Source organism: Xenopus tropicalis, chromosome 8 (genome assembly GCF_000004195.4).
Source record: "Xenopus tropicalis strain Nigerian chromosome 8, UCB_Xtro_10.0, whole genome shotgun sequence".
NCBI classification, from domain to species: Eukaryota; Metazoa; Chordata; class Amphibia; order Anura; family Pipidae; genus Xenopus; species Xenopus tropicalis.
Window position 1 is genome coordinate 4,290,735 of NC_030684.2, and position 288,358 is coordinate 4,579,092.

General features: G+C 46.5%; 2 protein-coding genes across 5 annotated transcripts in view; both read left to right on the forward strand.

Moving 5' to 3' along the window:
* The first annotated feature begins 22,770 nt into the window (after positions 1-22,770).
* cacna1b (calcium voltage-gated channel subunit alpha1 B) lies at positions 22,771-153,606 on the forward strand. The gene is made up of 50 exons (XM_031891027.1): positions 22,771-22,776; positions 24,597-24,736; positions 66,308-66,399; positions 67,920-68,072; positions 68,576-68,763; positions 86,612-86,715; positions 88,541-88,656; positions 89,969-90,025; positions 91,403-91,492; positions 95,666-95,875; positions 96,744-96,856; positions 97,100-97,212; positions 97,456-97,587; positions 97,720-97,792; positions 101,969-102,086; positions 102,350-102,417; positions 103,616-103,722; positions 106,573-106,635; positions 109,207-109,314; positions 114,353-115,174; positions 115,300-115,481; positions 116,432-116,555; positions 116,688-116,817; positions 120,351-120,410; positions 121,315-121,421; positions 121,954-121,965; positions 125,970-126,066; positions 127,953-128,113; positions 128,265-128,402; positions 128,493-128,694; positions 128,917-129,081; positions 129,313-129,423; positions 129,742-129,825; positions 131,715-131,720; positions 133,567-133,683; positions 133,877-133,942; positions 135,212-135,303; positions 135,396-135,546; positions 139,645-139,772; positions 140,331-140,427; positions 143,592-143,700; positions 143,784-143,891; positions 144,081-144,193; positions 144,354-144,466; positions 144,553-144,691; positions 144,925-145,038; positions 145,900-145,941; positions 148,214-148,403; positions 148,484-148,680; positions 148,995-153,606. The coding sequence occupies exons 1-50, from the start codon at positions 22,771-22,773 to the stop codon at positions 149,517-149,519; spliced, it is 6,753 nt and encodes a 2,250-aa protein (XP_031746887.1). The 3' UTR covers positions 149,520-153,606.
* Positions 153,607-165,287: 11,681 nt separating this feature from the next.
* LOC100495290 (collagen alpha-1(I) chain) overlaps positions 165,288-288,358 on the forward strand; it is a 124,564-nt gene continuing 1,493 nt past the window's right edge. Inside the window, exons 1-66 of one of the 4 annotated variants that reach the window (XM_018090175.2) lie at positions 165,288-165,472; positions 233,790-233,934; positions 235,521-235,679; positions 235,761-235,956; positions 238,699-238,857; positions 239,400-239,468; positions 259,546-260,088; positions 261,344-261,388; positions 261,490-261,609; positions 262,435-262,473; positions 262,890-262,943; positions 263,136-263,189; positions 263,467-263,574; positions 263,772-263,825; positions 265,001-265,054; positions 265,690-265,734; positions 265,816-265,869; positions 266,086-266,130; positions 266,225-266,278; positions 266,447-266,491; positions 266,569-266,622; positions 267,021-267,065; positions 267,257-267,310; positions 268,739-268,783; positions 269,545-269,598; positions 269,749-269,856; positions 270,440-270,493; positions 271,240-271,293; positions 271,618-271,662; positions 271,899-271,952; positions 272,274-272,318; positions 273,157-273,210; positions 273,289-273,342; positions 273,959-274,012; positions 274,851-274,904; positions 275,038-275,091; positions 275,184-275,228; positions 275,347-275,391; positions 276,317-276,424; positions 276,644-276,697; positions 277,266-277,319; positions 277,545-277,598; positions 277,741-277,848; positions 277,927-277,980; positions 278,053-278,160; positions 279,196-279,249; positions 279,413-279,466; positions 279,546-279,599; positions 279,918-279,971; positions 280,055-280,162; positions 282,325-282,378; positions 282,641-282,694; positions 282,785-282,838; positions 282,916-282,969; positions 283,340-283,393; positions 283,475-283,528; positions 283,608-283,661; positions 283,991-284,044; positions 285,073-285,126; positions 285,511-285,564; positions 285,662-285,679; positions 285,765-285,818; positions 285,956-286,018; positions 286,123-286,395; positions 286,497-286,577; positions 286,653-286,835. In XM_018090175.2, coding sequence (XP_017945664.1) covers positions 165,334-165,472; positions 233,790-233,934; positions 235,521-235,679; positions 235,761-235,956; positions 238,699-238,857; positions 239,400-239,468; positions 259,546-260,088; positions 261,344-261,388; positions 261,490-261,609; positions 262,435-262,473; positions 262,890-262,943; positions 263,136-263,189; positions 263,467-263,574; positions 263,772-263,825; positions 265,001-265,054; positions 265,690-265,734; positions 265,816-265,869; positions 266,086-266,130; positions 266,225-266,278; positions 266,447-266,491; positions 266,569-266,622; positions 267,021-267,065; positions 267,257-267,310; positions 268,739-268,783; positions 269,545-269,598; positions 269,749-269,856; positions 270,440-270,493; positions 271,240-271,293; positions 271,618-271,662; positions 271,899-271,952; positions 272,274-272,318; positions 273,157-273,210; positions 273,289-273,342; positions 273,959-274,012; positions 274,851-274,904; positions 275,038-275,091; positions 275,184-275,228; positions 275,347-275,391; positions 276,317-276,424; positions 276,644-276,697; positions 277,266-277,319; positions 277,545-277,598; positions 277,741-277,848; positions 277,927-277,980; positions 278,053-278,160; positions 279,196-279,249; positions 279,413-279,466; positions 279,546-279,599; positions 279,918-279,971; positions 280,055-280,162; positions 282,325-282,378; positions 282,641-282,694; positions 282,785-282,838; positions 282,916-282,969; positions 283,340-283,393; positions 283,475-283,528; positions 283,608-283,661; positions 283,991-284,044; positions 285,073-285,126; positions 285,511-285,564; positions 285,662-285,679; positions 285,765-285,818; positions 285,956-286,018; positions 286,123-286,395; positions 286,497-286,577; positions 286,653-286,835 — 5,229 coding nt within the window. In that variant the 5' untranslated portion in view covers positions 165,288-165,333. Of the gene's footprint in view, positions 165,473-233,789; positions 233,935-235,520; positions 235,680-235,760; positions 235,957-238,698; positions 238,858-239,399; positions 239,469-255,705; positions 255,931-259,545; positions 260,089-261,343; positions 261,389-261,489; positions 261,610-262,434; positions 262,474-262,889; positions 262,944-263,135; positions 263,190-263,466; positions 263,575-263,771; positions 263,826-265,000; positions 265,055-265,689; positions 265,735-265,815; positions 265,870-266,085; positions 266,131-266,224; positions 266,279-266,446; positions 266,492-266,568; positions 266,623-267,020; positions 267,066-267,256; positions 267,311-268,738; positions 268,784-269,544; positions 269,599-269,748; positions 269,857-270,439; positions 270,494-271,239; positions 271,294-271,617; positions 271,663-271,898; positions 271,953-272,273; positions 272,319-273,156; positions 273,211-273,288; positions 273,343-273,958; positions 274,013-274,850; positions 274,905-275,037; positions 275,092-275,183; positions 275,229-275,346; positions 275,392-276,316; positions 276,425-276,643; positions 276,698-277,265; positions 277,320-277,544; positions 277,599-277,740; positions 277,849-277,926; positions 277,981-278,052; positions 278,161-279,195; positions 279,250-279,412; positions 279,467-279,545; positions 279,600-279,917; positions 279,972-280,054; positions 280,163-282,324; positions 282,379-282,640; positions 282,695-282,784; positions 282,839-282,915; positions 282,970-283,339; positions 283,394-283,474; positions 283,529-283,607; positions 283,662-283,990; positions 284,045-285,072; positions 285,127-285,510; positions 285,565-285,661; positions 285,680-285,764; positions 285,819-285,955; positions 286,019-286,122; positions 286,396-286,496; positions 286,578-286,652; positions 286,836-288,358 lie in introns of those variants that run through there. The other 3 variants (XM_031891045.1, XM_018090177.2, XM_002943596.5) reach the window with 3 other exon arrangements.

The following is a 288,358-nucleotide window of genomic DNA, read 5'->3' on the forward strand; positions in this document are numbered from 1 at the left end:
CTTAGACAGTACAGTATGGGGGTACAGCTTATTGTGTGCCCAGAACATTCCTTCTCTGTATATTTGTATTTATACATATGGGTAGGGGGTGCCATAGTGTTTCCCTTAGACAGTACAGTATGGGGGTACAGCTTATTGTGTGCCCAGAACATTCCCTCTCTGTATATTTGTATTTATACATATGGGTAGGGGGTGCCATAGTGTTTCCCTTAGACAGTACAGTATGGGGGTACAGCTTATTGTGTGCCTCCATCTTGCCCTACTGTCCCCATCTTGCCCTAATGTCCTCATCTTACCCCACTGCCTCCATCTTGCCCTACTGTCTCCATCTTGCCCTACTGTCCCCATCTTGCCCTACTGTCTCCATCTTGCCCTACTGTCTCCATCTTGCCCTACTGACTCCATCTTGCCCTACTGTCCCCATCTTGCCCTACTGTCTCCATCTTGCCCTACTGTCTCCATCTTGCCCTACTGTCTCCATCTTGCCCTACTGTCCCCATCTTGCCCTACTGTCTCCATCTTGCCCTACTGTCTCCATCTTGCCCTACTGTCTCCATCTTGCCTTACTGACTCCATCTTGCCCTACTGTCTCCATCTTGCCCTACTGTCTCCATCTTGCCCTACTGTCTCCATCTTGTCCTACTGTCTCCATCTTGTCCTACTGTCCCCATCTCGCCCTACTGTCTCCATCTTGTCTTACTGTCTCCATCTTGTCCTACTGTCTCCATCTGCCCTACTGTCTCCATCTTGCCCTACTGTCTCCATCTTGCCCTACTGTCTCCATCTTGCCCTACTGTCTCCATCTTGCCCTACTGTCCCCATCTTGCCCTACTGTCTCCATCTTGTCCTACTGTCTCCATCTTGCCCTACTGTCCCCATCTTGCCCTACTGTCTCCATCTTGTCCTACTGTCTCCATCTTGTCCTACTGTCTCCATCTTGTCCTACTGTCTCCATCTTGCCCTACTGTCTCCATCTTGCCCTACTGTCTCCATCTTGCCCTACTGTCTCCATCTTGCCCTACTGTCTCCATCTTGCCCTACTGTCCCCATCTTGCCCTACTGTCTCCATCTTGCCCTACTGTCTCCATCTTGCCCTACTGTCTCCATCTTGCCCTACTGTCCCCATCTTGCCCTACTGTCTCCATCTTGTCCTACTGTCTCCATCTTGCCCTACTGTCCCCATCTTGCCCTACTGTCTCCATCTTGCCCTACTGTCTCCATCTTGCCCTACTGTCTCCATCTTGCCCTACTGTCCCCATCTTGCCCTACTGTCTCCATCTTGCCCTACTGTCTCCATCTTGCCCTACTGTCCCCATCTTGCCCTACTGTCTACTCTACTGGAATTGGCTGCCCTGACACATTGCCCTCAAGGTATTGGCTGTTGTCCATGTTACCTATTCATGTCCATGGGGCTCACAGTACTGACTGCTGATTGGATATGTGAGCACTGGGGGGTTTAAAACAGCCTGTGTCTATTGGGGATGCTGGGAGTTGTAGTTAGACAGAGCTACAGGTTGGACGTGCCTTTGGGGCAGGGTTAGAAAAACAAGAATTCAAGAGGTTCTGACATCAGGACTGCCCTTTGCAAACGTGCGACCCCATTGGCTCCCCTCGAGGGAACAGGATTTGGGCTGCGTCCTGTGTTACTTCCTCTGGCAGCCGGGAAGGTGCTGACGGCTCTTCGGCCAACACTGGGGAATGGTGGGGGGGCTCTATGGCCGTGACTCCCACGATGCTACGGAGACTGGTCTGTCCGTCCCGCTGGCGAGAAACCAAATCGTCTCTTGAATACGGTGAGTGGGAGTGGATGGTATCGATTTATCCTTTTTGGTTGCTAGGGTCCAATTTACCTTAGTAACCACGGAGGGGTTTGGATGAGAGGCGGGTATATGAATAGGGGAGGGGCTGAATAGAAAGATAAGGAATAAAAAGTAACAATAACAATAAAACTGGAGCCTCACAGAGCAATAGGGTTTGGCTGCCGGGGTCAGTTATCCTGTTGCTAGGGCTCCAATGACCTTAGCAACCTGGGAGTGGTTTGATTGAGAGACTGGTATATGAATAGGGGAGGGGCTGAATAGAAAGATAAGGAATAAAAAGTAACAATAACAATAAAACTGGAGCCTCACAGAGCAATAGGGTTTGGCTGCCGGGGTCAGTGACCCCCATAGGAAAGCTAGAAAAAGGCAAATAATTCAAAAACTATAAAAGCTAAATAATGAAGACCAATTGAAAAGTTGCTTAGAATGGGCCATTCTATAACATACTAAAAGTTAACTTAAAGGTACACCGCCCCTTTATTGGTGCTGCCATACTGTACAAGATACTGTCCTGATTGGGGGCACAAAGCGGGGCTGGGATCTGATTGGATTAGGTAGAGAACAACCCCCATATGTAATAATAGGCAGGAAGTTTGCCCAAGTGCAGTAACCCATAGCAACCAATGGAACGTTCACTTTTAAACAGGTGACCAGTCAATGCTACTGATTGGTTGCTATGGGTTACTGCTCCTGGGCAAACTTACTGCCTTTTTATTACATTTGTTAATCATAAAAGGGATTTCTTGAGAGTACAGGCAGCACCAAAAGGGAGCAATGGGCAATACGAGACGGGGTAAAGTCCCCATTGCCCCCCCTACAGTCACTGGAGGGTTAATATATCTGCCCCGTAATGAATAGACGCCGGCACGGGAGCCAATCGGTGAATACTTTCATTATTCCCGGGCAGCTAATGCTTTATCAATGGGCAGAATCAATACAAGACATGAGGCCGGGGGCAGTTAATCACAGGCAGGAAGGTATCGACCGAGTTATGACTGCGATTTTGTGTTATTTTAACCCTTTACACCCCTGAGGCAGTTCCCAGCGAATGGCAATACCGACCCATAGCTGCCCCAGGCTTTATTGGGGTATTTATCATACAGTTGCTATGGAGCTACCAGGGTCGGAGTGGGCGGGACACCAGCGGGCCCTGGCCCCTATGCCTACCAGGGTTGGCGGGTCACAGGGGCCCCTGGAGTGGGGTGGGGCTACACTGGGGGCCCCTGGAGTGGGGTGGGGCTACACTGGGGGCCCCTGGAGTGGGGTGGGGCTACACTGGGGGCCCCTGGAGTGGGGTGGGGCTACACTGGGGGCCCCTGGAGTGGGGTGGGGCTACACTGGGGGCCCCTGGAGTGGGGTGGGGCTACACTGGGGGCCCCCGGAGTGGGGTGGGGCTACACTGGGGGGCCGCTGGAGTGGGGTGGGGCCACACTGGGGGCCCCCGGAGTGGTGTGGGGCTACACTGGGGGCCCCCAGAGTGGGGTGGGGCTACACTGGAGGCCCCCGGAGTGGGGTGGGGCTACACTGAGGGCCCCCGGAGTGGGGTGGGGCTACACTGGAGGCCCCCGGAGTGGGGTGGGGCTACGCTGGGGGCCCCCGGAGTGGGGTGGGACTACGCTGGGGGCCCCTAGAGTGGGGTGGGGCTACACTGGGGGCTCCCGGAGTGGGGTGGGGCTACACTGGAGGCCCCCAGGGTGGGGTGGGGCTACACTGGGGGCCCCTAGAGTGGGGTGGGGCTACACTGGGGGCCCCCGGAGTGGGATGGGACTACACTGGAGGCCCCCAGGATGGGGTGGGGCTACACTGGGGGCCCCCGGAGTGGGGTGGGGCTACACTGGGGGCCCCCGGAGTGGGGTGGAGCTACACTGGGGGCCCCTAGAGTGGGGTGGGGCTACACTGGGGGCCCCTGGAGTGGGGTGGGGCTACACTGGGGGCCCCTGGAGTGGGGTGGGGCTACACTGGGGGCCCCTGGAGTGGGGTTGAGCTACACTGGGGTCCTCTGGAGTGGGGTGGGGCTACACTGGGGGCCCCCGGAGTGGGGTGGGGCTACACTGGGGGCCCCCGGAGTGGGGTGTGGCTTCACTAGGGGTCCCTGGAGTGGTGGGGGCTTCACTGGGGGCCCCCGGAGCGGGGTGGGGCTACCCTGGGGGCCCCTGGAGTGTGGTGGGCCTACCCTTGGGACCCCTGGAGTTGTGCGGGGCTACACTGGGGGCCTCTGGGGGGGCAGGGTGACCTGAAATCAATGGGGTAGGATTTAGGGCACAAGCAGATATTACTCGTCATTACATTGAGCTATAATAAATATTTGGGGCTTTAAATGACACTAAGAATTTTAAATAAATGTCAAAAATTCACAAGTCCAGAGCGGGAAGCGTGAAAACGAAGATAATTACCGGCCAATCCAAATGCAGTTTTAGCCACTCTGGCACGGAAAGGGTTACTTTCTACTACTGTCTGGGTTTCATTGCAGGGTGGCCATTGTTTCACAGGAAGTGCTGCAGGAAGTGAATGTTCACAGCTGTCATCAGAGTAGGCGTGCCCACAAGTGTTACCGTGACAACGGGCCTCCTAGGAGAAGATGGCAGGTTACTGGGCTGATATAGAACTGAGGATAAAACTGTAACGGGAATGAATTTGAGTGTAATTACCCATCATTCCTCTAGGGGGCTCTAGGGCTTATTTACCCTTTAACTTTGAAAATAAAGGATGAACCCAGATAACCTGCAAAATCCTCTGTCCCAACACTTTCTATGTCGCCATTAAATTAGTGGGAGAAGCAAATAATAACGAGAATAATATCGAGAATTTCTCTAATGTAAATCTATTAGTAAGCGGAATCCTTCTCTGCCCCGGGGTAATGATTGGCTCATTCTATAGTCCTAACTGTCATCTCCGAGTATGTACCTATGGGATAGCAGGTATAGTAGGGAGAGATGGTGCCTATAGTAGCAGTGGGGGGATAATAGCCTCTGGGAAGGGACTGGGGCTGTGGGATAGCAGGTATAGTAGGGAGAGATGGTGCCTATAGTAGCAGTGGGATAATAGCCTCTGGGAAGGGACTGGGGCTGTGGGATAGCAGGTATAGTAGGGAGAGATGGTGCCTATAGTAGCATGGGGGGATAATAGCCTCTGGGAAGGGACTGGGGCTGTGGGATAGCAGGTATAGTAGGGAGAGATGGTGCCTATAGTAGCAGTGGGGGGATAATAGCCTCTGGGAAGGGACTGGGGCTGTGGGATAGCAGGTATAGTAGGGAGAGATGGTGCCTATAGTAGCAGTGGGGGAATATAGCCTCTGGGAAGGGACTGGGGCTGTGGGATAGCAGGTATAGTAGGAGAGATGGTGCCTATAGTAGCAGTGGGGGGATAATAGCCTCTGGGAAGGGACTGGGGCTGTGGGATAGCAGGTATAGTAGGAAGAGATGGTGCCTATAGTAGCAGTGGGGGGATAATAGCCTCTGGGAAGGGACTGGGGCTGTGGGATAGCAGGTATAGTAGGAGAGATGGTGCCTATAGTAGCAGTGGGGGGATAATAGCCTCTGGGAAGGGACTGGGGCTGTGGGATAGCAGGTATAGTAGGGAGAGATGGTGCCTATAGTAGCAGTGGGGGGATAATAGCCTCTGGGAAGGGACTGGGGCTGTGGGATAGCAGGTATAGTAGGGAGAGATGGTGCCTATAGTAGCAGTGGGGGATAATAGCCTCTGGGAAGGGACTGGGGCTGTGGGATAGCAGGTATAGTAGGGAGAGATGGTGCCTATAGTAGCAGTGGGGGGATAATAGCCTCTGGGAGGGGACTGGGGCTGTGGGATAGCAGGTATAGTAGGGAGAGATGGTGCCTATAGTAGCAGTGGGGGGATAATAGCCTCTGGGAAGGGACTGGGCTGTGGGATAGCAGGTATAGTAGGGAGAGATGGTGCCTATAGTAGCAGTGGGGGGATAATAGCCTCTGGGAAGGGACTGGGGCTGTGGGATAGCAGGTATAGTAGGGAGAGATGGTGCCTATAGTAGCAGTGGGATAATAGCCTCTGGGAAGGGACTGGGGCTGTGGGATAGCAGGTATAGTAGGGAGAGATGGTGCCTATAGTAGCAGTGGGATAATAGCCTCTGGGAAGGGACTGGGGCTGTGGGATAGCAGGTATAGTAGGGAGAGATGGTGCCTATAGTAGCAGTGGGATAATAGCCTCTGGAAGGGACTGGGGCTGTGGGATAGCAGGTATAGTAGGGAGAGATGGTGCCTATAGTAGCAGTGGGGGATAATAGCCTCTGGGAAGGGACTGGGGCTGTGGGATAGCAGGTATAGTAGGGAGAGATGGTGCCTATAGTAGCAGTGGGGGGATAATAGCCTCTGGGAAGGGACTGGGGCTGTGGGATAGCAGGTATAGTAGGGAGAGATGGTGCCTATAGTAGCAGTGGGGGGATAATAGCCTCTGGGAAGGGACTGGGGCTGTGGGATAGCAGGTATAGTAGGGAGAGATGGTGCCTATAGTAGCAGTGGGGGGATAATAGCCTCTGGGAGAGGGACTGGGGCTGTGGGATAGCAGGTATAGTAGGGAGAGATGGTGCCTATAGTAGCAGTGGGATAATAGCCTCTGGAAGGGACTGGGGCTGTGGGATAGCAGGTATAGTAGGGAGAGATGGTGCCTATAGTAGCAGTGGGGGGATAATAGCCTCTGGGAAGGACTGGGGCTGTGGGATAGCAGGTATAGTAGGGAGAGATGGTGCCTATAGTAGCAGTGGGGGGATAATAGCCTCTGGGAAGACTGGGCTGTGGGATAGCAGGTATAGTAGGGAGAGATGGTGCCTATAGTAGCAGTGGGGGGGATAATAGCCTCTGGGAAGGGACTGGGGCTGTGGGATAGCAGGTATAGTAGGGAGAGATGGTGCCTATAGTAGCAGTGGGGGGATAATAGCCTCTGGGAAGGGACTGGGGCTGTGGGATAGCAGGTATAGTAGGGAGATAGTAGTAGTAGGAGGAAGTTGAGGTGCGAGTAGTAATCACACAGTTGCTTGTGGGTTTCAGCTCTCCGCTCGGTTGGATATAACAGCTGGAACTTACTCACCATGGGAATAGAATATGGAGGTTCTTGGTCCCGGTCCAGCAAGCAGAGACCCAAAGATGGTTCTGAGACTGATGGCCCCCGGGTGGGAGACGGTTTGGGCAATAAAGAAAGTCGGCAGTCGTATTACCACGCGGTGCAGCAGCTCTGGGTTGGCCAATCCCATGGAGATGATCTGGTGGATTCCCAGCAGGGAGAGTGCAGATTAATTGGACACCATGAGCAGCACAAGGTCCAAACAGGATATCTGGAAGGTGATAGGTAACTGGCTGCCCTCTATCTGGGCAGGGTCCCTCTGTGTCTCCCCATTCTGTATGTGCCCCCCCCCCCTCTGTCTGGGGCAGGGTCCCTCTGTGTCTCCCCATTCTGTATGTGCCCCCCCCCCCTCTGTCTGGGCAGGGTCCCTCTGTGTCTCCCCATTCTGTATGTGCCCCCCCCCCTCTGTCTGGGCAGGGTCCCTCTGTGTCTCCCCATTCTGTATGTGCCCCCCCTCTGTCTGGGCAGGGTCCCTCTGTGTCTCCCCATTCTGTATGTGCCCCCCCTCTGTCTGAGCAGGGTCCCTCTGTGTCTCCCCATTCTGTATGTGCCCCCCCCCCCCTCTGTCTGGGCAGGGTCCCTCTGTGTCTCCCCATTCTGTATGTGCCCCTCACCTTCCCCTCTGTCTGGGCAGGGTCCCTCTGTGTCTCCCCATTCTGTATGTGCCCCCCCCCTCTGTCTGGGCAGGGTCCCTCTGTGTCTCCCCATTCTGTATGTGCCCCCCCCTCTGTCTGGGCAGGGTCCCTCTGTGTCTCCCCATTCTGTATGTGCCCCCCTCTGTCTGGGCAGGGTCCCTCTGTGTCTCCCCATTCTGTATGTGCCCCCCCCCCCTCTGTCTGGGCAGGGTCCCTCTGTGTCTCCCCATTCTGTATGTGCCCCTCACCTTCCCCTCTGTCTGGGCAGGGTCCCTCTGTGTCTCCCCATTCTGTATGTGCCCCCCCCCTCTGTCTGGGCAGGGTCCCTCTGTGTCTCCCCATTCTGTATGTGCCCCCCCCCTCTGTCTGGGCAGGGTCCCTCTGTGTCTCCCCATTCTGTATGTGCCCCCCCTCTGTCTGGGCAGGGTCCCTCTGTGTCTCCCCATTCTGTATGTGCCCCTCACCTTCCCCTCTGTCTGGGCAGGGTCCCTCTGTGTCTCCCCATTCTGTATGTGCACCTCACCTTCCCCTCTGTCTGGGCAGGGTCCCTCTGTGTCTCCCCATTCTGTATGTGCCCCTCACCCCCCCCCCCTCTGTCTGGGCAGGGTCCCTCTGTGTCTCCCCATTCTGTATGTGCCCCTCACCTTCCCCTCTGTCTGGGCAGGGTCCCTCTGTGTCTCCCCATTCTGTATGTGCCCCTCACCTTCCCCTCTGTCTGGGCAGGGTCCCTCTGTGTCTCCCCATTCTGTATGTGCCCCTCACCTTCCCCTCTGTCTGGGCAGGGTCCCTCTGTGTCTCCCCATTCTGTATGTGCCCCTCACCTTCCCCTCTGTCTGGGCAGGGTCCCTCTGTGTCTCCCCATTCTGTATGTGCCCCTCACCTTCCCCTCTGTCTGGGCAGGATCCCTCTGTGTCTCCCCATTCTGTATGTGCCCCTCACCTTCCCCTCTGTCTGGGCAGGGTCCCTCTGTGTCTCCCCATTCTGTATGTGCCCCCCCCCCTGTCTCTTTCCTTATCACTGTGGTGTCAATGGGAGAGAGATCTTAGCAAAACTACTTTACTACGACTTCACAATTACCCTCAGGGAGTTGCATAAGATCTACCCAAACCAACCTGCAATCTGTATGCAATCCTGTAAGCTCCGCCCACCATAAAGCTCTGCAACAAACCAGAACCACATCCACTTGCACACAACAAAATAGGTATATTCCCCCATATATACCTTATATATACGTGTCCTCTGTATATTTGTATTTATACATATGGGTAGGGGGTGCCATAGTGTTTCCCTTAGACAGTACAGTATGGGGGTACAGCTTATTGTGTGCCCAGAACATTCCTTCTCTGTATATTTGTATTTATACATATGGGTAGGGGGTGCCATAGTGTTTCCCTTAGACAGTACAGTATGGGGGTACAGCTTATTGTGTGCCCAGAACATTCCTTCTCTGTATATTTGTATTTATACATATGGGTAGGGGGTGCCATAGTGTTTCCCTTAGACAGTACAGTATGGGGGTACAGCTTATTGTGTGCCCAGAACATTCCCTCTCTGTATATTTGTATTTATACATATGGGTAGGGGGTGCCATAGTGTTTCCCTTAGACAGTACAGTATGGGGGGTACAGCTTATTGTGTGCCCAGAACATTCCTTCTCTGTATATTTGTATTTATACATATGGGTAGGGGGTGCCATAGTGTTTCCCTTAGACAGTACAGTATGGGGGTACAGCTTATTGTGTGCCCAGAACATTCCTTCTCTGTATATTTGTATTTATACATATGGGTAGGAGGTGCCATAGTGTTTCCCTTAGACAGTACAGTATGGGGGTACAGCTTATTGTGTGCCCAGAACATTCCCTCTCTGTATATTTGTATTTATACATATGGGTAGGGGGTGCCATAGTGTTTCCCTTAGACAGTACAGTATGGGGGTACAGCTTATTGTGTACCCAGAACATTCCTTCTCTGTATATTTGTATTTATACATATGGGTAGGGGGTGCCATAGTGTTTCCCTTAGACAGTACAGTATGGGGGTACAGCTTATTGTGTACCCAGAACATTCCTTCTCTGTATATTTGTATTTATACATATGGGTAGGGGGTGCCATAGTGTTTCCCTTAGACAGTACAGTATGGGGGTACAGCTTATTGGGTACTAATATGAAGGATACTGCAGTATTACAGCTGAACAGCCATTGGTTGGACATCTCTGCTGGCTGATGGTTTGACCGAGAGGTAATTAGGATTAATTAGCTGCCAATCACAGACACAGTTTGTACTGGATTCCGGGCCATAATGCTGTCTCTGTACCATGTGGCCTTTAGTCCATCCTGTGCCAGATCCAATGCTTAAAAGATTTACTGGGGTTATTACTTAATTACAAGAAAGCTTCACATCCATGATGTCATTAACGATGGGTAGAAACAATCTGACTGTATCAGGGGCCTCCCCCCCCCCTGTGTTTCCCCCCCTAACTGCCAACGTTGGTCTCTCAACCGACACCTTCCCTAAGTGTTACTGAGAGGTACTGCCCCATGGAAACACTATGGCACCCCCTACCCATATGTATAAATACAAATATACAGAGAAGGAATGTTCTGGGCACACAATAAGCTGTACCCCCATACTGTACTGTCTAAGGGAAACACTATGGCACCCCCTACCCATATGTATAAATACAAATATACAGAGAAGGAATGCTCTGGGCACACAATAAGCTGTACCCCCATACTGTACTGTCTAAGGGAAACACTATGGCACCTCCTACCCATATGTATAAATACAAATATACAGAGAGGGAATGTTCTGGGCACACAATAAGCTGTACCCCCATACTGTACTGTCTAAGGGAAACACTATGGCACCCCCTACCCATATGTATAAATACAAATATACAGAGAGGGAATGTTCTGGGCACACAATAAGCTGTACCCCCATACTGTACTGTCTAAGGGAAACACTATGGCACCCCCTACCCATATGTATAAATACAAATATACAGAGAAGGAATGTTCTGGGCACACAATAAGCTGTACCCCCATACTGTACTGTCTAAGGGAAACACTATGGCACCTCCTACCCATATGTATAAATACAAATATACAGAGAAGGAATGTTCTGGGCACACAATAAGCTGTACCCCCATACTGTACTGTCTAAGGGAAACACTATGGCACCTCCCTCCCATATGTATAAATACAAATATACAGAGAAGGAATGTTCTGGGCACACAATAAGCTGTACCCCCATACTGTACTGTCTAAGGGAAACACTATGGCACCTCCCTCCCATATGTATAAATACAAATATACAGAGAGGGAATGTTCTGGGCACACAATAAGCTGTACCCCCATACTGTACTGTCTAAGGGAAACACTATGGCACCTCCTACCCATATGTATAAATACAAATATACAGGTCTCTGTAGGACAGCGGAGGGTTAATGCTGGGTATAAGAGTCCCTCCCCCCGGGGGTCCCTGCTCCCCAGGGTGCTCTGCTCCAGATTCAGTCGCTGCTTCCCAGGGGCTACAGCTGCTGCTTTGCTGCTCTAAGCTCCATAAATCAAAGAAAGTGCAGAGTCGGCAGAAAGAGATTTGCAGGGTCTTCTGCTTCCTTCCAGGCGAGAGCGCTGCCTGTCTGTCTCTGTGTGAGAGCGCCCCGGCTAGGATCAAGGCCCCCGGCCCCCGGGCTACAGGTTTATGTAGGGCACCCTGCCATAAGTGGCTGCTACTCCGCCGGGAGGAGGGGGAATGATTGTCTCTATTCTCAACCTTCTGTATCTCTCACTCCCTATTATACTCTGTTTAGACAGCTCTGAGACACTCAGTGTTGTCTCTCATTAGTTCTACCCCTCTGGAGCCTGTAATGCCCCCCCCAGGCACCGGCCCAGCGGGTCAGGACTCAGAGTCATTTGTAACAGAGAGTCAATGGCACCCATGAACCCAGGGCTTTATGGAAGGTACGGAGCTGTCTCTAGGGGCGCTGTCTCCTGCCCCACAGGGCAACAGAACTCAATATAGCAGGGCAGGGTGGTGGCAGTAAAGCAGGCAAGCTGGGCAAGATGGAGATATCAGGGCAAGATCAAGGCAAAAGAACATGGTGCTAAAAGCAGAAAGAGATGGCAAAGTTGGGCAAGATAGAGACATTCGGGGAATAGGGTGGCAACAATACAAGATGGAGACAGTAGGGCAAAATGGGGACAGTAGGGAAAGATGGGGACAGTAGGGCAAGATGGGGACAGTAGGGCAAGATGGGGACAGTAGGGCAAGATGGGGACAGTAGGGCAAGATGGGGACAGTAGGGCAAGATGGGGACAGTAGGGCAAGATGGGGACAGTAGGGCAAGATGGGGACAGTAGGGCAAGATGGGGACAGTAGGGTAAGATGGAGACAGTAGGGCAAGATGGAGACAGTAGGGCAAGATGGGAACAGTAGGGCAAGATGGAGACAGTAGGGCAAGATGGGGACAGTAGGGTAAGATGGGGACAGTAGGGCAAGATGGGGACAGTAGGACAAGATGGGGACAGTAGGACAAGATGGGGACAGTAGGGCAAGATGGAGACAGTAGGGCAAGATGGAGACAGTTGGGCAAGATAGAGACATTCAGGGAATAGGGTGGCAACAATACAAGATGGAGACAGTAGGGCAAAATGGGGACAGTAGGGCAAGATGGGGACAGTAGGGCAAGATGGGGACAGTAGGGTAAGATGGAGACAGTAGGGCAAGATGGGGACAGTAGGGCAAGATGGGGACAGTAGGGTAAGATGGAGACAGTAGGGCAAGATGGAGACAGTAGGGCAAGATGGGGACAGTAGGGCAAGATGGGGACAGTAGGACAAGATGGAGACAGTAGGGTAAGATGGGGACAGTAGGGCAAGATGGAGACAGTAGGAGAAGATGGAGACAACAGGGCAAGATGGAGACAGTAGGGCAAGATGGGGACAGTAGGGCAAGATGGAGACAGTAGGGCAAGATGGAGACAGTAGGGCAAGATGGGACAGTAGGGCAAGATGGGGACAGTAGGACAAGATGGAGACAAGAGGGCAAGGTGGAGACAGTAGGGCAAGATGGAGACAGTAGGGCAAGATGGAGACAGTAGGGCAAGATGGAGACAGTAGGGCAAGGTGGCGGACAGTAGGACAAGGTGGAGACAGTAGGGCAAGATGGAGACAGTAGGGCAAGATGGAGACAGTAGGGCAAGATGGAGACAGTAGGGCAAGATGGGGACAGTAGGGCAAGATGGGGACAGTAGGGCAAGATGGGGACAGTAGGGCAAGGTGGGGACAGTAGGACAAGATGGAGACAGTAGGGCAAGATGGAGACAGTAGGACAAGATGGAGACAGTAGGGCAAGATGGAGACAGTAGGACAAGATGGAGACAGTAGGGCAAGATGGAGACAGTATGGCAAGATGGGGACAGTAGGGCAAGATGGAGACAGTAGGGCAAGATGGAGACAGTAGGGCAAGATGGGGACAGTAGGGCAAGATGGAGACAGTAGGGCAAGATGGGGACAGTAGGGCAAGATGGAGACAGTAGGGCAAGATGGAGACAGTAGGACAAGATGAGGACAGTAGGACAAGATGGAGACAGTAGGGCAAGATGGAGACAGTAGGGCAAGATGGGGACAGTAGGGCAAGATGGAGACAGTAGGACAAGATGGGGACAGTAGGACAAGATGGAGACAGTAGGGCAAGATGGAGACAGTAGGGCAAGATGACAGTATTACTTGACACCAGTGTTGCCTAAACTGCCGCCTTTCCTGGGAGCCATAATTCTAATAGTGATACAATTTTTGAACCCCTCCCCTTGTACCCTCTGGCTCCTCCCACTCATTAATAAACAGAGAAATTTGCTTTGCTGAACATTTCTGGGTGAGACTGTAAATCCATTTTATAACCAGATCCTTCCCCCCCCCTATTGTCCATATGTAGGGTCCCCATTGTATGGGGGGGGGGAAGGATGAGTGGCCACTAAGCCCTGTGATTGGCCTTATCCCTCAGCATTAGCCCAGCCGGGAGCAGAGAGAGTGGGATATACAGGATTAAGTCTATAGGATTAGCCCAAATGGGCTCCTATTGAGCACTGATGGCTACTTGCCCCCCCCCAGTGCATGGAACGTGCCAGTTGTTAGCCAATCCCAAACACCTTTGGTTTCAACCAAAATCAATGGGGCCAATTAAAAGAAACGTGGGCAGAGGGTGTATAAATGGGGGGGCTGTATAATCAATACTTTTAGGGGGGCACAAGAGATGGGGACCCCCAGCCGGACTGGCCTAGTGAGTGAAGCACATGTACCGGTATCTGTGTGGCGGGGGGGGGGGGGGGTTGGGGCCTCTAATTTTCGTTTGTTCTCCCAAGTCCCATAAGAGTAGAGTTTGCCCCCCCCACCCCCCTAGATTGATGGCACTTGTTTCCATCAATAAACCATTAAGCAACACCAGTTTCTTTGCTTTGCTGGGAATTTTCTTTATACCCCCCCACCCAACCACCCAACCACTCAACCACCCCGACCCCCCCAACCACCCCCCTATCCAACCACTCGACTACCCCAACTACCCCGACCAACCTAATCATCCAATCACCCCAACCTTCTGACCACCCCAACCGGCCCCCCACCCAACCACTCAATCACCTAACCACCCCAACCACCCAATCACCCCAGCCACCCAACCGCCCAATCACCCCAACCACTTAACCACCCTATCTACCCCGACCACCCCAACCACCCTGACCACCCCAACAACCAGACCACCCAGTCACCCCAACCACCCAATCTTCCCAACCACCCCCCAACCCAACCACTTGATCACCTAACCACCCCAACTACCCTGACCACCCTAATCATCCAATCACCCCAACCTTCTGACCACCCCAACCGGCCCCCACCCAACCACTCAATCACCTAACCACCCCAACCACCCAATCACCCCAGCCACCCAACCGCCCAATCACCCCAACCACTTAACCACCCTAAACTACCCCGACCACCCCAACCACCCTGACCACCCCAACAACCAGACCACCCAGTCACCCCAACCACCCAATCTTCCCAACCACCCCCCAACCCAACCACTTGATCACCTAACCACCCCAACTACCCTGACCACCCTAATCACCCTGACCACCCCATCCTCCCAATCACCCTAACCACCCCAACCACCCGACCGCCCAATCACCCCAACCACCGGTCCACCCAGTCACTCGACCACCCAACCACCCCAACCATCCGATCACCCCGACCACCATGACCACCCCAACTACCCAATCACCCCAACCACCATGACCACCCCAAATACCCAATCACCCCAACCACCTGACTACCCCAACCACCATGACCACCCCAACTACCCAATCACCCCAACCACCTGACCACCCCAACTACCCAATCACCCCAACCACCTGACCACCCCAACTACCCAATCACCCCAACCACCTGACCACCCCAACTACCCAATCACCCCAACCACCTGACCACCCCAACTACCCAATCACCCCAACCACCTGACCACCCCAACCACCTGACCACCCTAACTACCCAATCACCCCAACCACCTGACCACCCCAACCACCTGACCACCCCAACTACCCAATCACCCCAACAACCTGACCACCCCAACCACCTGACCACCCCAACTACCCAATCACCCCAACCACCTGACCACCCCAAATACCCAATCACCCCAGCCACCTGACCACCCCACCTTTGATTTCTGTCGGGTCCCATGTCCCTGAGCCAAGCAACAGACTTACCAGGGGGCAAAGTCCATATTCCTAATGAATAACCTGAGGGAGGAGGGGGGCAAATACCCAGCAGGGGGGGGCAGACTGGCACCGGTGCCACCATAGCTGCCCGGGAGTTACTGTGCTTTATAGAAGCAGCAACCAAATTAGCATTCAGCTCCCTGCTCCCCCTAATTCCCAGCTGTCACAACAGAGCCGCAAATTGCTATCCCCGGCCTATGGGATGTAGCGCTAATTGCACAGCAGCCTGGCACCCAGTGCCCCCCCATGCCCCCCCATGCCTGGCACTAATCAGCGCCTTCATTTCAGCAGCTGGACAGCTCCCAGGGCCCCACCCTCATTCCCAACACACAGGCCGGACCCATTGGCTTTGGGGGCCCCCCTGCCCCTGGCCTGGGGGGGGGGGGGGTGAGGCAATAATGGTGAGGGTCTTAATTACCTCCCCCCCCCCCCCCCAAGTGAATTAGCTCCTTCCATTTCCAGGCAATTTAGACGCTGAGATTTCTCTACCAACAGGAGAAGGAAGGGGGGGAGGAGGGGGGGGGGGGGGAATCTTGTTTTAACCCCTTAAATGCCTCCACTTTGTACAGTTGGTTTCCTGTCCCCCCCCCCCTTAGAGTTTAGGCAACACCCCCCCTTCTTCATTGGGGAGAAATTGAAAGCTGTGGGGGGGGGGGTTGCAGAGTTTAAAGGGGAAGTATTTATATATATATATATATATTCTGCTTATTCTAAGGGTTGTTGGGCGAGGTGCAGGCCGGAGCTGATTGGCTGGCGGCGGTCACATGCTCGGCTTCTTATTAAGAAGTGGGGTAGGTCTGGTTTCACAAACTGGTTGCTGTCTCCATCTGGTCACTAAGTGCCTGTGCGGGGAAGGGGTCGGCGGCAGGACTAGGGCACCTCCATCTGCTTCCATTGCCGGGTCGGTGCCAGGGGGTCGGTGAAGGCATCTCTGTGCCCACCCATTGCATGTGGGCTGCCAGCCGGCCGGTGGGTGCCGTCTCCCATGCACGGAAGCCAGGGCTGAGGGTCGCCGCCCCCCCGGGGATGTGTGTGCCCCCCGAATCCTTTCCCGTCTCATTGGATTCCTCTGCTTGTGTAGAATGGCTCGATTCGGAGATGATTTGCCCACTCGCTATGGAACCGGGGTACCGGGGGCAGTGGGAAGGGGCAGCAGCCGGCAGGGGGGCCCCCAGGCCGGACAGAGGATGTACAAGCAGTCGATGGCCCAGAGGGCTCGGACCATGGCTCTCTATAACCCCATCCCCGTCAAGCAGAACTGCTTCACCGTCAATAGGTCCCTCTTCATCTTCAGTGAGGATAATGTCATCCGCAAGTATGCCAAGAGGATCACGGAGTGGCCATATCCTTTGTGCGGGCTGTGGGGGTGACTGGGGGCAGGTGTTTGGGGGGGTGCTATAGGCAAACGTGGGGAAGGCCTTCCGTAGGCTTGTACTGCCTTCAGCCTGGATATTGTATGCTGCAGCCATAGAATGTTCCATTCCCCCTCTTGTACCCATAGGGCAGCCTTCCTGCACCCATAGAATGTTCCATTCCCCATCCTGTACCCATAGGGTAGCCTTCCTGCACCCATAGAATGTTCCATTCCCCATCCTGTACCTATAGGACAGCCTTCCTGCACCCATAGAATGTTCCATTCTCTGTCCTATACCCATAGGGTAGCCTTCCTGCACCCATAGAATGTTCCATTCCCCCTTCTGTACCCATAGGACAGCCTTCCTGTACCCATAGAATGTTCCATTCCCCATCCTGTACCCATAGGGTAGCCTTCCTGCACCCATAGAATGTTCCATTCCCCATCCTGTACCCATAGGGTAGCCTTCCTGCACCCATAGAATGTTCCATTCCCCATCCTGTACCTATAGGACAGCCTTCCTGTACCCATAGAATGTTCCATTCTCCATCCAATACCCATAGGGCAGCCTTCCTGCACCCATAGAATGTTCTATTCCCCCTCTTGTACCCATAGGGCAGCCTTCCTGCACCCATAGAATGTTCTATTCCCCATCCTGTACCCAAAGGGCAGCCTTCCTGCACCCATAGAATGTTCCATTCCCCATCCTGTACCCAAAGGGCAGCCTTCCTGCACCCATAGAATGTTCCATTCCCCATCCTGTACCTATAGGACAGCCTTCCTGTACCCATAGAATGTTCCATTCTCCATCCAATACCCATAGGGCAGCCTTCCTGCACCCATAGAATGTTCCATTCTCCATCCTGTACCCATAGGGCAGCCTTCCTGCACCCATAGAATGTTCCATTCTCCATCCTGTACCCATAGGGCAGCCTTCCTGCACCCATAGAATGTTCCATTGTACCTCCTATACCCATAGGGCAGCCTTCCTGCACCCATAGAATGTTCCATTCTCCACCCTGTACCCATAGGGCAGCCTTCCTGCACCCATAGAATGTTCCATTCCCCATCCTGTACCCATAGGGCAGCCTTCCTGCACCCATAGAATGTCCCATTCCCCATCCTGTACCCATAGGGCAGCCTTCCTGCACCCATAGAATGTTCCATGCTCCATCCTGTACCCATAGGGCAGCCTTCCTGCACCCATAGAATGTTCCATTCTCCTTCCTGTACCCATAGGGCAGCCTTCCTGCACCCATAGAATGTTCCATGCTCCATCCTGTACCCATAGGGCAGCCTTCCTGCACCCATAGAATGTTCCATTCTCCGTCCTATACCTATAGGGCAGCCTTCCTGCACCCATAGAATGTTCCATTCTCCGTCCTATACCCATAGGGTAGCCTTCCTGCACCCATAGAATGTTCCATTCTCTGTCCTATACCCATAGGGTAGCCTTCCTGCACCCATAGAATGTTCCATTCCCCCTTCTGTACCCATAGGACAGTCTTCCTGCACCCATAGAATGTTCCATTCCCCCTCCTGTACCCATAGGACAGCCTTCCTGCACCCATAGAATGTTCCATTCCCCATTCTGTACCCATAGGGCAGCCTTCCTGCACCCATAGAATGTTCCATTCCCCATCCTGTACCCATAGGGCAGCCTTCCTGCACCCATAGAATGTTCCATTCCCCATCCTGTACCCATAGGGCAGCCTTCCTGCACCCATAGAATGTTCCATTCCCCATCCTGTTACCCATAGGGCAGCCTTCCTGCACCATAGAATGTTCCATTCCCCATCCTGTACCCATAGGGCAGCCTTCCTGCACCCATAGAATGTTCCATTCCCCATCCTGAACCCATAGGGCAGCCTTCCTGCACCCATAGAATGTTCCATTCCCCATCCTGTACCCATAGGGCAGCCTTCCTGCACCCATAGAATGTTCCATTCCCCATCCTGAACCCATAGGGCAGCCTTCCTGCACCCATAGAATGTTCCATTCCCCATCCTGAACCCATAGGGCAGCCTTCCTGCACCCATAGAATGTTCCATTCCCCATCCTGTACCCATAGGGCAGCCTTCCTGCACCCATAGAATGTTCCATTCCCCATCCTGTACCCATAGAAGTTTCTCTCATGTAGCTGTAAATCTTTCCCCATGTTCCTTTCCACATTTCATATAAATCATTATAGATCATTATCTAGCCCATTAGAATGTTCCTCCCTGCCCCCCTATTGAACATCCATTTTTATCTAAGAATAGACGGTTCCTTCCTTCTGCCCAATGAAAGTTCTTTCCCCATTGGCTTCCAAAGTCCGGTTTCCATAGAATGGGGACTCCTGTTGCTGTAGAATTTTCCTTCCCGTCCCATAGTACTTCACTTGCTCTGCCCCCGGAACCTTCCTGTCCTATGGAATTATCTGTAATGTTGCAACGTTCCATCCTGTTTCCATAGAACCTTTCATTTCATCTGTTTTTTATAGACCTTTCCTTCCTTTTACTTATACACAGTATTTTTTCTCGGACCCCTAGAATCTTCCTGCGCCCCAGATATTTCTTTCCTGTCCCCCCCAGAACCCTCCTCTTCCATGGACCATTCCTTCACGTCTCCATTCTGTACCTATAGAACCTTCCTCTTCCCATAGAATGTTCCTTACTGTGCTCTTAGCACCCAAATGTTTCCATAGAATGTTCCTCCCACTTCCAAAAAATCCCCTTCTTGTACTTCAGACATTTCCTTTTTTTTCCATCAGACTTTCCTGTTTCTATAGACATATCTCTTGCTACTTTCTTACCACCTGTTCCTATTGAACGTTCCTTCCTGTCTCCATAGACTGTTCCCCCTATACCTGTAGAAAGTTCCTTCCTGTCCCCATAGACTGTTCCCCCCTATACCTGTAGAATGTTCCTTCCGGTCTCCATAGACTGTTCCACCCTATACCTGTAGAATGTTCCTTCCTGTCCCCATAGACTGTTCCCCCCTATACCTGTAGAATGTTCCTTCCTGTCCCCATAGACTGTTCCCCCCTATACCTGTAGAATGTTCCTTCCTGTCTCCATAGACTGTTCCCCCCTATGCCTGTAGAATGTTCCTTCCTGTCTCCATAGACTGTTCCCCCCCCATACCTGTAGAATGTTCCTTCCTGTCTCCATAGACTGTTCCCCCCTATACCTGTAGAATGTTCCTTCCTGTCTCCATAGACTGTTCCCCCCTATACCTGTAGAATGTTCCTTCCTGTCTCCATAGACTGTTCCCCCCCTATACCTGTAGAATGTTCCTTCCTGTCTCCATAGACTGTTCCCCCCTATACCTGTAGAATGTTCCTTCCTGTCTCCATAGACTGTTCCCCCCCCATACCTGTAGAATGTTCCTTCCTGTCTCCATAGACTGTTCCCCCCCTATACCTGTAGAATGTTCCTTTCAGTCTCCATAGACTGTTCCACCCTATACCTGTAGAATGTTCCTTCCTGTCTCCATAGACTGTTCCCCCCTATACCTGTAGAAAGTTCCTTCCTGTCCCCATAGACTGTTCCCCCCCCTATACCTGTAGAAAGTTCCTTCCTGTCCCCATAGACTGTTCCCCCCTATACCTGTAGAATGTTCCTTCCTGTCCCCATAGACTGTTCCACCCTATACCTGTAGAATGTTCCTTCCGGTCTCCATAGACTGTTCCCCCCTATACCTGTAGAATGTTCCTTCCTGTCCCCATAGACTGTTCCCCCCTATACCTGTAGAATGTTCCCTCCTGTCTCCATAGACTGTTCCCCCCTATACCTGTAGAATGTTCTCTCCTGTCTCCATAGACTGTTCCCCCCTATACCTGTAGAATGTTCCCTCCTGTCCCCATAGACTGTTCCCCCCTATACCTGTAGAATGTTCCTTCCTGTCCCCATAGACTGTTCCCCCCTATACCTGTAGAATGTTCCTTCCTGTCCCCATAGACTGTTCCCCCCTATACCTGTAGAAAGTTCCTTCCTGTCCCCATAGACTGTTCCACCCTATACCTGTAGAAAGTTCCTTCCTGTCTCCATAGACTGTTCCCCCCTATACCTGTAGAATGTTCCTTCCGGTCTCCATAGACTGTTCCCCCCTATACCTGTAGAATGTTCCTTCCTGTCCCCATAGACTGTTCCCCCCTATACCTGTAGAACGTTCCTTCCTGTCTCCATAGACTGTTCCCCCCTATACCTGTAGAACGTTCCTTCCTGTCTCCATAGACTGTTCCCCCCTATACCTGTAGAACGTTCCTTCCTGTCTCCATAGACTGTTCCCCCCTATACCTGTAGAATGTTCCTTCCTGTCCCCATAGACTGTTCCCCCCTATACCTGTAGAACGTTCCTTCCCGTACCCATGGTACACCTGTATCTGCCCATAGGCACCCTATTAGCTCGGTGGGCCCTATACACCTACAATAACGCCCTGGGCCACCTTAGGCTGTGGTTGGACTACAACTCCCATCATCCTCCCTGTATAGGCCTCTGTGGAAGCCATTGGGCTACAGGCTTGCCTAACCACACTGCTGTGCAGCCCAACTGGTGCCTGCCTGTATTAGGCCTGGGAACAAAGCGTATATATATATATATATATATAGGGGTGTGTGTTGCTGGGGGGGTATTAGATATTGTATTAGATATTAAAGACCCCCCCTTCCCAGGGAAAGCATACAAGGCCGTAGCTGCCCCTCCCCAGGACACAAAAGGAAGCGTCGGGGGGGGGGGGGGTCTTGTTGCTGAGCTTGCCTTTATGAAATCACACACCTATTGATTCCTTAGCCCCCGACCCTCCCCGGAGAATCCTTAGCAACCCCCCCATGTTGCCATTAGCATGCAGCCTTCTGCCGTTACACCCCCCCCAACCCCACCTTCTCCTAATGTGTTTAAACCATTAGCCATCGCCCAGGCCCAAATTGCCCCTTGTCTTTGGATAATTCTTATTTATAAACCCCCCCCCGGTCCCCCCCGCCGGCCCACCCTGGGCAGAGAGAAATCAATGCAGCAGGTAACCTTTAGCAGCAACGCCAGTAATTACCCTGCCGGTGGCGGAACCCTCTGGGGGGGGGGGATAGAACAGGATCTGTGGCATCTAAAGGGTTAACAGTGGCTAATGACTATAGTTCATATTACCCAGCATTCCCCCCACCCCATCCTCCCTTCTTAGGCAGGTTCCCAGTTGTACTGGGGGGGGGGGCAGAACAAGAGGATTGTGGGTAGATTGCTGTCCGTGGTGCTGATACCCAAGGCGGGGGGCATAGGAGCCCCCGTCGTTCCTACAGCCCCTTAGTTACAGGCTTATTGATCAAAGCCAACATCTGCCCCGGCTGTACATATACCCCCCCGGGGGGGCTACATATACCCCTGGCTGTGAAACAAGGTTATTATCCAGGGGGGGGGGTTTCACTAAATAATCCCTGCTGCCTTTACTCATCCATTGCCCAGTAGGGAGTATAGAGGGTCCTATGAGGACTTGACTGCCCATGAGTTGTAGTAGCTGTGTAGAGTGTTAGCTCTTTGTTCTGGGTTTGCAGTAATGTCGACCCTCCTGCCGTACTGTCTAGTTAAGGGGAAATGAAGGGCTGTCTACAGTTGGGGGATGTCTCTCAGACGTCTCTTGTAAGGGCCGTTAGTAGAGGAGACACGATGCTCACTCAACGGAAAGGTCAATGATGGTTGAGTTGCTTTATGGCTTTTATTGGAGTCAATAAATCACCTGATACAGTATGCCCCGCCCCTTATGCACTCTCAGGTCTGCTCCTTCAATCATCTCCAAGCTCCTCCCCAGCCTGCCCAGGATGAGACTTTGGGTCCGGTGTCTCCTTATTGGGCCTATCCCCGTTGCTCAGGGTTACCAGGCTCAGTCAGGAAGGGTTCCTGCACTTTACATTAAAAGCCCCCCCCCCCCCAATGGTACTTGTCCTACCCCATTCCAGGGCATCATTTTCCCATAATGCCATGTTGGATAATGCCATTTGTTGCTATGGGGTCAGGCTGTGCCGTATATCTGAGTATGGACTGGGCAGCTCTCAGGTATCTCAGATACTTGTTGAGAGGGACCCTCTTGCCCGTCTAGAAGTTTATTGGCTTAGAGCCCCCTGCGGAGTGGAGCAATGGAAGTCAGTGGGGGGCATCTGTATATTGTCCAGTTAAACAGTCTCATTGAATGTGCCACTAAGTGTAACCCAATCAGTGAAGGCGCCTTGACGTAAGGAACCCCACTATACTCTACTGGGTACAGACCTCGGGGGCTTTACCCATCATCCTGTTTGTATGTGTGACACAGTAAAACTGCTTGCTGCAGGATCCACCCACTTACCCATCATTCTGCTTGGGTCACATGGTATAACTTGTCGTCCCCGTTCACTGATGACTTCTTCTTGCCGTTATATTGCCATCTTGCCCTAATGGCATTACCCAGCCATAGTGTCTCCATCTTGCCATCCTGCTTTCTTGTTTTTTCTCTCCATACCCTACTGTCTCGATCTTGCCCTACTGTCTCCATCTTGCCCTACTGTCTCCATCTTGCCCTACTGTCTCCATCTTGCCCTACTGTCTCCATCTTGCCCTACTGTCTCCATCTTGCCCTACTGTCTCCATCTTGCCCTACTGTCTCCATCTTGCCCTACTGTCTCCATCTTGTCCTACTGTCTCCATCTTGCCCTACTGTCCCCATCTTGCCCTACTGTCCCCATCTTGCCCTACTGTCTCGATCTTGCCCTACTGTCTCGATCTTGCCCTACTGTCTCGATCTTGCCCTACTGTCTCCATCTTGCCCTACTGTCTCCATCTTGTCCTACTGTCTCCATCTTGTCCTACTGTCTCCATCTTGCCCTACTGTCCCCATCTTGTCCTACTGTCTCCATCTTGCCCTACTGTCTCCATCTTGTCCTACTGTCTCCATCTTGCCCCACTGTCTCCATCTTGCCCTACTGTCTCCATCTTGTCCTACTGTCTCCATCTTGTCCTACTGTCTCCATCTTTCCCTACTGTCTCCATCTTTCCCTACTGTCTCCATCTTGTCCTACTGTCTCCATCTTGCCCTACTATCTCCATCTTGCCCTACTGTCTCCATCTTGCCCTACTGTCTCCATCTTGCCCTACTGTCTCCATCTTGCCCTACTGTCACCATCTTGCCCTACTGTCCTCATCTTGCCCTACTGTCTCCATCTTGCCCTACTGTCTCCATCTTGCCCTACTGTCTCCATCTTGCCCTACTGTCTCCATCTTGTCCTACTGTCTCCATCTTGCCCTACTGTGGGGGTACGTTTTATTGTGTGCCCAGAACATTCCTTTTTCTGTATATTTGTATTTATACATATGGGTAGGAGGTGCCATAGTGTTTCCCTTAGACAGTACAGTATGGGGGTACAGCTTATTGTGTGCCCAGAACATTCCTTCTCTGTATATTTGTATTTATACATATGGGTAGGGGGTGCCATAGTGTTTCCCTTAGACAGTACAGTATGGGGGTACAGCTTATTGTGTGCCCAGAACATTCCTTCTCTGTATATTTGTATTTATACATATGGGTAGGGGGTGCCATAGTGTTTCCCTTAGACAGTACAGTATGGGGGTACAGCTTATTGTGTGCCCAGAACATTCCTTCTCTGTATATTTGTATTTATACATATGGGTAGGGGGTGCCATAGTGTTTCCCTTAGACAGTACAGTATGGGGGTACAGCTTATTGTGTGCCCAGAACATTCCTTCTCTGTATATTTGTATTTATACATATGGGTAGGGGGTGCCATAGTGTTTCCCTTAGACAGTACAGTATGGGGGTACAGCTTATTGTGTGCCCAGAACATTCCTTCTCTGTATATTTGTATTTATACATATGGGAGGGAGGTGCCATAGTGTTTCCCTGTTACACTGGGGTTGGTTTGGGGGGGGGGCTATACATTTATTTAATGAATATATACTATTTCGGTTACAGGATGACACAGAGCCATACTTTATTGGAATATTCTGCTTCGAGGCCGGCATCAAAATTATTGCCTTGGGCTTTGTTTTCCATAAAGGCTCCTACCTCCGGAATGGCTGGAACGTCATGGACTTCGTTGTGGTGCTGACTGGGTAAGTTACCCTTTAATATTATTCTTCTTGTGGTAGAAACAAACAAGCCCAGAGGGAATCAGTGCTAATGACTCGGGCTCGTGCCGTTGCCCCCTGGGTCCTGGCGTAGGAACGACGGCAGAGGAGGACATTGTGTCGGGTTACAATACAACAGTTGTCATAAGGCTCACTGATTGGCTGAGTGGTTTGTTATTGACAGATAGCCTTGAGTACATATGGACATTGAGAAGCTGGATATTCCCAATAGGATCCGTACCCGACAGTAATTGGTTACATTGTCCACGTAGTGGTGGTCACCATCTTATGTTCATAACACCTTGGAGGTGGGACCTTCTGCCAACTGGACAAGTTGTCTTCATAGTGGGCGTGGCTGTGTGTTTTAGGGTGTAGCCTTGTCCTTAGAGGAGAAGTTGTCCTCTAATGTATAGGGCAGTGATCCCCAACCAATGGCTCAGGGGCAACATGTTACTCTCCAACCCCGTTGATGTTGGTCTCAGTGGCCTCAACGTTGGTGGCCATTTTTGAGTTTCTGACTTGGAGGCCAGTTTTGGAGGCCTAGAGACCACGTGTCCAGCTAAACAGAGCCTCTAGTAGTCTGTCAATCCACATTGGGCTACTAATTAACCAATCTGAGTCCTTATTGGTCACCTACTAGGAATGTTTTTGTGCTTGTGTTGCTCCATTGAAATGTTGCTCATGGGTAAATATGGTTGGAGATCCCTGGTATAGAGTGAGAGTTGGTCTACATATAGGTGGGGCTGTGTGTGTAGCCTTGGATTGGTTGATACAGAGGTGGGGTTTTGGGTATAGCCTTGGATTGGTTGATACAGAAGTGGGGCTGTGTGTGTAGCCTTGGATTGGTTGATACAGAGGTGGGGTTTTGGGTATAGCCTTGGATTGGTTGATACAGAAGTGGGGCTGTGTGTGTAGCCTTGGATTGGTTGATACAGAGGTTGGGTTTTGGGTATAGCCTTGGATTGGTTGATACAGAGGTGGGGTTTTGGGTATAGCCTTGGATTGGTTGGTACAGAGGTGGGGTTTTGGGTATAGCCTTGGATTGGTTGGTACAGAGGTGGGGTTTTGGGTATAGCCTTGGATTGGTTGGTACAGAGGTGGGGTTTTGGGTATAGCCTTGGATTGGTTGGTACAGAGGTGGGGTTTTGGGTATAGCCTTGGATTGGTTGGTACAGAGGTGGGGTTTTGGGTATATAACACATATGGGTAGTGCTGTAGGGGAGGGGCTACATGTATATGAGGGCATTGGCCTGTATAGGGGTAGGGTTGGGTCTATAGGGGGTTGGGTATAAAGGCTGAGCAGGGTGTATGGGGCAGGGCTACTTGCCCAGATTTGGAGCAATGTGTAAATAAAGCTAAATGCCTATTCCACTAGCCAGGGGCCCATGGCTGCTGAGCATGCTGGGAGCTGGAGCTTTACATCAGTCCCTGCCCGCGGCCCCCCTGTTGTGCTGCCAGAGGAGGGCAGATGCCAGGCCCCAGGGCTCAGCCTGAGCAATCTCAGTGCAAGGCGTTGCCAGGCTGGAGACGGGCGGTTACGGGCCCCGAGGAGTTGGCATTATTGTTTTGCAGCTCTGCAGAGTTATAAACTCATAAACAGACCAATAGCACTTGCCCCCGTGCCGCCAGAGTTACGAGGCCGCTGGAACGTCGGCACCGAGGTAAAAAGGAGCCGAAAATAAAAATAAAATAGTGGCTTTAATAACGGCTCCGATTGTTCTACTGCAGTTTATGATGTTGTTTTCCTCCAAAGGGGTCAAAATATGGCTTTGCCTACAGGTCTTCCCCTCGGCCGGGACTCATTCCGACCTTACTGGCCAAGCCAACGGCTCCGGTGGCAAGGTGGACTATTAGGCTTGGTGGCCATCAGGCTTGGAGGCTGATTGGCTGGATGCCAAAGAGTATCAGCCAGTGTATGGCCGACTTTAGGGTTGCTACAGGAATGCTGGGTAATAAAATTATTTAGCGGCATAGACTTCCTGCCCTGTGACATGTACTGGACCTTGGAGAAGTATTAAGACCCTCAGAGTTGGACCAGAGAACCTGAGATCCAGGGCCTAAACTCACAACAATGAAATATAGATAGTGCTAGGCTTCCATATTGGATGGGGAATGGTAGAGGAAATTACCCTAGGCTGGGGCCCATTGAGGTCTGGGGTTCTCTAGTAGGCCAATTACCCTAGGCTGGGGCCCATTGAGGTCTGGGCCCACCGATATATCCTGTGGTACTCTAGTAGGTCAATTACCTTAGGCAGGGGCCCATTGAGGTCTGGGCCCACCGGTAGATCCTGTGGTACTCTAGTAGGTCAATTACCATAGGCTGGGGCCCATTGAGGTCTGGGCCCACTGGTAGATCCTGTGGTACTCTAGTAGGTCAATTACCATAGGCTGGGGCCCATTGAGGTCTGGGCCCACTGGTAGATCCGGTGGTACTCTAGTAGGCCAATTACCCTAGGCTGGGACCCATTGAGGTCTGGGCCCACCGGTAGATCCGGTGGTACTCTAGTAGGCCAATTACCCTAGGCTGGGGCCCATTGAGGTCTGGGCCCACCGGTTGATCCTGTGGTACTCTAGTAGGCCAATTACCCTAGGCTGGGGCCCATTGAGGTCTGGACCCTTCAGTATATCCTGTGGTACTCTAGTAGGCCAATTACCCTAGGCTGGGGCCCATTGAGGTCTGGGCCCACCAGTAGATCCTGTGGTACTCTAGCAGGCCAGTTACCCTAGGCTGGAGCCCATTGAGGTCTGGGCCCACAGGTAGATCCTGTGGTACTCTAGTAGGCCAATTACCCTAGGCTGGGGCCCATTGAGGTCTGGGCCCACCGGTAGATCCTGTGGTACTCTAGCAGGCCAGTTACCCTAGGCTGGAGCCCATTGAGGTCTGGGCCCACAGGTAGATCCTGTGGTACTCTAGTAGGCCAATTACCCTAGGCTGGGGCCCATTGAGGTCTGGGCCCACCGGTAGATCCTGTGGTACTCTAGTAGGCCAATTACCATAGGTTGGGGCCCATTGAGGGCTGGGCCCACCGGTAGATCCTGTGGTACTCTTGTAGGCCAATTACCCTAGGCTGGGGCCCATTGAGGTCTGGGCCCACTGGTAGATCCTGTGGTACTCTTGTAGGCCAGTTACCCTAGGCTGGGGCCCATTGAGGTCTGGGCCCACCGGTAGATCCTTTGGTACTCTAGTAGGCCAGTTACCCTAGGCTGGGGCCCATTGAGGTCTGGGCCCACTGGTAGATCCTGTGGTACTCTAGTAGGCCAATTACCCTAGGCTGGGGCCTATTGAGGTCTGGGCCCACCGGTAGATCCTGTGGTACTCTAGTAGGCCAAAAACCCTAGGGGCCCATTGAGGTAGGCCAGTTCAACTCTATATTTCTATAGGGAGCATCATACAAGACCAGTGTACTGTCTGGTATGCATTGGGCACCAGTGGGTTGATTGGACATTCCTCAATGGAGAAAGTATGTTTTGATGGCTGCCCATCAATGTTTTCACATCCATTAGCTTCTGCTGAACCCCCAGTGGGGGCAAACTAGCAATAAAACCTACCAAAAAGCGTAACCAGTGGCAGCAGAGCTCTCAGTATCTCTATGACATGATGATGACCTCATATGTCCCAAGAATGATGTCATGACACCATTAAAGGGTTGACTGTCCTAGACCTATGGGTCTAGGCTTCTCTTCTTGATGTTCCCATTCTTGGCTTTGCCAAACTTCATTTGCCACTCTTGGGGCAAACACCCTGTACCCCGGTGACCACAGATTACAGTAGGGCTCAGCTTGACGGGAATATGGGGCAATATACGGGGGGTGGAGACCAAATGCAACACAAGTAGGGTACAAGTTCTCATTGACATTATTGACAGCTGGTCAGTAGAGCTATACAGAACCCGTTCCATTGGCTTCTACTGAAGATGGGTACCACCAGTCTAGCCCAACTAATGGGGGAAATATTCTTTGGGGGTGTGGCTTAGTTCCCCTTTGCCGGAGAGTCTACATAGAACCCAACCAGAGGATACAGAATGGGTTATTTCATAACAAAATTCTGCATCTTGTCTTGGGGATAGGGACAATGTGGTGGAACCTCTGAGAGTTGATGGTGATAATGAGATTCATTCCCATCTGACGGTGACACAAAGGGACCGTATCGAGCCAAGCGCGTGTCTTTTTTTTTTTTTCCTTCTGGTTGACATGGTAACAGAAAGGCCCTATGGGCTGCCGACTTGCCAGCTGATATGATATGATAGGGGACATAACCACCCAAGCCTGCGGGGAGGCTTAATAAACCCACCCAGGAATCTCCTCTCTTCCTCGGAGATATATCGTTTTTTTTCCGTCTAGGTTTTCCATATTTAATTCCATCAGTTAAGGAGAAGCGAACCCTTCGTTGCCATGGCTATAATTGTAGCTATCGGGAGGATGTGTGTCTGGGCGGCTTCGGAGGACAAGATTCTAACTGAATGGCAACGTAAATCCTCAGCAGGGAGCGCAGGGCAGGCGTTAGGGGTATATGGGCGTCTTTAGTGGCAAAACCTTGTGAGGTCCCCGTTATTTATATCAAGGAGGCCCTCGCCTTTCTGTTTCCATCTTAATATACTGACACTATCTTACCTACAGTCTGCGTCTAACTCTAGCTAGGTGCCCTAGTTGCCATCTTTCCTTAGTGATACTATCTTGCGCTACAGACTTTAGCTTGAACTACTGTCCCCATCTTGCCCTTCTGTCTCCTTCATATCCTACTGTTGCCATCTTACCATACAGTCTACAGTTAATCACTACTGTCTTTATCCTAACGTACTGTTGCCATCTTACCCTACTGTCTCCATCTTGCCCCACTGTCTCCATCTTACCCTACTGTCTCCATCTTGCCCTACTGTCTCCATCTTGTCCTACTGTCTCTATCTTGCCCTACTGTCTCCATCTTGCCCTACTGTCTTCATCTTGTCCTACTGTCTCCATCTTGTCCTACTGTCTCCATCTTGTCCTACTGTCTCCATCTTGCCCTACTGTCTCCATCTTGCCCTACTGTCTCCATCTTGTCCTACTGTCTCCATCTTGCCCTACTGTCTCCATCTTCCCCTACTGCCTCCATCTTGCCCTACTGTCTCCATCTTGCCCTACTGTCTCCATCTTGCCCTACTGTCTCCGTTTTGCCCTACTGTCTCCGTTTTGCCCTACTGTTACTATCTTGCCCTTCTGTCTCCATCTTACCCTACTGTCGCCATCTTGCCCTACTGTCCCCATCTTGCCCTACTGTCTCCATCTTGCCATACTGTCTCCATCTTACCTTACTGTTGCTATCTTACATTAAAGTCTTTAGCTTGACCTACTTTCACCATCTTGCCCTTCTGTCTCAATCTTAGCCTACTATTGTCATCTTCCCTGCAATCTACAGTGAACCCTAGTCTTCCTCTACTGTCGCCATCTTGCCCTACAGTCTCCATCTTGCCATACTGTCACCATTGTTCCCTTCTGTTTCTTTCTTATCTTGCCCTACTGTCTCCATCTTGCCCTACTGTCTCCATCTTGCCCTACTGTCCCCATCTTGCCCTACTGTCCCCATCTTGCCCTACTGTCCTCATCTTGCCCTACTGTCTCCATCTTGCCGTACTGTTTCCATCTTGCCCTACTGTCTAAATCTTGCCCTACTTTTTCCATCTTGCCCTAATATTACCATCTCACCCTTTTGGGCCATCTAGCACTACATTACCTCCTACTGACACCTTCTGGCCCCTATATACATTCATGGCCCCCAGGGAGTCGGCCCTATTTGAACTTAATCTCGGCAAGTGTTCCTGCTACCACCCTACAACGCAACATTATACAGTCTGGATACTAAGCCTGGGGTGTAACTTGATGCCGTGGGAAACCTCTCGCTCTGGAGACCCATTAAGGCAGGTGCATCACAATAGAACGGCAAGTAACAAACACGAGACGCCACTTACTGGATTTAATTCCATTGGGTGATCCAATGGCTACGATGTAAATATAGTAGAGTGGTAAATGTTTTATATTGTGATCGAGGTCCCTCGAATCTTAGTCTCTCCTGGGTTATGGAATAAAGTTGTGTTCTTTGGGTCAATTACAATATTTAGAATATGGGATTTCCTCTGTCGTACCTTCTGGAAGTCTTGGCTTCCTCTGTGTCTTTATGTGGCCCTCAAGTGTCTTAAGAAATCTTAATGAGATTTATTGTAGAGAAGGAGCCATCTTGTAGGTGCGGCGAGAGCAGTCGTATAAGAACAGGATGGTGGTATCACAATGGAGGGTTGTCCATCGACACAAACCCTTGAGGCTAAACTGTGAGTCAGTAGTAGAAGGAGCCAGACCTCCATAAAGGGACCTGGATGCTCCCTCGTGCTCATTTCCTGCTGGCTCCTCAGAGTAATTTGTGCCCGCGGAGTTTCCTGTTTTCCGGCAAAGTAGATATTAAATATGTATGTGTTGCACGCCCCGCGACGTGCTAGATGGGCTCACATTTATCTACCGCAGTCTTGTTTTGCAGGACATGACTGGTTTTAACATAGGTCTAAAGAATGAGGTGCCACTTCCGAAGGGATTTTTTGGCAGAATCTTCTGCTGAGCCCCACCCATTCATGATTGGTGCTGTAGGTCCTATATAGGGTTTAGTTGGGCCTTGGATACAGTATTTAGGATCAGCCCCCTAAATTTAGGCACCAATCAGTACCTCTCTCCCAGGAACCCTATCTTTGCCTTCTATAGATGACATCGGTTGGCCAACGTCCAAGTCCAAGTACTGAGTTTGTGGGATAGGTTGGTGACCAGGAATGGTTTCTGGTAGGACTGGGAGGATGCCAATCAGGATAAAACACTTTCCCCTCCCCAGTGGGGCAAATTGCTACCCTTGTGGCCTGGTCCAGAGTTCCTTGTAATGACCATGGTTGGTAATCAGGAATAGTTTCTTGTAGGATTGGGAGGATGGCAATCAGGATAAAACACTTTCCCCTCCCCAGTTGGGCAAATTGCTACCCTTGTGGCCTGGTCCAGAGTTCCTTGTAATGACCATGGTTGGTGACCAGGAATGGTTTCTGGTAGGACTGAGAGGATGTCAATAAGGACAAAACACTTCCCCCTCCCCAGTGGGGCAAATTGCTACCCTTGTGGCCTGGTCCAGAGTTCCTTGTCATGACCATGTGATGACCATGGTTGGTGACCAGGAATGGTTTCTGGTAGGACTGGGAGGATGCCAATAAGGATAAAACACTTTCCCCTCCCCAGTGGGGCAAATTGCTACCCTTGTGGCCTGGTCCAGAGTTCCTTGTCATGACCATGTGATGACCATGGTTGGTGACCAGGAATGGTTTCTGGTAGGACTGGGAGGTTGCCAATAAGGATAAAACACTTTCCCCTCCCCAGTGGGGCAAATTGCTACCCTTGTGGCCTTGTCCAGAGTTCCTTGTCATGACCATGTGATGACCATGGTTGGTGACCAGGAATGGTTTCTGGTAGGACTGAGAGGATGCCAATAAGGCTTGAAGATTTGCCTCACTGGGGGGTACAAAACTTATTGGTATCTGCCAAACTCTCATTTGTTGACCCCCAAAGAGCCCCCCACTAGCCCAATAGCCATCCCCTATGACATTTGCCAGACTCTACAGATTGCCAGTCTGGACCTGGCCTTATGAGATGCTATTTCGAGCATATCTGGAACGGGGAGACGGGAGAAAATCCGCTAATACCGGTTGCGTGCCGCTGGCATCTGGGAGGGCGCACAGGGCTGAATGCAGAAATTACGGCTTTATTGAGAGAGCGCGAGCGAGGGAAGAGAACAAGTGGAATTGATGAGTCCCTAGTGTTCTATCAGCCCCCTCCCTCCAAGGCAATCGCTACAAAAGAGCCTGACAGCTGGATCAACTTGCCTCTTCGGCATTAAAGTCACACTGACACGTCCCCCCGCTTCTCTCTCCGCTTATTTTTATCAAGATCTCTGGAAATATTTGGGAAATTTTTTTTTTTTTTTTTAGTTACTATGGTCAGTGACCCTAGCAACCCCAACATGGAATTATATGTATGGTTCAAGCTTATGTGTTTCTGAGAGCGAATTTTCCGCATTTCGCCATTGGCGAATTGTTTCGCGAAACTTCCGTGAAAATTTGCAAGGGAAAAATTTTGTCGGGCGGAAATTTTTTTTGTCACACGTCTAATTGGCCCGGGGTCGCGTAAAAATAAAGGCACGGGCGACAAAAAGGCGCGGGTGACGAAAAAATTGCGCGGCAAATGCGTTTCTTGAATTTTTCGCCGTTTCGCTTCCCCATTAAATTCGCGAAACGGCAAGAAAATTCGCGAAACGGCGAAAAATTCAAGAAACGCATTTGCCGCGCAATTTTTTCGTCACAGATTTTCGGGACAGATTTGCTCATCACTACCGGCCCATAGTCACTATCCCCCCATTCACATAAATAAGACACTTGGTAATGGTTGCCAAGGACTGAGGGTCCCCATAACGCTAGCGCTATTTTGCCATTAGGAAAAAATTTTTGCGAAACGGGCAGTTTGGCACATTTTTTGGCAAACCGAAATGGTATAGTTTCGCTCATTACTACTCAAGAATAACGATGAGTGAATCTGTCCCATTTCGCTGAAAATTTGCAAATCTTTCAAAAGATCCGCGAAACGTAGAAAATTTCACAAAATGGAGAAAATGGCGCAATCATTTTTTTCCTGATGTTGGCGACAATTTTTGGCAGTTTTACAAATTTTTGGGCAAACCGAAACGGGACAGATTCGCTCATTACTACTCAAGAATAACGATGAGTGAATCTGTCCCGTTTCCCTGAAAAATTCGGAAATGTTTCAAAAGATTCGCAAAACGGCGAAAATTTCACAAACTGGAGAAAATAGCGCAATCATTTTTTTTTTCAAAGTGGGCAACAATTTTTGTCTGTTTTGCTAATTTTTTGGCCAACCCAAATGGGACAGATTCGCTCATTACTACTCAAGAATAACGATGAGCGAATCTGTCCCGTTTTCCTGAAAAATTTGGAAATGTTTCAAAAGATTCGCAAAACGGCGAAATTTCACAAACTGGAGAAAATAGCGCAATAATTTTTTTCCTGATGTTGGCGACAATTTTTGGCAGTTTTATACATTTTTTGGCAAACCGAAACGGGACAGATTCACTCATTCCTATTCAAGAATAACGATGAGCGAATCTGTCCCGTTTCCCTGAAAAATTCGGAAATGTTTCAAAAGATTCGCAAAATGGCGAAAATTTCATAAACTGGAGAAAATAGCGCAATCATTTTTTTTTTCAAAGTGGGCGACAATTTTTGTCTGTTTTGCAAATTTTTTGGCCAACCCAAATGAGACAGGTTCGCTCATTACTAGTCAAGAATAACGATGAGCAAATCTGTCCCGTTTCCCTGAAAAATTTGGAAATGTTTCAAAAGATTTGCGAACGTCGAAAATTTCACAAAACGGAGAAAATGGTGCAACAATTTTTTTTGTGATTCGAATGACAATTTTTTGTTACGTGCCGAATTATTCCGCCGCGAATTATGTCGCCCATTTCGCGGAAATTCACCGCAAATCCACGCCTGCCGAATAATTCCGCCAACCACTACTCAAGAATATTGTTGGCTCCCCCAGAATCCTAAAACTGGGGGGTTTGTACCAGTTTTGATGGGTTTTTCTTTAGGTGAGTTGAGTTGAGGACAGAAGCCGTTTCCTTCCAGACGTTTAATTCACACAATATTGAACCACAGGAAATAGATTCCGCTCTGGTCGCTCGTTCTGCGATTTTCTGACAATTAAAGTGAAATACAGCGTCGCGGGCATGGAATTCTGCTCCTGTCGAGGCACCGGTGCTTAATATTCCCTTTCGAATACATGCCGGCACTTTCAGAAATACTCGGAATCTCCATAATGTTCCCATTTTGCGGTGGATCCTCCTGTTTCGTGGCCCAATCTCTGCACTTCAAAGGGCGAGCGAGAAATGCAAATATAAGGAACCATCTTTCCAACCCTCAATAAAACACAATTCGCTTATTATCGTGCCCCCAATAGCCCGCAGCCTTTGCTAAGCCACATCTTTTACCAATTTTCATACTTTTGTCCTCATTACTTCCTGTTTTCTGCTTGCAGCCACAATTATCCTTATGTCAGCATTTTGTTTGCTGTGATGTCACATAATAAGTTTGGAGGCAGTCTCTTTGCTATAAAGTTATTTCACCTTTTCTGCTCATTGGCTATTTTGTTTGCTGGTTTGTTGTTTTCTTTTTTCTGCTTGCCTCAGTTTCACTTTCTCTGTGTTGTAATTATTCTCATTTTTATCCTTATTGTCATGAAAATCAGTGTTGAGCAAATCGTTTCTGCTATTAGTTCCTTTTTTCTGCTGGAAGGATAGTTTGTTTTTATTACTTCCTGTTTTCTGCTTGCAGACACAATTATACTTATGTCAGCAGTTTGTATGCTGTGATGTTGCATATTAATTTTCATTTTTGAGGCAGTCTCTTTGCTATCAAGTTATTTCACCTTTTCTGCTCATTGGCTATTTTGTTTGCTGGTTTGTTGTTTTTTTTTTTCTGCTTGCCTCCGTTTCGCTCTCTCTGTATTGTAATTATTCTCATTTTTATCCTCTTATTGTCATAAAAATCAGTGTTCAGCAAATCGTTTCTATTAGTTCTTTTTTTCTGCTGAAAGTATAGTTTTTTTTAATTCCTGTTTTCTGCTTGCAGCCACCATTACCCTTATGTCAGCAGTTTGTTTGCTGTGATGTTGCATAATAATTTTTGAGGCAGTCTCTTTGCTATCAAGTTATTTCACCTTTTCTGCTCATTGGCTATTTTGTTTGCTGGTGTGTTATTTTCTTTTTTTCTGCTTGCAGACTAAGTTTATTTCCTTTTTTTCTTGCTGTGAAATAATGTCCTATATCCTAAGTTTCGCTCTTTCTGTGTTGCAATTATTCTCTTTTTTATTCTCTTATTGTCATGGAAATCAGTGTTGAGCAAATCGTTTTTGGTATTAGTTCTATTTTTTTAATTACTTCCTGTTTTCTGCTTGCTGCCACAATTATCCTTATGTCAGCAGTTTGTTTGCTGTAATGTTGCAAAATAAGTTTGGAGGCAGTCTCTTTGCTATCAAGTTATTTCACCTTTTCTGCTCATTGGCTATTTTGTTTGCTGGTGTGTTATTTTCTTTTTTTTCTGCTTGCAGACTAAGTTTATTTCCTTTTTTTCTTGCTGTGAAATAATGTCCTATATCCTAAGTTTCGCTCTCTCTGTGTTGTAATTATTCTCATTTGTTGAGCAAATCGTTTCTGCTATTAGTTCCTTTTTTTCCACTGGAAGGATAGTTTTTTTTTTTTTATCACTTCCTGTTTTCTGCTTGCAGCCATAATTATTCTTATTTCAGTAGTTTGTTTGCTGTGATGTTGCATAATAATTGTAATTTTTGAGGCAGTCTCTTTGCTATCAAGTTATTTCATCTTTTCTGCTCATTGGCTATTTTGTTTGCTGGTGTGTTATTTTCTTTTTTCTGCTTGCAGACTAATTTATCCATCTTATGTCCAAGGAAAAGTTTTTTTGTTGCTATGAATTTGTTTTCATTATATTTAATTCTTTTAAATTACTTTTTTAATATTAAAGACAGTTTCTACTTTCTTTGTGTTTTTGTCTTTCTTCTTGTTTGTTATGAAATTAATTTCCTGTCTGAAGGCAGTTTCTTTGTCATCAACATATATATGTATTTATTTCAGCTTGAAGGCAGTTCTTTTGAAGGTATTTCCTTATTTGCTTTTTGGCTAGCTTATTTGCTTATGGGTTATTTTTTTTTCTGTTTGCAAGATAACTCTCCTTGCAAACCATTAAATAGTGTTGATTTTCTGTATGGATACTGGTTTTTTCCCATTAACTAATTTTGTCTTTTTTTTTCTTTTTTGAGGACAGTTCCTTTGTTAGTTATTTTACTTTTTTTCTGCTTGCAAACTAATTTTTCTTGCTGTGCAAAACAAAATGCCCATTTTATGACTGAAGGCAGTTCCTCTTGCCATTAATTGACTTCCTTTTTATCTTGAAGGCCTTTGTCCTTGCTGTTTTTTGGGTATATATTTTCTTATATATATTATTTCTTTTTTTCTGTTTGCAAGCTTCGGGCACGAAATAGGCATTCTTTCACAACAAGAGCATGTTCTTGCTTTGAAATAATATCCATTTCCTGTCTAAAGGCAGTTTCTTTGCTGTGAATTTACTTTTTTCTGCTTGAAGGCAGTTTCCTTGCTGTGAATTTTCTTTTTTTCTGCTTGAAGGCAGTTTCCTTGTTGTAAAGTTATTTCCTTTTTTTCTAGTTATCCTTTTTATGATTTTGCTTGCACCTACTTTTCCCTGCTATGAAATAATATCCGTTTCCTGTCTAAAGGCAGTTTCTTTATTGTGAACTTAATTTTTTTCTGATTGAAGGCAGTTTCCTTCCTGTAAAGTTTTTTCCTTTTTTTCTGGTCTTGCTTTTTATGCTTTTTATGGGTTTTTCATTTTTCTGCTTGCACCTAGTTTTCCTAATGTCCATTTCATGCCTGAAGACAATTTCTTTGCTGTGAATTTACTTTTTTCTGCTTGAAGGCAATTTCCTTGCTGTGAATTTAATTTTTTTCTGCTTGAAGGCAGTTTCCTTGTTGTAAAGTTATTTCCTTTTTTTTCTAGTTATCCTTTTAATGGGTTTTTCATGTTCTTGCTTGCACCTACTTTTCCCTGCTATGAAATAATATCCATTTCCTGTCTAAAGGCAGTTTCTTTGCTGTGAATTTACTTTTTTTCTGCTTGAAGGCAAGTTCCTTCCTGTAAAGTTATGCTTTTTATGGGCTTTTCATTTTTATGCTTGCACCAATTTTCCTAATGTCCATTTTCTGCCTGAAGGCAATTGCTGTGAATTTCCTTCCTTTTTTCTGCTTGAAGGCAGTTTCCTTTCTTTGAAGTTATTTCCTTTTTTCTATGTTTTTACGGGATTTTCAACACAGTGTTTAACGTTACCTGCCCCAATCTCAGGATATGGGATGCAAATACCCGGAACATGCTCCTCTTTATGCCGACATTGTAACATAAGTCCCAAGTCAGCGCTAATCACCGAGGCACAGCTGTACTCATTGTATTTAATGAACAAGAGCAATTATACAATATTAACGAGCGCCGCATCTTTAAACGCTAAATCTGTTTAAAATTGGATCTGTTGAACTAACAAAGGAATTTATTGACCGAGGTCTTTGTCAATGTGCGCAGTTTGCGGGCCCCGGGGTCGACTTTGCTTACCTCCCCCCTTTTTTTAATGGAGATTTATTTACCAATAATCATTGGTGCTCATTCATGGCTTTTTTTTTTTGCAGAGAATTGCGTTTCAGAGGTCCCCCAGTTGGTCATATTTGTCCTGAATTCAGTAGGGACCCACTGAATTCATACATTTTGGATTAGGCTGAATGCCAAACTGGGCATCAAAAATTCTGCAGATCATTAAGTCCTAGTGTGTTTGTTTCCAGTAGTTCCATATTTGATCCAAATTATGTTCTAAGATCTAAGAGCCTTAGTAAAGTCTGGCCAAAGTTGTACATCTAACCAAGGCTACTATGTCTTGGCGCCATGAAGAGATTTATTGTTAGATGTTGTCCAACCTAACTGCCAAGTCTTTCTTATGTTGAGTTTGGTCATTCCTGTCCTTCATCCACCAAAGCGAAGCTTCAGGACATTATGGATCTGATGGCTTGGTGTAGCTTCCAACCCAGAGGGCTGTCTGCCAAAGACATGGGGAAGAGGGAACGAGCCAGGTATGGACAGATGGATAATGATTTAACAATGACTTTTGTCTATGTTGGACTTTAGGCATAAAACAAGTAGAGAAGAGGTGACCCTTCCACCTTCTGTAGCTGCTGGCATCTACTGAGCAGTTGGACCTACTAGGCTAGAACTAGAGGGCTGCAGGTTGCCAATCAGAGCAGGAACAAAGCGAATGGAGAGAGCAGGAACACAGATCAAAATGCCATCAAGACCATCATGATCTTCTGGTGCTCTGATCTGCCCTGGGCTTCGTGTATCACAATGCACAATGACGATCTGGGTCTCTGTCACATGACCAAAAGATTATAATTGATAATAGTTGATAATTGCTTCATAAGCTCCTCACTTCCCATATATGTATTAGGGAGAACTCTGATTGGCTACAGGTTGGTCTTGTCTTGTGGAGGTTCCAGTGCTCTGATTGGCTACAGGTTGGTCTATCCTTAATGCTCTGATTGACAGCTGGTTGTGCTAGCCATGTGATTAGTACTGTTAAAATTCAAATATTCTGATTGGTTACAGGTTGGTCTAGTCCTGTGAATATTATAAACTCTGATTTGGTAGGTTGATCCAGTCTTGTCAGTCTAATGCTCTGATTGGCTACAGGTTGGTTTAGTCCTGTATTAGGGAGAACTCTGATCAGCTAGAGGTTGGTCTTGTCTTGTAGAGGTTCCAGTGCACTGATTGGCTACAGGTTGGTCTAGCCCTAATGCTCTGATTGACAGCTGGTTGTACTAACTATGAGATTAGTACTGTTAAGATTCAAATATACTTATTGGCTACAGGTTGGTCATGTCTTGTAGAGGTTCCAGTGCTCTTATTGGCTACAGGTTGGTCTTGTCTTGTAGAGGTTCCAGTGCTCTGATTGGCTGCAGGTTGGTCTTGTCTTGTAGAGGTTCCAGTGCTCTTATTGGCTACAGGTTGGTCTTGTCTTGTAGAGGTTCCAGTGCTCTTAGTGGCTACAGGTTGGTCTTGCCTTGTAGAGGTTCCAGTGCTCTGATTGGCTACAGGTTGGTCTTGTCTTGTAGAGGTTCCAGTGCTCTTATTGGCTACAGGTTGGTCATGTCTTGTAGAGGTTCCAGTGCTCTTATTGGCTACAGGTTGGTCATGTCTTGTAGAGGTTCCAGTGCTCTTATTGGCTACAGGTTGGTCTTGTCTTGTAGAGGTTCCAGTGCTCTGATTGCTGCAGGTTGGTCTTGTCTTGTAGAGGTTCCAGTGCTCTTATTGGCTACAGGTTGGTCTTGCCTTGTAGAGGTTCCAGTGCTCTTATTGGCTACAGGTTGGTCATGTCTTGTAGAGGTTCCAGTGCTCTTATTGGCTACAGGTTGGTCATGTCTTGTAGAGGTTCCAGTGCTCTTATTGGCTACAGGTTGGTCATGTCTTGTAGAGGTTCCAGTGCTCTTATTGGCTACAGGTTGGTCTTGCCTTGTAGAGGTTCCAGTGCTCTTATTGGCTACAGGTTGGTCATGTCTTGTAGAGGTTCCAGTGCTCTTATTGGCTACAGGTTGGTCATGTCTTGTAGAGGTTCCAGTGCTCTTATTGGCTACAGGTTGGTCATGTCTTGTAGAGGTTCCAGTGCTCTTATTGGCTACAGGTTGGTCTTGCCTTGTAGAGGTTCCAGTGCTCTTATTGGCTACAATTTGAACTAGTCCTGTGAATATTATAAACTATGATTTGGTAGGTTGGTCCAGTCTTGTCAGTCTAATGCTCTGATTGGCTACAGGTTGGTTTAGGCCTGTGAATATTCTTCTGCCCTGACTGGTTACAAACACAGCAGGAAAGTTGTGTTCCCATTGGCAGAACATGGCAGGAGTTACTGGGGGGGGGGGGGGTATTTTGATGCCATTGATTTAGATCTGGAAGGAGGGAAATGGCCGCTCCCGTCTAATCCAGATTCAACTCCTGCCAAGAAAAATGAGCATGGATCCAGGATATATATGTGTATATGTGTTTGGCTTGGTGCCCTCGCCCTACTCCTCATTAACTAACTGAGTAATCCCAGCTCCCGGCCCCAGCGCCCCCGGCCCACACACCCCGTCCCCATCTGCTACACGCGTGTGTTACCGACTCCTCCGTGTAACCAAACAGGGCTCAGCCCAACGCGGCGAAGGAACCCGACAGATCTTGTTTAATGTGCCAACACCTGCACTATTGTCTCACACTCCTTATGGGGAGCGATCGGATCGGCAGCAACAAATATAAACACATCATGAATAAAGATGGGCTTATTGCTCATGCCCAGTGTTTCTTCTATATATATGGGTAGGGGGTGCCATAGTGTTTCCCTTAGACAGTACAGTATGGGGGTACAGCTTATTGTGTGCCCAGAACATTCCCTCTCTGTATATTTGTATTTATACATATGGGTAGGGGGTGCCATAGTGTTTCCCTTAGACAGTACAGTATGGGGGTAGAGCTTATTGTGTGCCCAGAACATTCCTTCTCTGTATATTTGTATTTATACATATGGGTAGGAGGTGCCATAGTGTTTCCCTTAGACAGTACAGTATGGGGGTACAGCTTATTGTGTGCCCAGAACATTCCTTCTCTGTATATTTGTATTTATACATATGGGTAGGGGGTGCCATAGTGTTTCCCTTAGACAGTACAGTATGGGGGTACAGCTTATTGTGTGCCCAGAACATTCCCTCTCTGTATATTTGTATTTATACATATGGGTAGGGGTGCCATAGTGTTTCCCTTAGACAGTACAGTATGGGGGTACAGCTTATTGTGTGCCCAGAACATTCCCTCTCTGTATATTTGTATTTATACATATGGGTAGGGGGTGCCATAGTGTTTCCCTTAGACAGTACAGTATGGGGGTACAGCTTATTGTGTGCCCAGAACATTCCTTCTCTGTATATTTGTATTTATACATATGGGTAGGGGGTGCCATAGTGTTTCCCTTAGACAGTACAGTATGGGGGTACAGCTTATTGTGTGCCCAGAACATTCCCTCTCTGTATATTTGTATTTATACATATGGGTAGGGGTGCCATAGTGTTTCCCTTAGACAGTACAGTATGGGGGTACAGCTTATTGTGTGCCCAGAACATTCCCTCTCTGTATATTTGTATTTATACATATGGGTAGGGGGTGCCATAGTGTTTCCCTTAGACAGTACAGTATGGGGGTACAGCTTATTGTGTGCCCAGAACATTCCTTCTCTGTATATTTGTATTTATACATATGGGTAGGGGGTGCCATAGTGTTTCCCTTAGACAGTACAGTATGGGGGTACAGCTTATTGTGTGCCCAGAACATTCCCTCTCTGTATATTTGTATTTATACATATGGGTAGGGGGTGCCATAGTGTTTCCCTTAGACAGTACAGTATGGGGGTACAGCTTATTGTGTGCCCAGAACATTCCCTCTCTGTATATTTGTATTTATACATATGGGTAGGGGGTGCCATAGTGTTTCCCTTAGACAGTACAGTATGGGGGTACAGCTTATTGTGTGCCCAGAACATTCCTTCTCTGTATATTTGTATTTATACATATGGGTAGGAGGTGCCATAGTGTTTCCCTTAGACAGTACAGTATGGGGGTACAGCTTATTGTGTGCCCAGAACATTCCTTCTCTGTATATTTGTATTTATACATATGGGTAGGGGGTGCCATAGTGTTTCCCTTAGACAGTACAGTATGGGGGTACAGCTTATTGTGTGCCCAGAACATTCCCTCTCTGTATATTTGTATTTATACATATGGGTAGGGGGTGCCATAGTGTTTCCCTTAGACAGTACAGTATGGGGGTACAGCTTATTGTGTGCCCAGAACATTCCTTCTCTGTATATTTGTATTTATACATATGGGTAGGAGGTGCCATAGTGTTTCCCTTAGACAGTACAGTATGGGGGTACAGCTTATTGTGTGCCCAGAACATTCCTTCTCTGTATATGTGTATTTATACATATGGGTAGGAGGTGCCATAGTGTTTCCCTTAGACAGTACAGTATGGGGGTACAGCTTATTGTGTGCCCAGAACATTCCCTCTCTGTATATTTGTATTTATACATATGGGTAGGGGGTGCCATAGTGTTTCCCTTAGACAGTACAGTATGGGGGTACAGCTTATTGTGTGCCCAGAACATTCCTTCTCTGTATATTTGTATTTATACATATGGGTAGGGGGTGCCATAGTGTTTCCCTTAGACAGTACAGTATGGGGGTACAGCTTATTGTGTGCCCAGAACATTCCTTCTCTGTATATTTGTATTTATACATATGGGTAGGAGGTGCCATAGTGACTGCCCCCCCCCCCCGGCACACAGTAAGGAATAAAGAAAGACATAACCGCATGTGAAACTTTTCCCATTAAAGCCAATTTCTCCCATTCTCTCGCTCCCATGGAAGCAATGAATATATAATTGTCGTGATGATTCGCTGGTGGAACAGTATTTATGGGCTCTGGGCAATACTCCGGCGGCGCCCGGTGCAGGAAGGAGCCAGTAACGGTGCCGGCAGTTTATGGCACACGGGGGTTCGTTCCCCGACACAGCGGATTAATCATTTCAGGGCTGATTTGAGAGAAAAATTGTAATTTTAACACTAAACTGCCCAAGATGGAGGGGGGGGGTTGGGAATAAACATGGGCAGAAGTGACCGGTATAGTACATACCCCCCGTTACATTGATATGGGGTAGTTCTACAGCTGTAAGTGCCTGGGCTGGGGGGTTGAGACCAGTGGTTTCATAAGAAAAATGAGTTTCCCCTTGTTATTTACAGCACTGCTGCCTGGAGATGCCTTCAGTGGATTTAGCTAGGGGAGTTCAGACTCTTACAAAGTTCCTACTTTAATTTCCAAAATGTGGGCGCCAGGTTTTCCCCCTCATTTTTCCCTCTTCGTATACTGCCTGGGGTCATGGCACACTGACGCTTGTGTTCTTCCAGTAGTCGGAACCTGTACTGGGCAAGGAGGTGGGGCTGGACATGAAAGTGGGCTGGACAAGAGGTGGGCTGGACATGAATGTAGGCTGGACATGAAAGTAGGCTGGACAAGAGGTGGGCTGGACATGAAAGTGGGCTGGACATGAACGTAGGCTGGACATGAACGTAGGCTGGCCATGAACGTAGGCTGGCCATGAACGTAGGCTGGCCATGAACGTAGGCTGGCCATGAACGTAGGCTGGACATGAACGTAGGCTGGACATGAACGTAGGCTGGACATGAACGTAGGCTGGACATGAACGTAGGTTGGACATGAACGTAGGCTGGACATGAACGTAGGCTGGCCATGAACGTAGGTTGGACATGAACGCAAGCTGGACATGAACGTAGGCTGGACATGAACGTAGGCTGGACAAGAACGTAGGCTGGACATGAACGTAGGCTGGAGATGAACGTAGGCTGGACATGAACGTAGGCTGGACATGAACGTAGGTTGGCCATGAACGTAGGCTGGCCATGAACGTAGGCTGGACATGAACGTAGGCTGGCTATGAACGTAGGCTGGACATGAACGTAGGCTGGACATGAACGTAGGCTGGACATGAACGTAGTTTGGCCATGAACGTAGGCTGGACATGAACGTAGGCTGGACATGAACGTAGTTTGGCCATGAACGTAGGCTGGACATGAACGTAGGCTGGCCATGAATGTAGGCTGGCCATGAACGTAGGCTGGCCATGAACGTAGGCTGGACATGAACGTAGTTTGGACATGAACGTAGGTTGGACATGAACGTAGGCTGGACATGAACGTAGGCTGGCCATGAACGTAGGCTGGCCATGAACGTAGGCTGGCCATGAACGTAGGCTGGACATGAACGTAGGCTGGCCATGAACGTAGGCTGGACAAGAGGTTGGCTGGACATGAACGTAGGTTGGACATGAACGTAGGCTGGACATGAACGTAGGTTGGCCATGAACGTAGGCTGGCCATGAACATAGGCTGGCCATGAACGTAGGCTGGCCATGAACGTAGGTTGGCCATGAACGTAGGCTGGCCATGAACGTAGGCTGGACATGAACGTAGGCTGGACATGAACGTAGGCTGGCCATGAACGTAGGCTGGACATGAACGTAGGCTGGACATGAACGTAAGCTGGACATGAACGTAGGCTGGACATGAACGTAGGCTGGCCATGAACGTAGGTTGGCCATGAACGTAGGCTGGACATGAACGTAAGCTGGACATGAACGTAGGCTGGACATGAACGTAGGCTGGCCATGAACGTAGGCTGGCCAGGAACGTAAGCTGGACATGAACGTAAGCTGGACATGAACGTAAGCTGGACATGAACGTAGGCTGGACATGAACGTAGGCTGGCCATGAACGTAGTTTGGCCATGAACGTAGGCTGGCCATGAACGTAGGCTGGCCATGAACGTAGGTTGGCCATGAACGTAGGCTGGACATGAACGTAGGCTGGCCATGAACGTAGGCTGGACATGAACGTAGGCTGGACATGAACGTAGGCTGGCCATGAACGTAGGCTGGACAGGAACGTAAGCTGGACATGAACGTAGGCTGGCCATGAACGTAGGCTGGACAGGAACGTAAGCTGGACATGAACGTAGGCTGGCCATGAACGTAGGCTGGACAGGAACGTAAGCTGGACATGAACGTAGGCTGGACATGAACGTAGGTTGGACAAGGAGGTTGCCTGAAAAGGAAGTGGTCTGGACAAGGCGGTCAGCAGGACAAGGAAGTGGGCTGGACAAGAGGTGGGCTGGACATGGTAGTGGGCTGGACAAGAGGTGGGCTGGACATGGAAGTGGGCTGGACAAGAGTTCTGGGCGCACTTGTGTGTATAGAAGTTCATGACATTTCCCTGTTTATGTGCCATTAACACCAATTTTACAGGTTCCCCAGTTTCCGTTTTCCTGGATTTTATGTTTTGTTTTTCTTTTATTCTGCCCCCGGGGGGGGGTAATAAGTACAACCGGGGTTTGACTGCACGGGGCAACTATATGTAAATAATCCAGCAAAATCCTGATTGTACATGTTCATTGCCCACTGGGGTTCCACCATATGTAATAAAAGGCACTAAGTTTGCCCAGGAGCAGTAACCCATAGCAACCAATTAGATGTTTTCTTTTTAAACAGGTGACCAGCTAATGCTGCCTGTTGATTGGTTGCTATGGGTTACTGCTCCTGGGCAAACTGAGTGCCTTTTATTACCCCCATAGTATAATGATAAGGATAATACCCAGTAGTAGGTACGTATATAGAGTAATGTAATGGAACAGACAGGAATAATAAGAGTAAGGAGGAAGCTGTTTGGGGGGATTTCGGGTCAGAACCACAGAATGATCAGCGCTTCCCGACGCGCTCGGTAACATTTCTCTCTCTCACCTCATTGGGCAGCTTTGCCCTACGGGCGCGGGGGGGGGGGGTAATGCCATGTGGCAGGGCAATATGAGATTTGGTCTGTCTGGTTATTGTGCTACTATCCCACTGCTACTATAGGTGCCTCTGTGCTACTATCCCACTGCTACTATAGGTGCCTCTGTGCTACTATCCCACTGCTACTATAGGTGCCTCTGTGCTACTATCCCACTGCTACTATAGGTGCCTCTGTGCTACTATCCCACTGCTACTATAGGTGCCTCTGTGCTACTATCCCACTGCTACTATAAGTGCCTCTGTGCTACTATCCCACTGCTACTATAGGTGCCCCTGTGCTACTATCCCACTGCTACTATAGGTGCCTCTGTGCTACTATCCCACTGCTACTATAGGTGCCTCTGTGCTACTATCCCACTGCTACTATAGGTGCCTCTGTGCTACTATCCCACTGCTACTATAGGTGCCTCTGTGCTACTATCCCACTGCTACTATAGGTGCCTCTGTGCTACTATCCCACTGCTACTATAGGTGCCTCTGTGCTACTATCCCACTGCTACTATAGGTGCCTCTGTGCTACTATCCCACTGCTACTATAGGTGCCTCTGTGCTACTATCCCACTGCTACTATAGGTGCCTCTGTGCTACTATCCCACTGCTACTATAGGTGCCTCTGTGCTACTATCCCACTGCTACTATAGGTGCCTCTGTGCTACTATCCCACTGCTACTATAGGTGCCTCTGTGCTACTATCCCACTGCTACTATAGGTGCCTCTGTGCTACTATCCCCCTGCTACTATAGGCGCCTCTGTGCTACTATCCCCCTGCTACTATAGGTGCCTCTGTGCTACTATCCCCCTGCTACTATAGGCGCCTCTGTGCTACTATCCCACTGCTACTATAGGTGCCTCTGTGCTACTATCCCACTGCTACTATAAGTGCCTCTGTGCTACTATCCCACTGCTACTATAGGTGCCCCTGTGCTACTATCCCACTGCTACTATAGGTGCCTCTGTGCTACTATCCCACTGCTATAGGTGCCTCTGTGCTACTATCCCACTGCTACTATAAGTGCCTCTGTGCTACTATCCCACTGCTACTATAGGGGCCCCTGTGCTACTATCCCACTGCTACTATAAGTGCCTCTGTGCTACTATCCCCCTGCTACTATAGGTGCCTCTGTGCTACTATCCCACTGCTACTATAGGGGCCTCTGTGCTACTATCCCACTGCTACTATAGGTGCCTCTGTGCTACTATCCCACTGCTACTATAGGTGCCTCTGTGCTACTATCCCACTGCTACTATAGGTGCCTCTGTGCTACTATCCCACTGCTATAGGTGCCTCTGTGCTACTATCCCACTGCTACTATAAGTGCCTCTGTGCTACTATCCCACTGCTACTATAGGGGCCCCTGTGCTACTATCCCACTGCTACTATAGGTGCCCCTGTGCTACTATCCCACTGCTACTATAGGTGCCTCTGTGCTACTATCCCACTGCTACTATAGGTGCCTCTGTGCTACTATCCCACTGCTACTATAGGTGCCTCTGTGCTACTATCCCACTGCTACTATAGGTGCCTCTGTGCTACTATCCCACTGCTACTATAGGTGCCTCTGTGCTACTATCCCACTGCTACTATAGGTGCCTCTGTGCTACTATCCCTCTGCTACTATAGGTGCTTCTGTGCTACTATCCCACTGCTACTATAGGGGCCTCTGTGCTACTATCCCACTGCTACTATAGGGGCCTCTGTGCTACTATCCCACTGCTACTATAGGGGCCTCTGTGCTGTATATTTGAGGGCACCTGACCCCTCCATCAGTGTAAGGGATCCGATAGGTTCCTGTTCCTTTCAAGGCTTGACACATAAATTAATAGCTTGGCCTTTAATGAGTTTCCTGCCATTACTTTTCTTTGAAAGCAAATTGTCTCTGATTCGTTTTGGGCGAAATTGTGAGTCATTTCTTTCTCTCCTTCATTTCGTGCAACAATGGCTCAAATAATCTCCTGGTTCCCATCGACTGCAGGGAGAGAAGGCTCTGATTATCAGCCGAGATATATATATATATAGTCTGCCATACAGCTTATTGTGTGCCCAGAGCATTCCTTCTCTGTATATTTGTATTCATACATATGGGTAGGAGGTGCCATAGTGTTTCCCTTAGACAGTACAGTATGGGGGTACAGCTTATTGTGTGCCCAGAACATTCCTTCTCTGTATATTTGTATTTATACATATGGGTAGGAGGTGCCATAGTGTTTCCCTTAGACAGTACAGTATGGGGGTACAGCTTATTGTGTGCCCAGAACATTCCCTCTCTGTATATTTGTATTTATACATATGGGTAGGGGGTGCCATAGTGTTTCCCTTAGACAGTACAGTATGGGGGTACAGCTTATTGTGTGCCCAGAACATTCCCTCTCTGTATATTTGTATTTATACATATGGGTAGGGGGTGCCATAGTGTTTCCCTTAGACAGTACAGTATGGGGGTACAGCTTATTGTGTGCCCAGAGCATTCCTTCTCTGTATATTTGTATTCATACATATGGGTAGGAGGTGCCATAGTGTTTCCCTTAGACAGTACAGTATGGGGGTACAGCTTATTGTGTGCCCAGAGCATTCCTTCTCTGTATATTTGTATTCATACATATGGGTAGGAGGTGCCATAGTGTTTCCCTTAGACAGTACAGTATGGGGGTACAGCTTATTGTGTGCCCAGAACATTCCCTCTCTGTATATTTGTATTCATACATATGGGTAGGAGGTGCCATAGTGTTTCCCTTAGACAGTACAGTATGGGGGTACAGCTTATTGTGTGCCCAGAGCATTCCTTCTCTGTATATTTGTATTCATACATATGGGTAGGAGGTGCCATAGTGTTTCCCTTAGACAGTACAGTATGGGGGTACAGCTTATTGTGTGCCCAGAACATTCCCTCTCTGTATATTTGTATTTATACATATGGGTAGGGGGTGCCATAGTGTTTCCCTTAGACAGTACAGTATGGGGGTACAGCTTATTGTGTGCCCAGAACATTCCTTCTCTGTATATTTGTATTTATACATATGGGAGGGAGGTGCCATAGTGTTTCCCTTAGACAGTACAGTATGGGGGTACAGCTTATTGTGTGCCCAGGACATTCCTTCTCTGTATATTTGTATTTATACATATGGGTAGGGGGTGCCATAGTTCCCCTTAGACAGTACAGTATGGGGGTACAGCTTATTGTGTGCCCAGAACATTCCCTCTCTGTATATTTGTATTTATACATATGGGTAGGGGGTGCCATAGTTCCCCTTAGACAGTACAGTATGGGGGTACAGCTTATTGTGTGCCCAGAACATTCCCTCTCTGTATATTTGTATTTATACATATGGGTAGGGGGTGCCATAGTTCCCCTTAGACAGTACAGTATGGGGGTTATTAGTACAAGTTCTACCCCTTTCCCTGCTGCAGGCGGAACATTCCGGGCAGGAGTTGCTGGGAGTGAATATCGGAGCGGAAATGAAAGTGGCGACGCTGTTATTGCCCTTCACATATCAGATCTGGGGGCTCGGTATTGGCTCATACGGGTGGAATATTTAAAGGGACCTTGTACGCTTGGCTGCTTAGTGGTTAATTTATTTGGGCGTAACCCCCCCACCCCTCCCGCCCTGGTGTGTTTATCCATTTCAGCCAATCAGCAATTAGCTTTCCTCTGTAACTCACTAAGGAAATCTGTGGTTTCTATGGAGCTGCAGTGCGAGCGACGGCCCCCCGGCACGTCGAGGGTTAAGGACGGGCCCCGTCGGGTTCCCAGTCATATTCTGATTAGCCGAGATGCGCTCCACTTTGGCCCCGTTTCTATGGTGATCCCTGTATTTCCCTGTAGAGGTTTCTGTCTCCTCCATTATAGATGTTTCTGCTGCGCTTGTCTCCTGCGCTGATCTCTGTGTAATATCTAGATATATCTATGTGTGTGTATTAATATACCCCTGCTCCGGGGCACGGATAATGCGCCCAATCAGGGGCCCAGTGACATGGAGCCCCCCCCCCCGGGGCCAATACAAGCGACACAAACCTGTCTCTTTATACCGTATTTACTCATGCGTCTCCTATAGTAGCAGTGGGGGGATAATAGCCTCTGGGAAGGGACTGGGGCTGTGGGATAGCAGGTATAGTAGGGAGAGATGGTGCCTATAGTAGCAGTGGGGGGATAATAGCCTCTGGGAAGGGACTGGGGCTGTGGGATAGCAGGTATAGTAGGGAGAGATAGTGCCTATAGTAGCAGTGGGGGGATAATAGCCTCTGGGAAGGGACTGGGGCTGTGGGATAGCAGGTATAGTAGGGAGAGATGGTGCCTATAGTAGCAGTGGGATAATAGCCTCTGGGAAGGGACTGGGGCTGTGGGATAGCAGGTATAGTAGGGAGAGATAGTGCCTATAGTAGCAGTGGGGGGATAATAGCCTCTGGGAAGGGACTGGGGCTGTGGGATAGCAGGTATAGTAGGGAGAGATGGTGCCTATAGTAACAGTGGGGGGATAATAGCCTCTGGGAAGGGACTGGGGCTGTGGGATAGCAGGTATAGTAGGGAGAGATGGTGCCTATAGTAGCAGTGGGGGGATAATAGCCTCTGGAAGGGACTGGGGCTGTGGGATAGCAGGTATAGTAGGGAGAGATGGTGCCTATAGTAGCAGTGGGATAATAGCCTCTGGGAAGGGACTGGGGCTGTGGGATAGCAGGTATAGTAGGGAGAGATGGTGCCTATAGTAGCAGTGGGGGGATAATAGCCTCTGGGAAGGGACTGGGGCTGTGGATAGCAGGTATAGTAGGGAGAGATGGTGCCTATAGTAGCAGTGGGGGGATAATAGCCTCTGGGAAGGGACTGGGGCTGTGGGATAGCAGGTATAGTAGGGAGAGATGGTGCCTATAGTAGCAGTGGGGGGATAATAGCCTCTGGGAAGGGACTGGGGCTGTGGGATAGCAGTATAGTAGGGAGAGATGGTGCCTATAGTAGCAGTGGGATAATAGCCTCTGGGAAGGGACTGGGGCTGTGGGATAGCAGGTATAGTAGGGAGAGATGGTGCCTATAGTAGCAGTGGGATAATAGCCTCTGGGAAGGGACTGGGGCTGTGGGATAGCAGGTATAGTAGGGAGAGATGGTGCCTATAGTAGCAGTGGGATAATAGCCTCTGGGAAGGGACTGGGGCTGTGGGATAGCAGGTATAGTAGGGAGAGATGGTGCCTATAGTAGCAGTGGGGGGATAATAGCCTCTGGGAAGGGACTGGGGCTGTGGGATAGCAGGTATAGTAGGGAGAGATGGTGCCTATAGTAGCAGTGGGGGGATAATAGCCTCTGGGAAGGGACTGGGGCTGTGGGATAGCAGGTATAGTAGGGAGGGATGGTGCCTATAGTAGCAGTGGGGGGATAATAGCCTCTGGGAAGGGACTGGGGCTGTGGGATAGCAGGTATAGTAGGGGGAGATGGTGCCTATAGTAGCAGTGGGATAATAGCCTCTGGGAAGGGACTGGGGCTGTGGGATAGCAGGTATAGTAGGGAGAGATGATGCCTATAGTAGCAGTGGGGGATAATAGCCTCTGGGAAGGGACTGGGGCTGTGGTATAGCAGGTATAGTAGGAAGAGATGGTGCCTATAGTAGCAGTGGGGGGATAATAGCCTCTGGGAAGGGACTGGGGGCTGTGGGATAGCAGGTATAGTAGGGAGAGATGGTGCCTATAGTAGCAGTGGGGGGATAATAGCCTCTGGGAAGGGACTGGGGCTGTGGGATAGCAGGTATAGTAGGGAGAGATGGTGCCTATAGTAGCAGTGGGATAATAGCCTCTGGGAAGGGACTGGGGCTGTGGGATAGCAGGTATAGTAGGGAGAGATGGTGCCTATAGTAGCAGTGGGGGGATAATAGCCTCTGGGAAGGGACTGGGGCTGTGGGATAGCAGGTATAGTAGGGAGAGATGGTGCCTATAGTAGCAGTGGGGGGATAATAGCCTCTGGGAAGGGACTGGGCTGTGGGATAGCAGGTATAGTAGGGAGAGATGGTGCCTATAGTAGCAGTGGGGGGATAATAGCCTCTGGGAAGGGACTGGGGCTGTGGGATAGCAGGTATAGTAGGGAGAGATGGTGCCTATAGTAGCAGTGGGGGGATAATAGCCTCTGGGAAGGGACTGGGGCTGTGGGATAGCAGGTATAGTAGGGAGAGATGGTGCCTATAGTAGCAGTGGGGGGATAATAGCCTCTGGGAAGGGACTGGGGCTGTGGGATAGCAGGTATAGTAGGGAGAGATGGTGCCTATAGTAGCAGTGGGGGGATAATAGCCTCTGGGAAGGGACTGGGGCTGTGGGATAGCAGGTATAGTAGGGAGAGATGGTGCCTATAGTAGCAGTGGGGGGATAATAGCCTCTGGGAAGGGACTGGGGCTGTGGGATAGCAGGTATAGTAGGGAGAGATGGTGCCTATAGTAGCAGTGGGGGGGATAATAGCCTCTGGGAAGGGACTGGGCTGTGGGATAGCAGGTTATAGTAGGGAGAGATGGTGCCTATAGTAGCAGTGGGGGGATAATAGCCTCTGGGAAGGGACTGGGGCTGTGGGATAGCAGGTATAGTAGGGAGAGATGGTGCCTATAGTAGCAGTGGGGGGATAATAGCCTCTGGGAAGGGACTGGGGCTGTGGGATAGCAGGTATAGTAGGGAGAGATGGTGCCTATAGTAGCAGTGGGGGGATAATAGCCTCTGGGAAGGGACTGGGGCTGTGGGATAGCAGGTATAGTAGGGAGAGATGGTGCCTATAGTAGCAGTGGGGGGATAATAGCCTCTGGGAAGGGACTGGGCTGTGGGATAGCAGGTATAGTAGGGAGAGATGGTGCCTATAGTAGCAGTGGGGGGATAATAGCCTCTGGGAAGGGACTGGGGCTGTGGGATAGCAGGTATAGTAGGGAGAGATGGTGCCTATAGTAGCAGTGGGGGGATAATAGCCTCTGGGAAGGGACTGGGGCTGTGGGATAGCAGGTATAGTAGGGAGAGATGGTGCCTATAGTAGCAGTGGGGGGATAATAGCCTCTGGGAAGGGACTGGGGCTGTGGGATAGCAGGTATAGTAGGGAGAGATGGTGCCTATAGTAGCAGTGGGATAATAGCCTCTGGGAAGGGACTGGGGCTGTGGGATAGCAGGTATAGTAGGGAGAGATGGTGCCTATAGTAGCAGTGGGGGGATAATAGCCTCTGGGAAGGGACTGGGGCTGTGGGATAGCAGGTATAGTAGGGAGAGATGGTGCCTATAGTAGCAGTGGGGGGATAATAGCCTCTGGGAAGGGACTGGGGCTGTGGGATAGCAGGTATAGTAGGGAGAGATGGTGCCTATAGTAGCAGTGGGGGGGATAATAGCCTCTGGGAAGGGACTGGGGCTGTGGGATAGCAGGTATAGTAGGGAGAGATGGTGCCTATAGTAGCAGTGGGGGGATAATAGCCTCTGGGAAGGGACTGGGGCTGTGGGATAGCAGGTATAGTAGGGAGAGATGGTGCCTATAGTAGCAGTGGGGGGATAATAGCCTCTGGGAAGGGACTGGGGCTGTGGGATAGCAGGTATAGTAGGGAGAGATGGTGCCTATAGTAGCAGTGGGGGGATAATAGCCTCTGGGAAGGGACTGGGAGTTGTGAGTAAGTATGAGGTGTAGGAGCACAGGAGAGAGTGTATCGGAGAGGAAGGGGTGTAATGCACAATACAATGAGTAAGACGCGGGCACGGGAGAGACAGCAGAGCGCGTGAGAGACTTGTGAGGTTCCCTAGGGGGTCGGGCAGTAGTAGCAGTCGCCGAACTCAAAATTACTTTCCCAAAATAAAACGTCTCCAAACCCTCGGCCCCCGGGAGTCGGTCGGACGCTCAGAGGAGCCAAAATAACCGTCAAACCCCCACAGACGGTTCTACATTAGGCCTCTCCGGGCAGCAGTGCTTCAGCTCATACGGTGCTGATGGAATGCAATCTCCGCTGATTGCCCCTCGTTACTCGCTGCATAATGAGGCGCATTTCTCCAATCAGCGGCGCAGGTGCAGAATTAGAGGAGAATCACCTGGAAATCGGGGGGGGGGGGGCATTTTCTAACGTTTGATTTAAAAAAAACAGGAATTTATTTATTTTCCGGCGGATCAAGGTGGGGGAATGGTATGATCCAGACGCGCCATTCCCAGGAACCCTGGGGGGAGGCAGGGAGGGGCCGGCCTGCATTAAAAAACACATTATCTATAATTAATTTTTGTTCTGCCTTTCAAGCACTTGGCGCTCCCCGCTGCTCAGTGGTCTCTCCTCTATATCAGTCTCGGATACAAATCAGGGCTGTCAGCAACAGTACGTGGGTTTTAGTGCGTGTTTGTCCTAGATTGTGAGCTCTTTGAGGTAAATGAAGCCACGCCTTTACTGCTTTGACCCTTCCCCTTGACGTTCTAACTGTATAGATAAGTGGAAGGCCATCATAAAGGTAATGTAAGGGGTATAGGGGCCCTAGGGCAGATCATTTATGGATTGGGTGGGAGGAACCACTCATGGCTTGCCCAGTATTCTGAGAAGGGAGAAGAAGACTTCTTGTAGGGGATCAGACCAAAGTAGACATTTCCCAGAAGGGGCCTAAGGAGTGTTCTTCTCAATGGACTGTTCATTGAGAAGAACACTCCTTACTTGTACTGGTATCTTCTCAAAAAAGCCTTCTCAAGTCTATTTTCCCTAGTGGAAGGATCTACCAATACCTGTAGAGGTGCGCTTGTCAAGGAACAGCCGACAAAGTCAACTCATAACGAGAGACTGGTCTTCTCATATTGACCTCCAATTTCATTTTTGCCCAGTACTCTTTTCAAAGAAGGGAGGAGAAGACTTCCTCTAGGGGATCAGACCAAAGTAGACATTTCCAAGAAGGGGCCTAAGGAGTGTTCTTCTCAATGAACTGTTCATTGAGAAGAACACTCCTTACTTGTACTGGTCTTCTCATATTGACCCACCATTTCCCTAAAGGGTCCTCCCAGCCGTCCTGTCACTTGAAGGACCTACATATCTTACGTCCCTCTTTTGAAATCGAGGACCTGCACAGACATCCTAACGAGTACCTTTAAAGATAAGTTCTTGTAGCAAGTACCTACACAGACTTAAGGACCCACAAAACTCTTCATTTTTGCCCAGTATTCTTTTCGAAGAAGGTAGAAGAAGACTTCTCCTATCAGTAACTTGTACTGGTATCTTCTTCTAGGGGATCAGACCAAAGTAGACATTTCCAAGAAGGGGCCTAAGGCGTGTTCTTCTCAATGAACAGTTCATTGAGAAGAACACTCCTTACTTGTACTGGTATCTTCTCAAAAAAGCCTTCTCAAGTCTATTTTCCCTAGTGGAAGGATCCACCAATACCTGTAGAGGTGCGCTTGTTAAGGAACAGCCGACAAAGTCAACTCATAACGAGAGACTGGTCTTCTCATATTGACCTCCAATTTCATTTTTGCCCAGTACTCTTTTCAAAGAAGGGAGGAGAAGACTTCTATGGGATCAGACCAAAGTAGACGTTTCCAAGAAAGGGCCTAAGGAGTGTTCTTCTCAATGAACAGCTGGGCCCTTTCTTGGGCTACTTTGGTCTGATCCCCTAGAAGTAGTCTTCTTCTCCCTTCTTCGAAAAGAATACTGGGCAAAAATGAAATTGAAGGCCAGTCTCTCATTATGAGTTGACTTTGTCGGCTGTTCCTTGACAAGCAAAGAAAGCTTGGTTGCAAAGAAAGCTTGGTGGATCCTTCCACTAGGGAAAATAGACTTGAGAAGTCTTTTTTACCAGTACAAGTTACTGCTAGAAGGAGAAGAGGTCTTCAACATTTCTTTCCTCTGAGAAGTGTTTGGGTCCTCATTCTGGGACCATATGTAGAAGGGCTTTGTGGAGATGTTCATGTAGATCCTTTCTTTAAAAAGAAACCTTGTAACATCTCTTTTTGGTCTTTGAGAAGGTTTTTTTTTCATTTCTTGGTTTGAGAAGATACATGGGTCCTTTATTTGAGGAGAAGGTCTCTTATCCAAGTAGATCCTTGTAAAGAATATGACTAACAACATATGAATGGGTTCTAGAGGGCATGTCTTCTCCATGTCTTTTCTCTGTTCTTTGTTTCAGGTGTTTGTTCTGGGGCTACACGTGGAAGGGCTTTTAAAGATGGTTCTTTAGGCTGTTAAAAGGCAATGAGGTCCTTAATTCGAGAGAGGTACAGGGTTCCATGGCTCCTGTGTTCATAGGTCAGGTGTGTGTAGGTCTGTTAGTTGAGTAGAACCTTTTATGTTCTGCCTTTGAGAATAATAGTTTCTTACTTACAGACCAAGTCCATATAAGCAATTGCGGCCTATGTAGGTTCCTTGAGTAGATAGTTGAGTGTGGTTGGGTGTGCCCAGCTCACTGCCGAATATTTTTTTTGTTTGAGGTTTCTTCCTCTGAGAATAATAGTTTCTTACTTACAGAACAAGTCCATGTAAGTGATTGTGGCCTATGTAGGTTCTTTGAGTAGATGGTTGAGTGTGGTTGGGTGTGCCCAGCTCACTGCCGAATATTTTTTCTCTCTCCCCCTACCCAAGTTCCTATGTTGTATAACCTCAATAAATTACAAATCAAGTTGATTCCATTTGTTGTCTATCGGTTCATGTTACCCAACATAATCCCTTCTCCAGGAGATCATGGTGGCCCACCATGAACAGCATAGCGACCCCTGTGTGTGGCATAGAATGAGATCTTTGGATCTAATTCACTTATTTGAGGTTTCTTCCTCTGAGAATAATTATTTCACGCGCACGTTCTCCCTCACACACGCTAATCGTTGAGTCAGCTGATTCCAAATTAGCCCCGTAGAGTGGTCGTGTTACTCAGGCTCCTTACTGGAAGGTCTCGCTGCTCTGTTGCATGTGTTTGACGCTCAGAGACCTCACAGTGCACTGCTTTGTCATAGAAAATTAGGATTCTCATCCAGGTGGAAAGGAAAGCGGAGGGGAGGGGGGACTAAATATAGAGCCGGGCTGCCTGTCTTGACTGCACCCTTGCCATTTACTAACGTATCTAAGGTAGCTTAGGCTCCAGTGACATTAGCAAATATAGATAATTCATTCTGTGCTGTGCTGACGTCAAGGTGGGAACTATTAGGCTCGCGGATGATAAAAAAAAGGAGCAATCGGAAGCGGGGGAGGGGAAGAGAAAGGCATGGATGAGAGGAACCATGCAAAGAACGAGGGATATCCAAGCTGCTGATAGAGCATGCTGGGAGTTGTAGTCCAACAATATTACTAAAATTGTTCCCTACATATATGGCATGGAAGCTGCTTTGTGGGTTGGGGGGGGGGGTGACTAAACCCTGCCTTGGCCCACTCTCTCTCCCAGTGCCATAAGCAGAGCAGATAAGCCCCGCCCATAGCTTGTGTTTTCACCTGCACTTCCCGGGGGAGGCGTCGCTCAGGAGTTGCTGCTGCTGGAAATAACAGGCTGGGGAACGTACACAGATTGCTGTTTTATTGCTGGCGGGGTGTTTGCCTGGTGGAAGGGGCCCCCGCTCTGGCCTACTGATTGCAGCTTTCCCTGGAGAAGGGGGGGCGCCCAACTGCATAGCCGGGAGATTTACTGCTGTCTGATCTTTATTATACAGAGATTCTCATTGGTAAACACTATGGCACCTCCTACCCATATGTATAAATACAAATATACAGAGAGGGAATGTTCTGGGCACACAATAAGCTGTACCCCCCTACAGCTTATTGGGAAACACTATGGCACCCCCTACCCATATGTATAAATACAAATATACAGAGAAGGAATGTTCTGGGCACACAATAAGCTGTACCCCCATACTGTACTGTCTAAGGGAAACACTATGGCACCCCCTACCCATATGTATAAATACAAATATACAGAGAAGGAATGTTCTGGGCACACAATAAGCTGTACCCCCATACTGTACTGTCTAAGGGAAACACTATGGCACCCCCTACCCATATGTATAAATACAAATATACAGAGAAGGAATGTTCTGGGCACACAATAAGCTGTACCCCCATACTGTACTGTCTAAGGGAAACACTATGGCACCTCCTACCCATATGTATAAATACAAATATACAGAGAAGGAATGTTCTGGGCACACAATAAGCTGTACCCCCATACTGTACTGTCTAAGGGAAACACTATGGCACCCCCTACCCATATGTATAAATACAAATATACAGAGAAGGAATGTTCTGGGCACACAATAAGCTGTACCCCCATACTGTACTGTCTAAGGGAAACACTATGGCACCTCCTACCCATATGTATAAATACAAATATACAGAGAAGGAATGTTCTGGGCACACAATAAGCTGTACCCCCATACTGTACTGTCTAAGGGAAACACTATGGCACCCCCTACCCATATGTATAAATACAAATATACAGAGAGGGAATGTTCTGGGCACACAATAAGCTGTACCCCCATACTGTACTGTCTAAGGGAAACACTATGGCACCCCCTACCCATATGTATAAATACAAATATACAGAGAAGGAATGTTCTGGGCACACAATAAGCTGTACCCCCATACTGTACTGTCTAAGGGAAACACTATGGCACCCCCTACCCATATGTATAAATACAAATATACAGAGAGGGAATGTTCTGGGCACACAATAAGCTGTACCTGTTTGTTTAAGGTAAATAAATAAACCCTCTGTACCAGTTTGGTCGATTTGCCCTTAAGCCAGTGTGAGATCCTGTGCTAGTGGGTTTTAAGTTCACAGTAAAAAAAAATCCTTAGATTTTGTTATCAGAGGCTCTCTCTTCCTCTTCAAAGGCTCCCCTGCTGTCTTCTGAAAGTCCTCTCTTTTTTGATCCTTTCCTCTTCCATCTTCCAAAAACCACATATAAATATAGTGGGGTGACTGTTACCCCAATGTTTCTATATATCTGTAACCTTGTTATGGGCTAAGGGGGCCCAGCCTGAAGGCCAGTTAGGGGGGGATTTGGGGTGAGTGCTTATTTGTGCCCTGGGTACCCCTGGAACTATAGCGGGGTGACTGTTACCCCAATGTTTCTATATATCTGTAACCTTGTTATGGGCTAAGGGGGCCCAGCCTGAAGGCCAGTTAGGGGGGGATTTGGGGTGAGTGCTTGTGCCCTGGGTACCCCTGGAACTATAGCGGGGTGACTGTTACCCCAATGTTTCTATATATCTGTAACCTTGTTATGGGCTAAGGGGGCCCAGCCTGAAGGCCAGTTAGGGGGGGATTTGGGGTGAGTGCTTATTTGTGCCCTGGGTACCCCTGGAACTATAGCTGGGTGACTGTTACCCCAATGTTTCTATATATCTGTAACCTTGTTATGGGCTAAGGGGGCCCAGCCTGAAGGCCAGTTAGGGGGGGATTTGGGGTGAGTGCTTATTTGTGCCCTGGGTACCCCTGGAACTATAGCGGGGTGACTGTTACCCCCAATGTTTCTATATATCTGTAACCTTGTTATGGGCTAAGGGGGCCCAGCCTGAAGGCCAGTTAGGGGGGGATTTGGGGTGAGTGCTTATTTGTGCCCTGGGTACCCCTGGAACTATAGCGGGGTGACTGTTACCCCAATGTTTCTATATATCTGTAACCTTGTTATGGGCTAAGGGGGCCCAGCCTGAAGGCCAGTTAGGGGGGGATTTGGGGTGAGTGCTTATTTGTGCCCTGGGTACCCCTGGAACTATAGCTGGGTGACTGTTACCCCAATGTTTCTATATATCTGTAACCTTGTTATGGACAGTTAAGAGTTCAGACCCCCAGAAAGCGGGTCAGGAGACCAAGCTGAGGGGAGATTATTGGGCACGGAGATATCCGAGCAGTGAGTACAGGTCAGAGCCTCTTTATCTAGATAAATATATAGATTTTCCCTGACGGTGACAGATCTGGTTATTTCAGACACCCCAGCGATGCCTGTAGGAAACTCGCCGTCTCAGGGTTCCGTCCCTTTGATTTCCCCTCGCTCCCAATGTTTAATTATACAACGGAGCTTTCGGGCCGGATTAGCAGGGGACACGCTGACAATTTCATAATGAAACTGTGTTAATTAGGATTATTCCGCCCGGTAGGTCGAAGAGGAACACTGCGAGGCTCTCGTCTCACCACCCCGAGACACGGCCTATTGTTCTACTGCTCCAATCATTGGGGACATCAGAGATAAGAGAGAATTGAATTAGGGGCAGATGTGGTGGGGAAGGCAGTTTATTGCCCCTATTAAGGGGGGGATAATATCATCTGCCCCTGCACCTCAATCAGTCTAATTACTATTAAAATAGACCTCCATTAAGAAGATGTAGCACCATTAATATGAAACCCCCAACACTTCCCGGTCTTGTTCTTCGTCCACCGCTCCGTAATTGCCACCGACTCCGACGTCCCAAGCTGTTAGATGGGAAGTCTTTCACTTGTTGCCACCTCGGCTCGCATGTCGTTATGGGGGTGTAAGTCGCGATGTCCAGAGGGTATAGATCAGACTTGGGTAGGTGAAGGTTTAGAAGAAGGTGTTGATGTTCCTTGCAGTGTTCTTAATAAGTGGTGGCTCTCCCAGCAGTGTTGTTATTGGCTTCTCAATTCACATCTCCTACTCCTACTGACCCCTCTGATTTAACCATCTCCCCCCCCCCCCATCCTCTGTCTTTGTGCCGTGGTCACAATCCAATACTTAGCCTTGTCTACCTGAGCATCTGTAGCCCCACCACCATATCTACTCCACCTTTTTGGAATAAACCCATGCATTTATGACAATCAGTTTGTAATGATGTTGCCATGATATGGATTAAGACCATTGCCTACATTTCAAGGTTTATTTTTATTGCCCTTTTGGGGGGGGGGGGGTAAATGGAAGTTGGAGAACGTGACAGTAGAGGCTTCAGCTGATGGTGGGACCAGGAATTCTGAGGGTGTTGTGGGCGTTTGGTGGGACTGTTTAAGAAACGTTTGGCTTTGGGACACAGGGACTTACCCCACTGGTTAGAGAGTGGTAGGATAAAGGGTTAAGGTGGTCAAATACGCTAAGATCCACTCGCTTGGCGAGGTCACCAAGCAAGCGGATCTCCTCCCAATAGCCAACGGCAAGGACACTTCTTGAGTGTCAAAGATCAGTTCAAGATTCTGTCTGGGAATAGCGAGAGAGTTGGGCTCAGAAGTAGAGGAGAATGGAGGTGCAGCAGAAGGCATCAGGCCTTAGGTCAGTGGGCCAAGTTCCATAGATGCCCGGGGTATGTGCCTCAGGGGTTCATTTGCTTTCCAAGAGAAAGCTTTCCATCTTTAATATATCTTAATCCTTCATTATTCTCCACCTATGGCCTCAGGGAGAGACAGAGGCTGCCTTAGACTCAACTGATCTTTCCCTTAAGGGGGTTTCTAGGACCCCTTCAGACCAGCAACATATTGGGCCATGTATAGGGCCCTGATGGATGACTGATTTTGGCTATATTTATTAGGCAGGTTTGAAGGACCTAATCAGCACACTGATATGGTCTTCTCCCGGTTGGTTCAAGATTCTGTCTGGGAATAGCGAGAGTGTTGGGCCCAGAAGTCGGGGAGAATGGAGGTGCAGCAGAAGACATCAAGCCTTAAGCCAACAGGCCAAATTCCATTGATGTCCAGGGTATGTGCCTCACGGGTTCATTTGCTTTCCAAGAGAAAGTGGACCCTTCAGACCAGCAACGTATTGGGCCATGTATAGGGCCCTTCAAGTGGCATGCCTGATGTATGACTGATCTTGGCCATATTTATTAGGCAGGTTTGAAGGACCTAATCAGCACACTGATGTGGTCTTCTCCTGGATTGATTCTGTCTGTGAATAGCGAGAGAGTAGGGCTCAGAAGTAGGGGAGAATGGAGGTGCAGCAGAAGACAAACATTGTTTGAATGACCTAATCGGCACACTGATGTGGTCTTCTCCTGGTTGGTTTCCCGTAGGTCCCCATTATGTTCAGTTATTAGCTGGTAACCCAAAACTTGGATCAACCCAGTCTGGCCAAGTCTGTTGGGTAAATGTATATAGAGCTTAAGACATGGGTAGGTGAGAGATAGGAATGGGGGGGTGAGAACATCTAGACAGGGCAGAACCCAACTGCTACAGAGAAGGTCCAAACTATGAAAGAAGGAGAAGATCAGGTGAAACCCGTACTACTCCCTGGGCCCCCCAGCCATCCTTGGCATAGATCTTGTTTACCCATTGAATTTTATTTAAATCCCAGAGAGAATGAAGTGGTTTTGTTACCCTTTCATGGTTAAAGACGTTATTAGCCAAGAAGGAGAACAGAGAGAAGGCCTTGCTTTAAGTCTAAGCGCTTAAACCTGAGAGATGGGCCCCCGGCTCGGGGAGAGGGAGACTTTGGTGGAGTTAATTAACCTCTGTCGACCCTGAATTTCATATGTGGGAAGTACAGCGAGGCATTGTTATGAGAAAGCTCAGGGCTTTATCAGTCTGGGAGAACCAATGTATTCAAAGGGGAAGTTAAACCAGTCAGGGGTGGTAAAAAACCATGGGCAGAGTTTTGGACATAGCTGAGAAGAGCCCATTTTACTTATTGGCAGAGCCCACCACCCAGGGGGGAGGCACAGGTGACCAGGAAGCCAATGATTGGTGGCCTTGACTAACTTAGTAGTATGGCACCCTATGGTTAGTGATGGTGGCCCTGACTAACTTAGTAGTATGGCACCCTATGGTTAGTGATGGTGGCCCTGACTAACTTAGTAGTATGGCACCCTATGATTAGTGATGATGGCCCACATAACTTAGTAGTATGGCACCCTACGATTAGTGATGGTGGCCCTGACTAACTTAGTAGTATGGCACCCTATGATTAGTGATGGTGGCCCTGACTAACTTAGTAATATGGCACCCTACGATTAGTGATGGTGGCCCTGACTAACTTAGTAGTATGGCACCCTACGATTAGTGATGGTGGCCCTGACTAACTTAGTAGTATGGCACCCTATGGTTAGTGATGGCGGCCCTAACTAACTTAGTAGTATGGCACCCTATGATTAATGGTGGTGGCCCTGATAGGAGGGGATAGGGCAGGGGCGAGGCAAGATACACCAAGATCTCTACTGATCTACTGTAGGTTGGCATCTCCGTGAAGATGAGAGACGTGTTCAGGCCTCATTGGGTCCTCCAGAGAAATCTAGAACCCACTCTCAGCATAAATAGGTCACACAGAGGGAATAATAACGGGCTTATGGGAATTTTTCCAGACTGGGACCCACTAGGGCCTGATCCCACCAGTCTAACCTTGCACATTCCCCCTGGGAGGAGAGTGGCCAAAGAACCAGGAAGTAGAATGTACCAGAACCCTTAATACTCTGGTGCTATAGAGTCAGCGTTGCTATGGAACAAGCAGGGAGGTCTCAGCTGTTCTGCCCAGCTGCCAAGCTGTTCCTCTATCCACCAGATGGATCTCAGTTTCACGCTAACTGGAACCGTCTGGACCAACCCCCTCCGGACACCAAGGGCTGGAGAACCTGACGGAACGCCAGACACTACATTGGCACCGGGTTCCTTATATGTAGCCGAAATTTCCCTGCCCTGTGATTGGATGAGAAACTAAATTCTTCCTACTCCTACTCCTACTGACCCCTCTGATTTAACCATCTCCCCCCCCCCCCATCCTCTGTCTTTGTGCCGTGGTCACAATCCAATACTTAGCCTTGTCTACCTGAGCGTCTGTAGCCCCACCACCATATCTACTCCACCTTTTTGGAATAAACCCATGCATTTATGACAATCAGTTTGTAATGATGTTGCCATGATATGGATTAAGACCATTGCCTACATTTCAAGGTTTATTTTTATTGCCCTTTTGGGGGGGGGGGGTAAATGGAAGTTGGAGAACGTGGCAGTAGAGGCTTCAGCTGATGGTGGGACCAGGAATTCTGAGGGTGTTGTGGGCGTTTGGTGGGACTGTTTAAGAAACGTTTGGCTTTGGGACACAGGGACTTACCCCACTGGTTAGAGAGTGGTAGGATAAAGGGTTAAGGTGGTCAAATACGCTAAGATCCACTCGCTTGGCGAGGTCACCAAGCAAGCGGATCTCCTCCCAATAGCCAACGGCAAGGACACTTCTTGAGTGTCAAAGATCAGTTCAAGATTCTGTCTGGGAATAGCGAGAGAGTTGGGCTCAGAAGTAGAGGAGAATGGAGGTGCAGCAGAAGGCATCAGGCCTTAGGTCAGTGGGCCAAGTTCCATAGATGCCCGGGGTATGTGCCTCAGGGGTTCATTTGCTTTCCAAGAGAAAGCTTTCCATCTTTAATATATCTTAATCCTTCATTATTCTCCACCTATGGCCTCAGGGAGAGACAGAGGCTGCCTTAGACTCAACTGATCTTTCCCTAAAGGGGGTTTCTAGGACCCCTTCAGACCAGCAACATATTGGGCCATGTATAGGGCCCTGATGGATGACTGATTTTGGCTATATTTATTAGGCAGGTTTGAAGGACCTAATCAGCACACTGATATGGTCTTCTCCCGGTTGGTTCAAGATTCTGTCTGGGAATAGCGAGAGTGTTGGGCCCAGAAGTCGGGGAGAATGGAGGTGCAGCAGAAGACATCAAGCCTTAAGCCAACAGGCCAAATTCCATTGATGTCCAGGGTATGTGCCTCACGGCACATACCCTGCTGAGAGTGGGTTCCTCTATCCACCAGATGGATCTCAGTTTCACGCTAACTGGAACCGTCTGGACCAACCCCCTCCGGACACCAAGGGCTGGAGAACCTGACGGAACGCCAGACACTACATTGGCACCGGGTTCCTTATATGTAGCCGAAATTTCCCTGCCCTGTGATTGGATGAGAAACTAAATTCTTCCCGTGCAAACCTTAATATATTGATTTGGGGGGTTGGCTTGGCCCAGCTTTAGACATACATGTGACCCACAACTGAGGTTGCTAGGCATCTTGATCCAAAGAATTTTTGGATGACCGACGTATGAAGGTGCAACACACACATAATGGGTCCCTCGGCACCAATCCGGAACCCATCATTCTGAATGGGAGGGACAGTGACCAATAGTTGGCTCGAGTAAGAAATGGAGTTGGACTCCAAGATGGTTCCAAGAGGAGCCAGATATGAGCTCAGAGTTGGCCCCAAGATGGGCAGCAATGGTCCAGCCTGGCCTCCAGAGATGGTTCCATTTATGTATGGTCATGGGGGGAGTGGCCTGCTGGGACTCCGGGGAATGTCCCATTGGGCCCCATTGTCTGATCAATTCCCTTATTTCTCCCATAATGCATTCTGAGGCGGTTGCTAGCCAAGAGCTTCTGCATCAGCTGAGGTCAAGGTCCATGGGTGGCTTCTCAAGCATTGACCATGGTTAATATTATCTGAATGAGCAACGTTCTTGGGGAAATAATCTTAAGGCTGGTCTGATTTGGGGAGACTTTCTACTGGTGCCCAGATCATTGTCCCTACTTCCTTTCAGCCCAGTGCGCAGCAGTCCTGCCTTGCTTTATGGCAGGGATTCTAGCTATAGGCTCAGCTATAGGTAGAGCCAAGCCTGTGAGCCTCTCTATCATTGACTGTAGTTCTACAACCACAGCAAGGCCTCGACCTGGAACTCCCAGGTTGCCCGAGGGCTCCTAAGTGGGAGGTGTCTTAAAGGGTTAGTTAACTTTTTAGTGAACTTTTACTATGTTCTAGAATGGCCAATTCTAAGCAACTTTTCAATTGGTCCTCATTATTTATTTGTTATTGTTTTTGATTTATATGCCTTCTTCTTCTGAATATTTCCAGCTTTCATCGACGCCATCTTAAAAAAACTAATTCTCTGTGAGGCAACAAGTTTATTGTTATTGTGACTTTTTTCTGGCTAAACTTTCTATTCAGGCCCTGGCCTATTTGTATTCTGGGCTTTTGTTCGAATCAGTGCATGGTTGCTAGGGTAATTTGGGCCCCCGGCAACCAGATGGCTGAATTTGCAAACCAGGAAGCTGCTAACTAAAAAGGTAAATAACTCAAAAGCTGCAAATAATAAAAAATGAAGACCAATTGCAAATTGTCTCAGAATATCCCTCTCGACATCATACTAACGGTTGATCTAAAGGTGAACAACCCCTTTAAGAACGTTGGCTCCATAGGGAGCCCCTTAGCAGGGAGGTAATTGCGGCTGTCATTTCCACGGTTCGGATCAGGGATCGGATGAATCACGCGCGTTCCAGACTGGAGCCGTAAATCAGACGCGAGACGCGTCGGTGATAAATCTCGTTTATAATTACTCAAGGAAATAGACTAATTAATACATTTGCTCTTAAAGGGACAGCCGTAACCTATTGATGGGGCAGCACCCCAACCAGGCAGGTTCTCTCCCATTAGGGCCACTTTGCGCCTTTTTATCGGCCATTAGATTCACATTTGGGCCGGGAAACGGCGCCATTAAAAGTATTGAACCAGAACCGCCGTGACATGATTGCACTTTCCCTTTATTCCCGGAGACGCTCTCATCGTCTGTCTCTTTCTGCTGTAGGATCCTGGCGACGGCGGGGACAGACTTTGACCTACGGACGCTCCGGGCAGTTAGAGTGCTGAGACCTCTAAAGCTGGTGTCTGGGATTCCTAGTAAGTGTCTCTCTCTCTGCACTGCTGGTTCTGACTCCTGATACAACTCCCCAATATCCATTCATTCCTCATTCTCACTGGGTTTATAGTTATGTGTAACTGTCACTGTGTCTGTCCCTTTCCCTTCCCTGCACTGCTGGTTCTGACTCCTGATACAACTCCCCAATACCCATTCATTCCTCATTCTCACTGGGTTTATAGTTATGTGTAACTGTCACTGTGTCTGTCCCTTTCCCTTCCCTGCACTGCTGGTTCTGACTCCTGATACAACTCCCCAATATCCATTCATCCCTCATTCTCACTGGGTTTATAGTTATGTGTAACTGTCACTGTGTCTGTCCCTTTCCCTTCCCTGCACTGCTGGTTCTGACTCCTGATACAACTCCCCAATACCCATTCATCCCTCATTCTCACTGGGTTTATAGTTATGTGTAACTGTCACTGTGTCTGTCCCTTTCCCTTCCCTGCACTGCTGGTTCTGACTCCTGATACAACTCCCCAATACCCATTCATCCCTCATTCTCACTGGGTTTATAGTTATGTGTAACTGTCACTGTGTCTGTCCCTTCCCTGCACTGCTGGTTCTGACTCCTGATACAACTCCCCAATATCCATTCATCCCTCATTCTCACTGGGTTTATAGTTATGTGTAACTGTCACTGTGTCTGTCCCTTTCCCTTCCCTGCACTGCTGGTTCTGACTCCTGATACAACTCCCCAATACCCATTCATTCCTCATTCTCACTGGGTTTATAGTTATGTGTAACTGTCACTGTGTCTGTCCCTTTCCCTTCCCTGCACTGCTGGTTCTGACTCCTGATACAACTCCCCAATATCCATTCATCCCTCATTCTCACTGGGTTTATAGTTATGTGTAACTGTCACTGTGTCTGTCCCTTTCCCTGCACTGCTGGTTCTGACTCCTGATACAACTCCCCAATACCCATTCATCCCTCATTCTCACTGGGTTTATAGTTATGTGTAACTGTCACTGTGTCTGTCCCTTTCCCTTCCCTGCACTGCTGGTTCTGACTCCTGATACAACTCCCCAATACCCATTCATTCCTCATTCTCACTGGGTTTATAGTTATGTGTAACTGTCACTGTGTCTGTCCCTTTCCCTTCCCTGCACTGCTGGTTCTGACTCCTGATACAACTCCCCAATACCCATTCATTCCTCATTCTCACTGGGTTTATAGTTATGTGTAACTGTCACTGTGTCTGTCCCTTTCCCTTCCCTGCACTGCTGGTTCTGACTCCTGATACAACTCCCCAATACCCATTCATCCCTCATTCTCACTGGGTTTATAGTTATGTGTAACTGTCACTGTGTCTGTCCCTTTCCCTTCCCTGCACTGCTGGTTCTGACTCCTGATACAACTCCCCAATATCCATTCATTCCTCATTCTCACTGGGTTTACATAGTGGGTACATGGGGGTACATAGTAGGTATAAGGGGGGGTCAGTATACAATGCTGGGCCCAATGTAGCCACGTGACCGGTTCCGTATCTCTGTTCCAGGCCTACAGGTGGTACTAAAGTCTATCATGAAGGCGATGGTTCCGTTACTTCAGATCGGGTTACTCCTCTTCTTCGCCATCGTCATGTTTGCCATTATTGGCTTGGAGTTTTATATGGGCAAATTCCACAAGGCCTGCTTTTCTGATGACTCAGGTGAGAACTGGGACAATTGGCTCCTCCCTTAATCACATGGGTATCTCTTAGCCCCACCCCTTCCCTTAATCCCATGGGTATCTGTTAGCCCCACCCTTCCCCTAATCACACAGGTATCTGTTAGCCCCACCCCTTCCCTTAATCACACGAGTATCTGTTAGCCCCACCCCTTCCCGTAATCCCATGGGTATCTGTTAGCCCCACCCCTTCCCTTAATCCCATGGGTATCTGTTAGTCCTACCCCTTCCCTTAATCACATGGGTATCTATTAGCCCCACCCCTTCCCTTAATCACATGGGTATCATCTGTTAGCCCCACCCCTTCCCCTAATCCCATGGGTATCTGTTAGCCCCACCCCTTCCCTTAATCACATGGGTATCTGTTACCCCCACCCCTACCCCTAATCCCACGGGTATCTGTTAGCCCCACCCCTTCCCATTTAAAGGGAAACTATACCCTGCTATTAATGGAGCTGCCCTAATGCCCCTGTGTATCCCAAGCAGATGAGCCTGTAGGAGATTTCCCCTGTGGGGAAGAGCCGCCGGCCCGACTGTGTGAAAACGGGACATTCTGTCGGGTTTATTGGAAGGGACCGAATTTCGGAATCACAAACTTTGATAACATCCTATTCGCTGTCCTGACCGTGTTCCAGTGCATCACTATGGAGGGATGGACCGACATCCTGTACAACGTGAGTAACCGACACTATTACTCATATGGTACCTACTACTTCCTGCCCCTGGGCTGCTCTCTTTCCCATGGTCAGACAGGAACCCCCCCCTGGGTAAGTGAATCCAATCTCCCCCAGTACTTACCCAGGTACAGAGCTCTGATTCTCTGTACTTCCTGCTCCTGGGCTGCTCTCTTTCCCATGGTCAGGCAGGAACCCCCCCCCCCCCCCTGGGTAAGTGAATCCAATCTCCCCCCAGTACTTACCCAGGTACAGAGCTCTGATTATCTGTACTTCCTGCTCCTGGGCTGCTCTCTTTCCCATGGTCAGGCAGGAACCTCCCCCTGGGTAAGTGAATCCAATCTCCCCCCAGTACTTACCCAGGTACAGAGCTCTGATTCTCTGTACTTCCTGCTCCTGGGCTGCTCTCTTTCCCATGGTCAGACAGGAACCCCCCCCTGGGTAAGTGAATCCAATCTCACCCCCAGTACTTACCCAGGTACAGAGCTCTGATTCTCTGTACTTCCTGCTCCTGGGCTGCTCTCTTTCCCATGGTCAGGCAGGAACCTCCCCCTGGGTAAGTGAATCCAATCTCCCCCCAGTACTTACCCAGGTACAGAGCTCTGATTCTCTGTACTTCCTGCTCCTGGGCTGCTCTCTTTCCCATGGTCAGGCAGGAACCCCCCCTGGGTAAGTGAATCCAATCTCCCCCAGTACTTACCCAGGTACAGAGCTCTGATTATCTGTACTTCCTGCCCCTGGGCTGCTCTCTTTCCCATGGTCAGACAGGAACCCCCCCCTGGGTAAGTGAATCCAATCTCACCCCCAGTACTTACCCAGGTACAGAGCTCTGATTCTCTGTACTTCCTGCTCCTGGGCTGCTCTCTTTCCCATGGTCAGGCAGGAACCTCCCCCTGGGTAAGTGAATCCAATCTCCCCCCAGTACTTACCCAGGTACAGAGCTCTGATTCTCTGTACTTCCTGCTCCTGGGCTGCTCTCTTTCCCATGGTCAGGCAGGAACCCCCCCTGGGTAAGTGAATCCAATCTCCCCCCAGTACTTACCCAGGTACAGAGCTCTGATTCTCTGTACTTCCTGCTCCTGGGCTGCTCTCTTTCCCATGGTCAGGCAGGAACATCCCCCTGGGTAAGTGAATCCAATCTCCCCCCAGTACTTACCCAGGTACAGAGCTCTGATTCTCTGTACTTCCTGCTCCTGGGCTGCTCTCTTTCCCATGGTCAGGCAGGAACCCCCCCCCTGGGTAAGTGAATCCAATCTCCCCCAGTACTTACCCAGGTACAGAGCTCTGATTCTCTGTACTTCCTGCTCCTGGGCTGCTCTCTTTCCCATGGTCAGGCAGGAACCCCCCCCCTGGGTAAGTGAATCCAATCTCCCCCCAGTACTTACCCAGGTACAGAGCTCTGATTCTCTGTACTTCCTGCTCCTGGGCTGCTCTCTTTCCCATGGTCAGACAGGAACCTCCCCCTGGGTAAGTGAATCCAATCTCCCCCAGTACTTACCCAGGTACAGAGCTCTGATTCTCTGTACTTCCTGCTCCTGGGCTGCTCTCTTTCCCATGGTCAGGCAGGAACCTCCCCCTGGGTAAGTGAATCCAATCTCCCCCCAGTACTTACCCAGGTACAGAGCTCTGATTCTCTGTACTTCCTGCTCCTGGGCTGCTCTCTTTCCCATGGTCAGGCAGGAACCTCCCCCTGGGTAAGTGAATCCAATCTCCCCCCAGTACTTACCCAGGTACAGAGCTCTGATTCTCTGTACTTCCTGCTCCTGGGCTGCTCTGTTTCCCATGGTCAGGCAGGAACCCCCCCCCCCTGGGTAAGTGAATCCAATCTCCCCCCAGTACTTACCCAGGTACAGAGCTCTGATTCTCTGTACTTCCTGCCCCTGGGCTGCTCTCTTTCCCATGGTCAGGCAGGAACCCCCCCCGGGTAAGTGAATCCAATCTCCCCCCAGTACTTACCCAGGTACAGAGCTCTGATTCTCTGTACTTCCTGCCCCTGGGCTGCTCTCTTTCCCATGGTCAGGCAGGAACCTCCCCCTGGGTAAGTGAATCCAATCTCCCCCAGTACTTACCCAGGTACAGAGCTCTGATTCTCTGTACTTCCTGCTCCTGGGCTGCTCTCTTTCCCATGGTCAGGCAGGAACCCCCCCCCCGGGTAAGTGAATCCAATCTCCCCCCAGTACTTACCCAGGTACAGAGCTCTGATTCTCTGTACTTCCTGCTCCTGGGCTGCTCTCTTTCCCATGGTCAGGCAGGAACCCCCCCCCCTGGGTAAGTGAATCCAATCTCCCCCCAGTACTTACCCAGGTACAGAGCTCTGATTCTCTGTACTTCCTGCTCCTGGGCTGCTCTCTTTCCCATGGTCAGGCAGGAACCCCTCCCCCTGGGTAAGTGAATCCAATCTCCCCCCAGTACTTACCCAGGTACAGAGCTCTGATTCTCTGTACTTCCTGCCCCTGGGCTGCTCTCTTTCCCATGGTCAGGCAGGAACCCCCCCCTGGGTAAGTGAATCCAATCTCCCCCCAGTACTTACCCAGGTACAGAGCTCTGATTCTCTGTACTTCCTGCCCCTGGGCTGCTCTCTTTCCCATGGTCAGGCAGGAACCTCCCCCTGGGTAAGTGAATCCAATCTCCCCCCAGTACTTACCCAGGTACAGAGCTCTGATTCTCTGTACTTCCTGCTCCTGGGCTACTCTCTTTCCCATGGTCAGGCAGGAACCCCCCCCCTGGGTAAGTGAATCCAATCTCCCCCCAGTACTTACCCAGGTACAGAGCTCTGATTCTCTGTACTTCCTGCTCCTGGGCTGCTCTCTTTCCCATGGTCAGAACCAAGCTGGATCCGGTGCTGGGGGGGTTAATGGCTCAGCCCCATTTCCCGCTCGGCCGGGATCCCATTTGTTCCAGGCAGGGGACGGTTTCTAATTAACGGCCTTTCCTTCCGATGTGACTCACAGCCGTCTCTCTAGTCATTTGGGCCAGAACCAGCGCCCAGTTCTGCCTGGGGGGGGGGGCAGAATGATGAATGGGCCGCTGGGGGGGCTGTTAGCTCCTAATTATTAAATATGGTTTCTCGCCATATTAATAGGGGGCAGAACCCTAGGCTGTTGGGCTGATTTGCACATAGCGGCTGCTTTGGTCGGGGGGGGGGGTTGTTTGGCTACAGATACCCCCCAGGGGGGTAAATAGATACAGAGCTGGAGAGCTGCTCCTGTTTCACCCAGACGCTCTCGCTCTGTCTCTCGCCGAGACTTTATTGGATTATTGTGTGAGAGAAGGAAACAGACTGTCAGGGGAATGGGGAGAGGGGGGGGGGCAGAATGGGGGCAACACCGGGGTATTAAGTGTAGGGTAGGGGCAGTCATCTGCTTCTGTTGGGTTTTGACCCAGACAGTTTGGTTCAGGTCTGATCTGTCGGGAATTTCAGCCAATAGGGACCTCCGATGTCACAGCCCCCCCCCCCCATATGTCTATGCTCTGCCCCCCCAGGTCAGAGGTGGCAACCAGGGTGGGAACTAGGGGGAGGCAGAAGTTCCTAGGGCACAATGGTGAGGGGGGGGTAACTATGGAAGTACCCCTAGACTGGGTCCTAGTGCCCCCCAGTGGCTGCATGTCCCCCTACCGCTAGTATTACCCCCCTACCGCTAGTATTACCCCCCTACCGCTAGTATTACCCCCCTACTGCTAGTATTACCCCCCTACCGCTAGTATTACCCCCCTACCGCTAGTATTACCCCCCCTACCGCTAGTATTACCCCCCTACCGCTAGTATTACCCCCCTACCGCTAGTATTACCCCCTACTGCTAGTATTACCCCCCCTAACCGCTAGTATTACCCCCCTACTGCTAGTATTACCCCCCCTACCGCTAGTATTACCCCCCTACCGCTAGTATTACCCCCCCTACCGCTAGTATTACCCCCCTACCGCTAGTATTACCCCCCTACCGCTAGTATTACCCCCCTACTGCTAGTATTACCCCCCCTACCGCTAGTATTACCCCCTACCGCTAGTATTACCCCCTACTGCTAGTATTACCCCCTACCGCTAGTATTACCCCCCTACTGCTAGTATTACCCCCCCTACCGCTAGTATTACCCCCCTACCGCTAGTATTACCCCCCCTACCGCTAGTATTACCCCCCTACCGCTAGTATTACCCCCCTACCGCTAGTATTACCCCCCTACTGCTAGTATTACCCCCCTACCGCTAGTGTTACCTTCCCTACCGCTAGTATTACCCCCTACTGCTAGTATTATCCCCCCTACCGCTAGTATTACCCCCCCTACCGCTAGTATTACCCCCCCTTACCGCTAGTATTACCCCCCCTACTGCTAGTATTACCTCCCCTACCGCTAGTATTATCTCCCCTACCGCTAGTATTACCCCCTACTGCTGGCATTACCCCCCCTACCGCTAGTATTACCCCCCTACCGCTAGTATTACCCCCTACCGCTAGTATTACCTCCCTACCGCTAGTATTACCCCCCTACTGCTAGCATTACCCCCCTACCGCTAGTATTACCCCCCCTACCGCTAGTATTACCCCCCTACTGCTAGCATTACCCCCCCTACTGCTAGTATTACCCCCCCTATCGCTAGTATTACCCCCCTACTGCTAGTATTACCCCCCTACCGCCAGTATTACCCCCCCTACCGCTAGTATTACCCCCCTACCGCTAGTATTACCTCCCCTACTGCTTAGTATTACCCCCCTACTGCTAGCATTTACCCCCCCTACCGCTAGTATTACCCCCCCCTACCGCTAGTATTACCCCCTACTGCTAGCATTACCCCCCCTACTGCTAGTATTACCCCCCCTATCGCTAGTATTACCCCCCTACTGCTAGTATTACCCCCTACCGCCAGTATTACCCCCCCTACCGCTAGTATTACCCCCTACCGCTAGTATTACCCCCCTACTGCTAGTATTACCCCCCTACTGCTAGTATTACCCCCCTACCGCTAGTATTACCCCCCTACCGCTAGTATACCCCCCCTACCGCTAGTATTATCTCCCCTACCGCTAGTATTATCTCCCCTACCGCTAGTATTACCCCCTACCGCAAGTATTACCCCCCCTACCGCTAGTATTACCCCCCTACCGCTAGTATTACCCCCTACCGCTAGTATTACCCCCCTACCGCTAGTATTATCTCCCCTACCACTAGTATTATCTCCCCTACCGCTAGTATTACCCCCGCCTACCGCTAGTATTACCCCCCCTACCACTAGTATTACCCCCCTACCGCTAGTATTACCCCCCCTACCGCTAGTATTACCTCCCCTACCGCTAGTATTATCTCCCCTACCGCTAGTATTACCCCCCTAACCGCTAGTATTACCCCCCTACCGCTAGTATTACCCCCCTACCGCTAGTATTACCCCCCCTACCGCTAGTATTACCCCCCCTACCGCTAGTATTATCCCCCCTACCGCTAGTATTACCTCCCCTACCGCTAATATTACCCCCCTACCGCTAGTATTACCCCCCCTACTGTTAGTATTACCCCCCCTACCGCTAGTATTACCCCCTACTGCTAGTATTATCCCCCCTAACCGCTAGTATTACCCCCCCTACCACTAGTATTACCCCCCCTACTGCTAGTATTACCCCCTACCGCAGTATTACCTCCCCTACCGCTAGTATTACCTCCCCTACCGCTAGTATTACCTCCCCTACCGCTAGTATTATCTCCCCTACCGCTAGTATTACCCCCCCTACCGCTAGTATTATCTCCCCTACCGCTAGTATTACCCCCCCTACCGCTAGTATTACCCCCCTACCGCTAGTATTACCCCCCCTACTGCTAGTATTACCCCCCTACCGCTAGTATTACCTCCCCTACCGCTAGTATTACCTCCCCTACCGCTAGTATTACCTCCCCTACCGCTAGTATTACCCCCCCTACTGCTAGTATTACCTCCCCTACCGCTAGTATTATCTCCCCTACCGCTAGTATTACCCCCCCCCTACCGCTAGTATTACCTCCCCTACCGCTAGTATTACCCCCCCTACTGCTAGTATTACCTCCCCTACCGCTAGTATTATCTCCCCTACCGCTAGTATTACCCCCCCCTACCGCTAGTATTACCTCCCCTACCGCTAGTATTACCCCCCCTACTGCTAGTATTACCTCCCCTACCGCTAGTATTACCTCCCCTACCGCTAGTATTATCTCCCCTACCGCTAGTATTACCCCCCCTACTGCTAGTATTACCTCCCCTACCGCTAGTATTACCCCCCCTACTGCTAGTATTACCTCCCCTACTGCTAGTATTACCTCCCCTACTGCTAGTATTACCTCCCCTACTGCTAGTATTACCTCCCCTACCGCTAGTATTATCTCCCCTACCGCTAGTATTACCCCCCTACCGCTAGTATTACCTCCCCTACCGCTAGTATTACCTCCCCTACCGCTAGTATTACCCCCCTACCGCTAGTATTACCCCCCTACTGCTAGTATTACCTCCCCTACCGCTAGTATTACCCCCCCTACCGCTAGTATTACCCCCCTACTGCTAGTATTACCCCCCCTACTGCTAGCATTACCCCCCTACCGCTAGTATTACCCCCCCTACCGCTAGTATTACCTCCCCTACTGCCTAGTATTACCCCCCCTACTGCTAGTATTACCTCCCCTACTGCTAGTTTTACCCCCCTACCGCTAGTATAACCTCCCCTACCGCTAGTATTATCTCCCTACTGCTAGTATTACCCCCCCTACCGCTAGTATTACCCCCCCTACCGCTAGTATTACCTCCCCTACCGCTAGTATTACCCCCCCTACCGCTAGTATTACCTCCCCTACCGCTAGTATTATCTCCCCTACCGCTAGTATTACCCCCCCTACCGCTAGTATTACCCCCCAACCGCTAGTATTAACCCCTACTGCTAGTATTATCCCCCTACTGCTAGTATTACCCCCCTACCGCTAGTATTACCTTCCCTACCGCTAGTATTACCCCCTACTGCTAGTATTACCCCCCTACCGCTAGTATTACCTCCCCTACTGCTAGTATTACCCCCCTACTGCTAGCATTACCCCCCTACCGCTAGTATTACCCCCCTACCGCTAGTATTACCCCCCCTACCGCTAGTATTACCTTCCCTACCGCTAGTATTACCTCCCTACTGCTAGTATAACCCCCTACTGCTAGTATTACCCCCCTACCGCTAGTATTACCCCCCCTACCGCTAGTATTACCTTCCCTACTGCTAGTATTACCCCCCTACCGCTAGTATTACCTCCCCTACTGCTAGTATTACCCCCCTACTGCTAGCATTACCCCCCCTACCGCTAGTATTACCCCCCTACCGCTAGTATTACCTTCCCTACCGCTAGTATTACCTCCCCTACTGCTAGTATTATCCCCCTACCGCTAGTATTACCCCCTACTGCTAGTATTACCCCCCCTACCGCTAGTATTACCCCCCTACTGCTAGCATTACCCCCCTACCGCTAGTATTACCCCCCCTACCGCTAGTATTACCCCCCCTACCGCTAGTATTACCTCCCCTACCGCTAATATTACCCCCCTACGCTAGTATTACCCCCCCTACTGGTAGTATTATCCCCCTACCGCTAGTATTACCTCCCTTACCGCTAATATTACCCCCCTACCGCTAGTATTACCCCCCCTACTGGTAGTATTATCCCCCCCTACCGCTAGTATTACCTCCCCTACCGCTAATATTACCCCCCTACCGCTAGTATTACCCCCCCTACTGGTAGTATTATCCCCCCTACCGCTAGTATTACCTCCCCTACCGCTAGTATTACCCCCCTACCGCTAGTATTACCCCCCTACTGGTAGTATTATCCCCCCTACCGCTAGTATTACCTCCCCTACCGCTAATATTACCCCCCTACCGCTAGTATTACCCCCCCAACCGCTAGTATTACCCCCTACCGCTAGTATTACCCCCCCTACTGCTAGTATTACCCCCCCTACTGCTAGTATTATCCCCCTACTGCTAGTATTACCCCCCTACCGCTAGTGTTACCTTCCCTACCGCTAGTATTACCCCCTACTGCTAGTATTATCCCCCTACCGCTAGTATTACCCCCCCTACCGCTAGTATTACCCCCCCTACCGCTAGTATTACCCCCCCTACTGCTAGTATTACCTCCCCTACCGCTAGTATTATCTCCCCTACCGCTAGTATTACCCCCCTATTGCTGGCATTACCCCCCCTACCGCTAGTATTACCCCCCTACCGCTAGTATTACCCCCCTACCGCTAGTATTACCTCCCCTACCGCTAGTATTACCCCCCTACTGCTAGCATTACCCCCCTACCGCTAGTATTACCCCCCCTACCGCTAGTATTACCCCCCTACTGCTAGCATTACCCCCCCTACTGCTAGTATTACCCCCCCTATCGCTAGTATTACCCCCCTACTGCTAGTATTACCCCCTACCGCCAGTATTACCCCCCCTACCGCTAGTATTACCCCCCTACCGCTAGTATTACCTCCCCTACCGCTAATATTACCCCCCTACCGCTAGTATTACCCCCCAACCGCTAGTATTACCCCCCTACCGCTAGTATTACCCCCTACTGCTAGTATTACCCCCCCTACTGCTAGTATTATCCCCCTACTGCTAGTATTACCCCCCTACCGCTAGTGTTACCTTCCCTACCGCTAGTATTACCCCTACTGCTAGTATTATCCCCCCTACCGCTAGTATTACCCCCCCCTACCGCTAGTATTACCCCCCTACCGCTAGTATTACCCCCCTACTGCTAGTATTACCTCCCCTACCGCTAGTATTATCTCCCCTACCGCTAGTATTACCCCCCTACTGCTGGCATTACCCCCCCTACCGCTAGTATTACCCCCCTACCGCTAGTATTACCCCCCTACCGCTAGTATTACCTCCCCTACCGCTAGTATTACCCCCCTACTGCTAGCATTACCCCCCCTACCGCTAGTATTACCCCCCTACCGCTAGTATTACCCCCCTACTGCTAGCATTACCCCCCCTACTGCTAGTATTACCCCCCCTATCGCTAGTATTACCCCCCTACTGCTAGTATTACCCCCTACCGCCAGTATTACCCCCCCTACCGCTAGTATTACCCCCCTACCGCTAGTATTACCTCCCCTACTGCTAGTATTACCCCCCTACTGCTAGCATTACCCCCCCTACGCTAGTATTACCCCCCCTACCGCTAGTATTACCCCCCTACTGCTAGCATTACCCCCCCTACTGCTAGTATTACCCCCCCTATCGCTAGTATTACCCCCTACTGCTAGTATTACCCCCCTACCGCCAGTATTACCCCCCCTACCGCTAGTATTACCCCCCTACCGCTAGTATTACCCCCCTACTGCTAGTATTACCCCCCTACTGCTAGTATTACCCCCCTACCGCTAGTATTACCCCCCTTACCGCTAGTATTACCTCCCCTACCGCTAGTATTACCCCCCCTACCGCTAGTATTACCCCCCCTACTGCTAGTATTACCTCCCCTACCGCTAGTATTACCCCCCTACCGCTAGTATTACCCCCCTACTGCTAGTATTACCTTCCCTACCGCTAGTATTACCCCCTACTGCTAGTATTACCTCCCCTACCGCTAGTATTACCCCCCTACCGCTAGTATTACCTCCCCTACCGCTAGTATTACCCCCCCTACCGCTAGTATTACCCCCCCTACTGCTAGTATTACCTCCCCTACCGCTAGTATTATCTCCCCTACCGCTAGTATTACCCCCCTACTGCTAGCATTAACCCCCTACCGCTAGTATTACCCCCGCCTTACCGCTAGTATTACCTCCCCTACCGCTAGTATTACCCCCCTACTGCTAGCATTACCCCCCTACCGCTAGTATTACCCCCCTACTGCTAGCATTACCCCCCCTACTGCTAGTATTACCCCCCCTATCGCTAGTATTACCCCCCTACTGCTAGTATACCCCCCTACCGCTAGTATTACCCCCCTACCGCTAGTATTACCCCCCTACTGCTAGTATTACCCCCCTACTGCTAGTATTACCCCCCTACCGCTAGTATTACCCCCCTACCGCTAGTATTACCTCCCCTACCGCTAGTATTACCCCCCCTACCGCTAGTATTACCCCCCTACTTCTAGTATTACCCCCCTATCGCTAGTATTACCCCCCTACTGCTAGTATTACCCCCCCTTCCGCCAGTATTACCACCCAAAAACCCTTGGGGAGGGCGGTATGCACCCCCAGTTTGGCCAATGCAGGAGATAACTGTCAGCAACATGGGTTACTAAAGGCCCCCTCCCTGCTCTGTGGCCCCCACATACTAGCCCCTAGACCTATAAATCCTCAGCACCAGAGTCTCTATATAATTAGATATTAGATTACAAGCTCCTGGGTCCATGCTGTCATTTATAGGAAGGCGCTGCCCTGTGGCCCCATGGGATGTTCATGGGAGCCGAATCCGAGATGGATTTGGATATGGACCCCGCCCCTCTGACTCCCCTGTGCCTCCTTATTGGGGGGAGGCATTATCTATTGTCCATAACTAAAGGGCAAGTAAAGCCCAGGAAGCATATACAGGAATGGGATCCCTTATCCAGACAGCTCCGTATTGTGGGAAGGCCTTCTCCCATAGACTACATTTTATGCAAACAATAGAGCTACTTACCCTTTATACAGGCGTATCATGTCCAACCTTTACTTTCCCTTTAAAAATGTAACAAATTGGGTTTTTAGCTACAGAATGGAATCAAGGGTTCTGATCCAGGGAGAAATCTCACTAGGGCCTTTCAGTGGGGAACCTTGTACCATTACGTTGGATTGGTGTCCTTTTTCAACCTCAGCTACTATATGTATATATATATATATATATATATATATATATATGGGGGAATGGAAGTGGCTGGCAGGTAGGGAAGCAGCAATCCCCTGGGGCCTCTGTGGGTTACTGGTCACTGCACTTGCTTAAGGCTTATTAGCACTGGCGGGAGTCTAGCGAATCGGGAAGGGAGAGTCTATTATCCATAGTGATCTAGAACCCCCCCACTCCATACGTCTTCTCTGTGTTGATTTGTATTTATACATATGGGTAGGGGGTGCCATAGTGTTTCCCTTAGACAGTACAGTATGGGGGTACAGCTTATTGTGTGCCCAGAACATTCCCTCTCTGTATATTTGTATTTATACATATGGGTAGGGGGTGCCATAGTGTTTCCCTTAGACAGTACAGTATGGGGGTACAGCTTATTGTGTGCCCAGAACATTCCCTCTCTGTATATTTGTATTTATACATATGGGTAGGGGGTGCCATAGTGTTTCCCTTAGACAGTACAGTATGGGGGTACAGCTTATTGTGTGCCCAGAACATTCCCTCTCTGTATATTTGTATTTATACATATGGGTATGGGGGTGCCATAGTGTTTCCCTTAGACAGTACAGTATGGGGGTACAGCTTATTGTGTGCCCAGAACATTCCTTCTCTGTATATTTGTATTTATACAAATGGGTAGGGGGTGCCATAGTGTTTCCCTTAGACAGTACAGTATGGGGTACAGCTTATTGTGTGCCCAGAACATTCCTTCTCTGTATATTTGTATTTATACATATGGGTAGGGGGTGCCATAGTGTTTCCCTTAGACAGTACAGTATGGGGGTACAGCTTATTGTGAGCCCAGAACATTCCTTCTCTGTATATTTGTATTTATACATATGGGTAGGTGGTGCCATAGTGTTTCCCTTAGACAGTACAGTATGGGGGTACAGCTTATTGTGTGCCCAGAACATTCCTTCTCTGTATATTTGTATTTATACATATGGGTAGGGGGTGCCATAGTGTTTCCCTTAGACAGTACAGTATGGGGGTACAGCTTATTGTGTGCCCAGAACATTCCTTCTCTGTATATTTGTATTTATACATATGGGTAGGGGGTGCCATAGTGTTTCCCTTAGACAGTACAGTATGGGGGTACAGCTTATTGTGTGCCCAGAACATTCCCTCTCTGTATATTTGTATTTATACATATGGGTAGGGGGTGCCATAGTGTTTTCCCTTAGACAGTACAGTATGGGGGTACAGCTTATTGTGTGCCCAGAACATTCCTTCTCTGTATATTTGTATTTATACATATGGGTAGGGGGTGCCATAGTGTTTCCCTTAGACAGTACAGTATGGGGGTACAGCTTATTGTGTGCCCAGAACATTCCTTCTCTGTATATTTGTATTTATACATATGGGTAGGGGGTGCCATAGTGTTTCCCTTAGACAGTACAGTATGGGGGTACAGCTTATTGTGTGCCCAGAACATTCCCTCTCTGTATATTTGTATTTATACATATGGGTAGGGGGTGCCATAGTGTTTCCCTTAGACAGTACAGTATGGGGGTACAGCTTATTGTGTGCCCAGAACATTCCTTCTCTGTATATTTGTATTTATACATATGGGTAGGGGGTGCCATAGTGTTTCCCTTAGACAGTACAGTATGGGGGTACAGCTTATTGTGTGCCCAGAACATTCCCTCTCTGTATATTTGTATTTATACATATGGGTAGGGGGTGCCATAGTGTTTCCCTTAGACAGTACAGTATGGGGGTACAGCTTATTGTGTGCCCAGAACATTCCTTCTCTGTATATTTGTATTTATACATATGGGTAGGGGGTGCCATAGTGTTTCCCTTAGACAGTACAGTATGGGGGTACAGCTTATTGTGTGCCCAGAACATTCCTTCTCTGTATATTTGTATTTATACATATGGGTAGGGGGTGCCATAGTGTTTCCCTTAGACAGTACAGTATGGGGGTACAGCTTATTGTGTGCCCAGAACATTCCCTCTCTGTATATTTGTATTTATACATATGGGTAGGGGGTGCCATAGTGTTTCCCTTAGACAGTACAGTATGGGGGTACAGCTTATTGTGTGCCCAGAACATTCCTTCTCTGTATATTTGTATTTATACATATGGGTAGGGGGTGCCATAGTGTTTCCCTTAGACAGTACAGTATGGGGGTACAGCTTATTGTGTGCCCAGAACATTCCTTCTCTGTATATTTGTATTTATACATATGGGTAGGGGGTGCCATAGTGTTTCCCTTAGACAGTACAGTATGGGGGTACAGCTTATTGTGTGCCCAGAACATTCCTTCTCTGTATATTTGTATTTATACATATGGGTAGGAGGTGCCATAGTGTTTCCCTTAGACAGTACAGTATGGGGGTACAGCTTATTGTGTGCCCAGAACATTCCTTCTCTGTATATTTGTATTTATACATATGGGTAGGGGGTGCCATAGTGTTTCCCTTAGACAGTACAGTATGGGGGTACAGCTTATTGTGTGCCCAGAACATTCCTTCTCTGTATATTTGTATTTATACATATGGGTAGGGGGTGCCATAGTGTTTCCCTTAGACAGTACAGTATGGGGGTACAGCTTATTGTGTGCCCAGAACATTCCCTCTCTGTATATTTGTATTTATACATATGGGTAGGGGGTGCCATAGTGTTTCCCTTAGACAGTACAGTATGGGGGTACAGCTTATTGTGTGCCCAGAACATTCCTTCTCTGTATATTTGTATTTATACATATGGGTAGGGGGTGCCATAGTGTTTCCCTTAGACAGTACAGTATGGGGGTACAGCTTATTGTGTGCCCAGAACATTCCCTCTCTGTATATTTGTATTTATACATATGGGTAGGGGGTGCCATAGTGTTTCCCTTAGACAGTACAGTATGGGGGTACAGCTTATTGTGTGCCCAGAACATTCCTTCTCTGTATATTTGTATTTATACATATGGGTAGGGTGTGCCATAGTGTTTCCCTTAGACAGTACAGTATGGGGGTACAGCTTATTGTGTTCCCAGAACATTCCCTCTCTGTATATTTGTATTTATACATATGGGTAGGGGGTGCCATAGTGTTTCCCTTAGACAGTACAGTATGGGGGTACAGCTTATTGTGTGCCCAGAACATTCCTTCTCTGTATATTTGTATTTATACATATGGGTAGGGGGTGCCATAGTGTTTCCCTTAGACAGTACAGTATGGGGGTACAGCTTATTGTGTGCCCAGAACATTCCCTCTCTGTATATTTGTATTTATACATATGGGTAGGGGGTGCCATAGTGTTTCCCTTAGACAGTACAGTATGGGGGTACAGCTTATTGTGTGCCCAGAACATTCCTTCTCTGTATATTTGTATTTATACATATGGGTAGGGTGTGCCATAGTGTTTCCCTTAGACAGTACAGTATGGGGGTACAGCTTATTGTGTGCCCAGAACATTCCCTCTCTGTATATTTGTATTTATACATATGGGTAGGGGGTGCCATAGTGTTTCCCTTAGACAGTACAGTATGGGGGTACAGCTTATTGTGTGCCCAGAACATTCCTTCTCTGTATATTTGTATTTATACATATGGGAGGGAGGTGCCATAGTGTTCCCCTTAGACAGTACAGTATGGGGGTACAGCTTATTGTGTGCCCAGAACATTCCTTCTCTGTATATGTGTATTTATACATATGGGTAGGGGGTGCCATAGTGTTTCCCTTAGACAGTACAGTATGGGGGTACAGCTTATTGTGTGCCCAGAACATTCCTTCTCTGTATATTTGTATTTATACATATGGGTAGGAGGAGCCAAACTGGATACAGTTTCCCCCGTGCGTCGGGCGAGTGACACATCGTTACAGTAATACGTTCCCGACAGAGACGCCAGCCCTGCACTCTAACACCATCATTTATTGACCCTCCCACTTCCTGTATTCGCTCAGTTAAGTTCCATTTACACCTTCCCTCTAATTCTCATCTGACGCCCAGACAGACCCGCCGCCCCATGTGACCCAGTCGCGCGCGAGACTCCTCTGACTTCATACGGAGATGCCTGCCTTGTCGCCATTATCAGTCGTGATTCTTTAACCATTTCCTGCCTCATTCGCTGCTTGAAATGCGGGCTGAGGAAGTCACATAAACCTCTCGCAGGAAGTGGAGGAAGGAAAATGGCGGCCCCCATGTGTTCCATTTGGCACATTTAATTGTGCTTCCTTTCAGGAAAGGAACAGCAGTCCCAGCTCGCTTTATGGCAGGGAGTTTAGGAAACATCCCGCACATATAAATAGAGAGTGGGGCTGCGCGTGGGAGTGGCACCGAGGGTACGAGCGGCGTCTGGGCCCTGGCACCCGGCCTGGCATTCACTTGTCAGCTGTCTCTCCCCGTGGCCTACGGCTCCGGCCCTGCCAATCAGGGAGGCCTCATTCCATTCACAAGAAGGGGCACTGATGGCGTGGGGCTGTGTGTGCATGGGAATCTCCTAAAGGGTAACTTCACCTCAATGTAATATTATTACTGGATATTACTACGGTTAAAGTAATTTTCTTGTATTACTCTCATTGTCTTGTCTTTAACTCTTTTAACCTATCGTACTCCATCTTGTCCTACTGTCTCCATCTTGTCCTACTGTCTCCATCTTGCCCTACTGTCCCCATCTTGCCCTACTGTCTCCATCTTGCCTTACTGTCTCCATCTTGTCCTACTGTCTCTATCTTGTCCTACTGTCTCCATCTTGTCCTACTGTCTCCATCTTACCCTACTGTCTCCATCTTGCCTTACTGTCTCCATCTTGTCCTACTGTCTCCATCTTGTCCTACTGTCTCCATCTTGCCCTACTGTCTCCATCTTGCCTTACTGTCTCCATCTTGTCCTACTGTCCCCATCTTGCCCTACTGTCTCCATCTTGTCCTACTGTCTCCATCTTGCCCTACTGTCTCCATCTTGCCCTACTGTCTCCATCTTGCCCTACTGTCTCCATCTTGTCCTACTGTCTCCATCTTGCCCTACTGTCCCCATCTTGCCCTACTGTCTCCATCTTGCCCTACTGTCTCCATCTTGTCCTACTGTCTCCATCTTGCCCTACTGTCTCCATCTTGCCCCACTGTCTCCATCTTGCCCTACTGTCTCCATCTTGCCCTACTGTCTCCATCTTGCCCCACTGTCTCCATCTTGCCCTACTGTCCCCATCTTGCCCTACTGTCTCCATCTTGCCCTACTGTCCCCATCTTGCCCTACTGTCTCCATGTTAACCTACTGTCCCCATCTTGCCCTACTGTCCCCATCTTGCCCTACTGTCTCCATCTTGCCCTACTGTCTCCATCTTGCCCTACTGTCCCCATCTTGCCCTACTGTCTCCATCTTGCCCTACTGTCTCCATCTTGCCCTACTGTCTCCATCTTGCCCTACTGTCTCCATCTTGCCCTACCAACTACCTTCTATCATCGATTCTTCGTACCAATATTTACCCTATAAATACAAGAGTTTTTTGAATATGAGCCGAAGGTTCTGATGTTGCCCCAGGCCCCGCCCCCACCGAGTACAGCCCCGCCTCCCTTATACCAACCTATAACTGTTGGGCCACACCCCCCTTACCATATGTCAGATTAGAGAGTATCTTCTGCCGTCGGTGCTACAGTGTCTGTGATGCACAATTCCCAGAAGCCCAATGCACAGTGAAAGGGTTAATGCTGTGGGTCGGCTCATTGGATGTTAAATGACATTAGCAGTGCCAATGAGGCATGGGGGAGCCAATCAGCTACTGCCGGACCTGTCATTTCATCCTCCCATTGCCTAATGCCCCCCGTTTAGGGCCCCCTGATCCAACAGAACCTCAGGCTCCATCTCTGCTCAGTCTCTTTGCTAAACAGAACCCGCTGTGGGGCCGATGTGCCCGTTGGGAATTGGTACCTCCCCGTTCCACCCGTTGGCGTTACTGAGCGCCCATTTCCGGCTCTCCGGGGGGGTCCCTGGGGGGCTCAGACTTCTCCCCCTTTCCCGGGGCCCAAATCAGTCATTTCCTGCTCTCAGCGTGAGTCTTACGGGATCTTTTCAAATATGGATCATTTCTTTTGGGAGCGCAGGGCAATTATCAACTGCGGTGAGCGCTCTAGTACAGCCGGCAGTCCCAGTCTGTCTCTCTATATCTGCACTGAGTCTGGGAGCTGCCATATTGCTCTACATAACTGCAGCATTTTGTCTATGATCCATTACAAACACTGAGAATGTAGTAATGTCTAAGGGAAACACTATGGCACCCCCTACCCATATGTATAAATACAAATATACAGAGAAGGAATGTTCTGGGCACACAATAAGCTGTACCCCCATACTGTACTGTCTAAGGGAAACACTATGGCACCCCCTACCCATATGTATAAATACAAATATACAGAGAAGGAATGTTCTGGGCACACAATAAGCTGTACCCCCATACTGTACTGTCTAAGGGAAACACTATGGCACCCCCTACCCATATGTATAAATACAAATATACAGAGAAGGAATGTTCTGGGCACACAATAAGCTGTACCCCCATACTGTACTGTCTAAGGGAAACACTATGGCACCCCCTACCCATATGTATAAATACAAATATACAGAGAGGGAATGTTCTGGGCACACAATAAGCTGTACCCCCATACTGTACTGTCTAAGGGAAACACTATGGCACCCCCTACCCATATGTATAAATACAAATATACAGAGAAGGAATGCTCTGGGCACACAATAAGCTGTACCCCCATACTGTACTGTCTAAGGGAAACACTATGGCACCCCCTACCCATATGTATAAATACAAATATACAGAGAAGGAATGTTCTGGGCACACAATAAGCTGTACCCCCATACTGTACTGTCTAAGGGAAACACTATGGCACCCCCTACCCATATGTATAAATACAAATATACAGAGAAGGAATGTTCTGGGCACACAATAAGCTGTACCCCCATACTGTACTGTCTAAGGGAAACACTATGGCACCTCCTACCCATATGTATAAATATCTAATATTATGGTTTATGCAGAGGATTTCATTATAACCTGCCAATCTCTTTGTGTATTACAGACAAACGACGCCGTGGGTTACATGTGGAACTGGCTCTATTTTATCCCACTCATAATTGTTGGCTCTTTCTTCATGCTGAACCTGGTTCTGGGTGTCCTCTCAGGGTGAGTATTTGTTATGGCTTCTTGGATATTAGCAGTCACTGGGTATTATAAGGGATAATGTACCCCCTACTGTAAATGATAAGGATATTAGCAGTCACTGAGGGGTTCTGTGCCCATATAAAGGCACAAGGCTGCAGGCTGAGTTATACAGGGAACTCTGAGTATCACTCATGTATTATAAGGGATAATGTACCCCCTACTGTAAATGATAAGGATATTAGCAGTCACTGAGGGGTTCTGTGCCCCCCATATAAAGGCACAAGGCTGCAGGCTGAGTTATACAGGGAACTCTGAGTATCACTCATGTATTATAAGGGATAATGTACCCCCTACTGTAAATGATAAGGATATTAGCATGACTATGAATTTCCCTTTCTGTATATCCTTAGGCATTGTAGTTGGGGGCTGTGTTCTTCCCTATAACAAACAGCAGTATTATGTCAGTAGTAGAGTATTATAATTAAACGTGAGACATCGCGCCTATAAGACGCTTATGACATTACAATATGTTTTTCCGAGGATTTCTAACAAATCCCCCCCCCCCCCCCCGTATTTTATGACTTTCTCGTGCATATCGCTTCCACCCACTCAGAAGAGACCTTCTCCGGGGGATGAGGGAATCTTTGTATTTACCTCTGTATTCTTTACCCCCCCACAGCCCCCATAATGCCCTATCACTGCGCCTAGCGAGGGGCTCGTAGCCAATGCCCCCCCCCCACGGCTCCTTTATCAGCTAAATAATTCATCAGCCTCCTCTCTGCCGTCGCATTTACCCTTTATTTTTCATTTCCTTTTATTTTTCTTTTTGGATTTTATCGCCACCATCTCAGGAACCGGCCTTTGCCCCCCCGCCCCCCCCCCCCAAGGCCACAGATCAGTCTGTTATCGATCTTGCAGGGCTGACGTATCAAATCCTTTGCATAGATATGGGCCCCGCTTGTCTCAGGCACTTTTATTATCCCCATTGTGTTCCCAAACCAATAAGGTTTTATGCTGCTCTGAACAATAAAAGTGGAGCAGTGAGTTTATATAGAAAGCCCAGGTACCGCCCAAACCCACTGGGTCCTTACTGAGATAGGAGAATATATCCTATTGTGTGCCCAGAGCATTCCTTCTCTGTATATTTGTATTTATACATATGGGTAGGAGGTGCCATAGTGTTTCCCTTAGACAGTACAGTATGGGGGTACAGCTTATTGTGTGCCCAGAACATTCCTTCTCTGTATATTTGTATTTATACATATGGGTAGGGGGTGCCATAGTGTTTCCCTTAGACAGTACAGTATGGGGGTACAGCTTATTGTGTGCCCAGAACATTCCTTCTCTGTATATTTGTATTTATACATATGGGTAGGAGGTGCCATAGTGTTTCCCTTAGACAGTACAGTATGGGGGTACAGCTTATTGTGTGCCCAGAACATTCCTTCTCTGTATATTTGTATTTATACATATGGGTAGGGGGTGCCATAGTGTTTCCCTTAGACAGTACAGTATGGGGGTACAGCTTATTGTGTGCCCAGAACATTCCTTCTCTGTATATTTGTATTTATACATATGGGTAGGGGGTGCCATAGTGTTTCCCTTAGACAGTACAGTATGGGGGTACAGCTTATTGTGAGCCCAGAACATTCCTTCTCTGTATATTTGTATTTATACATATGGGTAGGGGGTGCCATAGTGTTTCCCTTAGACAGTACAGTATGGGGGTACAGCTTATTGTGTGCCCAGAACATTCCTTCTCTGTATATTTGTATTTATACATATGGGTAGGAGGTGCCATAGTGTTTTACTTTGTCAAAAATAAAGATGGTTTTGTCTTTGACAGGGAGTTTGCTAAGGAACGAGAGCGAGTAGAAAATCGTCGTGCCTTCCTCAAACTCCGCCGTCAGCAGCAAATCGAGCGAGAATTAAATGGCTACCTTGAGTGGATCTTCAAAGCCGGTGAGATACAGGACATTTTCTTCCATAGGATCCAGATATACGCTTGACCAGTAGAGCTTACTCATTACTACCAAATAGACTGGTGTGGGAGGCCTGGTCTATATAACGTCTCATATGTTATGAGTATATATATATATATATATATATATACTGTATATATATATATATATATCTCAGTTTATACGTTCCTTTAGATATGATGAATGTCTTCTTCACCCCCAGTCCTTATAAATGCCAGTAGCAATTTTGGGTTTCTAGGGAAGTCTGTTGGGGATGTGAGAAGATTAAATTGTTGGGGACGTAAGAAGATTAAATTGTTGGGGATGTGAGAAGATCAGATTGTTGGGGATGTTAGAAGATCAAATTTTTGGGAATGTGAGAAGATCAAATTGTTGGGGATGTGAGAAGATCAAATTGTTGGGGATGTGAGAAGATCAAATTGTTGGGTATTTGAGAAGATCAAATTGTTGGGGACGTGAGAAGATTAAATTGGTGGAGATGTGAGAAGATTAAATTGGTGGAGATGTGAGAAGATGAAATTGTTGGGGATGTGAGAAGATGAAATTGTTGGGGACGTGAGAAGATTAAATTGGTGGGGATGTGAGAAGAAAGGGTCTTTCAGGTAGATGGTGGTTGAGTTGGGCCATTGGAATTATGATTGGGCCCAACCCATCATTCTTGAGGATATCCAGATGCCAGAACCTCCCCAACAACCGCTTTAATCCTTATTTTCATATTAAACCTTATGAGAAAATGTCTTCAACCTCATCAGATATTCCTTCAGATCTTCTTCACCCCCAGTCACTAACAATGCCAGTAGCCATTTTAGTCCTAGGTTTCTAGGGAAATCTGTTGGGGATGTGAGAAGAAAGGGTCTTTCAGGTAGACGGTGGTTGAGTTGGGCCATTGGAACTATGATTGGGACCCAAACCATCATTCTTGAGAATATCCAGATGCCAGAACCTCCCCAACAACCGCTTTAATCCTTATTTTGATATTAAACCTTATGAGAAAATGTCTTCAACCTCATCAGATATTCCTTCAGATCTTCTTCACCCCCAGTCACTAACAATGCCAGTAGCCATTTTAGTCCTAGGTTTCTAGGGAAATCTGTTGGGGATGTGAGAAGAAAGGGTCTTTCAGGTAGACGGTGGTTGAGTTGGGCCATTGGAACTATGATTGGGACCCAAACCATCATTCTTGAGAATATCCAGATGCCAGAACCTCCCCAACAACCGCTTTAATCCTTATTTTGATATTAAACCTTATGAGAAAATGTCTTCAACCTCATCGATCCATGGTTGTGTTTCAGAGGAAGTCATGTTGGCTGAGGAGGACAAGAACGCAGAGGAGAAGTCCCCCTTAGATGGTAAGTATCTGCCCAGTTCAGCAGAAACAGCCCCCTGGGTTTGCCCATTGCCTACATGGTGAGAGATAAGCAAGGCCCAGTTCTCCATAAACGTTGTAGGGCGTAGTATCCCTTTAAGATATAACTTTTTATCCCCAGGAGCTGGGGATGTGCTGGAAGCCGAAGTCCCTGTTGAATTCCCATTAGCCTGATTGTCACTTGCAGAACCGCAGCATATGGTTCCGAGCTCATCGCATCAGCAGTAAAGCGCCGCCGCTCAGCCAGTGCTGCAGTCATTACCAATTTATAAGGAATGCATAAAAAGAAACGAGAGGAAAAAACGGCTTTTTCTGGGACTGCCGAAGTCAGAAACGTTCAGCTTCTTAGTACCGGGGTAGGATGGGCTGAGTGGTAGGGAGCAATGCCACCCCCTGCTGGTGAAATCTCTAACTGAGCAGAACCAGTCTACTTGGGGTTTGAAAGTGGGGCGTGACCCTAAAACTGATGGTTCAGGGGGTGTTTTATCCTGGAGTTGTATTTTAGCCAATTGGGGAGCCCCTTTTTCTTCATTATTGAAGTTCCTTTCTCCTTAAGTAGTTGACTTGGCTTTTTTATGAACTATTTTTGATGATGATGGTTTGTCTTGACTCCCTAGTACGCACAAGCCTTTTCTCCTCTACTCCCGAATACAGAGAACAGTTCTCTGAGGTTCTAGGTCAGTGGTTCTCAACCTTCCTAATGCCGTGACCCTTTAATACAGTTCCTCATGTTGTGGTGACCCCCAACCATAAAATTATCCCTAAGACTGTTGGAAATATGTGTTTTCCCGATGGTCTTCCCAAAGGGGTCCCTACCCACAGGTTGAGAACCGCTGTTCTAGGTTCTTAATCAGCATTTGCCGAGGCACTTGACTGAATCAAGGGCGATACTGACCACTCAAGGTCCAGCCCCCCACATATCTCCCACTTTTACACTTGTAATCTTTGTCAGGGTGACATTGAATTTGATCAGAATGGTCAGTTAGTTTGTTAATTTGTACATCCAACCACCTTTATTTCAAACAGGGAGAGTCCTTGCACCTCTAGGAACGTAGCTTAGCTAATGGCTGTGAGGATACCTATCTGGGTAGCCTGAGATACCAGTTGGGTTACCCTTAGATATCTAACCCTATAACCAGCTGGGTTACCCTTAGATATCTAACCCTATAACCAGTTGGGTTACCCTTAGATAACTCTTGCTCAAACCATCTGGGGTAACCTGAGATGAACCTGTGCTATCCTGAGAAATCCTTCTTTAGGGTTCCCTGAGATCTCCATCCCATTATCTAAGGTAGCCTGAGGTATCTATCACCTTGAGAAGTCTTGTTTACTTATACAAACATTATCTTATTTTGACCAGTACTCAAGAGGGCAACCATTAAGAAAAGCAAAAACGACCTTATCCATGCCGAGGAGGGGGACGATCATTTCAATGACATCTGCTCAGTGGGTGAGTTCAGTATCGGTGTTGCATGATCCTTACATGGTTACTGACTGTTCCAATGACTTAGATCCCTGGTGGAGTATAGTAAGTACAACTTGTGTTACTTTATGACGGAGCAACATTCTCTTCTCTTGAACCCAACTCATGGAGTTGTTGCTCTTGAACAGATATGCTATAAAAAACTTGGTTAGTGAAACTTCACTTTGGGTTCCAGAAGAGGTTCCCAAGAGTTGGGTTCTAGATGTTCCTTGGCAGTCTTACCATAGATTTGTTGATGATCTCCAAGACCTGAAATTGAAAAAAAAAAAAAAAACATGGAAAATGTCTAAGATACTTAGAAAAGAGGGAATGATCCTTACATGGTTACTGACTGTTCCAATGACTTAGATCCCTGGTGGACTATTCGTGACACTTTATGAAGGAGCAACATTCTCTTGAACCCAAATCATGGAGTTGTCGCTCTTAAACAGAAATGCAATAAACGTGGTTAGTGAAACATCCCTTTCATTTCCAGAAGAGGTTCCCAAGAGTTGGGTTCTAGATGTTCCTTGGCAGTCTTACCATAGATTTGTTGATGATCTCCAAGACCTGAAATTGAAAAAAAAAACAAAAACATGGAAAATGTCTAAGATACTTAGAAAAGAGAGAATGATCCTTACATGGTTACTGACTGTTCCAATGACTAAGATCCCTGGTGGAGTATAGTAAGGACAACTCGTGACACTTTGTGAAGGAGCAACATTCATGGAGTTGTTGCTCTTGAACAGAAATGCTATAAAAAACTTGGTTAGTGAAACGTCCCTTTCGTTTCCAGAAGCGGTTCCCAAGAGTTGGGTTCTAGATGTTCTTTGGCTTACCATAGATTTGTTGATGGTCTCCAAGACCTGAAATTGAGAAAAACCAGGGAAAATGTCTAAGATACTTAGAAAAGAGAGAATGATGAGTAAGTAGATGATGTTGGCCAACCAGCAGAGGCAGATAGCCAGTATATTCTTTATGCGTGGACATCAAAGGCTACAAGACATAAATAATGGCACAAAGGGGAAAAAAGGGGCTAGATAGGTCTTGGTAGACAGATAAACTTGCCCTTTTCCATTCAGGTCAACAGTCAGTCTCCTCTGGGGTTGGCATCCTTCTGGCACAGTGTATTGAGCGACCATCCCCTGCTGCACTGACCCAAACCTGCTCGTTGCAGAAGCAGTTTATTCATTAGAAGGCAGTTGGGGGGGGGGGGGGGGGTGGGAGAGAGGAAATCAATTGCGTATGAGATCACCAGCGTTCCTAAAGATTTTCCCAGTGGGAATAAAGCTTTTTGCAGCAATGTATTCGGGGAAAACCTGCGCCCGTTTCCACCCCAAATTTTTCCCAAGGCTTCTTGCTCCAGATATTATAGCGCCTTCTAGTCTTATTGACTCGAAAGCAGGTTCATTTCAGACGGATCGCTCTACAACAGTTGGCGTTGGCCACTTTTCCCTTCACCTCACCGATCAATATGTTATTGATCCGTCAGTTCCTGGATGGGGAGGAGTGCTACAGGAACATCATTCTGCCTACATGTGAAATATTAGCATTAACCGTTTTCCGATCCGGGTCCGAAAAATTATTTCTTTCTTCGGTTCTTCCGTCTAATATGTCAAGGTTTTGTCTGATGCTGTTGCCGGCCATATCTGTCCCAAGACTTTCCAACCTTAACCATGTCGTGGGGTGATAGTTACACCCATATGTGGCTGTGTTATCGGGCAATTTAGGAGTATATTAGTGAAGACCGGTTCAGAAATGTTTGAACCCTAACCCCCTACTTCCCAACCCCCACCCAAACCAGCCAGAAGTGCTCTTCTACTTGACTATGACCCATAACTGGCCCAACTCCAATCTTATGACTACATGCATTACTATAAGTGCACTAGGCTTGAGAAAATGTGAAACCGGTTCATCCACACATTATTTAGGACAAAATAATGGGCTATCAAGTTCCCCACCCCAACTTGAAGAGATGGGGGAGCTACGAGCATGATATTATAATAGGGACAAGAATGGGCTATCAAGTTCCCCACGCCAACTTGAAGAGATGGGGGAGCTTCAAGCATGAAAATATAATAGGGACAAGAATGGGCTATCAAGTTCCTCACCCCAACTTGAAAAGATGGGGGAGCTTCAAGCATGATAATATAATAGGGACAAGAATGGGCTATCAAGTTCCCCACCCCAACTTGAAAAGATGGGGGAGCTTCAAGCATGATAATATAATAGGGACAAGAATGGGCTATCAGGTTCCCCACCCCAACTTGAAGAGATGGGGGAGCCGCGAGCATGATAATATAATAGGGACAAGAATGGGCTATCAAGTTCCTCACCCCAACTTGAAGAGATGGGGACAAGAATGCAGCCCATAATGTCCTAAAGTGTGGAAATTGCATGGACCCCTAGACTTGAAGATCATCATCACCACCAGGATCGATGGCCACGCTAGTTGACTGGATTAACCCGTCCCTTCGGAAACAATACAACTTTCCCTCCTTTACTGCCCTTCTTGTAACCAACATGAGTCGGTGCCTGAGCGAACAACCTTATAAATAATGAATTCTGGACCAGCAATGCATTATTAAGGCTGGAAATGTCTCCTCGGGTCCCGGGGACATCTCGGAACACCTTCGATTGGCTCTGCGGTTTAACGACGTTACCAAAAAACCCTTCCAGCCAATTACGGGCTGATTGTGTATTTTATACCTGCAGCTAATGTTATAAGGAAAGACATTTCCATTAGGAGGACATCTGAAATCCAATCCTATTAGAGAAATTATAATCTCCTAATGAGACAATGGGGTGGCAAGGAAATATTCTTGAAAGAAGAATGATTTTTAAGTAAAAGCCACATACTTCATGCCAGCTCTTGGCAGTCGTGCCCGAGGAAGACGCTGGTATTCGGCTTAAGTACTTCTCATCGACTTTCTGCTGTCTCTTATCAAAACAGTTACAGAGCTTTATGAAATGAACGGAAGTTTCCGGCGCCTTTGGAGTTTACCCAACTGGTCGCCTATTTGTCTACTGCGTAAGGAACCTACTCAAGGATCTAGGGCAGCTCTAGGGGTTGATGAGAAGATGCTTCATTCAAAAATAACTCCATACTGAATGTCTATGAAGTTTTTTATCCATCCATGATATAAGTATCCATCAAAATTAAGTCTAAAGCAACTGGACTTTCCTTCATCGTTCATCTGAGCAGCTTTATCAGTTCTTTAGAAGCCACTCGGATAAGTGGTGAAAGTCCAGTTTCTTTAGACTTAATTCTGCTAGATACCAGGGTCATAAATGATCAGTTGAAGTACAGGTATGGGAACCCTTATCCGGAAACCTGTGATCCAGAACGTTCCGAATTATGGAAAGCCCATCTCCCATAGACTCCATTATAAGCAAATAATTCTAATTTTTAAAAATGATTTCCTTTATTTCTGTAATAATAAAACAGTACCTGTACTTGATCCCAACTAAGATATAATTACCCCTTATTGGGGGCAGAACAGCCCTATTGGGTTTATTTAATGGTTAAATGATTCCCTTTTCTCTGTAATAATAAAACAGTACCTGTACTTGATCCCAACTAAGATATAATTACCCCTTATTGGGGGCAGAACAGCCCTATTGGGTTTATTTCATGGTTAAATGATTCCCTTTTCTCTGTAATAATAAAACAGTACCTGTACTTGATCCCAACTAAGATATAATTACCCCTTATTGGGGCAGAACATCCCTATTGGGTTTATTTAATGGTTAAATGATTCCCTTTTCTCTGTAATAATAAAACAGTACCTGTACTTGATCCCAACTAAGATATAATTACCCCTTATTGGGGGCAGAACAGCCCTATTGGGTTTATTTCATGGTTAAATAATTCCCTTTTCTCTGTAATAATAAAACAGTACCTGTACTTGATCCCAACTAAGATATAATTACCCCTTATTGGGGCAGAACAGCCCTATTGGGTTTATTTAATGGTTAAATGATTCCCTTTTCTCTGTAATAATAAAACAGTACCTGTACTTGATCCCAACTAAGATATAATTACCCCTTATTGGGGCAGAACAGCCCTATTGGGTTTATTTAATGGTTAAATGATTCCCTTTTCTCTGTAATAATAAAACAGTACCTGTACTTGATCCTCTCTCTCAACTCCATCTGCAGGTTCACCCTTCGCCCGTTCAAGCCTGAAAAGCGGGAAGAACGAGAGTTCTTCCTACCTTCGCCGAAAGGAGAAGATGTTCAGGTTCTTCATCCGCCGGATGGTGAAAGCTCAGAGTTTCTATTGGTTCGTCCTCTGTGTGGTGGCGCTTAACACTCTCTGCGTGGCCATAGTACACTACAACCAGCCTCAGTGGCTCACCGAAGCCTTGTGTAAGTATGCTCGGGATGGGCTATTACATTGAAGCATCTATTGACCTTGATGGACATGTCTTGGTGCACCAAACTTCTAGAATGCTGACAGTCTTAGCAACAATTGAAACGTCTATAATGCTACTTACAATTCATCATCAAGGCTTTTATGATTGACCAATATAACCCAAGTTATGGTGAGCCAAATGGTTGAATTTCATAGTCAACCGATATCGGATGACTATGAAGTTTAACCTCTTGGCTCACCAAAACTTGGGTTATATAGGTCAATCATAACCTAGTTTCATCGCCCATCTTTGATTCATGTCACGGCCAGTTATTTCCTACCTTGACGGCCCATTTATAATCTGTCAAATAGACCCTTTTGAGCTAAGACCTCTTTTCCAAACTGTAACCACAATATTTCCATAAAACTAATGATAGTTGGTGCCGCTTTGGACAACTCTACTTCCAACGTAACACGTTTGGCTCCCAGTAGAGATTCCGATATGACAGAGTTCATGTCAAGTTGCTCCCCAAAGACACACATTCTACTACATTTAACCTACTTTGGGTACAGAGCTATATATCAAAGTGCTTATTTTGTCAAAAAAATACCTTTTTGGGTACCAGAGGGGTCACATTGTAGGAATTAATTGTGGATCTCTTGAGAAACTAACGAGAAAATTTGGGAACGTAACGTTTCCTGGAATATATATGTTCCTGAGAACCTTGATTGGTCAATGAGATCTCTGATTGGGGAATATAGGATTGCCATTCAAAGCAATAGATAGGAAATATAGTTGCCCCCATCGCTGTTCCCTTTATTTCCTATACAAAGTTGGAAATGAGAAGAAGCGACTAATTGTCCCCTAATATCCAATGACAGATTATGCAGAGTTTGTGTTCCTGGGACTCTTCTTGACGGAAATGTCCTTAAAGATGTACGGTCTGGGACCCCGCAATTATTTCCACTCATCCTTCAACTGCTTTGATTTTGGCGTGAGTATCTTGACTCGTATCTGGGTCATTTTTTGCATGAACTACTTCCTGGTTCGCATCAACAGGAAGTAAATCATTGGTTGGAAGGCCTGTCGTTGGGATTGACTCTTTGGAAGTCATCGATTACGACTTGCCAACGGAGTCACGTTATTTTTCGTATTTCTTTCGGTTGTCTCTTATCTAATGGTTGAGTATTGAGTCTTACGTCTGACTCACATAACCATGATCCTTGGCTTATTTCAGGTGATAGTTGGAAGTATTTTTGAGGTCATATGGGCTGCGGTGAAACCAGGAACTTCCTTTGGCATAAGTGTCCTTAGAGCTCTGCGACTTCTTCGCATCTTTAAGGTGACCAAGTAAGTTCTCTTCTTGACTTCAACGACTCTTCTAGCCAGTCTCCTGGAGACACGTTTCGTTCTATGCTTTGGGCTCATCATGTTTCTGTTTCACAAGGGGCCGGGCGTTCTGTGGGCCATGAAGGCCCATCGGACATCCACATTCAGTACACAGGCATCCAGTTGGACAGTCCTGATACATTGATAGACACTTTTTGTTGTGGTAGTGGAAGTAGTAGCCATCAATGTTTGATGTTCTCCTAGGTACTGGAACTCCCTAAGGAATCTGGTTGTGTCTCTTCTCAACTCCATGAAGTCCATCGTCAGCCTCCTTTTCCTTCTGTTCCTCTTCATCGTGGTGTTTGCTCTACTTGGGATGCAACTTTTTGGAGGACAGTGAGTGAACTTTATATAACATTTGATATTTTACTCTTCAGAAATGTTCATGAGAAATGAGCTGCCAACCTAACAGTATGTTTGGCCCCATGGTTTCGGATGTCCCAGACATGATTTTTGTCTTATTTGCAGGTTTTATTTTGAAGAGGAAACCCGGAACACGAACTTTGACACCTTTCCTACTGCAATCCTTACTGTGTTTCAGGTCAGACCAGTGTTGGGTTTCGAAGTCACGTTGTTACATGTGCATTTCCTTGTTATGTTCCCATTGAGCTTGACTCTGAGATTCCTTCATACTACTCAAGGGTCATATGTATAATACCCAGAGAACATGACAGGATAAATACAGTGCCAATACCATATATAATACCCCAGAACCCACAGCAGGATAAATACAGTGCCAATTCCATGTATAATACCCCAGAACCCACAGCGGGATAAATACAGTGCCAATTCCATGTATAATACCCCAGAACCCACAGCGGGATAAATACAGTGCCAATTCCATGTATAATACCCCAGAACCCACAGCAGGATAAATACAGTGCCAATTCCATGTATAATACCCCAGAACCCACAGCAGGATAAATACAGTGCCAATTCCATGTATAATACCCCAGAACCCACAGCGGGATAAATACAGTGCCAATTCCATGTATAATACCCCAGAACCCACAGCAGGATAAATACAGCGCCAATTCCACGTATAATACCCCAGAACCCACAGCAGGATAAATACAGTGCCAATTCCATGTATAATACCCCAGAACCCACAGCGGGATAAATACAGTGCCAATTCCATGTATAATACCCCAGAACCCACAGCGGGATAAATACAGTGCCAATTCCATGTATAATACCCCAGAACCCACAGCGGGATAAATACAGTGCCAATTCCATGTATAATACCCCAGAACCCACAGCAGGATAAATACAGCGCCAATTCCATGTATAATACCCCAGAACCCACAGCGGGATAAATACAGTGCCAATACCATATATAATACCCCAGAACCCACAGCGGGATAAATACAGTGCCAATTCCATGTATAATACCCCAGAACCCACAGCGGGATAAATACAGTGCCAATTCCATGTATAATACCCCAGAACCCACAGCGGGATAAATACAGTGCCAATTCCATGTATAATACCCCAGAACCCACAGCGGGATAAATACAGTGCCAATTCCATGTATAATACCCCAGAACCCACAGCAGGATAAATACAGTGCCAATTCCATGTATAATACCCCAGAACACACAGCGGGATAAATACAGTGCCAATTCCATGTATAATACCCCAGAACCCACAGCGGGATAAATACAGTGCCAATTCCGTGTATAATACCCCAGAACCCACAGCAGGATAAATACAGTGCCAATTCCATGTATAATACCCCAGAACCCACAGCGGGATAAATACAGTGCCAATTCCATGTATAATACCCCAGAACCCTCAGCGGGATAAATACAGTGCCAATTCCATGTATAATACCCCAGAACCCACAGCAGGATAAATACAGTGCCAATTCCATGTATAATACCCCAGAACCCACAGCAGGATAAATACAGTGCCAATTCCATGTATAATACCCCAGAACCCACAGCGGGATAAATACAGTGCCAATTCCATGTATAATACCCCAGAACCCACAGCGGGATAAATACAGTGCCAATTCCATGTATAATACCCCAGAACCCACAGCAGGATAAATACAGTGCCAATTCCATGTATAATACCCCAGAACCCACAGCGGGATAAATACAGTGCCAATTCCATGTTTTATACCCCAGAACCCACAGCGGGATAAATACAGTGCCAATTCCATGTTTTATACCCCAGAACCCACAGCGGGATAAATACAGTGCCAATTCCATGTATAATACCCCAGAACCCACAGCAGGATAAATACAGTGCCAATTCCATGTATAATACCCCAGAACCCACAGCAGGATAAATACAGTGCCAATTCCATGTATAATACCCCAGAACCCACAGCAGGATAAATACAGTGCCAATTCCATGTATAATACCCCAGAACCCACAGCAGGATAAATACAGTGCCAATTCCATGTATAATACCCCAGAACCCACAGCAGGATAAATACAGTGCCAATTCCATGTATAATACCCCAGAACCCACAGCAGATAAATACAGTGCCAATTCCATGTATAATACCCCAGAACCCACAGCAGGATAAATACAGTGCCAATTCCATGTATAATACCCCAGAACCCACAGCAGGATAAATACAGTGCCAATTCCATGTATAATACCCCAGAACCCACAGCAGATAAATACAGTGCCAATTCCATGTATAATACCCCAGAACCCACAGCAGGATAAATACAGTGCCAATTCCATGTATAATACCCCAGAACCCACAGCGGGATAAATACAGCGCCAATTCCATGTATAATACCCCAGAACCCACAGCGGGATAAATACAGTGCCAATTCCATGTATAATACCCCAGAACCCACAGCGGGATAAATACAGTGCCAATTCCATGTATAATACCCCAGAACCCACAGCGGGATAAATACAGCGCCAATTCCATGTATAATACCCCAGAACCCACAGCGGGATAAATACAGTGCCAATTCCATGTATAATACCCCAGAACCCACAGCAGGATAAATACAGTGCCAATTCCATGTATAATACCCCAGAACCCACAGCGGGATAAATACAGTGCCAATTCCATGTATAATACCCCAGAACCCACAGCGGGATAAATACAGTGCCAATTCCATGTATAATACCCCAGAACCCACAGCGGGATAAATACAGTGCCAATTCCATGTATAATACCCCAGAACCCACAGCGGGATAAATACAGTGCCAATTCCATGTATAATACCCCAGAACCCACAGCGGGATAAATACAGTGCCAATTCCATGTATAATACCCCAGAACCCACAGCGGGATAAATACAGTGCCAATTCCATGTATAATACCCAGAACCCACAGCAGATAAATACAGTGCCAATTCCTTATATAATACCCCAGAACCCACAGCAGATAAATACAGTGCCAATTCCTTATATAATACCCCAGAACCCACAGCGGGATAAATACAGTGCCAATTCCATGTATAATACCCCAGAACCCACAGCGGGATAAATACAGTGCCAATTCCATGTATAATACCCCAGAACCCACAGCGGGATAAATACAGTGCCAATTCCATGTATAATACCCCAGAACCCACACAGGATAAATACAGTGCCAATTCCATGTATAATACCCCAGAACCCACAGCAGGATAAATACAGTGCCAATTCCATGTATAATACCCCAGAACCCACACAGGATAAATACAGTGCCAATTCCATGTATAATACCCCAGAACCCACAGCGGGATAAATACAGGGCCAATTCCATGTATAATACCCCAGAACCCACAGCGGGAAAAATACAGTGCCAATTCCATGTATAATACCCCAGAACCCACAGCAGGATAAATACAGTGCCAATTCCATGTATAATACCCCAGAACCCACAGCAGGATAAATACAGTGCCAATTCCATGTATAATACCCCAGAACCCACAGCAGGATAAATACAGTGCCAATTCCATGTATAATACCCCAGAACCCACAGCAGGATAAATACAGGGCCAATTCCATGTATAATACCCCAGAACCCACAGCGGGATAAATACAGTGCCAATTCCATATATAATACCCCAGAACCCACAGCAGATAAATACAGCGCCAATTCCATGTATAATACCCCAGAACCCACAGCGGGATAAATACAGTGCCAATTCCATGTATAATACCCCAGAACCCACAGCAGGATAAATACAGTGCCAATTCCATGTATAATACCCCAGAACCCACAGCGGGATAAATACAGTGCCAATTCCATGTATAATACCCCAGAACCCACAGCAGGATAAATACAGTGCCAATTCCATGTATAATACCCCAGAACCCACAGCAGGATAAATACAGTGCCAATTCCATGTATAATACCCCAGAACCCACAGCAGATAAATACAGTGCCAATTCCATGTATAATACCCCAGAACCCACAGCAGATAAATACAGTGCCAATTCCATGTATAATACCCCAGAACCCACAGCAGATAAATACAGTGCCAATTCCATGTATAATACCCCAGAACCCACAGCAGATAAATACAGTGCCAATTCCATGTATAATACCCCAGAACCCACAGCAGGATAAATACAGTGCCAATTCCATGTATAATACCCCAGAACCCACAGCAGATAAATACAGTGCCAATTCCATGTATAATACCCCAGAACCCACAGCAGGATAAATACAGTGCCAATTCCATGTATAATACCCCAGAACCCACATCACCTTGTTCAATGTGTAACTGTCTATCTTCCTTCCTACAGATCTTGACAGGAGAAGACTGGAATCTTGTGATGTATTTCGGCATCGAGTCACAGGGGGGCGTCAGTAAAGGAATGTTCTCGTGCATCTATTTCATCATTCTGACACTGTTTGGAAACTGTATCCTTTGAGCCGTAAGATGGACGGGCAAATGCCTACATGCCCTGACACGGGAAGAGGCTCGTCAGGAGACAGCTAATTACTTAACCTGAGTTTACTTGGGGCAGGAAGAAAATGTCTTGACTAAATTGACTTTTACATCCTCTTCTAGGTGCAATATGACTTCATATGTCACAGGTACCTCACTGGAGGAGGTTCTCCAAGGAGGGTCAGATAGGACCCTCAAAAGCCGTAAGTTCTGCCCTTAACCACAGAATGACTAGATACCCTTCTAAACGTCTTCTTGGCCATTGCTGTGGATAACTTGGCGAATGCACAAGAGCTAACCAAGGTGAGAATTACAGGAGGAGGGGCTAAGGGTCTATAAGTCAAGAAGTGGGTGGGACTGGAGCACTCTAATGGAAGCTTACAGGGGGTGGGACAAGGCAGTTGTAACTTGAGAAGAAGGTGGGGCTAGAAGACTTTAATGGCAGCTTATGGTGGGGACAGGGAGGCAGTAACTTGAGAAGTGGGTGGGGCAAGAACACTAATGGTAGCTTACAGGGGGTGGGACAATGCAGTTGTAACTTGAGAAGTAGGTGGAACTAGAACACTCTAACGGCAGCTTACAGGGGGTGGGACAAGGGGACAGTAACTTGAGAAATGGGTGGGGCTAGAACACTTTAATGGCAGCTTATAGTAGGGACAGGGAGGCAGTAACTTGAGAAGTGGGTGGGACTAGAACACTCTAATGGAAGTTTACAGGGGACGGACAAGGCAGTTGTAACTTGAGAAGTAGGTGGGACTAGAACACTCTAATGGCAGCTTACAGGGGGTGGGACATGGAGGCTGTACCATAAGTAGTAGGCGGGACTAGAACTCTTTAATGGCAGCTTACAGGAGGCAGGACAAGGCAGTTGTAACTTGAGAAGTAGGTGGGGCTAGAACACTTTAATATCAGCTTATGGCGGAGACAGGGAGGCAGTAACTCAAGAAGTGGATGGGGCAAGAACACTAATGGTAGGTTACAGGGGGTGGGACAAGGGGGACAGTAACTTGAGAAGTGGGTGGGACTAGAACACTGTCTGTACCATAAGCAGTAGGTGGGACTAGAACTCTTTAATGGAAGCTTACATGGGGGGACAAGGGGACAGTAACTTGAGAAGTGGGTGGGGCAAGAACACTCTAATGGCAGCTTACCGGGGGCAGGACAAGGCAGTTGTAACTTGAGGAGAAGGTGGGGCAAGAACACTCTAATGGCAGCTTACAGGGGGTGGGACATGGAGTCTGTACCGCAAGCAGTAGGCGGGACTAGAACACTCTAATGGCAGCTTACAGGGGGTGGGACAAGGCAGTTGTAACTTGAGAAGTGGGTGGGGCAAGAACACTCTAATGGCAGCTTACATAGGTAAGACCTCGGTAGTCTTCAACTCAAGCATTGGGGGTGTTAAATTGGGGAACAGAATTAGTAGAAGCTAAACTTGGGGCACGGTATATTTGGGGGTGTCTGTAGGATTCCGTGTGTCTAAAATTCCTGCCCTCTCTCATAGGATGAAGAAGAGATGGAAGAAGCCACCAACCAGAAGCTGGCGCTACAAAAAGCCAAAGAAGTGGCGGAAGTCAGCCCCATGTCCGCCGCCAACCTGTCCATCACAGCGTAAGGATCAAACCTCCCCAAAATTCCATTTTTCTCCCCCAAATGTTCAGCACCAAGCGCTGCCCGTAATATGATTTTTTTTTTATTTTAAAGGGAAAGTTAACTCTTTAGCACGACGCAGTGACGCTCTATGACTGTGTGCCTTTGGGCCGTCTCTTTTATTTTTGTTGGTTTGTTGATCTTTTTGCGAGAGGCAGAGTCAGACCAACCGCAAGGCTGCTTAGATTACCTACCTCATACCCTGTACTGGAGCTGCCATATTGCATCCTACCAGCCTTATTGGTGCCTCTCACAGGATCCCCTGGTATAAATCTCTCTCGCTGCCCCCCCCCTGCCTACAGAGCGCCCCCTACTTTCCCTTATGGACTCCGCAACCTTCTCTGTGCCCTAGAAAGCGGATTAGCAATGGCCGAGGCAGTTTATTCGCAGCACAAAGACATCGCTGTCCCCTCCGGCACTGAAATCTCTGCTCAGGAGAAGCAGATGTTACAGTGAGAGACGGGATCAGCTGGCGCCCAGACGGGTCACGCCAACATGCCAGCCGGGCGCAACCGCCAGCTGGTGATTTCCAGGGATATTCTATATTGTCACCTAAATACTTGGAGTACTGAGGCTATAAACAGAGATAGGGACTATTTAACTCATGGATATAGGGGAGCGGGGAAGGATTGAGGGGAGCGGGAAAGGATTGAGGGGGGTGGAGAATGGTTAAGGGGTGTATATGAGGATTTAGGAGAGCGGAGAAGTATATAGGGCAGCAGAGAAGGATTTAGGGGTGCATATGAGGATTTAGGGGAGCGGAGAAGGATTTATGGGAGCTGAGAATGATTTAGGGGTGTGTAGGAGGATTTAGGGGAGCAGAGAAGGATATAGGGGGGTGGAGAAGGATTAAGGAGTGCATATGAGGATTTAGGGGAGCGGAGAAGGATATAGGGGAGCAGAGAAGGATTTAGGAGAGTGGAGAAGGATTAAGGGGTGCATATGAGGATTTAGGGGAGCGGAGAAGGATATAGGGGAGCAGAGGAGGATTTAGGAGAGTGGAGAAGGATTAAGGGGTGCATATGAGGATTTAGGGGAGCGGAGAAGGATATGGGGGAGCAGAGAAGGATTTAGGAGAGTGGAGAAGGATTAAGGGGTGCATATGAGGATTTATGGAAGCGGAGAAGGATTTAGGGGAGTGGAGAAGGATTTAGGGAAGCGGCAAAGGATATAGGGGAGTGCAGAAGGATTTAGGGGAGCAGAGAAGGATATAGGGACCCAGGGAAGGATTTATGGGAGCAGAGAAGGATTTAGGGGAGCGGAGAAGGATTTAGGGGGTGGAGAAGGATATTGTGGAGCACAGAAGGATTTAGGGGAGCAGAGGAGGATTTAGGGGGAGTGGAGAAGGATTGAGGGAAGCAGAGAAGGATATAGGGGAGCAGAGAAGGATTTAGGGGAGCAGAGAAGGATATAGGGACCCAGGGAAGGATTTATGGGAGCAGAGAAGGATTTAGGGGAGCGGAGAAGGATTTAGGGGGTGGAGAAGGATATTGTGGAGCACAGAAGGATTTAGGGGAGCAGAGGAGGATTTAGGGGGAGTGGAGAAGGATTGAGGGAAGCAGAGAAGGATATAGGGGAGCAGAGAAAGATATAGGGGAGCAGAGAAGGATTTAGGGGAGCAGAGAAGGATTTAGGGGAGCAGAGAAGGATATAGGGGAGCCGAGAAGGATTTAGGGGGTGGAGAAGAATATTGGGGAGCGCAGAAGGATTGAGGGGAGCGGAAAAGGATTGAGAGTGGAGAAGGATTTAGGGGAGCAGAGAAGGAAATAGGGGAGCAGAGAAGAATTGAGGAGAGCAAATAAGGATTTAGGGGAGCAGAGAAGGATATAGGGGTCATTCTCCATTGACCCCTAAAGGGACAATCCGTATAAATGCACTTTAATATATTCCCCCAAAGCCCCGGCATCAGGTTGCCCCTCTATCCCCTCTAAAGCATAAACCCTACAAACCCCACTTGGAGGCATCTTAGTGCAAGTTGCGCAGCTTGCCCGCAGAGCTAGCACTCAGTCTAGGAAGTTGTTTTGCCTGTCTTGCTTTTTTTTTTTTTCTTCCCCCCCCCCCCTTTATACTGTTATGTCCTTCTCTTCATTTCTGCAACCCCTTCATTGCCGAGGGGGGCCGAGTCTGACTATGACAGACGGCAGAGGATGATCCCGGTGCCTTAGGCGCCCAGAGCATTCCTTCTCGGTGACCACCCAGACTCTGTGTCCCTCAATATCAGATTTAAGCGAGAGAGAGAGATCCTATGTGAGATCTAGAGCCCAGGCATGAAGGGGTTAACCAAAAGAACTATTTTTCCTTTGCCTTCTCCGACCCTTGTCTTTGTCTTCCTTCCCCTTGACGCCCGCCTTGGTCCTTAATGCACCCCAAGGGCGAGGCTCCACCCCTCTCTCCATTTTCCCATGTTCCCCTCCCTTTGTCTCCATTACCGGACCCCCCCCCCCCCATTATGGCGGAACGCTCATGAAAAAAATGCAGTGCATTTTTCCTAAAGCTGGAGGTCCGGGCCCCCCCTCGTATAAATCCTTCATCTACTCAATTCCGTTGCCCCCCCCCCCAACTTTTTAAATGATTTTTTTTATTTGAACCCCCTTTTTTCCATGTTCCTTTACCCTTCGCTCTTCTTCCCCCGCGGCAGATCATCAACGTCTTACTCATTGGGACCTTTTTTAATTTCATCGCTGGTTCCTGTCGCTTTGCCGAGTAAGACGTTGATGGAGTTCTCCCCCACCCCCCCCCCCCCCGTGTACACGTTTGTTTTTATAGTTTTGATATATTTTATTTCTCACTTTTTTTTTCTTGCATGTGCAGTTTTGTAAAGCAAACTCAAGGTGCAATATCTCGGAGCTCGTCCGTCTCCAACGTAAATTCACCGTGAGTTGCCCTCTGTTACGATATTCACTGTGTGGACTGATTTATTTACTACCTATACTTACATAAATATATATATATATATACACAGAGCATATATATATACTTCTAAATCTCTTCCCCCATTAACCAGACATTCACATTTTTCCTGTGGGACCCAAGTGTTGTACGCGAGGTCGGCCAATGAAAATGTCCCTCTTCGCTTGCGTGAAATAAACCTGTGCGCTGCTAATGACTTCCCCTTTAATTCTCTTTAGCGCTTCCTGTCTTCCTTTCATTCTCCCTCCTTTCTTTCTCCTCACTCTTTGGCTATTGCTCCTTCCAACTCTGCATCTCATTGTTACACTCATTGTAGTGCTCGAAGCATATTGTGTGCCCAGAACATTCCCTCTCTGTATATTTGTATTTATACATATGGGTAGGGGGTGCCATAGTGTTTCCCTTAGACAGTACAGTATGGGGGTACAGCTTATTGTGTGCCCAGAACATTCCCTCTCTGTATATTTGTATTTATACATATGGGTAGGGGGTGCCATAGTGTTTCCCTTAGACAGTACAGTATGGGGGTACAGCTTATTGTGTGCCCAGAACATTCCTTCTCTGTATATTTGTATTTATACATATGGGTAGGGGGTGCCATAGTGTTTCCCTTAGACAGTACAGTATGGGGGTACAGCTTATTGTGTGCCCAGAACATTCCCTCTCTGTATATTTGTATTTATACATATGGGTAGGGGGTGCCATAGTGTTTCCCTTAGACAGTACAGTATGGGGGTACAGCTTATTGTGTGCCCAGAACATTCCCTCTCTGTATATTTGTATTTATACATATGGGTAGGGGGTGCCATAGTGTTTCCCTTAGACAGTACAGTATGGGGGTACAGCTTATTGTGTGCCCAGAACATTCCTTCTCTGTATATTTGTATTTATACATATGGGTAGGGGGTGCCATAGTGTTTCCCTTAGACAGTACAGTATGGGGGTACAGCTTATTGTGTGCCCAGAACATTCCTTCTCTGTATATTTGTATTTATACATATGGGTAGGGGGTGCCATAGTGTTTCCCTTAGACAGTACAGTATGGGGGTGGGGGCTTATTGTGTGCCCAGAACATTCCTTCTCTGTATATTTGTATTTATACATATGGGTAGGGGGTACCATAGTGTTTCCCTTAGACAGTACAGTATGGGGGTACAGCTTATTGTGTGCCCAGAACATTCCCTCTCTGTATATTTGTATTTATACATATGGGTAGGAGGTGCCATAGTGTTTCCCTTAGACAGTACAGTATGGGGGGTACAGCTTATTGTGTGCCCAGAACATTCCCTCTCTGTATATTTGTATTTATACATATGGGTAGGGGGTGCCATAGTGTTTCCCTTAGACAGTACAGTATGGGGGTACAGCTTATTGTGTGCCCAGAACATTCCTTCTCTGTATATTTGTATTTATACATATGGGTAGGGGGTGCCATAGTGTTTCCCTTAGACAGTACAGTATGGGGGTACAGCTTATTGTGTGCCCAGAACATTCCTTCTCTGTATATTTGTATTTATACATATGGGTAGGGGGTGCCATAGTGTTTCCCTTAGACAGTACAGTATGGGGGTACAGCTTATTGTGTGCCCAGAACATTCCTTCTCTGTATATTTGTATTTATACATATGGGAGGGAGGTGCCATAGTGTTTCCCTTAGACAGTACAGTATGGGGGTACAGCTTATTGTGTGCCCAGAACATTCCTTCTCTGTATATTTGTATTTATACATATGGGTAGGGGGTGCCATAATGTTTCCCTTAGACAGTACAGTATGAGGGTACAGCTTATTGTGTGCCCAGAACATTCCCTCTCTGTATATTTGTATTTATACATATGGGAGGGAGGTGCCATAGTGTTTCCCTTAGACAGTACAGTATGGGGGTACAGCTTATTGTGTGCCCAGAACATTCCTTCTCTGTATATTTGTATTTATACATATGGGAGGGAGGTGCCATAGTGTTTCCCTTAGACAGTACAGTATGGGGGTACAGCTTATTGTGTGCCCAGAACATTCCTTCTCTGTATATTTGTATTTATACATATGGGTAGGGGGTGCCATAATGTTTCCCTTAGACAGTACAGTATGAGGGTACAGCTTATTGTGTGCCCAGAACATTCCCTCTCTGTATATTTGTATTTATACATATGGGAGGGAGGTGCCATAGTGTTTCCCTTAGACAGTACAGTATGGGGGTACAGCTTATTGTGTGCCCAGAACATTCCTTCTCTGTATATTTGTATTTATACATATGGGAGGGAGGTGCCATAGTGTTTCCCTTAGACAGTACAGTATGAGGGTACAGCTTATTGTGTGCCCAGAACATTCCTACATTTTCCCTTAAGGTTATGGGTTGGTTACTGTATACAATAAGCTACACTGCAAGAGTATTAATTAAGCATACTGCCAGTTGGGCGTTCCTAGACTTCAGTTGGCACTTTGTATAATATTGCCCCCCCCACACCCTCCCCCCTAATGTGTTCAATGTAATCTCTGTGTGTCGCCCTCATTTGTGTTCTTTTCTTTTTTGCGATAAGGGACCCGTCAGTCTGTTCCGCGGTCATTAAAACCCAACTCCCAGCATACCCATCAGCCTGGGAGTTGGCGCCCAGCTGTGCCCGACATCTGCATGCCATGGATCCTTGGTATCTGTCGTTGCCGTTGTGTTCGTGTCCCGTATTGTGTGTGTGTGTGTGTCTTTAAGGGGAGGGGCTAACATTTGTGTCCATTTTTGCTATGTATCAAGAGTCCGGATTGGCCGAGATTATTCCAATTAAATCTGCTCCAATTGTTTTGAGCTCCAACTCTCATGTTTTGGGGAATTAGAAGCAGATTCAGCAGAGCGGCGTATCTGCCCCAGATGAGCCCCCATTTGCCCTTGCCTGGATCATGATACATAGCCCGGGATGTCTCCGCTTGTCTGTCACCTCTCCGTAACTGTCACTTCCATTGACTTTAGTGCTGTCTCCGTTGGAGCGACGCCCCGGGGTTTTCAGCGATGTCACAATGTCAGTCGGTGTCACCTCCACCGGTGACGTCACAATGTCAATCTGCTCATTGTTTTTTCTCCATATAAATGTGTTTTTGTCAAATAAATCATCTTCAGGGCTGAAATCGGGATGCAAAAACCTTTCGCCTGAATCCGGGGGGGGGGAGGGGGCAAAATCTCTCCATCGCACGCTCGACTGGAGGAAACATCACTGACATAACCCCCAGCTGTTCTACATTCTGAGTTTCCCGCAACCGCATGGAAAAGAGCAAAAAGACCCAGCAGGTTCAACAAGCAGCTGTTATATAATAGCAGATAAAGGCAAAGAAATATCCTCTACAATGGACGGAACAAAGGAAGCGTTGGTGGTGGGGGGGGGGGGTTGGCTACAAAAAGTGTTTTTAGAGTAACACAGAAATTTCTCTTCTCTCTAATTAGACTGACGGTATAGAAAGATGAAAAATAAATAGTAGCAACTCTTTGGAGGGAATGCCTTTATTTTTTACAGAGTAGCCCACCTTCTTTGTAGTCGTTTGCCCTAGCAACCTGTAGGTGGTATGGCCGACAGCCTGGAAGATAAATGATGGCACTTGTATTGTATAGGGGTTCCTAAAGGGTGGTTGTTTTGAGCCATCATGATGGCAATTGTATTGTCTAGGAGTTCCTAAAGGGTGGTTGGTTTGAGCCGTCATGATGGCACTTGTATTGTCTAGGGGTTCCTAGAGGGTGGTTGGTTTGAGCCATCATGATGGCAATTGTATTGTCTAGGAGTTCCTAAAGGGTGGTTGGTTTGAGCCGTCATGATGGCACTTGTATTGTCTAGGGGTTCCTGAAGGGTGGTTGGTTTGAGCCATCATGATGGCAATTTTATTGTCTAGGGGTTCCTAAAGGGTAGTTGGTTTGAGCCGTCATGATGGCACTTGTATTGTCTAGGGGTTCCTAAAGGGTGGTTGGTTTGAGCCATCATGATGGCACTTGTATTGTCTAGGAGTTCCTAAAGGGTGGTTGGTTTGAGTTGTCATGATGGCACTTGTATTGTCTAGGGGTTCCTAAAGGGTGGTTGGTTTGAGCCGTCATGATGGCACTTGTATTGTCTAGGGGTTCCTAAAGGGTGGTTGGTTTGAGCCGTCATGATGGCACTTGTATTGTCTAGGGGTTCCTAAAGGGTGGTTGGTTTGAGACGTCATGATGGCACTTGTAATGTCTAGGAGTTCCTAATGGGTGGTTGGTTTGAGCCATCATGATGGCACTTGTATTGTCTAGGAGTTCATAATGGGTGGTTGGTTTGAGCCATCATGATGGCACTTGTATTGTCTAAGAGTTCCAAATGGGTGGTTGGTTTGAGCCATCATGATGGCACTTGTATTGTCTAGGGGTTCCTGAAGGGTGGTTGGTTTGAGCCATCATGATGGCACTTGTATTGTCTAGGAGTTCCTAATGGGTGGTTGGTTTGAGCCGTCATGATGGCACTTGTATTGTCTAGGGGTTCCTAAAGGGTGGTTGATTTGAGTCATCATGATGGCACTTGTATTGTCTAGGAGTTCCTAATGGGTGGTTGGTTTGAGCCGTCATGATGGTAATTGTATTGTCTAGGGGGTTCCTGAAGGGTGGTTGGTTTGAGCCATCATGATGGCACTTGTATTGTCTAGGGGTTCCTAGAGGGTGGTTGGTTTGAGCCATCATGATGGTAATTGTATTGTCTAGGGGGTTCCTGAAGGGTGGTTGGTTTGAGCCATCATGATGGCACTTGTATTGTCTAGGGGTTCCTAAAGGTTGGTTTGTTTGAGCCGTCATGATGGCACTTGTATTGTCTATGGGTTCCTAAAGGGTGGTTGGTTTGAGCCATCATGATGGCACTTGTATTGTCTAGGGGTTCCTAAAGGGTGATTGGTTTGAGCTGTCATGATGGCACTTGTATTGTCTAGGGGGTTCCTAAATGGTGTTTGGTTTGAGCCGTCATGATGGTGCTTGTATTGTCTAGGGGTTCCTAAAGGGTGGTTGGTTTGAGCCATCATGATGGCACTTGTATTGTCTAGGGGTTCCTAAAGGGTGGTTGGTTTGAGCCGTCATGATGTTTATCCCATGATGTATTTCTAAATGACTGACAGAATATGCCCAGTGGTAGAAGTGGGATTAGTTTTGACGTAACTGAATGCTTTCCATAGCGTGGGGTGATCAACCTACAGACACTCGCCTGCCAAACGATGAGGCTGAGACAGCCGGAGGCTTTTTTCCCCACAAAGAAGAGTATTTTGGTGAAGGACTGGAAAATTACTTTTCCTTAAGAAATCCAACAGCCGTGATCCTATGTGGCCCCCTAAGAATCACATAGAATTCCAAGGGAATCTTCCTACCGCCTTGTCCTCATTTCTGTCCTCACAAAACCCACCCGGCCCCTCTCTCTCGTAGCGGATGACAGTCTAATCCGGCTCTATCCAATTTAACTCTCGGGTGTGAAAATGCTCGTGGGTGTCTCATATCCTGAAGGGGGAGTCTGACTTCTATAGAGGAAGTGCCTCGGAGGCGCCCGGGAGCAGCTAATTGCACTGTCCTCGTTAAAGAAGCCAGCGTTGCAAAAATAGTCCTCATCAGTATGCAAATTAGCCTGTTCTTCCCAGGCTCCCGCTGGCTCTGAAATCCCATGCATTCTGCTCTCTCCCCGTCCGTGTTGTTCTTGTGTAGAGCAACTCATCACACAGTAGGAAGCACACTCATATTCTCGAAGCTACAAGACCCTAAGTGGGTGTGTGTGTACTACACAATTGCGGGTCTCAACAAGTTAAAGATAATATCTTGAAACCGAGAAACTCGCAGACAGGAAACCTTTTTGGAGTAGAAGATGATTGATTTGAGAAGCATAAAACAAACACAACACCAATGAACTTTGGCCATGGAAGTCATGTCATGTCTACATTACATGGGCCGGATCTTTTTCCAGCCAACGTTAAATCAATTCTCGACTTTTTCTGTTGCAACTTTTTTGCCTTTCCCACAAGGAGCTTTTTCGGCAGATTCCTTTTGCAGAGCAAGCTCGTTAGGGCTGAGCCTCGGACTGTGCCAAATTGCCTGCCAGAAGCACTGAGGCGTGTGGCTTTTCCAGGACTCCTCCGTCAACAAATATTTTCTTAATGTGTTTTGCTTATCGTTGCCCCCCCCCCAGATTCAGGCGAATGGTTTAACCCCCCCCCCCCACCAATTCTTTATTTGCTGGGCCTGAGGATACGGTGGCCCTGGGAATATGGTCTACAACTAGAGCGGGACAGCCAGATGTTTCTTTGATACAATAAGGGATGCTGGGAATTGGATGAGATATTATGTTGATCAATTCATAGGGTCTTGTGTTTGGTGGGGGGAATACCCAATGGGGCAGTAGAGCAGGGGCTTCAACTTAAACTGTTTAGGGTATGAACCATGAGATCTTCAACTGTGGCTTATTCTCAAGCTTAGGGTATGAACCATGAGATCCTCAACTGTGGTTTATTCTCAAGCTTCTCAAGGTTAGGGTATGAACCATGAGATCCTCAACTGTGGCTTATTCTCAAGCTTCTCAAGCTTAGGGTATGAACCATGAGATCCTCAACTGTGGCTTATTCTTAAGCTTCTCAAGCTTAGGGTATGAACCATGAGAAGCTTGAGAATAAGCAACAGTTGAGGATCTCATGGTTCATACCCTAAACTTGAGAAGCTTGAGAATAAGCCACAGTTGAGGATCTCATTGTTCATACCCTAAGCTTGAGAAGCTTGAGAATAAGCCACAGTTGAGGATCTCATGGTTCATACCCTAAGCTTGAGAATAAGCCACAGTTGAGGATCTCATGGTTCATACCCTAAACTTGAGAGGCTTGAGAATAAGCCACAGTTGAGGATCTCATGGTTCATACCCTAAACTTGAGAAGCTTGAGAATAAGCAACAGTTGAGGATCTCAAGTTTAGGGTATGAACCATGAGATCCTCAACTGTGGCTTATTTTCAAGATTCTCAAGGTTAGGGTATGAACCATGAGATCCTTAACTGTGGCTTATTCTCAAGCTTCTCAAGTTTAGGGTATGAACCATGAGATCCTCAACTGTGGCTTATTTTCAAGCTTCTCAAGGTTAGGGTATGAACCATGAGATCCTTAACTGTGGCTTATTCTCAAGCTTCTCAAGTTTAGGGTATGAACCATGAGATCCTCAACTGTGGCTTATTCTCAAGCTTCTCAAGTTTAGGGTATGAACCATGAGATCCTTAACTGTGGCTTATTCTCAAGCTTCTCAAGCTTAGGGTATGAACCATGAGATCTGAAACTGTGGCTTATTCTCAAGCTCCTCGCTGTCCACTGGAGAATCTCCTGCTATGGACTAATTATGATGTTTTTGTTCACCACCCCCTTGTCTTAGTTCTTACCACTGTCACCTTCCACCTCCCAAATGTGTCCTGTTGTGAGTTTCTGCTTCCGTCTGTCCATGTTTTATTCATGTTGTAAGCCAACGCGTTTCATGCCTTCCACCCACCGTTCCGAATTATCACACACTTTCCTCATAGCACCCGTTGGTTCTCCGCTCTACTGACACCTCCTCAGCTAACGTCCTCCTCTCTAACATCTTCGCCTTCGGTCTAATACTTAACCCTTGTACTGTCAATTGCCGTTTTTGATCTCGTAGAAACGTGTTGACCATGTCTTTCTTCTGCCCTTCATTTCTTTCCTTCTGTAGCAAACAGCAGAATTCGACCAAGTGTCGCTCCGTGTGGGAGCAGCGAACCAGCCAGATTCGAAAGCACAATTTCCGCGCCAGCTGTGAGGCCCTCTACAGTGAGTTGGAACCCGAGGACCGTCTGCGTTATGCCACCACCCTACACCTAAGGCCTGATATGAAGAGTCATATGGACCGGCCACTTTTGGTGGAACCTCAGGACTCAACTGAGACAAAAGATGGAAGCCCAGATGCCCCAGCTCCAAACGAAATAGAACCAGTTCCTGGTGTGACTACTGAGCCCTCAGCACGTAAACAGCACCGGCACCGTGATCGTGGAGAACCCAATGGTGGAGGGAGAGAGAACGGCAACCATAATGGAGATTCAGGAAGTAATGATAGAGAGGAACGTCAACGACAACATAGGAGTCGCAGCAAGGAAGAGGATGGGAGTAAGGAAACGGGAAGGGGGGAGAGGAACCGCAGTCAGGAAAGGGGCAAGCGACACCATAGAAGGGCTTCCCCTGAGGACGGGACGGAGAGAGAGCACCGGCGACACCGTACCCACCGCCATTCAGCAGATAGGCAGGGCAAAGAAGGCAATGGCCAGCCACCCTCTGGTGGTAAGGGCGAAAGAAAATCCCGGCACAGAGGCGGCGGTTCCAGATCTGGAAACAGAGAGGGGGAGGGAACCAACAGGGGAACTGGGGAGAATGGTGAGGAACCCCCAAGGTCACGGCATCGCAATAGACATAAAGCACTCTCGACTTACGACACCGAAGATAAGAAGGAGAACAAAGACGGCGAATCAGCAGAGAAAGAGCACCGCAATCATAGGCCAAGGTATGTTCTGGAGAAGTTGATCTGTAGGGCCTAAATACAGAGGCAGCAGCTGTAGGGCTATCTAGATGTATTATTGTGGATATATTGATGTCTAATTACTAAACAGCCACTTCTTTTGGCCATAGGGAAAACCGCAATGAGTCGGAGCTTCCACCAGGTGGGTTGCAGCAGTTGGCCGAGCAGCCAGAAGATGCCGATAACCAGAAGAATGTCAACCGTATGGCTCTGCCCCACCCGGAGAGAAGCAGCACCATCAATATTCCAGTGACCATCACAGCGCCCCCTGGAGAAAGTGCCGTCATCCCTAGTAAGTGCGGGAATAGTGATTGGAGCCTCCTTAGTAATAATGTGTGCCCAGAACATTCCCTCTCTGTATATTTGTATTTATACATATGGGTAGGGGGTGCCATAGTGTTTCCCTTAGACAGTACAGTATGGAGGTACAGCTTATTGTGTGCCCAGAACATTCCCTCTCTGTATATTTGTATTTATACATATGGGTAGGAGGTGCCATAGTGTTTCCCTTAGACAGTACAGTATGGGGGTACAGCTTATTGTGTGCCCAGAACATTCCTTCTCTGTATATTTGTATTTATACATATGGGTAGGGGGTGCCATAGTGTTTCCCTTAGACAGTACAGTATGGGGGTACAGCTTATTGTGTGCCCAGAACATTCCTTCTCTGTATATTTGTATTTATACATATGGGTAGGGGGTGCCATAGTGTTTCCCTTAGACAGTACAGTATGGGGGTACAGCTTATTGTGTGCCCAGAACATTCCTTCTCTGTATATTTGTATTTATACATATGGGTAGGGGGTGCCATAGTGTTTCCCTTAGACAGTACAGTATGGGGGTACAGCTTATTGTGTGCCCAGAACATTCCCTCTCTGTATATTTGTATTTATACATATGGGTAGGAGGTGCCATAGTGTTTCCCTTAGACAGTACAGTATGGGGGTACAGCTTATTGTGTGCCCAGAACATTCCCTCTCTGTATATTTGTATTTATACATATGGGTAGGAGGTGCCATAGTGTTTCCCTTAGACAGTACAGTATGGGGGTACAGCTTATTGTGTGCCCAGAACATTCCTTCTCTGTATATTTGTATTTATACATATGGGTAGGAGGTGCCATAGTGTTTCCCTTAGACAGTACAGTATGGGGGTACAGCTTATTGTGTGCCCAGAACATTCCCTCTCTGTATATTTGTACTTATACATATGCGGTTTCCTGGGACATTGAATCTTTTGCAGTCAATAATGTGGATTTCGATGGGAAGTCTGAGGAGAAGAAAGAGATGGAAGACGACCTGACCAAGAATGGTCCCAAGCAGATCCTGCCGTACAGTTCCATGTTCATCTTTAGTACCACCAATCCGTAAGTAGATGCGCCTAATGCTACAAATCACTCCGCCTCACAGCTTTCAGACTCCGCCCCCACACAGGGGGCTCATTCTCATATATATATATATATCTATAGATAGAATAGCTGTTTTTCTTCACCCCACAGAGTGCGCCGTCTCTGCCATTACATCGTCAACCTGCGCTACTTCGAGATGGTTATCCTGGTCGTGATTGCGCTGAGCAGCATTGCCCTGGCGGCGGAAGATCCCGTGCAGGCCGACGCACCCCGCAATGATGTGGGTACAAAGATGAATAGTTATCGGTGTGCTTGTCCGAGGCTTGGGGGGAATGTTTATGCTGTGCACCCTTCATTTCCTGGTTGGCTGTGACAACACAGGAAGTGGGCGGTGCAAAGCAGATATTCTTTTTGTTACTGTCTCTTTAAAGGGGTGGTTCACCTTTGAGTCAATTTTTAGTACGATATAGACAGTAATATTTTATAAAAAATTGCAGTTGGTCTTCTTTTTTGATTATTTGTGTTTTTTTTTAATGATTTCACTTATTGTTCAGTTTGACGTCAGCAGTTATCTGGTTGCTAGGGTTCAAATGACCTTAGCAACCAGGGAGTGGTTTCAATGAGTCAATGAGTCAATTTTTAGTACAATGTAGACAGTAATATTCTAAAAAATATTGCAATTGGTCTTCATTTTTTATTATTTGTGATGTTTTTTTAATGATTTCACTTTTTGTTCAGTAACTCTCCAGTTTGACGTCAGCAGTTATCCGGTTGCCAGGGTTCAAATGACCTTAGCAACCAGGGAGTAGTTTAAATGAGTCAATTTTTAGTATGATATAGACAGTAATATTCTAAAAAAAATTGCAATTGGTCTTCATTGTTGATTATTTGTGCTTTTTTTTTAATTATTTCACTTTTTGTTCAGTAACTCTCCAGTTTGACGTCAGCAGTTATCTGGTTGCTAAGGTTCAAATGACCTTAGCAACCAGGGAGTAGTTTAAATGAGTCAATTTTTAGTACGATATAGACAGTAATATTCTAAAAAAAATTGCAATTGGTCTTCATTGTTGATTATTTGTGCTTTTTTTTTAATTATTTCACTTTTTGTTCAGTAACTCTCCAGTTTGACGTCAGCAGTTATCTGGTTGCTAAGGTTCAAATGACCTTAGCAACCAGGGAGTAGTTTAAATGAGTCAATTTTTAGTACGATATAGACAGTAATATTCTAAAAAAAATTGCAATTGGTCTTCATTGTTGATTATTTGTGTTTTTTTTTTAATTATTTCACTTTTTGTTCAGTAACTCTCCAGTTTGACGTCGGCAGTTATCTGGTTGCTAGGGTTCAGATTACCTTGGCAACCAGGGAGTGGTTTAAATGAGTCAATGAGTCAATTTTTAGTACAATGTAGACAGTAATATTTTATCAAAAATTGCAGTTGGTCTTCATTTTTGATTATTTGCGTTTTTTTTTAATGATTTTACTTTTTGTTCAGTAACTCTTCAGTTTGACGCCGGCAGTTATCTGGTTGCTAAGGTTCAAATGACCTTAGCAACAAAGGAGTGGTTTAAATGAGAGACTGGTATATGAATAGGGGAGGGACCTGACTAGAAAAATAAATAATAAAAAGTAACAATAACAATAACACTGGAGCCTCACAGAGCAATAGGTTTTGGCTGCTGGGGTCAGTTATCCTGTTGCTAGGGCTCAATTTACCTTAGCAACCAGGGTGTGGTTTGAATGTGAAACTGGAATACAAATAAGGGAGGGGCTGAATAGAAAGATAAGGAATAAAAAGTAACAATAACAATAAAACTGGAGCCTCACAGAGCAATAGGGTTTGGCTGCCGGGGTCAGTGACCCCCATTTGAGTCAGAAGGCAAATAATTCAGAAACTATAAAAAATAAATAATAAAGACCAATTGAAAAGTTGCTTAGAATTGGCCATTCTATAATGTATTAAAAGCTAACGTTAAGGCGACCCACCATTCTTCCTTTCTCCAATAAATCAGCAGTTCCACCTCACTTTACTGCCGAGATTTCGAACATAAGGTGGCGCTGCAGCGTGCTCCTTAGTTTGCCCGTTCCGAATGACCCCCACTGTGCCGATCAGCCGGGAGAGATGGTGCAAATAAGAGGGACACACATTCCTGCTGCCGGATTAAAGGGCATCATTTATAATTGATTGTGAGCAGATATAGTCACTAGGGAGCCTTGTCGTGCAGCCGGGAGCGACATTTACACACACAGATTCCTAAATAAAGAATGAGCCGCTGAGTTAAAGGGAAAGTAAATTGTACTTGATCCCAACTAAGATATAATTACCACTTATTGGGGGCAGAACAGCCCTATTGGGTTTATTTCATGGTTAAATGATTCCCTTTTCTCTGTAATAATAAAACAGTACCTGTACTTGATCCCAACTAAGATATAATTACCCCTTATTGGGGGCAGAACAGCCCTATTGGGTTTATTTCATGGTTAAATGATTCCCTTTTCTCTGTAATAATAAAACAGTACCTGTACTTGATCCCAACTAAGATATAATTACCCCTTATTGGGGGCAGAACAGCCCTATTGGGTTTATTTAATGGTTAAATGATTCCCTTTTCTCTGTAATAATAAAACAGTACCTGTACTTGATCCCAACTAAGATATAATTACCCCTTATTGGGGCAGAACAGCCCTATTGGGTTTATTTAATGGTTAAATGATTCCCTTTTCTCTGTAATAATAAAACAGTACCTGTACTTGATCCCAACTAAGATATAATTACCCCTTATTGGGGCAGAACAGCCCTATTGGGTTTATTTCATGGTTAAATGATTCCCTTTTCTCTGTAATAATAAAACAGTACCTGTACTTGATCCCAACTAAGATATAATTACCCCTTATTGGGGGCAGAACAGCCCTATTGGGTTTATTTAATGGTTAAATGATTCCCTTTTCTCTGTAATAATAAAACAGTACCTGTACTTGATCCCAACTAAGATATAATTACCCCTTATTGGGGCAGAACAGCCCTATTGGGTTTATTTAATGGTTAAATGATTCCCTTTTCTCTGTAATAATAAAACAGTACCTGTACTTGATCCCAACTAAGATATAATTACCCCTTATTGGGGGCAGAACAGCCCTATTGGGTTTATTTAATGGTTAAATGATTCCCTTTTCTCTGTAATAATAAAACAGTACCTGTACTTGATCCCAACTAAGATATAATTACCCCTTATTGGGGCAGAACAGCCCTATTGGGTTTATTTCATGGTTAAATGATTCCCTTTTCTCTGTAATAATAAAACAGTACCTGTACTTGATCCCAACTAAGATATAATTACCCCTTATTGGGGGCAGAACAGCCCTATTGGGTTTATTTCATGGTTAAATGATTCCCTTTTCTCTGTAATAATAAAACAGTACCTGTACTTGATCCCAACTAAGATATAATTACCCCTTATTGGGGCAGAACAGCCCTATTGGGTTTATTTAATGGTTAAATGATTCCCTTTTCTCTGTAATAATAAAACAGTACCTGTACTTGATCCCAACTAAGATATAATTACCCCTTATTGGGGGTAGATTTAAGGTATGGAGATCCAAATTACGGAACGACCTCTCATCCAGAATACCCTCGGTCCTGAGCATTCTGGATAACAGGTCCTATACCTGTACAACTCTCTGTATGTATAGAGTGACAGCTATAGCCATGTGTAGTCTGGGAACAAACTGACCATCGCTGCACACATAATATACAGAGCACTGTATAATATATACTGGTTTCTTCCATTCAACTGTTGTTCATTCTGCGTTTTCAGGTGCTAAAATACATGGATTATATTTTTACCGGAGTCTTCACTTTTGAGATGGTGATAAAGGTAAGAAACTTTTAAAGGGGAAGGCTGACATTGTGAGCAGCAGTCCTGCCCTGCTTTATGGCTGAGATTCTAGCTATCTGTATAACAGAGCATTCTGTCACAGTGGCACAGATCCTATCTGATCCCCCCATTGTAAGCAGCAGTCCTGCCCTGCTTTATGGCTGAGATTCTAGCTATCTGTATAACAGAGCATTCTGTCACAGTGGCACAGATCCTATCTGATCCCCCCATTGTAAGCAGCAGTCCTGCCCTGCTTTATGGCTGAGATTCTAGCTATCTGTATAACAGAGCATTCTGTCACAGTGGCACAGATCCTATCTGATCCCACCCCCATTGTAAGCAGCAGTCCTGCCCTGCTTTATGGCTGAGATTCTAGCTATCTGTATAACAGAGCATTCTGTCACAGTGGCACAGATCCTATCTGATCCCCCCCCATTGTAAGCAGCAGTCCTGCCCTGCTTTATGGCTGAGATTCTAGCTATCTGTATAACAGAGCATTCTGTCACAGTGGCACAGATCCTATCTGACCCCCCCCCCATTGTAAGCAGCAGTCCTGCCCTGCTTTATGGCTGAGATTCTAGCTATCTGTATAACAGAGCATTCTGTCACAGTGGCACAGATCCTATCTGATCCCCCCATTGTAAGCAGCAGTCCTGCCCTGCTTTATGGCTGAGATTCTAGCTATCTGTATAACAGAGCATTCTGTCACAGTGGCACAGATCCTATCTGATCCCCCATTGTAAGCAGCAGTCCTGCCCTGCTTTATGGCTGAGATTCTAGCTATCTGTATAACAGAGCATTCTGTCACAGTGGCACAGATCCTATCTGATCCCCCCATTGTAAGCAGCAGTCCTGCCCTGCTTTATGGCTGACTTTAACATTGCCTTGGATTTTCCATCCACAGATGATTGACCTTGGGCTGCTGCTTCATTCCGGATCCTATTTTAGAGACCTTTGGAATATTTTGGATTTCATCGTGGTCAGCGGTGCCCTGGTGGCTTTTGCTTTCTCGTAAGCATTCTTTATGTTTATTATTCCTGTGGGCAATAAACTGAAAAGGAAAAGGGTTGTCGAGAAGCCAGTGGGTGTTTTGTTCCATTAGCTCCAGTGAAAAGGAGAAGGTTGTGTCTCCAATACTGTTTATTGGGAGTGGACAAATGGCTAAAATAGGAGACTTTTCTATATAAAGAGACCATGCAATAGCCAATTGGGTTCCTTATGAGCCATTAGAACCTTCCAGAGGGCAGAGGGGCATCCATGATAGTTGTTCATAGTCCCTTGAAGGTTCCTATTTCCATTCTGGACCTACAATATATTTCTTCTAACCTTCATACTGTAGCCAAGGGAATGTCCATGTTATCCCAAGTAGAGTAGACGAGGGGTGGTTAGGCATAGCCTAGCGTTGTATTCATATAATGATAACATCATACCAATGTGAAATGATTGCGGTGTTCCACACTCAGATTTACTGTGAACTTTACTGATTCTAAGTCTTTTTCTTTGTTTCCCCCCTTTGCCGGAATCTCTCTCACTTTCTCTGTAGGAGTTTTGTTGGGTAAATTGAATCTCCTTTCTCTGCACATACAGCACTGCTCTGTATGGGAGCACATGTTTTGTTTTTTTCAAACAACCCATAATGTAGACGCATTGCAATGCCTTCATCCGTCCTTTCCATATCCACCCACCCCAGAGGTAGAGAAACATGTCCTTATTGAGTAACCCAGGGTCAACTCCATAGTAAGGTTCTACAAAGAAAGAAACTCATGTAAAGGGTTACTAAGAGAACGAGGAGAAAACCTTCTTCTCAAGTAACTCATTCCAACAAGTGAACTGCAGAATAAAGTTCGAGGAGAAACCTCTCTATAATAAGTACCCATCCCAAACATCAAGTCTAGAATAAGGAGATGAAGTCAACATTAGAGTTAATTCCAGAAAGGAGAGATAAGGCCCTTCCTGAGTGAACTATTACAAGAGTCAACTCCAGAATAAGGTTCTACAAAGAAAGAAACTTATGTAAAGGGTTACTAAGAAAAAGAGGAGAAAACCTTCCTCTTAAGTAACTCGTTCCAACAAGTGAACTGCAGAATAAAGTTCGAGGAGAAACCTCTCTGTAATAAGTACCCATCCCAAACATCAAGTCTAGAATAAGGAGATGAAGTCAACATTAGAGTTAATTCCAGGTAGGAGAGATAAGGCCCTTCCTGAGTGAACTATTACAAGCGTCAACTCCAGAATAAGGTTCTACAAAGAAAGAAACTCATGTAAAGGGTTACTAAGAGAACGAGGAGAAAACCTTCTTCTTAAGTAACTCGTTCCAACAAGTGAACTGCAGAATAAAGTTTGAGGAGAATCCTCTCTGTAATAAGAACCCATCCCAAACATCAAGTCTAGAATAAGGAGATGAAGTCAACTTTAGAGTTAATTCCAGATAGGAGAGATAAGGCCCTTCCTGAGTGAACTATTATAAGAGTCAACTCCAGAATAAGGTTCTACAAAGAAAGAAACCTATGTAAAGGGTTACTAAGAGAACAAGGAGAAAACCTTCTTCTCAAGTAACTCATTCCAACAAGTGAACTGCAGAATAAAGTTTGAGGAGAAACCTCTCTGTAATAAGTACCCATCCCAAACATCAAGCCTAGAATAAGGAGATGAAGTCAACATTAGAGTTAATTCCAGAAAGGAGAGATAAGGCCCTTCCTGAGTGAACTATTATAAGAGTCAACTCCATGTAAAGGGTTACTAAGAGAATGAGGAGAAAACCTTCTTCTTAAGTAACTCGTTCCAACAAGTGAACTGCAGAATAAAGTTTGAGGAGAAACCTCTCTGTAATAAGTACCCATCACAAAAACATCAAGTCTAGAATAAGGAGATGAAGTCAACATTAGAGTTAATTCCAGATAGGAGAGATAAGGCCCTTCCTGAGTGAACTATTACAAGAGTCAACTCCAGACTAAGGTTCTACAAAGAAAGAAACTTATGTAAAGGGTTACTAAGAGAACGAGGAGAAAACCTTCTTCTTAAGTAACTCATTCCAACAAGTGAACTGCAGAATAAAGTTTGAGGAGAAACCTCTCTGTAATAAGTACCCATCCCAAACATCAAGTCTAGAATAAGGAGATAAAGTCAACATTAGAGTTAATTCCAGAAAGGAGAGATAAGGCCCTTCCTGAGTGAACTATTACAAGAGTCAACTCCAGAATAAGGTTCTAAAAAAAAAAGATCAATTTACTCATTCCTGGACTAAACTTCTAGAACATGGAACCATCTCCTCCATTAGTACTTCATCATTCTCCAGAAAGGAGAAATATAACCTTTCAAAGTGACTTATCACAAGAGTCATTTCCAGAATAAGGGCCTATAAAGAAAAAAAACTGTAAACGGTCATTTAGATAACCAGGGTCTAGAAAGGAGATTGTAACTCCTTACAATCAATTTTAGAGTAAGGTTTACCAGAGGAGAACACTCTACTTCTCGTAACTAATCCAAACGTCAAGTTTATAATAAGGTTCTAGAAGATGGAACCATCGCCTTCCTTAGGAATTCTTCATCATATTTAATTCCAGAAAGAAGTGACCTATTGTAAGGGTAAACTATAGAATGAAGTTCTAGAAAATCAACTTCTACTGAATCATTTCAAAATCATCTGCAGTACAAGGTTCAAATAAGGAAAAGAAAAATCTCCTTCTTAAGTAACTCCTTCCAGAAGTCATTCAAAATGTTGTAGAAAGAGATATGTAGGGTTGGCCAAGATGGTAACTTCGATTCTTGTCAAGCAAAATGTTAAACCTTTATCTACCAACTCAGCTTTTAGAAACATGTAAAATAATACGTTTTTATATTATACTTTAGTTTATCTTCACATCTTACTGTCAAAAAGGTTCTCCAGGAGATCAGTGATTGGTGGTGCATCTAGTTGACATCTAGTCTTCCCAACTGGTTCTAGTAATACAAAAAACATTTTTAAGAACAATGTAGAACATCTTGGTTCAAGACCCAATGTTGGAACCATGAAAAACACCAAAATTGCATATTATTGGGTAAATTGTTTACCCAAAATTGGCCAAACATGTTCCGAAGTCAGTTTTCTATTTTCATTGTCTAAAGGCATGAGATTTCGGTCTTGTTTGGTCCGTACAGATGTCGATAGGTCATTGGAAACTGATACATATTGAGTTATCTACATCACACGTTAATCACATTTATTTGAGATGCAAGATAGTATGAATAGAATGCACCCCGGTTCCTCATATCTTAAAATCCAGCTTGCTAACTTATTCTTGCTGCCTTTGTGTGAATTAATCCTACATCTCTAAGACAATCTAGACAGGGAAGAATCACGGCATGCTATTTTTAGCGATTCTTCCTATCCATCTGCATTCTAGATTCATTTCCTTGGATAGTCCAAGATGACGCTATTAATATTTCACAGTAATGTGAAATAGAACTGTTAAATAATACCTAACCCCCTGATCATTCCTTTCTCATACTCCCCATACCTGTGTTGTATTGTATATAATACGTTCTTGTAGCCAAGCAGAACCCAACATTCCGCTGACTTGGTACAGAGTCTACAATATTGCAAAAAATTGGTGTCATGAGAATTTGTCCAGTTCCTGTAGAGTTCATCTAAAAAAGTTGGACAATCCAAAAGGAAAGGTATGGACCTTTCCTTTGGTATCTTCAGCTATATATAGCAGATTTTTCTACTGGGGCAACGTAGACTCTGTTAGTCCAATGCAACCCAACACAGGTATTCTACAGAAATGGATCTGCATGCCTAACATAGGTTCCGCATGATGCATGTTTTCTATTGGACAGCCACGAACAGAAGCAACTCAAGGATTGGTAATGTGTGGGCAATTGCTTTGACAGGTAATGGTTTATAAACGAGGGAAGTCCCTTGAAGATCTGGTTCTGGCTCCGTAGAGCTTACAGTCTACTTTTATGATTCAAAATGACTCGATTCCTCGTTTCAAAATAATTCATCACGGCCAATTACGTTCAAAAGTCATTGGTATAATGGAAATACTTAGTGATGAGGAAATAATTACTGCCCCCCCCCCCCCTTGTTGCTTGTTGAGTTGCTTACAGCCAGTAGGACAACTCACAGATGAATAATTATTGATTAGAAAAGAAAGCAGAGAAGCGTGATCCTGGGTGATCAGTGAGTTATATCCACCTCTGATGAATTAAAAATTGGGCGCCTATTACGCACTTTGGCGGCTGCCAAGCCAGGAGATCATTTTAATGACCTTCTTAGGAATGGGAGATATTAAGGTTTAATGGGCCGATACCTCTGCAGATAATTATAACTCCAATTTAACTTCAATATTTTATGACTGTAGCAAAAAAAAAAAAAAAAAAAAAGTTCAACCAAGTAGAGACCTTAGTCAAAGGCAAGGCGGAAAATCCAGATGAGCTGCACGGTGCAGTTCAAGATTAGGGGGCTGGACAGCAACAGGCTTTGCCCAGCTGAGGTCAACTCCAATAATCCTTGGCTGTTGAGCACCTACATAGACTCTTCGAAGACTGACGGTCTCCTGTGTGTATTCTTTTCAGAGGGAACAAAGGAAAAGACCTGAACACCATCAAGTCGCTGAGGGTTTTGCGTGTTTTACGGCCACTGAAAACCATCAAACGCCTACCCAAGCTGAAGGTTAGAGATTCTTCTTTGCTGCCATCTTTTTTGAACCCAACAAAACTATCAATGGATCTCTGGCTACCCCACGTTGCTGATCAGCAGGGGTACAAGAAGGTTTCTGCAGTGTCGGACTGGCCCACCAGGATGCCAGGAAAACTCCCGGTGGGCCCAGGTGTCATGGGGCCCTCTTGCTTCTAACTATTTGCTCTATTTCATGGTCATTCCTTATTTCTGTATGGGAACAAGGAAGCTTGAGAGATAAAACAATAGAGTATAGTAGGTAGAGAAAAGAGACTAAGATAGTAAAGAGTTTGAGGGAGGAGAGAAGGAACTAAAGTTTTGAGAGTGGACCCATGGTCCAGGGTTTTCTGGTGGGCCCCTAGGAAGAATGTTGTAACTTCTCTTTGTGCCCTCAAAATTGAAAGACTTGCAGCTGAGTAACTACCAACAGGGTCTCCATTAGGAACCTCCTTGTATATACATTTTGGTGACCTTGAGCCATATGGTCAAAACCATACAGAAGATTAAGACAATAATAGAAAGTACTGAGTAGAGCATTTTAGATGTTTTATAGTCAAGACCCTTTTTTCATGTGTTCCTAACAGTAGGGTCACAGATAGAGACCGATTCGGCAGCTTATTGGCCCGTGTATGGGCACTAATGACAGGCCTGCCCGACCAACATCTGGCCAGATCTCGATTGGGCAGGTTTGATTTTTCGTCCCATCAGCTCGTTGATGTGGTCCCTGAACCGACGAGCGCCCATACCCGCTATTCTAATTCGATTGTTTGCCCCCAGGGCCAAACGACCGAATTACTAACAACATCAGCCACGCTTAGGTGGGGATATCAGGAGAAGATCCGCTCGCTTGGTGACCTCGCCATGTATTAGCATGCATGGCCATATTTACCTAGATTGCTAGAGAGATATATGAGCAGACTGACAGGTAAAAAGACAAATTGATTGATATCTAGAAAGTCAGATAGACAAGTAGACTGATAGACAGACTGATATGTATGATAGATAGATTAGATTGATTGATTGATTGATTGATTAGATTGGGTAGATAGTGATAGATAGATAGATAGATAGATAATAGATAGAGATAGATAGATGATAGATAGATAGATGATAGATAGATAGATGGTAGATACATAGATAGATAGATGGTAGATAGATAATAGATAGATAGATAGAGATAGATAAATGATAGATAGATAAATACATAGATAGATAGATGGTAGATAGATAATAAATAGAGAGATTATAAATATAAAGATGATAGATAGAAAGAGAGAGAGATGATAGATAGCTAGATAGAGATAGATAGATGATAGATAGATAGATAGATAGATAGATGGTAGATAGATAATAGATAGATAATAGATAGAGAGATTATAGATATATAGATGATAGATAGATAGAGAGATAGATAGATAGATAGATAGATAGATGGTAGATAGATAATAGATAGATAATAGATAGAGAGATTATAGATATATAGATGATAGATAGAAAGAGAGAGAGATGATTGATATATAGATGAGAGAGAGATCGATAGATAGATAGATGATAGATAGAGAGAGAGAGATCGATAGATAGATAGATAGGACAGCTTGTGGAATCCAAACATGTTGTTCAGAACAAGGGAATGTAAGTTGTCAATCACCATTGACTTCAGGAAGTTTCATGAAGCGGAACGTTGAGTGACAGCTTTTACTGCCGAGAGGTTCTGCACTATGTTGGCCTTTCCAGCAGTGAGCTTTTGTGATAGACAAGTGACCTGACGTAGTGACCCAATGCATTTATCTGTCCTTGGCTGAGAAAGCCTGCATCCCTCCTCCTCCTCCTCTTTCCCTCTCCAGCCACTGACTCTCCCTTTAATGTTTTCTGTCTACCAGGCGGTGTTTGACTGCGTGGTGAACTCTCTGAAGAACGTCCTGAACATCCTGATAGTTTACATGCTCTTCATGTTTATCTTTGCTGTTGTTGCAGTCCAGCTCTTCAAGGGCAAATTCTTTTACTGCACCGACGAGTCTAAGGATTTGGAGAAGGATTGCAGGTGGGCGAGTCACCTGTGTAGGTGCTACTGTGAGTGGCTGCCTGTCTTTACAGATGGAGCAGCCATTGTTGATGTTGGTGGACCCAAGTAAGTCATCTCACTGGCCAATTAGATTTTCATAAAATGTTTTTTTTCTTTTGGTCATGTTCAGAGGGGAATATCTGAACTATGAAAATAATGATGTGAGAGCTCAGGCAAGAGAGTGGAAGAAATATGAATTTCACTATGACAACGTACTGTGGGCGTTGCTTACCCTGTTCACGGTCTCCACTGGAGAAGGTTGGCCCAAGTAAGTATCTTCAAATACAAGTGAGATTTCCTCACGTTAATATTGGGCAAATAAAACATACCTACATATTGTCCCATGTTCTTCTTGCAGTGTCCTCAAGCACTCAGTAGATGCCACCTACGAGGATCAGGGTCCGACGCCTGGTTTCAGGATGGAGATATCGATCTTCTACGTGGTCTATTTTGTGGTGTTCCCGTTTTTCTTCGTCAACATTTTCGTGGCTCTGATCATCATCACCTTTCAGGAGCAAGGAGATAAGGTCATGTCGGAGTGTAGCCTTGAAAAGAACGAGGTGAGGAACGCCAATGAAAGGAGTTGGGAAGTCATTTCAGTCTGTTGTTTTCCCCTGATCCCAGTTGTTGTTGTTGTCAGCTATGACTCAAAGCCAAGGGGGCCAAACATGGCGGGCGGAATTTGTAAAGGGCACTTCCATTAGTTTGGACCGATATTCATCAATAAGTTGGGTTATTGTGGTATAGAAAGCAATTTATTGTCCCATGTTTTACTCTTCCAGAGGGCCTGCATAGACTTTGCCATCAGTGCTAAGCCCCTCACTCGGTATATGCCTCAGAACCGCCAATCCTTTCAGTACAAGATGTGGAGATTTGTCGTGTCCCCTCCGTTTGAATACTTTATTATGGTGATGATTGCTCTGAACACCATCGTGCTCATGATGAAGGTAAATATGTATTCTGATCCAACTTCTGCATATGGAATGGAAATATTAATATATAGAGGGTTATGTAGCGGCTGAGTTACCCCTAGCCAGATACCAATAGTAAGGAAACATCAGTTAGCTTGTAGAGGACTAGTGTAGCTGAAAGTAATCAGTAGAAGTCAACGGTTGTGTCTTTACAGAACCAAACCATAAGTTGACTGTACTTTCTTCTCACCTCTTTTTTGATTCTAGTTTTATGGGGCCCCTCAAACCTACGAAGACATGTTGAAATGCCTCAATATTATCTTCACCTCAATGTTCTCTCTGGAATGTATCTTAAAGATAATTGCCTTTGGGGTACTGGTAAGTCTTCTCCATTTTGATGATGTTTTGATCTTATCCTTGTATGAAGGCCATACACAGTCCATGGGAGACCTTTAAAGTAAGTCCAGGCCATCTTTGGTAGATGCTACCCAACAAATTGTCCTTCAGCTCTTGTTAAACCAATACTCTCAACACCAGCCTCCACTGAACAAGAGAACCAGTCGGAACTACCAATCACTCTTTATCTCAATGGCTCTTTTATATTTACTGTACTGCTGTATGGAACGGTTTTTGACTTATTTATCTGAGAGAGGTTCATTTTTGACATTGGCTTATAAATTCCTACTTCTTTTTCAGAACTATTTCAGAGATGCCTGGAATGTGTTCGACTTTGTTACAGTGCTGGGAAGTATCACTGATATTTTAGTTACAGAGATTGCGGTAAGTACTGTGAGGGTCATCCAGCGGGTAATATTCATATATCCAAAGAGAACGGTTTTTCATAGAACAGACCAGCCACTAGCAGTTTGGATTCTCTGAAATGATAAGTGCTTCAGAATTTCTTACTTCTGTGTACAGGATTTTTATTGGCTGTTAAAAGAGAGTCTTACAAAGATGTATTAGGAACAACATTGGGCAAACATGGTAAGATCCACTTGTTTGACAAGGTCACCATACCAGGCGATCTTTACCCGATTTAGCCACCAACACCAGGAAAAGAACCCTATCAACATGTTGATGCCATGCTTTCAAACTTGTCCCATCATATCTGGCTGAATTTCTAACAGATATTGATCAGGTAGGACCTCCAATGGGCTTCTTACACAGGCCAATTTGGCAGCTTTTATCAGCCTGTTTATGGTCGTTGGTCCTTTATTAATGCTTCTACAATTTGTCCTATTTAGATAAAATGAAGGTTGACTATGAAATGATCTTGACCTTTTTGATAGGCTTCCGTTCTGTCAAGGTGGAAAAAGCCATCTGGGCTTTATTTCCCAAAGATGGGTATGCCCGTATGTGGTCCTCTTTATAAAAAGACTCTTCCTTGTTACTTTTGACGTGACAAGGCTGAGTTTCCCAGCCCTGAAGGAGGCCATATACACAAAGACCTAGTTATTGGCTGTTTATCCAATACCAGTGGTGTCTGTGCTTTGATTTATCTGAATGTTCTGCCCTCAGACCATATATCAGATCACATTTGTTGCCATATATAGAGCAATCAGTCATCAGTTTGGTAGTTGAATAGCATGGTTACAGGAATCTCATCATCTATATATCTGTCAAAACCCCATGAATTTAGGGATGTCTCCTGCTTTTGTGGCTAACGACTGCCAACTCAAAAAAAAAATTGTTCCTAGTAAAATAAAAAATAAATCAAGATCTGAAGGCCAAAGGAATGATCAACACATTTTGTATTTTTTATGTATACAATTTGGGGCAATTGTGTTTCCTGGGTTGGAAAAGTAGACTTTTTTTAACCATGTAGTTTTTGTGTTTCTTCAGTTAGATCCTTGTTTTCCTTTTGATCTTAATTGGAAGGCATTGAGCTAAGATGGTAATGAAGCAGAGTGAAATGAGTAATCTGGATAATTATTGACAATTATTTGGAAACGGTTGAGTAAAATCAGCAGTTGCTTTACACGAGTTATTTTTAGTAGATGAGCCATTGATGGCGATGGCCTGTTGGCTTCCATTCTTGATCATACTTAACCACTAACCATTCTATATCACTGAGATATAGAAATACATATTCTAACTTGAAAGCCCCAATGCATTGAGCCGCGATGCATTGTAAATCTCTGCCACCGGTATGGCTAAAGAGGAAGTCTCACCGTGTTATAGAGTTCTCCAATCACCAGTGGTCTGCCTTTCCTTGGAGATGCCAAGGTCACAGATTGAGGTTTGAAGACCAATATGTGACCTTTGAGACCAATGTCTTCCACAGACCATTACCCTTACACATGGATACGTCTCCAGATACATTTGAAACAATTTTGAAACTTTCTCCCAGGAATGGCAGATCCGTTCTTATTAAAAAAAACACAAGAGCTCTACAATGAGAAGAGGTGGAACTTCCACTTTAACTTCTGTTGCTGTTGAATTACTTTGATCCATATGTGTATGTGCAATTGTGCCGTAGTTTTCGTGTTTGTTGATTTCCTCTTTTGTGTGTTTCACGGCCTGCCGACCCATGCCACCTAATCAACATACAATGCGGAACCCCCCAAAAATATATCCAATCCAAAACCTTCTGTCTCTGTATGTTGTATTACCTGCAATACCTGTGTACTGTGTACCACCAAACCCACACATGACAACATCACATCTAGGACACGGTTGGTTCTGTTAAGGTTTTTTTAACCTTTTATCGCTGCCTTCCCTTCTTTTATTTTGCTTGTACCTCAAAGGTTGTGGGTTATGCAGAGCATTCCCTGAGCATTAAGTGATGCTGAGCGATTCTGGGATAGACAACTGGAGATTTGGACCGATTTTGACATTACTATTCTCTTTTGAGTTTTACTTGGATTATATATTTCAAATGTGGCCTTCAAATTAGGATGGGCCTTCACTTTTGCACACAGTTAATGCCGGACCACCTTTAAAAGCCATTAAACCATTTACTCAGCTTCTGAAGAAGAAGAAGACTCCATCGGTCATGGTCCATAAGGAACGCTCAGCACACGTTTTCTCAGGAAGCTAATCCATGCCTGACTTTTCACCAAGGGTGGGGGGGGGTTAAGAACCAGAGCTCACTGTATATTGATATCATCATGTGTTCATTAACCAGAAGTTCCACCTCTACCACTTCTCTTTGGTATGACCCAGTTTTACGTTATTCAGACCCAAGACAGGTAGACGTTCATCTACCATGTCATTGTTCAACTATGTAGACCATATCCTGGATATGTTTTCTTTCATACTTGCTTATGATAATCTAGTCTCGTTCCCTAGCCAAACGATTTAATCCTCTTTAAGTTGTTTTGGTCTCGTGAACACATTAAGATTTCATGATATGTGAGCAGGGATTTTGGTTCCTTTTGCATGTTGTAACAGCTGCCATGCATGATGCAAAAATAATGGGTGAAATTAGGGGGGAATGTGGCACCAAACTATATAGGATGGCAATGGGGCCTGGTAATTTCTGGCAGAAAGCTGCTATTAGCCATCAGTTCATAGTAGACCATCCTCATAGTTGCGTCCTTCTTGTAAACGTTCCACTCAACAAAACGTTCTTGATATGGCCCAGAAACAGACACTGCCTTTACCATAAGCTGTGACAATATATTTTTTTAAATTCATACAACTGTTTTATTTCAATAAAATAAGGGTCAACGGGTAGGTGGGGTGGACATCATGAGCTGCTGCTCCTCAGAATAAGGCTTGGGATGGCAACTGAGTACACTGGCTCCCTTGTTAATACCCAACATTTTTTTAGACCTTCAATGCCCGGAATGGCCTAAAGTCCCCCTGTTCCATTCGACTAATGACTAATGTTCCATTCAAGAGTCCAAGAAATCCTGTAGGCATTAAAGTATTCATCCACCGCATCACCCATTTGTAGAATCTCAACACTAATAATCACCTTCTTCTCTTACTCTTCTTCATGTGTTTGTTGCCTGCTTCTCAGATCTTGCCGTTCTTTCTGCATATGCTGAGCTTATGTATTAAAAACTCAACTCAAACAAAGCAGCAAAGATAAATGGAGTTCTGGTTGGGTGGGGTGTAGATCAATGAATGACGAAGCATGCGGAAATGGTGAGCATGGGGGGTGTTAAACTAAGAAAGAGGAGTTGGACGCAATCAGCGCTCAAGTGCTTTCTTGAGCATAACAGACTAAAATATGATCAAACAGAAATGAGTCCTCAAGTCACAACCAATGTCCTCAGTTCTCTTGAATGTTTTTGGCTAAGGGAAAAACCGTAGTGGACCTATTGCTCTCCTGATGTCCCTCAGAGAGAAAGTGACAACAAAATGTATTGCATGTGTTTGGTTTATCCTACTCCCCGATGGTTTCTGAGATGTAAACAGCTGCAAGTTTCATGCTTGAGAATGGAATGGGCTGGGCTTGGCTTGTTTTATTATTTTTTTTTTTTATTGCAGCAAGATGTTCTGAGAAATGGTGGCTTTGTAGCGATTAAATAAATCTGGGACAACCTAATATAACACTTCCCTCTGTCACAGGAAAACTTCATCAACTTGAGCTTCCTGCGGCTATTCCGAGCCGCCCGACTGATCAAATTGCTACGGCAAGGTTATACCATACGAATCCTTCTCTGGACCTTCGTGCAGTCTTTTAAGGTAAGGAAGATCCTTTTCCACCTTCAATGTGATAAAATGGCTCTCGGGGGGGGGGGGGGAAAGTGTTTGGGAAAACCAAAAAGGTGACGGAAGTTGAAGAGATGAACATTCTGTTGACTTTCTGTTGACTTGTTGAGCATCATGAAGAAATGAGTCAATCATTTAATACACAGCTTTATTTTTCTGTCCCCAGGCCTTGCCATACGTCTGCCTCCTGATCGCCATGTTGTTCTTCATCTACGCCATCATCGGGATGCAGGTACTATTTGGCCAATTGTTTCATGAGGACATATGGGTATTTTCAATTATTTGCCTTGATTTTATTGACCAATGGGATTAATGAATCCTGTGTTTGTTGTCTTGACTTTGTATATATTGGTTATTGGTTTGGCTGCATTGCGAGTGCCCTCAAAAAATTTCACAAAAAAAAAAAGACGTGGGCAACCAAAAGATCGTGAAATAAATGCGTTTCACAAATGTTATGGCGAAGCGAAACGGGACAGATTCGCTCATCACTAATAATTAATGGTTTCCCAAGGGAAAGCCTTCCAAAGCAACATACAGGTATTGGACCCCTTATCTGGAAACCCGTTATCCAGAAAGCTCCCAATGACGAAAAGCCCGTCTCCCATAGACTCCATTTTAATCAAATAATTCAGAATTTTAAAACTGATTTTCTTTTTTCTATGTAGAAATAAAACAGTACCTGTACTTGATCCCAACTAAGATATAATTACCCCTTATTGGGGGCAGAACAGCCCTATTGGGTTTATTTAATGGTTAAATGATTCCCTTTTCTCTATAATAATAAAACAGTACCTGTACTTGATCCCAACTAAGATATAATTACCCCTTATTGGGGGCAGAACAGCCCTATTGGGTTTATTTAATGGTTAAATGATTCCCTTTTCTCTGTAATAATAAAACAGTACCTGTACTTGATCCCAACTAAGATATAATTACCCCTTATTGGGGCAGAACAGCCCTATTGGGTTTATTTAATGGTTAAATGATTCCCTTTTCTCTGTAATAATAAAACAGTACCTGTACTTGATCCCAACTAAGATATAATTACCCCTTATTGGGGCAGAACAGCCCTATTGGGTTTATTTAATGGTTAAATGATTCCCTTTTCTCTGTAATAATAAAACAGTACCTGTATTTGATCCCAACTAAGATATAATTACCCCTTATTGGGGCAGAACAGCCCTATTGGGTTTGATTAATGGTTAAATGATTCCCTTTTCTCTGTAATAATAAAACAGTACCTGTACTTGATCCCAACTAAGATATAATTACCCCTTATTGGGTGCAAAACAATTCTATGGGGTTTAATTAATGTTTTATTGATTTTTTAGTAGACTTAAGGTTATTGAGATCCAAATTACAGAAAGACCCTTATCCGGAATACCCTTGGTCCCGAGAATTCTGGATAATACCTATACCTGTATAACCTTCTAAGATTATAGTTAATTGATGTAGTTCATGAATCTATTCTTATATATGTTGACCTTTGCCTCGTGTCTAGGTGTTTGGAAACATTGCACTGTCCGACGATAGCTCTATAAACCGACACAACAACTTCCGTACCTTCTTCCAAGCACTGATGCTCCTCTTCAGGTATCTCCTGTCCTTCTGTCTACACCTTCTACTCTCCCTCACCCTACTTGGTGGTGGTAGCTCTTCATATCTGTTGCCTATCTTCCTTCAAGGAGTGCCACCGGTGAGGGCTGGCATGAAATCATGCTGTCTTGCCTCAGTAACCGCCCCTGTGACCCTCGCTCCGGCAACACCAAAGAAGAATGTGGCAGCGACTTCGCATATTTCTATTTTGTCTCTTTCATCTTCCTGTGCTCTTTCCTGGTGAGTAAAGCCGGCCATACACGGTCAGATTTTAGTCTTCTTCTGACGAACGTTCGGAAGACAAACTGTAGGGTAAAGGCTTTAACAAACAAACGGGAGGATGTTCTGAACATGAAATAGTTGGCAGGCACCAATCGTACCAAAAAGAATCCCCTTGTTGGACCCTTAAGGAAATCGGCAGATACTCAATACATGCACAGATTTTATCACTAGCCAACCAGAATTTTCGAATCTGGCCAATCACTTAAGCAACAGATCACCATGGTAAGAACGTTATTGGGACGATAATTCGGAGCCCTCACACGGCCCGAAATTCGGTTTTACAAGATTTTATCGGTACTTGTATACAGGGCTGCCAGGAGAAATCACGGGGCCCCCCTTCTCCCACATCCCCCAATGGCCCCTCCCATCAGTACAAAAGACACACAGACATTGGTAGCCAGGGACCCCCTAAAACATTGGAGGTCCTCCCCCAGTGTACTCATACTATGGTCCCCTCTCTGCTTCTTCCTGCTCCCCCACTGCTTCTTCCCTGAAACACTAGTGACCAGGGCCCCCTAAAACATTGGTAGCCAGGGACCCCCTAAAACTTTGGTGGTCCTCCCCCCAGTGTACTCATACTATGGCCCCCTCCCCACTTCTTCCTGGTCCCCCACTGCTTCTTCCCTGAAACATTGGTGACCAGGGCCCCCTAAAACATTGGTAGCCAGGGACCCCCTAAAACATTGGTGGTCCTCCCCCAGTGTACTCATACTATGGCCCCCTCCCTGCTTCTTCCTGCTCCCCCACTGCTTCTTCCCTGAAACATTGGTAGCCAGGGACCCCCTAAAACATTGGTGGTCCTCCCCCAGTGTACTCATACTATGGCCCCCTCCCTGCTTCTTCCTGCTCCCCCACTGCTTCTTCCCTGAAACATTGTTAGCCAGGGACCCCCTAAAACATTGGTGGTCCTCCCCCAGTGTACTCATACTATGGCCCCCCCCCCCCCGCTTCTTCCTGCTCCCCCACTGCTTCTTCCCTAAAACTTTGGTGACCAGGGCCCTCTAAAACATTGGTTAGCCAGGGACCCCCTAGAACACTGGTGGTCCTCCCCAGTGTACTCATACTATGGCCCCCTCCCTGCTTCTTCCTGCTCCCCCACTGCTTCTTCCCTGAAGCACTGGTGACCAGGGCCCCCTAAAACATTGGTAGCCAGGGACCCCCTAAAACATTGGTGGTCCTCCCCCCAGTGTACTCATACTATGGCCCCCTCCCTGCTTCTTCCTGCTCCCCCACTGCTTCTTCCCTGAAACATTGGTAGCCAGGGACCCCCTAAAACATTGGTGGTCCTCCCCCAGTGTACTCATACTATGGCCCCCCCCCGCTTCTTCCTGCTCCCCCACTGCTTCTTCCCTAAAACTTTGGTGACCAGGGCCCTCTAAAACATTGGTAGCCAGGGACCCCCTAAAACATTGGTGGTCCTCCCCCAGTGTACTCATACTATGGCCCCCTCCCTGCTTCTTCCTGCTCCCCCACTGTGTCTTCCCGCTCCTCCCTGTGTCCCAGAATTGATTAAAAGTTAACCCCCGATGGTGGCCCTGTGTGTATAGCCAGCTTAAGGATATTGGGATAAGGTGGGAGCTCCATGTCTATTTTAATGAAAAGGGAACATAAGTGAGTTATAGAGCTGACCAATTGTTGGGCAAATAAGAAACTACTACTACTATTATGGCAAATCGAATGTCCCCTGAGGCAATTGGCACGCAGAGGCCTCATTAAATTTAGCTTAGTAACCAAATAAAATTTGGCTTTTGCTTTAGAACCTTCTTAACCATCACAGTTACCCTTCTGCATAACTCAGTTAGTAACTATTGTCAACATTTATTGTAACCGAGTAGCAAAGATGCTGCTTGTTTACTCCTCTTTGGCACTCGCAAAGTTAAAAGTTCCCAGAAGCCCAAAGTCATTACGGTGATTCCTTCAACAATCCAGCAGATGCATCGGAGCAGTAATTGGGTCCTACTGGGATTTACTTACCTTGCATGGTTCTAATTTTGTAGGGTGCATTAATCTTTTCCTGTCATTGTTTCAAGATCCGAACCCCCCTGTCCCTCGAAAGCTCATGTTTCTGTTCATTGGTTCCTGCCCCAGGAGACTTATTTACCTTTTCTCAAGCACTAACGTTCCAACGTTTTGCCAAGATTCATACGGGCTCAGCAGTTTGGACAGTTTTGTTGCAATGCGTATCTTTACGTACCGGATGGGGGATATGTATTGCAGCCTTTACCTCGTTATCCAACAAAGATCAGGAAGGTTCTACAGCGGCCTTCAGAAAATAGCTGAAATTGTCCGTAGTCGTTTAGTTCGAATTGCGAGGGAAGAACCGAGCCATCCTAACAGTATCGAGCTCTTCATGTTCAGAATTCCACCAATAGAATCAGAACAGAAGGCAAAGTTTTGGCCTCGAACCCTAGTCAGACTGGGTATATATATATAAATGAAGAACATAGTGCCGCACACACAGGGACTTTAAAAAAGAACAAAAAATCTTTATTAATCCAATGTTGCGAACACTAAGGGGCTGGTTTACTAATCCACGAATCCGAATTCCGAATGGGAAAAAATCGGATTGGAAACGAACATTTTGCGACTTTTTGCGTATTTTTTGAGATTTTTTCGTAGCCGTTCCGACTTGCGCGAATTGTCGCGACTTTTTCGCATTGAGCGCTAGTAAACGGCGGGTAAACCTTTCCGATTCTTTCGCAGCGCCTACTAAAAAGTCGCGACAATTTGCGCAAGTCGTAACGGCTACGAAAAAGTCGTGACAATTTACGAAAAAATCGCAAAATACCGAAAAAATGCATTCGGACGCTTTCGATCCGTTCGAGGATTAGTATATCGGCCCCTAAATGTGTTCTTCTTCAGGGACAAACCCTGAAGAACACATTCAGTGTTAGAAACGTTGGATTAATAAAGATTTTTTGTTCTTTTTGAATGTCCCTGTGTGTGCGGCACTATGTTCTTCATTTCTATAAACTCCTGGCCAGCACCTGGGGCAGTTGATTGTTTGTAGGGAGTGCTCTTTTTGTTTCTTTTATATATATATATATCTCACTATATGGAGAGTCGGTGTTTATCATTCCTGATTCAATTGCCAGAAATTACTTTCATTATTTGTTCTGCCTTTTTATTTTCCACTCATTCTTCCTACTGAATTATCTTCTGTTGGTTCTTACTACTTCACTATACTATCCGATTTTCCTATCTTCCCAATTTCACTCATTATTCCTTATGTATTGCCTATTTCTTTTTCCCCCACACTTAAACCTTATCCTTCTTTTTCTTTTCTCTCTTCTTCTGCTGTCTTTACCTATCTGCTTTCCTTTCTATGTTTTTTTCTATTCCACAATCTGTTTCTCTCTGTTCTTCAACTCATTCTTTCCACTGTTATCCATTACCATCCTCTTTCATATGTTCTTCCATTCTTCTATTGCTTAACTTCTTCTTCCAAAGTTACTTCTTCCAAATCTACTCAATTTCTTTTTTTTAATCATTCTTCCCTATTCTCCCTTCTTCTTCTTTTACAATCCCTTTCTTTTATTATTATTATTATTATTAACGTTTGTTTATAAAGTGCCAACATATTCCGCAGCTCTGTTTTGTGATCATTCTTCTTCTCGACAGTCCCTTTACCTTGTATTTCTTCTCTTCTTCCCAATATATTCCTTTCTTCTTCTACCTATTAATACCATATATTCTCCACTTTACCAACCCGTAAATTCTTCTGCTCATTCTTCCCCATCTACCACCCTTTCCCTTTTTGATCATCCCTTTCTATACAATTTCATATCTCTAATTTCATCCACTCTTCTTTATATATTTCTTTCCCTCTTCTTCTATTTAGTTCTCAATCTCTATTAACAATCTTCTCCATCATCCTCAATTTTATTGCCTTCTTTCTTCATAATATACTTTCTATTGAATCTTCTCTGCCCCCTGTTCTCCATCTGAGAGTATTGCCTTCCTTGCCACTCAAGTTCTTCCACATCACTTCAATTTCTATCTTTATTTACCTTACTACATTGCTCAATCTTCTCCTATCTTTACTACCTTTGATAGATGCTGAATCTTTTTGTTGCTGTCATTATGGATAATTTTGAGTATCTGACGAGAGACTCTTCCATCCTGGGACCACATCATCTTGATGAGTTTATCAGAGTCTGGGCAGAGTATGATCCGGCTGCTTGGTATGTAACCGAAGTTTTCATGTGTTAATTAATTATAGTACATTGATTTAATCACAAGACGAATGTATGTTTGATCTATTCAACATTACCTGGCAGGGGACTGACAAAAGGTAGAGTAAAATTACACCGTACGTTAGCTTAAACTGTTATGTTGGATAACGACGGATCATTCAGAAAATCCAAACAATTTACTTATATTTTGTACCTTTATTACATACATTTCTTTTAAAATGGTGTTATTTAGTTAACCGGCATTAGTCTGCAGTTTTGCACCACTGTGTTCTGTTATTTCTTTACCCTGGGCTTGGGTTATTAGTGGAAATGTTGTTGGGACCACTGGCAGCTGATACGTATGGATTTCGAAGATTACAGTAGAGTGGAGGTTATAATAAAATCTCGATGTTTAATTTCTGTACTGGAACCCGCCACTATCTGCCTTTCATCACGTGGCATGGATATCAAGGAAGATTAGCAAGAAGGGGTCGCTTTTAGAGAACATCTAGACATCAAAGGGAAAGCTTTGACCTCTTTTGACCCAATGTGCTGTTCTTTTTCTAGCTGCCGAATTCACTATAAGGATATGTACAATTTATTGCGTGTAATTGCCCCTCCGCTGGGGCTGGGGAAACGCTGCCCATCGCGGGTGGCTTACAAGGTTTGCAACCTAATGCAAGTTTGCATCCATGCCAAGCTGGGCTTGGGGCTGTAGAGGAAAAGGGCTGTGCCTGCATGGGTATGTGAGGCCAGCATTGCCCTCTCTCACCTCATCATGCTTTTACCCCTTACCCATAAAGGGGCACAGGTAGCTTCACCAAAAGATCCTGGAAGCTCACTGCGGGAATAAAGAAGTTAGTGGGGGATATAAGATTGGGAGGTGATGATTAAGAAACCCTGCACTTCACTCTTTATCTTTAGTGAGGCTACTTGCCACCCCTTGCTAAGCATGATGAAAGTTTATTCCCTTCAATCCCATGGAATGCAACTAAAAGGATTTGGAATTGAAGGGTTTAAACGGGTGCCCCATCTGGCAAGGGACCAAGAGACATGTGAATGTCACCTGTGCTCTACTGTGCCAGAATTCAGGGGTCACCTCCCTCCTGGATGGTCAAGGCCAACCTTGCCAGGCTTCTGTCTCAGCCAACCACCATGAACAGAAGACAAGCAGTTGTCATCTCCCGTCTACCCCATAACCTTCACCCACCTAAACAATACAAAAACATACCTGTGGTTCGGGGACAGGACTGTACATGTTCAGGCTAATCAGATATGTTTTTTTTGTCTGTTTTCCTCCCATTCTTCCATCCCCTGCTCGGCATCCATTTCTCTTCTTCTCAATTTCAATTCTTTTCTTACAATTGTTACTCTTCTTCTCATCTCATGCTGTTATTTCTTCTGAAACATGCTATTATTCCCCTTTAATGTACAATTTTTGTTTTATCTTATCTTGTCCCTTGATTTCCACCCCCACTTTTCCTTGTCCGCCTACACATTTCATCTGCTTGCCATTATTCTTTTTTCACACTTTACATTTTTTTGCCATTGCCCCATACCTTGTATTATTTTATTCTGCCTTTAAACCTTGGCTCTTCCATTGGCCTACACATTACCCTTTCATGGTTTACTCTTGCCCAACTATTCCTATTTATTATTTGCATCTGGTCATCTTCCTGTTTTCTCTTCTCTACTGTTGTCTCTACCTTTTTCCTGTTCTTTACCATCACTCATCGTCTGCCCTCTTGTCCCTTCCTGTTTCCTGTTCTTTACCATCGCTCATTGTGTGCCCCCTTGTCCCTTCCTGTTTCCTGTTCTTTACCATTGTTCATTGTGTGCCCCCTTGTCTCTTCCTGTTTCCTGTTCTTTACCATTACTCATTGTGTGCCCCCATGTCCCTTCCTGTTTCCTGTTCTTTACCATCGCTCATTGTGTGCCCCCTTGTCCCTTCCTGTTTCCTGTTCTTTACCATTGTTCATTGTGTGCCCCCTTGTCTCTTCCTGTTTCCTGTTCTTTACCATCGCTCATTGTGTGCCCCCTTGTCCCTTCCTGTTTCCTGTTCTTTACCATTGTTCATTGTGTGCCCCCTTGTCTCTTCCTGTTTCCTGTTCTTTACCATCGCTCATTGTGTGCCCCCTTGTCCCTTCCTGTTTCCTGTTCTTTACCATTGTTCATTGTGTGCCCCCTTGTCCCTTCCTGTTTCCTGTTCTTTACCATCGCTCATTGTGTGACCCCTTGTCTCTTCCTGTTTCCTGTTCTTTACCATCGCTCATTGTGTTGACCCCTTGTCTCTTCCTGTTTCCTGTTCTTTACCATCATCTTTCATCCCTTTTCCTTTGTCTTTGTTGCTACATCTATGCCCCAACCATCCCCTCCCACCTTTCTGCCGCTGCAGTGGGCGCATTGGTTACACTGACATGTACGAGATGCTGCGACACATGCCCCCTCCCCTTGGTCTGGGGAAGAAATGCCCTGCACGTGTGGCATATAAGGTAGAACAGCCGTGTCGCTCTTCACCAGTAACTCAGCTTCACTGGTACCCTTCTCCTGTCTCTGTACTGTGCCTGTACCGTGCTGTGTATTTTTTCCCTCTGATACCTGGCCTTCTCTTTGTTTCTTCTCCGCCTTGCCCAGTCAAGCCCTATCTATGGAGTCACTCGCCCTGTTTAAGCAGAACTTGCCAACTGCAGGTTTATAAACTCCTACCGCTGATGGAACTTTCAAATCCCATTGAGCTCCACCCAGTCATGGCTGGAGGGATCTCATGTCTTTAAGTGTTCCCTGTAAAGGGACAGTGAGTGCTCCCCATGAGCCTTTTATTGTCCATTTCTTCTAATGTCTCTTGCAGAGGAACCTCTTACGACTCCCACAATAAATGCCTCTTGACTGCATGTTCTCCTTTGCATGACAACTTGCATTTCTTTTTTTTTTTCGTTTTCAGTGCATGTTTGTTATGTAGCTGGATGTCTATGAATGTATACTTCTTCGGAATTGCACTCTTTATATTCCCTTTACTTTTAATTTCTTAAAAATGTCTGTTGTTCTCTTGGGTTGTGTCTTCGATACGACTGCAAAAATCCAGGGGAAAAACAGTCCATGGAACGGTCTGATATCTTGTTGACTTTGAGCATGATTATTTGTATCTGCTTTATTGAGTCCATGATCATTCATGAGTGGTGGTTCTCATCCAGTTGCTCCAGATGCCCAATGAAAAGGTTTCCATATCTACGATACATATCCATCCCTAGATTGCCTTCTCCTCGTACCACCATGAAGCCCACACATTTCTCACATGTTTATATTACTTCTATATGAAATTCCATTGAGGTTGGGTTCATACTCTAATGACCTTTGGAATTTTAAGTGGTAGTTAACGTTTCTCCAAAATATAAGGAGCTGTCTTTAGAAAAGCCATCCGCCGTAGTCCCTAAAGACCAACAAATTTTAGTTGGGGAGTGATGCTAACTTCATCACCCTACTGCCTGTGCTATATCATTGATGGTTCTATTTCTATTTAATACAAACACAAAAGGAGGCCAACAAATTTCCAGTTCTTATTTTTACTGGCATATATCCAGTTGGAACATTTCAGCTGGGTGAAATTTGTGACTATACTCCTAAAACAAATGCTGAAGAACATCTGAATAAGCTACTGGAGTGTGTTTTAGTGATACAGTTGGTATAAAATCAGCGTCGGGGAGTCATTTGAAGGAATTCAAACAGATTTTTGTTTGAAGGCATCATCATGAACATCTGGTTGAGAGCCATTTTCATGATTAGGTCTGGAAATTGTCAAACTTGATTTTCAACCTGATCTTTTTTTTATAGCGCCTCGTAAGGATGAATATGCCTATTTCTGACACAGACCTGACTGTTCATTTCACCTCGACTTTGATGGCATTGATTCGAACCGCTCTGGATATTAAATTGGCTTCAGGTGGGCCTCTCTGATCCCGCTTTACGTTTCTATTTGTATGAAGAGTGTTAACAGACCAAATCATATATTTCTTCCTCTTTAAGGTGGAATTAAACAACATGAATGTGATGCTGAACTGAGGAAAGAAGTCTCATCTGTGTGGCCCAACCTCTCTCAGAAGACTCTGGATCTTCTGGTACCACCTCATAAGCGTAAGTCGACTCATTCTTCTCCTTTTCTTCTTAAAGCTCCTGTTCCTTGCAAATATTTTTAATCACAACCTATGCACCCCTCAACCTAGGCCCCTCTGGGCTTTCTTTGTTCATAGTATCTATGCATTGGCTGATTGTACAGTGTGTGCTGTTTTTTCACTTATTTCAATGACCTGCCATGCCTTGCAGCCGATGAACTGACTGTTGGGAAGGTCTACGCTGCCCTAATGATCTTTGACTTCTACAAGCAGAATAAAAACAACCGTGATCAATCCCACCCACAGTCTGGTGTCCTTTCTCAGGTAACAACTAACTGGATGTGGTCTTTAGCCTGATTGGGTTAGGTCTGAAGTAATATATGAGTCTGAAGGCTAACTTTAGATATATAGTGGTATGGCGTAGGAAAACTTTGCCTAGCTGGTGGCATCATGGATTCTCATGGAATGTCTTTGTGTGTTACAGACTGGTACAGTCTCCCTTTTCCAGCCGTTGAAAGCTACTTTGGAACCATTTGGAAATTCCAAAATGTTTATCCGTCAGAAGAGCTCAGCTTCTTTGAACAACGGTGGTTTGGTGTAAGTTCTCCATGTTACCCACTTTCTTCATCGTACAGGTGAAGACAAGGCTTTACGACAACTTAACGCTGCCTCCGTTTTTTCAGGCCAGATCAAGATATGGGTATTCGAGAGTCAAGTTCTTGGGGAACCCAACCTGCTACAGATCCCTTTTCTACTCCGAGGAGCACAGCCTTCCAGAGAGGTCACTCAGAGGAGATCCATGCACAAAGAAATGGCAAACAGGTAAACACATTTTTTCTCTACCTCTGCCTTTAATTGAATTCGAACAAGAGATAATGATCTCTGTATAAACAAGCCCAAACCTCTTCTGAGCAGCCAGTGTCTCAAGTACTATATTCTTTCCAATTGATAGTAACATTTGAGGGCATGCTTATTGTGTAATAACAATAGATCCTACTCTATATACCTTAAATGCCTTTACCCTATTCACGTGTAACATGCACATATCTCTTCAGTCTGTAGAGATGAAGCAAATCGGACAGACTCTGTCTAATGGAGGAGAACACCCTACGGGCTTGGAGTCTCAGGGTCGTGCAGTTTCCATGCCACGGCTAGCAGCTGAAACCCACGTGAGTCCAAATCAAAAGAAAAGAGCTTGAAACATCTGTTAGGCACTCAACTTGACAGACATATGAGCCCCAGATGTTTCACAAGCCAACAGACACAAGTTATGTACAGAAAGTTATGATGTGATGGACAATTAACAAATACCTATGACATTTGTCAGCACAAGCACACAGATTTTGGCATGTGTTGAGAAACATGGGCTAATATGATGTGGTTAAGTGTGCGAAATACACAACATACATGTCAAGACAGTTAAGTTTGAAAAGATGGGATCACTATGGATCCTAGTGCATAGAAGATGAATAAATGAAGCCATCACAAACCTTGATGTTTCCAAAGTCATAGAAAAGAACAGGTTAGGTTAGAGTGGACCCACAATGGATCTTGACATATAAAGAGCCTTAGGAATAACTAAGGGAACCTTTGAGGAACCCTTATATAAACCTACTATGAACCTTGATGAATGGAAGAACTATAAGGGGAGAAAGAATATTGGTCATGTACCTGGTGGAAGATGGACACTGGTCTACAACATGCGGGGTGCTGAACACATATTTATGCTCAATTCTGACGTGTATTTTCCCTTTTTTCAACCAATTCCTTACCTGCTCCTCGAATTCCATTTCCATTCCATTTTCCATCTATCCCATGTGACCCTCTTGTCCATCTCTGCTCTGATTTCAATTTGTCTTTATGTTGGTCTTGTGGTTCTGTCTTTCTCTGTACCCCTTCCTGACTTTCCTTTATACCTACCCCTTGCCTCTTCCCTGTTCTCCCCTTGCCCTTCTCCCGTCCTCCATGCTGTCTGCCGCTGGTCTACCGTGATGCCGTTTGAACCGCTTCACCTGTCTGTCTCTCATCAGCCGAGAAGCCGTGCTCCTTCCCCCGGAAATGGTTACCTTCCCGTATGTAGCCTTGTTAATTTTACATGACTTACCAACAGCAAGCCACATATTGGGCTACATTGGGTCCTTGTATTGACGCCTGTGGGTTGGGAAAGAAGCGTAGTACAATTTGATATAGCAGGATCTCCCTGTAGTTGCCATTTGTCCATCTACCTGTTTTACCCTGCCCATAGAGATCAATACACTCAGAAATACCCCCTGTGGCTTCTTAATTATTACTAAGCCCCACCCCCATCAGACCATGGGAAAAAGAACAGTCTAGAACAGTGGTTCTAAACCTTCCTAATGCCGCGACCCTTTATTACAGTTCCTCATGTTGTGGTGACCCCCAACTATAAAACTATTCCTAAGACCATCGGAAACATGTGTTTTCCGATGGTCTTAGGCGACCCCTGTGAAAGAGTCGTTTGACCCCCAAAGGGGTCCCGACCCACAGATTGAGAACCGCTGGCCTAGAAGCAAGAGGCACAGTGAGGTAGTTCCCAGAACTACTGGGAAAGATTAGCTTTACTTACCTGGAGTGTTCTAATGGAGCTAATAAAAAGAAGCCTTTATATGTCTTTGGGCTGAGACCTCCCTAAGATCATAGCAAGTTTATAGATCTAGGAATGTCAGCCATACAGACACAGTTCCATAAATGTCTGACAGTAGATGCGTTTTCACCCTAACTAACCTTCAAGCTGGGCTTTCAGATGGATTTAGAAGAACAAACTGCACACTGTCCAATTCTTATCCTCAAAGAAGGTGTTTATTTTTGAATTCTTGGCTTGGTGGCTTGTTTCAGCCGCATTCAGCCAACTTTCTTCATGATTCTTTTGATCCCCAACTTTTTACTCTTGTATGAGGCTCATGGGTAAAAAAAGGTTGGGGACGTCTGCCTTAGGCAGTAGGGCAGTGGTTTTCAACCTTCCTAATGCCGCGACCCTTTAATACAGTTCCTCATGTTGTGGTGACCCCCAACCATAAAATTGTTCCTAAGACCATCGGAAATGTGTTTTCCAATGGTCTTAAGCAACCCCTGTGAAAGGGTCGTTTGACCCCCAAAGAGGTCCCAACCCACAGGGCAAAGCTGGACCAGGACCTTCTAGCAAATGTTGGCTTATATAGTTTGCTCACTATGGGGGCTGTAATGTGTTGAAGAGAGAAGGGTAACAACAGATGAGTGTTAGGAGAGAAGAGGACAGAAAATCAATGCTGAGCAGGTAAACCAAAATTGGGCTCCATTACTGGGTAATGTGGCTGTAAAGGGATCGTTATCCTACTGTTAGATATTGATTTACTAATTCCAGCCCACCATTGTGAGTTATGGGCTTCTGTGTTTGCTGAGTCCTTGAGTCCCATCCAACATCGAGGTGTTTATTTCCAGAGAAATACAAAGGAGACATGTCTTGGAAGCCTCAATGAAACTAAATCATGCCAGTTTGCAGTAGGGCACAGCTGTGAAAAGAATTTATGATCCAGTAGGACTTGGGGGACTTTTTATCCCCATGCCAAGTAAGAAGGGCAACAATAATAGCAGAAAAAAAAGACAACAAGGCCACACTTTTTGGTACAGAACCTTGAAGAAAAGTCAAGCTAAGTTTCAGCCTTGAGGTTATGAAGATATGGATTGTCAGCACATGACAAGGTCAAATACAGTTTGATGGGGAAAATGTCTATTTGAATTTCCCCGTAGACCACGATGCTGAAATGCAGAACTTATATGTTTTTCCCATGAAATTTATTATGGCCAATCATTTTATACACAGTACTAGTTACACCAGTGATCCCCAACCAGTGGCTCGGGGGCAACATGTTGCTCCTCAACCCCTTGGATGTTGCTCTCAGTGCCCCCAAACCAGGGAGTTATTTTTGAATTCCTGACTTGGCGGCAGCTTTTGGTTGACTAAAAACAAGATTTCCTACCAAATAAAGCCCCCTGTAAGCTGATAGGGTGCATAGAGGCTGCCTAATAGCCATTCTTGGTCCTTAGGATGGTTGTGTTGCTCTCAAGTCTTTTTACATTTGACTGTGGCTCATGAGTAAGAAAGGTTGGGGACCCCTGAGTTACAAAGTCCAAATGTGGCAAAAACAACTGCTTGGATGGCCTAGTTGAAGGTTAAACAGCATTCTAAAGCAGGCCAAGACTGGACAAAGAGCTGCTTGTTTGGTAGCTTCTTGCCTAGCTTTGGAACACCGTTGATGCCATATTGTTCAGTTGGTGTTAATTTCATGGTTACATTGTTCACATGGTGAGATTCTTTTTCTTTTCTTTAACTGGGGGTATCCACAGTCGATTCCTGATACCAGTCCAATGAAGCGGTCGGTTTCCACCCTGACTCCGCCACAGCGAGCACAGCTGTACGAATACTCTCTAGAAAGGGTACCACCCGAGCGCACCCACCAACACCATCACCGTTGCCACCGGCGGAAGGAGAGAAAGCAAAAATCTACAGAGAGATCACCACAAAGTGAAGATGCAGGTAATGAAACAATGAGCTTCTCACAGACCGGTGACCCAAATATATAGATACTATCTTATGGCCTGGTTCTTGTTTTACAGATGCCCCCACCAGGGACAGGAAACACGAAAGAGGACGATCCCAAGAAAGGAAACAGCAGCCTCCATCTTCGTCGGAGAAACAGCGCTTCTACTCCTGTGACCGATACGGAAGCCGCGACTCCGGGCACCCTCGTCAATGTGATCACAGCCGGGCAACGTCGCCTAGTGCGGGACAAGACCACAGCACGCACAGACAGGTAGAGAACGTATTCTGCGAGCGTAATGTAACATCCTCAAGTGTCCAGCAGAGGGCAGCAGCAAACCACATGCTGAACTCTAGCTAGAATTTTTTTCGGCAGGCAAATTTTTTTTTTCTCGTAAAACTGCATCAAAAATTCACCACGACAAAAATTTTTAGCAGTTTTGTGATTTTTTTTTTCGGTGAAGCAAAACAGGACAGATTTGCTCATTGCTACTACATATATGTTACCCAGAATTCTGTTCTTTGATGTTTCGCTGTGTGTATTTGGCATTGTCTGATGTGCTTTTTTCTTACCTTCTTTACAATTAGGGGAGTGGTTCAGCCAGTGGAAGTCCACGACTCACCAGTTCAGGTGCTAGCACCCCGTGCCGGGGGATCCGGAGGCAACTCCCCCAGACTCCTCTTACTCCTCGGCCCAGTGTTACATACCGGACAGCTCACTCCTCCCCTGTGCACTTTGGGGGGCCTGCTTATTCCCCAGGGCGTCTAAGTCGGGGTTTATCAGAGCACAACACTCTACTGTACAGCGATTCCCCCAGCCACTCAGCCTGCACTGTTACTCGCATTGGGTCTGACCCCTACTTAGGACCACGCCAGGATAGCGACAGTTACTGTCCTTTGTCAGAGGAGACATTAACCTTCGAGGAAGCCTTGGCCAGCAATTCTGGACGTTCATCCCGGACTTCCTATGTGTCTTCTCTGACCTCACATTCACACCAGCTCTGCAGGGTACCAAATGGTTACCACTATACCCTGGGGCTTAGCACTGGGCCCGCCACAGCTCCAAGAGGCCGAAGCTACTACCATGAAGCAGATGAGGATGACTGGTGCTAGCACAGGGACCCACAACATGTTCCCACTCTTACCTCTGCTTCAGAGGAAAGTGAAAGAAGCACGGGGGAGGGTCAAAGATGGGGGTCGGTTGCCCGAGTCATTACTGATGAGTTTTATCATCAGCCGGCGCTTAAGTCGCCATGACAACAAAGCGTGGTACGCGGGAGCAGAGGCATCCATCTTGGAAGAACTCTGAGCATGGGGCGACTGCAGGAAGTGAACAAGCTCAGGATTACAGGAAGCGGAAATGGGGGCAGCTGACTATAGGATGTGCTTTGAAACATCTCATCACAAAGCTTCATTTTGTTCAGTGGGGTGGGCGAGCAAAGATGGCAGTTTCCTCTCTTATTTTTGTGGCAGGACACCCAAACTGCCGAGGGTATGAAGTTGAAGAGTAGAAATGGAGACGGTAGGTGAGAGCAGCAAGGTGAAGGCCATACAGCATCAACGTTTTATCCAATCACCGTAAAGAAAATATCAGGGTTAGATTCTATTGCTTTGCTTCCATCTCTGTACATATCCGACGCCAATAACCACACATCCCAACGGCAGAACATTGACTTCTGCTCACCTTGTTCTCACACACTCGGCTTGCAGTCGCAGACACATGGCCAAGCTATCCCAGTGCCTCATCCACACAAACGGCCATAAAACTCATGTCGCTGTTGTGTTTTCATAGCAACTTGCAAGAATCTAGGGCTCTTCCTTCATTCTGTCCTGTAGAATTGTTTCCAAGTCTCTCTGCTACACAACCATGAAAGCCGAACGGACCGCTCAGGTTCTGTTCTTGATCTGCTTATGGCTGCTCCGCCAGATTGATCTCATTTACAGATACCTGGGGATAACCGTTTGCCGATTACACTGGAGGTCTTCGAATGCCATTACTACATACATTGAGATATTTGTGACGTGTGTCTCTAAAGCTTGATTGTCCATTGACCATTGTTCTTAATCCGAAAGAAGCCTTGCCTTCTTATGGGATAGCATACAGTTTGGTTATGCATTGGTCCAAACATGCATGTAGTTGGTTGCACATTGTGGGAACATCAGCGTTTAAGCTGTGTTATATTTTGTGTGTGTGTGTGTGTGTGTTGTAGTTCCAGTTTGAAATGTATTACTAATGTGCACAGGGAGTCTTCCCTAAGCTGCTTCTTTACATAGTCTTCATGCCAGTCTACCGAACTGTTAGACTCTAACCATTTAAACCTTTTTTTTGATTCTACTAAGGGTGTAAAGCTGTCAGCCTGCCATCCTAACGAGACCCTTGATTAATGCCCAGGGTGAGAGTCTTGCCCACTTCTCTAGAAGTCCAGCTGTAGAGAGAGATGTCTAACTTTTAAATGTTTTCTGTGCCATTCAGTCATAGAGGCAACGAGCTCTCTGCCCCAGTGCCAAATTTTTTTTGGAGCCTTGTGGACCTGCCGTTGACAGACTGTGCCAATCTCTACAAGCCCAGGGTACTCCTTTTACGCATACTTGTTTCAGAATAGCTTGGGCGGTACACCTGTCCCATGGCAATAAGGCACTCCATGACTGCGAACGTCTCGTAGAGCCGCGTGGCCTTTACATGAATATGTAGCATTATATTCTTCATATCAAGCACAATGTGATAAAGATTTATGGTAAAGCATGACGATATATCGGCAGTGTTGCATTTATTCTTTACAGTGCATATAACTATACTTTTAAGGGCAAAAGCTGATTTTCCAAAGACATCATTGTCGGCAGTAGAACCTACTGTAGGTGACCACTATAGCCCCGACTATTTTTACTCTGTTGGGCTTGAGAGGGGATTTCTCGAGTGCCCACATTGGATGTGGTCATGAATACCTACATCTTCCACTGATTCATGATAGTGTTGCCATAGCAGTAGGGGAAGGTTTGGTGCCTGCTGTTGTGACGTTTATAAGACCCTGTTAGTATTGTATTTTCAGCACAACGTTATTAGGTGAGCGGGGTGAGTAGAAGCCTCAGATTTTACAAGAGATGTATATTTTTCTTTCCAAGTGAATGATCAGAAGTGGCATTGGCTTCAGCGGAGGGATCATAATAGTGTCTCGTGGGTGGGCTGACACGCCAAGCACAATCGTTGAGTGCGCGCTCCTTTGGTTTGGCTTTGAAATTTATCGTGAACGGATACAAGCAAGGGGGTAACTTTACGTGTGAGGGTCAATGTGCAGCCTGCGCATTTCGCGCCTCTTTTTCCCAGCATGGCTTCTGTCTCATTTCACTGCTAAGTGCCTATATTTCGGAGACGATGGTTTGCTGAAAGAGCAAAGCTCTTGTAAACGGAGAGGCACCTTTTTTTGGAAGCCATCTCCAGTTTTCTGTCCCTTGGAAACCATGAGAGCTTCACTCATCTAACTCCACGGCTGGCCATGTGATATGCTTACGTCACATGACTCGCCGCGCATTCATTTCACAATTGTTCCACCCTCCATGTTTTATATTGTCATAGAACTCTATTTAAGTGCTACAGGGTTATAAATGTAATTAACGTTTATATATTAGAGTTTCATAAATAAAAAGCAACGATGTATGTTTATTGCCCAACAAAACCAAGTTGATATGGGCCTAGTCAACACTCCGGTGTTCAAGTAACCGAGTTGTAATGTACTTAGTCCAACAGGACCATCCTATTGACCGTACCGACAATCTAGTCCTTAAATTTAAAGACAGGCTTTGCCAAGGGTCATAGTTGGCCTTTCACTGGAGATCTCTCAATACAAGAAAACTCTTTTTGTTCCATACAACACAATAAGAAGGCAATCTACACCCAGCTATTTTATGTCATAATCTCATCACCGGTCATGAGAGATCGTGAAATTGGGGGAATGTTGAACCTGTTGAGGTACAATGCACTTTTCTTGGTACCTGATTGGACGTTGGTAGAGTTGACCTGTACATATTATAGAGTAGGCTCGTCGGGTCCTTCATATTTTACAGTTCTCTTTAGAACTACAGAGGACCCCGCCCCCCCCCCCCCAGTGCTTTGACTTCGGGTAGCACATAGGCATGCAAAAAATTTTTTTGTTTTCTATGGATAATTTTAATGATGTTTTTCACTTAATTTTGCTTGGTGGCTCAGCATCGATCACCCCAATCCCATCGCCCTTCCATAAACGAGGCAGAGTTGCATGAGTTTTGAATTGTATCGGCCATATCGAAACAAATCTCTGCCTTGTCCATAGTCACTTCTAATTGGCTGGGCTCTTTTTGATCCTTAATACCTTTCTGTTAAGGGTGACGTCAGCCTATCTTCTTGCTGTGTCTCGATATATATATAATCATATATATGTGCACACTTTACTACTATCAAAAACCACACACAAAAATATCTTGGGAAAAAAAAAAATCACCCGTCTTACTACAAAGAGTAACCTCTATTTAAGTACCCCCCACCTTCCCTTTGTACATCGTCAGACACATCATTAATTTGCAAAAATGCCGGGCATTTCTTCCTAACCTTAACCCTAAGGGATATATGCATGCTTATTTTTTATTTATTTTTTTCATTTACAATATTCTCCTGTATGTTTGGGTTATCGAGAGTCCGAGATTTAATTCAAAAAGTTGTGGATTTTCGTACAAAGAGAGTCGAAGGAATCTCTATAAAGGTGGAGGGGAGGTTGTCCTCTGTCTCTCTTAGACACCCGTAGTCATATGTTAGATCAGAGGAGCAAAGGACGTTTGGTTGTTTCATTGTTTCGGGGGCCAACGTGAACTCTCCGACCTTCAAAGCCCTGTGCCTCTTGCCCCCCCCCATTTTCCCTCTGCGTTCAAAAAGATTGGTACTCTCCCTTTAGGGGGCTATGCAACGAGGAACAAGAGGAACCAAGTACTCAGCACCCTTTCTACACACACTGTAAGCTTTATCTGCTGGACCCTCCCGTTCCAAGGCTTCAGGATCAACGCGACCAAATGTTTTCTATGGTTTTTTTTCCCTTAAAAACGAAGAGGCACAACTTCCACGTTTTAAAGAAAAAAAAAAAGTAAAATGTTTAAAAAAAAAAAAAAACAAACCAAAAAACTATTTAACGACAACGAACAAAATTAAAATGTGCAAGAAGCATGGAATTTTCATTCACCCTGTGTGGACCTGGTCTTTGTTATTTTAATACGCGGAATTACTTGGCCTTTGCCCTTATGCATACGCACACCTGGTTTTTCCCCTGTAAAAGTTTGTTTTACGTTATGGGGCGGGGGGGGGGGGGGGGGGGGGGTCATGCAACTCTTGTTTAGACTGTGTTAAAAGCATGCTCGCTGATTGTATTACGATGTCTCCAAATACGTAGGCAGCATCTGATCTCGTTGGCTGCGTCAAAGTCAAGGGAATGGAGAAAGGGTTTCGAACATGGTCGGAATATAAAAAAAAACAAACAAAAACAACAAAAATTGACAGTTCTAGGAATGGATATCGGCATAAAGAGGGATCTACCTTGGGCCCATAGACGTTCCTAAATGTAATAGACATGCTCTGGCATTAAACTGACTGGCATGGTCAAGGGTAACGTATACGAAACCTACTTGCCCTTTACTCCCCTTTTTGCTTCAGTATATTTTTTTAATTTGGACCTGGTGTAGGCCCCGATCGATAACAGAAGAAGGCTGTTTGGCTTGCCGACTGTATTAGATCTCATTGGCTGTACAGGTATCGGATCCGTTATCCGGAAACGCGTTATCCGGAAAGTTCTGAATTACGGAAAGGCTATCTCCAATAGACTCCATTTGAAAGAAATATTTCTAATTTTTCTAAATATTTCCTTTTTCTCTGTAGTTAAAACAATATCTTGTATTTGATCCCAACTAAGACTTATTGGGGGCAGAACAGCCCTATTGGGTTTATTTAATGGTTAAATGATTCCCTTTTCTCTGTAATAATAAAACAGTACCTGTACTTGATCCCAACTAAGATATAATTACCCCTTATTGGGGCAGAACAGCCCTATTGGGTTTATTTCATGGTTAAATGATTCCCTTTTCTCTGTAATAATAAAACAGTACCTGTACTTGATCCCAACTAAGATATAATTACCCCTTATTGGGGCAGAACAGTCCTATTGGGTTTATTTAATGGTTAAATGATTCCCTTTTCTCTGTAATAATAAAACAGTACCTGTACTTGATCCCAACTAAGATATAATTACCCCTTATTGGGGGCAGAACAGCCCTATTGGGTTTATTTAATGGTTAAATGATTCCCTTTTCTCTGTAATAATAAAACAGTACCTGTACTTGATCCCAACTAAGATATAATTACCCCTTATTGGGGGCAGAACAGCTCTATTGGGTTTATTTAATGGTTAAATGATTCCCTTTTCTCTGTAATAATAAAACAGTACCTGTACTTGATCCCAACTAAGATATAATTACCCCTTATTGGGGCAGAACAGCCCTATTGGGTTTATTTAATGGTTAAATGATTCCCTTTTCTCTGTAATAATAAAACAGTACCTGTACTTGATCCCAACTAAGATATAATTACCCCTTATTGGGGCAGAACAGCCCTATTGGGTTTATTTAATGGTTAAATGATTCCCTTTTCTCTGTAATAATAAAACAGTACCTGTACTTGATCCCAACTAAGATATAATTACCCCTTATTGGGGCAGAACAGCCCTATTGGGTTTATTTCACGTTTAAATGATTTTTCAGTAAACTTGAAGCATGGAGATCCAAACTACGGAAACATCCCTTATACAGAAGACAGACAGGTCCCGAGCATTCTGGATAACAGATCCCATACCTGTATAAGTGCTATAAGGATATTAGGGTTTTAAACATGGATGGAAAATTAAAAAAAGGACATGACAATGCCAGGAATCAGGGTCAGACTGGGGGGTGAAGGGCCCATTGGGCCTGCCACCCCAGGGGCCCTGCACCCCCCCCAAGGTGCCCCCGCCAGCCGCGCCCCCTAACCCCCTCCCAAAGCGTTGAACAGCTTTCTTTTTTATTAGTTGGTTCCACAATAAGCTTTAACCGGGTGAAGTTTGGCTTTGAGGTCCTACTGGACTTTTATTACGGGAGGGCGGGGCATGTATCTCTTAGTTCCTTCTTCAGAACCTTTACTGTAAATGGGCTTGCTTTGTGGCAGTTATAATTGGCGAGGAACCAAGAGGCCGCCATGAGTCTAGGTTTGATCCCTCTCGTTATCCGTCTGAGCAAAATGGCTGCTACTAATGTTGTATTCCAGTGGGTTCAGGTTTAAGGATGTTCTGGGGAGAAGGAGGGACAATTAAAGGAACAGTAACACCAAAAAATGAAAGTGTATAAAAGGAACTACAGTATAATGTACTGTTGCCCTGCACTGGTGCAACTGGTGTATTTGCTTTAGAAACATTACTATAGTTTGGTAAATGAAGCTGCTGTGTAGCCATGGGGGCAGCCATTTAAAAGAGAAAAGGCACAGGTTACATAGCAGATAACAGATAGGTTCTGTACAATACAATGGTGTTTTATCTGTTATCTGCTATGTAACCTGTGCCTTTTCTCAGGGTGCAGGGCCCACCGGGGCTCCCACCCCAGGGGCCCTGCAGGTGCCCCAGCCGCGTCCCCTAACCCCCCCCCCCAGGGGCCCCCCTAAACCCCCCCAGGGGCCCCCCTCCCCACATGACGTCCTCCCCGAGCGCATATAAATTGAACGCGTCGGGGAGGAACAGTCAGTAGGGGGAGCGCCGGCAAAGGTCGGACTGGGCCGCTGGGGCCCACTAGGGCCGGGGCCCACCGGGATTTTTCCCGGTGTCCCGGCGGCCCAGTCCGACCCTGCCTTTTCTCCTTTTTCCAGCTTGAATGGCTGCCCCCGGGGCTACACAGCAACTTTTTATATAAACTACATGGGCATTGTATTACGATAACTTAAAACCATTGTTATTTTTTGGTGTTACTGTCCCTTTAAGAGATATTCTGCCTTAAACAACTGGACTTTGCAAACGCCTGGCACGGCCATTTTGGGAAGCAAAACGACTAACAACGCCATTTTGTTTTCAGTTTGGGACTTTTTTTTTTTGTTTGTTTTACCGTCACCACGCCCACATTGCCGGCCCAATCAGCAGCCACCGCACCCAACGTATACACGGAAAAAAAAAAAAAATGTTGCATCCTAAAAACAGATGGAGTACCTTGCATTATTAATGTTTGCATGTAATAATATCTACATATTAAATGATACAAAAAAAAAGAAAAACTGTCACAAAAAACACCTGACCTTGCATGAAAACTGCCAATCATCTCTTCGTACTCTTTTGATACGACGTAATCATCCGTTGGTTTTTTTTTTTTTTGCTTTTTTTTTTATTTATATTTGATAAAAATTTGGGGATTTGTTGCAAAACTTTCTACGAAAAAAACAGAAAAAAAAAAAAACCAGAGAAGGAAAAAAAAAAAATAAAAAAGAAAAAAAAAATTCACCGTGTTGGAAATTGGGACAAAAAAAAAAAAAAAAAAAGAGAAAGTTAAAACTTCAACACGCAAAACAAAAAGATTTCAAAGAAATTCAATGTTCTGCCTGAAAAGTCTTTATTGGCCCAGACATTGCATTGTGATTGGTTCTAACATTACCCGTTTTGTAAGAAGCAAAAATAAAAGGTCCTTAAATCTGAATAAAAACTTGGCAAATAAAATTATTATTGTGTGGTTTTGTGATTTGGGGACTCACTCTTATACAATAAGCTGTACCCCCATACTGTACTGTCTAAGGGAAACACTATGGCACCTCCCTACCCATATGTATAAATACAAATATACAGAGAAGGAATGTTCTGGGCACACAATAAGCTGTACCCCCATACTGTACTGTCTAAGGGAAACACTATGGCACCCCCTACCCATATGTATAAATACAAATATACAGAGAAGGAATGTTCTGGGCACACAATAAGCTGTACCCCCATACTGTACTGTCTAAGGGAAACACTATGGCACCTCCTACCCATATGTATAAATACAAATATACAGAGAGGGAATGTTCTGGGCACACAATAAGCTGTACCCCCATACTGTACTGTCTAAGGGAAACACTATGGCACCCCCTACCCATATGTATAAATACAAATATACAGAGAGGGAATGTTCTGGGCACACAATAAGCTGTACCCCCATACTGTACTGTCTAAGGGAAACACTATGGCACCCCCTACCCATATGTATAAATACAAATATACAGAGAGGGAATGTTCTGGGCACACAATAAGCTGTACCCCCATACTGTACTGTCTAAGGGAAACACTATGGCACCTCCCTCCCATATGTATAAATACAAATATACAGAGAAGGAATGTTCTGGGCACACAATAAGCTGTACCCCCATACTGTACTGTCTAAGGGAAACACTATGGCACCTCCTACCCATATGTATAAATACAAATATACAGAGAAGGAATGTTCTGGGCACACAATAAGCTGTACCCCCATACTGTACTGTCTAAGGGAAACACTATGGCACCTCCTACCCATATGTATAAATACAAATATACAGAGAAGGAATGTTCTGGGCACACAATAAGCTGTACCCCCATACTGTACTGTCTAAGGGAAACACTATGGCACCCCCTACCCATATGTATAAATACAAATATACAGAGAGGGAATGTTCTGGGCACACAATAAGCTGTACCCCATACTGTACTGTCTAAGGGAAACACTATGGCACCTCCTACCCATATGTATAAATACAAATATACAGAGAAGGAATGTTCTGGGCACACAATAAGCTGTACCCCCATACTGTACTGTCTAAGGGAAACACTATGGCACCCCCTACCCATATGTATAAATACAAATATACAGAGAGGGAATGTTCTGGGCACACAATAAGCTGTACCCCCATACTGTACTGTCTAAGGGAAACACTATGGCACCTCCTACCCATATGTATAAATACAAATATACAGAGAAGGAATGTTCTGGGAACACAATAAGCTGTACCCCCATACTGTACTGTCTAAGGGAAACACTATGGCACCCCCTACCCATATGTATAAATACAAATATACAGAGAGGGAATGTTCTGGGCACACAATAAGCTGTACCCCCATACTGTACTGTCTAAGGGAAACACTATGGCACCCCCTACCCATATGTATAAATACAAATATACAGAGAAGGATTGTTCTGGGCACACAATAAGCTGTACCCCATACTGTACTGTCTAAGGGAAACACTATGGCACCTCCTACCCATATGTATAAATACAAATATACAGAGAGGGAATGTTCTGGGCACACAATAAGCTGTACCCCCATACTGTACTGTCTAAGGGAAACACTATGGCACCCCCTACCCATATGTATAAATACAAATATACAGAGAGGGAATGTTCTGGGCACACAATAAGCTGTACCCCCATACTGTACTGTCTAAGGGAAACACTATGGCACCCCCTACCCATATGTATAAATACAAATATACAGAGAGGGAATGTTCTGGGCACACAATAAGCTGTACCCCCATACTGTACTGTCTAAGGGAAACACTATGGCACCTCCTACCCATATGTATAAATACAAATATACAGTACATTGCTGTATTATCCTTAGTATGGGTGCATGGGGTAATTGGTAAGGGAATTTGAGTGCCACATTGTTTGGACCTTTTCTATTACTGACATTGCCATGAAACATTATTACTGGCCGGGCGGTGACCCTAGGCAGGGGTGGCACAGAGTCACTATTTAGTGGGCTGTTTTCACCTTCTTCCCTACAAACAAGATTGGAAGCAAGTCTGACTTTAACCAGCCAGGCACCTCTGGTGAGGGCAACTCTATAGGGGTGATAGGTGCCCCTTGGGGGGAAGACACATGGGGCAATTAGTTGCTGTGACTATGATTGCGGCAAATTAGCCGCCATAGGCTAACAACGAGTCGCAGCGACCAATAATACAACGATTAGCGGCGCGGCATTTAGCTGCTGTGACTAGTTGCACCGACTAATTGCCCCATGTGGTTAGGGTTTGTTGAACCCAGAGTTCCAGCACTGCATGGGCAGGGCAAGTAAAGGGGTAAGAAGCACATTTATAGCTCCATGTAGGTGTCTCTGTGACACAAGGCCAGACAGACTCAGCCATTTTGTGCCCCAGAGTCTCACTGAGCTGCACTGAGGGGTCTGCTCCTCCCCCTGAGGCAACAGGCTCCTCCCCCAGTACAGGTGCGGGGCCCACACATGCCGCTGTTACAGGGACCGTGCGCTGATTGGCCAGAGAGCTGCAGGGCGGGAAAAGCTAGCGGCTGCGCAGTGTGGAGATTCCCTCTGAGTCTGGGGAGAGTGAGGGGGCGGCGATTCTACTCCCGGGGAAATACAGGGGGGCGTGTCTGCTCTATAGTTTGTGTGGGAACATTCTCCGGTATTGTGTCAGGGAGAAACAGTGAGGGATACAGTGACTGCAGGGTATAGTAGGGAGGGGTAAGGGAGGCTGCAGGGTATAGTAGGGAGGGGTAAGGGAGGCTGCAGGGTATAGTAGGGAGGGGTAAGGGAGGCTGCAGGGTATAGTAGGGAGGGGTAAGGGAGGCTGCAGGGTATAGTAGGGAGGGGTAAGGGAGGCTGTAGGGTATAGTAGGGAGGGGTAAGGGAGGCTGCAGGGTATAGTAGGGAGGGGTAAGGGAGGCTGCAGGGTATAGTAGGGAGGGGTAAGGGAGGCTGTAGGGTATAGTAGGGAGGGGTAAGGGAGGCTGCAGGGTATAGTAGGGAGGGGTAAGGGAGGCTGCAGGGTATAGTAGGGAGGGGTAAGGGAGGCTGCAGGGTATAGTAGGGAGGGGTAAGGGAGGCTGCAGGGTATAGTAGGGAGGGGTAAGGGAGGCTGCAGGGTATAGTAGGGAGGGGTAAGGGAGGCTGTAGGGTATAGTAGGGAGGGGTAAGGGAGGCTGCAGGGTATAGTAGGGAGGGGTAAGGGAGGCTGTAGGGTATAGTAGGGGGGGTAAGGGAGGCTTCAGGGTATAGTAGGGAGGGGTAAGGGAGGCTGCAGGGTATAGTAGGGAGGGGTAAGGGAGGCTGCAGGGTATAGTAGGGAGGGGTAAGGGAGGCTGTAGGGTATAGTAGGGAGGGGTAATGGAGGCTGCAGGGTATAGTAGGGAGGGGTAAGGGAGGCTGCAGGGTATAGTAGGGAGGGGTAAGGGAGGCTGCAGGGTATAGTAGAGAGGGGTAAGGGAGGCTGCAGGGTATAGTAGGGAGGGTAAGGGAGGCTGCAGGGTATAGTAGGGAGGGGTAAGGGAGGCTGCAGGGTATAGTAGGGAGGGGTAAGGGAGGCTGCAGGGTATAGTAGGGAGGGGTAAGGGAGGCTGTAGGGTATAGTAGGGAGGGGTAAAGGGAGGCTGCAGGGTATAGTAGGGAGGGGTAAGGGAGGCTGTAGGGTATAGTAGGGAGGGTAAGGGAGGCTGCAGGGTATAGTAGGGAGGGGTAAGGGAGGCTGTAGGGTATAGTAGGGAGGGGTAAGGGAGGCTGTAGGGTTATAGTAGGGGGGGTAAGGGAGGCTGCAGGGTATAGTAGGGAGGGGTAAGGGAGGCTGCAGGGTATAGTAGGGAGGGGTAAGGGAGGCTGCAGGGTATAGTAGGGAGGGGTAAGGAGGCTGTAGGGTATAGTAGGGAGGGGTAAGGGAGGCTGTAGGGTATAGTAGGGAGGGGTAAGGGAGGCTGCAGGGTATAGTAGGGAGGGTAAGGGAGGCTGTAGGGTATAGTAGGGGGGTAAGGGAGGCTGCAGGGTATAGTAGGGGGGGGTAAGGGAGGCTGGGCAGGGTATAGTAGGGAGGGGTAAGGGAGGCTGTAGGGTATAGTAGAGAGGGGTAAGGGAGGCTGCAGGGTATAGTAGGGAGGGGTAAGGGAGGCTGCAGGGTATAGTAGGGGGGGTAAGGGAGGCTGTAGGGTATAGTAGAGAGGGGTAAGGGAGGCTGCAGGGTATAGTAAGGAGGGGTAAGGGAGGCTGTAGGGTATAGTAGAGAGGGGTAAGGGAGGCTGCAGGGTATAGTAGGGAGGGGTAAGGGAGGCTGTAGGGTATAGTAGGGAGGGGTAAGGGAGGCTGCAGGGTATAGTAGGAAGGGGTAAGGGAGGCTGCAGGGTATAGTAGGGAGGGGTAAGGGAGACTGCAGGGTATAGTAGGGGGGTAAGGGAGGCTGCAGGGTATAGTAGGGAGGGGTAAGGGAGGCTGCAGGGTATAGTAGGGAGGGGTAAGGGAGGCTGTAGGGAGGGGTAAGGGAGGCTGCAGGGTATAGTAGGGAGGGGTAAGGGAGGCTGCAGGGTATAGTAGGGAGGGGTAAGGGAGGCTGTAGGGTATAGTAGGGAGGGGTAAGGGAGGCTGCAGGGTATAGTAGGGAGGGGTAAGGGAGGCTGCAGGGTATAGTAGGGAGGGGTAAGGGAGGCTGTAGGGTATAGTAGGGAGGGGTAAGGGAGGCTGCAGGGTATAGTAGGGAGGGGTAAGGGAGGCTGCAGGGTATAGTAGGGAGGGGTAAGGGAGGCTGCAGGGTATAGTAGGGAGGGGTAAGGGAGGCTGCAGGGTATAGTAGGGAGGGGTTAAGGGAGGCTGTAGGGTATAGTAGGGAGGGGTAAGGGAGGCTGCAGGGTATAGTAGGGAGGGGTAAGGGAGGCTGTAGGGTATAGTAGGGGGGGTAAGGGAGGCTTCAGGGTATAGTAGGGAGGGGTAAGGGAGGCTGCAGGGTATAGTAGGGAGGGGTAAGGGAGGCTGCAGGGTATAGTAGGGAGGGGTAAGGGAGGCTGTAGGGTATAGTAGGGAGGGGTAATGGAGGCTGCAGGGTATAGTAGGGAGGGGTAAGGGAGGCTGCAGGGTATAGTAGGGAGGGGTAAGGGAGGCTGCAGGGTATAGTAGAGAGGGGTAAGGGAGGCTGCAGGGTATAGTAGGAGGGGTAAGGGAGGCTGCAGGGTATAGTAGGAGGGGTAAGGGAGGCTGCAGGTATAGTAGGGAGGGGTAAGGGAGGCTGCAGGGTATAGTAGGGAGGGGTAAGGGAGGCTGTAGGGTATAGTAGGGAGGGGTAAGGGAGGCTGCAGGGTATAGTAGGGAGGGGTAAGGGAGGCTGTAGGGTATAGTAGAGAGGGGGTAAGGGAGGCTGCAGGGTATAGTAGGGAGGGGTAAGGGAGGCTGCAGGTATAGTAGGGGGGGTAAGGGAGGCTGTAGGTATAGTAGGGAGGGGTAAGGGAGGCTGCAGGGTATAGTAGGGGGTAAGGGAGGCTGTAGGTATAGTAGGGAGGGTAAGGGAGGCTGCAGGGTATAGTAGGGAGGGGTAAGGGAGGCTGCAGGGTTATAGTAGGGAGGGGCAAGGGAGGCTGCAGGGTATAGTAGGGAGGGGTAAGGAGGCTGTAGGGGTATAGTTAGGGAGGGGTAAGGGAGGCTTGCAGGGGTATAGTAGGGAGGTAAGGGAGGCTGTAGGGTATAGTAGGGAGGGGTAAGGGAGGCTGCAGGGTATAGTAGGGAGGGGTAAGGGAGGCTGTAGGGTATAGTAGGGAGGGTAAGGGAGGCTGTAGGGTTTATAGTAGGGAGGGGTAAGGAGGCTGCAGGGTATAGTGGGAGGGGTAAGGGAGGCTGTAGGGTATAGTAGGGAGGGGTAAGAGGCTGCAGGTATAGTAGGGAGGGGGTAAGGGAGGCTGCAGGGTATAGTAGGGGGGTAAGGGAGGCTGCAGGGTATAGTAGGGAGGGGTAAGGGAGGCTGATAGGGATATAGTAGGGAGGGGTAAGGGAGGCTGTAGGGTATAGTAGGGAGGGGTAAGGAGGCTGCAGGTATAGTAGGGAGGGGTAAGGGAGGCTGCAGGGTATAGTAGGGAGGGGTAAGGAGGCTGCAGGGTATAGTAGGGGGTAAGGGAGGCTGTAGGGTATAGTAGGGAGGGGTAAGGGAGGCTGCAGGGTATAGTAGGGGGGGTAAGGGAGGCTGTAGGGTATAGTAGGGAGGGGTAAGGGAGGCTGCAGGATATATTAGGTGGGGAAGGGAGGCTGTAGGGTATAGTAGGGAGGGGTAAGGGAGGCTGCAGGTATAGTAGGGGGGGTAAGGGAGGCTGTAGGGTATAGTAGGGAGGGGTAAGGGAGGCTGTAGGGTATAGTAGGGGGGTAAGGGAGGCTGCAGGGTATAGTAGGGAGGGGTAAGGGAGGCTGTAGGGTATAGTAGAGAGGGGTAAGGGAGGCTGCAGGGTATAGTAGGGAGGGGTAAGGGAGGCTGCAGGGTATAGTAGGGCGGGTAAGGGAGGCTGTAGGGTATAGTAGGGAGGGGTAAGGGAGGCTGCAGGGTATAGTAGGGGGGGTAAGGGAGGCTGTAGGGGTATAGTAAGGAGGGGTAAGGGAGGCTGCAGGGTATAGTAAGGAGGGGTAAGGGAGGCTGTAGGGTATAGTAGGGAGGGGTAAGGGAGGCTGTAGGGTATAGTAGGGAGGGGTAAGTGCAGGGTATAGTGGGGAGGAGTAGCTGCAGGGTATAACAGGGAGGGGTAAGTGAGTATAACAGGGAGGGGTAAGTGAGTATAACAGGGAGGGGTAAGTGAGTATAACAGGGAGGGGTAAGTGAGTATAACTGGGAGGGGTAAGTGAGTATAACTGGGAGGGGTAAGTGAGTATAACAGGGAGGGGTAAGTGAGTATAACAGGGAGGGGTAAGTGAGTATAACAGGGAGGGGTAAGTGAGTATAACAGGGAGGGTAAGTGAGTATAACTGGGAGGGGTAAGTGAGTATAACAGGGAGGGGTAAGTGAGTATAACAGGGAGGGGTAAGTGAGTATAACAGGGAGGGGTAAGTGAGTATAACAGGGAGGGGTAAGTGAGTATAACAGGGAGGGGTAAGTGAGTATAACAGGGAGGGGTAAGGGTAACTGGGAGGGGTAAGTGAGTATATCAGGGAGGGGTAAGTGAGTATAACAGGGAGGGGTAAGTGAGTATAACAGGGAGGGGTAAGTGAGTATAACTGGGAGGGGTAAGTGAGTATATCAGGGAGGGGTAAGTGAGTATATCAGTGAGGGGTAAGTGAGTATAACAGGGAGGGGTAAGTGAGTATAACAGGGAGGGGTAAGTGAGTATAACAGGGAGGGGTAAGTGAGTATAACAGGGAGGGGTAAGTGAGTATAACTGGGAGGGGTAAGTGAGTATAACAGGGAGGGGTAAGTGAGTATAACAGGGAGGGGTAAGTGAGTATAACAGGGAGGGGTAAGTGAGTATAACTGGGAGGGGTAAGTGAGTATAACAGGGAGGGGTAAGTGAGTATAACAGGGAGGGGTAAGTGAGTATAACAGGGAGGGGTAAGTGAGTATAACAGGGAGGGGTAAGTGAGTATAACAGGGAGGGGTAAGTGAGTATAACTGGGAGGGGTAAGTGAGTATATCAGGGAGGGGTAAGTGAGTATATCAGTGAGGGGTAAGTGAGTATAACAGGGAGGGGTAAGTGAGTATAACAGGGAGGGGTAAGTGAGTATAACAAGGAGGGGTAAGTGAGTATAACTGGGAGGGGTAAGTGAGTATAACTGGGAGGGGTAAGTGAGTATAACAGGGAGGGGTAAGTGAGTATAACTGGGAGGGGTAAGTGAGTATAACAGGGAGGGGTAAGTGAGTATAACAGGGAGGGGTAAGTGAGTATAACAGGGAGGGGTAAGTGAGTATAACAGGGAGGGGTAAGTGAGTATAACAGGGAGGGGTAAGTGAGTATAACAGGGAGGGGTAAGTGAGTATAACAGGGAGGGGTAAGTGAGTATAACAGGGAGGGGTAAGTGAGTATAACTGGGAGGGGTAAGTGAGTATAACTGGGAGGGGTAAGTGAGTATAACTGGGAGGGGTAAGTGAGTATATAGGAGCTGGGAGTGAGGGAAGCGGCTGATCCCGGAGGGGAAGGCTCAGATGAAGTTCAATACAAGACATGGGGAGAGGGGGGCTGAGTGCTGCTGCCATACGGACTCTCGGGCACCGCTGGGCACTGCTCCTCACCCTGCTGCTGTACCGGGGGGCTGCTGGGGAGCAGGGGGACACCCCCGAGGCTGGCTCTGGCCAGATGGCAGGTAAGTGGCCAATGAGTAGTGAGAGAATGACTGTAACTCATCTACTTACCCTGAGCTTGTATGTTACATAGAGGTACCAGCAGGTATGTTGTATGTTACAGGGGTACATAGAGGTACCAGCAGGTATGTTGTATGTTACAGGGGCACATAGAGGTACCAGCAGGTATGTTGAATGTTACAGGGGCACATAGAGGTACCAGCAGGTATGTTGTATGTTACAGGGGTACATAGAGGTACCAGCAGGTATGTTGTATGTTACAGGGGTACATAGAGGTACCAGCAGGTATGTTGTATGTTACAGGGGTACATAGAGGTACCAGCAGGTATGTTATAGGGGTACATAGAGGTACCAGCAGGTATGTTGTATGTTACAGGGGTACATAGAGGTACCAGCAGGTATGTTGTATGTTACAGGAGTACATAGAGGTACCAGCAGGTATGTTGTATGTTACAGGGGTACATAGAGGTACCAGCAGGTATGTTGTATGTTACAGGGGTACATAGTGGTACCAGCAGGTATGTTATAGGGGTACATAGGGTACACCAAAAAGGTATATAGTATATGATCTACTCAGGCTCAGACAGAGAATCGGATCTTGATCCCAAGAACGTGCATTTAGGGTCCCCTAGAAATCAGAGATATTGGGGTTCCGAGATTTCACAGCTGCTATGCACAATATGCTGCTTTGGTTATTTTGGGGTGGGGGGGTAATAAAATCATACAACTCGGCATTGGTCTACACCTGCCTCTTACCTTGCGAGTTACAGGAAATTTTGGTTGAGGTTTGTTTGCCTGCAGCACTGCTCACCACCAGCAGATGGCAGTGTATAGATGTTCTACTTGAGATACCCCACTGGCAAGCTTTATAGCCAAATCTAGGGAATGTAAGGTGTACAGTAGTCAGTCTAGTGACAGGAATTGAACTTCAGCTCCTGACACTCCTAAATTGCCTATAGCAGCTGTAGTATGGGGGTACAGCTTATTGTGTGCCCAGAACATTCCTTCTCTGTATATTTGTATTTATACATATGGGTAGGAGGTGCCATAGTGTTTCCCTTAGACAGTATGGGGGTACAGCTTATTGTGTGCCCAGAACATTCCTTCTCTGTATATTTGTATTTATACATATGGGTAGGGGGTGCCATAGTGTTTCCCTTAGACAGTACAGTATGGGGGTACAGCTTATTGTGTGCCCAGAACATTCCTTCTCTGTATATTTGTATTTATACATATGGGTAGGAGGTGCCATAGTGTTTCCCTTAGACAGTATGGGGGTACAGCTTATTGTGTGCCCAGAACATTCCTTCTCTGTATATTTGTATTTATACATATGGGTAGGGGGTGCCATAGTGTTTCCCTTAGACAGTACAGTATGGGGGTACAGCTTATTGTGTACCCAGAACATTCCTTCTCTGTATATTTGTATTTATACATATGGGTAGGGGGTGCCATAGTGTTTCCCTTAGACAGTACAGTATGGGGGTACAGCTTATTGTGTGCCCAGAGCATTCCTTCTCTGTATATTTGTATTTATACATATGGGTAGGGGGTGCCATAGTGTTTCCCTTAGACAGTACAGTATGGGGGTACAGCTTATTGTGTGCCCAGAGCATTCCTTCTCTGTATATTTGTATTTATACATATGGGTAGGGGGTGCCATAGTGTTTCCCTTAGACAGTACAGTATGAGGGTACAGCTTATTGTGTGCCCAGAGCATTCCTTCTCTGTATATTTATATTTATTCATATGGGTAGGGGGTGCCATAGTGTTTCCCTTAGACAGTACAGTATGAGGGTACAGCTTATTGTGTGCCCAGATCATTCCGTCTCTGTATATTTATATTTATTCATATGGGTAGGAGTTGCCATAGTGTTTCCCTTAGACAGTACAGTATGGGGGTAGAGCTTATTGTGTGCCCAGAACATTCCCTCTCTGTATATTTGTATTTATACATATGGGTAGGAGGTGCCATAGTGTTTCCCTTAGACAGTACAGTATGGGGGTACAGCTTATTGTGTGCCCAGAACATTCCTTCTCTGTATATTTGTATTTATACATATGGGTAGGGGGTGCCATAGTGTTTCCCTTAGACAGTACAGTATGGGGGTACAGCTTATTGTGTGCCCAGAGCATTCCCTCTCTGTATATTTGTATTTATACATATGGGTAGGAGGTGCCATATTTTTTCCCTTAGACAGTACAGTATGAGGCTATAGCTTGTGCCCAGAGCATTCCCTCTTAGCATATCTGTAGTTATTAAACACTTGTCTGCCTTCAATTTTTATATAACCAGCTTTGTCTCTGATCTGGGACGTGGCAGTGAAGGGGTCAAACCTACAACTTTCCCTTAACGTTCACAAACAAGAGCCCATGGTTTAATCCCACTCTTAGAGACAGACCATCTGAACCTGTTGTGTTAGAATTGAAATTCCGCGCTAAGGCTGTGGGGGAATGTTCTGGGCGGTTGCCAGGCAACGGTGATTGTGCCTCGTAATTCTGCCTGCTCGCAGCAAGGTAGGATTCCCCCGAGTGTGTGAGTTTCCATGTCATTTATTTTGATTTGATTGTGCACCGGGACATTACGCGCCTACCCAAGGGCGCCGGGCACTCGCCCAAATTCACTGAGTAGCGGTCTAAAAATAATTTAGCAGCAAAGTATCATTAACCCTTTGATAAAGAGTCTTGTCCCAATGTGTCTCACTGGCTACTGATGGATTGTGCTCTGTTCAACTAACTACATTCTGCAGTTCACTCACACTCACAGTTCTTTGCAAGCCATAATGTTTTCACATGGAGTTTAATTGCTGGGTAGGAGCTGCCATATTGTTTCCCATTGACAGTATGAGGGTACAGCTTATTGTGTGCCCAGAACATTCCCTCTCTGTATATTTGTATTTATACATATGGGAGGGAGGTGCCATAGTGTTTCCCTTAGACAGTACAGTATGGGGGTACAGCTTATTGTGTGCCCAGAACATTCCTTCTCTGTATATTTGTATTTATACATATGGGTAGGGGGTGCCATAGTGTTTCCCATAGACAGTACAGTATGGGGGTACAGCTTATTGTGTGCCCAGAACATTCCTTCTCTGTATATTTGTATTTATACATATGGGTAGGGGGTGCCATAGTGTTTCCCTTAGACAGTACAGTATGGGGGTACAGCTTATTGTGTGCCCAGAACATTCCTTCTCCGTATATTTGTATTTATACATATGGGTAGGAGGTGCCATAGTGTTTCCCTTAGACAGTACAGTATGGGGGTACAGCTTATTGTGTGCCCAGAACATTCCCTCTCTGTATATTTGTATTTATACATATGGGAGGAGGTGCCATAGTGTTTCCCTTAGACAGTACAGTATGGGGGTACAGCTTATTGTGTGCCCAGAACATTCCTTCTCTGTATATTTGTATTTATACATATGGGTAGGGGGTGCCATAGTGTTTCCCTTAGACAGTACAGTATGGGGGTACAGCTTATTGTGTGCCCAGAACATTCCTTCTCTGTATATTTGTATTTATACATATGGGTAGGAGGTGCCATAGTGTTTCCCTTAGACAGTACAGTATGGGGGTACAGCTTATTGTGTGCCCAGAACATTCCTTCTCTGTATATTTGTATTTATACATATGGGAGGAGGTGCCATAGTGTTTCCCTTAGACAGTACAGTATGGGGGTACAGCTTATTGTGTGCCCAGAACATTCCTTCTCTGTATATTTGTATTTATACATATGGGTAGGAGGTGCCATAGTGTTTCCCTTAGACAGTACAGTATGGGGGTACAGCTTATTGTGTGCCCAGAACATTCCCTCTCTGTATATTTGTATTTATACATATGGGAGGGAGGTGCCATAGTGTTTCCCTTAGACAGTACAGTATGGGGGTACAGCTTATTGTGTGCCCAGAACATTCCTTCTCTGTATATTTGTATTTATACATATGGGAGGAGGTGCCATGCTCTCAGCTGATGGTTTGGTCGGTAGATGTGTGAGTGGGATAAGGCAGACCTTTTACTGATTACTGGATGAGTAAGTAGTAAATAGTTTAGGTTATGAAGACTTCACATTCCCAGACATAACATAACATGCCGGTTGTTTTATTGCCCCTCACACTCTCTCGGGGGCCCGAGTCAAGCACCATCAACACCTTTTAAGCCGAACCAAAATAACGAACCTGGAGACTCTTAATGCTTTTACCAGTTACCTTCTATAGCCACAACAGCCATTCAGGCCATTGTATCTTGGTGGTCGCCCCTCCTCTCCTGTCCCCACCTCCCCTACACATTGTGTGACATATTAACCCCTGAATACCCAAGTCCTGTTTATCTAATCATATCTGACTTGTTACTTTTTGCCCGGGGTAACTTTTATTGGACAATTTAATTCACCAGCACATCACCCCGATAGTTGTTGGGTGGAGCCAGTTGTTGTTGCGTGGAGCCAGTGGCCTATTAGGATCCCAGGAGCAAATCTACCGTGTGTCCCCTTTGATTATTCATTGGCCACGTGTGAGTACCCTGGATATTCAAGCATTGCCCGTGGCCGTGGATAAATACCATTACTAAGCGATGGTCGTATTTCATTCTGTCAACACAAGCCGGCGCCCACAGCGGGACATTGAGGGGAGGCTCCACTTTTTCATGTAGTTTAATGTTTTCCTGCCAGATTTCCATCTGCGCATTTAATAATTCCATGTGTCCGAATTCGATTTCTGTTTTATTTCTCTTTTTTTCCTGGTTATCGGTGTGGGCTTCCTTATTGGAAACACATGGAAGTTTTCTTCTGCCTTAAATGCGTCTGAGATGGTCGTACCACCAGCTATGGCCATCCTTTATATAGTGTCCCGACATGGTGCACCCCACTTTCCTGAGATGCTCATTTACAATACAGAAGAAGCCGTAGCCAAAGACTAGTCTTGGTGAAAGACCCATAGTTTAGTGACCACATCCTGTCAAAGTCATTGGAAAGGGGTGGTTCTTCCTCAGTGGCCTCCATCTTCTGACCCAGGTGGATGAGCCTGGTGTCAACAAGGCCCTGTAAAGAGTTTTGCCCTAGAGCAGCGTTTCCGATGTTCCTAGGAACCGAGACACCGCTCCTCTATGGTTGGGGGTGACCACAACATGAGGAACTGTGTTAAAGGGTCGCTGCAGTAGGAAGGTTGAGAACCACTGCCCTAGAGGGACAACCTTTCTAGAGCATGTCAGGGAACAGAGGTCCCGTGAACGATGTGAAAGCAGTTCATGCTAGGAACATACTATAATAAGACATAGCTAGAAAGAGCAGTTTTGTGCTCCACTTAAGGATGGATAGCTGAAGCTTTCTCTTCTTAGGCATTACTGGCCTACAGTGAAGGGACTGCAGTGCTGAAGGGATCCAGGCTTAGCATATTGCTCCTTGAAAAGTTTCCACTGGAAAGGATCTGGACCACTAGCTGGTAGCCTTAAGGCTAATGTCCGATGGAGCAAGTTAGTCTAAGTCAATAGGAGTTGCCCGTGGAAAGGCCTAGGCATCAATTTAGCTTTCCGAAGTTGCATTCGATGTGTAGGCCTTTCCACCGCCAACTCTTATTGTTGCTGAAAGGAAAGGCATTTCGGAGCAGTTAGTCCCCACGGTATCAAAAATCTATGGTGGGCAACTAATCACTCTGTCGGACATAAGCCTTAAGAGGTGTTCTTACAGCTGCTCCTTAAGGACACTGGTGTCCGGGGCAGCAGTTACCTAACAAGTGTCTCCATAATGGTCACAGAACTCTGCTTTACCTATCACTGTATCTGATAATAATACTACCTCTGGGTAAGAGAGTCCAGTGTGAACCATGTTCTACCATCACCAGCTGAAAAGTCACTTTTAGGCCAAGATAGGAGTTAAGATTATCTCCCTTTGTCCAACTGTGTCTTTTTAAACATCTTCAGGCCCAAATTGCCCATCATTTCCCATGGAACAAGTGTTTCCGTTTCTCTACTTGTACTTTATGGAGTTGGAATATGTTATAATTCTACCTAATTGGATTGAAATGGGTTGTATATTATGGAGATGTGACTCTTCAGAATGGGTTGAAAGTGATGGAGCTTTAAAGTCAAAGCTAATGAGGGCACCATCTTTATGACTTCCTTCGTAGTGATGCCTTCATTTGCCTTGACTTACTTTACAGTTACTACACTGAACCATGGCTTGAGGAGCACCTTCATCAAACAAAAGCATGAGGGATATGGGGTGAGTGTGGGACTCTTTGTAGTCGGTCATAATTAATTGGGGCACTCGTAATAGATATATGTATATATATATTACTCTTTGGAATGGTTTGTAATTGTAAAGATGGGCTTTTGGAATGGTCTGTACTTGGTGCATTAAGTAGGTATAGATAGAGATGGGACTCTGGAATTGGTCTGATTGATGAAGATGGGACATTTTGGTATGGGTCGTAATTGATGAAGATGGGACATTTTGGAATGGGTCATAATTGATGAAAATGGGACATTTTGGTATGGGTCTTATTGATGAAATGAGACATTTTGGAATGGGTCGTAATTGATCAAGATGAGACATTTTGGAATGGGTTGTAATTGATGAAAATAGGACATTTTTGGATGGGTTGTAATTGATGAAGATGGGACATTTTGGATGGGTCGTAATTGATGAAAATGGGACATTTTTGGATGGGTCGTAATTGATGAAGATGGGACATTTTGGAATGGGTCGTAATTGATGAAGATGGGACATTTTGGTATGGGTCGTAATTGATGAAGATGGGACATTTTGGTATGGGTCTTAATTGATGAAGATGGGACATTTTGGAATGGGTCGTAATTGATGAAGATGGGACATTTTGGTATGGGTCGTAATTGATGAAGATGGGACATTTTGGAATGGGTCGTAATTGATGAAGATGGGACATTTTGGAATGGGTCGTAATTGATGAAGATGGGACATTTTGGTATGGGTCATAATTGATGAAGATGGGACATTTTGGAATGAGTCTTAATTGGTGAAGAAGGGACATTTTGAAATGGGTCGTAATTGATGAAGACGGGACATTTTGGAACGGGTCGTAATTGATGAAGATGGGACATTTTTGGATAGATTGTAATTGATGGATAGGGAACTTTTTGGATGGGTGATGGGACTCTTTGAAATTTGTTGTAAGTTTTTCTTGATGCAGAACTTTCTCTCATATTCCTGATACTGAAGTTCATGACCCTTGTTCTTCTCTGCATTCAGTGTTCTGCCTCCCATAATCAATTTCAAATGGAGAATTTGCTGTTGATTTAACATTTGTTTATATCCATCAGAATCTCACACAGAATCACACCCACTCCCCCCCCCCCTTGTCCAGCCATACAGTCACAATTGGTTCTCCGTCCATGCCGTGGTGCATGTTTTGGATTATTAGTCATGTGCCTTCAAGTCTGATATTTGCTATCAAACCAGACGAGGATTGTTCTCCACCCAAACACACTGAGAATTTGGGACACTTAGAGCTAAAAATGATGTGTTATGAGCTTTTTCCTATCCGCCCAGTACAAATATTGTTTCAATTTGTGTAGAGCACGTAATCAAGGGCATTTGTTTTTCCTCTGTTCCAGGTTCTCTAGTTCTGTGAGACAGGAATTTAGTAGTGGAAGTTCCCATTACAAACAAGCATGGTTAGGACTGTCTAACCTCTGGCCTACAAACTGTTGTTTTGCTGTCAGTGGGTGCTTAGAGTTGTATTTCAGCAACTGCTGAAAGGCTACATAATGGGTAACAGTGCTATAAAACATTACTGGATCCAGTCTTGTCTTGCTGTCTCATATATTAGCCTACTGGCTTTCATTTTGTCCTAACTTGTCAGACCTTGGTCTGCTTGCTTTCATCTTTTCATCACAGACCTACTGTCTGCCATTTTGTTTTGCTTTCTCGCCTCATGGTATACTGGCTTCCATTTCATCCTTATGTCTCTTTCCTTGGTCTTTCATCTTGTCTTGGTCTCCTCTTTCAGCTTACTGGCTTCCATCTTGTCTTGCAGCCTTCCCTTTTGACCTACTGGCTTTCATCCTGCTCTCTCCCCTTGTCCTACTGGTTTCTTTTTTGTCTTAATGGCTCTTGTCTTGGCCTACTATCCCCAGTCTTGTCTGTCCTACTGGTTTCTTTTTTGTCTTAATGGCTCTTATCTTGGCCTACTATCCCCAGTCTTGTCTTGCTGTCTCCCATCTTGGTCTACTGGCTTCGATTTTGTCCTAATGTCTCCTACCCTGACATACTCTTGATCTACTGGCTTCCATTTTCTCCTAATGTCACCTACCCTTACATATTCTTGATCTACTGGCTTCCATTTTGTCCTAATGTCTCCTACCCTGACCTACTCTTGATCTACTGGCTTCCATTTTGTCCTAATGTCTCCTACCCTTACCTACTCTTGATCTACTGGCTTCCATTTTGTCCTAATGTCTCCTACCCTGACCTACTTTTGATCTACTGGCTTCCATTTTGTCCTAATGTCTCCTACCCTGACCTACTCTTGATCTACTGGCTTCCATTTTGTCCTAATGTCTCCTACCCTTACCTACTCTTGATCTGATGGCTTCCATTTTGTCCTAATGTCCCCTACCCTGACCTACTCTTGATCTACTGGCTTCCATTTTGTCCTAATGTCTCCTACCCTGACCTACTCTTGATCTACTGGCTTCCATTTTGTCCTAATGTCTCCTACCCTGACCTACTCTTGATCTACTGGCTTCCATTTTGTCTTAATGTCTCCTACCCTGACCTACTCTTGGTCTACTGGCTTCCATTTTGTTCTCATGTCTCCTACCCTGACCCACTCTTGATCTATTGGCTTCAATTTTGTCCTATTGTCTCCTACCCTGACCTACTCTTTGTCTACTGGCTTCCATTTTGTCCTAATGTCTCCTACCCTGACCTACTCTTGATCTACTGGTTTCTATTTTGTCCTAATATCACCTACCCTTGCCTATTCTTGATCTACTGGCTTCCATTTTTTCCTAATGTCTCCTACCCTGACCTACTCTTGATCTACTGGCTTCCATTTTGTCCTAATGTCTCCTACCCTGACCTACTCTTGATCTACTGGCTTCCATTTTGTCCTAATGTCTCCTACCCTGACGTACTGGCTTTCATTTTGTCCTAATGTCTCCTACCCTGACCTACTCTTGGTCTACTGGCTTCCATTTTGTCCTAATGTCACCTACCCTGACCTACTCTTGGTCTACTGGCTTCCACCCATTTCCCATAGGTATTTGAACCACTGCAGCAATCTTGCTGTTGGGCCAGAGGTTAGTCAGCCCTAGTATGAACCCCACGAAACCTGTTTGTACTGGGCCCCGCCACTACTATAACCATGAGCCTGTGTACAGGCTTTCGCTACTATTATATAATATAATAACCCTAGTACAGCCAGACATGGGATAGCCAAAGCGCATATATACCTAATACTCTAATAGTTAATATTAAAGTGACCCACCCCTTAAATACTTATAGCAGCCAATGGGATTCCTGTATGACTTTTCCATATGTCAGGGTAATTTGCTCTGCTGAAGCACTTGAGTGGGGGCTGATGTAGAAAATGGGCTGATGGGAGATTATGGGACAGGGTAATTGACACGTTTGGGTTGGCACTGTCACCGCCGGTTTATAGCACATGGTTTTATTATAGATAATTTGAGGGTAATTAGTTAAACGGCAAAGTGCTGAGGAACTGCCCAACTGAGCGTCGCTGATACATTTATATTACTCTTTCCACATTCCGTGCTATAAATTGCTTCAGAAATAAGTGGGTTTTTTTTCCATAAATAATAATTATTTATAAAGCTGGCGATTTATTTGTAGTCCTGGAAAGACTAAGACCTCTGTGTTTTGAGTCCTGCAACTCCCAGCCTGCCCCCATATGAGTTATACAGGGAACTCTGAGTATCACTCATGTATTATAAGGGATAATGTACCCCCTACTGTAAATGATAAGGATATTAGCAGTCACTGAGGGGTTCTGTGCCCCCCATATAAAGGCACAAGGCTGCAGGCTGAGTTATACAGGGAACTCTGAGTATCACTCATGTATTATAAGGGATAATGTACCCCCTACTGTAAATGATAAGGATATTAGCAGTCACTGAGGGGTTCTGTGCCCCCCATATAAAGGCACAAGGCTGCAGGCTGAGTTATACAGGGAACTCTGAGTATCACTCATGTATTATAAGGGATAATGTACCCCCTACTGTAAATGATAAGGATATTAGCAGTCACTGAGGGTTCTGTGCCCCCCATATAAAGGCACAAGGCTGCAGGCTGAGTTATACAGGGAACTCTGAGTATCACTCATGTATTATAAGGGATAATGTACCCCTACTGTAAATGATAAGGATATTAGCAGTCACTGAGGGGTTCTGTGCCCCCCATATAAAGGCACAAGGCTGCAGGCTGAGTTATACAGGGAACTCTGAGTATCACTCATGTATTATAAGGGGTAATGTACCCCCTACTGTAAATGATAAGGATATTAGCAGTCACTGAGGGGTTCTGTGCCCCCATATAAAGGCACAAGGCTGCAGGCTGAGTTATACAGGGAACTCTGAGTATCACTCATGTATTATAAGGGATAATGTACCCCTACTGTAAATGATAAGGATATTAGCAGTCACTGAGGGGTTCTGTGCCCCCCATATAAAGGCACAAGGCTGCAGGCTGAGTTATACAGGGAACTCTGAGTATCACTCATGTATTATAAGGGATAATGTACCCCCTACTGTAAATGATAAGGATATTAGCAGTCACTGAGGGGTTCTGTGCCCATATAAAGGCACAAGGCTGCAGGCTGAGTTATACAGGGAACTCTGAGTATCACTCATGTATTATAAGGGATAATGTACCCCCTACTGTAAATGATAAGGATATTAGCAGTCACTGAGGGGTTCTGTGCCCCCCATATAAAGGCACAAGGCTGCAGGCTGAGTTATACAGGGAACTCTGAGTATCACTCATGTATTATAAGGGATAATGTACCCCCTACTGTAAATGATAAGGATATTAGCAGTCACTGAGGGGTTCTGTGCCCCCCATATAAAGGCACAAGGCTGCAGGCTGAGTTATACAGGGAACTCTGAGTATCACTCATGTATTATAAGGGATAATGTACCCCCTACTGTAAATGATAAGGATATTAGCAGTCACTGAGGGGTTCTGTGCCCATATAAAGGCACAAGGCTGCAGGCTGAGTTATACAGGAACTCTGAGTATCACTCATGTATTATAAGGGATAATGTACCCCCTACTGTAAATGATAAGGATATTAGCAGTCACTGAGGGGTTCTGTGCCCCCCATATAAAGGCACAAGGCTGCAGGCTGAGTTATACAGGGAACTCTGAGTATCACTCATGTATTATAAGGGATAATGTACCCCCTACTGTAAATGATAAGGATATTAGCAGTCACTGAGGGGTTCTGTGCCCCCCATATAAAGGCACAAGGCTGCAGGCTGAGTTATACAGGGAACTCTGAGTATCACTCATGTATTATAAGGGATAATGTACCCCCTACTGTAAATGATAAGGATATTAGCAGTCACTGAGGGGTTCTGTGCCCCCCATATAAAGGCACAAGGCTGCAGGCTGAGTTATACAGGGAACTCTGAGTATCACTCATGTATTATAAGGGATAATGTACCCCTACTGTAAATGATAAGGATATTAGCAGTCACTGAGGGGTTCTGTGCCCCCCATATAAAGGCACAAGGCTGCAGGCTGAGTTATACAGGGAACTCTGAGTATCACTCATGTATTATAAGGGATAATGTACCCCCTACTGTAAATGATAAGGATATTAGCAGTCACTGAGGGGTTCTGTGCCCATATAAAGGGCACAAGGCTGCAGGCTGAGATATAGAGGGAAACACTATGGCACCCCCTACCCATATGTATAAATACAAATATACAGAGAGGGAATGTTCTGGGCACACAATAAGCTGTACCCCCATACTGTACTGTCTAAGGGAAACACTATGGCACCTCCTACCCATATGTATAAATACAAATATACAGAGAAGGAATGTTCTGGGCACACAATAAGCTGTACCCCCATACTGTACTGTCTAAGGGAAACACTATGGCACCTCCTACCCATATGTATAAATACAAATATACAGAGAAGGAATGTTCTGGGCACACAATAAGCTGTACCCCCATACTGTACTGTCTAAGGGAAACACTATGGCACCTCCTACCCATATGTATAAATACAAATATACAGAGAAGGAATGTTCTGGGCACACAATAAGCTGTACCCCCATACTGTACTGTCTAAGGGAAACACTATGGCACCCCCTACCCATATGTATAAATACAAATATACAGAGAGGGAATGTTCTGGGCACACAATAAGCTGTCAAAAAAAGCAAATGGCACTCAGGGCTACAAACAAGGGTAAAACCCTTTAAAAGTTTATTTGCGGAGGTGCAACGTTTCGGGGCGACGTGACCCCTTTATCAAGCAGTGTGCACCGGGCATATATTTTTGGAGTGCTAGGGTGTGCGGATAAGGTCTCTGGTGTACACACAATAAGCTGTACCCCCATACTGTACTGTCTAAGGGAAACACTATGGCACCTCCTACCCATATGTATAAATACAAATATACAGAGAAGGAATGTTCTGGGCACACAATAAGCTGTACCCCCATACTGTACTGTCTAAGGGAAACACTATGGCACCTCCTACCCATATGTATAAATACAAATATACAGAGAAGGAATGTTCTGGGCAATATTTTATGATGTAAGAGAAGACAGATGGAAGATAAATGCTGCCTATGACTTGGGTATATTGAATGCACCTGACTGGCATACATTATACAAGGGAAACACAGTCCCAAAACCAATATTGTCTTTAGCTGATTGAAAGCGAGTGGGTCGAGCCGATGGGAGGGGAGGTGTTGGATAATGGGCCCCTGAAAGGTGTCTGGCTCTGAGCACAGGCGAGGGCCACAGGGGTGTAAGATGCCAGGTGACATCAATAAGCACTAGATCCATCTCCCATATTAACGAGCCCTGATGGAGTGACGGAAGAGTTAATGGGTGGTGGGGTGTAATGCAAAACGGCTGCTCTGGGGTCCCCACAGGGCAGGGTGTGTTATGACAGCTGAGGGAAAAAGTGTTGTTCTTGGTGAAGGAAAGAGGAATTTTATCTTCCTAATTACTGCAGTTATAAATTCACAGGAGCCCTCGGGTTTGACACGAGGTGACTTCATCATGAGTTAGCTCAAGGCTACGGGTCGGACTGGCACTTTGTGATGTATTCCAACTGGCAGGGAGTGAGGTATAAAGGCTTATCCTCCCCTAGTCCTGCAGCAGGTCCTGGCAACCCTCAGTGACACAGATGCAGAGCTTGGGGGAGGATGATCTGGTGGGCTATGAAGGGAAGGAATGGCTTCCTTCAACCCAATGCAGCTTTCAGTGATAGCCAGTGGCCACCTAAACATGGAAGTTGGGTTAAGGTGACTATGGTATCCAATTATCTCAGTAACTCATTAGCCCTTCTCTTCAATACAGTCTTGTGTTTTTCACGGTTGCACTTGTCCAAGGGGTCCCAAACCCAAAGGACCTAGGGTCTTCTTCAGTAATGGTGTTGATGGAGAGTCGTCTTTTTGTATTCTTTCTCGAGTCTTAATATCAAGTCCATTAAACCTCTCTCTTTCTCAGTTTGGACTCTCTCCATTATTGTTTTTGACATGCACTTGAACTCCCGCCCCCCCCCCCCACCCACCCCAGTTACTAGTGTATGAGGCCAGAAGGAACATCAGGTCTCATCATTATCTAATTAGGAGGGATGATGGTTTCTCTCTTTTCCAGTGGGTCAGGAGAGGTCTTCCATGCAGTGTTGTGGTTTTCAGACCCATTCAGGTCAAGCACCCTTTGGGATGGATCATTCCTGGGGGGGGGGGCGGGCATCTCCACAGTTTGGAAACCACTAGTTCCAGGTAAAGGTTTATCTATTGTGTTAGCCAGTCAAAAAGTTATAAGGCAAAAACGACAAAAATGGTCCAGGGCCTCCAGCAGAAATTGTAGGTATCAATGGGTTTAGTCTAGTCTTAATATCAAGTCTATTAAACCTCTCCCTTTCTCAGTCTGGATTCTCTCCATTATTATTATTGATATGCACTTGAACCCCCGCCCCCCACCCCAGTTACTAGTGAATGAGGCCGGAAGGAACACCAGGTCCCATCAATATCTAATTGGAAGGGATGATGGTTTCTCTCTTTCCCGGTGGGTCAGAACAGGTCTTCCATGCAGTTGACCCATTCAGGTCAAGCACCCTTTGGGATTGATCATTCCTGGGGGGGAGGCATCTCCACAGTTTGGAAACCACTAGTTCCAGGTAAAGGTTTATCTATTGTGTTAGCCAGTCAAAAAGTTATACTTTAAAAACCACAAAAGTGGTCCAGGGCCACCATCAGAAATTGTAGGTATCAATGGGTTTAGATTATCTAGGAGTGGACAGACCCCAAACCAATATTATCTTTAGCTGGTTCTTACAAAGCTTTGGGGAGGAAGGGGTCCCAAACCCAAAGGACCTAGGGTCTTCTTCAGTAATGGTTGGTGTCGATGGAGAGTCGTCTAAGTCTATTAGAGGCCAGAAGGAACAGCAGGTCCCATCATTATCTAATTAGGAGGGATGATGGCTTCTCTCTTTTCCGGTGGGTCAGGACAGGTCTTCCATGCAGTGTTATGGTTTTCAGACCCATTCAGGTCAAGCACCCTTTGGGATGGATCATTCCTGGGGGGGGGGAGCATCTCCACAGTTTGGAAACCAAAGCAAAATAGCTGAAACCGAATGGTCCTCTCCCCCAAGGTTCTTGGCAAGTTGGCCATGCCTGCCTACTGAAACCCTTACCCTTTGCAACCAAACGCAACCACAATCCACCCAATTCCTGTCCACCCATGAAGCCCCTATCATTTTCTACTACTCCCACATTATGACAGGTTCTTCCTCTTGTGATAACAGCCCTGACTGAAGGGCAAAATTATAGATCAACCCCAGTTAAACCCATCACTGGGGGATGTACCAGTGTATGGTTAGTTTTAGAGTAAGGCTCGGTGGTCTCAACCCCCGGCATTGAGTAATTCTGCTTGGCTATTGGTCAAACAACAAAAAGTAATATGCCCCAGTCAGGGGCATAAAGTTTTCTAAGCACAAGGCAGGTTTTACAGAGCAGAATTTTCCATCTTCCCTGATATCAGTCGCACTCTCCCGAGCTCGGGGTTTGGCAGGGTTCCCCAGCAGCGGCTCCTACGGGTAAAGGCGTTAACATTGGTTTGCTATTAGAAATCTCTTATAAATTTGTATAATTTCCTGCGCTTAGCAGACGGCCAAGCAAGCCCATGGCCAGATGTCCCGCTCTCATTAAAGCCTCACAGCTCCTTGAGGAGGTGTAGCAGGCGCTAAGGAATCAAAAACGAGCTTTCGGCACCTTTATACTATCTCCCAGGGGGAGAATGCACAAGTATGGAGGCCGTAGTATCTCCCAGGGGGGGAATGCACAAGTATGGAGGCCATACTATCTCCCAGGGGCAGAATGCACAAGTATGGAGGCCATAGTATCTCCCAGGGGGAGAATGCACAAGCATGGAGGCCATAGTATCTCCCAGGGGGAGAATGCACAAGCATGGAGGCCATACTATCTCCTGGGGGGAGAATGCACAAGCATGGAGGCCATACTATCTCCTGGGGGGAGAATGCACAAGCATGGAGGCCATACTATCTCCCGGGGGGAGAATGCACAAGCATGGAGGCCATACTATCTCCCGGGGGGAGGATGCACAAGCATGGAGGCCATAATATCTCCTGGGGGGAGGATGCACAAGCATGGAGGCCATACTATCTCCTGGGGGGAGAATGCACAAGCATGGAGGCCATACTATCTCCTGGGGGGAGAATGCACAAGCATGGAGGCCATACTATCTCCCGGGGGGAGGATGCACAAGCATGGAGGCCATACTATCTCCCGGGGGGAGAATGCACAAGCATGGAGGCCATACTATCTCCCAGGGGGAGAATGCACAAGTATGGAGGCCATGGTTGGCAGACTGGGGTATCAGATGTTGGTAATACCCCGAGTTGGGTTCCTTTGTGCGGTTTCCAGGGCAGGTGTGTTTGTGCCTTGGTTATTACCAGTGTTAAAGGGAAAGTAGTGAAAACGTTGACTGGAACATCAAGGTGGTTTGTTGGGCGTCAAGATTCAATTGGCCAACTTCTTGTTGAACATGAGCTGTTTATGGGTAATACTGTATCTTCCCCCGCAAGTCTGCCGCTTTCATGGGCTTCTATGTGTATATCTATCAGGCAGGGTTGTCCCTTCTGTAGATCGGGGCATGCGAAAGCGGCCCGTGATGGGGGAATGTTCAGCGGCCAAGACAAACACAGAAAGCCAGAAGAGCAAAACAATGCAGACATGTCCGCTCAGCCACACAACCTCCGGCACTCAGCGGGGCAGTACTCATGTTGTGGCCTCTGTTTAAAATAGTGGGTTCTCCAGTAGTCAACAGAGTCGGGGGTTGGAGCTGAAAGCTGCTGTCCATTCCCTTCTGTACCTCAAGATCCCAGTCTTATTCTACCCCCCCAACCAGTACTGCCTTATTTCTGTCCCATCTAGTCTGTCCCTTCCCCTATCTACCTAAAGAGCTCAGGCTTAACAACACCCACCCCCCCCCCCAGTACAGCCTTATTTCTGTCCCATCTAGTCTGTCCCTTCCCCTATCTACCTAAAGAGCTCAGGCTTAACAACACCCCCCCGCCCAGTACTGCCTTATGTCTGTCCTATCTAGTCTGTCCCTTCCCCTATCTACCTAAAGAGCTCAGGCTTAACAACACCCCCCCTCCAGTACTGCCTTATGTCTGTCCCATCTAGTCTGTCCCTTCCCCTATCTACCTAAAGAGCTCAGGCTTATTCCCCCCCCAGTACTGCCTTATGTCTGTCCCATCTAGTCTGTCCCTTCCCCTATCTACCTAAAGAGCTCAGGCTTAACAACACCCCCCTCCAGTACTGCCTTATGTCTGTCCCATCTAGTCTGTCCCTTCCCCTATCTACCTAAAGAGCTCAGGCTTAACAACACCCCCCCCCCGCCCAGTACAGCCTTATGTCTGTCCCATCTAGTCTGTCCCTTCCCCTATCTACCTAAAGAGCTCAGGCTTAACAACACCCCCCTCCAGTACTGCCTTATGTCTGTCCCATCTAGTCTGTCCCTTCCCCTATCTACCTAAAGAGCTCAGGCTTAACAACACCCCCCCCCCCCAGTACAGCCTTATGTCTGTCCCATCTAGTCTGTCCCTTCCCCTATCTACCTAAAGAGCTCAGGCTTAACAACACCCCCCAGTACTGCCTTATGTCTGTCCTATCTAGTCTGTCCCTTCCCCTATCTACCTAAAGAGCTCAGGCTTAACAACACCCCGCCCCCAGTACTGCCTTATCAATATTATACGGAGCCAGTTATATTATATAATATATTAGTCAGGAGCGATTGTAGGAGTCACTGTGTTTCTCAGCTCTGCCATACGGGCAGGAAAGGGTGAATCCCAATCCCGGGTCGGCGCTGTGAAATCCAAGGCCTTGCTATGTCTGGCTCTAATGGAGGAGATGATTTACAGCAATTGATTGGGGGTGTCTGCCTGTCAGCGAGAGGATAAATAAGACATTGGCCTATCCCTGTGACAGGCGCCTGTGTGATAGGATTCACCTGAAGGCACACGGGACCCGACACGCCTGGGACCAAAGGCTCCTGAGTAAGAGGTAGAAGAGTGTTGCCGGGGCTGACCTGACCCTTTGTCACATTCTGTGCTAAAGTACACGGCCGGGCAGGGCCTCCCTGTATCCGATTGGGTTTCACTGGGGAAGGAACGTTGCCAGCTTTCGGCAGTATCAGCTCATGTGTCAGGGCTACAGGAATGCACAGGTGATGCTTATTGTGTGCCCAGAACATTCCTTCTCTGTATATTTGTATTTATACATATGGGTAGGGGGTGCCATAGTGTTTCCCATAGACAGTACAGTATGGGGGTACAGCTTATTGTGTGCCCAGAACATTCCCTCTCTGTATATTTGTATTTATACATATGGGTAGGGGGTGCCATAGTGTTTCCCTTAGACAGTACAGTATGGGGGTACAGCTTATTGTGTGCCCAGAACATTCCTTCTCTGTATATTTGTATTTATACATATGGGTAGGGGGTGCCATAGTGTTTCCCATAGACAGTACAGTATGGGGGTACAGCTTATTGTGTGCCCAGAACATTCCCTCTCTGTATATTTGTATTTATACATATGGGTAGGGGGTGCCATAGTGTTTCCCTTAGACAGTACAGTATGGGGGTACAGCTTATTGTGTGCCCAGAACATTCCTTCTCTGTATATTTGTATTTATACATATGGGTAGGGGGTGCCATAGTGTTTCCCTTAGACAGTACAGTATGAGGGTACAGCTTATTGTGTGCCCAGAACATTCCTTCTCTGTATATTTGTATTTATACATATGGGTAGGGGGTGCCATAGTGTTTCCCTTAGACAGTACAGTATGGGGGTACAGCTTATTGTGTGCCCAGAACATTCCCTCTCTGTATATTTGTATTTATACATATGGGTAGGAGGTGCCATAGTGTTTCCCTTAGACAGTACAGTATGGGGTACAGCTTATTGTGTGCCCAGAACATTCCTTCTCTGTATATTTGTATTTATACATATGGGAGGGGGGTGCCATAGTGTTTCCCTTAGACAGTACAGTATGGGGGTACAGCTTATTGTGTGCCCAGAACATTCCTTCTCTGTATATTTGTATTTATACATATGGGTAGGAGGTGCCATAGTGTTTCCCTTAGACAGTACGGTATGGGGGTACAGCTTATTGTGTGCCCAGAACATTCCTTCTCTGTATATTTGTATTTATACATATGGGTAGGGGGTGCCATAGTGTTTCCCTTAGACAGTACAGTATGGGGGTACAGCTTATTGTGTGCCCAGAACATTCCTTCTCTGTATATTTGTATTTATACATATGGGAGGGAGGTGCCATAGTGTTTCCCTTAGACAGTACAGTATGGGGGTACAGCTTATTGTGTGCCCAGAACATTCCTTCTCTGTATATTTGTATTTATACATATGGGAGGGGGGTGCCATAGTGTTTCCCTTAGACAGTACAGTATGGGGGTACAGCTTATTGTGTGCCCAGAACATTCCTTCTCTGTATATTTGTATTTATACATATGGGTAGGAGGTGCCATAGTGTTTCCCTTAGACAGTACGGTATGGGGGTACAGCTTATTGTGTGCCCAGAACATTCCTTCTCTGTATATTTGTAGCCTAAAGAAGCAATAAATCACTTGTGCAATCTGTATTGGCCGTTGCTGGATTCCTAGGGGCGGGGCTGTGGGTTACAGAATATTACACCAGTGCCATTAAGTCATACAATCCTATGCCAAACTTTTAGGCAGTCTGGACAGGGTTACCGGTGCATGAAAGCCATAGCAACCCGTGAGTTCCTGTGGTTACCATGCACCTCACACCATATATTGGCACAGCAAGCTCAGCACACAGCTGGGAATGCGTCGGGGGCCTCTGTGCCAGTAGAGGGATTTCTCCCTGTCTGGTGGGTCAGTGGCTCTTGGCAGCCATGTTTTCCTGGCACTCCCGCTCTGTTTGAGCCCCGGAGATCAGAGAGCGCGGAGGCTGGGGAGAGGGAATGACGGCCAGATACCTAGAGGGGAAGGTGGGGGAGAATGGGCTCATGGCTGAGCCGAGATGGGGATGGGTTCCCAACAGGTGCTTCTGGGCGCCATACTTGGCTGTCTGCTGCTCACATCTCGGCCATGGCATTTACCCAGAATGCTTCAACGTGATGTGTCAGGAATTTCCTTGCTGTCTCATTGTTGCGAGACAGGAATAATAAACAGCAGACCCCCATATGTCACAAATAAGATTATCAATCTAATGAGGAAAAGTGATGATAGTTGGGGTAATTGTGATAATAGGCTGCTTCCCAGGAAACTCCACCTCCCTGTTGCAAACTCAAATGGACTTGGATACAATATTTATTGTATATTTAAAGTACTACTGTCCATCCTAAGGCCTTCAGCTTGGCCAACATTGTTCCCATCTTGTCCTACTGTCCCCATCTTGTCCTACTGTCTCCATCTTGCCCTACTGTCTCCATCTTGTCCTACTGTCCCCATCTTGTCCTACTGTCTCCATCTTGTCCTACTGTCCCCATCTTGTCCTACTGTCTCCATCTTGTCCTACTGTCTCCATCTTGCCCTACTGTCTCCATCTTGTCCTACTGTCTCCAACTTGTCCTACTGTCTCCATCTTGCCCTACTGTCCTCATCTTGTCCTACTGTCTCCATCTTGCCCTACTGTCTCCATCTTGTCCTACTGTCTCCATCTTGCCCTACTGTCCCCATCTTGCCCTACTGTCTCCATCTTGCCCTGCTGTCTCCATCTTGCCCTACTGTCCCCATCTTGCCCTACTGTCTCCATCTTGTCCTAATGTCTCCATCTTGTCCTACTGTCCCCATCTTGCCCTACTGTCTCCATCTTGTCCTACTGTCCCCATCTTGCCCTACTGTCTCCATCTTGCCATACTGTCCCCATCTTGCCCTATTGTCTCCATCTTGCCTTACTGTCTCCATCTTGCCCTACTGTCTCCATCTTGTCCTACTGTCCCCATCTTGCCCTACTGTCTCCACCTTGTCCTACTGTCCCCATCTTGCCCTACTGTCTCCATCTTGCCCTACTGCCTCCATCTTGCCCTACTGTCCCCATCTTGCCCTACTGTCTCCATCTTGTCCTAGTGTCTCCATCTTGCCCTACTGTCTCCATCTTGCCCTACTGTCTTTATCCTTTTCTACCTGTTTCCATCTTGCCCTACAGGCTCCATCTTCTAACTATTGCCATCTTGCCCTACTGTCTTCATCTTCTTCTACCTGTTGCCATGTTGCCCTACAGTCTCCTCATTGTCCTACCTGTTGCCTTCTTGCTCAGCTACCATGGTTTTGTCCTACTCCTCCTTCTCCTATTGTTACCTATGACTGCTGCTTTGTCAGACCCAAGCCAGTCACCCCCATTTCCCCCACTTTACATTTCTAACTGACAGTAGACAGGCAAACCTGCTGCTTGTCTCACATTGTGTGTTTGTGCAGTCTCATGTAGTTGTTTTTTAGGGCAGGGGTTAAACAAGGCACCTCAGGCTTTGGGTAACCCTACTTGAGCCAGAGGAGGCTTCGATGCTCTGTTCTTCTGTTCTTGTCGGCACAGTCAGGGCAGAAGGGTTAAATAAGGTTTTCTTCGCATATGGAAAATGGAAAAGGTTTAATAACTCCTGAGTGATCGCACTCCATCCCCCCTTTCTCCATTTCCAATTTCCTGTCGAGTTCCCAAGCCAGAACCAGGTACGAAGACTGCACTGCCTGAATGGATTAAGGGCTTAACCCCTGCCTGCTCAGGAAGCCCAGCAACGTGCAGTACCATAGAGAGCTGCAACTCATTGGGGAGACACTGGAGGACTTCTTGATGTCACAATTGGCAGCAGTCAGGCGGTAGCTGCCCCGGTGGAGCTCACAATGGAAGGTCCGAGATGCACAAAGGCTGTGGTCAGTTTTATTGTCTAACTTCTTATTTAGTTTTGGTTTAGTTTCCCTTTATAGCAACCCGCACAGGAAAGGGAGGGGGGTGTCATCACCAGGGTTATAGAAAAACATCTTACTCCGTCAGCTGCAGTTTATCCCCAGTTACCCCCCCAAGAGAATGAGAGCAATAAAGATGATTGCAGGCCTGTTCCTTGTCTGTCATGTTCCTTTGCTGGTGTTGGGGAACCTCCTTTTCATCTGTGCACGTGTGTTGGACTTCTCTACGTGACGTTTTGGCTTTATGGTACCGAGGTTCAGGCACAGGCACTGGGGAAATGTGATTGAAACAGTATTAGTCTGTTTCTTTCTGCAGGGACGTCACAATTCCAGGGACGTCACAGTTGGTTGGTGCTCAATGTACTAAGACCATCACTTTTGACGTCACGATTCCAGGGACGTCACAGTTGGTTGGTGCTCCAAGTACTAAGACCATCACTTTTGATGTCACGATTCCAGGGACGTCACAGTTGGTTGGTGCTCAACGTACTAAGACCATCACTTTTGACGTCACGATTCCAGGGACGTCACTGTTGGTTGGTGCTCAACGTACTAAGACCATCACTTTTGACGTCACTATTCCAGGGACGTCACAGTTGGTTGATGCTCAACGTACTAAGACCATCGCTTTTGATGTCACGATTCCAGGGACGTCACAGTTGGTTGGTGCTCAACGTACTAAGACCATCACTTTTGACGTCACAATCCAGGGAAGTCACAGTTGGTTGGTGCTCAACGTACTAAGACCATCACTTTTGACGTCACGATTCCAGGGACTTCACAGTTGGTTGATGCTCAACGTACTAAGACCATCACTTTTGACGTCACGATTCCAGGTACGCCACAGTTGGTTGGTGCTCAACATACTAAGACCATCACTTTTGACGTCACGATTCCAGGTACGCCACAGTTGGTTGGTGCTCAACATACTAAGACCATCACTTTTGACGTCACGATTCCAGGGACCTCACAGTTGGTTGGTACTCAACGTACTATGACCATCACTTTTGACGTCACGATTCCAGGTACGCCACAGTTGGTTGGTGCTCAACATACTAAGACCATCACTTTTGACGTCACGATTCCAGGTACGTCACAGTTGGTTGATGCTCAACATACTAAGACCATCACTTTTGACGTCGCAATTCCAGGGACCTCACAGTTGGTTGGTGCTCAACGTACCAAGACCATCACTTTTGACGTCACAATTCCAGGGATGTCACAGTTGGTTGGTACTCAACGTACTAAGATCATCCCTTTTGACGTCACGATTCCAGGGACGTCATGGTGCTCAACGTACTAAGACCATCACTTTTGATGTCACGATTCCAGGGACATCATGGTTGGTTGGTGCTCAACGTACTAAGACCATCACTTTTGACGTCACAATTCCAGGGACGTCACTGTTGGTTGGTTCTCAACGTACTAAGACCATCAATTTTGACGTCACAATTCCAGGGACATCACAGTTGGTTGGTGCTCAACGTACTAAGACCATCAGTTTTGACGTCACGATTCCAGGGACGTCACAGTTGGTTGGTGCTCAACGTACTAAGACCATCAATTTTGACGTCACGATTCCAGGGATGTCACAGTTGGTTGGTGCTCAACATACTAAGACCATCACTTCTGACTCTTCTTCCCTGGAGTGTTTCTTACAGGAGGGGCATCGGATAGGTTTGGTGGTGTTGGGGGGGGGGTAATAGTTTCTCCATCTGATAGGGAACAGTAGGTACCACTTCAAATAACCAGCAGAGTGTTTGAAGTTGGAGAGGTGCTTGTTTTGGGGGGGTTGGGTGGGGGTTTCTGTTCTTCTTTGTATCCCAGGTCATGAGCATCATCTTCACCTCTGGAAGGAAATCTGTTCCAAAGGGGGGAGAATAAAGGGGGCGGAATCCCTCCATGTGTAACGCATCAAGTGCACATGTGCTGCACAAAGTATTTTTACATGGGGGTATCATGGAAAATATGTCTCCCCTCCTTGCTCATCTAGTTAGCTAAGAAATGTTCGCTCTAGTAGGGTCTTCTTTGGGGTGGCGGCGAGGGGGTGCAAAATGGGTTCTAGTAACTTGGGAATATAAACCAAGGCCTACAAGTAACATGTGTTCCATTGTTCACAATAGTGTTAGTTGGCCACCGGGTCATGCTGGAAAACTAGCGAATTAAAATGAGGCAGGCTTTACAATGATGTCACCACTGTATTGTCGTGGAGTGATGACATCACAGTGGAACTGGCAGATGGTGATGATGTCACTTTGACGCTGTTGTAGCCTGTGGATGATGCAGCAGTGTTTGCTTTGTAGGGGGAGGTTCCCATTGCGGCAACAAAGGCGCACGCTGCTGCTTAGACCAACCAATCAGAGCATTAGAACAGCAACCAATAGAGTTTTTGCAGGCCTAGAGGAAGTAGCCAGAACTTTAAAATGTGAAATTGTTTAGGACCAGTGCCTACAGGAAGAGCAAGAATGCAAATGCTGGGTGGTGATTGGGTGATGCTATGGGCACCATAGGGTTTCCTTCAAGTGGGCGGTGTTTCCTATGGGGCAGGCGAGTGCATGTTACACACTAGTAATCTGTCTATTTTATGTAGTAAATAAAGTACCCCCTATTGTAACATATAGGGATATTATAAGCCCCCGAGGGGTTCCTTATAATATATAGTGAATAAAGTGCCCCTATTGTAACATATAGGGATATTATAAGCCCCTAAGGAGTTCCTTATAATATATAGTGAATAAAGTACCCCTATTGTAACATATAGGGATATTATAAGCCCCCGAGGAGTTCCTTATAATATATAGTGAATAAAGTGCCCCCTATTGTAACATATAGGGATATTATAAGCCCCCAAGGAGTTCCTTATAATATATAGTGAATAAAGTGCCCCCTATTGTAACATATAGGGATATTATAAGTGCTCGAGGAGTTCCTTATAATATATAGTGAATAAAGTGCCCCCTATTGTAACATATAGGGATATTATAAGTGCTCGAGGAGTTCCTTATAATATATAGTGAATAAAGTGCCCCCTATTGTAACATATAGGGATATTATAAGCCCCCGAGGGGTTCCTTATATAGAGAATTAAGTACCCCCTATTGTAACATATAGGGATATTATAAGCCCCCGAGGAGTTCCTTATAATATATAGTGAATAAAGTGCCCCCTATTGTAACATATAGGGATATTATAAGCCCCCGAGGAGTTCCTTATAATATATAGTGAATAAAGTGCCCCCTATTGTAACATATAGGGATATTATAAGCCCCCGAGGAGTTCCTTATAATATATAGTGAATAAAGTGTCCCCTATTGTAACATATAGGGATATTATAAGCCCCCGAGGAGTTCCTTATAATATATAGTGAATAAAGTGCCCCCTATTGTAACATATAGGGATATTATAAGCCCCCGAGGGGTTCCTTATAATATATAGTGAATAAAGTGCCCCCTATTGTAACATATAGGGATATTATAAGCCCCCAAGGAGTTCCTTATAATATATAGTGAATAAAGTGCCCCCTATTGTAACATATAGGGATATTATAAGTGCTCGAGGAGTTCCTTATAATATATAGTGAATAAAGTGCCCCCTATTGTAACATATAGGGATATTATAAGTGCTCGAGGAGTTCCTTATAATATATAGTGAATAAAGTGCCCCCTATTGTAACATATAGGGATATTATAAGCCCCCGAGGGGTTCCTTATATAGAGAATTAAGTACCCCCTATTGTAACATATAGGGATATTATAAGCCCCCGAGGAGTTCCTTATAATATATAGTGAATAAAGTGCCCCCTATTGTAACATATAGGGATATTATAAGCCCCCGAGGAGTTCCTTATAATATATAGTGAATAAAGTGCCCCCTATTGTAACATATAGGGATATTATAAGCCCCCGAGGAGTTCCTTATAATATATAGTGAATAAAGTGTCCCCTATTGTAACATATAGGGATATTATAAGCCCCCGAGGAGTTCCTTATAATATATAGTGAATAAAGTGCCCCCTATTGTAACATATAGGGATATTATAAGCCCCCGAGGAGTTCCTTATAATATATAGTGAATAAAGTGTCCCCTATTGTAACATATAGGGATATTATAAGCCCCCGAGGAGTTCCTTATAATATATAGTGAATAAAGTGCCCCCTATTGTAACATATAGGGATATTATAAGCCCCCGAGGAGTTCCTTATAATATATAGTGAATAAAGTGTCCCCTATTGTAACATATAGGGATATTATAAGTCCCCGAGGAGTTCCATGACCATATAAAAGCAGGAGGCTGAAGGCCAAATCATGGAACTCCAAGGTGACTTCTAATATCCTCATATTTTACAACAGGGGGTACTTTATTTATTATAATATACAAGTTTAAGTGAGTCATGTCACATCAATAAGCTTTGATTATAACCAATGACATCAATAAGCACCGTTTATAAGGATATAATTTACAGTTTGGTCCCCTAGGGAAATGACCAAACTGTAGATTATATATATATATTGCAGACCAGTTCACTTCCATATAGGTGGTTGGCCCAAACTGGCTGATCCGATCAGATCACGGTAACACTTTTCAAACCCACCTGATATGGGGTTGCCACCTCTCCTGCGCTTGAACTCCAGGCAGGGAGGCGGGACATGATGTCACGGGGACGGAGCTATGAGGTGGTTACCGGGCTGTCCAGGTCAAAACTGGACACGCGGCAACCCTAGCCTGATAGTTTTCTAGCTGATTCCTGACTAGATATCGACAGGCCATTGTTATGGCCCTATATGTAAGCCAACGAGTCCTTGATCTGGAGATACCACGTTGGCCACCAATATTGGCCCTTACATGACTGGGTTGATTGAGGGAGTGCTCCAGTAAACCAATTCATATCTGTAAGAGATATATTTGAAGATCCCATTATGGTTTGGGGCCAGGAATCTGTAAGCACAGACACCAAGACATCTCATCTCATCTGAGTTGGCAAGTAAAGGCTCATTCCTAGTGTTTCCTGCCTGGAGAACCTTTGACCCATCAACAGAAATATGCAGTGTATACTATTTCCCCTGACATTCCTTGTGATTTCACACTTGTGAACTAATCCTGTCCTGTCACTGAATCCATAATTTAACTCTTTTCTTGGCACCTGCTGTGTCTTCCTTTCTTCATCCAGTCTTCCTAAAAGCAATGGTGGTATCTCTACACCTGCTCCATCGTCTCAACATTGGCTTCATATCCAGTCATGATGTAGATCGGTGGTGGTCTGACTTTTTTTAGTTGAAGGTTCTTTGGATACACAACCTTGGGTCAGGAGCCCCCTTGACTATAGGATAATATCTGGGTGTAGGTAATTTAGCCAAGGTTCCAGCAATATCTAGGGTTTTCACTCAAGATCCCAAGCTACTGGCCTTCAAACTAGGCTTTTCAGGCAAGCTCCAGCCCTGCAACACTTTGCAATCATTAAAGTAGATCCTTAACATTCCAGACATGTCCCTTTGTAAAGTTGTTGACTATGGTTTGTTTAGATTGGTGATAAAAAACCCACGTTGATTGGACTTGTTGTGTACCCAGATTTCGTACATAAATCCTGACATGTTTGGTCAACAGCCGTCACTTGTGTCCTCTAGGCTAGAATTGAGAATATTGAAGCGGAAATATTCAGGGATGGTTCTTGGGAGGATTTTTGACTCTTTGGGGTCTGGCACTAAATGTGAAGCAGGAAATCTCTGCAGATACCAGCTTTTCCCAGCACCCTGTGGAGGCTAATTGTAGGGGGTAACCTGGGTGCAGCCGGGGTGACCTTGCCTTGGACACTTGTAGTTCTTGGACCTCCTCTGGATAAAACAGCAATCTTTAAAACTGAGTAAATGTCATACCCAAGTACATAACAAGAAGCCCCCTCCCCAGCTGCAGTAACCAGGCTCTTCAAAAATGTCCCTGCTCTCCCACACCAGACCTTCTAAGGGAAATCTGTACAGCAAGGTCAACAGCTTTCATGTTTGGAAAGTAAATCTGGTCCTGGCTAATGTTTAACACCAGAAAGGCCCCTGATTGGAAGAGTGGAGTGGATTGGAAGTGGCCTAATATTGTAGCTTTCAACCCTACTGCCATTCTCTGGCGCTTGGTTGCAGAAGTTGGGGAGGAGGTGTGCCCTCAGCTCCTGGCTGATGTTTGACACCAGAAAGGCAGGGATTGGAAGAGAAGTGGCCTAACATTGTAGCTGTCAACCCTACAAGTTGGGAAGGAGGTGTGCCCTCAGCTCCTGGCTGATGTTTAACACCAGAAAGGCAGGGTTTGGAAGAGAAGTGGCCTAAAGGTCCCCATACCTTAAGATCCGGCGATGTCGCCAAGCGAGCAGATCTTCTCCCGATATCCCCCACCTACGGGTGGAGAATATTGGGAGAATCCAGGCTAATTCGATCGTTTGGCCCTGGGGCCAAACGGTCGAATTATAACGACGGGTATAGGCAAAGTCGGTCCAGGGACCGCATCAATGAGCCGATGTGGTCCCCGATCCGACTAGATTTTTTAACCTGCCTGATCGGGCAGACCCGTCGTTCTAAGGGACTGATATCGGCAGCTAGAAACAGCCCGTGTATGGGGACCTTAACATTGTAGCTGTCAACCGTGCTGCCATTCTCTGGAGCTTGGTTGCAGAAGTTGGGGAGGAGGTTCTTTCCACCGGCAACAATAGGAGTCTTCGGTGGAAAGGCCTACGTATCGCTTTGGCTTTTAGAAGTCATGTGAACTTTCCTCCTGTAGACAACTTTGTGCGACTTTGGAAAGCCAAAGAGAAGCGTAGGCCTTTTTACCGCGGCTCCAATTGTTGCTGTTGGAAAGACATTTTGGAGAGGTTAGTTGCCCACAGTAGCAGAGATCTATTGTGGCTGACTACCTTGCTCCATGGGACTTTAGCCTTAAGTTGATACCCAGATGAACTTAGCACAGATGTCTGCAATTCCAAGTCAACATGAGTCTGCCAGATTATTGCTTGATCTTCAGGCTGCAGTTGATTACCGCTTATATTGTATTTAGTCCCTGATTATTTCTATTGTTTGATGCTATTTATAAAGCTTTAGAGAAGTTTATAAAACGTTCAATTTGCCAGAACCCAAAGGCAGCTGCTATTCACGTTCTGCGGGGGGCTTCGGAGTTCACCATTAATGCATTCGGTTTACTTTAATCTTTCCCAAGGAAAAAGTCTCGAGGTCTGGTCATCGTTACCTTCCCGAATGGACCTCACAGTATGGGAGCAGCCATGAATCTCTTCTTTACCTCTTGTAGCTGACAATGAGGAGGAAGGAGTCACTGTTGAATGGCTAGTAATGCGTCATTCGACTTGACCTATTTGTGAGCCGTGATTGTCCCCACAAGTTGGTCGACCTTGAGATCAGAAGACTCATTTAGGGAGGTTAACGACGCACTATTTAAGGAGCAAACACCGTGCAGCCTAAATAGAGAGAACAGCTCCCTTGATTGCCAGCAGTCTACACAAGATTCCACCAGGTGTCTCCTTAAATGCCTTTTTACTGGTAGATCCTTGTCTCCTACCAGCCATCGTAAAGCTCCAGACCATAACAAGTTTGTGTAAATAACTGGCAGATTGTTGAAGCATAACTATTTGTGCAAAGTAAATAACATTTACTGTCACTGGTAGGGTTTACTTAGCTATTTGATTGCCTGCTTTTGCACTTTTTCTCTTTTTGTAACCTAGTGGAGGCATCTAGAACAACATGTGATGCATCTGCAAGTAGCTTGTGTGTTCAACATGGGTTTACTCTGCGTATTCCGATTCCCTTTCCTCTTAAATTGATGGTGCTCCTTGGGTTGTAGAGAGTCCATTGTGCAGGACACAAGGTGCACAAAAGTGGCCAGTGTTGGGGAAGACCTGTTTAGGCATTCCCCCCAAAAAAGTAGGAGATATCAAGTGTGTGCAAGGCAACGCACCAAAAATTCTACAGGCGAACATGGTTGACTCTAAGCATCTGCCATATTGTTCACCAGGTCAGTAAGACCTAGTTGTTTAGGAATTGCCGTAATATAATGAAATATCAAGAGGGAGCGAGGCAATGCTTTTTGACCACTACGGTGAACATGGTTAATCTTAGGCATCTGCCATATTGTTTATCCAGTGGGTAAAACCTGGTTGTTCAACTGTTGCTTAAAAACATGAAAATATCGAGAGCGAGTGAGGCAGTGTACCCTAAATTCTTCCCTTTCCCACCACTACAGGTGAACATTGTTGACCTTAGGCATCTGCCATATTGTTTACTAGGTGTGTAGGACCTGTTGTTTAGGCATTACCTTAATATATGGAAATATCAAGAGTGAGCGAGGCAATGCTTTTTGACCACTACTGGTGAACATGGTTAATCTTGGGCATCCGCCATATTGTTTATCCAGTGGGGAAAACCTGGTTGTTCAACTGTTGCTTAAAAATATGGAAATATCAAGAGCGAGTGGGGCAGTGTGCCCTAAATTCTTCCCTCTCCCACCACTACAGGCATCTGCCATATTGTTCACCAGATGTGCAAGACCTGGTTGTTTAGGCATTGTGCACTAAATTCTTCTCTCTGACCACTACAGGTGAACTTAGTTGACATAGGCTTCTGCAATATTGTCCACCAGATGTGCAAGACCTGCCTGTTTAGGCATTGTGCCCTAAATTCTCCTCTCTGACCACTACAGGTGAACTTAGTTGACCATAGGCATCTGCCGTATTGTCCACCAGATGTGCAAGACCTGGTTTTTTAGGCATTGTGCTCTAAATTCTTCTCTCTGACCACTACAGGTGAACTTAGTTGACCATAGGCATCTGCCATATTGTCCACCAGATGTGTACGACCTGGTTGTTTAGGCATTGTGCCCTAAATTCTTCTCTCTGACCACTACAGGTGAACTTAGTTGACCATAGGCATCTGCCATATTGTCCACCAGATGTGTACGACCTGGTTGTTTAGGCATTGTGCCCTAAATTCTTCTCTCTGACCACTACAGGTGAACTTAGAGTTGACCTTAGGCATCTGCCATATTGTCCACCAGATGTGCAAGACCTGGTTGCTTAGGAATTGTGCCCTAAATTCTTCCCTCTCCTACCACTACAGGTGAACTTAGAGTTGACCTTAGGCATCTGCCATATTTTCCACCAGATGTGTAGGACCTGGTTGTTTAGGCATTTTGCACTAAATTCTTCTCTCTCACCACTACACATGAACTTAGTTGACCATAGGCATCTGTCATATTGTCTACGAGATGTGCAAGACCTGGTTGTTTAGGCATTGTGCCCTAAATTCTTCTCTCTGATCACTACAGGTGAACTAAGTTGACCATAGGTATCTACCATATTGTCCACCAGATGTGCAAGACCTGGTTGTTTAGGCATTGCCTACAAATATGGAAATATCAAGAGTGAGCGAGGCAGTGTGCCCTTAATTCTTCCCTTTCCCACCACTACAGGTGAACTTAGTTGACCATAGGCATCTGCCATATTGTTTACCATTTACAAGGTTATGTATAATAACAAAATTTGTACTTTTTGCCATTAAAATAAGCTCTTGTGGAGACTGGGCCTTTATAGAAGTAGTTAAAAAAAATTCTCATCCTCCGCTGAGTTAAAAGAAGGTTGGGAGGGAGAGGCTTCCAGTACAGGAGGGGGAATCGAGATAAGTGAATCCTGACGGGACTTATCCAAACACTGACGCACATGGATGGAGCCCTTAATATTTCCTGTACATGTGTTGGGTCCTGCCGAGACATGAACCTCATGGAAGGTACTGAGCGGAGAGGAGGGTATTTCATGTCAGCCGTTGCCATGTGTTTCCCAGCTGCTCCTCGACTTTAACTCTTTAGCTTTTACCTTGGAGAGGGATAGGGATGGTCGCCCCTTGGAAGACTAGGAGAAGTTGGCCTTCGCTTTTGACCTGAATCAAGTGGCAGGTCAACTCATTGCTGTTTTAGGAGACACTTATGGCCAATAAAGGGCAAATCATCTTCTGTACAATGTACTACAAACATTGTCAATGGGAGGATGACCTTGCCTTGGGGTCATGGTAGAACCAGCTAGGTATGGAATGCTAGAAATGGTCATGTTTGCTTGGACTGGGGGGCCACATATCTAGTAAAGTCTGGTAAAACAAAGGCCGCCCTGTGTCTCCAAGGTACGTCCAAGTAAATACCAAGAGGAATTCTGATATTTTAGCAGTGTTGGTACAAGAGCACTCCTGTCTAGAACAGTGCTCCTCAACCTTCAGTTCCTCATGTTGTGGTGACCCCCCGCCATAAAATGAGTCCTAAGACCGTCGGAAATATGTGCTTTCCGAAGGTCTTAAGCGACCCCTGTGAATGGGTCGTTCGACCCCCAAAGGGGTCCCGACCCTCAGGTTGAGAACCGCTGGTCCAGAGACTGGTCCAGGAGTGGGGTCAATGAGCAGGTATTGTGTTATTGAAGATACGTTGGTGCTGCCCATATGGAGTAGGAAATATTTACTGAACATGGCTGTAAATTGTACTTAAACGTTCTGCTTAACATGTCTGTCAGTTGCCTCCCTTGTTCAATAGGAACCAGATTTGTCAGTACCTCTGACCCTCAATCCAGAGGAACCATGCGCCGGGGGGGGGGGGGGGGGGGGGGGGGCTGTGATCTGTTCCCTCCTGACAGCTTCTCTCTGCTTTGTGTCAGAAGGTTTGATTGGTCCTTATAGAGTTGTGAAGCCTTTCTGTTCAAATGAGGACAGACATCAAAGCTTACAGACCTCTAAAGCGTTATAGAGACTCGCTTTAATGGGAAAAAATACCCTGGTTCCACATTTGTATTAGTGCAAGTGTATAGATTATTGTGTATTGTGTATATTTGTACGTATGGGTAGGAGGTGCCATAGTGTTTCCCTTAGACAGTACAGTATGGGGGTACAGCTTATTGTGTGCCCAGAACATTCCTTCTCTGTATATTTGTATTTATACATATGGGTAGGGGGTGCCATAGTGTTTCCCTTAGACAGTACAGTATGGGGGTACAGCTTATTGTGTGCCCAGAACATTCCTTCTCTGTATATTTGTATTTATACATATGGGTAGGGGGTGCCATAGTGTTTCCCTTAGACAGTACAGTATGGGGGTACAGCTTATTGTGTGCCCAGAACATTCCCTCTCTGTATATTTGCATTTATACATATGGGTAGGGGGTGCCATAGTGTTTCCCTTAGACAGTACAGTATGGGGGTACAGCTTATTGTGTGCCCAGAACATTCCTTCTCTGTATATTTGTATTTATACATATGGGTAGGGGGTGCCATAGTGTTTCCCTTAGACAGTACAGTATGGGGGTACAGCTTATTGTGTGCCCAGAACATTCCTTCTCTGTATATTTGTATTTATACATATGGGTAGGGGGTGCCATAGTGTTTCCCTTAGACAGTACAGTATGGGGGTACAGCTTATTGTGTGCCCAGAACATTCCCTCTCTGTATATTTGTATTTATACATATGGGTAGGGGGTGCCATAGTGTTTCCCTTAGACAGTACAGTATGGGGGTACAGCTTATTGTGTGCCTAGAACATTCCTTCTCTGTATATTTGTATTTATACATATGGGTAGGGGGTGCCATAGTGTTTCCCTTAGACAGTACAGTATGGGGGTACAGCTTATTGTGTGCCCAGAACATTCCTTCTCTGTATATTTGTATTTATACATATGGGTAGGGGGTGCCATAGTGTTTCCCTTAGACAGTACAGTATGGGGGTACAGCTTATTGTGTGCCCAGAACATTCCCTCTCTGTATATTTGTATTTATACATATGGGTAGGGGGTGCCATAGTGTTTCCCTTAGACAGTACAGTATGGGGGTACAGCTTATTGTGTGCCCAGAACATTCCCTCTCTGTATATTTGTATTTAGCAGCTCTGTGCTAAAGTGGGAAACATTGTTACAAGCTGATTGCTGATGAACTAAATGGATGAATCCCAATCAGGTCGTTAGAATGGCTTAACGATGCCAAGTCAAGGTGTGCAGTTAATATATAGCGAAGGCTGCACCAATAATACTGCTCTTATATAAACTCCTGGAAAGAACCTTACAGGGAACTTGCAGCTGGATTTCATCCCAGCACCAGATCACTAAACAGTGAAAGATTAATTAGGGGGTTTCATCTGTACAACTGCCCCCCTCCCCACTACAGAAACCCTTCTAGCAGGGGAAGTAGGGACACATATACATCCTGCGCTCTCTTGTCCATTAACCCTTCTATTCCAGCAGCTTAACCAAGAGCTGAATACAAATATATACTGTACTGTCTAAGGGAAACACTATGGCACCCCCTACCCATATGTATAAATACAAATATACAGAGAGGGAATGTTCTGGGCACACAATAAGCTGTACCCCCATACTGTACTGTCTAAGGGAAACACTATGGCACCCCCTACCCATATGTATAAATACAAATATACAGAGAAGGAATGTTCTGGGCACACAATAAGCTGTACCCCCATACTGTACTGTCTAAGGGAAACACTATGGCACCCCCTACCCATATGTATAAATACAAATATACAGAGAGGGAATGTTCTGGGCACACAATAAGCTGTACCCCCATACTGTACTGTCTAAGGGAAACACTATGGCACCTCCTACCCATATGTATAAATACAAATATACAGAGAAGGAATGTTCTGGGCACACAATAAGCTGTACCCCATACTGTACTGTCTAAGGGAAACACTATGGCACCCCCTACCCATATGTATAAATACAAATATACAGAGAGGGAATGTTCTGGGCACACAATAAGCTGTACCCCCATACTGTACTGTCTAAGGGAAACACTATGGCACCTCCTACCCATATGTATAAATACAAATATACAGAGAAGGAATGTTCTGGGCACACAATAAGCTGTACCCCATACTGTACTGTCTAAGGGAAACACTATGGCACCTCCTACCCATATGTATAAATACAAAATATACAGAGAAGGAATGTTCTGGGCACACAATAAGCTGTACCCCCATACTGTACTGCTAAGGGAAACACTATGGCACCTCCCTCCCATATGTATAAATACAAATATACAGAGAAGGAATGTTCTGGGCACACAATAAGCTGTACCCCCATACTGTACTGTCTAAGGGAAACACTATGGCACCCCCTACCCATATGTATAAATACAAATATACAGAGAGGGAATGTTCTGGGCACACAATAAGCTGTACCCCCATACTGTACTGTCTAAGGGAAACACTATGGCACCTCCCTCCCATATGTATAAATACAAATATACAGAGAAGGAATGCTCTGGGCACACAATAAGCTGTACCCCCATACTGTACTGTCTAAGGGAAACACTATCGTTTGCACTAGTGCTATTCTTTTTTGTTTTTGTTTCAGCCATTGGTCTGTACATTTGCCATAGTCTGTTGTAACCCCCCCCCCTCCACATTCTCTAATGAGATCAGACTGACAGTAAGTTTAATGGAGGCCTAAATTGTTACTGATGAATGGACCCATAGATTCACTTCCCACCCTGACACTCACAAAACAAACTGTGTTTATTCAGCAATAAATCAGGGCTGGGTTAGCGCTACGCTGGGAGAATACTGGGCCTCCTTATTTCCATGCATTTGCTGTAACATGGGACAGAGTGTAGGATTGAATGACAGGAGGAGGGACTAGATCTTTTGATACAGCTGTCAGGGTCGGTTTGGGGGGAGGGTGGGATAAAGGGACCTACATGTGGCCCCACACATATAATAGCATTTGTTAGTTGTATAAGGTGGGTTAGCAGGTATAGTAGGGTAAGGTGCACACAGTAAACTAAACTGGAGGGGCTAGCTCCTCCTAGTGGTGCCCAGAGCAGCTGCTGGGGGGCTCAGCCTGAAGGCCATCTAAGGTGAGAATGAGAATTTGTTCTTCTATTTAGTCCATGAAGCTCATCAAGGAGGTCATTCAGGGTGAGATTTTGGGTGAACACTTATTTTATGTCATCGATAGAGTGAGGCCAGACCTGAGAAATACTGAAAACCACTGCTGCACTGCCAAATGGGAGACATCTGGGCAAAATGGCAGACTGTAGTCCAAGATGGGTAACAGTAGGGTAAGATGGCAGACTGTAGGGCAAGATGGGTAACAGTAGGGTAAGATGGCAGACTGTAGGGCAAGATGGGTAACAGTAGGGTAAGATGGCAGACTGTAGGGCAAGATGGGTAACAGTAGGGTAAGATGGCAGACTGTAGGGCAAGATGGGTAACAGTAGGGTAAGATGGCAGACTGTAGGCCAAGATGGGTAACAGTAGGGTAAGATGGCAGACTGTAGGCCAAGATGGGTAACAGTAGGGTAAGATGGCAGACTGTAGGCCAAGATGGGTAACAGTAGGGTAAGATGGCAGACTGTAGGCCAAGATGGGTAACAGTAGGGTAATATTGGAAACAAGGGGACACAATGGCGAAAGGAAGTAAAGATGGCAGCAGTAAGGCAAGATTGAGACAGTAAAACTCAACGTAAGTATTACCCAACTAGTAGTCCTTCTGTTGTTGTTAAAGTTCAACTCAGAAACCAAGAAGTAGCTGAAGGCTGCCCAGGGGGAATTGAATATTGTTGTTCGACAAAAGGGCCCCAATAGAGCCTTGCGTTGCACTTGGCCTTCACTTTGCTAAAGATGGTCCTGATGGCTACCATTAAGAACTAAAGCGCAGAAGGTGTCTTCTAGTGAAGCATGGTCCAACCTGAAACTGGTGGGTTTACCAGTGGGTAGGGAATGTTTGGGCCATGAACTTCTGCCATTGTCCCTTGGCCTTGACCTAACTAAGCCCCACTTCCGGGTCTTGTTATTTATAGGTGCACGCCTGCCCCGCCCCCTCCTTAACGTTAGAGATGGGTAAGAGTGGGCACAGAGCTGCGAGTTGAGTAGGCTAGTGTCTTCATATGGTCTACAAGGTTTTGACACAACGACTATTGTTTTGGTGGAAATTCCTTTATAGTAAGAGCCGCTGTGAATGGTGGACTGAAAGATGATCAGGGAAGTTTCTGAGTTCTAGAAAAACTCAGTAGCAGAACCATCCCTTTAATCTGGTTTGCAGAGTAATCTCCACCACCCGTTGGACGGTGTTTTGAGTTTCAACATGAAGAGAATAAGCTAGAAAGTTGAGAAGTAAAGGTTCGCTTTTAGGTGAACTACTCTTGTAACAACACAGGAACATGACCAATGGCCTTGTCAGATCATTCAATGTTTATGGATCCTACAGACGACATTTAAGTGGTGTGTGGGGTATTGGACCTCTGATGGACTCTGAATGGAAAGATGCAGGTAAGACAGGAAGAATTATCAGTTCATTTCCTATCGTAGAGTAATGGAAAGTGGAAGCAATTAGAGGCCAAGGGACCCCCAGGTCTTAGTCGTCCTTCCTCTGTTTCACTGGACAGGAGAAGAGCCAAACTGACTGACCCTTGTGCTTTGTGTGGCCCCAGGCAGCACTGGGAGAGTAATGAGGCATAACGGGGAATAGACTCTACATTTAATAGCTTCTTGGCAAAGACGGGTGGGATTTATGGGTCACACATTGAGGATGAACTTTCAGCTACAAGATTCACCCTTTACATTTCTTTTCAGTTTTTAAAGACTAATTCGAACAGAAGGAAGTAAATAAGACATCAATATATAAATCAAGGCACCATGTTCATTGGCTGCAGTCTTAGTCAGTCTTGGGGCTCATTAAGACATCAGTTGGGCCAGGGAGATGTCCCTTTGCCAGCGAATAAGGTGCAGGGATCTCCTTGTATAATCTGTTTTATATCTGAATTGACACCTTAGTGTCACCCAGAGAATACCACCAATACTCTCAAAATATATTAAGACTTTTAGTTCAGTACTTTTCATCTTTCCTGTGTAGGGAACAAGGGCAAGATGGCAACAGAAGAGTAAGGTCTTTTCATTAGGGAAGAAAGACAATAGGGCAAAATAGAGATGAGGGGGCAAGTTGGAAACTGTAGAGCAAGAAGGAGATGGCAAGGCAAAATGGAACAATAGGGCAAGATGGAACAGCAAGGCATGAAGGAAAAAGTAAGGGGAAGATGGAGAGATTAAGCAAAGATGTAGAAAGGAGGATTAGATGAACATGGTAGGGCAAGATGAAGTCTGCAGAGCAAGATGGAGACCGTAGGGTAAAGTAAAGAGATTAAGCAAACATGGAAATGGAAGGACAAGATGAAGATTACAGGGCAAGATAGAGACTGTAGGGCAAGAAGGAAATGGCAAGGCAAGATGGAACAATAGGGCAAGATGGAACCCCAAGGTATGAACTAGACAGTAAGGGAAAGATGGTGAGATTAAGCAAAGATATAGAAAGAAGGATTAGATGAACATGGTAGGGCAAGATGAAGTCCGCACAGCAAAATGGAGATGGTAGGATAAGATTAAGAGATTAGGCAAAGATGGAGATGATAGGGCATGATAGAGACTGTAGGGTAAGGTAAAGAGATAAAGCAAAGATGGAGAGGGACTGACAAGATGAAGACTACAGGGCAAGATAGAGACTGTAGGGTAAGGTAAAGAGATAAAGCAAAGATGGAGAGGGAATGACAAGATGAAGACTACAGGGCAAGTGTAAGGTAAGGTAAAGGGATAAAGCAAAGATGGAGATGAAAGGAAAGATGAAGACTACAGGGCAACATAGACACTGTATGGTAAGGTAAAGAGATAAAGCAAAGATGGAGATGGAAAGACAAGGTGAAGACTGTAGGGCAAGATAGGAACTATAGGGCAAGTTTAAGAGATTAAGTAAAAATGGAGATGGTAGGGTGAGATAGAAAGGTTAATGTAAGACATAGATGGTAAAGCAAAATGGACACAGTATAGCAAGAAAGAGTCTATAGACAAGATGGAAATGGCAGGACAGTATGAAGGAGTATTATCCATGAAGGAGACAAAAGGGCAAGATGGAGATAGTAGGGTAAAGTGAAGACGAGTTATATGGAGTGGGAAGAGCAGAGGTCCCCAACCTGGTTTACCTGCGAGCAACATTTAAATATATAAAAGGTTGTGGAGCAACACAAGCATGAAAAAAGTTCCCAGGGAGTGGCCAATGAGAGCTATGATGAAAGGGGTTGGTGAGCAACATGTTGCTCATGATCCACTTTTTGGGGATCACTGGTGTAGAGCAAGATGGATATGGCAGGGCAAAATGGAGACATTAAGCAGAGACATACAATAAGGCAAGACATAGTCTGTAGTGGAAGATGGAGAGAGTAGGACAAGATTATAACAGGGTAGAGAATAAGCCAACGCTGACTCCCGGTGCCGTCAGATAACCGAGGGCTACAAATTGGCCAACGCTGACTCCCGGTGCCGTCAGATAACCGAGGGCTACAAATTGGCCAACGCTGACTCCCGGTGCCGTCAGATAACCGAGGGCTACAAATTGGCCAACGCTGACTCCCGGTGCCGTCAGATAACCGAGGGCTACAAATTGGCCAACGCTGACTCCCGGTGCCGTCAGATAACCGAGGGCTACAAATTGGCCAACGCTGACTCCCGGTGCCGTCAGATAACCGAGGGCTACAAATTGGCCAACGCTGACTCCCGGTGCCGTCAGATAACCGAGGGCTACAAATTGGCCAGCGCTGAGCGCGTCTGTTTTGGTTCCCCAAATTAGAGCAGCAGATTTTTCCCTTTTCAGACAAATGGGCTATTTTTACTAGCGGCGCAGGCTGCTGAAATCCATTATTAGCCTTGGCTTCCCTGGAGATAATTACAAATAGCAGGAAAAATAAACACCAGCTACGTACCGGCTCTTGGAATCCACTCCTGGCCGGCGGTTCCCAGCGCGCTCAGATCCATTCTCATCTGTTAGAGCGCTCTCTTTGCCTCCCATTCAGCTCTCTCCTGCCAAAAACCCAATGTTTTCTTTTTTAATTTCTCGCTCTCTCTCTCCCGCTAATCAGCCCAAATAAACAGAGGGAAGGATCGTATCGAGGCCGCTAAGTGCCGTTCTTTATTTCAATGTCATTTCATGTAAATACTCCACTTCCACTTTTATTCGTTTAAATGGAGCGTATTAATGCCCCTTGGAGATGGCTTTTCCCAGAGGGGCATTTGTTTCCGCTCACATAGGGCATCGATCTTGCTGGCTTTGGAATGGCTTGAGCCTTATGGTAGCCAAAAAATGCTTTAAGGGGTTGTTTGTTTCTGTAGAGAATTGCCGCAGGTCTCTGTGCTCCAAAACATAGCCAAATAGTGTTACCACCCAAGACAATAATACTTGGCTAAAGGTGGCCATACACGGGCCGATTGGAACGATTTGGCAGCTTATCGGCCTGTGTAGGGGCAGGAACGAGGGGCCTGCCCGACTGATATCTGGTCTGAAATTGCCCACATATCGATCGGGCAGGTTAAAAGATTCAGTTGGATCGGGGACCGCATCTGCTTGTTGATGCAGTCCCCGAACCGACTGCCCCATTGCCACCATTATAATTCGATCATTTGGCCCCAGGGCGATGTCGCCAAGCGAGCGGATCTTCTCCTGATATCCCCACCTACGGGTGGGCGATATCGGGGCCAAATGATCGAATTATAATGGCGGCAATGGGGCAATTGGTTCCGACTTAATCTTTTAACCTGCCCGATCAATATCTGGCCAATTTCAGGCCAGATGTTGGTCGGGCCTGCCCCTGCACAGGCCGATAAGCTGCCGAATCGGTCCAAGGGACCAATCAGCAGCTACAATCGGCCCGTGTATGGGGACCTTTAGCCTACATGTTCCCCGATATTGGAAGAAGGTCCCTGAACCGACTGTGACCATTACAGTCGTTACAATTCGATTGTTTGGCCCCAGGGCCAAACGACCGAATTGACCTGAATTCCCCTGATATCGCCCAGCCGTAGGTGGGGATATCGGGTGAAGATCTGCTCACTTGGTGACCTCGCCAGGCGAGCAGATCTTCACGTGTATGGGCAGTGCCTGTCCAGCTTGCCCACTCACACTTACAACTGCTCTTTGGATGAGCAGCAAGGGGCATGTTTTATACCCCTTAAGGTGGCCATACACGTAAAGATCCACTCGCCTGGCGAGGTCGCCAAGCGAGCGGATCTTCTCCCGATATCCCCACGGGTGGGGAATTTAGGCTAATTTGGTCGTTTGGACCCTGGGGCCAAACAATCGAATTATAACGACTGTAATTGCCGCTGGCGGACGGGGACCGCATCAGTCCCCAATCCAACTGAATTTTTTAACCTGCCTGATTGATATCTGGCCAATTTCAGGCCAGATATCTGTCGGGCAGGCCAGTCGTTGTTGCCCCTACACGGGCCAATAAGCTGCCGAATCGGTCCAAGGGATGGCCAGCTTTAGTTGCACTTGTTTACTGTTCATGAGCAAAAGCCATCAGCGTTGAACCGCCACATTGGGCTACAAGTGAATCCCCCAGTCCCCCCTCTGTAGGCTAAATAAGCCCCATTGATGGGCAATAGAAGTTCAAACATTTAACACTTCTGACCATTTAGGCTCGCTGTCCATAACACCAGGAATTTCGGAGGTTCCAGGGCTCTATAAAAGTCAATAAGGCCTTTACTGCTAGGTGGCTGCATCTCTAACAGATATTGACGCTCAATTGTTTGGGTTCGTTTTAAGATCCCAGCGGGCCTGGTAAGTGGTTTTATTGTCTCTTCCCAAGCTCTGCAGTATTTCCCCCGTTGGCTGCGACCATTGAGCCCAGACTTGTTAACCTCGTCTTGTTTGTCTGGCAGTTATGGCTGTTAGCGAGGCTCAATCACCTACTTACAAACAGGGAAATGAAGGAAGAGTGAAATGAGGGGGGGGGGGGACATTTTGCGACCTGAAAGACCCCTTGTAAAAGATTCCACGGCCCAGAGATTCTCTCTCTCCAAGCTTCAACTTAAGTCTCGGCAAAATCAGTGAAGCTTTGTAGGTCTTTTTTCTTATACAACGTATAGATCAGGGTTCTTCAGACCTGGGTTCAAGCCCCCAAACAAGGCTAGAGATAAATAATAATGGGGTCTTTCCAACCCCCCCGTCACAGTTTCACAATAAGATTCCATTGCCGTTCCTAGTCGCAAGGAATATTTAAGACCGTGTTGCTTTCAGTCTAATCATACTTGGAAGGGTTGAACATGATGGACTCTTGATGGTCTTTTTTCAACCCTATGTAACTATACTTCAGTGGGGTAAATACTTCAGGTCCCTGATCTTCCTGTGACTGTTCACTGGTTCGTCTTCTGTCATAAGCCAAAACAAGAGAGTGGGCACGTCAATCCACCACCGCTCTTGTCAACATATCAAGGCTACGCCAAGTGCCGTCACCTGAAACCCCCCGTTGGCAGCCCCCCTGTCATCTCCGAAGAGGCACGTTATGGCTGAAATGCCCAATTAAACGTGAACAGGGTTTACTTAGTGTCGGGTTATGGAATTCTCTACTGGAAGAGCGCACAATGGCCTACTGGGGCTGGTGGAACATTGAACTGAAGCTCTTGTGAAGCTGAAGTCTAATACTCCCCGTGCCTCTATCTCTTTATCAAACGAGAATGGTTTTCATTTTTTTTATCCCGTTCCATCAACTCTTGGGGCGGCGAAGTAATGTCAACACGTTATAACGGCGAAGGCCAAAAGCCTGATGTTCTGACAATGAACAGCCCTCCATGATCAAGAGCATTGAGAGTTCCTTCATGCTGGATTCCCCGGTGGGCTACGCCAAGTGCCGTCACCTGAAACCCCCTGTTGGCAGCCCCTTGTCATCAAGGAGAAGGAACATTACCCAATTAAACGTGAACAGGGTTTACTTAGTGTCGGGTTATGGACTTCTCTACTGGAAGGCGCACAATAACCTACTGGGGCTGGTGGAACATTGAACGGAATCTCTTGTGAACTTGAAGTCTAATACTCCCTGTGCCTTTATCTCTTTATCAAACGAGAATGGTTTTCATTTTTTTTTATCCCGTTCCATCAACTCTTGGGGGGCAAAATAACGTCAACACTTTATAAAGGTGAAGGCCAAAAGCCGGACGTTCTGACAATGAACAGCCGTCCATGATCAAGAGCTCTAACATCGAGAGGTCCTTCATGCTGGATTCCTGCACCTGATACCCCCCGTTGGCAGCCCCCTTGTCATCAAGGAGAAGGAACATTAACCAATTAAACGTGAACAGGGTTTACTTAGTGTCGGGTTATGGATTTTTCTACTGGAAGAGCGCACAATGGCCTACTGGGGCTGGTGGAACATTGAACGGAAGCTCTTGTGAAGTTGAAGTCTAATACTCCCCGTGCCTTTATCTCTTTATCGAACCAGAATGGTTTTCATTTTTTTTATCCCGTTCCATCAACTCTTGGGGGGCAAAATAACGTCAACACGTTATAACGGCGAAGGCCAAAAGCCTGATGTTCTGACAATGAACAGCCCTCCATGATCAAGAGCATTGAGAGTTCCTTCATGCTGGATTCCCCGGTGGGCTACGCCAAGTGCCGTCACCTGAAACCCCCTGTTGGCAGCCCCTTGTCATCAAGGAGAAGGAACATTACCCAATTAAACGTGAACAGGGTTTACTTAGTGTCGGGTTATGGACTTCTCTACTGGAAGGCGCACAATAACCTACTGGGGCTGGTGGAACATTGAACGGAATCTCTTGTGAACTTGAAGTCTAATACTCCCTGTGCCTTTATCTCTTTATCAAACGAGAATGGTTTTCATTTTTTTTATCCCGTTCCATCAACTCTTGGGGGGCAAAATAACGTCAACACTTTATAAAGGTGAAGGCCAAAAGCCGGACGTTCTGACAATGAACAGCCGTCCATGATCAAGAGCTCTAACATCGAGAGGTCCTTCATGCTGGATTCCTGCACCTGATACCCCCCGTTGGCAGCCCCCTTGTCATCAAGGAGAAGGAACATTAACCAATTAAACGTGAACAGGGTTTACTTAGTGTCGGGTTATGGATTTTTCTACTGGAAGAGCGCACAATGGCCTACTGGGGCTGGTGGAACATTGAACGGAAGCTCTTGTGAAGTTGAAGTCTAATACTCCCCGTGCCTTTATCTCTTTATCGAACCTGAATGGTTTTCATTTTTTTTATCCCGTTCCATCAACTCTTGGGGGAGCGAAGTAATGTCAACACGTTATAAAGGTGAAGGCCAAAAGCTTGACGTTCTGACAATGAACAGCCCTCCATGATCAAGAGCATCGAGAGGTCCTTCATGCTGGATTCTCCGGTGGCCTTGCCGCGTATCATGGGAGTCGTGTTGCTTGGATATTTTGAGCTTGCAACCAATCCCCCGACTCCGACATCTGTCCTTTCGCTTAAACCTCCAGCTGCGTTGGGGAGAACCTCGATACATATTGTATTTCCATTGGAAAAAAGGCCGCGTTCCTGGTTTGAGTCTACAATATCATATTTTCCAATTATGACATGATTCATGTTCTGGCCCGGTGGCGTCTTCGCTAATCTCGCTCGGCCGATCTCCCGTCCAAATTCCACAAGGCTGTGATGTATTTGGTCTCGGAGAGACACGGTTAGGGGGCCTGTAGAATGTAAATATATATATAAATAGGGATTCCAGTTAGGGGACAGGCTGTTGTGCCAGTAGCTTCCTGCAGCTGGGGGTGTGCGGGGAATCCGTGGGTCGGCGGGGGTAGCTATGGGCCTGCGGCTAGTCATTATCTACGAGCTAGAAGGTGATAAATGAGGGTCATAAATTCTTCATCTCCCCGGCTGGGCAACGTTGCAGGGGTAACTGTGTTCACAGGGCAGGTGGCGGCCCGTGGGGGGGGGGGGGATAGAAAGATCATCTGCTGAGGGTATTGGGTAGAAAAATCTACATTGATCTGTTTATGGGAAACTGTAACAGGGAGCGTGTCCATAGGCCGTTGGGTGGAGATGCATTTAAAGAGGTAGTTGAGCTTTGAATTAACTTCTAGTACAGGTATGGGATGTACTTGATCCCAACTAAGATATAATTACCCCTTATTGGGGCAGAACAGCCCTATTGGGTTTATTTAATGGTTAAATGATTCCCTTTCCTCTGTAATAATAAAACAGTACCTGTACTTGATCCCAACTAAGATATAATTACCCCTTATTGGGGGCAGAACAGCCCTATTGGGTTTATTTCATGGTTAAATGATTCCCTTTTCTCTGTAATAATAAAACAGTACCTGTACTTGATCCCAACTAAGATATAATTACCCCTTATTGGGGCAGAACAGCCCTATTGGGTTTATTTAATGGTTAAATGATTCCCTTTTCTCTGTAATAATAAAACAGTACCTGTACTTGATCCCAACTAAGATATAATTAATCCTTATTGGGGCAGAACAGCCCTATTGGGTTTATTTCATGGTTAAATGATTCCCTTTTCTCTGTAATAATAAAACAGTACCTGTACTTGATCCCAACTAAGATATAATTACCCCTTATTGGGGCAGAACAGCCCTATTGGGTTTATTTAATGGTTAAATGATTCCCTTTTCTCTGTAATAATAAAACAGTACCTGTACTTGATCCCAACTAAGATATAATTACCCCTTATTGGGGCAGAACAGCCCTATTGGGTTTAACTAATGTTTTATTGATCTTTTAGTAGACTGGAGGTATGGAGATCCAGATTACGAAAAGACCCCTTATCCGGAATATCCTTGGTCCCGAGCATTCTGGATAATGGGTCCTATACCTGTATAATGAAGGCAATGATATTCTGAGACAATTTGCAGTTGGTCTTCATTTTTCTTATTATTTGTGTTTTTTTGTGTTTTTTTAGTTGTCTAGCCTTTTGTTCAGCATCTCTCGGGTTTGACATTTCAACAGTTATCTAGTTGCTAGGGTCTTGTTTGACCTTAGCAACCAGGGAGTGTTTGGATGAGAGGCTGGTATATGAATAGGGGAGGGGCTGAATAGAAAGATAAGGAATAAAAAGTAACAATAACAATAAAACTGGAGCCTCACAGAGCGATAGGGTTTGGTTGCCGGGGTCAGTGACCCCCATTGAAAAGTATAACAAATAAATCATGAAGACCAATTGCAAATGAAATAGGGGGGCAGTGGCCCCTGTGTCTATCCGCTCCGGCAGCAGCTGGTAACTATATCACTTAGAACCCTGTTTGTCCCACCGTGTGGCTCTAGGCATTCTGGGTAGGCTGGCTACAAAGCCCCGTGGACTCATGAGTCATTCTTTTTGCTAGTAAAATATTGTAACCATAGCGATGCTGCTGGGCCGTCAACAAGGGGGTGTTTGCTGCATTGATTCCTCCCCCCCCCCCCCCAAATATTTCTGTGAATTCAGCAATTTTTTCCACTTCTCAAAATACATTCGATACTTTGGGGACTTGTAAAATACAGGGAATAAGTGGCCCTTAAAGGGGTATTAAAGTCTTTAACAAAATGAGGCTAGAAAGGCTGTGTTTGATGTACTGGACTTACTGGGCCGGCCCAAAGGTTCGGCAGCGCTCTAATGCTTCTAATCCGGGGCTGTCCCAAGAGTGAGAGGGCGGCTATGTTGGTTGGCTGGGAAGTGAGGTTACATTGTATCTAAGTTATCACTGTGGGGTATAGATGGCAAATAGTGGGAGGGGTCTGAGGGACAGTCAGTGTGTCTCTTTCCCAGCGAGCAGACACTTACACTCTGGATACTAACAGACAGTTACACTCTGGATACTAACAGACAGTTACACTCTGGATACTAACAGACAGTTACACTCTGGATACTAACAGACAGTTACACTCTGGATACTAACAGACAGTTACACTCTGGATACTAACAGACAGTTACACTCTGGATACTAACAGACAGTTACACTCTGGATACTAACAGACAGTTACACTCTGGATACGAGCAGACAGTTACACTCTGGATACTAACAGACAGTTACACTCTGGATACTAACAGACAGTTACACTCTGGATACTAACAGATAGTTACACTCTGGATACTAAGAGACAGTTACACTCTGGATACGAGCAGACAGTTACACTCTGGATACTAACAGACAGTTACACTCTGGATACGAGCAGACAGTTACACTCTGGATACTAACAGACAGTTACACTCTGGATACGAGCAGACAGTTACACTCTGGATACTAACAGACAGTTGCACTCTGGATACTAACAGACAGTTACACTCTGGATACTAACAGACAGTTACACTCTGGATACGAGCAGACAGTCACACTCTGGATACTAACAGATAGTTACACTCTGGATACTAACAGACAGTTACGCTCTGGATACGAGCAGACAGTTAAACTCTGGATACTAACAGACAGTTACACTCTGGATACGAGCAGACAGTTAAACTCTGGATACTAACAGACAGTTAAACTCTGGATACTAACAGACAGTTAAACTCTGGATACTAACAGACAGTTACACTCTGGATACTAACAGACAGTTACACTCTGGATACTAACAGACAGTCACACTCTGGATACTAACAGACAGTTACACTCTGGATACTAACAGACAGTCACACTCTGGATACTAACAGACAGTTAAACTCTGGATACTAACAGACAGATAAACTCTGCATACTAACAGACAGTTACACTCTGGATACGAGCAGACAGTCACACTCTGGATACTAACAGACAGTTAAACTTTGGATACTAACAGACAGTTACACTCTGGATACTAACAGACAGTTACACTCTGGATACGAGCAGACAGATACACTCTGGATACTAACAGACAGTTACACTCTGGATACTAACAGACAGTTACACTCTGGATACTAACAGACAGTTACACTCTGGATACGAGCAGACAGTTACACTCTGGATACTAACAGACAGTTACACTCTGGATACTAACAGACAGTTACACTCTGGATACTAACAGACAGTTACACTCTGGATACTAAGAGACAGTTACACTCTGGATACGAGCAGACAGTTACACTCTGGATACTAACAGACAGTTACACTCTGGATACGAGCAGACAGTTACACTCTGGATACTAACAGACAGTTACACTCTGGATACGAGCAGACAGTTACACTCTGGATACTAACAGACAGTTGCACTCTGGATACTAACAGACAGTTACACTCTGGATACTAACAGACAGTTACACTCTGGATACGAGCAGACAGTCACACTCTGGATACTAACAGATAGTTACACTCTGGATACTAACAGACAGTTACGCTCTGGATACGAGCAGACAGTTAAACTCTGGATACTAACAGACAGTTACACTCTGGATACGAGCAGACAGTTAAACTCTGGATACTAACAGACAGTTAAACTCTGGATACTAACAGACAGTTAAACTCTGGATACTAACAGACAGTTACACTCTGGATACTAACAGACAGTTACACTCTGGATACTAACAGACAGTCACACTCTGGATACTAACAGACAGTTACACTCTGGATACTAACAGACAGTCACACTCTGGATACTAACAGACAGTTAAACTCTGGATACTAACAGACAGATAAACTCTGCATACTAACAGACAGTTACACTCTGGATACGAGCAGACAGTCACACTCTGGATACTAACAGACAGTTAAACTTTGGATACTAACAGACAGTTACACTCTGGATACTAACAGACAGTTACACTCTGGATACGAGCAGACAGATACACTCTGGATACTAACAGACAGTTACACTCTGGATACTAACAGACAGTTACACTCTGGATACTAACAGACAGTTACACTCTGGATACGAGCAGACAGTCACACTCTGGATACTAACAGACAGTTAAACTTTGGATACTAACAGACAGTTACACTCTGGATACTAACAGACAGTTACACTCTGGATACGAGCAGACAGTTAAACTCTGGATACTAACAGACAGTTAAACTCTGCATACTAACAGACAGTTACACTCTGGATACGAGCAGACAGTCACACTCTGGATACTAACAGACAGTTAAACTTTGGATACTAACAGACAGTTACACTCTGGATACTAACAGACAGTTACACTCTGGATACGAGCAGACAGTTACACTCTGGATACGAGCAGACAGTCACACTCTGGATACTAACAGACAGTTAAACTCTGGATACTAACAGACAGTTAAACTCTGGATACTAACAGACAGTTACACTCTGGATACGAGCAGACAGTCACACTCTGGATACTAACAGACAGTTACACTCTGGATACTAACAGACAGTTAAACTCTGGATACTAACAGACAGTTAAACTCTGGATACTAACAGACAGTTAAACTCTGGATAATAACAGACAGTTACACTCTGGATACTAACAGACAGTCACACTCTGGATACTAACAGACAGTTACACTCTGGATACGAGCAGACAGTTAAACTCTGGATACTAACAGACAGTTAAACTCTGGATACTAACAGACAGTTACACTCTGGATACGAGCAGACAGTCACACTCTGGATACTAACAGACAGTTAAACTCTGGATACTAACAGACAGTTAAACTCTGGATACTAACAGACAGTTAAACTCTGGATACTAACAGACAGTTAAACTCTGGATAATAACAGACAGTTACACTCTGGATACTAACAGACAGTTACACTCTGGATACTAACAGACAGTCACACTCTGGATACTAACAGACAGTTACACTCTGGATACTAACAGACAGTCACACTCTGGATACTAACAGACAGTTAAACTCTGGATACTAACAGACAGTTACACTCTGGATACGAGCAGACAGTCACACTCTGGATACTAACAGACAGTTAAACTCTGGATACTAACAGACAGTTAAACTCTGCATACTAACAGACAGTTACACTCTGGATACGAGCAGATAGTTACACTCTGGATACTAACAGACAGTTAAACTCTGGATACTAACAGACAGTTACACTCTGGATACGAGCAGACAGTTGCACTCTGGATACTAACAGACAGTTAAACTCTGGATACTAACAGACAGTTACGCTCTGGATACGAGCAGATAGTTACACTCTGGATACTAACAGACAGTTAAACTCTGGATACTAACAGACAGTTACACTCTGGATACGAGCAGACAGTTGCACTCTGGATACTAACAGACAGTTAAACTCTGGATACTAACAGACAGTTACACTCTGGATACGAGCAGATAGTTACACTCTGGATACTAACAGACAGTTACACTCTGGATACGAGCAGACAGTTAAACTCTGGATACTAACAGACAGTTACACTCTGGATACGAGCAGACAGTTGCACTCTGGATACTAACAGACAGTTAAACTCTGGATACTAACAGACAGTTACACTCTGGATACGAGCAGACAGTTGCACTCTGGATACTAACAGACAGTTAAACTCTGGATACTAACAGACAGTTACGCTCTGGATACGAGCAGATAGTTACACTCTGGATACTAACAGACAGTTACACTCTGGATACGAGCAGACAGTTAAACTCTGGATACTAACAGACAGTTACACTCTGGATACTAACAGACAGTTACGCTCTGGATACGAGCAGATAGTTACACTCTGGATACTAACAGACAGTTACACCCTGGATACGAGCAGACAGTTACACTCTGGATACGAGCAGACAGTTACGCTCAGGATACGAGCAGATAGTTACACTCTGGATACTAACAGACAGTTACACCCTGGAAACTAACAGACAGTTACACTCTGGATATGAGCAGACAGTTACGCTCTGGATACGAGCAGATAGTTACACTCTGGATACTAACAGACAGTTACACCCTGGATACGAGCAGACAGTTACACTCTGGATACGAGCAGACAGTCACACTCTGGATACGATGTAACCCAAGCAAAAAACAGGGATTTGTTCACTTTAAACAACTATAATCCTAGTGAGAAAGCGCTGGGACGGCATTGGGCGCCCGCCGGGGAAGGAATTGGAGACTGCACAGCAAGTCATTATTGATTCAAGGTTCCCAGGTTGCACCCTGTGATACACGGCACGTCCCTGCCTGCGCCCAACCATAAATATGTCATGTCCCCGAGCCCTGGGCTCTTCTGAGCGGGGCTCCTCCCACTATGGGGCAGTGGCCCAGCCCAGGGCTGACATCAAAGCCAAACTGTGGCCTTGGGTTATCCTTCTACTGCCTCTGTGTCTCCCCCACCCCCTGCCCCTTCCCGTAACGGGGTGTCTGGGGCAGTTCAGTTAAAGGTGAACCATCTTCTGTAGTTCATACAGCGAGCAAGTCCGACCTTGTCCAGGTGTAATGATTAATGGTTCTGTTCCTATTTATATGTACAGGCAGCACATACTTATATATATATATAGCTTATTAACTGCCCAGAGCATTCCTTCTCTGTATATTTGTATTTATACATATGGGTAGGGGGTGCCATAGTGTTTCCCTTAGACAGTACAGTATGGGGGTACAGCTTATTGTGTGCCCAGAACATTCCTTCTCTGTATATTTGTATTTATACATATGGGTAGGGGGTACCATAGTGTTTCCCTTAGACAGTACAGTATGGGGGTACAGCTTATTGTGTGCCCAGAACATTCCTTCTCTGTATATTTGTATTTATACATATGGGTAGGGGGTGCCATAGTGTTTCCCTTAGACAGTACAGTATGGGGGTACAGCTTATTGTGTGCCCAGAACATTCCCTCTCTGTATATTTGTATTTATACATATGGGTAGGGGGTGCCATAGTGTTTCCCTTAGACAGTACAGTATGGGGGGTACAGCTTATTGTGTGCCCAGAACATTCCTTCTCTGTATATTTGTATTTATACATATGGGTAGGGGGTGCCATAGTGTTTCCCTTAGACAGTACAGTATGGGGGTACAGCTCATTGTGTGCCCAGAACATTCCCTCTCTGTATATTTGTATTTATACATATGGGTAGGGGGTGCCATAGTGTTTCCCTTAGACAGTACAGTATGGGGGGTACAGCTTATTGTGTGCCCAGAACATTCCTTCTCTGTATATTTGTATTTATACATATGGGTAGGGGGTGCCATAGTGTTTCCCTTAGACAGTACAGTATGGGGGTACAGCTCATTGTGTGCCCAGAACATTCCCTCTCTGTATATTTGTATTTATACATATGGGTAGGGGGTGCCATAGTGTTTCCCTTAGACAGTACAGTATGGGGGTACAGCTTATTGTGTGCCCAGAACATTCCCTCTCTGTATATTTGTATTTATACATATGGGTAGGGGGTGCCATAGTGTTTCCCTTAGACAGTACAGTATGGGGGGTACAGCTTATTGTGTGCCCAGAACATTCCTTCGCTGTATAATTGTATTTATACATATGGGTAGGGGGTGCCATAGTGTTTCCCTTAGACAGTACAGTATGGGGGTACAGCTTATTGTGTGCCCAGAACATTCCCTCTCTGTATATTTGTATTTATACATATGGGTAGGGGGTGCCATAGTGTTTCCCTTAGACAGTACAGTATGGGGGTACAGCTTATTGTGTGCCCAGAACATTCCCTCTCTGTATATGTGTATTTATACATATGGGTAGGGGGTGCCATAGTGTTTCCCTTAGACAGTACAGTATGGGGGTACAGCTTATTGTGTGCCCAGAACATTCCTTCTCTGTATATTTGTATTTATACATATGGGTAGGGGGTGCCATAGTGTTTCCCTTAGACAGTACAGTATGGGGGTACAGCTTATTGTGTGCCCAGAACATTCCTTCTCTGTATATTTGTATTTATACATATGGGTGGGAGGTGCCATAGTGTTTCCCTTAGACAGTACAGTATGGGGGTACAGCTTATTGTGTGCCCAGAACATTCCCTCTCTGTATATTTGTATTTATACATATGGGTAGGGGGTGCCATAGTGTTTCCCTTAGACAGTACAGTATGGGGGTACAGCTTATTGTGTGCCCAGAACATTCCTTCTCTGTATATTTGTATTTATACATATGGGTAGGGGGTGCCATAGTGTTTCCCTTAGACAGTACAGTATGGGGGTACAGCTTATTGTGTGCCCAGAACATTCCCTCTCTGTATATGTGTATTTATACATATGGGTAGGGGGGTGCCATAGTGTTTCCCTTAGACAGTACAGTATGGGGGTACAGCTTATTGTGTGCCCAGAACATTCCTTCTCTGTATATTTGTATTTATACATATGGGTAGGAGGTGCCATAGTGTTTCCCTTAGACAGTACAGTATGGGGGTACAGCTTATTGTGTGCCCAGAACATTCCCTCTCTGTATATGTGTATTTATACATATGGGTAGGGGGTGCCATAGTGTTTCCCTTAGACAGTACAGTATGGGGGTACAGCTTATTGTGTGCCCAGAACATTCCCTCTCTGTATATTTGTATTTATACATATGGGTAGGGGGTGCCATAGTGTTTCCCTTAGACAGTACAGTATGGGGGTACAGCTTATTGTGTGCCCAGAACATTCCCTCTCTGTATATTTGTATTTATACATATGGGTAGGGGGTGCCATAGTGTTTCCCTTAGACAGTACAGTATGGGGGTACAGCTTATTGTGTGCCCAGAACATTCCCTCTCTGTATATTTGTATTTATACATATGGGTAGGGGGTGCCATAGTGTTTACCTGAAAGAAGCCTGTCCCTCATTACTAATTCCTCTCACAATGGGCACTGATTGGGCACAGTTCCGAGGGGGCGGGTTTAGCGTTTCTGCACAAGCCAATGTTACTATTTGACCTTGGGAGATGAAGGAGTCTAATAATGGCACAAATATGTGGCACCGACTGGGTAACCGGGCAGTGATGTATAGATCTAATATGTACCAAACTGCTCTACACAAAGGCCGGTGATTTATTTGGCTCCGTATCACTTTATTAGGTCACAGGCAGGAACTGCCCCCCTGCAGTGTCTCTCAACCCCCAGGAGGCTGATTTATGGGGCAGATTATTCCTTTATGAAATTCCGTGGCTTCTTGTCCCTCTCTAGTAGCAGCAGAGATTCCATCAGAGATAAACCTGTAACTCTCACGCATATGTACTAACGCAACCATACAGGGAAGGAATGCTGTGGGCACTCAATCCAATGTACCCCCATACTGTACTGTCTAAGGGAAACACTATGGCACCCCCTACCCATATGTATAAATACAAATATACAGAGAGGGAATGTTCTGGGCACACAATAAGCTGTACCCCCATACTGTACTGTCTAAGGGAAACACTATGGCACCTCCCTCCCATATGTATAAATACAAATATACAGAGAAGGAATGTTCTGGGCACACAATAAGCTGTACCCCCATACTGTACTGTCTAAGGGAAACACTATGGCACCCCCTACCCATATGTATAAATACAAATATACAGAGAAGGAATGTTCTGGGCACACAATAAGCTGTACCCCCATACTGTACTGTCTAAGGGAAACACTATGGCACCCCCTACCCATATGTATAAATACAAATATACAGAGAAGGAATGTTCTGGGCACACAATAAACTGTACCCCCATACTGTACTGTCTAAGGGAAACACTATGGCACCCCCTACCCATATGTATAAATACAAATATACAGAGAAGGAATGTTCTGGGCACACAATAAGCTGTACCCCCATACTGTACTGTCTAAGGGAAACACTATGGCACCCCCTACCCATATGTATAAATACAAATATACAGAGAGGGAATGTTCTGGGCACACAATAAGCTGTACCCCCATACTGTACTGTCTAAGGGAAACACTATGGCACCCCCTCCCATATGTATAAATACAAATATACAGAGAAGGAATGTTCTGGGCACACAATAAGCTGTACCCCCATACTGTACTGTCTAAGGGAAACACTATGGCACCTCCCACACATATGTATAAATACAAATATACAGAGAAGGAATGTTCTGGGCACACAATAAGCTGTACCCCCATACTGTACTGTCTAAGGGAAACACTATGGCACCCCCTACCCATATGTATAAATACAAATATACAGAGAAGGAATGTTCTGGGCACACAATAAGCTGTACCCCCATACTGTACTGTCTAAGGGAAACACTATGGCACCCCCTACCCATATGTATAAATAGAAATATACAGAGAAGGAATGTTCTGGGCACACAATAAACTGTACCCCCATACTGTACTGTCTAAGGGAAACACTATGGCACCTCCTACCCATATGTATAAATACAAATATACAGAGAGGGAATGTTCTGGGCACACAATAAGCTGTACCCCCCATACTGTACTGTCTAAGGGAAACACTATGGCACCCCCTACCCATATGTATAAATACAAATATCTATGTATCTTTTTTCCCCAGTGTCTGTACTGATATAAGAAACATTTGATGTACACATGGGGCCCCCCAGTTGTATAGGGGAAGGACATGGGGTGCATGAAATGATTTTCCAGAGGGAGATGAATAAAGTGGAGCTTTTCATCTTTTCCTTTGGGTCATTAACGTTCCTCCTGCTTTCCCTGCTGTAACGGCTCCAACAAACAGAGATGAAAGGCCGGGGGCTGGGAGGCCCTTACAGCGAGATGCCCCCGATAAGCGGCAACAGGAGGGAAACGTTCAAGTGTCCCTCCCGCTGTTTGTATGCCACATGTGTATCAGGTTTGATCATAGTAAACTGGAGAAGTTCAGATTCTGAAGATGCGTGAATTTGTGGGTCCCACGTGGCACCCCAAGATGGCTGCATGCTTGTTCTTATGTAGCACCCCTACCCCAGTGAGCTTACAATCTAAGGTCCCTATCCCATTCCCATCAGTCCCTGCCCCAGTGAGCTTACAATCTAAGGTCCCTATCCCATTCCCATCAGCCCCTGCCCCAGTGAGCTTACAATCTAAGGTCCCTATCCCATTCCCATCAGTCCCTGCCCCAGTGAGCTTACAATCTAAGGTCCCTATCCCATTCCCATCAGCCCCTGCCCCAGTGAGCTTACAATCTAAGGTCCCTATCACATTCCCATCAGTCCCTGCCCCAGTGAGCTTACAATCTAAGGTCCCTATCCCATTCCCATCAGTCCCTGCCCCAGTGAGCTTACAATCTAAGGTCCCTATCACATTCCCATCAGTCCCTGCCCCAGTGAGCTTACAATCTAAGGTCCCTATCACATTCCCATCAGCCCCTGCCCCAGTGAGCTTACAATCTAAGGTCCCTATCCCATTCCCATCAGTCCCTGCCCCAGTGAGCTTACAATCTAAGGTCCCTATCCCATTCCTATCAGTCCCTGTCCCAGTGAGCTTACAATCTAAGGTCCCTATCCCATTCCCATCAGTCCCTGCCCCAGTGAGCTTACAATCTAAGGTCCCTATCACATTCCCATCAGTCCCTGCCCCAGTGAGCTTACAATCTAAGGTCCCTATCCCATTCCCATCAGCCCCTGCCCCAGTGAGCTTACAATCTAAGGTCCCTATCCCATTCCCATCAGTCCCTGCCCCAGTGAGCTTACAATCTAAGGTCCCTTTCACATTCCCATCAGTCCCTGCCCTAGTGAGCTTACAATCTAAGGTCCCTATCCCATTCCCATCAGTCACTGCCCCAGTGAGCTTACAATCTAAGGTCCCTTTCACATTCCCATCAGTCCCTGCCCCAGTGAGCTTACAATCTAAGGTCCCTATCCCATTCCCATCAGTCCCTGCCCCAGTGAGCTTACAATCTAAGGTCCCTATCCCATTCCCATCAGCCCCTGCCCCAGTGAGCTTACAGTCTAAGGTCCCTATCCCATCCCAACGGTCCCTGCCCCAGTGAGCTTACAATCTAAGGTCCCTATCCAATTCCCATCAGCCCCTGCCCCAGTGAGCTTACAATCTAAGGTCCCTATCCCATCCCAACGGTCCCTGCCCCAGTGAGCTTACAATCTAAGGTCCCTATCCCATTCCCATCAGTCCCTGCCCCAGTGAGCTTACAATCTAAGGTCCCTATCCCATTCCCATCAGCCCCTGCCCCAGTGAGCTTACAGTCTAAGGTCCCTATCCCATCCCAACGGTCCCTGCCCCAGTGAGCTTACAATCTAAGGTCCCTATCCAATTCCCATCAGTCCCTGCCCCAGTGAGCTTACAATCTAAGGTCCCTATCCCATTCCCATCAGTCCCTGCCCCAGTGAGCTTACAATCTAAGGTCCCTATCCCATTCCCATCAGTCCCTGCCCCAGTGAGCTTACAATCTAAGGTCCCTATCCCATTCCTATCAGTCCCTGCCCCAGTGAGCTTACAATCTAAGGTCCCTATCACATTCCCATCAGCCCCTGCCCCAGTGAGCTTACAATCTAAGGTCCCTATCCCATTCCCATCAGCCCCTGCCCCAGTGAGCTTACAATCTAAGGTCCCTATCCCATTCCCATCAGCCCCTGCCCCAGTGAGCTTACAATCTAAGGTCCCTATCACATTCCCATCAGTCCCTGCCCCAGTGAGCTTACAATCTAAGGTCCCTATCACATTCCCATCAGTCCCTGCCCCAGTGAGCTTACAATCTAAGGTCCCTATCCCATTCCCATCAGTCCCTGCCCCAGTGAGCTTACAATCTAAGGTCCCTATCCCATTCCCATCAGTCCCTGCCCCAGTGAGCTTACAATCTAAGGTCCCTATCCCATTCCCATCAGCCCCTGCCCCAGTGAGCTTACAATCTAAGGTCCCTATCACATTCCCATCAGTCCCTGCCCCAGTGAGCTTACAATCTAAGGTCCCTATCACATTCCCATCAGCCCCTGCCCCAGTGAGCTTACAATCTAAGGTCCCTATCCCATTCCCATCAGCCCCTGCCCCAGTGAGCTTACAATCTAAGGTCCCTATCACATTCCCATCAGCCCCTGCCCCAGTGAGCTTACAATCTAAGGTACGCCAACCACGGTTCCCGGCATCCAAGATGGCTGCACTGAATATTAGATGTTCCCTTTATCCTTTCAGTCACCGCCTCTCTCCCTCCGTTTCCTATTCCTTGGCTATAAATCCATCTTCATTTCATCGCTTTCGCACTTTTATTCCCCCGTACGGCCATCTTGCCTGTCACCGCTCTCCCCAATCTGATTCACATGACTCACATGTTCCGCCGCGTATCTCTCGCCTCTCCGCCCCCCAAACCAGTTCAGCCGGGGCCTGTGGTCTGTTCCCTTTATAGTTACAGTGTGTCCCATAGGGTTCATTTACTCACAGTATCCTATTATTAGCTTTACTGAAGATTTACCCAGAGCCCTTGCCCACTGAGCTTACACTCTAATTACACAGGGTTATCTTTTACTATAATTTAGACAATTATATTCTGCGACGATTTGCTATTGGCTTCATTTTTTTATTGTGTTTTTTTTCAGCTGCTCTCCAGCGTGGAATTTTAGCAGCTATTTGGTTGCTAGGGTCTTGTTAACCTTAGCAACCAGGCAGCAGTTTGAATAGAGACTGGTATATGAATAGGAGAGGGGCTGGAAAGCAAAGATAAGTAATAAAAAGTAACAATAACAATAATACAGAGAAAAGGGAATCATTTAACCATTAAATAAACCCAATAGGGCTGTTCTGCCCCCAATAAGGGGTAATTATATCTTAGTTGGGATCAAGTACAGGTACTGTTTTATTATTCCAGAGAAAAGGGAATCATTTAACCATTAAATAAACCCAATAGGGCTGTTCTGCCCCAATAAGGGGTAATTATATCTTAGTTGGGATCAAGTACAGGTACTGTTTTATTATTACAGAGAAAAGGGAATCATTTAACCATTAAATAAACCCAATAGGGCTGTTCTGCCCCCAATAAGGGGTAATTATATCTTAGTTGGGATCAAGTACAGGTACTGTTTTATTATTACAGAGAAAAGGGAATCATTTAACCATTAAATAAACCCAATAGGGCTGTTCTGCCCCAATAAGGGGTAATTATATCTTAGTTGGGATCAAGTACAGGTACTGTTTTATTATTACAGAGAAAAGGGAATCATTTAACCATTAAATAAACCCAATAGGGCTGTTCTGCCCCCAATAAGGGGTAATTATATCTTAGTTGGGATCAAGTACAGGTACTGTTTTATTATTACAGAGAAAAGGGAATCATTTAACCATGAAATAAACCCAATAGGGCTGTTCTGCCCCCAATAAGGGGTAATTATATCTTAGTTGGGATCAAGTACAGGTACTGTTTTATTATTACAGAGAAAAGGGAATCATTTAACTATTAAATAAACCCAATAGGACTGTATAATGGAGTCTATGGGAGATAGCCTTCCCGTAATACGGAACTTTCTGGATAATGGTATATATATGTATGTATTGTTGGCCCTTAGTGCATCAGTAATTGGGCCAGTGAGTATGGGGGGGAGGCTGAACCACCTGGAAGGGGCCCTGGGGGGGCACGCGAGACGCACAAAGCTATTCAGCAATTGCCCATGAAATCCGCTGTCTCCTGTTCTCCGCGAGGCATGACGGGTCCCACGCTGAGTCGTTTTCCTTACAAAGTGCGGCGGGTTGTTCCGACATCAGGGGAGAGACCCCCATCTGGAATCAGTTAGAGGATCCGAATTGTTACAAAAGTGTAAAAACAAACTGCCGCGAGACCTGAGGGTACCCTGGGAGTTAGCGATTTCCTTCTTATTAAACATGCGCCGTGCCCCGGCCAATCATGTTCAGGCACAAGGGTTGTCGCTCTACAGTAGTGATGTAGTGATGCCCAATACCCACGGGTCGGGCAGGTTCGGGCCAACCTCGGCACACCATTTGCTGGTCATTGGTGGGTTTGGGTTGAGATCTTCCGCCCACTCTCCCCGCCCCTGACCTTACACTGTTGACTTGCAGCTTCCAGCTTCTGACTTTATAGGTGTGGCCCCCCCTCTTTTGTGATCGACAAGGGCAGAGGCTGGGATTGGGTGGGGTGAGATTTGGGGTGGGGTGAGATTTGGGGTGGGGCTATAAACAGAGGGGAGAAGCCAATCCAGGTCAGGTCAAGTAGGGTTTGGGTGGGTTAGGGGCGGGGCTATAAATAGAGGGGAAAATCCGGGTTGGGTTGGGAGTGGGTGGGTTAGGGGAGGGGCTAAAAATAGAGGGGGGAATCTGGGTCAGGTAGGGTTGGGGTTGGGAGTGGGTGGGTTAGGGGCGGGGCTATAAATAGAGGGGAGAACCTGGGTTAGGTAGGGTTGGGAGTGGGTGGGTTAGGGGCGGGGCTATAAATAGAGGGGAGAACCTTGGTTAGGTAGGGTTGGGAGTGGTGGGCTAGGGGTGGGGCTATAAATGGAGGGGAAAATCCGGGTCAGGTAGGGGTAGGGTTGGAAGTGGGTGGGTTAGGGGAGGGGCTATAAATAGAGGGGAAAATCCAGGTCAGGTAGGGGTTGGGTTGGAAGTGGGTGGGTTAGGGGAGGGGCTATAAATAGAGGGGAGAATCTGGGTCAGGTAGGGTTGGGGTTTGAAGTGGGTGGGTTAGGGGAGGGGCTATAAATAGAGGGGAAAATCTGGGTCAGGAAGGGTTGGGGTTGGGAGGAGGTGGGTTAGGGGCGGGTCTATAAATAGAGGGGAAAATCTGTGTCGGTTTGAGTTGGGAGTGGTTAGAGCCAGGCTATAAATAGAGGGGAAAATCCGGGTCAGGTAGGGTTGGGGTTGGGTGTGGGTGGGTTAGGGGCGGGGCTATAAATAGAGGGGAAAATCTGGGTCAGGTAGGGTTGGGGTTGGAAGTCGGTGGGTTAGGGGCGGGTCTATAAATAGAGGGGAAAATCTGGGTCACTAGGGTTGGGAGTGGGTGGGTTAGGGGTGGGGCTATAAATAGAGGGGAGAATCTGGGCCAGGTAGGGTTGGAGTGTGGGTCGCATCACTATTCTACAGAATCCTATGAGCAATCAGTATGGCAGCATAATGAAAAAAAAGTAAATTCTAAGCAACTTCCCAATATACATTCATTAAACAGGTTCGTTACTATCCCTAATGCCCCGTCTGCCTTCTACATTGTTTTGGGAGTCAGAACCTTCAGCGCAGAGAACATTTTGCCTCGTTTTTCTATTACTTGGGGATTTCTTTCCCGAAATTAAGTGCCCCCCCCTGCCTTGTTTCTCATCCTTCGATGGGGACGGGGGGGGGGGGGGTTGGATTCCAGGGAGATGGGATGTAGATACCCCAGGAAATGGAAGTGCAGCCAGCCATGGGAAAGGGTTTATATGAACATTCTATTTTTTCTTTTTATTATTTAATTAAGCCCCTGTAATGTGGCCCCCCGCTCTGTCGGAAAGGGCCAGTACCAATGTAAATATATTGGCGCTAACAGACAAGAATATTCCCCCCCCCCCCATTATATTATATATTTATTTAATCCTGCCATAATTTTCTGTCTGCGCTCGGCTACTCGGAATTATTTCTCTGTTACATCTAAATAAAGGGTCTCATTGTGTGCGGATTAAAGCAGCTCTATGGTCTCTATTCTGAGATATTAGCCCTCTGTCTGCTAATGGGGCATTTACCCACAATCCCCGGGCTCCCCCACATACATGGGAGGCGCCATCTTTATAAGCACTCACCCCAAATCCCCCCCTAACTGGCCTTCAGGCTGGGCCCCCTTAGCCCATAACAAGGTTACAGATATATAGAAACATTGGGGTAACAGTCACCCCGCTATAGTTCCAGGGGTACCCAGGGCACAAATAAGCACTCACCCCAAATCCCCCCTAACTGGCCTTCAGGCTGGGCCCCCTTAGCCCATAACAAGGTTACAGATATATAGAAACATTGGGGTAACAGTCACCCCGCTATAGTTCCAGGGGTACCCAGGGCACAAATAAGCACTCACCCCAAATCCCCCCCTAACTGGCCTTCAGGCTGGGCCCCCTTAGCCCATAACAAGGTTACAGATATATAGAAACATTGGGGTAACAGTCACCCCGCTATAGTTCCAGGGGTACCCAGGGCACAAATAAGCACTCACCCCAAATCCCCCCCTAACTGGCCTTCAGGCTGGGCCCCCTTAGCCCATAACAAGGTTACAGATATATAGAAACATTGGGGTAACAGTCACCCCGCTATAGTTCCAGGGGTACCCAGGGCACAAATAAGCACTCACCCCAAATCCCCCCCTAACTGGCCTTCAGGCTGGGCCCCCTTAGCCCATAACAAGGTTACAGATATATAGAAACATTGGGGTAACAGTCACCCCGCTATAGTTCCAGGGGTACCCAGGGCACAAATAAGCACCCCAAATCCCCCCCTAACTGGCCTTCAGGCTGGGCCCCTGTTTGTGTGGGGGGGCAGTTAGACTGTTCCTGTTTGACCCTCTCAAATCAAGGCCTCTCTCTGCTTTATCTCACACTCCACTTTAGCAAAGTAAAAGAGAGAGATAAGTCAGTCTACAACCCTCTGGAATGTCTGGAGACCACAGAAGGGGCATTGTCTTGGTGGGGATACCCATTACTGATATAGAAGAGAAAGGCCTTTTGTCAGGCCAGTTAGGGGGGGATTTGGGGTGAGTGCTTATTTGTGCCCTGGGTACCCCTGGAACTATAGCGGGGTGCCTGTTACCCCAATGTTTCTATATATCTGTAACCTTGTTATGGGCTAAGGGGGCCCAGCCTGAAGGCCAGTTAGGGGGGGATTTGGGGTGAGTGCTTATTTGTGCCCTGGGTACCCCTGGAACTATAGCGGGGTGACTGTTACCCCAATGTTTCTATATATCTGTAACCTTGTTATGGGCTAAGGGGGCCCAGCCTGAAGGCCAGTTAGGGGGGGATTTGGGGTGAGTGCTTATTTGTGCCCTGGGTACCCCTGGAACTATAGCGGGGTGACTGTTACCCCAATGTTTCTATATATCTGTAACCTTGTTATGGGCTAAGGGGGCCCAGCCTGAAGGCCAGTTAGGGGGGGATTTGGGGTGAGTGCTTATTTGTGCCCTGGGTACCCCTGGAACTATAGCGGGGTGACTGTTACCCCAATGTTTCTATATATCTGTAACCTTGTTATGGGCTAAGGGGGCCCAGCCTGAAGGCCAGTTAGGGGGGGATTTGGGGTGAGTGCTTATTTGTGCCCTGGGTACCCCTGGAACTATAGCGGGGTGACTGTTACCCCAATGTTTCTATATATCTGTAACCTTGTTATGGGCTAAGGGGGCCCAGCCTGAAGGCCAGTTAGGGGGGGATTTGGGGTGAGTGCTTATTTGTGCCCTGGGTACCCCTGGAACTATAGCGGGGTGCCTGTTACCCCAATGTTTCTATATATCTGTAACCTTGTTATGGGCTAAGGGGGCCCAGCCTGAAGGCCAGTTAGGGGGGGGATTTGGGGTGAGTGCTTATTTGTGCCCTGGGTACCCCTGGAACTATAGCGGGGTGACTGTTACCCCAATGTTTCTATATATCTTTAACCTTGTTATGGGCTAAGGGGGCCCAGCCTGAAGGCCAGTTAGGGGGGGATTTGGGGTGAGTGCTTATTTGTGCCCTGGGTACCCCTGGAACTATAGCAGGGTGACTGTTACCCCAATGTTTCTATATATCTGTAACCTTGTTATGGGCTAAGGGGGCCCAGCCTGAAGGCCAGTTAGGGGGGGATTTGGGGTGAGTGCTTATTTGTGCCCTGGGTACCCCTGGAACTATAGCGGGGTGACTGTTACCCCAATGTTTCTATATATCTGTAACCTTGTTATGGGCTAAGGGGGCCCAGCCTGAAGGCCAGTTAGGGGGGGATTTGGGGTGAGTGCTTATTTGTGCCCTGGGTACCCCTGGAACTATAGCGGGGTGACTGTTACCCCAATGTTTCTATATATCTGTAACCTTGTTATGGGCTAAGGGGGCCCAGCCTGAAGGCCAGTTAGGGGGGGATTTGGGGTGCTTATTTGTGCCCTGGGTACCCCTGGAACTATAGCGGGGTGACTGTTACCCCAATGTTTCTATATATCTGTAACCTTGTTATGGGCTAAGGGGGCCCAGCCTGAAGGCCAGTTAGGGGGGGATTTGGGGTGAGTGAGGGAGGGGCATAACCACTGGTACCTACAAAGCTTTGTGAAGGTGAAGCGGAAAGTGGGCGGGGCATCTGACAAATCCACCTGTGCAGCGGTGTCTCCCACCTGCGCTACTCTGCGGCCCTGGGGGGGGGGGTTATTACAGCGCAAATGCTCGGGGGCAGATCTGTATTACAGTGATATACAGTAGTACGGAGAATCGTAGGTTTAAATTTACAGCCCCCCATAAATACCCAGGGTCATAAATAAAACCCCTGACGGCTGAAAAACAAGACTTTCCTTTCTGCATATTTTCTCCTTTTTTCTTTGGGGTAGAAAATGATGATTTTTATTCTCAGGCCGGGAAATGGGATATTAATTGGCTTTTGGCCCCCGTGTATCGAATTAAAGCAGCGGAGAAGCCCACCTACCCGCAGAGCAGGTATGACAGGCCGTCAGGGGATGCTGGGAATTGTAGTCAAACACAATGGGGGGGTGCCTGCAGGTTTGAGCAGAAGAGGGGGCGGCTGGGAGAAGCCAAATGTGAGACCCGTCCCGTGACTTATTGGCGTTTATGTTCTTGAGAAATTTTGCTGGACATTCCTCTCCTCCCCTGGGGATCCAGGCTTAGTATGTGTGTCTTCCAAATATCTTCCTACTCCCCCCAAAACCCCAGCTGCATTACCCCAGTCCCCTGATCTTATAAATATATCATCCTCAGCTTAATTAAGTCATATATTTATATATATCTCATGTGCCCAGAGCATTCCTTCTCTGTATATTTGTATTTATACATATGGGTAGGGGGTGCCATAGTGTTTCCCTTAGACAGTACAGTATGGGGGTACAGCTTATTGTGTGCCCAGAACATTCCTTCTCTGTATATTTGTATTTATACATATGGGTAGGGGGTGCCATAGTGTTTCCCTTAGACAGTACAGTATGGGGGTACAGCTTATTGTGTGCCCAGAACATTCCTTCTCTGTATATTTGTATTTATACATATGGGTAGGGGGTGCCATAGTGTTTCCCTTAGACAGTACAGTATGGGGGTACAGCTTATTGTGTGCCCAGAGCATTCCTTCTCTTTATATTTGTATTTATACATATGGGTAGGGGGTGCCATAGTGTTTCCCTTAGACAGTACAGTATGGGGGTATAGCTTATTGTGTGCCCAGAGCATTCCTTCTCTTTATATTTGTATTTATACATATGGGTAGGGGGTGCCATAGTGTTTCCCTTAGACAGTACAGTATGGGGGTATAGCTTATTGTGTGCCCAGAACATTCCTTCTCTTTATATTTGTATTTATACATACTTGTGATTAAGTCCTATTTTCAGAACAGTATAGACACCCCCCCCCCCCCCTCTGCTTTTATAGTTGTTAAAAGCTTTAGTCCCAGAACTGGAGAAGCAGAGGTTAATCCCTGCTGCATATGCCCATTTTTTCCTGATGGTGTAAATGTCTTATATATAAGCACAGTGAACAGGCAGCTCCATCTGCTGTCTTAATGTGGTAGTGCAAGTGCCCTGGTTTGACTTGAGCCTCAGCATTCCGGCAGTTTTTCAGAACTATAAACCCAGTGAGAATGAGGGATGAATGGGTATTGGGGAGTTGTATCAGGAGTCAGAACCAGCAGTGCAGGGAAGGGAAAGGGACAGACACAGTGACAGTTACACATAACTATAAACCCAGTGAGAATGAGGAATGAATGGATATTGGGGAGTTGTATCAGGAGTCAGAACCAGCAGTGCAGGGAAGGGAAAGGGACAGACACAGTGACAGTTACACATAACTATAAACCCAGTGAGAATGAGGGATGAATGGATATTGGGGAGTTGTATCAGGAGTCAGAACCAGCAGTGCAGGGAAGGGAAAGGGACAGACACAGTGACAGTTACACATAACTATAAACCCAGTGAGAATGAGGAATGAATGGGTATTGGGGAGTTGTATCAGGAGTCAGAACCAGCAGTGCAGGGAAGGGAAAGGGACAGACACAGTGACAGTTACACATAACTATAAACCCAGTGAGAATGAGGAATGAATGGATATTGGGGAGTTGTATCAGGAGTCAGAACCAGCAGTGCAGGGAAGGGAAAGGGACAGACACAGTGACAGTTACACATAACTATAAACCCAGTGAGAATGAGGAATGAATGGATATTGGGGAGTTGTATCAGGAGTCAGAACCAGCAGTGCAGGGAAGGGAAAGGGACAGACACAGTGACAGTTACACATAACTATAAACCCAGTGAGAATGAGGAATGAATGGATATTGGGGAGTTGTATCAGGAGTCAGAACCAGCAGTGCAGAGAAGGGATTTTTTTTTATTAGGTAAAATACAGTTTTTGGGTGAAGTTCCCCTTCCATTGTAATTATTGAAAGGGAATGATAATGTGATGAGAAGATTCCATTAATCGCCCCCAAAAAAACACTTTCATGCTGAAGAGATGTACAGAGGGGCTTAATTTGATTTTACCCAGAGGCCTTCCTATTGGTGCCCCCATAGCGAGGGCCGCGGTGGTGCTGTTAGGGGCTGGTAGGGGGCTACGGTGGGGCTGTTAGGGGGCTGCGGTGGAGCTGTTAGGGGGCTGGTAGGAGCTGTTAGTGGCTGTTAGGGGACTGGTAGGGGCTGTTAGTGGCTGTTATGGGGCTGTTAATGACTGTTAGGGGGCTGGTAGGAGCTGTTAGGGGGCTGGTAGCAGCTGTTAGGGGGCTGTTAGTGGCTGTTAGGGGGCTGTTAGTGGCTTTTAGGGGGCTGGTAGCAGCTGTTAGGGGCTGTTATGGGGCTGTTAGTGGCTGTTAGGGGGCTGGTAGCAGCTGTTAGGGGGCTGTTAGTGGCTGTTAGGGTGCTGTTAGGGGGCTGGGTGCCCCATGCGCGGGGCGAGTGCAGGTGCAGCAGTCAGACAGCTGCCGGAGACTAAATCCTTCCCAGATTGATTGAGTGCGAGAGTCGGAATTCCTTCTCCTTCCCTCTGGCCCCCGTGTTACACAGGCCTGGCTGTCAGTACAGATGTGTATATTCCGACTGCGCTCTGTACATTTCCCAACCAGGAGATTAGTGTGGGACACAGGAATGCCAGCGCTCCCCCATAAATCCCCACGTTGTGACAGCGCAGAGAGGCTCCATTAGCCGAGAGCCCCCGGAGAAACAAACCCAGAACCTGCAAATAACACAATATCGGGGAACAGAGGGGTTTCGGGGCAAAAATTATGTATTACGTTGTGTGAGTCGGCCATCTTGTATTGTATAGCGTGAGTCGGCCATCTTGTATTGTATGGCGTGAGTCGGCCATCTTGTATTGTATAGCGTGAGTCGGCCATCTTGTATTGTATGGCGTGAGTCGGCCATCTTGTATTGTATAGCGTGAGTCGGCCATCTTGTATTGTATGGCGTGAGTCGGCCATCTTGTATTGTATAGTGTGAGTCAGCCATCTTGTATTGTATGGCGTGAGTCGGCCATCTTGTATTGTATAGCGTGAGTCGGCCATCTTGTATTGTATGGCGTGAGTCGGCCATCTTGTATTGTATAGTGTGAGTCAGCCATCTTGTATTGTATGGCGTGAGTCGGCCATCTTGTATTGTATGGCGTGAGTCAGCCATCTTGTATTGTACAGCGTGAGTCGGCCATCTTGTATTGTATAGTGTGAGTCAGCCATCTTGTATTGTATAGCGTGAGTAGGCCATCTTGTATAGCGTGAGTCGGCCATCTTGTATTGTATGGCGTGAGTCAGCCATCTTGTATTGTACAGCGTGAGTCGGCCATCTTGTATTATATGGCGTGAGTCGGCCATCTTGTATTGTGTAGCGGGAGTCGGCCATCTTGTATTGTATAGTGTGAGTTGGCCATCTTGTATTGTATGGCGTGAGTCGGCCATCTTGTATTGTACAGCGTGAGTCGGCCATCTTGTATTATATGGCGTGAGTAGGCCATCTTGTATTGTATAGTGTGAGTCGGCCATCTTGTATTGTATAGCGTGAGTAGGCCATATTGTATAGCGTGAGTCGGCCATCTTGTATTGTATAGCGTGAGTAGGCCATCTTGTATTGCATTGTGTGAGTCGGCCATCTTGTATTCTATAGTGTGAGTCGGCCATCTTGTATTGTACAGCGTGAGTAGGCCATCTTGTATTGTATAGCGTGAGTCGGCCATCTTGTATTGTATAGCGTGAATAGGCCATCTTGTATTGCATAGTGTGAGTCAGCCATCTTGTATTGTATAGTGTGAGTCGGCCATCTTGTATTGTATAGCGTGAGTAGGCCATCTTGTATTGTATAGCGTGAGTCGGCCATCTTGTATTGTATAGTGTGAGTCGGCCATCTTGTATTGTATAGCGTGAGTAGGCCATCTTGTATTGTATAGCGTGAGTCGGCCATCTTGTATTGTATAGCGTGAGTCGGCCATCTTGTATTGTATAGCGTGAATAGGCCATCTTGTATTGCATAGTGTGAGTCAGCCATCTTGTATTGTATAGTGTGAGTCGGCCATCTTGTATTGTATAGCGTGAGTAGGCCATCTTGTATTGTATAGCGTGAGTCGGCCATCTTGTATTGTATAGTGTGAGTCGGCCATCTTGTATTGTATAGCGTGAGTCGGCCATCTTGTATTGTATAGCGTGAGTAGGCCATCTTGTATTGTATAGCGTGAGTCGGCCATCTTGTATTGTATAGCGTGAGTCGGCCATCTTGTATTGTATAGCGTGAATAGGCCATCTTGTATTGCATAGTGTGAGTCGGCCATCTTGTATTGTATAGTGTGAGTCGGCCATCTTGTATTGTATAGTGTGAGTCGGCCATCTTGTATTGTATAAGATGGGTCAACCAATGAGTGTCCCCACACCCAAGGTTCCTATGATGAAATCATTATAGTCACAGTTTATAAGCTCCGCCTCCTCATTTTGTCTCTCTCTCCCCCATTCTCTCTCTACAGAAGAGGTGGATGTGCTGGAATCTCTCACTCTCCACTCAGCGGAGCTCGTCAACCTCACTCTCACCTCTGAGGATTCCTGTCTCGCCCTGGAGTTGGGCCAATACTCAACGCTTAGCATTTCCACCATGACAGCATTTGGGGACAGGTGAGTGAGCCAAGAGGAATCCTTACGGTATGGAACGGCTTCTTCTTCCAAAGCGCCCACTCCTCGTGCCTGGCTCTTTAACACATCATGGCTACTGCATGCATCTCAAAGCTTGAGTGGTCATAGGCTGCATGGCTTGAGTCAGCCATCTTGTGTTGGATAGACTGAGTCAGCCATCTTGTGTTAGATAGACTGAGTCAACCATCTTGTGTTGTATAGACTGAGTCAGCCATCTTGTGTTGGATAGACTGAGTCAACCATCTTGTGTTGTATAGACTGAGTCAACCATCTTGTGTTGTATAGACTGAGTCAACCATCTTGTGTTGTATAGACTGAGTCAACCATCTTGTGTTGTATAGACTGAGTCAACCATATTGTGTTGGATAGACTGAGTCAGCCATCTTGTGTTGTATAGACTGAATCAACCATCTTGTGTTGTATAGACTGAGTCAGCCATCTTGTGTTGTATAGACTGAGTCAGCCATCTTGTGTTGTATAGACTGAGTCAGCCATCTTGTGTTGTATAGACTGAGTCAGCCATCTTGTGTTGTATAGACTGAATCAACCATCTTGTGTTGGATAGACTGAATCAGCCATCTTGTGTTGGATAGACTGAATCAGCCATCTTGTATCGGATAGACTGAATCAACCATGTTGTGTTGTATAGACTGAGTCAGCCATCTTGTGTTGGATAGACTGAGTCAACCATCTTGTGTTGGATAGACTGAGTCAGCCATCTTGTGTTGTATAGACTGAATCAGCCATCTTGTGTTGTATAGACTGAATCAACCATCTTGTGTTGTATAGACTGAATCAACCATCTTGTGTTGTATAGACTGAATCAACCATCTTGTGTTGTATAGACTGAGTCAGCCATCTTGTGTTGGGTAGGCTGAGTCAACCATCTTGCATTGTATAGACTGTCAGCCATCTTGTATCGGGTAGACTGAGTCAGCCATCTTGTGTTAGATAGACTGAATCAACCATCTTGCATTGGGTAGACTGAGTCAGCCATCTTGTGTTGGATAGGCTGAATCAACCATCTTGTATTGGGTAGACTGAGTCAGCCATCTTGTATTGAAAAGACTGAATCAACCATCTTGTATTGGGTAGACTGAGTCAGCCATCTTGTGTTAGATAGACTGAATCAACCATCTTGCATTGGGTAGACTGAGTCAGCCATCTTGTGTTGGATTGACTGAACCAGCCATTCTCTGTTGTATAGACTTAGTCAGCCATCTTGTGTTGATAGACTGAATCAGCCATCTTGCATTGGGTAGACTGAGTCAGCCATCTTGTGTTGGATTGACTGAACCAGCCATTCTCTGTTGTATAGACTTAGTCAGCCATCTTGTGTTGATAGACTGAGGCAGCCATCTTGCATTGGGTAGACTGAGTCAGCCATCTTACGTAGCTTAGCGTGTTGACAATGGGAGATAAAGTCATTTGATGTTAAACTAAGACGCTTAAAGAGAAACCAACCCATGTTCTCCAGCTCTAGGCCCAAAGTCTTTTCACCCTTTTTCTCGTACTCGATCTGGGCATTTCCCAACTGATTTCCTGCCCTTCTCCCACCTATATCCCAGTTTTGCAGATGAACTCACCGTTCTGATGATGCTACGATCGTCCCTGAGAGAAGACACCGGTCTCCTTTCCATCCTCAGCCTTCATGGCCTCATACTGTTCCAGATCCGAATCAACCCAAAGGCATTCATCTTCATCTCCAGCCGCCGAGGTCACTATGAGTGAGTAGTAGATACTGAGTGAGGAGCTTGCCACCACGTGTGTGGTTCCACCAGGTTATTATGAGCCTTGTGTCTCCACAGGTTTTCCGTGCCAACCCTCACTGACGGCCAATGGCACCGGGTGGCACTTAGTATCTCTTCTAAAGGTGTGGCGCTGTATGTGGACTGCAAGCTGGTGGAGATGCTTTCTTGGACCAACTATTTTGGACTGGGAGTTAGCACTGATGGGATATTAATGCTAGGTGGGCTCATTGAACCCTACGAGGTCCCCTTCAAGGTAAATGTATTTGCTAAATTCCTACTACCATTATTATTCATGAATCTCCTTTCCCCTTATGCTTCTTGGTTCTCTATCAGATGGAGGTGGAGACACCTATTTTATTTAGGGCCTATACAGATAGGGGATTGGCTGATGTTGTGTTGCTATTTGAGCACCATTAACAAATGCCCAACCAGTGCCATGTTGGAAGTTGGTGGTTACCCATAACCTCTAGAGTGTTGGCTTACAAAGCTATCAGTGTATCCAATGTTCTCTGGACCATCTATGACAGAAGGTTCTCAACCTGGGGGTCGAACGATCCTTTCACAGGGGTCGCCTAAGACATTTTTCTGACGGTCTTAGGCATAATTTTTTGGTTGGGGATCACTACTACATGAGGAACTGTATTAAGGGGTCACGGAAGGTTGAGAACCACTGATCTATGACATTGTATTGTAACAGGGGAGTGGTTGGGTTTCTGGGACTCAGTATTGGCTACTGCTGAGACCAGTGGTTGTAGGACTTTTTTTGGGGGGGGAGAGTTTCAACTTTTAGTCTTAGCTAATAACAAGGTAACAGTAGGACATTGAAGTGACAACCATTCAGCCAAAGTTCCAAGACGTTCTAGGACAAGGTCCTCACCCTAAATGACCTTCAAACTGGGCTTTCAGGTGTATCTAAGAGGTGTTCTCCTAAAATGTCCTCCTCACTGGCAAAGACTTCCCTGGCCACCACCCTACCTCCCAGTTGGGGAACCTCTGGCTTGGACAAATGGGCAATTGGGGTATTGACTTTTATTAGGACCGTAGGTTGATGGTCCTGTGTCTGCTAATTCCATAGAGCTTGGTTTCTCCTTCCAGTAACCCAGATTCAGGGGGCAGATGGGGGGTGGCAGATTGGAACACGATCCTCTCTGATGAGCTGGGTGTGTGGCTGCTGCGAGTCTGTTTGAATGAAGGGCCCGTAGCAGGCGATGACAGGGCTCCTTGGCTCTTCCGCTGTAATTTATGTTCTCTGTCAATTGTGACTTGTCTGGTCAGGCCGGGGCAGGTCATGCTTAGCCAGCAGCAATTACAGGTATAATCTACTCATTTACACATAATTACACCCCCATTACAGCGGGATTATTTACATTTCTCAGAGTCCTGTGCCATGCAAGCGTGTCTTTCAACGTGGCACGAGACTGTATTATAGGATCTGTTAGTGTGAGTGTACCCTTAAATAGTACTGTATGAGGGCTTATTGTGTGCCCAGAACATTCCCTCTCTGTATATTTGTATTTATACATATGGGTAGGGGGTGCCATAGTGTTTCCCTTAGACAGTACAGTATGGGGGTAGAGCTTATTGTGTGCCCAGAACATTCCTTCTCTGTATATTTGTATTTATACCTATGGGTAGGAGGTGCCATAGTGTTTCCCTTAGACAGTACAGTATGGGGGTACCGCTTATTGTGTGCCCAGAACATTCCTTCTCTGTATATTTGTATTTATACATATGGGTAGGAGGTGCCATAGTGTTTCCCTTAGACAGTACAGTATGGGGGTACAGCTTATTGTGTGCCCAGAACATTCCCTCTCTGTATATTTGTATTTATACATATGGGTAGGGGGTGCCATAGTGTTTCCCTTAGACAGTACAGTATGGGGGTACAGCTTATTGTGTGCCCAGAACATTCCCTCTCTGTATATTTGTATTTATACATATGGGTAGGGGGTGCCATAGTGTTTCCCTTAGACAGTACAGTATGGGGGTACAGCTTATTGTGTGCCCAGAACATTCCTTCTCTGTATATTTGTATTTATACATATGGGTAGGAGGTGCCATAGTGTTTCCCTTAGACAGTACAGTATGGGGGTACAGCTTATTGTGTGCCCAGAACATTCCCTCTCTGTTTATTTGTATTTATACATATGGGTAGGGGGTGCCATAGTGTTTCCCTTAGACAGTACAGTATGGGGGTACAGCTTATTGTGTGCCCAGAACATTCCTTCTCTGTATATTTGTATTTATACATATGGGTAGGGGGTGCCATAGTGTTTCCCTTAGACAGTACAGTATGGGGGTACAGCTTATTGTGTGCCCAGAACATTCCCTCTCTGTATATTTGTATTTATACATATGGGAGGGAGGTGCCATAGTGTTTCCCATAGACAGTACAGTATGGGGGTACAGCTTATTGTGTGCTCAGAACATTCCTTCTCTGTATATTTGTATTTATACATATGGGAGGGAGGTGCCATAGTGTTTCCCTTAGACAGTACAGTCAAGCACTGAGGTGGTGGGTTGATGTGGTACTCTCCCAACAGGTCTGCATATTCCTCCATTGTGATCTGATTATTGGCCAAGGGACTGATGAATAACGATGTTAATAGATGGAAACCATGGAAGAAACCATTGCTATCCCAAAAAATAAATAAATAATTGCTTTATGTCTGGTGGAGGCCACAGGGATGTTCTTGAGAACCTCTGGGACATTGGGCAGTCCAATCTTGGTCAGATCATAACAGGGGCTTATGCATGTCCATTGGGAGAGCATCACATTATGGGGCTGATGAAACCATCACCCAATGAGAATGCTAAACCCAGATCTAGGGCTGATTTATGCATAGATGTTAGGTGGAGATGGCCTTGGACTTGAGAGGAGTCAACATGAAATGTAGTTAAAGACCAGACCACCATGGTTGATTAATGGGTTATACCATTAGATCTTAACAGTTCTGGGGGAAACATCTAATGATAATCTTTATTGCCCCTGTAGGGATCGTTACAGCAACTCGTCTTTGTAATGGGAGAGCCGGGGGCGGCCAAACTCTACTGCCGAAGCTACAACCAAACTTGTCTGAGCACTTTCTCTGAGGAACATTTCTTCAACTTGTCCCAGGGCGACCTCAGGAGGCGGGAGGCCAGAGTAACTAAGGTACGGACTCTGCATACGGGTGGGAGCTGCCATATTGTTTCCCTTTGCATTATGTCATACGGGTGCATGAAACAATCCATCTCTGTAGGTTCTACTCTGCTGCTGTCTGTTTTAAAGATAATCCATTCCCCTTAATCATCACCTCCCCATCATGAGTACTGGGGGGACACAATGAAGAATGATGTTGACTTGCCCGCTCACCGAGCGCCCCCATGATATCGGGTTGCCTGCAGTGGGAAGCTGTTCAGCGTGACTGCATCGAGCCCCAAGAGAGCGCTCATGACATGCCTTCTTGGCTTGGTGCCCGACAGTGCAACCGCGGGGATTTACTGAAGCGCGTCTCTGTCGGAATGTTGGGTTTTTTTCCAGTTTAGGTTGGAATGGTTCCCCACTAGTGACCCCCCGATTTCCACTGACTGCACAACATTCCTCACCTGCTGATTTCCATTACACTCTCGCACACCTGTTCTCTCTCTCAATCTTATTTAATAATAACAAAATTGTGGTGTAGCCAACATAATAACTGGCACTTTGCCCTGCAGTTGGATGTGGGCGGAGACTGGACTACAGACCATGGCAAAAACTACACCCGTCAATCAACCATACTTGAGGTACGTTACTGTTTCATTACCACAATGCCATTCCAGCATGAACCTGTGCCACAGAGCCATAATAATGGGCCAACGTGATGCCCATGACCAGTGGTAGGAGAAGTTGGCTATTTGGTAGCCCCTATGTTGACCGGCAGTCTACAGAAGACTTTGGTTGGTTTTTATGCAACCAAAACTTGCCCCCAAACCAGGAATTCAAAAATATACTCCTCCTTTATGGTCACTGGGTCCAAGGGGTTGGTGAGCAACATGTTGCCCCCGAACCAATGGTTGGGGATCACTGTCCTAAGAATAATATGGCATATCATGGTCCAAAAAACATGAACTCTTCCACTGTGCACCTAGTGGCCTTGTAGAAGTCATACTCCGAGCCCCTCCTGGTCTTGCACTTGACCCCGACTATTTAGGTCTTGACTCTCTTCCCCACCCCCTATGTTGCCCCCGAACCACTGGTTGGGGATCACTGTCCTAAGAATAATATGGCACATCATGGTCCAAAAAACATGAACTCTTCCACTGTGCACCTAGTGGCCTTGTAGAAGTCATACTCCGAGCCCCTCCTGATCTTGCACTTGACCCCGACTATTTTGGTCTTGACTCTCTTCCCCACCCCCTATGTTGATCGGCAGTCTACAGAAGGCTCTGGTTAGCAATACACATGGTTTTTATGCAACCAAAACTTGCCCTCAAACCAGGAATTCCAAAATATACACATCCTTTATGGTCACTGGGTCCAAGGGGTTGGTGAGCAACATGTTGGGGTTGGGGATCACTGTCCTAATAATAATATGGCACATCATGGTCCCAAAAACATCAACTCTTCCACTGTGCACCTAGTGGCGTTGTAGAAGTCATACTCCGAGCCCCTTCTGGTCTTACACTTGACCCCGACTATTTAGGTCTTGACTCTCTTCCCCACCCCCTATGTTGACCGGCAGTCTACAGAAGGCTCTGGTTAGCAATACACGTGGTTTTTATGCAACCAAAACTTGCCCCCAAACCAGGAATTCGAAAATATACACCTCCTTTGTGGTCACTGGGAGCAACTTCCAAGGGGTTGGTGAGCAACATGTTGCCCCCGAGCCACTGGTTGGGGATCACTGCCCTAAGAATAATATGGCACAAAAGCAGGAACTCTTCCACTGTGCACCTAGTGGCCTTGTAGAAGTCATACTCCGAGCCCCTCCTGGTCTTGCACTTGACCCCGACTATTTTGGTCTTGACTCTCCTCCCCACCCCCTATGTTGACCAGAAGGCTCAGGTTGGCAATACGCATGGTTTTTATGCAACCAAAACTTGCCCCCAAACCAGGAATTTAAAAATATACACCTCCTTTATGGTCACTGGGTCCAAGGGGTTCGTGAGGAACATGTTGGGGTTGGGGATCACTGTCCTAAGAATAATATGGCACATCATGGTCCCAAAAACATGAACTCTTCCACTGTGCACCTAGTGGCCTTGTAGAAGTCATACTCCGAGCCCCTCCTGGTCTTGCACTTGACCTCGACTATTTAGGTCTTGACTCCCTTCCCCACCCAGGTACAACTTTCATCTGGAGGTGGTCTTGACTTCCCTGCTAATGCGGGGCTATAATCACAATAACCATGTACTAAAATGACCAGCGATGTTTATCTGAAGCTTCGTAAGTGCAGAGACAGCCCCAGGCAGGACATGGCAGAGACATAATACTTTAATTATACACTCTCTTATCTAAGGGGTTAAGTACCGTTTTAACCTCTGCACTGATCCATCATGTGCCACTGTGACGCCCTGAGCACCAGAACAAGGAAATATATGCTAAGTCTTCCAACAGCTGCAATACTGATCCAGAAAGTATATATAACTTATTGTGCGCCCAGAACATTCCTTCTCTGTATATTTGTATTTATACATATGGGTAGGGGGTGCCATAGTGTTTCCCTTAGACAGTACAGTATGGGGGTACAGCTTATTGTGTGCCCAGAACATTCCTTCTCTGTATATTTGTATTTATACATATGGGTAGGGGGTGCCATAGTGTTTCCCTTAGACAGTACAGTATGGGGGTACAGCTTATTGTGTGCCCAGAACATTCCTTCTCTGTATATTTGTATTTATACATATGGGTAGGGGGTGCCATAGTGTTTCCCTTAGACAGTACAGTATGGGGGTACAGCTTATTGTGTGCCCAGAACATTCCCTCTCTGTATATTTATATTTATACATATGGGTAGGAGGTGCCATAGTGTTTCCCTTAGACAGTACAGTATGGGGGTACAGCTTATTGTGTGCCCAGAACATTCCCTCTCTCTATATTTGTATTTATACATATGGGTAGGGGGTGCCATAGTGTTTCCCTTAGACAGTACAGTATGGGGGTACAGCTTACTGTGTGCCCAGAACATTCCCTCTCTGTATATTTGTATTTATACATATGGGTAGGGGGTGCCATAGTGTTTCCCTTAGACAGTACAGTATGGGGGTACAGCTTACTGTGTGCCCAGAACATTCCCTCTCTGTATATTTGTATTTATACATATGGGTAGGGGGTGCCATAGTGTTTCCCTTAGACAGTACACTATGGGGGTACAGCTTATTGTGTGCCCAGAACATTCCCTCTCTGTATATTTGTATTTATACATATGGGTAGGGGGTGCCATAGTGTTTCCCTTAGACAGTACAGTATGGGGGTACAGCTTATTGTGTGCCCAGAACATTCCCTCTCTGTATATTTGTATTTATACATATGGGTAGGGGGTGCCGCAGTGTTTCCCTTACTCCCCCCCCCCCCCCCCACCCCATTGTGTGCAGAACTCTGGGAAATATCAGTGCTTTATAAATGAATGGTAATTATAAGATTAAGAAACTCCATAATTGTTGCCTCTGTGCACTTTGAAGTCACGGGGGGCGCCCGTATGTGCGTGCGTCGGCGGCTGTGCCTGAGCCATTGTTTTATTATTATTATCACTCACAATAAGGGTTTTTTCCTCAGAGATAAAAATGAAAGAGTGAATGTCGGAATGTTCTTAGTTGATCTCAATCTCTGGCAATTTAAAACATGAAAAAGGTTCGAAACTCCTCATTTTCTCCAGGAAGCTGAGTATGAGAGGGGGAAGCATTTCCTGAATAGATAAGTTTGGGGAATTTACACAGAGACACCATTAAACAGAACTTACACCCAACAGATCCTGTGTGAATGATCCCCACATGGTGCCCCCCCCACATGGTCAGACCTCCCCCTGGGTAAGTGAATCCAATCTCCCCCCAGTACTTACCCAGGTACAGAGCTCTGATTCTCTGTACTTCCTGCTCCTGGGCTGCTCTCTTTCCCATGGTCAGACAGGAACCCCCCCTGGGTAAGTGAATCCAATCTCCCCCCAGTACTTACCCAGGTACAGAGCTCTGATTCTCTGTACTTCCTGCTCCTGGGCTGCTCTCTTTCCCATGGTCAGGCAGGAACCTCCCCCTGGGTAAGTGAATCCAATCTCCCCCAGTACTTACCCAGGTACAGAGCTCTGATTCTCTGTACTTCCTGCTCCTGGGCTGCTCTCTTTCCCATGGTCAGGCAGGAACCTCCCCCTGGGTAAGTGAATCCAGTCTCCCCCAGTACTTACCCAGGTACAGAGCTCTGATTCTCTGTACTTCCTGCTCCTGGGCTGCTCTCTTTCCCATGGTCAGGCAGGAACCCCCCCCCCCCTGGGTAAGTGAATCCAATCTCCCCCCAGTACTTACCCAGGTACAGAGCTCTGATTCTCTGTACTTCCTGCTCCTGGGCTGCTCTCTTTCCCATGGTCAGGCATGAACCCCCCCCCCTGGGTAAGTGAATCCAATCTCCCCCCAGTACAGAGCTCTGATTCTCTGTACTTCCTGCTCCTGGGCTGCTCTCTTTCCCATGGTCAGGCAGGAACCCCCCCCCTGGGTAAGTGAATCCAATCTCCCCCCAGTACTTACCCAGGTACAGAGCTCTGATTCTCTGTACTTCCTGCTCCTGGGCTGCTCTCTTTCCCATGGTCAGGCAGGAACCCCCTCCCGGGTAAGTGAATCCAATCTCCCCCCAGTACTTACCCAGGTACAGAGCTCTGATTCTCTGTACTTCCTGCTCCTGGGCTGCTCTCTTTCCCATGGTCAGGCATGAACCCCCCCCCCTGGGTAAGTGAATCCAATCTCCCCCAGTACAGAGCTCTGATTCTCTGTACTTCCTGCTCCTGGGCTGCTCTCTTTCCCATGGTCAGGCAGGAACCCCCCCCCCGGGTAAGTGAATCCAATCTCCCCCCCAGTACTTACCCAGGTACAGAGCTCTGATTCTCTGTACTTCCTGCTCCTGGGCTGCTCTCTTTCCCATGGTCAGGCAGGAACCTCCCCCTGGGTAAGTGAATCCAATCTCCCCCCAGTACTTACCCAGGTACAGTGCTCTGATTCTCTGTATTTCCTGCTCCTGGGCTGCTCTCTTTCCCATGGTCAGACAGGAACCCCCCCCCCCGGGTAAGTGAATCCAATCTCCCCCCAGTACTTACCCAGGTACAGAGCTCTGATTCTCTGTACTTCCTGCTCCTGGGCTGCTCTCTTTCCCATGGTCAGGCAGGAACCTCCCCCTGGGTAAGTGAATCCAATCTCCCCCCAGTACTTACCCAGGTACAGAGCTCTGATTCTCTGCACATCCTGCTCCTGGGCTGCTCTCTTTCCCATGGTCAGACAGGAACCTCCCCCTGGGTAAGTGAATCCAATCTCCCCCCAGTACTTACCCAGGTACAGAGCTCTGATTCTCTGCACATCCTGCTCCTGGGCTGCTCTCTTTCCCATGGCCAGGCAGGAACGGCCTAAGTAAATCCAGTCTCCCCTAAATACCCAAGTACAGAGCTCCATGGAGGTGCCGTCTATGGTTAAGGGACTTAGAAACGGGCTTTGTACCACGTCGTTCCCTGAGGGCACATAGTCCCTCAGTCTCTGCCCCATCAGCCCTGTGGAACCACCACCATGTGACATGGATACAAATAGGGGCTTTTTTATGGGTTTCAGACCTTCTTCTTTATCCTCTCGATTCCTTGGAACCAGATGTTTCCTATTAAACTTCCAAGGGTGAATATTTACGGCCCGTGGGTCCCAAAGTGAAATGTTAATTGTATAATTCCACTTTGAAAGAGCGTGACGGCTCCACAGAGGCCTTTGATGGCTCCTTTGGAGAATGGACGACCATCAGGGTCCGCGGTTTTATCCCGAGACACGGAACAATAAAGGCGGGGTACTTCTGCACGGTAGCTTCATGACTAAATACCCAAGTTTAAGCTTTGGAGAACCCATCCCAAATGGATAGCATGTTGTGGTTGGTGCAATGATGTTTATATGAAGACTCTATGGATTATTTTCAGAACATCTTCAAGAGGTCTCTGCTCTGCTGGAGTAGGTGCCCAGTTGGCTATTCTAAACTTTATAAGGTTGGAGGCAGGGGATTACCTAGGGCAAAACAAATGGTGTGGCCTCCGACCTGTTGGCCTTAATCTCTTGTTGGACTCTTAGGAATTCACCAGCTAGCCTTACTGTTGGCATTGTCTGTGCCCACCAAGCTATACTACTGTCTCCATCTTCTGCTGCTACCATCTTGCCGTCCTGTCTCCATCTATTTTTTCCACCATGTCCTATTGTCTCTATCTTGTCCTACTTCTGCCATCTTGTTCTACTGTCTCCATCATTAGCTCCTCTCATCATATTTTCCTACTGTCTCCATCATGAGTTTGTATTACCTTTTTAACCTTCTGTCTCCACTTTTCGGTACTTCTACCATTTTGCCTTGTCTCCAGTTTGCCCTACTGTCTTCATCTTAACATTCAGTCAACATCTACTGCCATCTTGCCCTAGTCTGCTGCCTTTTGCTTTCCTCTTACCATCTTGCTCTTCATCTGCCATCTTATACTCCATCCTTTCCTACCATCTTGATTATGCTCTACTTCTACCACCTAATCTTACCTTCTCCATCTCATCCTTCTGCTTTCATCTTGACTGCTTGTAGGCATCTTGCCCTACATTACTCTTTCCTCTTTCTCTTTCCATACTTCTTGACTGCATCTGCTTCTCTACAAACCTATCTCAATTGCCCCTATGTTTGTTCCCCACTTAAGAACAGCCCAGTTTGTTGGTGATAGCCAGGTTCTCACATCTCTATCAGCCCCATGTCCATATAGACCCATGAGTCTTTGAGTGACCCACCAAATCTTCTGCAGAACAATGTTGACTACAGCAAATGCTACCAAAGTTTCACCATCCTAAATGGATGGCTGTTTCGGTTTTTACCCCTTTCCCAAACCACATTGGGGGGATCATTCTGAGAATATGTATTCCTCTGAGTGGACTTTCCCTTGGGCAGTTACTATGCACCACTTGTCCGCCTGTAAGTTTTGACTCCTTATAATAGAAGTTGTTGTTAGTGATGGGGCAGTTACATGCGGGGCACTATCTTTTCCTTTGATCTAAACACTGTGGTTCCTGTTACTGGGAGACAGAAATCCTCGGTCCCCACACAGCACAGAGCGGGCAGATGTGCGCGTAGCTTTGCTCTGACTCACCAGCTCAGGGTACGGGGAGTTGGAACAGTGAATCACTCCCAGGCTCAATGGCTTCATCTCCGCCATGCTTATACCAGAAATCCTTGGCTTCCATGGATAATAGCTACATATTATGGGAATTTCCTGCAGTGGGGTATTCAATCCCCAGAACTGCCTCATATCATCCTTAGATACATTTTGAAAACCTTTTAAACTGAGTTATCCAGATGGGCAGGGGATAGATAGACAGATAGAAGAAGAGCCAGATAGATGAGATAGAGAAGTTATTTGCAGGAATGGGGTATTTTCCAGTGCGGTAGAATCACAAAACTTAAAAGAGTAACTGAATTAACTGGGCTGCCTCTAATTTCTGCCAGATTAACTTTCCCTTTAACTGGCCAATAAAAATGTCTCTAACTGAATTATTGCCAGATTGAAGTGGAACTTGATAAGTGCCGTAATTCCGCCAGACTATGGAAAATATTCGTCACCCTCTTCTTTTCCCAATTCCAGTGATGCAGCAAACCCCAGCGTGAGATACACAGAGTGAGATACAAGGCAAGATACGGGGCATGGGATAGAGGATATGAGATACACAGGGTGAGATACACGGCAAGATACGGGGCATGGGATAGAGAATATGAGATACACGGGGTGAGATACACGGCAAGATACGGGGCGTGGGATAGAGAATATGAGATACACAGGGTGAGATACACGGCAAGATACGGGGCGTGGGATAGAGAATTGGAGATACACGGCAAGATACGGGGCGTGAGATAGAGAATATGAGATACACAGGGTGAGATACATGGCAAGATACGGGGTGTGGGATAGAGAATATGAGATACACAGGGTGAGATACACGGCAAGATACGGGGCGTGGGATAGAGAATTGGAGATACACAGGGTGAGATACACGGCAAGATACGGGGCGTGGGATAGAGAATATGAGATACACAGGGTGAGATACACGGCAAGATACGGGGCGTGGGATAGAGAATTGGAGATACACGGCAAGATACGGGGCGTGAGATAGAGAATATGAGATACACAGGGTGAGATACATGGCAAGATACGGGGCGTGGGATAGAGAATATGAGATACACAGGGTGAGATACATGGCAAGATACGGGGTGTGGGATAGAGAATATGAGATACACAGGGTGAGATGCACGGCAAGATACGGGTGTGGGATAGAGAATTGGAGATACACGGCAAGATACGGGGCGTGAGATAGAGAATATGAGATACACAGGGTGAGATACATGGCAAGATACGGGGTGTGGGATAGAGATTATGAGATACACAGGGTGAGATACATGGCAAGATACGGGGCGTGGGATAGAGAATATGAGATACACAGGGGGAGATACATGGCAAGATACGGGGTGTGGGATAGAGAATATGAGATACACAGGGTGAGATACATGGCAAGATACGGGGTGTGGGATAGAGAATATGAGATACACAGGGTGAGATACATGGCAAGATACAGGGTGTGGGATAGAGAATATGAGATACACAGGGTGAGATACATGGCAAGATACGGGGTGTGGGATAGAGAATTGGAGATACACGGCAAGATACGGGGCATGAGATAGAGAATATGAGATACACAGCGTGAGATACATGGCAACATACGGGGCGTGGGATAGAGAATATGAGATACACAGCGTGAGATACATGGCAATATACGGGGCGTGGGATAGAGAATTGGAGATACACAGGGTGAGATACACGGCAAGATACGGGGTGTGGGATAGAGAATTGGAGATACACAGGGTGAGATATGGGGCAATATACGGGGCGTGGGATAGAGAATATGAGATACACAGGGTGAGATACATGGCAAGATACGGGGCGTGGGATAGAGAATATGAGATACACAGGGTGAGATACATGGCAAGATACGGGGTGTGGGATAGAGAATATGAGATACACAGGGTGAGATACACGGCAAGATACGGGGTGTGGGATAGAGAATATGAGATATACAGGGTGAGATACATGGCAAGATACGGGGCGTGGGATAGAGAATATAAGATACACAGGGAGAGATACATGGCAAGACACGGGGCGTGGGATAGAGAATATGATATACACAGGGTGAGATACGTGGCAAGATATGGGGCGTGGGCTTGAGAATATGAAATACACAGGGTGAGATACATGTCAAGATATGGGGCGTGGGATAGAGAATATGAAATACACAGGGTGACATACATGGCAAGATATGGGGCATGGGATAGAGAATATGAAATACATGGTGAGATACAAGGCAAGATACGGGGCGTGGGATAGAGAATATGAGATACACAGTGTGAGATAAATGGCAAGATACGGGGGGTGGGATAGAGATACACAGGGTGAGATACATGGCAAGATACGGGGCGTGGGATAGAGAATATGAGATACACAGTGTGAGATAAATGGCAAGATACGGGGGGTGGGATAGAGATACACAGGGTGAGATACATGGCAAGATACGGGGCGTGGGATAGAGAATATGAGATACACAGAGTGAGATACGTGGCAAGATACGGGGTGTGGGATAGAGAATATGAGATACACAGGGTGAGATACATGGCAAGACACGGGGCGTGGGATAGAGAATATACACAGGGTGAGATACGGGGCATGAGATACTGAGGGAGTTACAGGGCATGAATATAGAGTGAGATACAGGGTCCCAAAATACAGCGTGTGTGATACAGAGTGCAACATACAAAGACAGAGATATGGAGTGAGATACAGCGCATCAGATACTGGGTGAAATATAGGGTGTGAAATACAGACCATAAGATACAGAGTGAGAAACAGAGCATGAGGTACAGAACAAGATACAGGGCGTCAGATACAGAGGGAGATACAGGGCGTCAGATACAGAACAAGATACAGGGCGTCAGATACAGAGGGAGATACAGGGCGTCAGATACAGAGCGAGATACAGAGTGTCATATACAGAGCGATATACAGGGCGTCAGACACAGAGCAAGATACAGAGCATCAGATACAGAGCGAGATACCGGGCGTCAGATACAGAGCGAGATACAGGGCGTCAGATACAGAGCGAGATACAGGGCCTCAGATACAGAGCGAGATACAGGGCCTCAGATACAGAGCGTCAGATAGAGAGCGAGATACAGAGCATCAGATACAGAGTGAGATACAGAGCGAGATACCTGGCGTCAGATACAGAGCGAGATACAGAGCATCAGATACAGAGCGAGATACAGGGAGTCAGATACAGAGTGAGATACAGGGGGTCAGATACAGAATGTAATACAGGGCGTGTGATACAGGGGGTCGTATACATAGCGAGATACAGGGGATCAGATAAGAATGTGATACAGGGCGTCAGATACAGAGTCAGATAAAGGGTGTCAGATACAGAGCAAGATACAGGGGGTCAGATACAGAGTGTGATACAGGGGGTCAGATACAGAGCGAGATACAGGAGGTCAGATACAGAATGTGATACAGGGGGTCAGATACAGAGGGAGATACAGGGCGTCAGATACAGAGCGAAATACAGGGCACCAGATACAGAATGTGATACAGGGAGTAAGATACAGGGCATTTTAGAGGGGGTCAGATACAGAGAGTGATACAGGGCATCAGATACAGAGCGAGATACAGGGCGTCAGATAGAGAGCGAGATACAGGGCGTCAGATACAAAGCGAGATACAAGGAGTCAGATACAGAGCGAGATACAGGGAGTCAGATACAGAGTGAAATACAGGCCGTCAGATACAGGGCGTCAGATACAGAGCGAGATACAGGGTGTCAGATACAGAGCGAGATACAGAGCGAGATACAGGGAGTCAGATACAGAGTGAGATACAGGCCGTCAGATACAGAGCGTCAGATACAGAGCGTGATACAGGGCGTCAGATACAGAGCGAGATACAGAGCGAGATACAGGGCGTCAGATACAGAGCGAGATACAGGGCGTCAGATACAGAGCGAGATACAGGGCGTCAGATACAGAGTGAGATACAGGGTGTCAGATACAGAGCGAGATACAGGCCGTCAGATACAGAGCGAGATACAGGGAGTCAGATACAGAGCGAGATACAGGCCGTCAGATACAGAGCGAGATACAGGGCGTCAGATACAGAGCGAGATACAGGGAGTCAGATACAGAGCGAGATACAGGGAGTCAGATACAGAGTGAGATACAGGGAGTCAGATACAGAGCGAGATACAGGGCGTCAGATACAGAGCGAGATACAGGGAGTCAGATACAGAGCGAGATACAGGCCATCAGATACAGAGCGAGATACAGGGAGTCAGATACAGAGCGAGATACAGGCCGTCAGATACAGAGCGAGATACAGGCCGTCAGATACAGAGCGAGATACAGGCCGTCAGATACAGAGCGAGATACAGGCCGTCAGATACAGAGCGAGATACAGGCCGTCAGATACAGAGCGAAATACAGGGTGTCAGATACAGAGCGAGATACAGGGAGTCAGATACAGAGTGAGATACAGGGCGTCAGATACAGAGCGAGATACAGGGCGTCAGATACAGAGCGAGATACAGGGCATCAGATACAGAGCGAGATACAGGGAGTCAGATACAGAGTGAGATACAGGGAGTCAGATACAGAGTGAGATACAGGGAGTCAGATACAGAGTGAGATACAGGGCGTCAGATACAGAGCGAGATACAGGGAGTCAGATACAGAGCGAGATACAGGGTGTCAGATACAGAGCGAGATACAGGCCGTCAGATACAGAGCAAGATACAGGCAGTCAGATACAGAGTGAGATACAGGGAGTCAGATACAGAGCGATATACAGGGCGTCAGATACAGAGTGAGATACAGGGAGTCAGATACAGAGTGAGATACAGGGAGTCAGATACAGAGTAAGATACAGGGAGTCAGATACAGAGTGAGATACAGGCCGTCAGATACAGAGTGAGATACAGGGGGTCAGATACAGAGCGAGATACAGGGCGTCAGATACAGAGTGAAATACAGGGAGTCAGATACAGAGTGAGATACAGGAAGTCAGATACAGAGTGAGATACAGGGCGTCAGATACAGAGCGATATACAGGGAGTCAGATACAGAGCGAGATACAGGGTGTCAGATACAGAGCGAGATACAGAGCGAGATACAGGGAGTCAGATACAGAGTGAGATACAGGCCGTCAGATACAGAGCGTCAGATACAGAGCGTGATACAGGGCGTCAGATACAGAGCGAGATACAGAGCGAGATACAGGGCGTCAGATACAGAGCGAGATACAGGGCGTCAGATACAGAGCGAGATACAGGGCGTCAGATACAGAGTGAGATACAGGGTGTCAGATACAGAGCGAGATACAGGCCGTCAGATACAGAGCGAGATACAGGGAGTCAGATACAGAGCGAGATACAGGCCGTCAGATACAGAGCGAGATACAGGGCGTCAGATACAGAGCGAGATACAGGGAGTCAGATACAGAGCGAGATACAGGGAGTCAGATACAGAGTGAGATACAGGGAGTCAGATACAGAGCGAGATACAGGGCGTCAGATACAGAGCGAGATACAGGGAGTCAGATACAGAGCGAGATACAGGCCATCAGATACAGAGCGAGATACAGGGAGTCAGATACAGAGCGAGATACAGGCCGTCAGATACAGAGCGAGATACAGGCCGTCAGATACAGAGCGAGATACAGGCCGTCAGATACAGAGCGAGATACAGGCCGTCAGATACAGAGCGAGATACAGGCCGTCAGATACAGAGCGAAATACAGGGTGTCAGATACAGAGCGAGATACAGGGAGTCAGATACAGAGTGAGATACAGGGCGTCAGATACAGAGCGAGATACAGGGCGTCAGATACAGAGCGAGATACAGGGCGTCAGATACAGAGCGAGATACAGGGAGTCAGATACAGAGTGAGATACAGGGAGTCAGATACAGAGTGAGATACAGGGAGTCAGATACAGAGTGAGATACAGGGCGTCAGATACAGAGCGAGATACAGGGAGTCAGATACAGAGCGAGATACAGGGTGTCAGATACAGAGCGAGATACAGGCCGTCAGATACAGAGCAAGATACAGGCAGTCAGATACAGAGTGAGATACAGGGAGTCAGATACAGAGCGATATACAGGGCGTCAGATACAGAGTGAGATACAGGGAGTCAGATACAGAGTGAGATACAGGGAGTCAGATACAGAGTAAGATACAGGGAGTCAGATACAGAGTGAGATACAGGCCGTCAGATACAGAGTGAGATACAGGGGGTCAGATACAGAGCGAGATACAGGGCGTCAGATACAGAGTGAAATACAGGGAGTCAGATACAGAGTGAGATACAGGAAGTCAGATACAGAGTGAGATACAGGGCGTCAGATACAGAGCGATATACAGGGAGTCAGATACAGAGCGAGATACAGGGTGTCAGATACAGAGCGAGATACAGGCCGTCAGATACAGAGCGAGATACAGGGAGTCAGATACAGAGCGAGATACAGGGCGTCAGATACAGAGTGAGATACAGGGAGTCAGATACAGAGCGAGATACAGGGCGTCAGATACAGAGCGATATACAGGGAGTCAGATACAGAGCGAGATACAGGGTGTCAGATACAGAGCGAGATACAGGCCGTCAGATACAGAGCGAGATACAGGGAGTCAGATACAGAGCGAGATACAGGGCGTCAGATACAGAGCGATATACAGGGAGTCAGATACAGAGCGAGATACAGGGTGTCAGATACAGAGCGAGAGACAGGCCGTCAGATACAGAGCGAGATACAGGGAGTCAGATACAGAGCGAGATACAGGGAGTCAGATACAGAGCGAGATACAGGGCGTCAGATACAGAGCGAGATACAGGGCGTCAGATACAGAGCGAGATACAGGGAGTCAGATACAGAGTGAGATACAGGGAGTCAGATACAGAGCGATATACAGGGCGTCAGATACAGAGTGAGATACAGGGAGTCAGATACAGAGAGAGATACAGGGAGTCAGATACAGAGTGAGATACAGGGAGTCAGATACAGAGTGAGATACAGGGAGTCAGATACAGAGCGAGATACAGGGCGTCAGATACAGAGCGAGATACAGGGCGTCAGATACAGAGCGAGATACAGGGAGTCAGATACAGAGTGAGATACAGGGAGTCAGATACAGAGCGATATACAGGGCGTCAGATACAGAGTGAGATACAGGGAGTCAGATACAGAGAGAGATACAGGGAGTCAGATACAGAGTGAGATACAGGGAGTCAGATACAGAGTGAGATACAGGGAGTCAGATACAGAGTGAGATACAGGGGGTCAGATACAGAGCGAGATACAGGGTGTCAGATACAGAGTGAGATACAGGGAGTCAGATACAGAGTGAGATACAGGGAGTCAGATACAGAGCGAGATACAGGGCGTCAGATACAGAGTGAGATACAGGGAGTCAGATACAGAGGGAGATACAGGGCGTCAGATACAGAGCGAGATACAGGGAGTCAGATACAGAGTGAGATACAGGTTGTCAGATACAGAGCGAGATACAGGGAGTCAGATACAGAGCGAGATACAGGCCGTCAGATACAGGGCGTCAGATACAGAGCGAGATACAGGGAGTCAGATACCGAGCGAGATATAGGGTGTCAGATACAGAGCGAGATACAGGGCGTCAGATACAGAGCGAGATACAGGGCGTCAGATACAGAGCGAGATACAGGGCGTCAGATACAGAGCGAGATACAGGGCGTCAGATACAGAGCGAGATACAGGGAGTCAGATACAGAGCGAGATACAGGGTGTCAGATACAGAGTGAGATACAGGGTGTCAGATACAGAGTGAGATACAGGGAGTCACATACAGAGCGATATACAGGGCGTCAGATACAGAGTGAGATACAGGGAGTCAGATACAGAGCGAGATACAGGGCGTCAGATACAGAGTGAGATACAGGGTGTCAGATACAGAGTGAGATACAGGGAGTCAGATACAGGGAGTCACATACAGAGCGATATACAGGGCGTCAGATACAGATTGAGATACAGGGAGTCAGATACAGAGCGACATACAGGGAGTCAGATACAGAGTGAGATACAGGGTGTCAGATACAGAGTGAGATACAGGGTGTCAGATACAGAGTGAGATACAGGGAGTCAGATACAGAGTGAGATACAGGGTGTCAGATACAGAATGAGATACAGGGAGTCAGATACAGAGCGAGATACAGGGAGTCAGATACAGAGTGAGATACAGGGAGTCAGATACAGAGTGAGATACAGGCCGTCAGATACAGAGCGAGATACAGGCCGTCAGATACAGAGCGAGATACAGGGAGTCAGATACAGAGCGAGATACAGGGAGTCAGATACAGAGCGAGATACAGGGAGTCAGATACAGAGTGAGATACAGGGCATCAGATACAGAGTGAGATACAGGCCGTCAGATACAGAGTGAGATACAGGCCGTCAGATACAGAGCGAGATACAGGGAGTCAGATACAGAGCGAGATACAGGGAGTCAGATACAGAGCGAGATACAGGGAGTCAGATACAGAGCGAGATACAGGGAGTCAGATACAGAGCGAGATACAGGGAGTCAGATACAGAGTGAGATACAGGGCATCAGATACAGAGTGAGATACAGGGAGTCAGATACAGAGCGAGATACAGGGGGTCAGATACAGAGTGAAATACAGGGAGTCAGATACAGAGTGAGATACAGGGGGTCAGATACAGAGTGAGATACAGGGAGTCAGATACAGAGCGAGATACAGGGAGTCAGATACAGAGTGAGATACAAGGAGTCAGATACAGAGCGAGATACAGGGGGTCAGATACAGAGCGAGATACAGACTGATATATACAGGGTTTTAAAAAACAAATAGGACTCAGGGCAGCCATTATTGGCGCACTTTCTCTCTCATAAAAGGCTCAGCACTTAACCTCTAGGCCAATTCCAACTCCTCCCCCAGGCGGAGCGAGTAATTATCTTTAGTTGCAAGTTGTAACATTATAACCAGATCCTGTTATTACACAGGTTTCCTGTAGGTCTGTATCTGGCTGATGCTACTGGCACTGCCCATGTTCGGTTGGAGGCTGAGAATTCCTTCTCCCTCTAGTCAGTGACACTGCACGTGCTCAGTGCTTCTTTGCTGCTTTAGGTACTTAATGGAGATGCCCCCACCCTGTTATGAATTTATACACTTGACCTGTGTCCTTAGTGGGTGTCAGACAAAGATTCCATTGGGTTATGGAGCTCTGGCCGCCCCTGTCGTAGGGCTTCAGCAGCCCTGTACTTAGTTTGGCCTTATGGCGGCCGCAGTAGGCAGTTAGGCTCGACTGCCGCTTGTCTGGTTGCATTAGACTTTCTATCAGGTTCCTTGCAGAGGGTAAAGGTTGTTCTCCTGCATACCTGATGGGAAATGACAGAGGGCCCTGAGTTAAACGCTTGCGGTTCCTTTGGCCCATTGGTGGGGGGGGCGGAGCTACAGAAAAACCCCTAGAGCAAGGAACAAAATCTGTTCTTTAACTGCCTTTCACTTCTAGAGTGTGGTGCATCACATAACTGTGTAATTGGTCGCCTGCCTTCCCAGCAGCCACAGGGAACCAGTAACCCAAACCAGTAATTACACAAGTTCAATGCCATTTCCAAAAAAAACAACCCCCCCCTCACAAAAACGGGGCAGAAGGGGGGGAAACCCAAATAATCCCACCTACCCCAGGCTTCTTCTTGTAGCTTTGCTTGGAGACACCAGTCACACCTTGGAAGAGGTGGGTAGGAGACACCATGGGTAGGAACAGCTGAAGGGGGGCTGGAATGGGTTTGTCCTGGACGGCCAGTGTCGATTCCGGATGGAGTCCCCTCTGCAGTCATAAGCCATGGGGAGCCCTGACATGTCCCTTAGTATCCGGAGGCTGTTGTTCCTACTCTGCTTGGCCCTCACCCCTAGCACTGCGGACCCCCAGCCGGTAAGTGTCTGCTGCAGAACAGCCCTATTGGGTTTATTTAATGGTTAAATGATTCCCTTTTCTCTGTAATAATAAAACAGTACCTGTACTTGATCCCAACTAAGATATAATTACTCCTTATTGGGGGCAGAACAGCCCTATTGGGTTTATTTAATGGTTAAATGATTCCCTTTTCTCTGTAATAATAAAACAGTACCTGTACTTGATCCCAACTAAGATATAATTACCCCTTATTGGGGCAGAACAGCCCTATTGGGTTTATTTAATGGTTAAATGATTCCCTTTTCTCTGTAATAATAAAACAGTACCTGTACTTGATCCCAACTAAGATATAATTACCCCTTATTGGGGGCAGAACAGTCCTATTGGGTTTATTTAATGGTTAAATGATTCCCTTTTCTCTGTAATAATAAAACAGTACCTGTACTTGATCCCAACTAAGATATAATTACCCCTTATTGGGGCAGAACAGCCCTATTGGGTTTATTTAATGGTTAAATGATTCCCTTTTCTCTGTAATAATAAAACAGTACCTGTACTTGATCCCAACTAAGATATAATTACCCCTTATTGGGGCAGAACAGCCCTATTGGGTTTATTTAATGGTTAAATGATTCCCTTTTCTCTGTAATAATAAAACAGTACCTGTACTTGATCCCAACTAAGATATAATTACCCCTTATTGGGGCAGAACAGCCCTATTGGGTTTATTTAATGGTTAAATGATTCCCTTTTCTCTGTAATAATAAAACAGTACCTGTACTTGATCCCAACTAAGATATAATTACCCCTTATTGGGGGCAGAACAGCCCTATTGGGTTTATTTCATGGTTAAATGATTTAAGTTATGCAGATCCAAATTACAGAAAGATCCCCTTATCCGGAAAACCCCAGTTCCTGAGCATTCTGGATAACAGGTCCCATACCTGTACAGCAAGTAGCCAGTATTGAGCATAGCAATGTAACAAATAGAACCAAGGATTTAAAGGGGAACTCCGCCCAAAAATGGTTTTCTCCCTACTGAAAGAAAACATCATTCTGAGCAACTTCCCGATATACATCGATGACACATTTCCGCTGGTTTTAATGTTATTTGCGAATGAAATTGCCGCCGAGCGTTGCGCGCGCCTCTCCATTTCTCTACTCCCGGCTCTGACTTTAGAAACAATGTTGCAGTGTTTCGCAGCTGCCTTTGCTGCAATGTTTCACAAGCCAGTCACATGGGCAGAGCTCAGACATGGCCGAACAGATTGTACAATTAACATTGGCAATTAACGTTAGAACCAACGGAAATATATAACGAAGGTATATTGGGAAGTTGCTCGGAACTGCGGTCTCTTTCATTATGGAAAAAACAAAGGGCAGGTCGTAGTTCCCCTTTAAGGCAAAAAGGCAGTTTCTTAGCATGGATGTGAGGGTTTCACAAGGGGCAAATGAAATATTTACCATCTGGTTTGAAAGCCGGCGAGCGGGGCTTGTAAGGGAGTTAATGGCACTTTGGTGTCCTGTGCGATTTCCTCCGAGCCCCATTTAGGGCTTTTCTCTGCACGACCCACCTGTCTGCCGCTGCACGGCAGCTTCAGCTGAAACAGGAATGGGACAGGGATAAAGTCAACAAAGCTCAGCGATTGGGAGCGCTCAGGGATTCCTAATGTGCTGCTCTAATGCAGCCCTTTTGATCTTTCAAAATGAGCCTAAGTGCCGACCCTGGTGGGGGCCACAGCAATGCACTTTTACTGCCCTCCTGTTAAAGAGATTGACCTTCCACTTGTGCTGAGGCCCCAGATCAAAGGGAAAGTTATACCCCTCGCCCTCCCCCCGACACTTTATGAGAAACATTTGCACAAATGACAGCAACAACATTGGTGAATGTAAAATATCTGCCCCCATTTACCCCCCCCCCCCCATCCCCTCCAGGGGACTGAAAATGGCACTATTCTGAGATAGTTTGCAATTGGTCTTTATTTTTTTATTATTTGCCGTTTTTGAATTATTTAGCTTGTTGTTGAGACGCTCTCCAGCAGCTATCTGGTTGCTAGGGTGAAATTTATCCTAACAACCAAGCAGTGGTTTGAACAAGAGTTGGGGATATGAATAGGGGAGGGGCCTAAATAGAAGCATAAGGAATAAAAAGTAACGGTAACAATAAAACTGGAGCCTCACAGAGCAATAGGGTTTGGCTGCCGGGGTCAGTTATCCTGTTGCTAGGGCTCAAATTACCTTAGCAACCATGGAGTGGTTTGAAGGAGGGACAGGAATATGAATAGGGGAGGGGCTGAATAGAAAGATAAGGAATAAAAAGTAACAATAACAATAAAACTGGAGCCTCACAGAGCAATAGGGTTTGGCTCTCGGGGTCAGTTATCCTGTTGCTAGGGTTCAAATTACCTTAGCAACCATGGAGTGGTTTGAAGGAGGGACAGGAATATGAATAGGGGAGGGGCTGAATAGAAAGATAAGGAATAAAAAGTAACAATAACAATAAAACTGGAGCCTCACAGAGCAATAGGGTTTGGCTGCCGGGGTCAGTTATCCTGTTGCTAGGGCTCAAATTACCTTAGCAACCACAGAGTGGTTTGGATGAGAGGCTGGTATATGAATAGGGGAGGGGCTGAATAGAAAGATAAGGAATAAAAAGTAACAATAACAATAAAACTGGAGCCTCACAGAGCAATAGGGTTTGGCTGCCGGGGTCAGTGACCCCCATTTTAAAGCTGGAAAGTGTCAGAAAAGGAAGTTTAGAAATCAAGAAAATCATGCAAAATAAAGAACAAACATTGTAAGCAGCAGTCCTGCCCTGCTTTATGGCTGAGATTCTAGCTATCTGTATAACAGAGCATTCTGTCACAGTGGCACAGATCCTATCTGATCCCCCCATTGTAAGCAGCAGTCCTGCCCTGCTTTATGGCTGAGATTCTAGCTATCTGTATAACAGAGCATTCTGTCACAGTGGCACAGATCCTATCTGATCCCCCCATTGTAAGCAGCAGTCCTGCCCTGCTTTATGGCTGAGATTCTAGCTATCTGTATAACAGAGCATTCTGTCACAGTGGCACAGATCCTATCTGATCCCCCCCCATTGTAAGCAGCAGTCCTGCCCTGCTTTATGGCTGAGATTCTAGCTATCTGTATAACAGAGCATTCTGTCACAGTGGCACAGATCCTATCTGATCCCCCCCATTGTAAGCAGCAGTCCTGCCCTGCTTTATGGCTGAGATTCTAGCTATCTGTATAACCGAGCATTCTGTCACAGTGGCACAGATCCTATCTGATCCCCCCCCATTGTAAGCAGCAGTCCTGCCCTGCTTTATGGCTGAGATTCTAGCTAGGACAGTGTGCCTTTAAAGTAAGTAGTGTTACCCTATTCACATGAGTTCCTGATTACTCCTGTCTCTTTGGGTAACGCCGGGTATTGATTCATTACATTAGTAAACTTGCATTGGATACAGATGCCCTTCCGCTTTCATCTTACACCCATATATTATTATTGCCCTGTGTTCTTCCTGCTGATGTTGGGGGGGGGGCAGCGTTGGGGCCACAGGGTGTATTTTCCAGATTGCTGGGTTATTGTGTCTCCCATTTCATTATTTGGGGATTTCCCCTTGCGTTCCACAGATTTCCCCAACAAACACGAGTGGGAAGGTCCCCCAAGGACGGGGCGTCGGGACACAACATAGGGGCAGTCTGGACTCTCAGCGGCTCATCAACGAAGTGGATCTGTTGCTTCTGGAAGAGGAAGGCTTCATTCCCTCCTTCGTCGGGGGCGAGCAGGACGGCGCCAAGGCGGCCAAGAAGGAGGGACAACACAAAAAACTGGACCCCGCTGAAGAGAACATCACTATAGAGAAGCAAGAAAAGGTCCCCGAGCGCCTTCCGACTGACAAATCCAGTAGTGACCTCCTAGACTTGGCCAAAGACCCCAAACCGATTCCATGGTCTACACCTGCTTCCACCAGTGCCCCCTTCCACTCCACGGCCGTTCCAGATCTCTCTTTAGAAACAAAGAACAAGACAAGTATAGACATGGCACCTACTCCGTCCCATGCCACCGATCCGCAGAAGGCTGCTGGGAACGCAAGCCGCGAGAGCAACGGCATCCAGACAGGGAAACCCAAAAGACCCGTTGCCCGTGGGCCTCCGGGACCCCGTGGTAGTCCTGTGAGTATGAAGCCAAAATCTTGTTTCATCTTTCTAAAACAAATTTTCAGGTCTTGGGATCTTCTTCGCCAATCACCATAGTGTTTTACCCATGAACCCCCCAAGTACAAGACTCAGCTCAACCAACCAAAGAGACAAATGGTCAGAGCAAGCATCAAGCTGGACAGATATGGAAGGATCTGCTGGTTTGGTGGGTCATTATCCATAAGGATGTTTGCCAGGTGGTGGCCAAATCAAGCTGATCTGATCTTGATGGACTTGATGGTCTTTGTAAAGTTGCCTATCAACTTCTTGCAAATCCCTGGCCAGATATCAGTGGGGCAGGCCGCCATTTTAGGCTTATACAAAAGCTTAGATGTCAACTTGACCTTTGTATGTCCAGCTTCAGCCTTATGGTGCCCATACATGTGAAGATCCGAGGTCGCCAAGCGAGGGGATCTTCACCCGATATCCCCACCTACGGGTGGGCGATATCGGGGAACATGTAGGCTAATTCAATCGTTTTGCCCCAGGGCCAACGAAGGGTATAAGCAAAGTCGGTTCGGGGGCTGCATCAACGAGCCGATGCAGTCCCCGATCCGACTAGATTTTCTAACATGCCCAATCGAGATCTGGCCGATTTCAGGCAAGCCCATCGTTAGTGCCCACACACAGGCCAATAATCTGCCAAATCTGTCCAAGGGACCCATATCGGCAGCTAGAATCGGCCCGTGTATGGCCACCTTTAGACATGTGACAGATATTGTAACGTCTAACGATAGACGGCTGTATTCTGCCACCTACAGGGGACAAAGAGAAATGCATGTCTGATTCAGTATGGGCAGGTTTGGAACCTGGGGAGGACTTATTTTTGCCTTATAGAGGGGCATTCTAGAGCAGGGGTCCCCAACCTTGGGGAGCAACACAAGCACCATAAAAGGTCATGGAGGAGCCAAATAAGGGCTGTGATTGGCTATTAGGCAGCCTCTATGCACCCTATCAGCTTACAGGGGGCTTTATTTGGTAGGAAATCTTGTTTTTATTTAAACAAAACTTGCCCCCAAGTCAGGAATTCAAAAATAACTCCCTGGTTTGGGGGAACTGAGAGCAACATCCAAGGGGTTGGGGAGCAACATGTTGCCCCCGAGTCACTGGTTGGGGTTCCCTCTTCTAGAGCAGTCTCCTCCCTTGACCAAGTCTATATATTTACGGTTGGATAATGTGGGTTCCTTGCTGGGAGAAGGGGCCAATGCAAACCTAATGCTTTGTATTTCAGGGCTGCCCTGGTCGTCCTGGATTTCCTGGACCAAAAGGAGACAAGGTAGGGTCATCTCTAAACTCCCACGATCCTCCACTTTGGCTTTGGCTGGAATGGGAGAGTGGAGTGACACACACTGTTGCTCGATCTCTTTCCTCTTACAGGGCCAACCGGGAATAAGGGGGCGTACAGGAGTGACTGGCAACCCCGGTCCCAACGGGCCCCCTGGACTACCCACCGTAATGATCTGGAGCAACTCTAAAGAAGACTGGGCAGCTTTCTATGTGAGTCCGTTACCGCACTCGATTCTCATCTAGTAGGGGTAGTTAACTTTGAGTTAACTTTTTAGTATGTTTTAGAATAGCCCATTATTTAACTTGGGGGTCACTGACCCTGGCAACCAAAAAACCTATTGCTCTGTGAGGCTCCAGTTTTATTGTTATTGTTACTTTTTATTCCTTATCTTTCTATTCAGCCCCTCCCCTATTCATATTCCTGTCTCTCATGCATACCACTCCCTGGTTGCTAAGGTAATTTGAGCCCTAGCAACAGGATAACTGACCCCGGCGACCAAACCTATTGCTCTGTGAGGCTCCAGTTTTATTGTTATTTTTTATTCCTTATCTTTCTATTCAGCCCCTCCCCTATTCATATACCAGCCTCTCATTCAAACCCCTCCCTGGTTGCTAAGGTAACTGGAGCCCTAGCAACAGGATAACTGACCCCGGCAACCAAAAACCTATTGCTCTGTGAGGCTCCAGTTTTATTGTTATTGTTACTTTTTATTCCTTATCTTTCTATTCAGCCCCTCCCCTATTCATATACCCGTCTCTCATTCCAACCCACTCGCTGGTTGCTAAGGTAACCTGGACCCTAGCAACCAAATAGCAGCTGAACTAAAACTGAAATAACAACAAAAACTGCAAATAATAAAAAAAATGAAGGAAAATCAGTTGATGACAGCTGCTTTCTCCCTGTTACCATCTCGTAGCCTCATTTTCTACTTATATTGCGAGCAACATGGATACCAAAGTCGTTTCCTAGGCAAATATGAGGATATATCTTTTCCGCGTTGCTAATTGGACGATTGTTCTTTCTCTCGTTTTCAGCAAACGTCGTTCTATCAGCTGCTGCACGCAGGCTGGCCTGTGAGTGTGCCCCCCTTCGTTATCACCTCTGGCCCGCCCACTTGGTATAATGGAACCTCTTCTGTCCTCTGTAGTATAATGGGGCTTTCATGAATGATGGGGGGGGGGGGGAATTATTTGACATACTGTATTTGTAATTAATAATAATGATCAATTGCAAATTAAAAAAACCCTTTTAGCCAACCCAGAGAGTTAGAATATCCACAGGGCCAATCAAAAAGCACACAGGGCTGCAAGAAGTAACCAATCAGAGCAGAGTTGCTTGCTTTGCTACACACGAGCCCTTATTTGCCACGGCCACGGGTTCTACTAGAACTGATTTCACTGCAGTTGGTCCCATGAATTCTGTTCTGATCAAATTCTGTTCTGTGATTGGCTGTTACTAACATTATCTGCCCTTATGTCTTTCATTCTAGAGAATCCGTGGGTCGACCGGCTTCCCTGGGATGCCCGGAACGCCAGGAACTCCAGTAAGAAAAACCATTGCGGGGGGGGCGGGGGGTCCCACCACCACCGGGGTGTCAAAAACCATTGCGTGGGGGGGGCGGGGGGTCCCACCACCACCGAGGTGTCAAAAACCATTGCGTGGGGGGGGGGGGCGAAGGGTCCCACCACCACCGGGGTGTCGACATTTGTCCGAATTCTTATTCTCTTCTCTACAGGGTTCAATGGGACCCCCGGGGCGACCTGGAATCAAAGGACAGCAAGGTTCCATGGTACGGACTTGTTTTTTTTTTTTATCATATCTACTGTTTAAAGGGGAACTAAACCCATAAACTTTGCCAAATGAAGAAAAGCATAACCCTATCGGGGCATTTTAAGAGGCAGAACCACGGACTGAGCATGAAACATAAAGAAATATGCAATGTATAACTGTACAACCCCACTATTGTTTCCCATAATCCCCCTTAAGCCGCTTTATCCCCTTGGGCATTTCTTAATGGTTCCGCCTGTTTCCCTGAGCGAGCCGACAGCTGTGTCTGTGCCCTACAGGGGACCCTGGGGCCCAAGGGTATGCAAGGGATGCCGGGGACACCAGGAAGGGACGGATCTCCGGGATTAGACGGGAAGCCGGGATCTCCGGGGACGACAGGAGCCAAAGTAAGAACGTTGCACGTGATTTATACCCATCAGTTGGAAGTAGCAGGTCTTAAAGCAAAGACCCCCACCCCACCAAATCCATACTTGTGCTTGAAATTCTGCAGAGCCGCTGTCAGCTGTCCCTTTAGTATGAGCCGCGGAACATTCATTCCCTCCTGGTCAATTGTAACCCTTAACGTGTCTTCTTCTCGTCCCAGGGCCCTCAAGGATTTAAAGGGGACCAAGGACCTCTCGGCGAGAAAGGAGAAGAAGTGAGTTATTACACAAAAGCTCCTCCATCCAAGAGATGGAGAAGCCAGACATTTTCAGGTTCAGGACCCCCCCACTGAGGTCCAGACTGTCAACCAGTGGGTTCAGGCAAATGCAAGAGGGGCTGCTACTACTTACAGTTACTACTTATTGGGCTGTTAGGGCCTCTGTGTACTGGGAATCCCAGTCCAAACCTGGTCTATGGAGTCCTTAACCTGGCTAGGGTTTACTACAGGCCCGGACCGGCAACCTCTGGGTTCTGGCAAATGCCACAGGGGCTGCTACTACTTACAGTTACTACTTATTGGGCTGTTAGGGCCTCTGGGTACTGGGAATCCCAGGATCTATTTTGAATCCTAGTCCAAACCTGGTCTATGGAGTCCTTAACCTGGCTAGGGTTTACTACAGACCCGGACTGGCAATATTTGGGTTCTGGCAAATGCCACAGGGGCTGATATAAGATTCCATAGACAGTTACTACTTATTCGGCTGTTAGGGCCTCTGGGTACTGGGAATCCCAGGGTCTATTTTGAATCCTAGTCCAAACCTGGTCTATGGTGTCCCTAACCTGGATAGGGTTTACTACAGGCCTGGACTGGCAACCTGTGGGTTCTGGCAAATGCCAAAGGGGCTGCTATAAGATGCCATAGTCAGATACTACTCATTGGGCTGTTAGGGCCTCTGGGTACTGGGAATCCCAGGGTCTATTTTGAATCCTAGTCCAAACCTGGTCTATGGTGTCCTTAACCTGGCTAGGGTTTTCTACAGGCCCGGACTGGCCATGTATAAAAAAAAAACCCATCAATACTGGCCAATCATGGGCCTTCAGCTTTAGTTTTCACTAGTGAACGATCAGGACTGGATGCCATGGTTCAAGGGGATCATGGCTGTTATCTTCTGCTAACGATGGAGGCTTCTAACCAAACATCTAAGCTTTACTTGCCCATTAATGGTTTAGCAACAGGCCCTTCCTCTGTGGTAGGAAACAATGGCCGGCTTGAAGGAGCACATTTAGGTCTACGTTCTGAAGGGATGAGTTTGTAGCCCATTGGTTACTATATATCCCAGATGGAGAGACCCAAGATAGAGGGCTTGGAGTTGTATCTATGGCTCCAAGATCATTAGTGGTAACTAGTCCGGGGCCAGACCACTGACCTATTTTGTCCTCTTGTCACAGGGATTTCAAGGATCTCCAGGGCCAAGTGGTGAGGAAGGAGTCAAAGGAGCCAAGGTATCTACAACAACCGTGTAGATGGTTTGAACCCGTAGGTGTTCTTCATGCTCCATCCCAATGACTATACCATTCTTTGTGCTTGCCAATTCCATGCTGTTCTCTTCCCAAGGCCAGGTTGGAACGTGTGGCTTTGGAAAGAGAGCATCATGGGGGATTGTTAGAGCCACCTGCTGGTCATTTCACTCACCTACAGTCAGTAATTTCTCAGGAAATTCATTTTCAGCCGACCGTAGTTAGTCAAAATGACCAGCAGGTGGCGCCAGAGTTTCAAATTCATTGCAATAGCTGCTAATATCTTGAAAAGTAGAACAAAATAATGTAAATTGCAAAAGTGCTTAGTGGTGGCGCTTAGGATACCATTTTCACACCAGAAGTTTCAACAGGTCTGAGGGGGTTTGAGGGGCAGTGGGTTGGGGCAGAAGCCTTTTTTAGCCTAAGCTGTAATTATCTTTAAAATATTTACTACTAATGCAAAATACCTTTGAGACGGCGAAGCGTTTCCATGGAAACAAACACAATTGGGATTTATGTCGACACGGTATCCCCTTGGGGGAAATGTCTAAGACATTGCAATGTGTCACATTACGTTCCTTGCTGTCTTTTTCCAGTCTCTTTTTTTTTTTTTCTCTCAGGGGGTGAAGGGAGAGGCCGGTCCCGTGGGTCCTTCGGGGGTTCAGGTAAATTGTGGTTGTTTTTAGTGGAAGTTGGTGAATGAGCTGATGTTTTTGTATTAATTGTGGTTGTTGTTGTTTTTGTAGGGCCCAATGGGTGCTAAAGGTTCTTTGGGATTTCCAGGCCCCCCAGGACCAATAGTAAGGCAAATACATTTCATTTCCTGTGGGTGGTGGGAGTTTGGTATTCACTGGGGGTAGATGAGCATTGGTAGATGGTTCCACAGTAGTTAGCGTTGGTTTTGGGCTCCTCTTGGGAACTTGGTTCTTCTAGATGTGTCATAGCTCCACAGTTGAGGGATACACTTACTCTTCGGAGTACTTATGTTGATCGTAATCCCTTTGTTGTCTGTGTAGGGAGATATGGGAATTCCTGGAACTCCTGGTCCACCGGGGCCTGAGGTAAGTGACCCTATCTCATTGGGTAAACCAAGTCTATGAAATTCTGTAGCAATAACTGCATGATTCTATGTCTTCTTCTGTCTGCTCTACCCAGGGAGAACAAGGACAGCCAGGAACCCCAGGAACCCAGGGCTTGAATGGGTCCCAGGTCAGTATTTTTTAAATGAAGATGGTGGTGTAGATCTAGTAGATACCAAGTTAACGAAGAAGTATCTTCATAACCAGTCTGTTCTTCAGATAAGAACTTGGGTTCTGTACATCCAGGTTGCCAGTCAAGAACCCAACTAATATTATATCATTTGTTCTTCATTGAAAGGGTGATCTGGGTCCTCCGGGAATAATTGGTCATCGGGGACCACAGGTATGTACATACTCAGTTATTCTGGGACTGTTTTGAGATGATGATAGGTGTTTAACCTCTTGTTATGGTTCTTGCAGGGTCCTCCTGGAATAGAAGGTATAAGAGGACCTCCTGGGCCCAGAGGACCACAGGTATTAAAAAACGTCTTGTTGTAGGGGTATCACACTGGGAACTGTGGTTATTACGGGCCTAAATACGTGTAAGGGTAAGAAAGAAGCCATTCAAGTCTTACAGACCTATACTGGAAAGTATGGGAAGAAAGAGTTTCTTTACTTTGAGGACTTGTGGAACTTCTCGATAGGTTGGGGTGGTAGCAATGGCTGATTGGGTAGATAAATCCAAGTTATAATCAGGGAGTCAGGTGTCCAAGGTTATTGATTGAGGAAACCCTATAATTCATCTATGGTAAGAATCTGATTGTTGTGTTGGGATTGGCTAATGCCACTTTGGTGTCATTGGGTGACTAAGATGCTACCCCACAAAGACACAATATCTGGGTTTTCCTGATGTCACCTTTTCCTTGTTGCAGGGATTGATGGGAGCCGATGGACCCCAAGGTCCACAAGGAAGCACAGTAAGCAATCCTTTATTTTAATACATTTACTGCTCTTTATAACAACATTGGCACATTTACTGCAGACCAAATCCAACTGGTTCCTGTTCTTTACTGGACTAGACCTGTTTCCATTCATAATCCATTCATAACCCATATACTATAGGGAAAAAATGTTATTGTAACAGTTTAATACCTTCTGTTTTTTACAGGGGGACCCTGGGCCAATGGGAGTAAGAGGAGAACGGGGACTTGAAGGACCCATGGTATGTGCCTCAACTTTGAAGATGTTCCTGTGTTTGGAACCAATTTACAAAAGACAATGAGATGTTTATAGAAGGACAAGTACCCTACAGTAAAAGGCTCTTTCTGGTTTGATTTTATTGGCCATTTGGACATTCGTCGCTAGTTTGAGGTTACAGGAAGCTCAACAATCTAAACCTTTGTTCATTTAGCTGGGGTTCCTTATCAGTTCCTATGGTGGGTCCTGGAGATCCAGTTATGTGGTTGGGAGGGTTGGATTCCTTATACTGGTAACTTGGATACTTTAGATCCAATATGGGTGGTGGGTAGGGTGTAGGCCTTTAGCTAATTGGGATATATGGCAGCTTATGGCCAGTGGTAGAGTGTAGATGTCCTATTCTCCTAAAGCAGTGTTTTTCAACCTTTTTTGGGCAAAGGCACACTTGTTTCATGAAAAAAATCACGAGGCACACCACCATTAGAAAATATTAAAAAATTTAACTCTGTGCCCAGCAGCAGTGCCCCCCTAGTACATTGGTGCCCAGCAGCAGTGCCCCCCTAGTACATTGGTGCCAAGAGCAGTGCCCCCCTAGTACATTGGTGCCAAGAGCAGTGCCCCCCTAGTACATTGGTGCCCAGCAGCAGTGCCCCCCTAGTACATTGGTGCCCAGCAGCAGTGCCCCCCTAGTACATTGGTGCCAAGAGCAGTGCCCCCCTAGTACATTGGTGCCCAGCAGCAGTGCCCCCCAGTACATTGGTGCCAAGAGCAGTGCCCCCCTAGTACATTGGTGCCCAGCAGCAGTGCCCCCCAGTACATTGGTGCCCAGCAGCAGTGCCCCCATAAGTCAGTGTGCCCCGTGGCCCCCCCTAATACATTGGTGCCCAGCAGCATTTTACTCTTCGGCGGCTTCAGCAGCATCTTCCCCTCACGCGCGCCGCCTCTGCACTTCTGCCTACACGCGACCGCACACAGGCCCTTTTATAACGTTGCGCCCCGTGCGTACTGACGTCACCCGTACACACGGGGCGCAACCAATGACAGGGCCCGGATTTTTTTTTTTAAAGTAAAAATTGCGGCCCTGCCTACGGCACACCAGGCAACATCTCGCGGCACACTAGTGTGCCGCGGAACAGTGGTTGAAAAACGCTGTCCTAAAGAACTAGAGAGGTTTGTGGCCTTCAGCTTTAGGGCCAAATATTAGACAGAGGTTCTTAAGGTGAAAGTGTGCTAAGAAGATTGGCTAAGGAATATGAAGAAGCCAAAGTTGGCTGGCAATATGCACAATGCTTTGCCTTGGAAAGACCTGCCAAGATCTCGTGTAAATATAGGTTACCACTGAAAACAACCCACTTAACCAACCACACTATGGTCTATAATGCTAAAGGAGAAGAGACAACAACAATATGATGGTTTTCTAACATGTAATTTCCAAATTTACTTGAACGTTTAGGGATTGATTGGATGGCCAGGACCAGATGGACCTCCTGGTGATAAGGTAAGAGCAACGGTATTTTCTTCTGGTTTGTAGGAGTTAAAAACCCCAAAACATAGGGTAATATATCAAGCAAAGCTGTTCTCAGGAATCATAAGGACATTTAAGAAGGTTATATGGAGAGTCCTCATGTAGGTGTCCCTTTTCATTACATGCTTAGGATTCTTAACCTATGGGTCTGAGCAGATGACCTTATTGAAACCACATAGACATAATCTGTACAAGACGCGTCAGGTGTTGGTGTTGACTATGTGGACTCAATAAAGGTATCTTTTATCATCCATTGAAAAAGAGGTTGGACATTGATGTTAGGGACTAGACCATATCGGCTATAGGGTTCTGTGTAGGCCAATCATGTTCTTACCCTCCCAACTCTGCAAACACACTCTATATCAGGGGTGGCCAAGACGTCGATCGTGGTCCACCAGTTGATCCCCTGATTTCTGGTGGACCGCGTCTAAGCCTCGGGATGCGGAAGTCTGACGCGTTTATTGGGTATGGGTGGAGGAGGAGTCACAAGTAGGTCGCCGGGGGGAAAGTCCGGGCACCCCTGCTCTATATGGACTATAATTTTTGCTTGAGGTTATTATGCTGCTGAAAGAGGAAAGAACCTCGACGATAATCGCTGATAATGTTGATGAAATGTATGGTGTAGTAGTGGTAGCACCACTTGTTGCATTGATGACCGTGGCTTAAATAGCCAATTCCTTCATTAGACATGAGTACGAGCCCCCTAAGCAACAATTCTCTTCTTCCATTAACAGGGTCGCCCTGCTGCAGATGCCGAAAAAGGAGATCCTGGACCAAAGGGGGAAAAAGTGTGTACAACCTACATAGTCAACTATGATCTATCACTTCATACCTGTGTGATCTATTCATTAAAATTCCTTAGGTGGTGTTCTTTGAAATCCAGAACGTCAACCATTGACTTAATATTAGAGCTTAAGGGTCCAATCTTTATCTTTTAGGGTTGTCCAGGATCTCCTGGCATCAAAGGTCCTTCTGGAGAGCAAGGCCATGTTGGTTTTGTGGGTTTCCCAGGACCTAAAGGTCAGATGGGCCCCATCGGAGCTCCAGTAAGTATTTAAATACATTTTGGATCTCCTTCTAAATCTGGAACTGATTTGTTTGTCTGGTTTAATATGGTCCACACTTTGGCCACCAAACGATATGCCAATGGGCAATCGTCTTTTAGAATTTGGATGGAAAATCTTACCATTCCCTCTATTCTACATCTGCAGCCGATACATTGTAGCTCTGAATTATCAGAGGACATCTCTGCTCTAAAACAACAAGTATTTATTTTTACAAAGAAATATGGCAACTTTTGACCTTCTCAAACCTGTTTAATTCATTTGTACTGAAAAAAACCCCCCCAAGGAGCCTAAGTATTTATCTGGACACCTGGCCGAGAGCCTTCCTAAACATACCATGTGTCAGCAAAGTCCCTCAACATCTTCTAGTGATTTCATATGCAGCTTTTAATGGTTTGGGAGGGCTTCATTGTGAATTAAGACCACCAGTAAACCCTTCTGCCTCGAGGCAAATGTTCACTCTCTCATTGTCTCGAATACACAGTACTGGATGCATGGAGAAAAGTAATGGACTCTACTGAGTTAGAAAACTTAATTGTGACATGATTGAGGTTTGGTTTTCTAGGGGGATGAAGGCCAGGTTGGAGCTTCAGGTCTCAACGGCAGCGACGGACCAAAGGTGAGTCCAGAATCTACATTAATACCGATTTTTTGATTTGTGAAGGTTTGCATTTCAATTTCAGTAGCAAAATATTAGGGTTGAAGATCATTATTCTTAATATGGAAAGAGATCTTCTCCAAAAGGCCATTACTTTATACAACATCTACTGGGGCCTCCCTTAGGTCCATCTTCTCTCTAAGACCCCAATGACCAGAACAACCCTGAACTCTGAGTGATTAAGGTGGTTTCAAGGGACCTTCTTTTAAAAACTTCAACCTTTTAAAGCTTGAGATGGTTCTTACAGCCAAAGGTCTACACACCATTACTTTCTGCAACATCTACTGGGGCTTTCCTTAGGTCCATCTTCTCTCTGTAAGATCCCAATGACCAGAACAACCCTAAAACCTTTTGACTGATTGAGTGAGTGATTAAGGTGGTTTCAAGGGACCTTCTTTCAAAAACGTCAACCTTCTGAAGCTTGAGATGGTTCTTACAGCCAAAGGTCTACACGCCATTACTTTCTACAACATCTACTGGGGCCTTCCTTAGGTCCATCTTCTCTCTGTAAGATCCCAATGACCAGAACAACCCTAAAATCATTTCACTGATTGAGTGAGTGATTAAGGTGGCTTCAATGGACCTTCTTCTCAACCTTCTGAAGCTTGAGATGGTTCTTACAGCCAAAGGTCTACAAGTTGTAGGATATTGCAAGTTCTATCAAAGTAAAATGATTTTCTCATCCTTTCTTTTATATTTTTCCATAGGGAAACCGGGGACCTGATGGGCCAAAGGGGGTAACAGGACCAAGAGGAAATCAGGTAACCAATAACAGGTCATGTTGGTAGGGGAAACTTGTTACCTATACAAAAATGTATATATTCTGATGGGCTCCAAAGACTGGTTATGGGCCAGTTTGGGACGTACCAACCTAGGGGGGGGGGGCTCCTAACCTCATTTCTACCTGCCAAGTCTTGTAAGCCTTGTTTCCTTAACTTTGTGACTACTGCAATGACATGCCCCCTTGTGGAAGGAACAAGTGAGTGCAGAGAGCTTGTGGAGGGTATAAAAGGCAGCCTTATGGGAGGGAAAGAATGTGTAAAAAGAATGGGGCATAAATGGAATTTTTTTTGTGCACGTTACAGGGTCGTATGGGCCAGAGAGGACTTGTAGGAATGCCAGGAGCATCAGTAAGTTACCTTTATGTTACTAATCATTGCACAGGTACTAAATTGCACTAGTAATAGTAATTTGTTTTGCTGAGACTACTACAGGATAGAAAATCAAAGCTGGGGGTAACTGAGGGTAACTCTGATTGGTTGCTGGGGGTAACTGCTAAAATAGCTAAAGATCAAGGGCAAGTGTATGCACAGAGGGCAAATGTTATTTTGCCGGACTCTTTACTGTAATGTTTCTTCCCTCTCAGGGTCAGCGAGGAGCCGGGGGCCCCGAGGGAGCAGAAGGACTTCCTGGTACACAGGTTCCCACTATGCACTTCTTCCTGTTACCTGGCGTGGCACTTTTGCCCTGCCGATGTGGCATTTGCTCCATCAGTTTATCCCATGATTCCCATCATGTCCGTGTCTATGATATACAACACTTCTTCCTATGTTTATCTCTAGATATCTCTCTATAGGACCATGTTATTGTTAATATATTGGGCATTTGTAGAAGGTGGAGATCCCCTTACCCTGTACCAGGGCTGTAAATGCTATCTGCCAATCTAAGCATGCTGACCTTGATTGAATGATATACAGTCAAAAAGAACCTGACAATCTCTCTGTGTCTGTTCATTCTGCAGGGACCCAGTGGCGCAACAGGGAATCCTGGGAGTAGGGGGCTTACGGTAAGTCGCAAAGCAGCTTCAGCCTCGGACAGGTCCAACCATCCATGTTGCATGTACAATAGTCCACCTAAATCAAACAATGCCTTCTAGAATGCTCCATTTACTTGGGCACCATTGGACTTGGGACAGTGGTTGGATAAAATGAAGACCTTGATGCTTTCAACTCATTGGGGGGGATTCACAAAAAGTGGTGATATTGAGACAGAATGAAAGTGGAGATAGATTTGTTGAATTGGCCCCCCGCGCTACTTCTCTACCACCCCACCGATTACTGGTCAGCAGCAATGCAACCCACCCACCAAAATGCCTGGTAAAAAAGGGGCCCAACAGGACCAGGTACCACCAGGCTTTTATCCAGTGCCCCGTTGGGGCCAGTCCAACCTTGTACCCCAATATCCCAGTTTGGGTGCCCCTGTGTATGTGCTGATCACCAAGATGGCTGCTGGGAACCAAAGAGACACAGCTAAAGGTGGGGGTCAATATTGTCAAGCAGTTCTGTAGTTCTGGACATGCTATGGGGCAGATAAGTTGGGGCAAGTGTCAGTGAAGTAAAACTTAAAAGCAAACCAGAAGATCTCAGAACACTGAGCTTTACTCCATTTTGAAAATGGGTGTGAAAAACACAAAAGTGTCTGTAAACTTTCCTTCACCAAAGACTGAAAAGTGGTGGTTGAGTCGGAATTTAGTCGGATTTCTGTTTGTGAATACGGAGAAAGTGTTTTCCACCACTTTTACTTCTTTCTCCATGTTTGTGAATCCTCCCATTGAGTGTCTATTTGTGAATTCAACTTTGGAAATGCTCGATTTGGATTGTCAGCCCCTCTTCCTTTCTCCAAAGGGTCCTGAAGGGTCTCAAGGGGACGCTGGAAGAGAAGGACCTCCAGGCCAAATGGTTAGTGTCCAAGAATTTTCCACCCAAGATGCCACCATGAAATAAGTGTTTATAAGAACTAATTTGCTGTTCCTGTAGGGGCCTCCTGGGAGAGAAGGGATTGATGGAGAACCAGGAGATTCTGGCGAAAGGGTGAGCAGGGTCAAATATGTGGTCAAAATAAAGTTTTGGGGCAAAGACCATGACACCCTACATAGACGAGGCTACCCAGTACACAGGAAACATGGCAGCAACTTTGGTTGGGCGTGACAACATTGGTTGGGCATGGCAACATAGGTTGGGCGTGACAACATAGGTTGGGCTTGACGACATTGGTTGGGCGTGACAATATTGGTTGGGCTTGACAACATTGGATGGGCGTGACAACATTGGTTGGGCTGGACAACTCTCTCCTGGGAGAGAAGGGATTGATGGAGAACCAGGAGGTTCTGGGTGAGAGGGTGAGCAGGGTCAAATATGTGACCAAAGGGGCAAAGACAATGACACCCTTCATAGACGAGGCTACCTCGTACATAGGAAACATGGCAGCAATTCAGAGCAATGCACTATTGATTGGTTGGGAGTGACGACATTGGTTGGGCGTGACAACATTGGTTGGGCTTGACAACATTGGTTGGGCTTGACAACGTTGGTTGGGCTTGACAACATTGGTTGGGCTCTTCAACTGGTCATTGACTTGGAATTGTCTTGGCATTCAACATGGTTGGGGATAATTTACTAACTGGTCTTCTTTTTCCTCTTTTTGAAGGGATTTACAGGGAAACCAGGCCCAGAAGGGCCACAGGGGCCAGTAGGCATGTATGTAAGTGTTATATCATGTGACTGAATTTCTCAACCCCTACAGACCAGTTTTCTGGGGTCTTTGAAGCAACGTAGAGATGGATACTGGGTTGGATTTTCTCTCTGGGGCAATTACCACCATACCACCAAACCACCCCCCCCAGAAAAAAAAAATATTGGTTGGATATCGGAGCATCACAAATTTATTAGATCAATTAAGTCAGAGAGCCCAGTAATACTCATTCCAACTGTCAGATATAGTCCCCTAACAGGTCCAGCAAGAATGACTTCATTTTAGGATAAACCGTTCACGTGATTGCATAAAAAAAACAGGCAATTGTATAATAATCACCCCGAGAATATGCTGCTCAAACCTGCCAATTAATTCAGCGAGAAATCTGCCTGCTGCTATCGAGCTTAATTAGCATCACCTCCTGATAATCTATATATCTGTAACCTTGTTATGGGCTAAGGGGGCCCAGCCTGAAGGCCAGTTAGGGGGGGATTTGGGGTGAGTGCTTATTTGTACCCTGGGTACCCCTGGAACTATAGCGGGGTGACTGTTACCCCAATGTTTCTATATATCTGTAACCTTGTTATGGGCTAAGGGGGCCCAGCCTGAAGGCCAGTTAGGGGGGGATTTGGGGTGAGTGCTTATTTGTGCCCTGGGTACCCCTGGAACTATAGCGGGGTGACTGTTACCCCAATGTTTCTATATATCTGTAACCTTGTTATGGGCTAAGGGGGCCCAGCCTGAAGGCCAGTTAGGGGGGGATTTGGGGTGAGAAGGATATTATAAATGACTTCTATTGGTCAAATCTGTTAGTCTGAAGACCTCACAAGCGATGTGTCTATCTTAGGGGTTCCATGGCCCTGCTGGAGAGAGAGGTCGGACGGGATACCCCGGGGAGAAGGTAATGTCCATGTGTTGTTACCAGCTCACCCCACCAGTATTTTGCTTTACCTATAACCATGTTATGGACCAAGGGGGACCCTGACCTCAGGAAGACCATCCATATGTATCTGACCTTCTCTCTTCTACACTAGGGGGAATTGGGACCTCCTGGGATCCAAGGGCCACCAGGAAAAGTGGGACTAAAGGTAAGAAGGAATTTAGGAACACAACAAGCCCGTTCTATGCACACCTACAGTATTATAAACGTAATCCAGTCCAATCTCTCCATCTCTTGCAGGGTCCTCCTGGGCCACCAGGGGAAAGAGGCCCACCAGGACCCCAGGTAAGAACCTACAGGAAAGTCCTAAGTTGAACATCATGTCCCACATAGGGATCTCGATGCACCCCTACTCTTTGGCTGAGCTTTAAGTGTAAGTGATCCTCTCTCCTTTTTATTTTAGGGTCGACTAGGAGAACCAGGCATCCAGGGTTTGCCCGGCCTTCAGGTAGGTTCCCTAGAAGCAGAAGACTGAATTCTGACTGTAGGTGAAGGAGAAAAATTAAATATCCTGCATGGGTTGGAAGGGAACTGGAAGTGAAATGGGAGGGGCATATTTATTGCCACCAGGATGAACATCTCAATTCAGAGAAGGCCACCATGAGAAATGATGGGGCCCTAAACTACTTTTTTATATTTGGCAAGGTCCACCTAGGCAAGGTGGGCAGTTTGTACATTTTCACCATCAGCCATGCACACTTACTCAAGAACACTTGTGTTCTAGACTGGAATAAACAAAAAATCTAATTCTACGCAGCTTCGAATATCCATTCATTCCTCATTCTGGAGAAGCATCTTCTCAGATTCATCCATTCCTCGCTCTCAATGGTGAGGATGGATACTGCAAACGCCATCCTTGTTGTTCCCCCTCGATAATGATAAATTGGTCTCACGCTCATGCTATCTGCCTCCCTATAAGCTCATCAATCTCTCGCCAGAGGCTGTCTAAAGAAATATGACAAAGTACCTTAGATCTTGATCGTTCCCTGGCCTGGGTGGATTAGCAGACAAGGTTGTACCTGCCCGGAACACTCAACAGTAGTCATAGCTGGGGCTGGATTTGGTCGTTGGCTTTAGAAATGTATAGGCTTGTAATTGGAGACCCCCTGGGCAAATAAGAGAGACCTTTATCTGCCAATGAAGTGATGCCAGATTAAAGCTCCTCTTCAGTTGCTCATTAAATATGGCCACCGTGTGTATCTTCAGAATAGAAAAGACCTGCTCATTCTGCGACCGGGCAAATTAGACTATCTAGCTATGGTTGGGGCCACCTTATATCTCAGCATCTTCAGTACTTGGAGTAGACCATGGGATTCCAGAGATGTCTATCCTTCTGTATCGTATCCTTGTGTAATGCTATTTGTGTCTCTTAGGGCCCAGCTGGTAACCCGGGGCCAGATGGGGAGCCTGGAAAGGGTGGACGTCCAGGTGAAACCGGGCCTGCTGGGAGTATAGGAGACCCAGGATCTCCAGGATACCAGGTAGGTAGAAATTATCAGCAAAATATAGACACCTCCCCATTGGTTGAACAGTATCTATAGGGCAGTCTCCTCCCAACATGAGTCCTTTCTGCTATGTTTTCTTCATCTGGAGTCCTGGCCCGAGACACATCTAAACAACATACGGTTCCAGAACCTTCAGTCCCATCTACCTGGATCTGCTTTAGGTCTGGCTGATGTCTCTGCTTCCCTATGTTTCAGGGTCGAGACGGAGCAGCAGGTGCTGAAGGACCCCCAGGAGAGAAAGGAGAAAAGGCAAGTTGGCTAAGTTACCTCTTCAGTTGGAGGGCCACCCGAGACATCCCTAACTGAAGTCTCAGTCGTACTGGGAGCCCCAGTGATTCGTGTAGTGGGTAGCCTTGGCCTTATCTTCAGGGTTTATCTGATATGGATCCAGCTTAAATTTACCATTGGGGGTTGATGGTAATATTAATGCTTTATGCTTTATGGTGACGTCCTAAAAACAACTCATCTTCATAGTCATGTCCCAATGACAGAAAATACCCTCCTGGTGGCCATGTCCACCATGTCAACCATCCTTTGGCCATGTGTTCTAACATCATCCAAGCCCTTGACAATCCCATGTCCAACAATAGATAGATCCCTGCTGGTCACCACCCAAGCTCCTTATAGTTGCAAGTACTGACAATACCAGAACCCCTGATGGTCCCAACACCACCCAATATCATCCCACCACGAAATTCCTCTACACACTGGGACTCATTTACCAACACTGGGCTTAGTGTCCAATGTCATTGGGGGGGTAGAAAGAGAGTGCCAACCAATCCTACTTGAGCGTCATATTATTGTTTTTCTCCATCAGGGAGAAATTGGGCCTGTAGGAGACCAAGGGGTGAGCGGTTTGGACGGGGAGCAGGTAAGTGGACGACTCAACAGGAATGAATTTGCCAAGAATCCAATAGAAACTCTCCCAAGAGTAGAGTAAAGGCCAATCCAAGGCATCAACACATTTTTATAGAAGCTTCTATCTAGAACTTCCATCTTAAATAATCTGGTTGTGTGGTGGTATCAAAGAATGGCCCCAAGTTGGGCAACCCAACAGTACTGTCATCCTAAACCCATTCCTTTTCCTCTCTGGTAGGGAGAACCTGGGTCTACTGGACATGAAGGATCAGTTGGCCATAAAGGAGATCAGGTTTGTATGTACAGTATATGTATCTATATTTCTGCCATAAGCTTTGACTTGACCTTTAATAGGGCGGGGCTTCTTAATATGGTTATGGGGCAGTGCATCAATAAAAGAGCTGTTACTAATCTGTCTTTGTGTTCACCAACAGGGGGACCCTGGTCCTCCAGGGAATCCTGGTCTAAACGGGCCTGTAGGAGACCTAGGGGCAAGAGGACTGCAGGGCCTGGTGGGACCCCCAGGGGAACCAGGGAAGGAGGTATTTTCTTCTCAAGAACTTGCCTTATATATAAATAACACATTTCTATTGGGTATTTATATCTACTTATTATTTTAGGGAGATGTGGGGGAAATTGGAGATGTTGGAGACCACGGTCCTCAAGGAGAAAAGGTGAGTGTTTACTCTGTTTGGGGAGTAGTTGACTACTGTGGCCGGATTGTAACCTTCTGCCTTTTGCCCCAGGGAGACAAAGGGCCACTGGGTAGTACCGGGAACCCAGGACCTGGCGGCATTATAGGAGAACGAGGCAATCGAGGTGAAAAGGGGGACAAAGGCCTGAGTGGACCTCTGGTGAGCACCGTGAATCCTCTTTAGATGTAGAACAAGTTTTTAATGAAACATAACAACCATCAACCATAGGATGGAAACCGTAACTATGAACATCTTTGCCTTAGTTTCTTCTACTCATTGGGCCAGGCCTACAACTATGGGCAGATACTAAGACTAAAGGTGGCCATACACGGGCCGATTGTAGTTGCCGATATGGGTCCCTTAGATCGATTTGGCAGCTTATTGGCCCGTGTAGGGGCAGGAACGAGGGGCATGCCCAACCAATATCTGGCCTGAAATTGGCCAGATATCGATCGGGCAGGTTAAAAAATTTAGTCTCCCGATATCCCAACCTACGGGTGGGCGATATTGGGCAAATGTAGGCCAAATGATAGAATTATATCGGCGGCAATGGGCGCAGTCGGTTCGGGGACCGCATCAACGAGCCACCAATGGCCACCTTAAGACCAAGAACCGAAGCAGAGCCTCCTTTTGCAATGGACAGTGGGAGTCACCCACACCACATTCCTATTTACCTAATTTGCCACTGATGGAGATCACGCAGTCTATTTGATCTCCAAATATGCTCCACCCACTCATGTTGTTGCGTTATGTCTCTTCTAGTTAAAAAAAAAATACCAAAATTCACTACCAGGTGGCAAATGGTCTACGGCAGTGCTGTCCAACTTCTGTGGTGCCGAGGGCTGGAATTTCTCTAGCATATATAGTGGAGGGCCACTAATGGAAGCCAGTTTTGACCACTCCCCTTTTTAAAACCGCACCAATGTTATCACAAGACCATGCCCACATTAATGGTGGTAGCGCAGCAAAAACCCAAATGGTTGGTGCTCGCTACTGCCAGTTGGACAGCACTGGTCTATGGCGTTTAATATTGTGTTGTGCTGGCAAGTCTTTGCACTCTAGCACCATCTAGAGGCAGGATTTAATACTTGAATAAATGGTGTCTGGACATGGCGAGACACAATGTGAAAACTTACTGGCTGCATCTGTAGATGGGAGAACCACTTCTATAAAGTGCATATTTGTGTTTCCTAGGGACCCCCGGGGTTGATTGGATCTACAGGACCTTCTGGTCTACAGGGAGAAATGGTAATTCTTTTTAACTGTTCAATAGCAGCAGTTCCCATGATTCTTAGCAAACCTGAGAGTTAATGAAGATAGAGAGCCTACTCAAGACTCAAGGGTCTTCCTAATGCAAAGGGGAGGGTCCAAGAGTATTTGATCAAACTATTCTGCCTTCTCTTTGTTGCAGGGAAATGTTGGCAAACAAGGGTCCCCAGGTCTTGATGGACCTCAAGGTTTGAAGGTCAGTCAATGTTGTACCCGGGTTTCAGCCATTTTGTACCTGTACTGTACACTCTGTTCCATGATGCTTATTTTTGCAGGGGGAAACTGGTTCCACTGGAGAGACTGGTCAACTCGGTCCCCCTGGGCCAATGGTGAGTTGGGAAAAACATATGTGTGTATAGGGGGGTGTAGGGTTCAGTTTCAGGGTGTCTCCAGTGGGATTCTGGCAGATTATTGATAGAGTGGGAGCTGCCCTCGTTGAGGTTGGCTGGAAAACTGCCCATAGACAACAACAGCACCCCTTGTGGCCGTAAGCGGAAGGTCCTGTCGTGGTGTGGATTATGGTCATCTCAACCAGACGCCATGAAACTAACCAGATCTGTTTGGACTACAAATCCCAGCATTCCTCAGCTGCCGAGGGCATAGTGCCCCCCACCATTCTAAGGGCCTCTATATTTTTGTCATTTTAGGGCCCACCTGGAAAGAAAGGGGAGAAGGGGGAGCGAGGACAGACTGGGAGACCAGTAAGTAAATGACTGGATAATCTGCACTTTAGTGTTAGTATTTCTGCTCCACTGCTTCCATCTTCCATTTCTACCTTCTACAGGGAACAGAGGGGCCACGAGGCATTAACGGCAACCAGGGGCCACAAGGTTTTATTGGCCAAGAGGGACTCAAGGGGGAAGATGGGAGCCCGGGAAATACAGGAATCCTGGTAAATTTCAATATATACAGGGAACTCTGAGTATCACTCATGTATTATAAGGGATAATGTACCCCCTACTGTAAATGATAAGGATATTAGCAGTCACTGAGGGGTTCTGTGCCCCCCATATAAAGGCACAAGGCTGCAGGCTGAGTTATACAGGGAACTCTGAGTATCACTCATGTATTATAAGGGATAATGTACCCCCTACTGTAAATGATAAGGATATTAGCAGTCACTGAGGGGTTCTGTGCCCCCCATATAAAGGCACAAGGCTGCAGGCTGAGTTATACAGGGAACTCTGAGTATCACTCATGTATTATAAGGGATAATGTACCCCCTACTGTAAATGATAAGGATATTAGCAGTCACTGAGGGGTTCTGTGCCCCCCATATAAAGGCACAAGGCTGCAGGCTGAGTTATACAGGGAACTCTGAGTATCACTCATGTATTATAAGGGGTAATGTACCCCCTACTGTAAATGATAAGGATATTAGCAGTCACTGAGGGGTTCTGTGCCCCCCATATAAAGGCACAAGGCTGCAGGCTGAGTTATACAGGGAACTCTGAGTATCACTCATGTATTATAAGGGATAATGTACCCCCTACTGTAAATGATAAGGATATTAGCAGTCACTGAGGGGTTCTGTGCCCATATAAAGGCACAAGGCTGCAGGCTGAGTTATACAGGGAACTCTGAGTATCACTCATGTATTATAAGGGATAATGTACCCCCTACTGTAAATGATAAGGATATTAGCAGTCACTGAGGGGTTCTGTGCCCCCCATATAAAGGCACAAGGCTGCAGGCTGAGTTATACAGGGAACTCTGAGTATCACTCATGTATTATAAGGGATAATGTACCCCCTACTGTAAATGATAAGGATATTAGCAGTCACTGAGGGGTTCTGTGCCCATATAAAGGCACAAGGCTGCAGGCTGAGTTATACAGGGAACTCTGAGTATCACTCATGTATTATAAGGGATACTGTACCCCTACTGTAAATGATAAGGATATTAGCAGTCACTGAGGGGTTCTGTGCCCCCCATATAAAGGCACAAGGCTGCAGGCTGAGTTATACAGGGAACTCTGAGTATCACTCATGTATTATAAGGGATAATGTACCCCCTACTGTAAATGATAAGGATATTAGCAGTCACTGAGGGGTTCTGTGCCCCCCATATAAAGGCACAAGGCTGCAGGCTGAGTTATACAGGGAACTCTGAGTATCACTCATGTATTATAAGGGATAATGTACCCCCTACTGTAAATGATAAGGATATTAGCAGTCACTGAGGGGTTCTGTGCCCCCCATATAAAGGCACAAGGCTGCAGGCTGAGTTATACAGGGAACTCTGAGTATCACTCATGTATTATAAGGGATAATGTACCCCCTACTGTAAATGATAAGGATATTAGCAGTCACTGAGGGGTTTTGTGCCCATATAAAGGCACAAGGCTGCAGGCTGAGTTATACAGGGAACTCTGAGTATCACTCATGTATTATAAGGGATACTGTACCCCCTACTGTAAATGATAAGGATATTAGCAGTCACTGAGGGGTTCTGTGCCCCCCATATAAAGGCACAAGGCTGCAGGCTGAGTTATACAGGGAACTCTGAGTATCACTCATGTATTATAAGGGATAATGTACCCCCTACTGTAAATGATAAGGATATTAGCAGTCACTGAGGGGTTCTGTGCCCCCCATATAAAGGCACAAGGCTGCAGGCTGAGTTATACAGGGAACTCTGAGTATCACTCATGTATTATAAGGGATAATGTACCCCCTACTGTAAATGATAAGGATATTAGCAGTCACTGAGGGGTTCTGTGCCCATATAAAGGCACAAGGCTGCAGGCTGAGTTATACAGGGAACTCTGAGTATCACTCATGTATTATAAGGGATAATGTACCCCCTACTGTAAATGATAAGGATATTAGCAGTCACTGAGGGGTTCTGTGCCCCCCATATAAAGGCACAAGGCTGCAGGCTGAGTTATACAGGGAACTCTGAGTATCACTCATGTATTATAAGGGATAATGTACCCCCTACTGTAAATGATAAGGATATTAGCAGTCACTGAGGGGTTCTGTGCCCATATAAAGTTGGTAAATGATATGTGAGGTTTGATGATGCCACCGAAAAATTCCACTTTTTTTACAGGGGGTTACGGGGCCACGTGGGGAGTCTGGACCCATAGGGGCACCAGGAAGAGAAGTAAGTATCAAAATAAGACAAAGATCCCTAAAGTCCCTTTTCCCATACCCAGGAGTTAGAAAGGCAGAGGAACTAACTTCACTTCTACTTCCTTCAAGTCCACCCCACTTCCATCTGCCCAGAAAATACCTTCCCCACAGAGTGACGGTGCATCCCTACCCCTCTCCCATGTGCACAGGAATTGTCTTCCCCAGAGAGACAGGGAACTGGATGTATTGACACTTCTGTTCCAGCCATTGAATTCTTACTTTTCCTTCTTCAGGGGAAGGAAGGAGAAAAGGGGCAACCAGGAGAACATGGAGTTCCAGGGAAACCGGTAGGGTTGAAGGACTCACTAAGGGACTGAACCTCGGCTGCCATGACGGTTAAGCTCGTGTTGTATGGTCTGATCTGTTTTGTCTTTCAGGGGCCCCCTGGAAACCCAGGACAAGAAGGGAATGTGGGGCAGAGGGGAGAAAAGGTACCATCTTCATAGACAACTGTTGTCTACAACACACTATGGTTTTCGAACGTGAATGTTCAATTTGTCTATTTTAGGGTGACAGTGGCATTGATGGCCGCCCTGGCAGAGCAGGGAATCCTGGGAGAAAGGTAATCGCACCAGTGAGGGTTTATATGGTTACTGGCCTATCCGTCTAGGGCAGTGGTTCTCAACCTTCCTAATACAGTTCCTCAGGTTGTGGTGACCCCCAACCATAAAATTCTTCCTAAGACCGTCGGAAATATGTGTTTTCCGATGGTCTTAGGTCTTGGGTTTTATTCGACCCCCAAAGGGTTCCCGACCCACAGGTTGAGAACCACTGATCTAGGGCTTCCTGCTCAAGGGAGCCCCATGTCTACTGAAGGACTTCTTCCCATCCCCTATCTGACCGAGAAGGGCTTTTGTCTTTGGTTGGGGATACTCTACCGGTGCAGGTAAACCCGAGGCATCGTTACTAACTCTTGCCTACATTTATTTCAGGGCAGAAGAGGGAAAGCAGGTCCAAGGCCACCAAGAGGACCTGCAGGTCTCAAGGTACAAACAATGATATTGGCTTACCTTCAGGGGCCACCAACACTGGGGCTTCTCATTGAAGCTACTGTATTACTATTTTAGGGTCTACAAGGAGATAAGGGTTCGGAAGGACCAGAAGGACCCAGAGGACCATATGTAAGTCCAAGACATAGATGGATTTGGGGCAATGGAGATCTGCAAGGCCAATGTAAGCATTTCCTGGCTGTTTCCCTAGGGCATTCCTGGACTCAGAGGAACGAAAGGTGAACCGGGTCGAAGAGGTATAAAGGTAAGTAATGATAAAAGGAAATACACGTGTGGGATAGAGGAACCAACCTCATGCAGATGGGCCAACGGCAGCACTGTGGTAATGTTCTCCTGTGTTGGGGGGCCACCCAAGCATCAAAAAAGTTGCTTGAGGATACTAAATAAGGGCTATGATTTGCTATTTGGTAGCACCATTTGGGCTGCTGGCCTGTAGGGGGCTCTGCTTGGGGTAAAACGGTGTCTTCCAAAACTTGCCCCCAAGCTGAAGGCACCTACTATGAGGCCACTGGGAGCAACATCAAAGGCTTTTCTCAAAAGAGCAGACATTGACTTACAGACACTTTTTCCTAGGGTGAGCTGGGCTTGGATGGACCAATAGGACTGCAAGGAGAAGAAGGGCTGAAGGTGAACACTTATTACCAACATTATCCGCCTACCAACTTAGATACAGAGATATTTTCCATTCTGATTATTTAATCTGGATATATCTGGGGTGGAGTGATGGGCGTTTCCTTCCATGTCATATAATGAAGATTGGAACGTGGGATTAGGTGAACTCGGAGGCTATTTTGTTCTTAGGTGAAGAATACAGAAACATGGGATTAGGTGAACTCGGAGGCTATTTTATTTTTAGGTGAAGAAGATAGAAACACGGGATTAGGTGACCTCGGAGGCTATTTTGTTTTTAGGTGAAGAAGATAGAAACGCAGGATTAGGTGAACTCGGAGGCTATTGTGTTTTTAGGTGAAGAAGACAGAAACATGGGATTAGGTGAACTCGGAGGCTATTGTGTTTTTAGGTGAAGAAGATAGAAACGTAGGATTAGGGGAACTCGGAGGCTATTTTGTTCTTAGGTGAAGAAGATAGAAACGTGGGATTAGGTGAACTCGGAGGCTATTTTGTTTTTAGGTGAAGAAGATAGAAACGTAGGATTAGGGGAACTCGGAGGCTATTTTGTTTTTAGGTGAAGAAGATAGAAACATAGGATTAGGGGAACTCAGAGGCTATTTTTTTCTTAGGTGAAGAAGATAGAAACGTGGGATTAGGTGAATTTGGAGGCTATTTTGTTCTTAGGCGAAGAAGATAGAAACGTGGGATTAGGTGAACTTGGAGGCTATTTTGTTCTTAGGTGAAGAAGATAGAAACGTGGGATTAGGGGAACTCGGAGGCTATTTTGTTCTTAGGTGAAGAAGATAGAAACGTGGGATTAGGTGAACTTGGAGGCTATTTTGTTCTTAGGCGAAGAAGATAGAAATGTGGGATTAGGTGAACTCGGAGGCTATTTTGTTTTTAGGTGAAGCAGATAGAAACGTGAGATTAGGTGAACTCGGAGGCTATTTAGTTATTAGGTGAAGAAGATAGAAACATGGGATTAGGTGAACTCGGAGGCTATTGTGTTTCCCTGGGTTATTTTGTTTTCTCTTCTTCCCCAGGGACCACAAGGACCGACCGGGGAGCGGGGACCTTTCGGGATCAAAGGGGAACAGGTACTAAGAAGGTTGTAGTACAGAAGGGTTTGCAACAAACAATTGTTGGTGGCCAACATGGTCCATAGTATCTAAACATCTAGCCAAATAAAGAAGCAAATGAATGCTCCACGGCCTGGTGGAATACACCCAAAGGTTCTTGGAGAGCTTTGGCCAAGCCAATATGTCTGTCTCTTTCATTTGGTTTTGTACCAGTGGGTAAAAGCTAGAGGAGCAAATTTTGCATCAACTTTGAGAACTTCCACTTCCAGGTTTGGATTCGATTCAGATTAAATTTGGTATCCGGCCGGATCCATAGCCAAGGATTTGGGCATTTGGCCGAATATCGAAGTACAGGGTTTGGTGCTTCCCTAAAGAATTTTGACTTGAGTCTCTTTGTTTCAGGGAATTGAGGGGCCACCTGGCTCTCAAGGATTACCTGGACCCCAAGGTGCACCAGTAAGTTACGATACACAACACCAAAAACATCTACAAAGACGTGTAAAAGTTACGTACCTGTCACGGCTCACTTCTACTCTTTCTTCATTTTTTTTAGGGACCACCAGGGATAGAGGTACAGTTGAGGGGTATCTTTTTTTATTTTTCTGGAGATGACACTGGACCTGTTTCCTTATAATATATCTGTTTGTAACATTCAGGGACATAAAGGATTCTCTGGATCTGAAGGGCCCAGAGGGCCACCTGGACCACCGGTAAGCTGAGACTTAATGGGAAGCACCCCGTTACCCAGGGCTTAGATATGAAATCCCAGTAGACCGTTACTGGACTAGACTAGTCCTCTATATACGTACTGTGTTCTCTTGGTTACAAGTTCAACTTTATATTTTAGGGGCTTCCTGGTGCTCCTGGACTCCCAGGACCTTCTCTAAACTTAACGGCCCAAAGTTTAAAGGTATGATTGTCGAAACCCCACATCTGGTGTGAAACTACGGCTTGACCGTACAAACATGGCCATCAAACCTTCATCATCTCATGATCTCTCTGTAACCAATTCAGCGGACCTTCTTCCATGCCGGGGCCTTGAGCGTAGAGGGACCTTGGGATCTTCTGCATCGTTTGGAAGAGGACTTGAAACACTTGCGCTCTCCGCCCAATGGTTCCAAAGAAAACCCAGCCAGCACCTGTAAGGAACTTCAGCTGGTGCAACCTCATCTGTCGGATGGTCATTACTATGTAGATCCCAACCAGGGGAGTCCACAGGATTCTTTCCTTGTGTTCTGTAACTTCACTGCAGGCGGTGAGACGTGTCTGCTCCCTGAGGAGAGCCAAGTAAGGAGACATCTTGAAGGCTTTTCCTTCTCCAGCCTATGGACTCTTACATTCCACACAACCATTCTGTAGGACCTTCAGATGTTTTTTTTTGTTGCTAGATACCTGTCAGACCTTGGCTTCAGGACTATCAGGCTTCTGAGGGTTTCCAGTGGTTCAGCACTCTTCCTGGGGGCTTTATGGTAAGTGTCATGGAGTATGGCCTCTACTCAAAGCACCCGACCAGGTTATCATGCTCCGATGTTCCTCTCTCACAGTTCAGGTACAGTGAAACAGGAGTCGTCCAGCTGCGGTTCCTGAGGCTACAGAGCAGCGCCGTACATCAGGGGGTGAGCTACGTGTGCCAAGGTCAGCCCGGCGTCGCTGCGAAAGACAAGAATGTGAAGTTTCTGACCGATACCCGGGATCAGAGCTTTCTAGTGACTCTGCAGGGCTGTGAGGTAAGGAACAGCGCCACCTTCTGCTCATTTCAGCCGACTGACTACAGAAAAAGGTCAGACGACTCTTCTCTGCTTACTGATTTTATTTTCTAAGCAGAGCAACATCACAGGACATTTCCTCTTCTCAGGAAATTCATTTTTAGCTCAATGATCAAATGTAAAAAGTCCATACTCTTTTACTTGAAAATATCTTGTGATGTTCCTCTGCTTAGAACTGACCAGAGAAACCTCAGATGACTCTTCTCTGCTCACAGATGTCATTTTCTAAGCAGAGCAACATCACAGGACATTTCCTCTTCTCAGAAAATTTATTTTCAGCCAAATGACCAAATGTAAAAGTCCTACTTTTTATGGAAGTATACTCTTTTACATGAAAAGATCTTGTGATGTCCCTCTGCTTAGAACTCACCAAAGAAACGTCAGATGACTCTTCTCTCCTCACAGATGTCATTTTCTAAGCAGAGCAACATCACAGGACATTTCCTCTTCTCAGGAAATTCATTTTCAGCCAAATGACCAAAAGAATAAGTCCTACTTTTTTTTTTTTAGAAGTATAATCTTTTACCTGAGAAAGTCTTGTGATGTTCCTCTGCTTAGAACTGACCAAAGAAATGTCAGATAACTCTTCTCTGCTCACAGATGTCATTTTCTAAGCAGAGCAACATCACAGGACATTTTCTCTTCTCAGGAAATTCATTTTCAGCCGAATGACCAAATGTAAAAAGTCCATACTCTTTTACTTGAAAAGATCTTGTGATGTTCCTCTCACATTTTCAGCCAAATGACCAAAAGAAGAAGTCCTACTTTTTCTTTTTTGAAGTATAATCTTTTACCTGAGAAGTCTTGTGATGTTCCTCTGCTAAGAACTCACCAAAGAAACGACAGATGACTCTTCTCTGCTCACAGATGTCATTTTCTAAGCAGAGCAATATCATAGGATGTTTCCTCTTCTCATGAAATTCATTTTCAGCCAAATGATCAAAAGAAGAAGTCCTACTTTTTCTTTTTTGAAGTATAATCTTTTACCTGAGAAAGTCTTGTGATGTCCCTCTGCTTAGAACTCACCAAAGAAACGTCAGATGACTCTTCTCTGTTCACAGATGTCATTTTCTAAGCAGAGCAACATCACAGGACGTTTGCTCTTCTCAGGAAATTCATTTTCAGCTGAATGACCAAATGTAAAAAGTCCTACTTTTTTATAGAAGTATAATCTTTTACTTGAGAAGATCTTGTGATGTTCCTCTGCTTAAAACTGACCAAAAGAAACGTCAGATGATTCTTCTCTGCTCACAGATGTCATTTTCTAAGCAGAGCAACATGACGGGACATTTTCTCTGCTCTGGAAATTTATTTTCAGTCGAATGACACAATGTAAAAAGTCCTACTTTTTTATGGAAGTATAATCTTTTACTTGAGAAGATCTTGTGATGTTGCCCTGCTTAGAACTGACCGGAGAAATGTCAGTTGACTCTTCTCTGCTCACTGATGCCATTTATTATGCAGAACAACATTACAGGACGTTT

Bases quoted from the DNA above. Each gene is read 5' to 3' on its own strand.
- cacna1b (XM_031891027.1), top strand. The intron at 102,418-103,615 runs GTGAGAATTACA...CCTCTCTCATAG, and splicing joins ATGCACAAGAGCTAACCAAG to GATGAAGAAGAGATGGAAGA. The intron at 143,701-143,783 runs GTGGGCCTCTCT...TTCCTCTTTAAG, and splicing joins GGATATTAAATTGGCTTCAG to GTGGAATTAAACAACATGAA.